The sequence below is a fragment of the Leptodactylus fuscus genome, chromosome 3, assembly GCF_031893055.1.
Source record: "Leptodactylus fuscus isolate aLepFus1 chromosome 3, aLepFus1.hap2, whole genome shotgun sequence".
NCBI lineage: Eukaryota > Metazoa > Chordata > Amphibia > Anura > Leptodactylidae > Leptodactylus > Leptodactylus fuscus.
The window spans coordinates 18,769,778-19,058,135 of record NC_134267.1 but is presented as its reverse complement, the minus strand read 5'-3'; the positions used below and the strand labels follow the sequence as shown (position 1 = coordinate 19,058,135).

General features: G+C 45.2%; 6 protein-coding genes across 7 annotated transcripts; 5 read left to right on the top strand and 1 right to left on the bottom strand.

The window, feature by feature from the left end:
- Nucleotides 1-47,017: 47,017 nt before the first annotated feature.
- RAB3GAP2 (RAB3 GTPase activating non-catalytic protein subunit 2) lies at nucleotides 47,018-91,489 on the top strand. 2 transcript variants are annotated; one of them, XM_075267094.1, is made up of 35 exons: nucleotides 47,018-47,204; nucleotides 62,400-62,467; nucleotides 65,324-65,447; nucleotides 67,036-67,117; nucleotides 67,726-67,773; nucleotides 68,638-68,713; nucleotides 69,134-69,235; nucleotides 69,361-69,460; nucleotides 72,290-72,388; nucleotides 72,462-72,610; nucleotides 72,689-72,768; nucleotides 72,853-72,942; nucleotides 73,881-74,020; nucleotides 74,226-74,442; nucleotides 75,014-75,157; nucleotides 75,306-75,388; nucleotides 77,527-77,591; nucleotides 77,837-77,927; nucleotides 78,736-78,863; nucleotides 79,289-79,502; nucleotides 80,123-80,220; nucleotides 80,697-80,802; nucleotides 81,171-81,331; nucleotides 82,425-82,635; nucleotides 82,722-82,904; nucleotides 83,459-83,571; nucleotides 84,967-85,033; nucleotides 86,132-86,202; nucleotides 86,459-86,494; nucleotides 87,204-87,278; nucleotides 87,622-87,840; nucleotides 88,939-89,028; nucleotides 89,115-89,333; nucleotides 90,213-90,371; nucleotides 90,926-91,489. In XM_075267094.1, the coding sequence occupies exons 1-35, from the start codon at nucleotides 47,108-47,110 to the stop codon at nucleotides 91,073-91,075; spliced, it is 4,155 nt and encodes a 1,384-aa protein (XP_075123195.1). In that variant the 5' UTR covers nucleotides 47,018-47,107; the 3' UTR covers nucleotides 91,076-91,489. The 2 variants fall into 2 exon arrangements, with proteins under 2 accessions (XP_075123195.1, XP_075123194.1); XM_075267093.1 differs by having other exon boundaries at nucleotides 82,407-82,635.
- A 962-nt stretch (nucleotides 91,490-92,451) lies between these two features.
- IARS2 (isoleucyl-tRNA synthetase 2, mitochondrial) lies at nucleotides 92,452-126,191 on the bottom strand. The gene is made up of 23 exons (XM_075267104.1): nucleotides 125,976-126,191; nucleotides 124,567-124,689; nucleotides 121,777-121,936; nucleotides 119,934-120,082; nucleotides 118,955-119,004; nucleotides 118,445-118,554; nucleotides 118,198-118,288; nucleotides 117,599-117,714; nucleotides 117,192-117,361; nucleotides 115,959-116,049; nucleotides 114,117-114,268; nucleotides 113,392-113,552; nucleotides 102,939-103,041; nucleotides 100,877-100,973; nucleotides 99,685-99,793; nucleotides 97,658-97,760; nucleotides 97,046-97,171; nucleotides 95,635-95,766; nucleotides 95,055-95,161; nucleotides 94,830-94,975; nucleotides 94,349-94,539; nucleotides 94,015-94,159; nucleotides 92,452-93,929 (listed from the first exon to the last, which is right to left on the bottom strand). The coding sequence occupies exons 1-23, from the start codon at nucleotides 126,174-126,176 to the stop codon at nucleotides 93,778-93,780; spliced, it is 2,985 nt and encodes a 994-aa protein (XP_075123205.1). The 5' UTR covers nucleotides 126,177-126,191; the 3' UTR covers nucleotides 92,452-93,777.
- Nucleotides 126,192-126,257: 66 nt separating this feature from the next.
- Nucleotides 126,258-138,772, top strand: BPNT1 (3'(2'), 5'-bisphosphate nucleotidase 1). The gene is made up of 10 exons (XM_075266497.1): nucleotides 126,258-126,298; nucleotides 128,489-128,680; nucleotides 130,615-130,742; nucleotides 130,828-130,932; nucleotides 131,101-131,208; nucleotides 134,045-134,093; nucleotides 134,638-134,729; nucleotides 136,582-136,779; nucleotides 136,984-137,089; nucleotides 137,929-138,772. The coding sequence occupies exons 2-10, from the start codon at nucleotides 128,620-128,622 to the stop codon at nucleotides 138,075-138,077; spliced, it is 996 nt and encodes a 331-aa protein (XP_075122598.1). The 5' UTR covers nucleotides 126,258-126,298; nucleotides 128,489-128,619; the 3' UTR covers nucleotides 138,078-138,772.
- A 3,593-nt stretch (nucleotides 138,773-142,365) lies between these two features.
- On the top strand, nucleotides 142,366-193,693 carry EPRS1 (glutamyl-prolyl-tRNA synthetase 1). The gene is given in 34 exon segments (XM_075267088.1): nucleotides 142,366-142,558; nucleotides 152,030-152,114; nucleotides 154,149-154,248; nucleotides 158,457-158,613; nucleotides 159,547-159,662; nucleotides 160,006-160,100; nucleotides 161,000-161,126; nucleotides 161,279-161,471; nucleotides 162,759-162,930; nucleotides 163,061-163,294; nucleotides 165,653-165,737; nucleotides 166,654-166,713; nucleotides 170,565-170,675; nucleotides 171,028-171,164; nucleotides 172,091-172,298; nucleotides 173,643-173,755; nucleotides 173,860-173,977; nucleotides 174,258-174,611; nucleotides 175,193-175,558; nucleotides 176,294-176,539; nucleotides 177,017-177,244; nucleotides 178,091-178,359; nucleotides 179,789-179,840; nucleotides 180,115-180,324; nucleotides 181,223-181,295; nucleotides 182,001-182,080; nucleotides 182,223-182,324; nucleotides 183,844-183,999; nucleotides 184,504-184,701; nucleotides 186,582-186,755; nucleotides 188,979-189,139; nucleotides 189,227-189,305; nucleotides 193,089-193,153; nucleotides 193,377-193,693. Coding segments are annotated over 34 exon segments (5,268 nt in total). The 3' UTR covers nucleotides 193,528-193,693.
- Nucleotides 193,694-207,572: 13,879 nt separating this feature from the next.
- On the top strand, nucleotides 207,573-218,656 carry LOC142198446 (calcium/manganese antiporter SLC30A10-like). The gene is made up of 6 exons (XM_075269483.1): nucleotides 207,573-208,023; nucleotides 210,133-210,188; nucleotides 212,392-212,438; nucleotides 213,514-213,629; nucleotides 216,865-217,104; nucleotides 218,196-218,656. The coding sequence occupies exons 1-6, from the start codon at nucleotides 207,573-207,575 to the stop codon at nucleotides 218,654-218,656; spliced, it is 1,371 nt and encodes a 456-aa protein (XP_075125584.1).
- A 5,734-nt stretch (nucleotides 218,657-224,390) lies between these two features.
- LOC142197091 (calcium/manganese antiporter SLC30A10-like) lies at nucleotides 224,391-239,029 on the top strand. Its single transcript, XM_075267156.1, has 4 exons — nucleotides 224,391-225,386; nucleotides 227,572-227,655; nucleotides 231,385-231,624; nucleotides 234,255-239,029. Exons 1-4 carry the CDS (start codon nucleotides 224,831-224,833, stop codon nucleotides 234,734-234,736), a joined length of 1,362 nt encoding a protein of 453 aa, XP_075123257.1. The 5' UTR covers nucleotides 224,391-224,830; the 3' UTR covers nucleotides 234,737-239,029.
- Nucleotides 239,030-288,358: the final 49,329 nt, after the last annotated feature.

Below are 288,358 nucleotides of genomic sequence, written 5' to 3'. Positions count from 1 at the left end.
CCCAGTTTCATATACACCCTTCATCTGCCCCCAGTTTCATGTCCCTCTTCCATCTCTGCCCCCAGATTCATGTCCCTCCATCTCTGCCCCCAGATTCATGTCCTCTCCATCTCTGCCCCCAGATTCATGTCCCCTCCATCTCTGCCCCCAGATTCATGTCCCTCCATCTCTGCCCCCAGATTCATGTCCTCTCCATCTCTGCCCCCAGATTCATGTCCTCTCCATCTCTGCCCCCAGATTCATGTCCCCACATCTCTGCCCCCAGATTCATGTCCCACATCTCTGCCCCCAGATTCCTGTCCCTCCATCTCTGCCCCCAGATTCATGTCCTCTCCATCTCTGCCCCCAGATTCATGTCCCACATCTCTGCCCCCAGTTTCATGTCCCCCCATCTCTGCCCCCAGATTCATGTCCTCTCCATCTCTGCCCCCAGATTCATGTCCCACATCTCTGCCCCCAGATTCATGTCCTCTCCATCTCTGCCCCCAGATTCATGTCCCACATCTCTGCCCCCAGATTCATGTCCCTCCATCTCTGCCCCCAGATTCATGTCCTCTCCATCTCTGCCCCCAGATTCATGTCCCCACATCTCTGCCCCCAGATTCATGCCCCACATCTCTGCCCCCAGATTCCTGTCCCTCCATCTCTGCCCCCAGATTCAAGTCCTCTCCATCTCTGCCCCCAGATTCATGTCCCACATCTCTGCCCCCAGATTCATGTCCCTCCATCTCTGCCCCCAGATTCATGTCCCTCCATCTCTGCCCCCAAATTCATGTCCTCTCCATCTCTGCCCCCAGATTCATGTCCCCCATCTCTGCCCTCAGATTCATGTCCTCTCCATCTCTGCCCCCAGATTCATGTCCCCCATCTCTGCCCCAATGTCATGCCGTCCTCTCCTTCATCTGCCCCCAGATTCACGTTCCACCTCCACATTAAACTTACCTTCTCCTCCGCTCCCTCGCCGCCTCTCTCGCTGACACATGCGGCTGAAGGAAGGAGCTGACACAGGTCAGCGCCTCGCTTCGCCGCTGCCCGCCTCTCTCCCTGACACACGCGGCTGAAGCTGCTCGCGTGCTCGCTTCGCCGCTGCGTCTCTCTCTCTCGCTGACACATGCGGCTGAAGCGAGGAGCTGACCTGTGTCAGCTCCTCGCTTCGCTGCTGCCGCCGGCTCCTGGCGTGTACATCGCGTCTACAAGCCAGGAGCCGGCGGCAGCAGCGAAGCGAGGAGCTGACACAGGTCAGCTCCTCGCTTCAGCCGCATGTGTCAGCGAGAGAGAGAGACGCAGCGGCGAAGCGAGCACGCGAGCCGCTTCAGCCGAGTGTGTCAGGGAGAGAGGCGGGCAGCGGCGAAGCGAGGAGCTGACCTGTGTCAGCTCCTTCCTTCAGCCGCATGTGTGTTCAACTCAGATCTGCGTCCTCTGGACGCAGATCTGAGTTGAAATCGGGACATACCTCCCTCCAACCGGGACCGCGGGACAGTGGAAATCGGGACGGTTGGGAGGTATGGTCCACAGGACCTTCTTCCAAAATGAAGCTGGCTTGTCCAAATGTGCTTTTGCATACCTCAGGCGACTCTGTTTGTGGCGTGCTTGCAGAAACGGCTTCTTTCTCATCAGTCTCCCATACAGCTTATCCTTGTGCAAAGTGCGCTGTATTGTTGACCGATGCACAGTGACACCATCTGCAGCAAGATGATGCTGCAGCACTTTGGAGGTGGTCTGTGGATTGTCCTTGACTGTTCTCACCATTCTTCTTCTCTGCCTTTCTGATATTTTTCTTGGCCTGCCACTTCTGGGCTTAACAAGAACTGTCCCTGTGGTCTTCCATTTCCTTACCATGTCCCTCACAGTGGAAACGGACAGGTTAAATCTCTGAGACAACGTTTTGTATCCTTCCCCTGAACAATTATGTTGAACAATCTTTGTTTTCAGATCATTTGAAAGCGGGCTGTCCATGCTCGGCGACCATCAAACTTAACTGAACTTGAATTGTTTTGTAAAGAGGAATGGTCCAAAATACCTTCATCCAGGATCCAGGAACTGATTAAAAGCTACAGGAGGCAACTAGAGGCTGTTATCTTTGCAAAAGGAGGATCTACTAAATATTAATGTCACTTTTCTGTTGAGGTGCCCAGACTTTTGCACCGGTCAAATTTTGGTTTAATGCATATTGCACATTTTATGTTAGTACAATAAACCTCATTTCAATCCTGAAATATTACTGTGTCCATCAGTTATTAGATATATCAAACTGAAATGGCTGCTGCAAACACCAAAATATTTAGAACTAAAAATGATTAAGATTAATAGGGGTGCCCAAACTTTTTCATAGGACTGTATCTTGTTAAAAATCAGCAGTTTTCACTCTGGCCACTAAACCTATTAATAGTCTGACACTTTCTTATGTACACTGTACACTACTCTCAGTATTGCAATGAAAGATAACACCTTGAGGTCGGGGCCCCAGCGGTCGGAAACGCCGCAGGAAAAATCGAGGCGTTTTACGGTAACTGCAAAGTGGATGGGATTCTTGTAAATCCCATGCCCACTTTGCAGTAAAAACCACGGTGTGTCAAAACCGGCGTGGTTTTGGAAATCGTAACTTGGCAATTCTACCTACTGAAACGCTGACGGTAATGGCAAAGTGGATGGGATTGTAGCAAAGCCCATGCTCACTTTGCGGTAAAAATCGTGGTACGGACACGCTGAGATTTACAAATTTTGGAAATCACAGCATGTCAATTATACCGACGGAAACGCCAGTGGTTACCTCATAGGAATAATTACAACAGAAAGTCCACGGAGGAAAACTCTGCGAACTTTCTGTCTAAAGCGCTGCGGGAAGAACCGCGATGCGTTGCCGCCACGGTTTTGCCTGCAGCGCTTTTTTGCTGCGGGACGTGTTGTGGGGCCTTAGCCTTAAACTGCATTTTACATTACCTGCAAAGTGCATGGTATTAGGACTAATCCCATCCACGCATGGCTGAAAAAAAATCTGCAGTGTTTTCCTAAACGTGAGCGTCCATTATACCTACGGAAACGCCGGCATTTCCCGTACAGGTATAAAAGTGTCAGAAAATGTGCAGAAAAATGCTGTGTAAAACCCCCCCACAATGTCGCGTTTTTTTCTGCAAAGCTTTCTTGCTACATTTCGCTACGTAAGGACGATTGATAGAGTAAAATAAATTGTGACCTTGCCAAGACAATAACCATTGCCACGAGTTACACACTGACATTTCTATACGGTATGTATATATCTATAGATAGTTCCATTGTGTAGAATAAGAATAAGCAGCGCAGGACCAGATAAATGATCCATAGTGGTCTTATTTATACAGGACGCAGCTGTTGCTCGGCAACCACAGATGACATCATCAGCCTGTTGGTGCGTTATACAACCTGGTTAGCGGCACATTATCGGACGCTGCTCGGCATTCATCCTGTCCGTGTCATGTTAGAAAATCCATCAGTGTCATAGACGGCCAAGCCGAGTCCTCCAGAGCAAGAGCCTTACTATACAGGGGGGTTGTCGAAACCAAATATTATTCTAATAAACTCCAAAACTGCTCCTTAAAACTGGGGACAGGAAGTTTCCACCATAGGCAGCCATTTTGGACTCATAGAGATGAGTTCTGTAGTCACCTGGTCACCTGACACCTCCCGGTTTCTCCTGATTACTTTTGCCTTTGACCTGTCATGACATCACTACTGGCAATAGACATACCTCACAACTTTTGAAGAACAGAAAGAGGGACAAAATGTGCGCCGTGGCAAATTTGGTCCCACCCACTTTTGTGTTGACTCCGCCCATTCTAATTAATTTTTCATGTGCCCGCACACAGTATAATCCTCCTACAGTCACCCGTAATTTATATGTCCCCTCCATCTCTCCCTCAGTTTCATGTCCCTCCATCTCTGCCCCCAGATTCATGTCCCCCCATCTCTGCCCCCAGAATCATATCCCCCTATCTCTGCCCCCAGATTCATGTCCCCCCATCTCTGCCCCCAGAATCATATCCCCCTATCTCTGCCCCCAGATTCATGTCCCTCCATCTCTGCCCCCAGATTCATGTCCCCCCATCTCTGCCCCCAGAATCATATCCCCCTATCTCTGCCCCCAGATTCATGTCCCTCCATCTCTGCCCCCAGATTCATGTCCCTCCATCTCTGCCCCCAGATTCATGTCCCCCCATCTCTGCCCCCAGAATCATATCCCCCTATCTCTGCCCCCAGATTCATGTCCCCCCATCTCTGCCCCCAGATTCATGTCCCTCCATCTCTGCTCCCAGATTCATGTCCCCCCATCTCTGCCCCCAGATTCATGTCCCCCCATCTCTGCCCCCAGAATCATATCCCCCTATCTCTGCCCCCAGATTCATGTCCCTCCATCTCTGCCCCCAGATTCATGTCCCTCCATCTCTGCCCCCAGATTCATGTCCCCCCATCTCTGCCCCCAGAATCATATCCCCCTATCTCTGCCCCCAGATTCATGTCCCCCCATCTCTGCCCCCAGATTCATGTCCCTCCATCTCTGCTCCCAGATTCATGTCCCCCCATCTCTGCCCCAAGAATCATGTCCCCCCATCTCTTCCCCCAGAATCATGTCCCCCCATCTCTGCCCCCAGAATCATGTCCCCCCATCTCTACCCTCAGAATCATGTCCCTCCATCTCTACCCTCAGAATCATGTCCCCCCATCTCTGCCCCCAGAATCATGTCCCCCCATCTCTACCCTCAGAATCATGTCCCCCCATCTCTGCCCCCAGAATCATGTCCCCCCATCTCTACCCTCAGAATCATGTCCCTCCATCTCTACCCTCAGAATCATGTCCCCCCATCTCTGCCCCCAGAATCATGTCCCCCCATCTCTACCCTCAGAATCATGTCCCCCCCATCTCTGCCCCCAGATTCATGCCGTTCCCCCCCCCTTCATCTGCCCCCTTCATTATGTTCCATCTCAAAGTTTAACACAGAAAAAAACACTTATACTCACCTTTTCCTCGCTCCCCCGCCACTCTCTCCGCAGTTTCACTCACAGAGTTGTAAGCGCGATGTGACGTCATCACATCGCGTCTACACAGCCACTAGTTGGAATGCCGCGGCAAAGCAAGGAGCTGAGCTGTGACAGCTCTTTGCTTTAGTCGCATATGTATTCAACTCAGATCTGCGTCCTCCGGACGCAGATCTGAGTTGAAATCGGGACATACCTCCCTCCAACGGGACCACTGGACAGGACACTGAAATCGTGAATGTCCCGCGGAAATCGGGACGGTTGGGAGGTATACATGGGCGTCAAACAACTAGGCCCGAAGCCTGCCCAGAGAGGTAAGTTAACACTATTTTTTATATTCTTTTACCTCTCCTGGGCCTCCGATCTTAATACTCGGGGCTCTGAAAAGACCCCTGAGTATAATAATAGTGTTTGTGGGGCCCGTGGCGTCACTTACAGATCCAGCCCCATGCCAGGATTGGTAAGTAAATAGGGCCCGTTACTGGCTGGAGTAACTCCAGCCGGTAACGGCCTACTAAGGAAAAAAAAAGCAGCAGTAACGGCTGTTGGCAGGAACCTAATGTCCTGGGCAGCCGCTACCCCTGCTACCCCAGTAGTTACGCCCCTGTGTCTTATAGACCTCAATGGGTCAGCTCCAGACTATTGCTGCCTATGGCCATGACTGTGTTGTAAAGCGGATCACTAAATGCTGTTAACAGAGCAGAGGAGAAGCTCAGGCAAGATGGCCGCCCCCATAATCATGTGCAGAAAATAGGATAAGAAATCTACAATCAGAAAATAAAAACAGATGTGATAAATTTCACTAACTGGATTTAATAAAGAAATTTTAATAATTGTCCAGACCTTCCCTTTACTAGCTGGGATTTCTATGGGGTTGGCTTACTTCAAGGTCAGCGATATGACCTGATATCCCGATTAAGCTCATCCGCAGGTAGATTATAATGATCTCGGGATCCAGAACATCATTCCCTGCACTCAGACCCCGTCACCCTGAGCGCGGTTATACCGGGACGTCATTTATTCCATAAAAAAAAGACCTGCGCCTCTGACAGATGTCTGACTGTCACCAGCAATGACGCTGGAATATTGCAGATTTGTCCTTGAAGGCAGAAAGCATTATAAACAATTATTGGCGTGCTAGACACAATAGAGCGCGCACAGGAACACTGCTGATCGGGGCCGATCTCCCTCCCCTAGAGTGCACCGGCATATGTTACCGAGACGTACTGCAGGCAAAGCCAATATGCCTCTACAAAACTAAGGGTCCGTTCACACAATGCAGTTATCTCTCTCTCAGAATTATATTCAGCCGGTCAATTATATCTGCTTCTGGGAAAGCTGGGTAACAATCAATATGGCCACCACTGAGGTCCAGAATGTGTCTAGTTATGCAGCTAAAAAGTGTCCTGAAAGCTGTATCAGTGCGTAGAATGGGAGATCTGCCGTTCAGGATTCTTAGAAAGCCTGATGACAACCTGCACTTACTGGGCTCATAACTATGTTAGTGTAAATTATTCCCCCCTCCCCAATACCGTTGCTCAAAATGAGGGTATCAGAACGTGCCTCCTCCATCTTATTCTCAGGAGTAACTATCAATGCAGGGCACCCTGGCCGCCATACTATACACTGCTGCTTCTCAACTCTACATTAGGCGACGCATATGCAACAGTGCACCAAAAGGAGGCGCTTCTTAAAAATTAGCATTATATTCCTTATTCTTCTAGTAAAACTAGTTGCTTGCTGTTTTATAAGGAATGTGTCACCAGAACCAGCATATCACCCCAGCCCTGCAGATAGGTAGGTTAGTGTCACCAGAACCAGCATATCACCCCAGCCCTGCAGATAGATAGGTTACTGTCACCAGACCCAGCATATCACCCCAGCCCTGCAGATAGATAGGTTACTGTCACCAGAACCAGCATATCACCCCAGCCCTGCAGATAGATAGGTTAGTGTCACCAGACCCAGCATATCACCCCAGCCCTGCAGATAGATAGGTTACTGTCACCAGAACCAGCATATCACCCCAGCCCTGCAGATAGATAGGTTAGTGTCACCAGACCCAGCATATCACCCCAGCCCTGCAGATAGATAGGTTAGTGTCACCAGAACCAGCATATCACCCCAGCCCTGCAGATAGATAGGTTACTGTCACCAGACCCAGCATATCACCCCAGCCCTGCAGATAGATAGGTTAGTGTCACCAGAACCAGTATACCACCCCAATCCTGCAGATAGATAGGTTAGTGTCACCAGAACCAGCATATCACCCCAGCCCTGCAGATAGATAGGTTAGTGTCACCAGAACCAGCATATCACCCCAGTCCTGCAGATAGATAGGTTAATGTCACCAGATCCAGCATATCACCCCAGCCCTGAAGATAGATAGGTTAATGTCACCAGAACCAGCATATCACCCCAGCCCTGCAGATAGATAGGTTAGTGTCACCAGAACCAGCATACCACCCCAATCCTGCAGATAGATAGGTTAGTGTCACCAGAACCAGCATATCACCCCAGCCCTGCAGATAGATAGGTTACTGTCACCAGAACCAGCATATCACCCCAGCCCTGCAGATAGATAGGTTAGTGTCACCAGAACCAGCATATCACCCCAGCCCTGCAGATAGATAGGTTACTGTCACCAGACCCAGCATATCACCCCAGCCCTGCAGATAGATAGGTTACTGTCACCAGACCCAGCATATCACCCCAGCCCTGCAGATAGATAGGTTAGTGTCACCAGAACCAGCATATCAACCCAGCCCTACAGATAGATAGGTTAGTGTCACCAGAACCAGCATATCACTCCAGTCCTGCAGATAGATAGGTTACTGTCACCAGAACCAGCATATCACCCCAGCCCTGCAGATAGATAGGTTACTGTCACCAGACCCAGCATATCACCCCAGCCCTGCAGATAGATAGGTTACTGTCACCAGAACCAGCATATCACCCCAGCCCTGCAGATAGATAGGTTACTGTCACCAGACCCAGCATATCACCCCAGTCCTGCAGATAGATAGGTTACTGTCACCAGACCCAGCATATCACCCCAGCCCTGCAGATAGATAGGTTACTGTCACCAGAACCAGCATATCACCCCAGCCCTGCAGATAGATAGGTTAGTGTCACCAGACCCAGCATATCACTCCAGTCCTGCAGATAGATAGGTTAGTGTCACCAGAACCAGCATATCACCCTTGCTCTGCAGATAGATAGGTTAGTGTCACCAGACCCAGCATATCACCCCAGCCCTGCAGATAGGTTACTGTCACCAGAACCAGCATATCACCCCAGCCCTGCAGATAGATAGGTTAGTGTCACCAGAACCAGCATATCAACCCAGCCATGCAGATAGATAGGTTAGTGTGACCAGAACCAGCATATCACCCCAGCCCTGCAGATAGATAGGTTAGTGTCACCAGAACCAGCATATCATTCCAGTCCTGCAGATAGATAGGTTAGTGTCACCAGATCCAGCATATCACCCCAGTCCTGCAGATAGATAGGTTAATGTCACCTGAACCAACATATCACCCCAGCCCTGCAGATAGATAGGTTAGTGTCACCAGAACCAGCATATCACCCCAGCCCTGAAGATAGATAGGTTACTGTCACCAGATCCATCATATCAACCCAGCCCTGCAGATAGATAGGTTAGTGTCATCAGATCCATAATATCAACCTAGCCCTGCAGATAGATAGGTTAGTGTGACCAGAACCAGCATATCACCCCAGCCCTGCAGATAGATAGGTTAGTGTCACCTGACCCAGCATATCACCCCAGCCCTGCAGATAGATAGGTTAGTGTCACCAGATCCAGCATATCACCCCAGCCCTGCAGATAGATAGGTTAGTGACACCAGACCCAGCATATCACCCCAGTCCTGCAGTTAGATAGGTGAGTGTCACCAGAACCAGCATATCACCCCAGCCCTGCAGATAGATATGTTAGTGTCAACAGACCCAACATATCACCCCAGCCCTGCAGATAGATAGGTTAGTGTCACCAGAACCAGCATATCACCCCAGCCCTGCACATAGATAGGTTAGTGTCACCAGAACCAGCATATCACCCAGCACTGCAGATAGCTAGGTTACTGTCATCAGGCCCAGCATCTCATTCAGCCCTCCAGATAGATAGGTTAGTGTCACCAGAACCAGCATATCACCCCAGCTCTGCAGATAGATAGGTTAGTGTCAATGACACATAAATAGCAACTAATTGACATAAAGCCAATAAAGCCAAAGGGCTTTTATCTCTATAGAGCCCCAAATTCTAGAAATTAGTTGTGCTCCTAAATCATGACCTCACATATTTTTGATGTATCATTTTGACTGTAATTCCCCTTTAACTGACTTGTTACGTTCTAGGTTCGAGTCATAGGATGTGATTCCAGCACTATGACATTACAGCGTTGGATATGGCTATATAGAGCGCATTGCTGGGTACATATATGAGGTGAGCACTCACTGGTCTCTTATGCCACCTAGGGGTCTTAGTGACTGTGCAGATTGATGACTGCGGCACACGCTAGGCCGGATCAGCCCCATGTCCTGTACAGCCTTTTACTGTTTAATGCTGAGAGATCAATATAAAGTGTACGGCAGCGTACAGTATACACAGGGTCAGTGCAGTCACACTCAGATCCTATATCATAGAGAGAGTCTCTCAAGGATTAAACAAGACACTTAAAATCCGGTCAAAGAACCCTTCACCTTTTCAAAGAAGCCCCCCGCCCATAGCTGTAATTCCACTCTTATTATTATAATGCACTTGCTTGACTTGTGCTGCACTACTTACAGTACTTACCTTGTTAGAGGTGACAACTGACAACTTTTTCATGCAAATTAGTAATTGTCACAGCCTCATCCCTTGAGAATAAGCTTGGCTTCATAAAGCCCTATGAGGGGGAGTAAGTACAGATGGGCGAGATTCAATTGCAAATATTTGCAAGGTTCATTCACCTGATTCATTATGAATTTTTTAAAAATTTTGAGCTAACCCCCACGAACACACACATCATAATCTGTGACCTCTTCAGATCCCAAAGTATAATAAGTGAAGAAAGTCTTCAGCACAGAGAGTCTATATGAAAAATCCCAATTTTTATTTAGTAAATTTAAAAAACATCAGTAAACAGTACCAGACACAAAAAAAGAAGAGGGTAAGTGAAAAAGAAAATAAACTCACATAGAACGTCCTTGCAGCATTTCAAAGAGCCTATATTCATTGTGGAATGTATTGAAAAGGGATGCTGTGTCATTGTCAGGGTCAACATTAGTTTCAAAAAAATGACGTTTGATTGTGAGAGAACGGATGAACTTGTTAACGTCCAGAATGGTTTCAAAGAGGTTAAAGCCACTATCTGGTACAAAATTCAAACCCTTACTTAGCAGGGACAACATATCTTTAGTTAATGTCACAGATGATAGATTCAGCACACTATAGACATCAGTGCCAGAAAAGTCCTCAGATGGAAGCTGACTTATCGTTGGGACTGTTGTTTCCGACATGTCCAATATCATGGACCTCTCTCGTGATCTGGCTCGGTGTTTGCGTCCCGCTCTCCGTTTTTTGGACCAGCAGATCTATTGGATCCATTCCCTTTATGAGTGAAAATATTGGAAGAGCTTCTGGATGAATTGGAAATATTTTCATCCTTCATGAACGCCGATTCTGAGGAGCTAAAAGACACCTTGCGGGGGGTGGAGTTCCTGTACTGTTCTTGGCGTCTTTGTCCCTTTTTCAAGATGGACCTGGGTGTATGGCCAATGGTGGTATTTTTCCATGTATATACTTCCCCCGCTTCATAGTCACGTTTATCCCGTGTAAACTTTTATTTTTTGGTTTTAATAATAGCGTCTTCTAGATCCTTAATTCTGGATTGGATTTTGGGAAAGAGATCCAAATATGTGGTGGACTTCTCATATTTCCTCAAATCCTCCTTGATTTTGGTGAGATCAGTTTTACATTCACTAAGTTTAACCTCTTCCTCTTGTATAATTAGTTTCATGAGGTCTAGTGAGCACTGTGAGAGAATTCTTTCCCATTTTACCTTAAAGTCCTCATTGAATACAGTAGTAGAGAACTTATTAATCCTAAGACCTCTGGGAATCATTGCTGTGTCATAATAGGATTTCAAGGTGTTATGATCCCACCAAGTTTCAGTCTCAATAGTGAAGATCTTGGAATATTTATGTAACAAGTCCCTGCAGTCCTTATTGACTTCACCTGAGACATCTACATGATCAAAAACTTCAGCAAGCTTCTTAAATCTGATATCCTCATTAGAAGGGTTATCCATGTTGAAAAAGATTTTTATAAAAAAATATATATGCATGTATCAAAATCACAAACCCAAGTGTCTGGTATTTATTAAATTTGCTAAATAAAAATTGGGATTTTTTATATAGACTCTCTGTGCTGAAGACTTTTTTCAGATTTGTATTTGTCTCTTTGTTCTAACCGGAGGACGTCTTTCGGGCACTTGAGAGTTAAACCGATTTCATTATATATACATGTTGAGAGCTGTGGACACGTTTTTTGTTTTGTGTATAATAAGTGGAGGTCCAGGGGAGGTGCATAAACAATAAAGACTGTTGTTCACCTTCCCTCACCTCTCCTGGGATCCCTTCATGCTCCATCAGGGTCCTCTTTGCTCATTCTCTGGCCTCTTCCTGGCTGTTGTCTCAGGCCTTTGGGAGCGCTGAGACCTGAGATTGGGTCTCATTGATCAAGTAGGGCATAGACTTTTAACGCAAGCGTCACGACTTCAACCAATCACAGGGCCCATGACATCACACAAGACTCAAGAGGGCCGCAAGGGAGGCCAAGAGAGGTGAGAGAATTAGGCATGAGCGAATCGATTTGGATAGAAGCAGAGTCCAACCGAATTTTCCAAAAGTTGCAGGTTCGACACAAACCGAAACTTTTGGTTTTTTTGCTGTCCACAAAACACCATTATTCTCTGAGATCTCAGAAGGGGAGGCCCAGGAGAGGTGAGTAAAAATAACAAATATACTGGACATCCAGCGAACCTTGTGCCGCCTCTTCTGGCCCCTGGCTGATGTCACACGCTCGTAGGGTTATCGCTAAGGCCTACGATTGGGCCTTAATGTTAATGTGTGGCATGGTGATGTCATCATGCTTTAACCCACAACCCCTTAATCACACCGCTTTAGTCACTATTGGCTGTAGCGGCAGAGTACTGATGTCATTACTGCCCACTGTCTCCTGTGCTGGCCAAGGTCTCTTCTCTCCCAACCCCACCTTGAGATTAGACGTGTTGAAATCCAACCGCCTGACACTTTTCTCCTCCGACGTCTGCCATCAGGTCCCCATAAACATAAGACATTCGGCCGCTGAAAGGTCCGGCATTGATCTTATGTGTATGACCAGCGTTCTAGTGGACGGGCAGTAATAATGTCAGTCTTCTGCAGCTAAAGCCAATAGAGGACCAGCACGTCTGTGGCCGGCCTTGGGTTCATGTTAGGTAAGTTAATTTCTTTCACATAAATAATTGATGTCTCTGGAGTAGAAATGTCTTTGGTACATGTCGCTGGGATAAAGTTTTGTGGTAAAGCTTCTATTTCTAATTACTAGTGATGTTCCGGCAGTTCCGTAGAACGTCTTCGCTTCTATCATCTCATCTTCATAGACGCAATGACAACTCCTTTTCGACTCCAAAGAATGCAACAAAAAAGCTGTATTTTCATCAGTCACCTGCTTTGATCACAATTCTGGGTCACATTAAATTATTCACAAGCAGCAGGATAATAATTCTACAGATCAGACCTCAATAAAACTGTCATATCAGATCAGCTGGCGCCTTCTACAAGCACCGATGGGCTAGGCGAGCTATAGGAATGCACTTAAAGGGAGTGTGTCACCAAAAACAGCATATCAAGCCATTCCAATAGATAGATAGGTTAGGACTAGCTGAATCATACGGTGTTTTTCCCTTGTGAATCGGTGTCTCCGTTGCTGAGATATTGTAGTTTGTAGCAATATGCAAATGATCTATTTGGAAAATGGCAGCGCCCTTGTTGTCCCCAAAAAAGTGATAGCTCGGCAACGGAGGTCGCAATTTACAACGGGAAAACACTATGATTCAGGTGACCCTAACCTATTTATCTGTGGGGGTAGGTTAATGTGATGGGTTCTGGTGATGCTCCCTTTAAAGGGGTATTCCCATGTCCCTTGCTCACCAGTCTTCACTGCTGCAAAGACTTCTTTCTTCCTGGTTTTCGACGTCAATTGGTGGGCGGGGTTTCATATGCAAAGCCATACTGTCCGACTACCTCCAGTTTAGCTCCGCCTCTAAATTAGTGTGTAGATCCGCCCACCACATAGTGTGATCCTATGGGACGTCTGAAGGGCCTGTGATGTCATGAAAGGTCCTATAACACTTGGATTTAGCTTGTTCTATATAGATTCGGCTAAATCCTAGTGGGCTAAGGGACCTGGTCCTTCTATCCACTAGCTTTTAGCCGGCTCTATATAAGAAAGCTAAATCCTAGTGAGCAGAAGGACCAGGTCCTTTAGCCCACTTGAATTTAGACTGTTTTATATAAGAAAGCAGCACTCATTTCCCCCCTCCTTTATCTGAGAGCAGGAAGCTAGGTCACATGTGTGGTGTGGACACAGGAACAGCTACAGACACTTAGCCCCGCCTCCTCCCTCCCCCCCTGAGAGCAGGAAGCTACTTCACTTGGCATTTGAGCAGATAATCCCAAGGGCCATAGAAACGCAGTGTCAACAATGAAGTGAACAAATTAAGATAGTGGACAAACAAAGCAGTTTTGCTGAAGCAGTGTATTTAGGAAAAGTCTTAAATCCACATTAACAAGCAGTATAGATAGGATCCTTATTATGGGACAACCCCTTTAAGGGTAAATTTTAAGAAAAGTTGGATTACTTTGTGTGGACCGTTGCAGGGACAAATGACTTTAGGGCTTCTAGGCGGTTCTAACACAGAGATGTTAAAGACAAGTCCCCTTTTTATCAGCATTGACAGACTTAGCAACCCAGGGCATGAACACTGTAAGCAGAGTCACTCTCTATGGGCTTTGCCGTGGTATTATATGGGCACTATACGTTGGTATTATTTAGGTTCCGCATGGGCAATCTATACACATATAGTGATATTACTTGGGTATGGTATGACTTTTGTTCTGGGAACTTGGCTCCAGTATACATTACACAGTAGGCCATTTGTAATTTAACCCTTTCAGGAACAAGCCAATTTTTATTTCGATGTTTTTGATCTTAACTACCGATTTTCCGAAGCCGATACATTTTTTATTTACCATTTTCAATTTTACTTATTTATTATTTCATAGTTTGTACCATTAGTTTCAGCACCCAATATGCTAAGTAGGTTCTCTACTGTCCGGTGGGCGGTGCATCAATTCAGGGACCCCCCACCTGACAGTAGGGGTCCTTATTAATGTATTGGGTGCTGAAGCTAACAAAATTGATTGCTTGGGAATGGTGAAGGCTAGAGAAAAAATTCCAACTGTGCCAGAATCAGTGGAGTGATGTCTACTGAAGGATGTAAAAAGCTGGAGATGGTGAAAGTGGTGGAAGATCCTCTTTAAGTGATCACTTTTCTTTAACTTTTTGTTATAATCTGTTATAATTTGTTTTGTCTATAATCTGTAATGCTCAGCGCCAGCTTTTTCATTTTGCAATCTCTGCACCTTCGAGAATTGAGAATTGACAGGACCAGGATAAGCTTGCATGGCGTTACGTGCAAATGTAAACTGTAGTGCCCCCACCCCTGATCGATCAATCAGATCACCTTGTGTAGTCTGTATATACAAAGGCCACCCCTGGCAAGTGCATTACATGACAGGCCAGTGATTTTCTATTCGCTCCTGCCAGTCATCTGTATATCTACACAATTTACAATACAGGCGACCTGTATTGATTTTGATTTCTGGCTCTATAATACGGCCGCAGATTTTTCGGTGCATTACTCCGTGGTTGGGATTTGATTATTTATGGACATTTTAATGAAGTTACGAGGAAGGCGTCTTGTTTTTTTTTTTGCAAGGCGACGGCTCTTCACTATAAGCTGATTCCTGTATGCAGTCAGATGAGATTTACTGTAAGAGCCTCATTACCTGTCCATACTATTGTGATGAGTGGCACCCCTTATGGCCACTTGGTGCTGGCATCGTTCCTATAGTCACTTGACACAAGACTTGATCGGCGTCCTCCCAGCTTAAGAAAATCCTGCATACTTCACCGGTTCTAGACAGCTGGGCGAGGGGAGCAGTTCGGGATGTTTATAGCTTTTGCACTAAATCCAGATATATAGACTTAGGTCTATGTAGCTTAACCATGCACGGACTGCTCTGCTTCCAGTCTATAGAGAGTATATGAGAATCCCGGACCTCTTCAATACTGGTCGACTGAGAGCCCTTGTCAAAAGAATGCACTGACTCACATATATACATGGCTAGTCTTAGCCCCTACTGAAGGGGGCGCAACAGATGGTTTCATATCCTCATTTGTACACCACTATTATTTAGACAATGTGCAGCAGCCTGTTGGGAGGAAGGCCAGTTTGTTTTTGGTAATGGTGGCAAGAATGTCAAGCAGATCCTCTGATGCTCCTCCTAGGCTAGTGCAGTGCTGGGGGGCCTGAGATGTATCTGATTGTGGTACCACTGTTCCTCTATTGCTCGTCCTAGTAGTAGTAATAAGCCTTCCAGAGCCTGACGGTGGTTGGGTGCCCATGATGTTTCCTCTATTGCTCGTCCTAGTAGTTGTAAGCCTCTCTGAGCCTGATGGTGGTGGGTGCCCATGATGTTTCCTCTATTGCTCGTCCTAGTAGTAGTAAGCTTCCCTGAGACTGATGGTGGTGGGTGCCCATGATGGTTCCTCTATTGCTCATCCTAGTAGTAGTAAGCCTCTCTGAGCCTGATGGTGGTGGGTGCCCATGATGGTTCCTCTATTGCTCGCCCTAGTAGTAGTAAGCTTCCCTGAGACTGATGTGGTGGGTGCCTATGATGGTTCCTCTATTGCTCGTCCTAGTAGTAGTAAGCCTCTCTGAGCCTGATGGTGGTGGGTGCCTATGATGGTTCCTCTATTGCTCGTCCTAGTAGTAGTAAGCCTCTCTGAGCCTGATGGTGGTGGGTGCCCATGATGGTTCCTCTATTGCTTGTCCTAGTTGTAGTAAACCTCCCTGAGACTGATGGTGGTGGGTGCCCATGATGGTTCCTCTATTGCTCGTCCTAGTAGTAGTAAGCCTCTCTGAGCCTGATGGTGGTGGGTGCCCATGATGGTTCCTCTATTGCTCGTCCTAGTAGTAGTAAGCCTTCCAGAGCCTGATGGTGGTGGGTGTCCATGATGGTTCCTGTATTGCTCCTCCTAGTAGTAGTAAGCCTCCCTGAGACTGATGGTGGTGGGTGCCCATGATGGTTCCTGTATTGCTCGTCCTAGTAGTAGTAAGCCTCCCTGAGACTGATGGTGGTGGGTGCCCATGATGGTTCCTGTATTGCTCGTCCTAGTAGTAGTAAGCCTCCCTGAGACTGATGGTGGTGGGTGCCCATGATGGTAGGCAAAAGAATAAGACTCAGGAGAAAGGTATAGATGCTGGAAGTTCAGGTCTTAGGAGTTTTCCTCTGGGTCTGAGCTAGCAGATGGCACTTCCCAGGTGGCAGTCTATGTCTCCACTATTGGAGTAACCGCTGCTGTACTCTTCAAGTACACAAATAGCATGTGCAATGCCATGGCTGTGGGGTACGTTTCCCAACGGGTGCCGTGTCTGACCTAAGACTACAGGTAGGGTTGAAGCTATGAGATCCATGCAACTTTACCCTCACAGACGTCTCTTGTCAGTCTTTACAAAATGAGCAGGGATTACGCCCATCTCCTGATTACAGAACCACACCTGACTTTCTTAGAGCTGACTTTTAGTCCCGCCTAACCAGGGGTTCTGGCTCAGTCTTCACATTTCTGTTCTATACTCTTCCTTCTGTCTTTGGAAGGAACAGACCTGTTTTCTACTACTGTTCTCTGTCCCCTATCCTACTCTGAGTTCCCTAAGTCAGGGTCATACCATCAACTCCAGTGGATTGCACTGTTATAGGTACAGTGCCATGTGTAACCACATACAGTGGCAGCAACACCGTACACACAGGCTAATGTATCCTAACACTTTTGTAAGATAACTACAAAGGCCAATTATTACACCATACATAGATTTTGGTTACTGTATATTGGTGTTGGAACACTGTATGGCCATATTTACTTTCAGTGGCATAGATACTTAGGCCTTCTGTATTATATTATTTTGCAGTGTATGGAGGCGGCAACAACATGCTGTATAACATTGCTATTTAGGCAACTATATGGAAGTGTTATTTGGACGACATCCTGGTCATTAATTTTCTGTAGCATTGCTCATCCTATAGCTCCTGCAAGGGAATCTGGACTTAGCAGGGAGGACACTACCGGGTTGTGACCTATCAGTGTTCTTGATATAGGTGGCACCTAACCTAGGGCCACAGAGACGCTGGTATGAAGCATCAGAGGATCCACCAAGAGAATGGTCAGGTACAAGCAGAAGGTCAGGATGGGAAGCTCAGGTTTACTGTATAAATCAGGGACAAGCCGGGGTCATACACAGCAGAACAGCAGGGCCCGGATCAGGGACAAAGTCAGAAACAAGCCAAGGCCTATACATGGAGAATTAGTCAGAATGCAGTAGCAGAACACCCCTGCGGGAACTAGCACGATAGGAACATACAAGAGCCCAGACAGCGCCACCTAATGGATCCACACCAACTTACAACTTTCTAGCAGCCCATACATTCTGGTGTCCAACCATACATCAATGGCTGCCATATAATGCCATATTTCCCCTACAGTGGCCTTTGCAGAAATATCTGCCCTCTGAAATTTTAGATTCCCTTCCCACATATTATATCACTGCCCATTTTCTATTGAGTTTCCCTTTAAGAAATTTCTACAACTTTAACAATCCTTGGGATTCCACCCAGACTACACGACCCGTAATGGCAGCTGAGGAGCAAAGGGCCCCAAGAAAGTCGAGACTCCTTCCGAAAGGCGACAGCGTCAGACAGGAGGCGGCACAGATTTGACCTTTGCATCGAATGAGCAGTTTTTGAGCTTCAGGATTGGTAAGCCATATTTACAGCATTTACCAGCAAAGATCATCTACCTGCTATTGTCTGGTCTGGAGTAATAAAAGCTTTTTGTTTCATTTCATGGGCTCCGAAGTTATGACCCAGCACAATCTATTTACTGCCTTTCACTGCGGCCTAATATTTATTGCCATTGATTTTCACTTCACTTACCATACAGATTGCACTAAAAACTTTGGATGGACCTTCTGCAGAATTAACCCCTTGCTCAAGGACTGCACTGAGGGATCGGAGAGGTCACATGTCTCCTCCATAACATCGATTTCCAATGCAAAGTTCCAGGTTCCTGCAAAAATGTCAGGTGAGGTCTAGGAGATCTGTGATACCGCCAAGGTCATGGTGGTGCCCTATGTACAAAAGTCGTGACACATGTAAATACATTTTTATGGCTGTGATAATGCCGACAACTTATATACCGTATTTCACAATCCACCTGAAGGACAGACCCCAGTACTCATACTGCACAAACTCTACCACCATGTCATACAGATTATGTATTATTTTTAAAGGTCCCTGTACTGTGACATCACTGTGTGTATTATCTCTGTACTGTGACATCACTGTGTGTATTATCTCTGTACTGTGACATCAGTGTGTATTATCCCTGTACTGTGACATCACTGTGTGTATTATCCTGTACTGTGACATCACTGTGTATTATCTCTGTACTGTGACATTACTCTGTGTATCATTCCTGTACTGTGACATCACTGTGTGTATTATCTCTGTACTGTGACATCACTGTGTGTATTATCCTGTACTGTGACATCACTGTGTGTATTATCCCTGTACTGTGACATCACTGTGTGTATTATCTCTGTACTGTGACATCACTGTGTGTATTATCCCTGTACTGTGACATCACTGTGTGTATTATCTCTGTACTGTGACATCACTGTGTGTATTATCCCTGTACTGTGACATCACTGTGTGTATTATCTCTGTACTGTGACATCACTGTGTGTATTATCTCTGTACTGTGACATCACTGTGTGTATTATCCTGTACTGTGACATCACTGTGTGTATTATCCCTGTACTGTGACATCACTGTGTGTATTATCTCTGTACTGTGACATCACTGTGTGTATTATCTCTGTACTGTGACATCACTGTGTGTATTATCCTGTACTGTGACATCACTGTGTGTATTATATCTGTACTGTGACATCACTGTGTGTATTATCCTGTACTGTGACATCACTGTGTGTATTATCTCTGTACTGTGACATCACTGTGTGTATTATCCTGTACTGTGACATCACTGTGTGTATTATCCTATACTGTGACATCACTGTGTGTATTATCCTATACTGTGACATCACTGTGTGTATTATCTCTGTACTGTGACATCACTGTTTGTATTATCCTGTACTGTGACATCACTGTGTGTATTATCCTGTACTGTGACATCACTGTGTGTATTATCCTGTACTGTGACATCACTGTGTGTATTATCCCTGTACTGTGACATCACTGTGTGTATTATCTCTGTACTGTGACATCACTGTTTGTATTATCCTATACTGTGACATCACTGTGTGTATTATCCCTGTACTGTGACATCACTGTGTGTATTATCTCTGTACTGTGACATCACTGTGTGTATTATCCCTGTACTGTGACATCACTGTGTGTATTATCCCTATACTGTGACATCACTGTGTGTATTATCCTGTACTGTGACATCACTGTGTGTATTATCCTGTACTGTGACATCACTGTGTGTATTATCCCTGTACTGTGACATCACTGTGTGTATTATCCTGTACTGTGACATCACTGTGTGTATTATCCCTGTACTGTGACATCACTGTTTGTATTATCCTGTACTGTGACATCACTGTGTGTATTATCCTGTACTGTGACATCACTGCGTGTATTATCTCTGTACTGTGACATCACTGTGTGTATTATCCCTGTACTGTGACATCACTGTGTGTATTATCCTGTACTGTGACATCACTGTGTGTATTATACCTGTACTGTGACATCACTGTGTGTATTATCCTGTACTGTGACATCACTGTGTGTATTATCCCTGTACTGTGACATCACTGTGTGTATTATCCTGTACTGTGACATCACTGTGTGTATTATCTCTGTACTGTGACATCACTGTGTGTATTATCCTGTACTGTGACATCACTGTGTGTATTATCCCTGTACTGTGACATCACTGTGTGTATTATCTCTGTACTGTGACATCACTGTGTGTATTATCCCTGTACTGTGACATCACTGTGTGTATTATCTCTGTACTGTGACATCACTGTGTGTATTATCCCTGTACTGTGACATCACTGTGTGTATTATCTCTGTACTGTGACATCACTGTGTGTATTATCTCTGTACTGTGACATCACTGTGTGTATTATCCTGTACTGTGACATCACTGTGTGTATTATCCCTGTACTGTGACATCACTGTGTGTATTATCTCTGTACTGTGACATCACTGTGTGTATTATCTCTGTACTGTGACATCACTGTGTGTATTATCCTGTACTGTGACATCACTGTGTGTATTATATCTGTACTGTGACATCACTGTGTGTATTATCCTGTACTGTGACATCACTGTGTGTATTATCTCTGTACTGTGACATCACTGTGTGTATTATCCTGTACTGTGACATCACTGTGTGTATTATCCTATACTGTGACATCACTGTGTGTATTATCCTATACTGTGACATCACTGTGTGTATTATCTCTGTACTGTGACATCACTGTTTGTATTATCCTGTACTGTGACATCACTGTGTGTATTATCCTGTACTGTGACATCACTGTGTGTATTATCCTGTACTGTGACATCACTGTGTGTATTATCCCTGTACTGTGACATCACTGTGTGTATTATCTCTGTACTGTGACATCACTGTTTGTATTATCCTATACTGTGACATCACTGTGTGTATTATCCCTGTACTGAGACATCACTGTGTGTATTATCTCTGTACTGTGACATCACTGTGTGTATTATCCCTGTACTGTGACATCACTGTGTGTATTATCCCTATACTGTGACATCACTGTGTGTATTATCCTGTACTGTGACATCACTGTGTGTATTATCCTGTACTGTGACATCACTGTGTGTATTATCCCTGTACTGTGACATCACTGTGTGTATTATCCTGTACTGTGACATCACTGTGTGTATTATCCCTGTACTGTGACATCACTGTTTGTATTATCCTGTACTGTGACATCACTGTGTGTATTATCCTGTACTGTGACATCACTGCGTGTATTATCTCTGTACTGTGACATCACTGTGTGTATTATCCCTGTACTGTGACATCACTGTGTGTATTATCCTGTACTGTGACATCACTGTGTGTATTATACCTGTACTGTGACATCACTGTGTGTATTATCCTGTACTGTGACATCACTGTGTGTATTATCCCTGTACTGTGACATCACTGTGTGTATTATCCTGTACTGTGACATCACTGTGTGTATTATCTCTGTATTGTGACATCACTGTGTGTATTATCTCTGTACTGTGACATCACTGTGTGTATTATCTCTGTACTGTGACATCACTGTGTGTATTATCTCTGTACTGTGACATCACTGTGTGTATTATCCTGTACTGTGACATCACTGTGTGTATTATCTCTGTACTGTGACATCACTGTGTGTATTATCCTGTACTGTGACATCACTGTGTGTATTATCTCTGTACTGTGACATCACTGTGTGTATTATCCCTGTACTGTGACGTCACTGTGTGTATTATCCTGTACTGTGACATCACTGTTTGTATTATCCTGTACTGTGACATCACTGTGTGTATTATCCTGTACTGTGACATCACTGTGTGTATTATCCTGTACTGTGACATCACTGTGTGTATTATCTCTGTACTGTGACATCACTGTGTGTATTATCTCTGTACTGTGACATCACTGTGTGTATTATCCTGTACTGTGACATCACTGTGTGTAAGATCTCTGTACTGTGACATCACTGTGTGTAATATCTCTGTACTGTGACATCACTGTGTGTATTATCCCTGTACTGTGACATCACTGTGTGTATTATCCCTGTACTGTGACATCACTGTGTGTATTATCTCTGTACTGTGACATCACTGTGTGTATTATCTCTGTACTGTGACATCACTGTGTGTATTATCCCTGTACTGTGACATCACTGTGTGCATTATCCTGTACTGTGACATCACTGTGTGTATTATCCTGTACTGTGACATCACTGTGTGTATTATCTCTGTACTGTGACATCACTGTGTGTATTATCTCTGTACTGTGACATCACTGTGTGTATTATCCCTGTACTGTGACATCACTGTGTGTATTATCCCTGTACTGTGACATCACTGTGTGTATTATCTCTGTACTGTGACATCACTGTGTGTATTATCCCTGTACTGTGACATCACTGTGTGTATTATCCCTGTACTGTGACATCACTGTGTGTATCATCCCTGTACTGTGACATCACTGTTTGTATTATCCTGTACTGTGACATCACTGTGTGTATTATCCTGTACTGTGACATCACTGTGTGTATTATCTCTGTACTGTGACATCACTGTGTGTATTATCTCTGTACTGTGACATCACTGTGTGTATTATCTCTGTACTGTGACATCACTGTGTGTATTATCCCTGTACTGTGACATCACTGTGTGTATTATCCTGTACTGTGACATCACTGTGTGTATTATCTCTGTACTGTGACATCACTGTGTGTATTATCTCTGTACTGTGACATCACTGTGTGTATTATCCTGTACTGTGACATCACTGTGTGTAAGATCTCTGTACTGTGACATCACTGTGTGTAATATCTCTGTACTGTGACATCACTGTGTGTATTATCCCTGTACTGTGACATCACTGTGTGTATTATCCCTGTACTGTGACATCACTGTGTGTATTATCTCTGTACTGTGACATCACTGTGTGTATTATCTCTGTACTGTGACATCACTGTATGTATTATCCCTGTACTGTGACATCACTGTGTGCATTATCCTGTACTGTGACATCACTGTGTGTATTATCCTGTACTGTGACATCACTGTGTGTATTATCTCTGTACTGTGACATCACTGTGTGTATTATCTCTGTACTGTGACATCACTGTGTGTATTATCCCTGTACTGTGACATCACTGTGTGTATTATCCCTGTACTGTGACATCACTGTGTGTATTATCTCTGTACTGTGACATCACTGTGTGTATTATCCCTGTACTGTGACATCACTGTGTGTATTATCCCTGTACTGTGACATCACTGTGTGTATCATCCCTGTACTGTGACATCACTGTGTGTATTATCCTGTACTGTGACATCACTGTGTGTATTATCTCTGTACTGTGACATCACTGTGTGTATTATCCCTGTACTGTGACGTCACTGTGTGTATTATCCCTGTACTGTGACGTCACTGTGTGTATTATCCTGTACTGTGACATCACTGTTTATATTATCCTGTACTGTAACATCACTGTGTGTATTATCCTGTACTGTGACATCACTGTGTGTATTATCTCTGTACTGTGACATCACTGTGTGTATTATCCTGTACTGTGACATCACTGTGTGTATTATCTCTGTACTGTGACATCACTGTGTGTATTATCTCTGTACTGTGACATCACTGTGTGTATTATCTCTGTACTGTGACATCACTGTGTGTATTATCTCTGTACTGTGACATCACTGTGTGTATTATCCCTGTACTGTGACATCACTGTGTGTATTATCCTGTACTGTGACATCACTGTGTGTATTATCTCTGTACTGTGACATCACTGTGTGTATTATCCCTGTACTGTGACATCACTGTGTGTATTATCTCTGTACTGTGACATCACTGTGTGTATTATCTCTGTACTGTGACATCACTGTGTGTATTATCTCTGTACTGTGACATCACTGTGTGTATTATCCCTGTACTGTGACATCACTGTGTGTATTATCCTGTACTGTGACATCACTGTGTGTATTATCTCTGTACTGTGACATCACTGTGTGTATTATCCTGTACTGTGACATCACTGTGTGTATTATCTCTGTACTGTGACATCACTGTGTGTATTATCCCTGTACTGTGACATTACTGTGTGTATTATCTCTGTACTGTGACATCACTGTGTGTATTATCTCTGTACTGTGACATCACTGTGTGTATTATCTCTGTACTGTGACATCACTGTGTGTATTATCTCTGTACTGTGACATCACTGTGTGTATTATCCTGTACTGTGACATCACTGTGTATTATCCTGTACTGTGACATTACTGTGTGTATTATCTCTGTACTGTGACATCACTGTGTGTATTATCTCTGTACTGTGACATCACTGTGTGTATTATCCCTGTACTGTGACATCACTGTGTGTATTATCCTGTACTGTGACATCACTGTGTGTATTATCTCTGTACTGTGACATCACTGTGTGTATTATCCCTGTACTGTGACATTACTGTGTGTATTATCTCTGTACTGTGACATCACTGTGTGTATTATCTCTGTACTGTGACATCACTGTGTGTATTATCTCTGTACTGTGACATCACTGTGTGTATTATCCCCGAGACCAAAATAACCATTCATTTCTCAAGTTCTAAACTAGCTTCTTAAAGGGATTCTACCATTTAAATACTTTTTTTTATCTTGTTCACATGTCGGAATAGCCTTAAGAAAGGCGTTCCAATACTATGCAAGCGGCCATTTTTCTTGTGGCCGCGAGCATGCACAGTCGGCTTGCCCTAGGCCTGAGGCCTAGAAGTTAGAAGACACCGCAGGAAGAAGTTGCGGTGAAGACCTCGTTCTAGAAGAAGATGGAGGCATCGCTGGAGACTTCTCTCGCATCATTGGGGACACCCCCAGTGCTGTTTGAGCGCTGAAGCCCGCCCCCAGTGCTGCGAGAGAACTCATTTGCATACGAACAAAAACCGGATTTTCACCAAACGGTGGGCTGGAGACGACTTATAAAGGTAGGAGACGAATAGCCTTTCTTAAGGCTATTCTGACATGTGAACGAGAAAAAAAAAGTGTTTAAATGGTAGAATCCCTTTAAGATGGTCAAGGTAGAAGAGAGACCCATTACAAGTTTTGCTATGGGGCCTCATGATTTCTTGTTACGCTCTTGTCCACAGGCAAAAAAAGGTTGCTCAATAGTCATGGTGACCAGCTCTCCTCCAAGGTAATGGAACATGGTGCTGAACAAGATCTGGCACTTGATTTAAGGATGTAATGGTGTGAACACAGACCAATGCCAATTCTTACCAATCAGTATAGATTCCCTCCGTTTCCAACCTCCTGGTCCCTGTTAATGGGTGGGTCAATGTTGTGTGATTGAGAGAGACCAGCAGGGGGTCTGTGATGGGTAGTGCTGGTTATCAGTGAGGGGAGTATTGTTCTTTAAAAATTTTTTTTTCAAAAGCATTAATTTTATAGTAATTTTTTACTGGCCAGACAGTGCCTTTAATGGCGGTTGCCTCATTATGAGCTCATCGCTGCCTACAGACATCTTCCTATGGAAAATCTCAGTACTTCAGATGCCATTGTCCGATGAATATGAATGGAGGCCCTGGAGGTAGAACAATTACTGTCTGGAAGTCACCGGTCTAGACAAATATTTTTCTTTCAGTTTCACAGTATGTGAAGCGAAACAAACCCTGGTATTTCAGGCACCAGCCATGTAGTCACAGTACACAGCTCCGGCCTATGGACAAGAGACTGAGGAGCCAAAGGATAGATGCAAGTAATGACATTTTACAGACTTCATGACGTCTCCACCTCATTAACCAGGAGGAATTCATTCAGGATCAGAATTCAGCTTCCAAAAAAAAACGGCGTTGATCTGAATGTTGCATATACTGGCGCTGGCGGGAGAGATGGATCATTTGGCCTCATGTGTCTTCTACTTTGTACAAAAGATGGCAGACAGTAATACAGATCAATGTTACCTCTATGTTCTCTTACAAGGAAACCTATCTATCTGCAGGGCTGGAGTGATATGCTGGTTCTGGTGACACTAACCTATCTATCTGCAGGGCTGGGGTGATATGCTGGATCTGGTGACAGTAACCTATCTATCTGCAGGGCTGGGGTGATATGCTGGTTCTGGTGACACTAACCTATCTATCTGCAGGGCTGGGGTGATATGCTGGTTCTGCTGATAATAAAAACTAGGACATAAATTTAAAAAAATGGGAAAAAATATGTCATAATGCATACATTTTGTATTTTTTTATTCTTAATTTTTATTTGAATTTTATACACATTTACAAAACAGTTTCATTAATTGAGTATTTTTTATCATTAGTTTTATAGATAAATTTATTTATTTATGCCTATTTCATGTATTATAGCGCCATCTGGGAGGATAATAGTGGTACTGCACTTTCAGATCGTCTTGTGTAATTCCAATATAAAAAATTGAATTATTTTATCCACGAAAGGAAGTGACAGTGTGTCCTTTTATACCTGAAACAAAAGGCCTTGTGTCATCAAATTTCATACCCTAGCATTAGACATGGCTTAAAGTCAGTGTCACCAGACCCAGCATATCACCCCAGCCCTGCAGATAGATAGGTTAGTGTCACCAGAACCAGCGTATCACCCCAGACCTGCAGATAGATAGGTTACTGTTACCAGAACCAGCATATCACCCCAGACCTGCAGATAGATAGGTTAGTGTCACCAGAACCAGCATATCACCCCAGCCCTGCAGATAGATAGGTTAGTGTCACCAGAACCAGCATATCACCCCAGCCCTGCAGATAGATAGGTTAGTGTCAGCAGACCCAGCATATCACCCCAGCCCTGCAGATAGATAGGTTAGTGTCACCAGATCCAGCATATCACCCCAGCCCTGCAGATAGATAGGTTACTGTCACCAGACCCAGCATATCACCCCAGCCCTGCAGATAGATAGGTTAGTGTCACCAGACCCAGCATATCACCCCAGCCCTGCAGATAGATAGGTTAGTATCACCAGAACCAGCGTATCACCCCAGCCCTGCAGATAGATAGGTTACTGTCACCAGAACCAGCATATCACCCCAGGCCTGCAGATAGATAGGTTAGTGTCACCAGACCCAGCATATCACCCCAGCCCTGCAGATAGATAGGTTAGTATCACCAGACCCAGTATATCACCCCAGCCCTGCAGATAGATAGGTTAGTGTCACCAGATCCAGCATATCACCCCAGCCCTGCAGATAGATAGGTTACTGTCACCAGACCCAGCATATCACCCCAGCCCTGCAGATAGATAGGTTAGTGTCACCAGACCCAGCATATCACCCCAGCCCTGCAGATAGATAGGTTAGTGTCACCAGACCCAGCATATCATCCCAGTCCTGCAGATAGATAGGTTAGTGTCACCAGAACCAGCATATCACCCCAGGCCTGCAGATAGATAGGTTAGTGTCACCAGGCCCAGCATATCACCCCAGTCCTGCAGATAGATAGGTTAGTGTCACCAGACCCAGCATATCACCCCAGCCCTGCAGATAGATAGGTTAGTATCACCAGACCCAGTATATCACCCCAGCCCTGCAGATAGATAGGTTAGTGTCACCAGATCCAGCATATCACCCCAGCCCTGCAGATAGATAGGTTACTGTCACCAGACCCAGCATATCACCCCAGCCCTGCAGATAGATAGGTTAGTGTCACCAGACCCAGCATATCACCCCAGCCCTGCAGATAGATAGGTTAGTATCACCAGACCCAGTATATCACCCCAGCCCTGCAGATAGATAGGTTAGTGTCACCAGATCCAGCATATCACCCCAGCCCTGCAGATAGATAGGTTACTGTCACCAGACCCAGCATATCACCCCAGCCCTGCAGATAGATAGGTTAGTATCACCAGAACCAGCGTATCACCCCAGCCCTGCAGATAGATAGGTTAGTATCACCAGACCCAGTATATCACCCCAGCCCTGCAGATAGATAGGTTAGTGTCACCAGATCCAGCATATCACCCCAGCCCTGCAGATAGATAGGTTACTGTCACCAGACCCAGCATATCACCGCAGCCCTGCAGATAGATAGGTTAGTGTCACCAGACCCAGCATATCACCCCAGCCCTGCAGATAGATAGGTTACTATCACCAGAACCAGCGTATCACCCCAGCCCTGCAGATAGATAGGTTATTGTCACCAGAACCAGCATATCACCCCAGGCCTGCAGATAGATAGGTTAGTGTCACCAGACCCAGCATATAACCCCAGCCCTGCAGATAGATAGGTTAGTGTCACCAGACCCAGCATATCATCCCAGTCCTGCAGATAGATAGGTTAGTGTCACCAGAACCAGCATATCACCCCAGGCCTGCAGATAGATAGGTTAGTGTCACCAGACCCAGCATATCACCCCAGCCCTGCAGATAGATAGGTTAGTGTCACCAGACCCAGCATATCACCCCAGCCCTGCAGATAGATAGGTTAGTATCACCAGACCCAGTATATCACCCCAGCCCTGCAGATAGATAGGTTAGTGTCACCAGATCCAGCATATCACCCCAGCCCTGCAGATAGATAGGTTACTGTCACCAGACCCAGCATATCACCCCAGCCCTGCAGATAGATAGGTTAGTATCACCAGAACCAGCGTATCACCCCAGCCCTGCAGATAGATAGGTTATTGTCACCAGAACCAGCATATCACCCCAGGCCTGCAGATAGATAGGTTAGTTTCACCAGACCCAGCATATCACCCCAGCCCTGCAGATAGATAGGTTAGTGTCACCAGAACCAGTATATCACCCCAGTCCTGCAGATAGATAGGTTAGTGTCACCAGAACCAGCATATCACCCCAACCCTGCAGATAGATAGGTTAATGTCACCAGACCCAGCAAATCGCCCCAGCCCTGCAGATAGATAGGTTAGTGTCACCAGATCCAGCATATCACCCCAGCCCTGCAGATAGATAGGTTAGTGTCACCAGAACCAGCATATCGCCCCAGCCCTGCAGATAGATAGGTTAGTGTCACCAGATCCAGCATATCACCCCAGCCCTGCAGATAGATAGGTTAGTGTCACCAGAACCAGCATATCACCCCAGTGCTGCAGATAGATAGGTTAGTGTCACCAGAACCAGCATATCACCCCAGTCCTGCAGATAGATAGGTTAGTGTCACCAGACCCAGCATATCACCCCAGCCCTGCAGATAAGCACACCTCCCAAGCATCCCGGATTCTGTGGGACATTCACGGATTCGGTGTCCTATCCTGCAGTCCCGGTCGCCGGGAGGTATGTCCCGGTTTCAACTGGACGCAGATGAGTTGAATACATACACAAGTAAAGCAGACGCTGTCACAGCTCAGCACCTGCTTTTCTGCTGCACTCCGACTAATGGATGTGAAGGCGCCATGCGATGATGTCACATTGCGCCTACAAATCTGTTAGTGAGACTGCGGAGAGACCTGCGGGGGAGTGTTGGAAGGTGAGTATAAGTGGTTTTTGTGTTAAACATTGAAGTGGAACATAATGAAGGGAGCCCATGAAACGGGGGACAGATGAAGGGGGGATGGCATGAAACTGTGGGCAGAGATGGGGGAACATGCAACTGTGGGCAGAGATGGGGAGACATGAAACTGGGAGTAGAGATGGGGGGACATGAAACTGGAGGCAGAGATGGGGAGACATGAAACTGGGAGTAGAGATGGGGGGACATGAAACTGGGGGAAGAGATGGGGGGACATGAAACTGGGGGCAGAGATAGGGACATGAAACTGGGGGTAGACATGGGGGACATGAAACTGGGGGTAGACATGGGGGACATGAAACTGGGGCAGAGATGGGGAACTCGAACCTGGGGACAGAGATGGAGTGGGAACATGAAACTGGGGGCAGATGAAGGGGGTATATGAAACTGAAGGAGAGATGAAGTAGGGACATATAATTAACAGATGACTGTAGGAGGATTATACTGTGTGAGAGCACATGAAAAATGAAGGAGAATGGGAGAAGTCAACATAAATGTGGGTGGGGCTAAATTTGCTGTGGTGCGCATTTGTCCCTCTTTCTGTTCTTCAAAAGTTGGGAGGTATGTAGTACCATTGCTTCAGTAGGGTTTGTCACTGATGGCAAGTAGGCATCCAAGTTATATTATGCATGGCCTCTCCTTTAAGTCTCTGCCCCAATGGAAGGTAGGTGAGCAATAAGATTCCCAGCTTACTAGATCCTGTGAAGATGTTGTGTTACGCTAGGTTCACACCTGCGTTCTTCTTTCCGTTCTGTGCTTTCCGTCTTCTGCATGCCAGAAGATGGAAAGCACAGACCGGGTCCGGCCGTGAGCGGCGGTGAGCGTTTTATGCTCTCCGCCGCGAAACCGGATTTTTTTATCCGGACACAGAGTACTGCATGTCCGACTCTGTGTCCGGATTATAAAACCCGGTTTCGCGGCGGAGAGTGCAAAACACTCACTGCCGCTCACGGCCGGACATTTGAATGGGTGAGAAAGTCTCCTGCAGGCTTCCGTCTCCTGCATCTGTTTTATGCAGGAAACGGAAACCTGCATAACGGAGTTCACAACGCTGATGTGAACGAGCCCTTATATGTATATCCTGACTACCTGTGCTTGGTTATTCGCTTTTGTGCTTTCCCCGATCTACAACCTGTTTACCATTAAAGGGATTGTGAAAAATATATATATTTTTTTTTAATTTAGGGGAGGTGAGCCCGATCAGCGGCCTAAGGAAAGGGACCTGGGACGTCACAGCCAGCGACGACTTATACTGCAAAAAACCATCAGAACAGCAGGACCAGACCGCACTGAAAGTCACTGGAGCACCGGGGACAGGTAAGTATGGGGGTTGTTTTTCATCTCCCCCGGTCTAATTTAAAAAAAAAAGTATCCTGGACGACCTCTTTAAGAACTAATGCTGTCGATCCTGACCTTGGCTTGTCTTTTGACCAATCTCTGCCTGTCACATGTGGAGACTTCTTCAAGAGGCAGCAACCTGGTTTCTCTGCAGTGAAGGCCAGATCATTTTAAACAAGTGGTTGTCAGGGGGCCCGGGTGTCGTACCCCCACAATATTCAATGGATGACCTAGCTTGAGGATATGTTATCAATTGATAATCTTGAAAACCCTTTAAAGGGGTATTCCCATAACTCTTGTTTTGCAGCCTGCAGGGCTCTGTGCTCTCTTCACTTCCTGGATTTCTTGGCACATTGGTGGGCGGGGTTTCACTTGCTCTGCTATCTGCTATGTTTGCAGTCAGTAATGAGGGATTGGTTGTAGATGTATTACCACAGTATAAAGCTGATGTGGAAACTAATGTAGCAGAGCTGGATTTGAGTCAGCTTGCATTACATACAGAGGTAACAGACTCCTTATCTCAGCCCTTATCAGCCAAATTTAATTAAACCAGCTGATAAGTGGAAAAGCTGAAGATAGACAGCACAGTTATTCTGGAGCTCTCACCTCCCCCCTCCCCTATCTGAGGAGCTCCGTTGCTTGTCAGCCCCTCCCTCCCCCTCTGAGAGCAGGTAGCTACCTCACTTGGCAAATGAGCAGATAAGCCCAGTGGCCATAGAAACGCAGTGTCAACAATGAAGCGAATAAATTAGGATAGTGGCCAAACAAAGCAGTTTTGATAAAGCAATGTATTTAGAAAAAGTCTCAAATCCACATAAACTAGCAGTATAGATAGGATGCTTGTTATGGGACAACCCCTTTAAGTGCTGCAGGAAGAAAACAACTGTTAACCTGAGATTTTCAATGGCTGAAATGGCCATAAATGAAACTTGTCTATATTCTTAAACTAGCATTACTCGCGACTTCGTCCACGGCCCCCTAACCCCCTGCGCAACCCACCTGCAGCGCGGCTTCAGCCCCCCTTGACTTGTGGCCACAGCGGGCCCCTCCCACACCATTGCACCCACGGACCCCTGGTGCCCCCCTTGCGCCCACTGTCCCCCTTCTCTTCCTCCCCCCCTTGGACCTCCCCTGTGCACCTAGGGTACAGGTGTGCATAGGGTCGGCAGAGTGTGTAGCGTAGTTGCAGCGGCCATGCACGGCGCGCGGCACCAGTAGACGGCGGTTTGCCGTAGTTTGTGCCAGTTCCTCCTACCCCTTCCCACCCCCAGGACCCCGGCAGACTCACCGATCATCACCGTGTGCTGGGCTCCGCTGAGTGCGGCACTTGCCTACCGCATATACAACGCCATTTTCTTCCTCTCACTCTGCAGTGAGTGGGAGCCTCTTTAACTCCGCCCCCACTATCACTTGATCCATTCGGAGAACAACGCCTCATGTCATGACGTCATCTGAGGTCCTTCAGCCTACACCGACCGTGAATTCGGTGCTCGCGGTCGGCAAACCCGGCAATATACGGGTATGGTAAGGCGCCTATATTAATCCGCTCGCCCGTTTTGGTGTGATTGCGGAACAAACATCCAAACCCACAAACTTTCACATTAGTAAGGATAAAGCAGTGACTGTGCTCGCCGTCCATTACAGATGGCACAACAAGAATAAATGGTGGGAAACGTATATAATAATAATAATTGTTCTCATATATAATAATAATTGTTCGCGTATATAATAATAATTGCTCCTTTCAACAACAACAAAGTCTATTGATCACTGTACTTTATTATCAGTAGAATAGATCGCGGCCGCCATCTTTAGAGATGTAAACGACTATCACACCAGTCTTCACCAGGACTCTCCAAATAATGGACAAGAGTTTCTTTTCGAAGGCGTCTGGAGGGCTGTCTATTCCTTAGATGCATCTTGGTGACCCTTCTGGATTTCTGAAGAACATGTGAATGTAAAGTGATGGCCACAGATGACACGTGACGTCCGTCAGTGAGGGCGGTGGATCTTATTCGCTCCTTCTATAGATTCTCCAGGACCTGCTTCATGTCCTTGCTCTGGGATCTTCCATTTCCCCACAGGGGACGCTTCCTCCAGCCGATGCTTTACATTTGCTGTAATTCGGAAAAACAGAGTAAATATCTCATTTGTCTTGATGGACGGCAGCTACTCAGCGAGCCGACCTATCCCTACATCTGAGAATGCCGCAACTATTACAATATACGGAAAAGTATTTATCCCATATGCTGAAACACATTTTTTTTTTTTTTTTTGCAGCTTTGCCTCCCAAAAATTTTAATAGAAAGTTACTAAAACGTCTCACATTTCCCTAAATGGTATCAATAAAAACTACAATTATTTCAGAAAAAAAAAAAAAACCTTAGGGTGCATTCACACGGAGTAAACGCGCCGCGCAATGTGGCGCGTTTACGGCGCGTGTACACCTCGTTTTTTACGGTGCACGATTACGCCACGTTAACGCCGACGTTAACGCGGTGTGATCGCGCACCGTAAAAAAACGCAGCGTACACGCGCCGTAAACGCGCCACATTGCGCGGCGCGTTTACTCCGTGTGAATGCACCCTTACGACGCTTTTTAAATATTGAAACAAGAAAAACTTTACAAATTTGTCAGTATCACATATGGCCACAGGTTTGTGTGGTATTATGGCTCAGGGCTCGTTCACATCTGCGCCCGGTCTCCATTCTGCAGATTTCCGTTTTCTGCACATAACAGAGGCAGGAGAGGTAAACCTGCAGGTCTCTTTCATAACCATTCAATTCAATGGATTTGAAAGATGTCCGGCCGTGAGCGTTTTATGCTCTCCCCTGCGAAACCGTTTTTTAAAAATCAGAAACAGAGTTGAACATGCAGTACTCTGTGTCCAGTTTAAAAAAAACGGTTTCGTGGCGGAGAGCATAAAACACTCACCGCCGCTCATGGCCGGACCCGCTCTGACAGCTTTCCGTCTTCTGCATGCAGAAGACGGAAACCACAGAACGGACTGCTGAACGCTAGTGTGAACCTAGCGTCAGCTACATACACTTCAGTTGAGCTAAAGTGCAATACCACAGAGAACCTATGGCTAAATGTGGCGCTGTTTTCAAAAGAAAGCAGATTTGGTTTTTCTATATTTGTATGCTAAATCATCAGACATGGCAGCCACTGGAGATATTACACAACAACAAGTAGTGAGAAGATGGCTCCATTATGGCTATAGTACTGTACCAGAGATGCCACGTTTAGGACTGGAGAATGGTCCTTTAGTCCTTCCTCAGGCTGAATTGCAGTCCATGAAGTGTCATGCCTGGATGGCTGATTTTGCTGTTCCATGTTCTTGTCATCTGTACACACAACCCAAGGCTGACCTACCACCATAGGTAAACCCAGCGTTACACATGGAATAATATAACAGTAGCATCACCTAATCTACCCCATAAGGAAAGTGAATGCCCAGATAGCTTACGTGGCTCCGTGACCAGCGCCATAAGACGGAACCTATAAAAGGCCAAACTAAAGTATCCCCCAGGTATTGTCTGAACTGCCTTGTCAAACTCCTGTCCCAACTAGTAAAGCACCTAGACCTGATCCTTGTCATCTTCTATACTATCTTCTGGTATCTCCACCGGCCAACTCCTGGACCTTGTTGTAGGCATCTCCTGTTTCTACCTCTGGTCACGACTCCAAGTGTCGCCTGTTCCATCCAAGGACTTCTCTTCTGGTCACTGCTCCTGGTGATCTTCTTCTTCCATTTGAGGTCTGCTTTGGCTGCTACTTCTGGGTCAGATACAACTTTAATACTTCCATTTTGACAAATCCAGCACTGCCATTCCTATGTTCCCAAGCCTGACTCTACCACTACTATATGATCAAATCCAGCTCTGCTACATGTATTGTGACCGTCATATTGTACATCACATCCAGTCACTGCTTCACACTCAGACAAACTCAGCTCAACCATAGACAACGCCAAACTCACCTCTGCTATACAGATTTACTTATCTGGTTTCTTCTCTGACCTTGTCCATATTCCAATCCCGGTTGAGCTCACTGCCATAGCAAACACTGGAAATAGATAATATCGCTTACCCGTATACTATAGGGCCAAGCTCTGTGGCGATGCCGGCACTTTTTATGCTTCCTCCGTTGTGCACTTCTCTTCACTGCATGTACGGAGATCTGGTCCAAACATAGCGGCTTATCAGGGGTCATGTGACCTGACGTGCCCATCAGTGGCCTCAATAGAAATACCCTATGCACATGTGTAGTGCTCTGCGTATTGTATCTCTGTGGAGGCGACTGAATGCGGCCTGTGATATAAGCGATCCTATGAGTCCATGTTAAAGTCCCCTGAGGGGATGAGGGAAAGAAAAAGCTCAAAAAAATGTTAAAAAGATTTAGAAAAATATATAAAAACATAAAAATTCAAATCACTGCCGTAGTTCACATATCAAAATAAGTAATTAATAAGTTAGGTAATTGATATACAAAGTAGATTAGAAAATTGTACAACTTCTCATTATGCAAACAATAACATTTATATGGTCCTGACTCAGGCATCATTTTTGGTCCTCACTTGGGCACCATTTCTTAGGCCTCTCTTGGGCACCATTTCTTAGGCCTCTCTTCGGCATCATTTATTTGGTCCTCTCTTGGGCACCATTTCTTAGGCCTCTCTTCGGCATCATTTATTTGGTCCTCTCTTGGGCACCATTCCTTTGGTCTCTCTTGGGTACCATGTCTTAGGCCTCTCTTGGGTATCATTTATTTAGTCCTCTCTCGGGCACCATTTCTTAGGCCTCTCTTGGGCACCATATTTGGTCCTCACTTGGGCACCATTTCTTAGGCCTCTCTTGGGCATCAGTTATTTGGTCCTCACTCTGGCACCATATTTGGTCCTCACTTACAGCCTCCAATCGTTTTGCCTTTATAGAGCTTCCTTTGTGTTGGCCATTATAAGGCTACATTTCTTTAGACCCCTTTAACTTTCATCACCATCTGTTTTAGGCCCTTATTTGGCATCATGTATTTTTGGCCTCTTGTGTCTCCTTTTCTATGGTCCTCATTCAGGATCCATTTATATGAATGTCATTCTTGAAGGCTTGGTTTTTCTTGGCCTCTCTAGGGCACTATTTGTTCTTGTCTCTAGGACTACTGTAATGCTATTGTCCGCTGTCTATAACACGGCTTCTGCCAGTTGGACTTGACTTGAGCTACTCTGGTTAGCAGAGTCTAAGGGATTGCAGGTTTTCACCCTTTAACCCCTATACAGGGATCTGGCCTTCGCTGCTACAATCCCCAGGTTGCGTCTGCAGAGTAGCCGCCAACTAGCAGAGCAGACAGACCGATGTAGCCTAACCTAGTAGGGGGCGGAGTCAGGTGTGCAATATTTTTTTAGTAAGAGCCAGTGAAAAATTTTTTAAAAAGTTTTAAAGAATATTTTTTTAAAATATAAAAATTCAAGTCACCAGCCTAAACCACATAAAAAAATAACCAAATAAAGTTAGGTATCGCCATGGCTAAAAAAAGCCCATGTTAATAAAATATATTAAAAAAATACCAACATCATAGGGGGAAATAATCAAAATGGTCAAATCGCTGTTTTGTTTTAAAAAAAGTGATCAAAAACGCCAGACATTCCCCAAAATGGTATCAATAAAAACTACAACTTGCTCTGCAAAAAAACATCTCACACAGCTCTATGGCTCCATTTACACTGAGTAACGCTGGCATTTTTTGTGCTTATTTTGGCACGTAGCGCCGCGTAAACGCAGCGTTTGCGCCGCGCTATTTTGCGGTGGCGTTGTGCGGCGCAAATGCGGCGTTTACGTGGCGCTACATGCCAAAATAAGCACAAAAAACGCCAGCATTACTCAGTGTGAATGGAGCCTAAAAGTGGAAACAGTGGCGTAACGATCGTAGTCGCAGGGGGTTGCTGGAGATAGCTGAGGCCCCGTACCACTATGATAGCAGTCGGGGAAATCTTGGTTCCCCGATCACTATGCATATTCTAAATGAAAAGGGGCCCGGCATGTTGCCGGGACCCTTTTCAATAGATGCTAGCCTAAGATAGGTGACCTAAAATCATAAATATTTATACTCACTGTGTGGGGGCCACTGCTGGGCATATAATACTGTGCGGGGGGCATTGCTGGGCATATCATACTGTTTGGGGGGCACTGCTGAGCTTATAATACTGTGTAGGGGGCATTGCTGGGCATATACTGTCTGGGGGGCACTGCTGGGCATATAATACTGTGTGGGTGCCACTGCTGGGCATATAATACTGTGGGGGGGGGGGGCAATGCTGAGCATATAATACTGTGTGGGGGGCACTGTTGGGCATATTATACTGTGTGGGGTCCACTGCTGGGCATATAGTACAGTGTGGAGGACACTGCTGGGCATATAATACCATGTGGGAACCTCTGTTGGGCAAATCATACTGTGCGGGAGTCACTCTGGAGCATATAATACTGTGTGGGGGCCATTGCTGGATATATAATACTGTGTGGGGGGCACTGCTGGGCATATAATACAGTGTGGGAGCCTCCATTGGCCAAATAATACTGTGCGGGTGCCACTCTGGAGTATATAATACTGTGCGGGGGCCACTGCTGGGCATATAATATTGTTTGGGGGCCACTCTAGAGCTTATAATATGTGATTTTTGGAAGGTGAGAAATTAAAAACAAAAATGCTAAAATTGAAAGATGCTGTATCCATAAGAACTGAATGAAAAAATGAAAAAAAAAGTTCTGGCTCTCGGAATGTGATGGCAATAAAATAAAATTTAAAAACAGTTGCTTAATACTTAAGTCCCAGACTAGGCTGTATTCTTAAAGAAGACTTTTCACATCCTGAGGCACCGGCAGTATTATATACCGCTAGAAAGCTGACAACTTTCCCGCCATGCACCCTGGTGACAGAGATATTGGTGTTGTTAGTTTTGTCGCAGGTCGCTGGAGATGGCCAATTCTTTTTGCCATTTTAGAGCTTCACTTTCAGTCTCCATTTCTTTTGGCCTCTTTACAGCATCATTTATATGGTCCTCACTCAGGCACCATTTCTTAGGCCTCTCGGGCACCATTTCTTTGGTCCTCACTCGGGCACCTTTTTGGTCCTCACTTGGGCACCATTTCTTTGGTCCTCACTCGGGCACCTTTTTGGTCCTCACTTGGGCACCTTTTTGGTCCTCACTTGGGCACCTTTTTGGTCCTCACTTGGGCAACCTTTTTGGTCCTCACCCGGGCACCATTTCTTTGGTCCTCCCTCAGGCACCATTTCTTAGGCCTCTCGGGCATCCATTTCTTTGGTCCTCACTCGGGCACCTTTTTGATCCTCAGTCGGGCACCTTTTTGGTCCTCACTTGGGCACCATTTCTTTGGTCCTCACTCGGGCACCTTTTTGGTCCTCACTCGGGCACCTTTTTGGTCCTCACTCGGGCAACCTTTTTGGTCCTCACTCGGGCAACCTTTTTGGTCCTCACTCGGGCACCATTTCTTTGGTCCTCACTAGGGCACCATTTCTTTGGTCCTCACTCGGGAACCTTTTTGGTCCTTACTCAGGCACCATTTCTTTGGTCCTCACTCGGGCACCATTTCTTTGGTCCTCACTCGGGCACCTTTTTGGTCCTCAGTCGGGCACCTTTTTGGTCCTCACTTGGGCACCATTTCTTTGGTCCTCACTCGGGCACCTTTTTGGTCCTCACTCGGGCACCATTTCTTTGGTCCTCACTCGGGCACCTTTTCGGTCCTCAGTTGGGCACCTTTTTGGTCCTCACTTGGGCACCATTTCTTTGGTCCTCACTCGGGCACCTTTTTGGTCCTCACTCGGGCACCATTTCTTTGGTCCTCACTTGGGCACCTTTTTGGTCCTCACTCGGGCACCATTTCTTTGGTCCTCACTTGGGCACCTTTTTGGTCCTCAGTCGGGCACCATTTCTTTTGTCCTCACTCGGGCAACTTTTTGGTCCTCAGTCGGGCACCATTTCTTTGGTCCTCACTCGGGAACCTTTTTGGTCCTTACTCAGGCACCATTTCTTTGGTCCTCACTCGGGCACCTTTTTGGTCCTCACTCGGGCACCTTTTTGGTCCTCTCTCAGGCACCATTTCTTTAGACCTCTTACAGGCTCATTTCTTTTCTTGCCCTTTTAGGTCACAACTTGTTTTGCCTCTCTAGGGCACCATCCATTTTAGGCCTCTATTGGGCATCATTTATTTTTTACCTTTTTATGGTCCATATTTGGGTATTATTTTTTGTTCAACTGTAACTTTTATAGAAGTTGTAACATTAGGACAGATAAACAGTTACAACATTGTGAAAGATTAAGCAGTTACAAATGATAAATTGAGAGACAGAGAGAGACAACAGACTAGAGAAGAACACAAGAAGGATGTCGTGTGTAGTGGAGGAGACGCTGTGCCGAATGGGTCGCCAAGTCCCTCAAATCTGCTTGGGCTGCCACTTGGGCATAGCTAAGGACGGCTGAATCGCAAAACGAGCAGTAAGGGTCTGATTGCGGGGTAACAAAGCTTGAGCCCTATCTGTCCTATCCTTTTTGAGTCGCAACACCAACGCAATGCAGTGTCCCCACATGACTGTACTATCAGCCTCCTAAAGGACAGCACCTGAAGGTGCTGTCTCCCCATTCTCCTTAGGGTAAGTTCACACAGAGTTTTTCGGTCAGTATTTTGGGGCCGTATCTGCCTCAAAATCCTGACCAAATAGACGGCTCCCATTGATTTCAATGGGAGCCGCTCAGGAGCGAGGTGCTCATTCTTCAGGCCGTTTCGCCTCACGATCTGTCCTGAAAACACTCCCTCCTCCGAACTAGGCCCATTCATTGGGCCTAATCCAGAGCGGAGTGCACGGCAACCCGGCTTTTGGATTGGAATTTGAGGCAACCTCCGCCTCAGGTTCCGATCCAAAAACCCTGTGTGAACTTACCCTTAAAATAGTCAAGGGCATTCGTACTGTAGTTTGGGAAGTGGGTGTTTTAAGTAGAGCCTCATTGAAGTGCCAATGGCAGCGTCTAGTTAGGACTGGGACAGGGGACAGAGATATAGTCAGTGGGGCATGATTGGACCCGGATATGGGACTGAGCTCTACCTCAGTAAGCAGCGTAGGGCTGGTGCATTGCAAAATAAATAATCGGTTTTAGTGTGGGTATTATGGGGGTGGGAAAACGTATAAACCGAACTGTAGGGTTTGTAACACGCCACGGATCAAACAGAGCACACGATCTGATGAGTCGGTGAAAGTCGCTACCAAGTCTGCAGCACTAGGCACCAATTCGTATTAGTGCCCAGGCCCTTAACATTCAGAGCGACACACCGAACCATTAGGAAGCATTAGTAAAGATATGCAAATGTAAGCCTGACTTCAGACAAGTTTAGTCCGGAATTTGAGGTGGAGGCCGCCTCAGATTCCGGACCAAAAAACCGGTAGCTACAACTGGATGACGGTACAGTGAACCGGCATCCAGTCGCGGCACTCCGCTTCGGGTTAGACCCAAATGAATGCGCCTAGTCGGGAGGAGGGTTGTCTTCAGGGGGATGTCGCGAGGCAAATAAGAGCAGATGGTGAATCTACTAGGGGGGAGGGGCACGCTATGTTTCCATGTTAAATATAGGCAAGAAAGTCATAGTAATCAGTCACCTACCTATTGTATCTTGGTTCATCACATACCTGTAGGAGAACAACCAGAGGCGCAGCTTTAGGCTCCTGTTCCCAGTGCAGCATCTGTAATAGAGACCAGATCAGCCTTGTGCCATATAACATTTTCTGGAACCTTCCCAAGGTTAATACTTGATGGAATATAATATATACATATTGGACCATATTCACATTTTGGTCCTGTTTACCCTTTTTTTTCCTTTTGGATCGCTCAATGGACAGCTATAGAGGTTAATATCATATGTCACATATTGCTATTGGACCATATTCATACTTGGTCCTGTTTTGGTGCTGTTTTTCCCCCTTTTTCGGGTCTGTGTACATCAATTTGAATACGTGTATACATTTATTGCTATTTATATATGTATTGTGTTGTTTATGATTTTGGATATATACAGCAGCAATCTTCATATACTGATCAGTGACCTCCCCATGCTCTCCTATACATTGCCCTCCATATACAGTGATATACCTCCCATATATCCAGGATTCAGTGAGAACGTCCGGAGGTATATTCTGGCTTCATCTCATCTGTGTCCTCTGGGGGGCGTATTAAGGGGCACATTACAATGTGAGGGACATATTAAGGGGGATACTAACCTGTGCGGAGGCCACATTGAAGGGAACAATAAACTGTGGGGGCCACTATGAGGAGGGCATTATACTATGGGGGCTACAAGGGGAGACTATACTATGTGGAGACCATAAGGGGGCATGATGTGATGTCGGGGCTACCAAAGGGACATTGGCTGGAGGCAGGCCTTACGATACCTAAATACACCAACAACAACCCTAACATACACTTATATATAATAGGTCCTTCTATAGAGTAACAATTCACATATGCAATGATTTATTTCCACATGACCACCAGGGGTATATCTGTAGAGAGGTTGCAACACCATACAGGCCCTCAAACCTGCAGGGGGCCTCTGTCTTGTATTAGGAAACAAATCCTTGTAAATATATATCACAATTGAGCTACTACAGATTCTACATTGGGGCCCCGGAGCTTAAAGCTACTACATTTTTAGGCTACTTTCACACGGAGTAACGCTCCGCTCATTCTGACCCGTGAACATGTGTCAGAACGAGGCGCCACAAAACAGATCCCATTTGCTTCAATGGGTGCCGTCTTACGCACGCTACACATTGAAATCAAAGGGAGGCGTTTTAACCTATTGATTTCAATGTGTAGCGTGCATAAGATGGCAGCCATTGAAGTCAATGGGATCTGTTTTGAAGCGCCTCATTCTGACACGTGTTTACGTGTTAGAATGAGCGGAGTTTTATTCTGTGTGAAAGCAGCCTTAACATCAATATTCACATACAAACGTGTATATACAGCCATATACAATATCAGACACATGCCCCCGTATACAGGAACATGTCGCCACATATACAATGACAGATACTTGCCACTAAATATAGTGATATCCACATGTCCTTGTATGTAGTGAGAAGCAGATGCTCATATATATATATATATATATATATATATATATATGTCCCCATATACAGTGTGAATGCTCTAATGTGCAGAACAAACACATACCCTATATGGATTAATAGACACACGCTCCTATATGTACTGATATCCCCATACCACTATATACAGTGAGAGATACTTGAATCCATTGTGGGGAAGTTTGCTCAGTAGAAGCAGAGGTGCGGACAAAAACAGTCAAGATGGTGAAACAAAATACAGCAAACGGTTTATTTAGAAATAACATAAAAATAAATAAACTTTGACTTCAGGCAAAAAATGAGCAAAACAAAATACAGCCTTAGCGGATGTTCACACTACCGCCGCTGTCCGCCTCAGGGTTTCTGTCCTAAACCCCGGGCAGACAGGACAGGGGACGGCTTGCCGGTGATCAGCTTTAGAAGCCATTCATTTGAATGGGGTTTTAAAAGTACCCGCCAGTGCCCGTATGCAGCCTCTGTGTCGTGCAAAAAAAAATGGTTTCCAGGCGGAGAGGCTGTATACGTACACAAATGAATGGGTTTTAAAGCTGTCCGCTGGCAAGCCGTCCCCTGTCCAGTTTCCCTGGAGTTTAGGACAGAAACCCCGGGGTGGACAGCGGCGATAGTGTGAACGCCCCCTTAACTTCAGGCAAAAACAAAATAAAAAACCTGCTTGTCTGAGCGACTAATTAAATAGTTAACAAAACAATTTGTCGCACTGGACTGAGGGTTACAGGACAGACCCAATAACTCCTTTCACTCCAAGGATCTGCATTGGAGAACAGAATCTGCAGCCAAGGACTCACACCGGGACCTGAGGCCTACTCAAGACCCGCACTGGACCTGGGGGAGATATAGCGAGATTCCAGCGCCCTGCCTGTCACCTTCTCACACCTTATACAGAATGAGAGACATATACCCCCATATACAGTGTCAGGAATATGTCCCAATATAGACACAGGCCCTAATATATAGTAACAAACACAAGCCCTATATACAATGTCAGCTATATGCCCCATATATATTAATACCATATAGAATGATCGGTGTACCCCTATATACAGTGTCAGTCACATGCCCTAATATACAGTAATAAACATATGCCCTATATACAATGACAGATGCATGCTCTCATATATAGTGATATCCACATACCACCATATACAATGAGAAACACATGTACCCATATATATATATATAATGGCAGACATATACTCCCATACAGTGATATACATGTGCCCCCTCGATATACAGTGACAGGCCCATGTACCCATATATATAATGGCAGACATATACCGCCATACAGTGATATACATGTGCCCCCTCCATATACAGTGACAGACACATGTACCCATATATATAATGGCAGACATATACCGCCATACAGTGATATACATGTGCCCCCTCCATATACAGTGACAGACACATGTACCCATATATATAATGGCAGACATATACCCCCATACAGTGATATACATGTGCCCCCTCCATATACAGTGACAGACCCATGTACCCATATATATAATGGCAGACATATACCCCCATACAGTGATATACATGTGCCCCCTCCATATACAGTGACAGACACATGTACCCATATATATAATGGCAGACATATACCCCCATACAGTGATATACATGTGCCCCCTCCATATACAGTGACAGACCCATGTACCCATATATATAATGGTGGACATATACCCCCATACAGTGATGTACATGTGCCCCCCCCATATACAGTGACAGACCCATGTACCCATATATATAATGGCAGACATATACCCCCATACAGTGATATACATGTGTCCCCCCATATACAGTGACAGTCCCTGCTCACATATTGGTAATTGCCCCCATTCCCTCCTTCCTGTTCCCCTTTGTTAAGCAGGACAGTGTCCCTGACCGATCCTCCACCTCTGAGGACCACTAAGGTCCTGAGGACGGTCTCTCTCACTCCCCCTGAGAATAAATTACCCGCCCGCACCCCACTGTCATGGCTACAGGGGCAGAAGTCATTAGACTGCACCCAATATAATCAATGGGCCGCCCATCCGAGCCCTGGGTAACCCAATGAGGGGACAGGTGACCTCTACCCCGGCTCTCACCTGTCTTACAGCGATCCTCCAGCCACAAATGGAGACTTCCTGGTCCTCCGAAATCCTGCAGTAACTGTGACGTCCTTCTGGTCAAGGCTCGGCTGTTCCTGGACAGACTTCTCCCTCCTCCGAACTCACAAGCAGGACACCTCAGTACTGGAGATCTTGATGGAGCGACTGCTTGATCCTGTGGGCTGAAAATGGCCGCCTTACTGGTCTTGGTTTCCATCGAATCACTGTGACAACCCGAGTCATGGAAGTGTGACACTGTGACCAGTCCTGAAATTCTGATGTCTGCAGAAATGGAGGGATAAAAGGTCCTTATTATTTACCATCTACCTTGTAGACACGTCCTGATTAGAGATGAGCGAACACTATTTGAAACAGCCGTTTCGAATAGCACGCTCCCATAGAAATGAATGGACGTAGCCGGCACGCAGGGGGTTAAGTGGCCGGCTACCGGCAAAGCCTAACTCTAGGGAAACTCAAATGTCAGCTACTGCCCCCTATATGTCACCTACCAGAATGGCGCCATTTTGGAGACCCCCTGCTGTCCTCTACTAGGCCGCAGCTGAAACCTATATTAACCATGACAACATAGAATGAGCCGCCCAACAGCTTGTATAGGAAATATCCCGATATCTGTCAGTGGTGGTGATACCGGGGGTGTATCATAGTGTCACACCATACAGGAGGGGGGGACGTTACAAAATGCACCAAATGTGCCAAACTAACATAAAAGTGATATCAAATATTTCTTGTTATCTGTGGAGACAAATTTCTCTTCTTTCTAGCAATCCTAGAGTTGTTTTTTTAAAGTGGTTATCCGAGACCAAGGCATAATGGAGACCGACACCCGGACCCCGCACTGGGCTGCTGTATACAAGGTGTACGGACGAAAGCAGGCCTGCTCCTATTCAAGGAAATGGGAGCACGGTTGTAGTTCCCCAGCACCATCACTATAGCATACCTCCCAACCGTCCAGGATTCCGCAGGACAATCACGGATTCGGTGTCCTGTCCTGCGGTTCCGGTTGGTGGGAGGTATGTCCTGGTTTCAACTCATTGGCGTCCTCAAGTTGAATACATAGGTGATTAAAGCAGGAGCTATCACAGTTCAGCTCCATCTTTAATGCTGCGCTCTGGTTCCTGCATGTGTAGGCGCGATGTGATGACGTCACATTGGGCCTACAACTATGTGAGTGAGTGAGACTGCTGAGAGAGCTGCGGGGGAGTGTTGGAAGGTGAGTATAAGTGGGGGTGTTTTTGTGTTAAACATTAGTGGAACATGATGAAGGGGTCCATGAAACTGGGGGCAGATGAAGGGGGGGAGAACGGCATGACACTGTGGGCAGAGATGGGGGGACATGAAACTGGGGACAGAGATGGGAGGACATGAAACTGAGGGCAGAGATGGAGGGGACATGAAACTGGGGACAGAGATGGGAGGACATGAAACTGAGGGCAGAGATGGGGGGACATGAATCTGGAGGCAGAGATGGGGGGACATGAAACTGTGGGCAGAGATGGGGGGACATGAAACTGGGGACAGAGATGGGAGGACATGAAACTGAGGGCAGAGATGGGGGGACATGAAACTGGGGACAGAGATGGGAGGACATGAAACTGAGGGCAGAGATGGGGGGACATGAATCTGGAGGCAGAGATGGGGGGACATGAAACTGTGGGCAGAGATGGGAGGACATGAAACTGGAGGCAGAGATGGGGGGACATGAATCTGGAGGCAGAGATGGGGGGACATGAAACTGTGGGCAGAGATGGGAGGACATGAAACTGGAGGCAGAGATGGGGGGACATGAAACTGTGGGCAGAGATGGGAGGACATGAAACTGGAGGCAGAGATGGGGGGACATGAAACTGGGGATAGAAATGGGGGGACATGAAACTGGGGATAGAAATGGGGGGACATGAAACTGTGGGCAGAGATGGAGGGACATGAAACTGGGGATAGAAATGGGGGGACATGAAACTGTGGGCAGAGATGGAGGGACATGAAACTGGGGATAGAAATGGGGGGACATGAAACTGGGGGCAGAGATGGGGGGACATAAAACTGGGGGCAGATGAAGGGGGGACATGAAACTGGGGGCAAATGAAGGGGGCACATGAAACTGGGGGCAAATGAAGGGGGGACATGAAACTGGGGGCAGATGAAGGGGGGACATATAATTTACGGGTGACTGTAGGAGGATTATACTTTGTGGGAGCAACATAAAAGTGGGCGGAGCTAAATTTGCTGTGGCGCGCTATGCACATTTTGTCCCTCTTTTTGTTCTTCAGCCTCTTGTGCCAAGACTCAGTGTCTATTCAGACCACACCTGTAATATCTGTCTGAGGTAGAACTGCAAGACCAGATTTACAGCAGTACCACATTTCTATCTGGGTGCGGTATATTTTTGTCAATGAGTGTATATAAAGGTGAGCAGAACTAGACTAGGGCAGATTTCCAGGCCTCCATCTTGCCCCATGATTGTCCCTAGTTTTCTATCTCTAGCTGATACTAAATATTCCTAAACAAAACTTACCACTTTGTGTGTATTGGCAAATTTGCCAGAAAGAAAGATGGCGGAGAAGAGGTCAATCTCCGGTCATGTGACGTTGCCTTGTTGCCATGGAAATAGAAAAAGCTGCAGAAGCCTGTACCGCTGGGTATCGGGGATGCGGGATGGAGATTGGCGCATGCGTAGACTTCTTCTGAGTTCACTGACAACTCACCAGAATGACGCACTTCCGGTGTATCTGCGCCGCAGCTGGAGGAGGGTGACGGGAGCCGGTGCCGGGGCTGACAGGCGGGGAGCCTGAGCGGAGGCGCAATGGCCTGTACCCTGCTGGAGTTCTGCCGCTTCCAGGACATTAAGGTGGTCCGGGACTTCCTGTTCCCCCGCCTGAGGGAGGAGAAGAAGAACACTGGTCAGTGCTGCGTCTGTATATATATATGTATACAGTGTCCGGGTGTAGTGTGTGTGTCATCTACTGTACCCCGGAACCAGCACTAGACATAACATCAGGTGCTGCCCCCTGTCATATGGGCGGTGCTGAAGTGTATCCCCATAGTAATGTCTGCCTGCTATATATACTGTACCCCATAGTAATGTCCTCCTATTATATATACTGTACCCCATAGTAATGTCCTCCTATTATATATACTGTACCCCCATAGTAATGTCCTCCTATTATATATACTGTACCCCATAGTAATGTCCTCCTATTATATATACTGTACCCCATAGTAATGTCCTCCTATTATATATACTGTACCCCATAGTAATGTCCTCCTATTATATATACTGTACCCCCATAGTAATGTCCTCCTATTATATATACTGTACCCCATAGTAATGTCTGCCTGCTATATATACTGTACCCCATAGTAATGTCCTCCTATTATATATACTGTACCCCCGTAGTAATGTCCTCCTATTATATATACTGTACCCCATAGTAATGTCTGCCTGCTATATATACTGTACCCCATAGTAATGTCCTCCTATTATATATACTGTACCCCCATAGTAATGTCCTCCTATTATATATACTGTACCCCCGTAGTAATGTCCTCCTATTATATATACTGTACCCCATAGTAATGTCCTCCTATTATATATACTGTACCCCCATAGTAATGTCCTCCTATTATATATACTGTACCCCCGTAGTAATGTCCTCCTATTATATATACTGTACCCCATAGTAATGTCCTCCTATTATATATACTGTACCCCCGTAGTAATGTCCTCCTATTATATATACTGTACCCCCGTAGTAATGTCCTCCTATTATATATACTGTACCCCCGTAGTAATGTCCTCCTATTATATATACTGTACCCCCGTAGTAATGTCCTCCTATTATATATACTGTACCCCCGTAGTAATGTCCTCCTATTATATATACTGTACCCCCGTAGTAATGTCCTCCTATTATATATACTGTACCCCCGTAGTAATGTCCTCCTATTATATATACTGTACCCCCGTAGTAATGTCCTCCTATTATATATACTGTACCCCCATAGTAATGTCCTCCTATTATATATACTGTACCCCATAGTAATGTCCTCCTATTATATATACTGTACCCCATAGTAATGTCCTCCTATTATATATACTGTACCCCATAGTAATGTCCTCCTATTATATATACTGTACCCCCATAGTAATGTCCTCCTATTATATATACTGTACCCCATAGTAATGTCCTCCTATTATATATACTGTACCCCCATAGTAATGTCCTCCTATTATATATACTGTACCCCATAGTAATGTCCTCCTATTATATATACTGTACCCCCATAGTAATGTCCTCCTATTATATATACTGTACCCCATAGTAATGTCCTCCTATTATATATACTGTACCCCATAGTAATGTCCTCCTATTATATATACTGTACCCCATAGTAATGTCCTCCTATTATATATACTGTACCCCCATAGTAATGTCCTCCTATTATATATACTGTACCCCATAGTAATGTCTGCCTGCTATATATACTGTACCCCATAGTAATGTCCTCCTATTATATATACTGTACCCCCGTAGTAATGTCCTCCTATTATATATACTGTACCCCATAGTAATGTCTGCCTGCTATATATACTGTACCCCATAGTAATGTCCTCCTATTATATATACTGTACCCCCATAGTAATGTCCTCCTATTATATATACTGTACCCCCGTAGTAATGTCCTCCTATTATATATACTGTACCCCATAGTAATGTCCTCCTATTATATATACTGTACCCCCATAGTAATGTCCTCCTATTATATATACTGTACCCCCGTAGTAATGTCCTCCTATTATATATACTGTACCCCATAGTAATGTCCTCCTATTATATATACTGTACCCCCGTAGTAATGTCCTCCTATTATATATACTGTACCCCCGTAGTAATGTCCTCCTATTATATATACTGTACCCCCGTAGTAATGTCCTCCTATTATATATACTGTACCCCCGTAGTAATGTCCTCCTATTATATATACTGTACCCCCGTAGTAATGTCCTCCTATTATATATACTGTACCCCCGTAGTAATGTCCTCCTATTATATATACTGTACCCCCGTAGTAATGTCCTCCTATTATATATACTGTACCCCCGTAGTAATGTCCTCCTATTATATATACTGTACCCCCGTAGTAATGTCCTCCTATTATATATACTGTACCCCCATAGTAATGTCCTCCTATTATATATACTGTACCCCATAGTAATGTCCTCCTATTATATATACTGTACCCCCATAGTAATGTCCTCCTATTATATATACTGTACCCCATAGTAATGTCCTCCTATTATATATACTGTACCCCATAGTAATGTCCTCCTATTATATATACTGTACCCCCATAGTAATGTCCTCCTATTATATATACTGTACCCCATAGTAATGTCCTCCTATTATATATACTGTACCCCCATAGTAATGTCCTCCTATTATATATACTGTACCCCATAGTAATGTCCTCCTATTATATATACTGTACCCCCGTAGTAATGTCCTCCTATTATATATACTGTACCCCATAGTAATGTCCTCCTATTATATATACTGTACCCCCGTAGTAATGTCCTCCTATTATATATACTGTACCCCCATAGTAATGTCCTCCTATTATATATACTCTACTGTACCCCCATAGTAATGTCCTCCTATTATATATACTGTACCCCCATAGTAATGTCCTCCTATTATATATACTGTACCCCCATAGGGCTGTCCACCTGTTATATATACACTGTACTGTACCCTCCATAGTAATATCTGCCTATTATATATACTGTACTATACTCGCACAGCTGCACATTACAAGTTGCCCCAGTTATACCTACAGGATCTATGTAATGTGTCATTCCCCCTGCGGAGGTGCTGCAGTGTGATGTAACACCTGCACACTGCTAGATCACATCTGATCAATGACATTCTATCAGTGCGCCCCCCTGTGGTGGCCGGAGACGTCCTCTACTCTTACTGATGATGTCATCTGACAGTAGCACTGAGCGGTGCCCCCTACACCGTGGGAAAGATCCGTTTTTTTTATTTGATATGTCCAAATTCACCAATGATGAGAGGAGCAGTACTGTAGTAGTAGTGGTAGTAGTGGTGGTGGTATTTGTAGTAGTAGTACTGTAGTAGTAGTAGTGGTGGTATTTGTAGTAGTAGTAGTAGTACTGTAGTAGTAGTAGTGGTGGTATTTGTAGTAGTAGTAGTAGTACTGTAGTAGTAGTAGTGGTGGTATTTGTAGTAGTAGTAGTAGTACTGTAGTAGTAGTAGTGGTGGTATTTGTAGTAGTAGTAGTAGTAGTACTGTAGTAGTAGTAGTGGTGGTATTTGTAGTAGTAGTAGTAGTAGTAGTACTGTAGTAGTAGTAGTGGTGGTATTTGTAGTAGTAGTAGTAGTACTGTAGTAGTAGTAGTGGTGGTATTTGTAGTAGTAGTAGTAGTAGTAGTACTGTAGTAGTAGTAGTGGTGGTATTTGTAGTAGTAGTAGTAGTACTGTAGTAGTAGTGGTGGTGGTATTTGTAGTAGTAGTAGTACTGTAGTAGTAGTAGTGGTGGTATTTGTAGTAGTAGTAGTACTGTAGTAGTAGTAGTGGTGGTATTTGTAGTAGTAGTAGTAGTAGTAGTACTGTAGTAGTAGTAGTGGTGGTATTTGTAGTAGTAGTAGTAGTAGTGGTGGTATTTGTAGTAGTAGTAGTAGTACTGTAGTAGTAGTAGTGGTGGTATTTGTAGTAGTAGTAGTACTGTAGTAGTAGTAGTGGTGGTATTTGTAGTAGTAGTAGTAGTAGTAGTACTGTAGTAGTAGTAGTAGTGGTGGTATTTGTAGTAGTAGTAGTACTGTAGTAGTAGTAGTGGTGGTATTTGTAGTAGTAGTAGTAGTAGTAGTAGTAGTAGTAGTACTGTAGTAGTAGTAGTGGTGGTATTTGTAGTAGTAGTAGTAGTACTGTAGTAGTAGTGGTGGTGGTATTTGTAGTAGTAGTAGTAGTAGTAGTACTGTAGTAGTAGTAGTGGTGGTATTTGTAGTAGTAGTAGTACTGTAGTAGTAGTAGTGGTGGTATTTGTAGTAGTAGTAGTACTGTAGTAGTAGTAGTGGTGGTATTTGTAGTAGTAGTAGTAGTACTGTAGTAGTAGTAGTGGTGGTATTTGTAGTAGTAGTAGTAGTACTGTAGTAGTAGTGGTGGTGGTATTTGTAGTAGTAGTAGTAGTACTGTAGTAGTAGTAGTGGTGGTATTTGTAGTAGTAGTAGTAGTACTGTAGTAGTAGTAGTGGTGGTATTTGTAGTAGTAGTAGTACTGTAGTAGTAGTAGTGGTGGTGGTGGTATTTGTAGTAGTAGTAGTAGTAGTAGTACTGTAGTAGTAGTAGTGGTGGTATTTGTAGTAGTAGTAGTAGTACTGTAGTAGTAGTGGTGGTGGTATTTGTAGTAGTAGTAGTAGTACTGTAGTAGTAGTAGTGGTGGTATTTGTAGTAGTAGTAGTAGTACTGTAGTAGTAGTAGTGGTGGTATTTGTAGTAGTAGTAGTACTGTAGTAGTAGTAGTGGTGGTGGTGGTATTTGTAGTAGTAGTAGTAGTAGTAGTACTGTAGTAGTAGTAGTGGTGGTATTTGTAGTAGTAGTAGTATTTGTAGTAGTGGTATTTGTTGTTGAGAGTCACAAGAGGATATTGGGAATTGCAAAAATCACATTGTACATATACAGGCTGTGGAGAATATCCCAATACAGGTTGCTGGGGCAGTCTGATTAGAGCGCCCACTGCTGGAGCGTCCTGCAGTGACACTTTATCAGGGAGTTGCTATGTTACCTCACTAGGATTGAATCCACCATGTGCCTGTATTGGCAGAGCGGAGATCTCAGATGGTGCGGGCGTCGCTGGCACTTCAGTCCTGCAGAGAGATATCCGGGTGCTGGTGGGTGGTTGTATCTGCTGGGAGGCATGGCGGCCGTTCTGGTATCAGAAAATATACGGTATATATTGTGTAACCTCCTCATGCAGTGTAAGATCAGGCCTGAAGATCTCTGCTTGTTGTCAGTGAATGGGGAGCCAGAGAATCAAAGAGAATCACATGTGAGAAGTGTCCTGTGACCAGTCATAGCTGCTGTAAACCTATGTGGGGGACTGGTTACTATATATATGTGGGGGGCACTGGTTGCTCTCTATATGTGTGTGGGGGGTACTAGTTACTCTCTATATGGGGGTACCAGTTACTCTCTATATGGGGGTACCAGTTACTCTCTATATGGGGGTACCAGTTACTCTCTATATGGGGGTACCAGTTACTCTCTATATGGGGGTACCAGTTACTCTCTATATGGGGGTACCAGTTACTCTCTATATGGGGGTACCAGTTACTCTCTATATGTGTGGGAGGTGCACTGTTTACTCTATATATTTGGGGGATACTGGTTACTATATATATGTGGAGATTACTGGTTGCTCTATATAGTTTGGGGGTTTCAATTACTCTCTATATCTGGGGGGGCACTGGTTACTCTATGTGTGTGGGGGCATTGGTGACTCTATATATGGGGGTACTGGTTATTCTATTTGCGGGGTACTGGTTGCTCTCTATATAATGCAGGGGGCATTGGTTGCTCTCTATAGATGTTGGGGGTACTGGTTATTCTGTATATTTGGGGGGGGTTTGGTTATTCTATGTGGGGGTCACTGGTTGCTCTCTATAGATGTGGGGGAACTGGTTACTATATACACTCACCGGCCACTTTATTAGGTACACCTGTCCAACTGCTTGTTAACACTTAATTTCTAATCAGCCAATCACATGGCGGCAACTCAGTGCATTTAGGCATGTAGACATGGTCAAGACAATCTCCTGCAGTTCAAACCGAGCATCAGTATGGGGAAGAAAGGTGATTTGAGTGCCTTTGAACGTGGCATGGTTGTTGGTGCCAGAAGGGCTGGTCTGAGTATTTCAGAAACTGCTGATCTACTGGGATTTTCACGCACAACCATCTCTAGGGTTTACAGAGAATGGTCCGAAAAAGAAAAAACATCCAGTGAGCGGCAGTTCTGTGGGCGGAAATGCGTTGTTGATGCCAGAGGTCAGAGGAGAATGGCCAGACTGGTTTGAGCTGATAGAAAGGCAACAGTGACTCAAATAGCCACCCGTTACAACCAAGGTAGCCAGAAGAGCATCTCTGAACGCCGCACAGTACGTCCAACTTTGAGGCTGCAGATGGGCTACAGCAGCAGAAGACCACACCGGGTGCCACTCCTTTCAGCTAAGAACAGGAAACTGAGGCTACAATTTGCACAAGCTCATCGAAATTGGACAATTGAAGATTGGAAAAACGTTGCCTGGTCTGATGAGTCTCGATTTCTGCTGCGACATTCGGATGGTAGGGTCAGAATTTGGCGTCAACAACATGAAAGCATGGATCCATCCTGCCTTGTATCAATGGTTCAGGCTGGTGGTGGTGGTGTCATGGTGTGGGGAATATTTTCTTGGCACTCTTTGGGCCCCTTGGTACCAATTGAGCATCGTTGCAACGCCAAAGCCTACCTGAGTATTGTTGCTGACCATGTCCATCCCTTTATGACCACAATGTACCCAACATCTGATGGCTACTTTCAGCAGGATAATGCAATGCCATGTCATAAAGCTGGAATCATCTCAGACTGGTTTCTTGAACATGACAATGAGTTCACTGTACTCCAATGGCCTCCACAGTCACCAGATCTCAATCCAATAGAGGAGCATCTTTGGGATGTGGTGGAACGGGAGATTCGCATCATGGATGTGCAGCCGACAAATCTGCGGCAACTGTGTGATGCCATCATGTCAATATGGACCAAAATCTCTGAGGAATGCTTCCAGCACCTTGTTGTATCTATGCCACGAAGAATTGAGGCAGTTCTGAAGGCAAAAGGGGGTCCAACCCGTTACTAGCATGGTGTACCTAATAAAGTGGCCGGTGAGTGTATATATATATATATATATATATATATATATATATATATATATATATATCTACCGTATATATAGAGTGGTTTCTATATGGGCTGAGGCTCTGGCCCCTGGATGTGACTATTATGTCACTACAGTCCCCTGACCTGTGATTCCGGGAGCTTGTATGATGGTGAGAAGTAATAGTGCCCTGCTAATAATAGTGTAATAGTCACACTGATTTATATGGCACCAACATATTCTGCAGCACTGTACAAAGATTGTCATCATTGACATCAGAGCTCACAATAGGGCTGGGCGATTATGACCCCAAAATCAGAAATCACGCTTACTATTAATGAATGTTCATTTTAGGACGCTCCTCTTTTTTTTTTTTTACATGTCACACCCCCTATTTATTTGCCTCTGAATTTAGGTTTTGGGTATTGACCTATCTGCAGTCCTGCCTGGATAGTGTACGGGAGATATTCCTGAGCCAATGGCAGTGTCAGATACTGATGGGTAACCATGAAAACACGGGGAGAACATACAACCTTCATGCAGGTGTTGGCCCAGGCCTCGGTTACACCCCGGGCCCCTATACTGCAGGGCAGCAGAGCTATCCAAAGAGCCATAGCAGTGGTGTATGGCACCATATTACGGGGGTCTGAGCTGTGGCCCCCCACCACTTCTGAGAATGAAGGCGCTGCAGCAATGACTCAGCACTGCGGCCCTATCAGTAGAGGCGCTCCCTGGTCTATCCGCTGTGGTGCAGTGCCGCAGCATTACTAATCCTAAGTTTAGATTCACATCCCATTGTAAACCTGTCGGTGACTCATAGCCCGTCCTATATTTAGACCGTGCGCGCTCAGCCCTGTGATAGTCAATATGGTGTCGAGCGATTGCTTTATAACACCTTGATGGGCTGATCAGGCGCTGACAGTCAGTGATGCCAGGTATGAAAGCAAAAATGACAATGGGACTGCCGACATTTCCTTCACAGGGGGACAGATGGCGTCATGCTGGTAAAGGTTAGACGGGAGGGATGTGAGCAGTGACAGCGCGGTCAGCCACTCGGATCCCTCTGAAGTACATGTGTGGCAGCCTGCGGAACTACAACTCCCATCATGCCTTGGCAGCTGCAGTCTACCGATAGATTTGTGGCCACTCACTGCTGACAGTTATGAAAATTAGGCTTTGGGTGCCGCAAGGGAGGCCCCATTCATGGCAAGTGCACCAGGTCTTAAAGGGTTTTTCCAGGACTTTTATATTGAAGACGTTTCATTATGGTAGGTCATCAGTATATGATCAGTGAGGCTCCGACACCCGAGACCCCTCTGATCTGTGCTCTGATGATGTCACGTTCATCAGTCACATGGTACAGAAGCAGCTCAGCCCCATTCAAGCGAATGGCACTGAGCTGCAATACCAGGCACAGTCTTTACGATAGGTGTGGCGCTGTGCTTGGCATTCAGCTCTCCCCATTACATTTTGTCACCACTAGAGGGCAGATCTGTAGACACCTCCTGTTGACTTAGAATAAGTTACACCTCCAACCCCTAGTGGTGACGTCAGGCAGCTGAGATTTGTACAGGAGCGCCAATTTTTTTTTTACTACACCCCCAACTGGGATCCCTTCCCTGCTCCGACCAATTTTTTTAATTTTTTAGAAGTGATGAGCAGCTTTAGCAATGGCCAACGTTGTGCACATTATTATCTCCGCGTTGCAGTATGTATCAGTGCTGTGTACCCAGGAGTGTACGCCTTCTCTCCTACCAGGGGGATGTATGATCTCATGTAGGACCCGTGTTCTGTGCGTGTTGTTGCGCCGCGTCCTCCTTCCGTTCAGCAGATGGGTTTGCAGATTTCCTTCTCCTGTGATGCCTGTGGTATCAGACGAGGCGGCCGCTGGAATAGCAGTGACTCATTCTTAATGGAGACGTCAGTCGCACCGCACTGAAGCTTACTAGGCCACGTGAGCGGCCGTATATGTCTTCAGTATATTAGTAATTTTATGTTCTATTAAATACTCAGTGGAGGAGTCACAAATTTAGTAATCCTGAGATGTGGACTGCCTAATTGTCAAGGAGTATTCAAGACCCAAATGTTTTGTCTTACAGATAACCCAATAACAGGATTGTCCCTCAGTATCTGATCGGCGAGGGGTCTGACCCTTGGATCCTGCACAGATCCGCTACACAGAGGACCAGGAATGGAAGCTGTGTGACTCTATTCAAGTAATAGGAACGGAGCTGCAATGTCCTGGCACCGCCTTTATGGAGGGGACGGGGCTGCAGCTCTGAACTGATTACTTAAATAGCAGGAGACGGCCTCCACTGCTGGTATTCCAGGGCCCAGTGATAGCCAGCTCAGTGGATCTGTGCAGGGTCTGGGTATCAGACCCCCCCACACCCATCAGATATTGATGACTTATCCCGTGGATAGGTTAGCAGAATCAGAAATACATTTAGGGCTGAAAAACCTCTTTAAAGGGATTATATAATTAAAATCACATTTTTTTTTTCTCAATCACACGTAGGAATATCCTTAAGAAAGCCTATTCTTCTCCTACCTTTAGATGTCTTCTCCGGGCCGCCGTTTGGTAGAAATCCCGGTTTTTGTCTATGCAAATGAGTTCTCTTGCAGTACTGGGGTCGGTCCTCAGCGCTCAAACAGCACTGGGGGCGTCCCCAATGCTGTGAGAGAAATCTCCTGCACCGCCTCCATCTTCTTCAGGAACAGCCTCTCTGCACAATTACTTCCGGAGCTGGGTTCAAACTTCTAGGCCTCGGGCAGAGCCGACTGCGCATGCCCAGGCCACAAGTAAATGGCCGCTTACACCAGCTTACTGTATTTGTGGTCTAGCCCAGGTATGGCTGATGTGTAACCTGAGGGGAACCCGCTGTATCATGGGATTATAATCTCTTACTGTGTACCCCGCTGGCTCTGATGAGATTGTACAATTCACATGTCAAGCATTATAGGGTTTCTGTAAGGTCATGTTCACATGTGCTGGAATTGCAGCTTATTTGCAGTTTCTTCAGGAGTTCTAAGACTTAAAGCAGACCTGTCATCTTAAAGGGATTGTCCAGACATTTTCTTTTATGACCTATCCTTAGGATAGGCCATAAATATTTGATGGGTGGTGGTGGGAGAGACAGGCATACCTATGTGGATCAGCAGTTTGGGGCCTATTCCGACACCCGTGTTATACTCAGCCTGGTACAGAAGCAGTTGCTCCCCATGTGGTGACTGACCGGCTGCTGTATACACTTCTGGTACTTCTGGAGGTGTTGTAGAAACAAAGGATTGGGGGGATGAAGTCCAGCATGTCCAAATCCTCCCTGGGCTCACCCCTGCATGTTACAAATTTAGACAATCCTGACAAAATTAACTGCTTTGGTGTCCTCTAATTTCCTCTTTAGGTGTATGTGTATAGGCACCTATAGAATACTGGACTAAGCCTGCAGCAGCAGTCTGATTTATTTGGGAATCTCTGGAAGGAACCTCTGTTTCCCCCTATCGATCTGTTTCTCATGCTCTCCCTTTTTTTTTTTTTCTCTCTCTCTCTTGCTTTCTCTCTCTCTTTTTTGCTTTTTCCTTCTCTTGCTTTCTCTTTTCTCTTTTGCTTTTTCTCTTTTGTTCTCTCACTTTTGCTTTCTCTTTTCTCTCTTTTGCTTTGTCTTTTCTCTTTTGCTTTCTCTCTCTTTTGATTTCTCTCACTTTTGCCTTCTCTCACTTTTGCCTTCTCTCACTTTTGCCTTCTCTCACTTTTGCCTTCTCTCACTTTTGCCTTCTCTCACTTTTGCTTTCTCTTTTCTCACTTTTGCTTTCTCTCTTTTGCTTTCTCTCACTTTTGCTTTCTCTTTTCTCTCTTTTGCTTTCTCTCTTTTGATTTCTCTTTTGTTTTCTCTCTTTTGCTTTCTTTTCTCATTTGCTTTCTCTCTTTTGCTTTCTCTCTCTCTTGCTTTCTCTTTTCTCTCTTTTGCTTTTTCTTTCTCTGTTTTGCTTTCTCTGTTTTGCTTTCTCTCACTTTTGCTTTCTCTTTTCTTTCTTTTGCTTTCTCTCTTCTGCTTTCTCTTTTGTTTTCTCTCTTTTGCTTTCTTTTCTCTTTTGCTTTCTCTCTCTTTTGCTTTCTCTTTTCTCTCTTGCTTTGTCTTTTCTCTTTTGCTTTCTCTCGCTTTCTTTTGCTTTCTCTCTTTTGCTTTCTCTCTTTTGCTTTCTCTCTTTTGCTTTCTTTCACTTTCTCTCTTGCTTTCTCTTTTCTCTCTTTTGCTTTCACTCTCTTTTGCTTTCTCTCTCTTTTGCTTTCTCTTTTGCTTTCTCTCTCTTGCTTTCTTTCGCTTTCTCTCTTTTGCTTTCTCTCTTTTGCTTTCTTTCGCTTTTTCTCTTTTGCTTTCTCTTTTCTCTCTTTTGCTTTTGCTTTCTCTCACTTTTGCTTTCTCTTTTCTCTCTTCTGCTTTCTCTCTTGCTTTGTCTTTTCTCTTTTGCTTTCTTTCTCTTTTGCTTTCTTTCGCTTTCTCTCTTTTGCTTTCTCTTTTGCTTTCTTTCTCTTTTGCTTTCTCTCTTTTGCTTTCTCTCTTGCTTTCTCTCTTTTGCTTTCTCTCTCTTTTGCTTTTCTCTGTTTTGCTTTAATCTCTTTTGCTTTCTCTTTCTCTTTTTTGCTTTTTCTCTCTTTTGCTTTCTTTCTGTTTCTTTCTCGCTTTCCCTTGCTCTCTTCTGTGCTTTCTCCTTCTCTCTCTTCTCACATCATCTCTCCTCCCATTCTTTCTCCCTCATTTTTGTCATCCACCAGTTGAGCAGATCAGACTACACAGGTTATTTGTAGTCTGTCTCCATGGAGACACATAGGCCTGCATAGAAGTCTCCCCTCTGGCCAGGTCAGAGGTCAGAGCTTCAGCTGGGGCTTTTATTAAAACGTGTAAGAGACCTCAGTCCTAATAAATTTTCTTCATTGTCTTAATAAAAAGGATGTCAATGTCGATAACTTATTCTTTCATTTTATTCACAAAGGCAAATCCTAGGGGTGCACTAAAGGTTTGAAGGGGTTAATTTCCCATACTCTGCGGAGTATTCCCATGACTAGTGATTCGGCGCATAGGCCGGCAGCATCTGTAGTGAGGCCTTCATCGGTCAGTAATATGGGCCTGGGACCTATTACATTATCTGGTACTCTATATAGTATACTAGCTGGTACCCGCGACTTCGTCTGCGGTGATTGTAGCAGTGGGTATATACAGGGGTGGGTAAGGTTTTCGTACTGTGTATAAGGTATGGGATATGAAATGTAACTTTGTATCTTGTTTTTGCTGTAATTCAGAGAGTACGTGAGACTTTTGTGGTGAAGCTAATTTGTATTTGAGCTGCTATATATACGGTGTTGTGAGAAACTTTACATAGTGACTTTGGGACAGAAGTATTTGAAGTTAACCCTTTGTCGCCGATGGCATTTTTTGATTTTCGTTTTTGACTCCCCTCCTTCTAAACCCCATACCTTTTTTATTTCTCCGCTCCCAGAGCCATATGAGGTCTTAATTTTTGCGGGACAAATTTTTCTTCATGATGCCACCATTAATTATTCTATATAATGTACTGGGAAGCAGGGAAAAAATTCAGAATGGGGTGGATTTGAAGAAAAAATGCATTTCTGCGACTTTCTTACGGGCTTTGGTTTTATGGCGTTCACTGTGCAACCAAAATGACATGTCCCCTGTATTCTGTGCTTCGTTACGTTTCTGGGGATACCAAATTTATATGGTTTTATTTACATTTTGACCCCTTAAAAAAAATCCAAAACTGTGTTAAAAAATTATTTTTTGAAAAGTCGCCATATTCTGACAGCCGTAACTTTTTTATACGTGCGTGTACGGGGATGTATAGGGCGTCTTTTTTTGCGGGACCGGGTGTACTTTGTAGTTCTACCATTTTCGGGAAATGTTATTGCTTTGATCACTTTTTATTCAAATTTTTATCAGAATCAAAACAGTGAAAAAATGGCGGTTTGGCACTTTTGACCATTTTTCCCGCTACCGCGTTTACCGAACAGGAAAAATATTTCTATAGCTTTGTAGAGCGGGCGATTTCGGACGTGGGGATACCTAACATGTATATGTTTCACAGTTTTTAACTACTTTTATATGTGTTCTAGGGAAAGGGGGGGGATTTGAATTTTTAATCCTTTTTATTTATTTTTTTATATTTTTTTTTACTTTTTTTAAACTTTTTTTTTGCATTTATTAGACCGCCTAGGGGTATTGACATGGGTGGGCGGTGTCGCGGATTGTCAGAGCGGTGGGGGTCGGCAAACATGGCTGCTCCGGAGCGTTAAAGAGAACCTCCTGGAGTATTGTTAAGGTGAGGGGCAAAGTGGTAAAGTATATGTATATGAGATTGTGTGGGGTTAGGGGCGAGGCTGTAGAGGGTAATATGAATTTTGGGGCTTGCTATGGTCCAAAGTGTGTGAGATTGCAGAGATGGTGGTGTGAGTTTGGGTTTTGTGGGGGTCCTGGCACAAACGTATGTGCGCTATTGTGACGAAAAGTAGCCTATTGCGCAATAATCGGGTGTATTAACTATGTTTGTGGAAAATTTCAGCCAAATCGGTGGAGCGGTTTTTCCGTGATTGAGGAACAAACATCCGAACACAAACCCACAAACTCACAAACTTTCACATTTATAATATTAATAGGATATATATATATATATATATATAGTCAGCCGTATCGGTAAATACAGGATTTGTACCATAGACACCCACACGCAGTAAACACATAAAGCTCTACCTGTCTCTCTATAGTGAGGGGTGAAAGACGTCATAATATAGTATATACACATGGTCCTTGGTAGATGGGCGTCAGAGATGTGAAGGGACACAGATGGATGACATAGGCTTCATGCTCCCGCCACCTGATGGAGACTGCTGGGGGCACATACTTTATATCTGTGAAACCTTGTGTAGTCTGATCCCACAGCTAAACTCTCTTCCATCTGTCCCTATTTTTTTCATTACCTTCCAAATGTGGGTAGTGAGAAGTAGAGGACAGATTGGTTTGTAGTCTGTTACCTTGGAGACACAGGGGCCCTTTTTTAGCAATCTGTGGGGACTTCTGGTTGCAAAGTCAGACATAGCCTTTCTTAAAGCTCTAACTCTTTGCATCCTTCAGTAGCCGACCCCTTTACGGATTCTGGCACAGTTGGAATTTTTCCTCTAGCCCCCACCATACCTGAGCAATCACTGCTGTTAGTTTCAGCAACCAACATGTTAATTAGACCCTCTACTTTCAGGTGGGCGGTCCTAGGCTGATCGTCTGAGACCGCCCACCTGCCTAATTGGTATTAAAATATCTGCATTGATTGCTCAGGAACGGTGGGGGCTAGAGAAATAATTCTAATTGTGCTAGAATTGGTGGAGAGGTGGCTATTCTGGATGCAAAGAGTAGAGGTGGTGAAAGGTCCCCTTTAAGAAAGGATATGTTGGTCTTTGCAACCAAAATGGACCGGGGTGATTTGGATGGTGAAAGCGGGGATTTAGAGCACACAAAGGCCCCACCCAGGCCAGTAGACCTCGCCCACTTGGCTAGTAGACCTTAACTATCAACACTTTGTGGACTTTTGCCTGTGGAATATCTGAACCCAAATTGCTCAGGGTGACAATGCCGATCAGATAAGGAATGTCATTGGACTTGTCAGACCCCTTGAGAGGTCGTCTTTGAGGGGTTTGCACGAGATTGGAAAACATGGCGGCCTTCTTCTTCTCTTTAGGTGACCTCCATTGGTCACATGACCATGCTACAGTATTAAATGAGTTGGTAACGTCCCGAAAAAAATAAATTGGCCATGTTTTGCAACCTTGTACAACCCCTTTAAGCTCCACCTTGTGTTAACAGAAATCACCTATTTGGGGTGGGGCTTAAACAAACACCACCCCTTCTCCAAATCTGTGACAGGCCGAAAGGCAACAAAGATTTGACTTCCTATTTTTATTGCCAGTCAGTTGCCTGCACCAAGCCATATACAGGTACCTGCACATACAAGTAGCGTCTATGTGGAGCGCCCAGTATACTCGCCCCAGCCCGCACATCCAATGTCGGCATCTTAAGATTTATAGGATTCGTCGCCACGCCCTAATTGTATTGATATACAACAGATTCCTACCTGCCCCTTTTTTAAATTTTTTTAAAATTTTTTACAGAGAATTTATCCAGCTGGGAAAATGAAGACTGGGGATCCTGGGAAGAGAGCGAGAGCAAAGAGGAGCCGGTAGGTGAATTCTGTCCTTGTACCTAGTTATCAGCATAAAGGGGTGGACCGAAAAAATTCTTACAGAACGTATCAGAACTAGAGATGAGCGAGTAGTATTTGATCGAGTAGGCATTCGATACAATACTACGGTATTCAAAATACTCGTACTCGTTCTAATACTATCGCTATTCGCAGTAAAGATTCGATTCAGAACCAGCGTTGATTGGCCTAATGCTATACAGTGTAAAGCATTCGGCCAATCAACGCTGATTTTGTCGGAGGCTCGTATGTGAGGAGGCGGAGTCTAAGATCGGACCACAGCAGTCTCCATTGTACACTGTATAGCATTCGGCCAATCAACGCTGGTCAATGCATTCCTATGAGAAAAAGTAAGCTCCCGCATATCGCAAGCTGACAGCTCTCCTGACTAGCAAAGATGAGTCTGCTGCAGAACCAACGTTGATTTGCATTGTATAGCATTTGTCCAGTCAATGCTGGTTCTGCAAGACGAGTAAGGGCCGGTTCACATTAGGGCTTGCCTCCCGTCCGGAAGGAGTCCGCAGGAGGACCCCCCCGAATAGAATATCAGCGCAACTGCAAGCGCTGTGCAGTTAAAGCGCACGGACCTCATAGACTATAATGGGGTCCGTTTGCTTGCTGCGCACTGCCCGCACGAATCATTCGTGCGGGCAGTGCGCTGCAAGCACACAGACCCGTTATAGTCTATGCGTTCCATGCGCTTTAACTGCACAGCGCTCCTCCTAAACACTCTCCTCCTGCTATTCGTGGACTTGGTGACTCTCCTTTAGTCGAATAGTGGTTTCCCCTGACACGAGCATTTTTTCCCATAGACTATAATGGGATTCGATATTCAATCAAGTAGTCGAACATTGAGGCTCTACTCGAAACGAATATTGAATCTCGAATATTTCACTACTCGCTCATCTCTAATCAGAACATATTGGTCATCAGGACTTTGGCAGGCCTGCTCCACCCCAATGATTAGACGGGTCTATTAAAGGGGGCTTTATCTGTGATGTTGAGTTAGCAATATCACATGGGGGGGGAGGCTGGTCAAGCACTTACACCAATGTGCTTTTTGGTGGGGGTGCAGCCTCATCACTGTTCACCAAGCACAGTGCCGTACCTTGTATAGTGGCCGTGCCTGGTATTGCAGCTAAGGACTGTGACCTACACATGTGATGTTACCGGCCTGAGAAGGGGAAGTCACAATTGCCTCTTCAGTCATCTGATTTGTTCGGGGTGCCAGGGGTCCGACCCTGCCTTTATAAATTATTGATGACCTATTCTAAGGATAAGTCATAAGTTTTATATTCATTTTAGGTGAGTTTTTTAATTTTTTTTTGCGTTTCATGACTTTTAAGGTGTCCGACTTTTACAACACTATTGATGGCCCATCTTTAGGATACATCATCAATAACAGATCGGGATAGGTGTGCTGGGGAAGGGGGGGAGGTGTCCAACACCCGACCTCTTCACTGCATACCATGCACAGTGCTCTTCATGTTAACGTGGCTGTGCTTGGTATTGCAGCTCATCTTCCTACCCCCTCTGTTCTGGGTGAACGCTATAGAAGTCTCCGGGCTGAATACCGGGGGGGGGGGGGGGGGCCTGTGGAGCAGCTCGGTGCACAGAGCACTTCAGTATTTAGGACTGCCCTCAGAGCACTTCAGTATTTAGGACTGCCCTCAGAGCACTTTCAGGACTTGCATTCCTGGACTAAAACTTACTGCTGTGACTAACCACATACACCAAGGTCTGTTAAGAAGCCATTCAGGGCTCTTAGCAAGCACTGTCATGCTGATAGATTATTGGCATTGTGCCAATGTCCTCCCCTCACAAGCCTTACATGTGGATACTTGGCAGACTGCAGTATTTTAGGTGGCGGCTGCCCCTGCGCCATTAAAACAGCTCTGTACTTATTTCCTTGGCTTAGCAGGATGGGCCAAAGACTTTGTGGGGTTTATTTCACATGTGTACCTTCTCCACAATAAGCCCAATATGCATCAGATAGCTTTGAACCAAACCCCCCCCCCCCCTTCCCCCTTAAACAAGAATGCCGGGCTCAGTTTGGCTGAGTGTGCATGTGTGCTGAGTAAGGAGAGGGAAAGCTCCCCTGCCATTGTCTTTATTCCCCTGATAACAAAAGAACCAGATGTAAAAATCTAACAGCTCTATTATTCTTCACCCCAACTTCTGGTTCCCGGGGAGTCCTCAGGGGTCCGATATACTTCAGATGGTCGCCCACGACCGCTGGTGGACTTATAGGAGTTTTCATGACGTCATTACATAACGTCACATCCATTGGTCACATGACTGTGCTACGGCTGAATGATGCTGAGCTGCAATACCAAGCACAGCCACTATACTGTATAATGTATGGCGCTGTGCTCAGTAAGTAGTGAAGCGGCCGCATTAATATCATGGTCCCAGAATACCCCTTATACACCTTGTCCAGGGAGTTTAGAATAACTTATCTGATCCGGCAGACTCATGACCATGGACCAGGATGTTCCAGATAAACTCCTAAATGGTGCTAGGAGATATCAAACATGCAAGATTTTCCGAAAGTTTGATTAAAAAAAAAACCTTCAAAGATATGCACTAACCACAGTATGGGCTGACTAGTATAACATGGGGAGACTTTATATGTCCATCCTCTCAGCTATTGTATTGCTCAGATCCAGGAGATGAGGATCCTTTACCTAACCAGTCCCTTATAGTGTGTGACAGTAGGTTATCTATACTGGATGACTCCTTACTATAGAAATCACCGCACAGCAGCGCCGGCTCAGATGGAAACTGGGCTTTCTGAAATAAGCTCCTTTTATCACGTCTTATTACATTGTGCAGGCTGAAGAGGAAATCTCAAGTAAAGCTCCTTCTGTCTACTGGCTGCAAGACTGCGTATTGTCCTTATCGCCCACCAATGACCTGATGGTGATCGCCCACGATCAGAAAGCTGTATTTTTAGCACGTGAGAAAATCTTACCATCCTCTCAGGACTGGAACGTGGGGCCGTTGTCTCTTCTGTTTTTTAGTCTTGGATGTGTAGATAGAATCTGTGTATCTTATCTTATCTGTGTTATCTCCTCTATATATACATCTCCTGTTATCCTAACTAAAGTCTATCTATCTATCTATCTATCTATCTATCTATCTATCTATCTATCTCCTATCTATCTATCTATCTATCTATCTATCTCCTATCTATCTATCTATCTATCTATCTATCTATCTATCTATCTATCTCCCTCTCTCTTATCTATCTATCTATCTATCTATCTATCTATCTATCTCCTATCTATCTATCTATCTATCTATCTATCTATCTCCTATCTATCTATCTATCTATCTATCTATCTATCTATCTATCTATCTCCCTCTCTCTTATCTATCTATCTATCTATCTATCTCCTATCTATCTATCTATCTATCTATCTATCTATCTATCTATCATCTATCTATCTATCTATCTATCTATCTATCTCCCTCTCTCTTATCTATCTATCTATCTTTCTATCTATCTCCCTCTCTCTTATCTATCTATCTATCTATCTATCTATCTGTCTATTTAATCTCATATTGTCTCTATATAATTTATAGACCCTTTTTTTTTTTTATAGGAATAGACTTAAGAAAGGCTATTCTTTTTTTTTTTTTTTTTAATGTAAATTGTGAGCTCCATATCGGGCTCCCAATGTACATTTATTTATTTTTTTCCCTATTAGTATGTTTTTGTGACATGGGAGGAAATCCACACAAACATGGGGAGAACATACAAACTCCTTGCAGATGGTTTTCCTGGCAGGACTCGAACTCCAGCGCTGGAAGGCTGCAGTGCTAACTACTGAGCCACCGTGTTGCCCCGGCTATTCTTCTCCTACCTTTAGATGTCTTCTCTGCACCGCCATTCCCTAGAAATCCCGTTTTTCTTCTGTATGCAAATGAGTTCTGTCGAAGCACTGGGGGCGGTCCTCAGCGCTCAAACAGCACTGGGGGCGTCCCCAATAATGCGAGAGAAATCTCCAGCGCCACCTCCATCTTCTTCTGGAACGCCCTCTCCCTTTGTTTTCTTCCAGCCTGGCTTTCAATCTTCTAGGCTCCGGGCAGAGCCGACTGCGCATGTCTGCGGCCACAGCCACAAGAAAATGGCCGCTTAGACCAGCTTGCTGTGTAAGCGGCCACAAGAATATTTCCACTTACACCAGCTTACTGTGTAAGCGGCCATTTTTTTGTGGCCCAGGCATGCGCAGTCGGCTCTGCCCGAGTCCTAGAAGATTGAAACCCAGGACAGAAGAAGACACAGGGAGAGGCCGTTCCAGAAGAAGATGGAGGCGTCGCTGGAGAGTTCTCTCGCAGCATTTGAGGACGCCCCCAGTGCTGCGAGAGAACTCATTTGCATACAGAACAAAACCCAGATTTCTACTGAACGGCAGCGCGGAGAAGACATCTAAAGGTAGGAGAAGAATAGCCTTTCTTAAGGCTATTCCTACGTGATAGGGAGAAAAATAGGGAATACAATGATAGGATCCCTTTAACCATTTTTTGCTCTGATTTCACAGCTAAATGGAAAGCTGATGGGAAAGGCCGGGAGGAGATGCAGTACGAGGTGGTCTGGAGCGGCCCTCTGAATGCTGAAGAGAAGTACGTTTCCCCCTAACAGTTTCCATACCGAACATAATGGACTTTTTATTGTGTTGGTCTTTCTTTCTTTGTACTTGGAGTCCTCAGAGATCTGCCGGTGACTGATCCGGGTGTCGCTAGTTCTGTATTTCTGGTGTCCTGTTGTCAAAGTGCTCATTAAAGGGGTTGTCCCATTAAGGACAGTTATCCCCTATCCACAGGACTGGGAATAAGTGTCCGATCACTGGCTCCTCCATTGATCAAGAGGACGGGACAGCACAACCCCTTTAACCCCTTAATGTCTGCTGTATCCCACATTATTATTACGTGTCCAGGGCAAGTATCCAATCTTGATATATTGGTCGTCTAGTTATAACAATATTCCTAATTTACCTGTAGTGTCCTAGTGATAAAGATGTATCTGGAAATACTTGGTTTCTTCCTATCATAGGTCGCACTCCATTTTTTCTGAACGTGTAACAACTCTCCCCTTAAAGGGGTTTTCTTATAACATCATTAATAGATAATCTATTGACCAGGAGACGTTCCTGGATTGACCTCCATATCCAGATGTGTGTAGATTATTGTGGATGTTTCACGTCGGTCTAATCCTGAGCTTTGTTTTGCAGCGAGTTTATCAGCAGCGCTCTGTGTATCCCGTTGGCAAGCCAGAAAAGGTAATTGTTTTAATAAGTCATTTCCTTAATCTGCCCATACATTTTCAGCTATTCCTCCTGACTTCCCCATACATACGGTGTTAAAGGGGTTCTTTGGGCCAAAAGTATTGATGACCTATCCTACTGATAGATCATGAATATAAAATTGGTGAGGGTCCGATTCCCGACACAGTAACTGATCTCAGCCGCTTACACATAGAAAATGGAGCAGGAAGCAGACAGCGCTGTTCTCTGTGTAGTGGTGAAACGGAGTCACTGCAGCTTAGCTCCCATTAAAGTGAATTGGATCTGATCTGCAGTAGCTGTTCTGGCCACTATGTGGAGAATGTCGCTGTCTGCTTCCTGCTTCATTCTCTGTGTAGCAGCTGCTGAGATCAGTAGGGGGTGCTGGTAAGGTCATCAATATTTTTAGTCTAGAAACCTGTTTAATGGAGCAGGTCCATACACTTTCAATAGCTGTTAGATGAGCGCTTATTCCTCCCAGCCTTCTATATACAAACTGGCTTGGCTGAGCAGGTATATTTTTGGAATAGGTGGAAAAAGAAGAAAATCACTGCCTGAAACCTTGCCTGGGGTAACAGGACTGGGCATGATACGACACATTGTGAGGTTCTACCAACCACATCATACGCATTAGATAATTGTTCGGCCAACCTAGGCCTAATGTATATGATCACCTATAGGCAGAAATGTGGTGTAGCCGGCGTGTCTGCTTGGACTTGTCAAATCACCAGCTCATTGCACACGTCCAAAACCCTGCAAAGCCGAGGGACATAAAGCCATAGGTGCGACGAGGCTTTAGATGGAGTTGGTATGTACATCCATTTCTCCATGGACTTACCCTCTCACGTCTTCATTATGCAGGAGCTCTACCGGGCGGCCGGACTGGACCTGTATCGTCATCGGCTTCACATCTGGATACGTGCGCTTTTACACGGAGGTCAGTTTTCAGCTTTGTCTTTTCTAAAATGTTCCAACCAGAGTAATAGGAGTAATGAATGAGTCTAGAATTGTTCAGTATACTGTAGTTTTCTCACTAGCGATAAAACCCCTCCCTTGAGTTTTGAAGTATTCGGATCGTGCATTTCCTGGCACTAAGTGGGTCTCTTCATCACTGAGCCAAGTAGAAAGCTGTATCATGGCGGGTCCTGTAGCTGTATACATACATATAATACAATACAGAGATTGGGAAGGCCTTCTGTCCGGGATGTCCGGCTATAAATAAGTGCCAGCTCTCCGCTCCTGCAGTTGCTAAACGCTGCAAGGTATGTCCTTGCAGAGTTAGTTATCTCCTGCTCAGACGTATGATGCCAATGGGCGGCAGGTATTTGATGGAGTGAATGTCGTTGCTTTCTTCCAGAGCGGGGTGTTGCTTCTTGCCCAACTTCTAAATGAAGACCCCATTCTTCAGCTTAAGTGCAGGACCTACGAGATTCCACGACACCCGGGGGTCACCGAGCAGGTAACGTATGTGTCTCTGACTATCTTCACAATGCTTTATAAGGGGAGTCTACCACCAACAAAATCTCTTCATTGACGATATCATTTGCTTTTCCTCTCCTTCACGTTTCTGTTTTCCTCCTCCAGCATGAAGAGATGAGCATCTTGTACCCGTCCGCCATTGTGACAATCGATGGCTTCAGCCTGTTCCAATCACTCAGGGCTTGTCGAAATCAAGTAGCACGAGGTAAATTTGGACAACCCTGCAGCCCACCCTTGTCATACAGTTGTAGTAGTGCTGGGTTTGTTGTTTGGTGCGGTTCAGTAAGGCTCTATTCACACAGAGTAACACCAGGCGTCATTTGTGTGTAATTTGTGTGTCTTTTACGGCTGTCATAAAACGTTTACATAGAGTTCTATAGGAAAAGACGTCCGTAATTTACGGTCCGTCATTTACAGCCGTCATTACAATGACGGCCGTAAATGACACCCGTCTTTTCCTATAGAACTCTATGTAAACGTTTTATGACGGCCGTAAAAGACACACAAATTACACACAAATGACGCCTGGCGTTACTCTGTGTGAATGGAGCCTAACACATCCTAGTTCTGGTGCGCTGTTCCCACTAAGCTTTGAGGCATTGGGATGGGGCCACACAAAAGCTATCCCCAATAAAGGAAAGTCTTTGAGGCAACCTCCCACCTCCATGTCTAGGTCCAAAACTGCCCCGAACACCATCTATAAAAGACTTAGGGGGGAACATTGATCAGTGATTTTACATAGGACTGCTATATAGGGTTAATGTTCAAGACCTCTCTTTGTTGTCAGTGAATGCAGCATTGGTGTTTACACCCCCTGGTGGACAACTGGCGATGGTGTCCGTGCAGGTACAATTTCTCCAACTAAAGTCCAGACCGTATAGATTGTGTACAATTGCAACAAAACCTGTAAATCAGAACATTCCCATTCACTGACATCAAGCGGAAAACAAAGTAGGACAGAAAATTCCACAAGTTTTCAGTACGTCATAGTGCAGCCATAATACAAATCCAGCTCTGCTGCATCAGAGGATGGGCCATATCGCACTGTCCATCCGTTTGTAGGAGCGTTACCATGGCGTCCGTGTATCTGTGTGGGCGGAAGTTACTTAGAACGTCTCATTATTTGTTGTTTTTCTCCTTCGTGGCTATGTCTTCCCCCCTGCAGTGCTGGTGTAGTGACCGCCAGTCTTCAGGATGGTTTTATGGAGATTAGTAATTGTCTGTATAGGAGAGACTGAGCCGTGTCTGCAAGAAAACAGTCGCGTGTCATAGACTTGTGTATGTGGGTGCAATACTCTGCAGTACTACCTAGAAGGATCTACTAGACTTCAATAGATGGGTGCAATACTCTGCAGTATTGCACAGACATTGGCGGTACCTTCTGTAGGATCTGTTTTAGCCGGCGACATTGTCTGGTTATATATTACAGTTGTTAGGTGGGTGGATGGAGAGATAAACAGGAAAGAAGACGACGGCACCAGCCAAATGTATGGGCTCAAATAAATTGTTCCATCATTGCAAGATGCTGGCAAAGAATCATAGATAGATAGATAGACAGACAGACAGACAGATAGATAGATAGGAGAATAGATAGATAGATAGGAGATAGATAGATAGATAGATAGATAGATAGATAGATAGATAGATAGATAGATAGGAGAATAGATAGATAGATAGATAGATAGATAGATAGATAGATAGATAGATAGATAGATAGATAGGAGAATAGATAGATAGATAGATAGATAGATAGATAGATAGATAGATAGATAGATAGATAGATAGATAGATAGGAGAATAGATAGATAGATAGATAGATAGATAGGAGAATAGATAGATAGATAGATAGATAGATAGATAGATAGATAGATAGATAGATAGATAGATAGAGAGATAGATAGATAGATAGATAGATAGATAGATAGATAGATAGGAGATAGATAGATAGATAGATAGATAGATAGGAGAATAGATAGATAGATAGATAGATAGATAGATAGATAGGAGATAGATAGATAGATAGATAGATAGGAGAATAGATAGATAGATAGATAGATAGATAGATAGATAGATAGATAGGAGATAGATGGATATGAGATAAGAAATGGAAAAAATGGCAGCACTCCAATATTTAGAAATATTTTTCTAAATATTGGAGTGCTGCCATTTTTTCCATTTCTTATATAAAGTTGAAGATTAGCCACCTTCCAGTTTGGCTTTGCACCCGGTTTGTATGCTGTGCTGCTTCTGCATTTTCTTCTACTACTGGATATGAGATAGAGAGATAGAAAGAGAGATAGGAGATAGATAGGAGATAGATAGATAGATAGATAGATAGATAGATAGATAGATAGATAGATAGATAGGAGATGATTGATAGATAGATAGATAGATAGATAGATAGATAGATAGATACATAGATAGATAGATAGATAGATAGATAGATAGGAGATAGATAGATAGATAGATAGATAGATAGATACATACATAGATAGATAGATAGGAGATAGATAGATAGATAGGAGATAGATAGATAGATAGATACATAGATAGATACATAGATAGATAGATAGGAGATAGATAGATATTGGATGGATATTAAATAAATAATACGTAATGGATGTTAGACACAGAGCTGTTGGATAGATATTTGATATTGGTCATATATTAGATAGGTACTAGAGGGATATATATTAGTATATAGTGTCCGGCGCTCTCTGCAGAGTATTGCCCTTCTTTCTTATCAGAGCTGGGTCGGTGTAAAGTTTGATAGAAGTTTTATGGACTTTCTATGAGCCCATTTGCCGCCCCTTTATTGTAGTATTTGGTGGGTGGGGGTCCTCGCACACAGACCACCCCAATGAAACCTTCTGACCTATCACTATGACCTCTCAGGGGGATGTTGTACCTTGTAAATGGATGTGTGTAGGTCGGGGCAGTGTAACCTGTGTAATACTACGGACGCTATATGTAGTAATGGTGGGTGACCCTATAACCTTTAGTCTTAAGCTTCTCACTTTCTCCTTCTCACCAGCCGCTGCTTCTGGCAATGAGAACGTGCAGCCCCCTCCTCTGGCCTACAAGAAGTGGGGTCTGCAGGATATTGACACTATCGTTGATCACGTCAGTGTCGGTGAGTAGATCATCCGTCATGTCTCGTGTGCTGTATATACCGTACGCACTTCTGAATATTTCTGTCTTTCCAGGTGTCATGGCGCTCTCTCCGTTTGATCAGATGAAGACTGCCTCCATTTTGGGAGGCTTTAATGCCGCCATAAAGAGCAGCCCTCCCACCATGTCGCAGTATATTACTGTGGGCTCTAACCCCTTCACCGGCTTCTTCTTTGCCCTGGAGGTCAGTGTTGTAGCGCTGCCCTTTATGTGACGCTCTTGGGATGGTTTTCCTTATATGTTTCCTTGCCTGTCTTTTCAGGGCAGTACGCAGCCATTACTATCCCACGTGGCCCTTGCGGTTGCCAGTAAGCTGACCTCAGCTCTATTTAGTGCTGCCAGGTACTTGTGCTGTATATACGGTTAGGTTACTATAGCTATACATGCGTTGTGACTAGTATATTGTATAATCTCTCTGTATTGTAGTGGTTGGCTGGGCTGGAAAAGCAGACACGAGGAAGAACCGCAGCAAAAGCAGAAGCCTAAGGTGGAGCCCGCAACCCCTCTGGCTGTCAGGTAAGCTTACTTCTTCATCGTTAGGAAGAATAGCGCCCTCGCTGTGTCTAGGGCTGCAATGCAGTGGCATATTATAGAGTGGTCCTAATCACAACTCACCCCCCACGCCACATCAGGTTCTTCAAGGCCTGGCACAATTAAAGGGGTGTACTGACTCGTTTGTGTCATTCATAATGCTGATAAGGGGTCCAAAAAAATCATTACTCACCTCTCTGTCGGCCTCCATTTACAGCAGCGTCTTATGTATATAGGACTCCTGACATCCTGTTTCTTTTAGGGGATGCTGCAGCCAATCACAGGCCTCAGTAGTGACCTCTTCACAAACCACAATGTGACTGCTATGACGCTATTAGTGAGGAGGTGATCACTGAGGCCTGTGATTGGCTGCAGTGATCACCTGACACAAACAGCCCCAGAGACCTGTAAGGGCTCATTCACACGGGCACAGAGGGGGCGGATTATGTCACGTAATCCACATCATAATCCGCCCCCTCACAATAGAGGTCTATGGAGACCGCTAGCTTATTTTTTTCCGTGAGCGGTATGTTTCGGCTCACGGTAAAAAGAAGCGAGCTGCCCCGGCGTCCGCCTCGCGACAGTACCCTCCGAATTAGGCCCATTCATTTGGGCCTACTCCGGAGCAGGAAGCCGCGACTGTCGGAAGCCGCGGCAGGTGCATTTTGGTCCAATTCTGATGCGGGAAGCAGTGCCCTGACACTGTACGGACTGCTGGGGAAGTGTCCGGCCTACACTTTCCTTCCATAGAGATGGATCCTATGTGGGTCCGGCGATATCTAATAAGGGATATGAATGGGGGTTCTGTAATGAAACTCCTTCACATTCTTACTTCCCATGGCTGTAAGGACATTAATGTGTTTTTAGCCATCAGTGACTTCTTAAAGCTACTTCCATCTTATCTCCTTGACCGTCTCTTTCAGGTTTGGCCTCCCAGATTCCCGCCGTCACGGAGAGAGCATCAGTCTGTCTCCATGTAACACACTCGCCGCAGTGACTGATGACTTTGGGAGAGTGATTCTGCTGGATGTCGGAAGAGGAATCGCAATCCGCATGTGGAAGGGTATGACTGCCGGGACTCGGGTCAATGCATTGTGATAAGTATATAGTCTATAGTCTATATACCTAGCTGCAGATGTCCCTGTTGCTCCCACATATCCCCACTTTATTTACACTGGTGCTTGTGACAGCAGAGCTTACAATCTAATGTCCTTACAGGATGTTCAGTCATTGTAGTCTTTGACATATTTGGTATTGGTGTGTTTCAGGTTACCGGGATGCTCAGGTCGGGTGGATGCAGATAGTGGAGGACCTGCACGAGAGGGAAGCCGAGAGAGGACATTTCTCTCCATTTGGGAGCACACAGGGGCCGAGTAGAGTGGCTCAGTTTCTGGTTATTTATGCCCCCAGGCGGGGTATCCTGGAGGTGTGGAGCACTCAGCAAGGACCCCGCGTTGGGGCTTTCAATGTCGGGAAGCATTGCAGGTGAGGTTGAGGTGTGATGTATATACAGTATGTTATGTGGTGGGTTGAGTATTTTCTCTCCTGGGAGTCTATCAACAATTACTACTTCCAGGGTTTTGTATGTGATGAACACGGGTTCTGGGTTGGTCCCATCCCAAGTCACCTGACCAGAACCAGCACCTAGCCCATGAGTTTCTCCGCCGCCTCTTGCTCATTACCTGTGTCATGGGGTCTGGCTGAATACGCCATTATAATAGTTAAGCCATCCCCATGCTACAGGTAAGTGGTGGTGAACACAGGAGAGGAGGGGAACAAGTGCTGGTTCTGATCATGTGACTAAGGGTCAAAACCAGTCCGGAAACCTAATACTTGCAAACCTCCATACAGTCCCTGCACCTTAGGAGGTCTTTAAAATGTTTAGTCGGGGTCACTTACTGTATATCGGGTACTTACTCATAATAATAAGCCCAAGTTGCCTATGATGGATTAGAGTAGTGACCCCAGAGCAGTATGGCGTCACTATTACTCTGTACAGATCATACAATAAAACTGCATTGCCTAGAACCAGACTGATGGAGTCTCCCTCTTCCAGACTACTGTACCCCGGGTATAAGATCATGGGCTTAAATAATGTGACCAGCCAAGGCTGGCAGCCGCAGACCTATCAGATCTGTCTGATCGACCCAGTGTCCGGGAACGTGAGGACCGTCAACATCCCATTCCATCTGGCTCTCAGGTAAGTGGACCTAGGACTGTCACAATGTCTGCAAGGTGCAGTGCACCAGACCAGACTATAGGACTGATGACGTTATGGCCATGGGTCATATACAGGGTACATGATGGCGCTGTATACTGTGTGTATAATTCTGTCTGTTCTTTCCCAGTGATAAGAAATGTGAAAGGGCAAAAGACCTACATTTAGTAAAGAAGCTGTCCACATTGCTGAAAGCCAAAGCCCCAAACCACGGTGAGTATACTTTATTCTACCATCTTGCCGACTCTCGCTGTAAATGCAAACATGTGAAACAGGATCATAAGCTTTGGTTCACATGGGGGAATTTGAGCTGATTTTGAGTTGGATTCTTCTGAGTAGTCTCCAAATCCTGGCCGGAGTCTGCCCCCCCTTGTTTTTTTAAGGAAGACCGTTACAGGATGCTGAAATATACACTCACCAGCCACTTTATTAGGTACACCATGCTAGTAACGGGTTGGACCCCCTTTTGCCTTCAGAACTGCCTCAATTCTTCGTGGCATAGATACAACAAGGTGCTGGAAGCATTCCTCAGAGATTTTGGTCCATATTGACATGATGGCATCACACAGTTGCCGCAGATTTGTCGGCTGCACATCCATGATGCGAATCTCCCGTTCCACCACATCCCAAAGATGCTCTATTGGATTGAGATCTGGTGACTGTGGAGGCCATTGGAGTACAGTGAACTCATTGTCATGTTCAAGAAACCAGTCTGAGATGATTCCAGCTTTATGACATGGCATTGCATTATCCTGCTGAAAGTAGCCATCAGATGTTGGGTACATTGTGGTCATAAAGGGATGGACATGGTCAGCAACAATACTCAGGTAGGCTTTGGCGTTGCAACGATGCTCAATTGGTACCAAGGGGCCCAAAGAGTGCCAAGAAAATATTCCCCACACCATGACACCACCACCACCAGCCTGAACCGTTGATACAAGGCAGGATGGATCCATGCTTTCATGTTGTTGACGCCAAATTCTGACCCTACCATCCGAATGTCGCAGCAGAAATCGAGACTCATCAGACCAGGCAACGTTTTTCCAATCTTCAATTGTCCAATTTCGATGAGCTTGTGCAAATTGTAACCTCAGTTTCCTGTTCTTAGCTGAAAGGAGTGGCACCCGGTGTGGTCTTCTGCTGCTGTAGCCCATCTGCCTCAAAGTTCGACGTACTGTGCGGCGTTCAGAGATGCTCTTCTGGCTACCTTGGTTGTAACGGGTGGCTATTTGAGTCACTGTTGCCTTTCTATCAGCTCAAACCAGTCTGGCCATTCTCCTCTGACCTCTGGCATCAACAACGCATTTCCGCCCACAGAACTGCCGCTCACTGGATGTTTTTTCTTTTTCGGACCATTCTCTGTAAACCCTAGAGATGGTTGTGCGTGAAAATCCCAGTAGATCAGCAGTTTCTGAAATACTCAGACCAGCCCTTCTGGCACCAACAACCATGCCACGTTCAAAGGCACTCAAATCACCTTTCTTCCCCATACTGATGCTCGGTTTGAACTGCAGGAGATTGTCTTGACCATGTCTACATGCCTAAATGCACTGAGTTGCCGCCATGTGATTGGCTGATTAGAAATTAAGTGTTAACGAGCAGTTGGACAGGTGTACCTAATAAAGTGGCCGGTGAGTGTAGAAGCCTCAGATTCTGTGGCTCATTCAGCACCATTGTTTTATGAGGCTAGTCAGTGGCAGAAAACTGAGGCTCTGCTTTAGGCCGGAGCCCCACCAGCTGGAAATGCTGCAGCGTTTTACAGTACTTGCAAAGTGGATGGGATTCAAGCAAATCCCATCCCCACTTTGAGGAAAAAATCGCAGCGCGGACATGCTGCCATTTTCAAAACTGTCACTGTTTTGAAAATCACAGCATTTCAATTATATCTACGGAAGCGCCGGCGGCTTCCCCGTAGATATAACTGTAACAGAAAGTCCGCGGAGGAAAACTCCATGAACTTTCTGTTCAAAGCGCTGCGGGAAGAACCGCAATGCATTCATGTTGCGGTTGTTCACGCCGCGCTTTAGCGCTGTGTTTCCAGCCTTAACGTTGTGCTGGAAAGTGGAGAGGAATCTCAGTTGGAAGAGCGCCTGAAATTCCTCTTCATGTGAACATCCCCTTGTAGTACAATAGCACAATTCTGGTTGCTGGCAGCCACCACTAGAGGGAGCTCACTGCACACCATTCTACTGAATGTAATAAACTACAAACAGATTTTAGCAATGAGCTCCAGTACTGAGATTTGGAGTAAAACTGGTGCTAAGTGGTGAAAAGACCCAGCCCAGATTTTAATAAAAAATGGTGTTTACAGGCAAATTTATATTGACATGTTCTTATCTCTTCTATTATAGAGCGCCTGGAAACAGAAGCCAAGGAAATTCTCCTAGATATTAAATATCCTGCCACAAAGAAGCAGGTAGCGTCTTTTTTTTTTCTTAAAGATTTCATGTCACTTGCTTTATAAGTTCACATCTATAAAAATAGATATGTCTTATGACAGACAACACAAATCCCCCGGGGACCTCAGTGACTGTAATGGGGTCCGTCTGTTTTGGTGCCTGGCGATAACGTCCTGTGTGCAGTCAGATCGCACCCTCCGACACTAATGTGACCGTGACCTAATAGTGGAATGATGTTCTTTACTTCTTCGTCTATTTTCAGGCCTTGGAGAGCCTCCTCGCCAGTGAGCGCGTCCCCCTGCCCTGCCTCACCAGCATCACACAGACCCTGCTGGACTCTCTAAGGAGCCAAGGTAACAGATTGTAATGGAAGACATTACTGGGAATGTGCCCTGGGCGCTGATGGTGCAGCCGGTTCAGACCGAGCAATAAGTATGGGGGCCGTTATTAATGTTTGTAGTAGAGCATAAAAGGGGTTGTTTGAATAAACCCTACTTTTTAGAAGGGGCCATTAAAGGGGTTGTACAGCTTTTTTCCATAAAAATGGCATACTAGCCTGTCCCTGGTGCATCCGTGTCCCCTGCTGTCTGGTCCTGCGGCGCCCCAGGACTTGGTCTGGTGGAAGTTGTCACCACACGTGACCATTTGCTGCTTGGCCCTCAGGGATCACGTGCGGCGAGGACTTGTGCCGGAATAGGCCTCTGGACACCAGAGCAGTGGGGAAAGGCAAGTATGGATTTTATATTTTATTATATTTACCATCTTTCCCGGCCTCCTGGAAAAGGTGTAAATCCTGGACAACCCCTTTAACAATAACCGGTTCACAGAGTGTCCCCCAGTGATCAGTTGTCACCTGTGGTAATACCTGGCAGTAAGTGTTAAGTTTACCTGCAGCGCCACCACTGGGGAAATGAAGAATTACACATTGTCCATTCACACTATTGCTATGGACAGGACAGGATTGGTCCTCCAGAGACTCTATCCAGTCTAGCCAAGAGCAGAGGACACCACCTTCCCTTATATATTTTTGGGATTCCCTAATGGGGTTTATAGCAATGGCTTTTCTTAATGGCCGGCCCTTTCACCGTCCTATACTGTATTGTATGGACCACCTTGATAATGGAGAGGCATTGCCCCCTGACACAATGTGCATCTCTGCAGAGGTGGAGTACGTGGACGAGGGTCTGCTCGGGTTTTGTGAGGACAAACTGAAACTTCTGCATCTCTACGAATCTGTCCAGAAAATTAACACTCAGGCAGTGGAAACCGAAGCCTCGCCGACCAGCAAAGTAAGTGTCTGTCATGTAGTGGGGTTATCACAGGGGCGCAGCAAAGGCAGCCACAAATATTCATAAGGGGATGATCAAGCAAGTGCTGGAATGAGGGGTCACAGTCCCCCATTGAAAAGTTAAAATCCACCTAAAGATGTCGTAATAAGAAAACCCAGCGTGAGCACATCGGAGATCAGGGATATATAAAGCTGTATTCTCCCCACAAAGGTAAAGTAATATAATAATAATATATAATAATAAATTTTATTTATATAGCGCCAACATATTCCGCAGCACTGTACAATTTGTAGGGTTTTATACCCCGCCATTTATATAGGACATGCTCCAAGATAAGAAATGTGAGTCACTAATGGTACATATGACACCCCAAAATGAATACCGGGCACAGCAGTTCCTCTAGTCTCTGATTGTTCTCCCTTTAGGAGCTGGCTCTGCTGCTGCGGCTGGAGGAGGACGAGCTGACAAGACTGCAGAGATTAATCCGGAACTACAAGCAGGAACACACGAGGACTGGGGTCCGCTTTGCTGACGACGAACCTGGAGCGTTGCCTGTGAAGTCATTCCTGGAGTACCTGGAGTGTGAACAGGAGTCTATAAATGTGAAGAAGATAAGCGAGGAGGAATATATTGCATTAGGTGAGCACATCCATGATGACCGCACCCTTAGGCTGACCGTTCACATTAGATTAAAGGGATTCTACCATTAAAGACACATTTTTTTCTCGTTGACACATCGGAATAGCCTTAAGAAAGACTATTCTTCTCCTATCGTCTTACAGACTCGCCTCTCACCATTCCTGACATGTCTTTTTTTTTAGGAAATACCTTTATTCCCCATAAAGTAACAATTCTGGAACATTTATTCTTAAAACTGTATTCTGTTGTTCCTCTGTTATTCCTCCTGGAAGTGTATGAGAATGTGACAATGGGGTGTTACCATTCTTCAGCACTTGTCCCTACACAGTCCAGTCAGTGCGGATCAAGTCAAACTATCACAAGAGGAGTGGAGACCTCCGAGCTGTCAAGTTATTTCTACATTTACAGGAGGAGTAATAGAGGAAAGGCAAAAACACTAAGAAAAGATGGTCCGGAACGGTCACTTCATGGAGGATACAAGTATGTAGCAGTCAGGAGAGGTGACCGGTCCGCTATGAGAAATGCGGCCTGTCCGCTGTCTATGTATAGGGGCGGAGTGTCACGTGTATATTATGCAGTGTGAATTGCTCTCTCTGAATGATTCATTGTACTTTGCACAGGAAGCTTCTTTTTTTGGAAGTGTCTACACGGCGAATGTTCCACACAGGAGATGTGCGAGACCCTGGAGACGGCAGGACTCAGCCCACAGCTATTACTGGTATGACGTATTTAGTAGTCACCTCACGTGGCATTCTCTGCATTGGATAAGCTTTATTACTAACATACACCCCCCCCCCCCCCCAGTCCACTGGAGCCATTCATTACTTTTATGGAGGGCTGCTGGGGAGGCCAGGACTCATGTTCCTCTGTTTCCTCTGCGGCCGCTCAGACTCATTGTTGTCACTCACTCCATTCTCCTCGGGCCTCGGGTGTATATTGAACAGAGCGGAATTGGTCAGGTGATCGAGTGAGTGAGATGGAGACAGAGAAAGGAGATCTCTGGCCTCCCCTGCTGCCCTCCATAAATGTACTGAAAGGGGGACTGGGAGGGGTATATTAGTAATAAAACCTATTCAGTGCAGGAAATACCCCGGTAAGCTTTATTACTACCCAGAGAGCCCCTTTAAGTGGCAGCTGTGTCTGGTATTGGCTCTCAGCCCCTGTCATGTCTCCTCACTGTCTGTCTTGCCACAGTCTCTACTTCTCAAGGTCTGGCTCTGGAAGGAGAAGGAGATCCTGGAGAACACAAAGTCTTTGTGCTGTCTACATAACATGCTATCCCGGCTGAGCAACATGAAAGGTGCGTGCCCGAGGAATATATGTGGGACTATAATGTATACGGGGTCTGGGACTGTTCCCTGTAGTGTTAGGAGCACAGTGGGGTGTTGGTGTCATCAGGGTCTGGGGTGCAGTAACTATCCCCTATAGGGCCGAAAATCTATAATCCCTATCAGTACGTCATTGGAAAGTAGGAGGAAACTGGAGGAAACCCACCAAATACGGGGAGAACATACAAACTCCTGGCAGATGTTGTCCTTGTCTGGATTCAATATAATGTTCAGAGCAGGGTTGTGGGTGGGGGGGGACCCAGTTCTGCCCCCTTATTAGTCTGTATGAAGGTTTTCGCCGCCTCAGCTTTGCCATAACCCCTATTTTTTTTCTGGTTAGTGGCCATAGATGAGACTTGGGATTTGCAGTCTGTCTCCCCCTGGTGGCAACAAATGAGAACTGCATGTGTACAGTCAACCTGCAACGGAGCGGCTTTGTTGTCTGCCCATGTCGGACATTCAGTGGCTGCCAACATCACCAACGCCCTGGCAGAGAAGAAGGTAAGTGCACAACTTGTAGTGTGTTAGGTCATGGACATCTTGGTGTCCGTGTATAATCGTCTTACAAGGATAACAAGACGATTCCAGACGGAGTAACATCACCGAGGGTCTGTTCGCATGGTGGACATGGCGCTGAAATCTGTTTCAAAATCAGCGTCAAATTCTGCCATGTAAATACACTCTAAGATTAACTGTTTTGAACTGAAGCAGGTCACATGATCGGGAGGTGTGGGGCTGGGGTGCACTTGTATTTTGGGTTGAGGCCTATGTAGTAGGAATAGACCTTTAGCCTCTATGCCTGTTTCTGGGGTAAGCACTACTGGCATTGGGATATAGCCATCTTGTAAAGTGTCGACATAGCGCTAGGATCAGTGAGGTTCCACATCTGGGACCTCTAAAAATGAATGGGATTCAGTACATGTTCAGCGACGCTGCAGCCCTTCATTTTTTGATAACCTAACCCACTTGTATGGAGTCGCTGTAGTTCCTCTGCACAGCGGGTGATCAGGTTGCTGCTGTGAGGGGACCACAGCCCTAAAAGTGCACTGCAGCCCCTTTAGTCTCAGAATCAGTGCAGGTCCTAAAATTTGGACCCCCTCTTATCATAAAGCGATGACCTATCTGAGCCATAGATCAGTAGGTTACTAGATAGAAATACCATTTTAAAGGGGTTACCCAGGACCCCACGTGTTTCTGGTACTTTCAGTGGACGATGCCGTACGTAGGCGCCATACACTATAGTGGCGTCATTGCGTGCTGGACACAGTAGAGCTGCTTACAGCCCCGTCCAGGTATCAGATCCCGATCCTGTGAGTTTATCAGTATCAGAAGCACATGAGGGCCCCGATCACCCCTTTAATTCTTTGCTGTACTTACCATGACTCTCTTTTCCTTTCCACTAACTCCTCAGAGCTGTATTCACAATTCTGCTGTATTCCTGGTAACTCTCAGGCTGCTTCTCCTTACTGCTCAGGCCTCTCTTGAAGGATTCTCCACCATTAGACATAGTCTAGGATTATAGCGATCTGCCATTAGGCCCTTGTTCCCACTGACCTGACATTAGATCTTCTCCTAGCTTCCAAAATCGTTGCAGGAAGACGACGGCGAGTCCATGACCGACTCCTGGGAAGCGCTCTCCTTGGACACGGAGTACTGGAAGCTCCTATTGAAGCAGCTGGAAGACTGTCTCATCCTCCAGACCCTCCTGCACTGTAAGGGGCTGACGAAGACGTCTAAGATCTCCTCCCTGCAGGCAGAGCCGCTCGGGAAACTCTCCATCAAGAAGATTCTGGAAGGAGGGAAAGGTGAGGAGGATCGGCGGTCTGTCCCACGAGTCGCCATGATTGTAATGTGTGATGTAATCTTTACTATGTCACGGTCTTGTCACTAGGGGGCGTAGCGGACACCGTGGCCAAGTGGGTGTTTAAGCAGGACATTTGCCCCAGATTGTTAAAGCTCGCCCGAGAGAAGAGAGACTCGGAGGAACAGAGCGCTCAGGACCCGGGGGAAGCCAATATGGCCGTGGCGATTCTGGAGACGCAGCAATGTGAAGATGCCATGGAGGAAGCGCAAGGTGACGGATCTGTATGAGCTAATGTGAACAAGAGCTAACACACGGCCGGCCCCCTAAGCCCTTACCCACAGTCACTGCACTTTTTAACCCTTTCAGTACACGGGGTAGTGTGTGTGTTAATGCTCGGTGACTTGTTTCATATTTTCCTTCCCAACCTTCCAAAACTCTTCTCTTTATTATTCTGTCCACTTAGCTATGTCAGGGCTTATTCTTTGCGGGACAAGTCGTACAAATGCAGTTTCTCTCCAATTCCACCTCATTCTGAATTTTTTTTTTCCAGCTTCCCAATACATTGTACAGAGTAAATAAATGCCGCCATTCTGAAGAACAATCTGTCCCGCAAACATTAAGCCCTCGTATGGATCTGGGAATGGGAAAATAGAAAAAAATTATGGGGTTTGTAAGGCGAGGAGTCAAAAATCGCCACTGGTGGGAAGGGGTTAAATATCCTTAATGTCAGTCCTGTAGTCAGAGCGATAAGGAGAGGACAAGGAGCAGGACCTGTGCCTTACTATGGCCGCTGTAACATATAGTGGATGTCTGTGTCTCCTCAGTGGTAGAGCTGCTGTATTCTGTCTACCAGCACTTCCCCTGTAGTCTGGACGTGGACGTGCTGCTCGCTCACTGCTGCTGGGAGTATATGGTGCAGTGGAACAAAGACCCCGAGGTGAGAACGGCTGCAATAGGTCAATGTGATGGACGACATCAAGTTATCTCCTGCCTCTATGTATGTGTATAATGGACACAGGGGTCACCAGTCTCTATATATGTGTATAATGGACACAGAGGTCAGCAGTCTCTATATATGTGTATAATAGACACAGGGGTCACCAGTCTCTATATATGTGTATAATGGATGGACACAGAGGTCACCAGTCTCTATATATGTGTATAATGGATGGACACAGAGGTCACCAGTCTCTATATATGTGTATAATGGACACAGGGGTCACCAATCTCTATATATGTGTATAATGGATAGACACAGAGGTCACCAGTCTCTATATATGTGTATAATGGACACAGAGGTCACCAGTCTCTATATATGTGTATAATGGACACAGGAGTCACCAGTCTATATATGTGTATAATGGACACAGAGGTCACCAGTCTCTATATATGTGTATAATGGACACAGAGGTCACCAGTCTCTATATATGTGTATAATGGACACAGAGGTCAGCAGTCTCTATATATGTGTATAATAGACACAGAGGTCACCAGTCTCTATATATGTGTATAATGGATAGACACAGGGGTCACCAGTCTCTATATATGTGTATAATAGACACAGAGGTCACCAGTCTCTATATATGTGTATAATGGACACAGGGGTCACCAGTCTCTATATATGTGTATAATGGACACAGGGGTCACCAGTCTCTATATATGTGTATAATGGACACAGGGGTCACCAGTCTCTATATATGTGTATAATGGACACAGGGGTCACCAGTCTCTATATATGTGTATAATGGATAGACACAGAGGTCACCAGTCTCTATATATGTGTATAATGGACACAGGAGTCACCAGTCTATATATGTGTATAATGGACACAGGGGTCACCAGTCTCTATATATGTGTATAATGGACACAGGGGTCACCAGTCTCTATATATGTGTATAATGGACACAGGGGTCACCAGTCTCTATATATGTGTATAATGGACACAGGGGTCACCAGTCTCTATATATGTGTATAATGGATGGACACAGAGGTCACCAGTCTCTATATATGTGTATAATGGACACAGAGGTCACCAGTCTCTATATATGTGTATAATGGATGGACACAGAGGTCACCAGTCTCTATATATGTGTATAATGGACACAGGGGTCACCAGTCTCTGTTCGGTCTATGTGTATAATAGACACAGGGGTCACCAGTCTCTATATATGTGTATAATAGACACAGGGGTCAGCAGTCTCTGTTCGGTCTATGTGTATAATAGACACAGGGGTCACCAGTCTCTATATATGTGTATAATAGACACAGGGGTCAGCAGTCTCTGTTCGGTCTATGTGTATAATGGACACCAGTCTCTGTTCCGTCCTTGCAGGAAGCTCATTTTCTTGTCCGGTCTGTGGATCATTTAAAGAACATTAGTAACGCCCACGTACAGTTTGGTAAGTGGAATAAAAGTAATCTCTTAATTTTATTCTCTTCTGAGCATCCACCACTAGGGGGCACAGTTTTCAGTTAAAGGGGCTGTCACTCGATTTTTGCTATTTTAGATAAACATATTCCTGAATAGCCTTAAGGTCCTGCTAATCATTTGTTAAAAGACTCCCCCCCCCCATTTTAATGAATTACCTTTTAAACGTATATGTAAATGAGCCCTATCGTGCACCATGGGCGTTCCGTGCACCCCTCCACGTCATACTCTGTTCACGCCTCCTCTCTTGGTTCTTCTATGTAAGTCCTCCTCCTGCTTTCGATTCACCGCCTCCAACTGTCTCTTCCCGGACGAGTGGAAGAGGACCTGCAATGATGTCACTACAAGGTCCTTTGTCGTCTTCTAAGTCGTGATCTATGCAGAGCAGGGGCTGCAGCTCCATGTGTCTATCACAGATCTCCATGTGCACAGTAGATCTATGCTATGATAGACACAGGGAACTGCAGCCCCTGCTCTGCATAGATCACTACTTAGAAGACGACAAAGGACCTTGTAGTGACATCATTGCAGGTCCTCGTCCAGGAAGAGACAGTTGGAGGCGGTGAATCGAAAGCAGGAGGAGGACTTACATAGAAGAACCAAGAGAGGAGGCGTGAACAGAGTATGACGTGGAGGGGTGCACGGAACACCCATGGTGCACGACAGGGCTCATTTACATATACATTTAAAAGGTAATTCATTAAAATGGGGGGGGGGGGAGTCTTTTACCAAACGATTAGCAGGACCTTAATAGACTTTTTAAAGGGTATTCAGGAATATGTTTATCTCAAATAGCAAAAATCCAGTGACAGAACCCCTTTAATGTCAGTAGGTTTCTCTATGGTATACCTCTGACCTCTCACCTCTGACCGGGACCGCCCTATCGATATATAGTTATCTCAATACATAGGGTCACATTGTGAAGAACAAAATATGGTAGACTTCCTTGATACCTTTGCTTGGAATAGCCCTCTTATGGTCTCTGTTGTGTGAATAGGACGCTATAAATACGACTGACATACATGGCCTGTGCCGTTATCCCCTGTGCTCACACATGGCTGTATTTCAGGGCTGTCGCTGATGATGTGGAATACCTTTATTATTAAACGCTTCTCCGCTGCCGCTTATCTCATGGACAAGGTAGATACAACCCTTTAGGTGATTGATCGTATCATTAGTACCTGGCTGGGGGTCCAAGGGGAAGGGGGGGGGTGCTTGTGCTGTGGATCCCCAGAGTCCTGTGAGAGCAAATATAGCACAGGATCGCTAGACAAAGCTGTGACATGGTGTCAGTAGTCACTGCCGACGTAATATCAGCAGTCTGTACATCAGCCTGCGTGTTTGTATTCTGTTCATCTTGCTCGTGAGCCTTAAATCTTTCTCTGTTTTCTCTTAGGTTGGGAAATCACCAAAAGACCGGCTGTGTAGACGGGTAAGTACATAGGACACTATGACAGCCCCCCCCCCCCCCCCCCCCGTGCTATATGTACAGCAGGGTTATAGGGAGTGTCACCAGAGCCCAACGTATCCCCCCCAGCCCTGCATATAGATAGGTTACTGTCACCAGAACCAGCATATCACCCCAGCCCTGCAGATAGATAGGTTACTGTCACCAGAACCAGCATATCACCCCAGCCATGCAGATAGATAGGTTAGTGCCACCGCAACCAGCATATCACCCCAGTCCTGCAGATAGATAGGTTACTGTCACCAGTACCAGCATATCACCCCAGCCCTGCAGATAGATAGGTTAGTGTCACCAGAACCAGCATATCACCCCAGCCCTGCAGATAGATAGGTTACTGTCACCAGAACCAGCATATCACCCCAGTCCTGCAGATAGATAGGTTAGTGCCACCGCAACCAGCATATCACCCCAGTCCTGCAGATAGATAGGTTACTGTCACCAGTACCAGCATATCACCCCAGCCCTGCAGATAGATAGGTTAGTGTCACCAGAACCAGCACATCACCCCAGTCCTGCAGATAGATAGGTTAGGGTAAACATGATTCCCCCTCCCCTATAATCCATTACCATGTTACAGTGGGGGGACAATTCGCCTTCAGAGGCCCCCCATCTAGTATGATAGTGTAGGATTATATAGATATTATATACTGACTGTGATTCTTCCGCCATCTAGGATGTGGGTATGAGCGATACGTCTATGACCACGTTCCTTGGAAGCTGTTATGACCTCTTACAGACAATGATGGAGGTAACTATCACAAGCCTGTGCCTTCAAATGGAATTAAAAGGATTTTCTCACAAGTGACATTTATCTCCTATCCACATGGGGTCCAAACATGAGAATGGCGGCCTACACGTATCCCCTTGTGAATGGAAGCCTAGTGTACATGTAAGAGCAGATGGAGAGACCCAGAGAAAGATATTTATACAGTGATAGAAGGATGGACGGAGAGAAAGAGATGGATGAATAGACAGACTGACATGGAGAGATAAGAGACACGGACTGACAGACACTGAGAAAGAGAGATGTCTTTACTGTATCTCACGTTGTCCTGTATATTGTCTCCACTCTTGTTCCTTGTTGCCTGCAGGCTGATGTCAGCAGTGAGGAGATGTCTCCGCCATTGCTGGAGGTAGAAGACGCCTGGATGTCAGTGGATGGTCCTAGCTCTATCGTGGAGCTCGCCCTGGAGCAGAAACACATCCACTATCCTCTAGTAGAGCACCAGTTTGTCCTGTGCGCCATCATGTACGCCATCATGAGCCTCTCCCTCAAGTCTGTCAAACCCCTGGCTCTCTTTGACAGTAAGGTGAGATAATAAGTCTCTAGTTCAGGTTGGTAATGTCCGGTGAGAAGGCGCTGATCTGCAATACCTGGTCTGGCCACTACACAGGGAACGGGGCTGTCTGCTTCCTGCTCCATTCCCTATGTGAGGGCATCTGATAGATGGAGGTGTCTGACCCTCTCCGATCTGGTATTGATGAGCTGCGGTGCACTTGCTTGTCCTGTACACTATTCCTGCATCCTCAGTACCTAGTGATCTGTGGGGTTCAGCGAGTACAGCAGGCTTTGGGCCCGTCTATTCCTGTCCACTTACTCCTAGAGATAAGCGGCACTCACTTGCACATTTATCCAGCAGCTTTGTGGTTAAAGGGGTTGTCTCAGGCTATTATATTCATGGCGGTGTCTTCTTTACTACTCGCCAAGCACAGTGCCATACATTGTATAGTGGCCACGATTGGTATTGCAGCTCAGCCCCTTTCATTTGAAGACCTTTCTGCTCCTCTTTACACCTTTCAATAGCTGCCCCTCCATTGAATCCGGCACCGTTCAAATTTCCTCCCTAGCCCTCACCTTTCCTGAGCAATCTGTTCTGAAATCTACAACACTATTATATGCTCTACTGTCAGGTGGGCGGTCCTAGACTACCAGCTCCAGCCCAGGACCGCCCAGTTGACAGCATATTGGGTGCTGAAACGTTCAGCTCTAATGCTCAGGAATGGTGAGGGCTAGAGAAAAATTTCCAACTGTGCCAGAATCGGTAGAGGGGCGGCCATTAACGAGTAAAAAGAGATGGAGGTGGTGAAAAGTCCTCTTTATAAGGGACCGAGCTGCAGCATGGTCATGTGATCAATAGATGTGATGTCATAGTTCTGGACGATCCCTGTGCTCACGGAGAGAATCCCGCTATAAAGGATCGGCGCCTTGGTGTCTAGTGTTAGTGATACTTGGCACCTCCCCCGCCCTTAAGACGTCCATCTTATCCCTAGTCTGGTGTATGGTGGGGGCTATGGTCTGGAGATGTCCAGGGAGGGGGTAGAGTGACCCAGGGCTGGTTCTGATCATGTGACCTGGGGGTCGAAACCGTTATTTCCCCAGCCCTGTAAGACTGTTATCTCTGACGCAGGGGAAGAACGCCTTCTTCAAGGATCTGACGTCCATTCAACTGCTGCCCAGTGGAGACATGGACCCCAGTCTAGTCAGCCTGCGCCAACAGGTACGTCCCAGCCGGTCACCGACACCTCTGATTTGATAGTGAGGGGTGACGGGCGCCGCTTACTCTCCTCCTTCTCCTCCTCTCAGTTTTTAATGAAGCTCATCAGCGCCGCCGTCCAGGCTCAGTTCCAGTCACAGATTACAGTGAGGACAGAAGAAGCCAAATCCGATGTGGAGCAGAAGCCGATAGACTGGCCGACCCTCGCCGTGGATCTGGCGCCTCAACTACAAGTCAACGAAGACACACTGCAGCGACATTACGTGTGCGAGCTGTACAATCACGGCTTTGATCATATTGCAGAAGAGGTGATGATATTACTGGGGAGTGAGCGCCACCTGCGGGTGATCTGGGGTACTAGCCCTGGCTGATTAGTCAGTTGTGAGAGGGATCGCGGGATGTGCTTAAAGAGATTCTACCACTAAAACACATTTTTTTCTAGGTAACACGTCGGAATAGCCTTTAGAAAGGCTATTCGTCTCCTACCTTTAGAAGTGCTCTCCGCCGCGCCGTTCGTTCAAAATACCGGTTTGTACCGGTATGCTAATGAGTTCTCTCGCAGCGATGGGGGCGTCCCCATTGCAGCTCGAAAACCGACCGCAGCGCCGCCTCTATGGTCTTGGGTATCCTCCCCTTGCTTCTTCAGCGTCCTGTCGGAGGCCTGCGCAGTACGCTCTGTTCGGCGAAGATTGCCGAACGTACTGCACATGCGCAAAATTGCAGTGCCCGCACTATGGCTGGGACCGCAATTTCGCGCATGCGCAGTACGTTCGGCAATCTTCGCCGAACAGAGCGTACTGCGCAGGCCTTCGACAGGACGCTGAAGAAGCAAGGGGAGGATACCCAAGACCATAGAGGCGGCGCTGCGGTCGGTTTTCGAGCTGCAATGGGGACGCCCCCATCGCTGCGAGAGAACTCATTAGCATACCGGTACAAACCGGTATTTTGAACGAACGGCGCGGCGGAGAGCACTTCTAAAGGTAGGAGACGAATAGCCTTTCTAAAGGCTATTCCGACGTGTTACCTAGAAAAAAATGTGTTTTAGTGGTAGAATCCCTTTAACCATTTTTGGTGCTTCCTATATGTTTGCTATGGGTTACCGCGTCACTCTTCCTTTGCACCAGTTTTTCTGGCTGTCGTCCATTGTGTTTTGCTCGTCACTCTGACGCTTCTCCCGTTCCTCTCAGGCCATCCTGCAGGTCGTGGACAAGGAAGTTTTAGCGTCTCAGCTTCTGGTTCTCACCGGGCAGCGTCTGGCACACGCGTTACTTCACACACAGACTAAGGAGGGGATGGAACTGCTGGCCAGGCTGCCGCCGACACTGTGCACGTGGATCAAAGCAATGGTGAGCATGTGGACGGCTCAGGCCGGGCTCACACTGCAGAGGTGCTGTAGAATTTCAGGAAGAAGGATAATTAGACTTTCCCTCAGCAGGCCAAGATGGCACTGCCTGTAGCTGCCCATGATGTATTATTGGTACTGCTGCCAGGACCTGTACATGTGTCATCCAGCAAGACAAATCTGAGCGCTGCTTAAAGCGGTTGTGCCATTACAGATAAGGGGAGAAGTTTCCGATGACTGGGTCCCCCAGTGATCAGAAATGGGGGTACTGAAAGCGCCCCTAACGCCTCCTTTTGAATAGAGCACCAGTGCACTGAAGTACTCCATACACTTCTATGGGGCTGTGGGTGCTGCTGCAGATTACAGTCCTGGCAACCCCTTTAAGAGAACAGCACAGTCTGAATTATATCTAAGGAATGGGGGAAGGGTTAATTTTTTTTTTTTTTTTGTGGATTTACGCTTTGGTATTCACTAAGCTGATGTGACCCTCGATTGTTGTCATCTCACCTGTCTGCACCATCACCAACCTAAATCCATCCCCATCCCATTATCTTTCAGGATCCACAAGATCTCCAGAACACAGACGTGCCCATCCCGACCACGGCAAAACTGGTGGACAAAGTGGTGGAACTGCTGCCAGAAAACCACGGGCAGTACGGCCTCGCTGTGAACCTCATAGAAGCGGTAGAAGCCATGTCTGCCTTGTGACTGGCCCCCGCCGCCTGGGGCGTTCAGGGCTCCTGTACAGTGTCTAGGTCTATACCAGCCATTATGTCTATGTGTAATTAATATTCTGTCCCCGCATAATATGCAAATACGTGTGAGAGAAACCAAGAACTGTCACAGTAACATCCCCGATTATTTATACAGCTGGGATTACCCACAATCCCTCACTCCTCTCTGTACATAGGAAGCCGCGCGCCACGAGCTGCTGAAGACGTCACCTAGTCCTAAAGCCACAATCAAAGTGCTCTTAATAGCAGCCCATAGACATTGTAGGGAGCTGCGGGGCCCCCTGTCTGTAGTGGGGCCCCTGGGATCGCTAGAAATGGGGAAACCTGTCTAATAAAACATTAAACTGCATCGCTGATAAGTATTAAATAAATAAATAAATCTATTTTACCGGGACACGAGTCTGATGGATCCTGGAGAGCTACAGCGGACGAGGCACCAGAACCAGCAGATAGATAGGTTAGTGTCACCAGACCCAGCATATCACCCTAGCCCTGCAGATAGATAGGTTAGTGTCACCGGAACCGGCATATCACCCCAGCCCTGCAGATAGATAGGTTACTGTCACCAGACCAGCATATCACCCCAGCCCTGCAGATAGATAGGTTAGTGTCACCAGAACCAGCATATCACCCCAGCCCTACAGATAGATAGGTTACTGTCACCAGACCCAGTATATCACCCCAGCCCTGCAGATAGATAGGTTAGTGTCACCAGAACCAGCACATCACCCCAGTCCCGCAGATAGATAGGTTACTGTCACCAGACCCAGCACATCACCCCAGCCCCGCAGATAGATAGGTTACTGTCACCAGACCCAGCACATCACCCCAGCCCCGCAGATAGATAGGTTAGTGTCACCAGAACCAGCACATCACCCCAGCCCCGCAGATAGATAGGTTACTGTCACCAGACCCAGCACATCACCCCAGCCCCGCAGATAGATAGGTTACTGTCACCAGACCCAGCACATCACCCCAGCCCCGCAGATAGGTTAGTGTCACCAGACCCAGCACATCACCCCAGTCCCGCAGATAGATAGGTTAGTGTCACCAGACCCCAGCACATCACCCCAGCCCCGCAGATAGATAGGTTATTGTCAGCAGAACCAGCATATCACCCCAGCCCCGCAGATAGATAGGTTACTGTCACCATAACCAGCATATCACCCCAGCCCCGCAGATAGGTTACTGTCACCAGACCCGGCATATCACCCCAGTCCTGCAGATAGATATGCTGGTTCGGGTGACACTTCCTTCTCTGCACCATCTGAATACTCCCTTACTGTGCTGACAAAACAAACACACAACAAATCTTTCTTAATAAAACAAAGGAAAAAAAAAAAATCAGCTTTATTGCACCCGATCCTGAGCTGTATACACATAGAATCCTCTGTCCTTCACAATATATAAAATATACAATGTGTGTGAGTGCTATACACTCCTCTGTACATATAGCGGGGGCTTCTGGCTCTCCTCTGGGGTGGGGTCTATACTGAAGGCCGCGCGGGGACTTCTCAGTTTCTGGCCAGGTACACGCTATGATGTCATATAATCCAAGGTGTGTACATGACATCACACTGCAGGTCCCGGGGCTGACAGCAGCCTCACTCACAGGTGTATTATGGGTACACAACACTTGCCCTTCATTTAAAGTGAACCTGTCACTATAATAAAATGGGTACAATAGCAACATCAGAGCGTTCTCCTGAGATCCTCATGTAATGGCGTCCACCCAAGTGAGTATTGAGGGCTCCGACTGCCTAATTCTGCAATCACATGATGTATCACATGACTCCTGCCAGCCAGTCAGCAGCTCTGAAGTCACTCACATCATGTCATTGTGTCATGGAGTGCAGGTCATGTGATTCTCTTCAGGGCTGCTAATTGGCTGAGAGGAGGTGAGAAGGACTTACTAAGTTACACAGACATGAGAGGCCTTCTATAGGCAACAAGGCCCTCGGTGTACACACATACTCTCAAGTAAGCCGAGTGTGCATGTCTTCTGAGTAAGGAGAAAGCAGCCGCCAGTACCCTCTGCTAAGAAGAAAATCCAATATGGCTGAATCTTCTCTCCTCATCTGCTGTTGGGCCCCATACACATTAGGTGGTCAGTTGCCCTGAAATCATGTAATGTGTATGGTCACCCTTTACCCATTAAAGGGATTCCCTGGTATCAGCGGGGGCCGATAGACAGCACCAGCATGGATCAGCTGTATGAGGCCGAGTCTGGCGCCAATCCCTGTATAGTGGCTGAACACCAGTACTGCAGCTCAGCTCAAGTCAATGAGAAATAAGCTGCAGTACCGGCACTCACCACTATACAGGGCAGGGGGCCAACCATGTTGTGTATGCGGCTGTGGAAAGTGACCACATAGAGACGATATCCTGGGCTACCCCTTTAAGTAAGTGGGTTAAATTCCATGTGATGACACCATATACACAGGATTAGTATCTGTATTAGAGAGCTGTGTAACATATTAGAATACATTCTATGGGCGATTCCCAATAAAGGCTTCCGAGAAAGTCTGAAAAGTGCTGCGGCCCCTCAGGACAGACGTAGAAGATCCGGGACCCCCGGAAATAATCAGCATATACTTAGTATATGCATCTACACCCCTCGGGCAGGAAGGAAGTCTCCCGGAGACACCAGGCACCGGCTACAAGGCAACGTTCAGGCTACTGACTCCACTTTCCAGCTATTACTTCCAGGCAGCGGGGGCAGGGGGTGAGGGCAGATTCGGTGGTATACTTCCGGCAGCGCGGGCAGCGGTCTTTGGTGCTCTGATGAATTATAATTTTATAGGCCTCCTCCTCGCAGATGTCACCACCTGGAAAAGAACAGGTTAAACATATACGGTTTGTAGGAAAAGGACGACTGCGGCGGTGCGTGCATAAGGGCGGGGGTGCACCTACCTTCCAGGTTGATGAGGAATGACCCTTTAAGGATTGTGGCATCTGCGGGGAGATCCAGCGGCACCTTGGTCAGCAGACTGGTCTGGGACGCCATTAGTAGTTCGTTCAGCTGTGATGTGTTGGACGTCTCCTCGGCCTGCAGAGTCTGACAGGGCGGAAACAAGGGGTTAATGGCAGGAGACTTCTGGGGGAGGTGCGCCTTATAAACCGGGTGCACCATATTGTGTATTTCAAGGCTTCCTGTGACACTACAGCCCCCAGCATGCCCTGAGGGTCCCAGGCTGACATTGCATGCTGGGAGTTGTAGTATCGCCACACGTTACGGCGCGCTCACCTCCATTAACTCGAAGAGCAGGCCGGGCTCGATGACGACGCTCAGCTCGTGCTCCACTGAATTCCTACCCGCTGTGGCCCCCAGGAAGAGATCCCTCATGGAGCACGCGGCCTCCACCGCCTCCACCAGGCCCGGCTTCTTCCACACAGAATTTGGCACAAACCATCCAGTTCGGAAAACGCCGTCACCGTCTAAGCAGGAAGAAAAAATAAATCGCTGTAATCGTCCTATTGATCACTCTGGGGGGAGGGTAAAGCTTTCAGGGGGGTCCTAGACCTAGGCCTAAAGGGGTTGTAGAGGACCAGTAAAACATGGCTGCTTTCTTCCTGAGACAGCACCACACCTGTCCACAGGTCATGTATGGTAATGAAGCTCATCGCCAGTATTGGACACCAACAGGCAGCCATATTTCTCTAATCCTGTACAATCCCTTTAACAGTTTTCACAATACCCCCATCCCTTTAAATATCCCGTCCTTTACCTTTCCTATACGGCAAGTGCTGGAACACTTCTTCTGCCAAATGTGGAAGAATCGGTGCGAATGAGCGCACCACAATGTCCAGCGTCTCCGCCAGCACGGTCTGACACGAGCGCCGCTTGGGGTCTCTCTCTTCTTCACAGTAAAGCCTGCAAATAAGAGGGGATTAACAGCGCCACCTAGTGTTACGTATCACATGTACTGGGGATCAGGGATGAAGGGGCGGACCTGTCTTTGATGATACTGAAGTAGAAGCTGGACAGGTCTCTGGTGACCAGCGCCTCCAGCAGACGGATCACCTTCCCAAACTCGTAATTCTTGTAGGCCTCGGTGACCTGGAGGAAAGATCCACATAGATCAGAAAACCTGTCCTCACATCATCATCGGACACAGCGCAACTCACTTGAATGGGACTGAGCCTGCAATACCTTTTCCAGCCACTAGACAGTGTACAGAGCTGTATAATTCAGGGGTCGGACCCCCTCAATCTACGATACTGGTGCCCTATCCTAAGGAGTCACTATCTCCATATTGGATGGGTCGGTACGATTATGGCGATATCTAATTTATTTATTTTTTTACCTCCTTAACAAAAATCCAAAACTTTGAAAAAAAAATGTCTTGGCTTTGCCCCTATAATACTGCACAGACCCGGCGGCTATGGAGCGGAGTGGTCGCCGTATTCAACGTGACACCATCTGCCGTATTATTACAGTTAAAGGTCTCGTTCAGGATTACAAAATCATGGGCCGCAAACAGCTCCACTCCTGTCCTGTGGCGGTGTGTGGTATTGCAGCTGTCTGCTTACCTTGCTGGCGTAGTCCTGGAGCAGGTGTAGCATGTATTGGTCTATTACATACATCTCGGGCCCAGGGATGGTGTCGGTCTCGGGGTTAAATCCAGACAGGTTACCCAGCATGAATCGCACCGTGTTCCGCACCTGCGGGATGATAGAGAGGTTTGCCAGCTGCACCAGCATGCTCTGTATGAGCCAAGAGAAGCACAACCACAAGGTGTGAGACTAAGTGCAGTAAATGCAGTGACTACTCCCCTGTATGTGACGTATCGCGGCCTCTCCTACCACATGACCAGATTAAAGGGCGCCCGCTGTTTACTAATTAAAACCTTAGGGGGGGGGTTCATTGAATGAAGTAAATAGTCTCATTAATTTGGGCATTTCCGGATGTGGAGACGCCAAATACGTTTATTTACTGTTATACATAGTCTAGGGAAAAGGAAGGGGTGAGTTTTAAAATTTTTATGTGCGTTTTTTAAATCTTAAAAAAAAAAAAAAATTAAACTTTTTTTTTTTAATCTTTTTTTTAATTTAAAACTTGAATGGGCGAACATCGGATTGCTTGTACAGTACTATCGCAGTCTATGGTAAAATCCTTGTGTGACTATTAAGTCCATGCAGCATTGGTGGACCTGGGAGGCAAAGCGAACGTAACCTGTTAGATGCCATAGATGAATTTAACCATGGCATTTAAGGGGTTAATTGTACAGGATTGGATCTGTATACACTGCTGCATAGTACAGCAGAGACCCGGTGACTATTGAGCTCTGACCTCAGGACCTTTACAGATCAGCACCGTTTACACAGACACAGCACCGTATATGCAGTGTGGCTAAGCTTGGTACTGCAACTCCATCTGTCCTGCCGCTTTACAGTACTGATCCTACACGTCTGACCCTACCGATCTGTGAGGATTTACGGGATCACATGGACAGAATATGGAGACTTTATTTTTACTGTCTGTGGGGGATCCTGGGTCTGGTCTTATAAAAGGTAAGTCCTGTTATTATTGCTGGATCTTCTGGTGTTTGCAGAGTCCCCCGCTCAATCCCTAACTATAAGTGACCTGACCTGCTGCTACCACTAGGAGGCGATCTATATGTACACTATTACTATGAGGTCACCCGTGTTATATAGGCGGTTTATAACTGCTACGTTTTACTGCAATAGCTGATATTTTACAAAACCATGTTCACATTCTGCAACTAAAAGCGGTTACTTGCGGAATCCATAAACTATAATGGGGTCCACCTAAAGCGGAATCCTGGACGGAGTCTCCAATGCAGATGTGAAGACAAACACCATGATGGAAATTCAGCTGTGCGCCCCCCAACTTACACATAAGTGCGGAGGGTCCCTGCAGAGTGTAGATGAGCTTTATCAGTTCCCCCTACTTTGCTGCACTGCCCTAATGTGTACGCACCTTATTGATGTCCGCCTGTGCCGACTTCAGGACTGATGGACCGATCAGTACTTCTGTAAAGACATTGGATTCTGCCACCCACCAGCGCAGGACGTCTGCTCCGTAGGCCGGCTCCGCCGCTTTATCCTACATAACAAAACAAGGTATCAAATACCGATGACTTATACTAAGGAGAGGCCGCCATGTTCCACTGTTGGAAAACCCCTTTAAATGAGGAAATACTGGTTCCCTGGAGCTGCCACTAGAGGGAGCCTATATACTTATTGAATACTGTGCGATGTATACACCGTAAGCTCTTTAGCTCCCCCTACCGGCGGCTAAAAGTAGCTAAAATTTTATAATTTAAAGGGGTTGTCCAAACCCAAATTGACTTTGTCAAACTGATGATCTATCTACTGGATACCCTTTTCAAATAGCTGATCACCCTGGGGCTCGGGTGTTGGACATCTACCAAATTTTAATGGATAACCCATCCTAAGGATAGGTCAGCAATTATACAGCCTGGAAAACCCCTTCAATGGGGTCCAGCAGACACCATGTACCCCCACCACCACCTTGGAGGAACAGCAGTAAGTTCTCCCCCTACTGTACAGGTACTGAGAAGGGTCTTACCTTGCCCCCGCTAATAACCATATCGGGGTCCACCACGTTCCCCAGAGATTTCGACATCTTTTCTCCTTTCTCAGATAAGGTGAAGCCATGGACAACCACATGTCTGAAAAGTATGGGGAACATGCAGGTGAGAAGAGGACACGTGCCATACATCTAGAAAAGCTCATGCGGGTGTAAGCTATTCCTTCTGATTTCCCCTTCCCATGACATGCATGCTTGGTCCGGCTGAGCATGCATGTTTTTAATGGGGTGCTGCAATAATAACCAAGGATTGAGCAAGCTGAAGTTCAAGGCGCTTGATCCTTCTGAACCGGCCGGCCCTGACAAGGGATATTCCCATCTCATCCTATTTCTGCCCCTATGCTGCAGCCAGATGTGGACCAGACTGCAGAAATAGCAAAGTATAGAATCCGCCCCCTCCCCAAATTTGCCCAGTATGGCAGCTGGTACATGGCGGTGGAGACCAAACCTGCGCCCGCAGCGACCAGACAATCCCACTAGAATTAAAGGAAAATCCTCAGTAACTAGAAATCTCTCTCTAGAACAATTGGGCAACATTCAATATGGCTGCCACGAGAGCCCCCAAATGTCCTTCAGCTTTCCCATATCAGCATACATCCCTTATTCCAGCCTTCATACATCACTGCGCAGTTTTGCCATTCAGGACTCAGGGAAAGCTAGGTGACCTGCTGTAAGTATGAGGGGTAAGTGCGCCTCTCAGCTACTTCCGTCTTCCTTACAGTCATGTCTTTATCTGTTCCCGGCGCTTCCATGCGGCTGCTTTTTATGGGTGAGCCTATTCGGAGATATTACTGCGCCCCAACAAACACCGAACGACGGGCCAAAGAGCAAAGGTCGGGCGGCAGGAAGAGATTAGAGATGGCCACAGAGCTGATAGTTGCTTAGTGAGAGCGAAATGTAAGACAGCCTGCAGTGTATATATAGAGTATACGGCTCTGGGCACACCAGGATGTATGGCGGACAGCTATGGTATACTTGTATGTATTTGCAGGGTGTCTCTGTATGGAATAGGGCAGCACACTAGCAATGTACTCACCTGGCGGGGGCCACGAGGAGGCGCTATTGGTGTCCACTGGTGAATGGGAGTCTCAGGATACATTTGGCTTATTGTCAGGCACTTTCCTTGTACTTACAGATCTGACCTGTCCTATCCTGTTTGGTGGCGGCCCCCTGGTATACCATCTGTATGGGCCACTATACACTGCGTGGAGCCGACTCTGTGCCCCATACAGCAGCCATGTGCGGTACCGCAGCTCAGCTCCCCTTACCTTCCTGTTGGCCCCAGATTGTAGGTCATGAGATCCAATCCGGCATCAATGTTCCCTTCAGTTTTTATTTACTACAGGGCCTTAAAGGGGTTGTCTGTGGACTGAAATTTACCTTAATTCACCCAGCGGATTCTTCATCATGGACCTGGGGGATCCGACCACGTGATTGGTAGCAGCCCCAGCCCCCCTGGTCGCTCCGCCCCTCTCCTTTCTTGATCTCACTGGTGCTACGGGGCTGGCAGACTGTAGTGAAGCCCTTATAGTGAGATCAGGAGAGGTCGGAGGCTGGTACTGGTCACATGACCTGAGGGTCGGAATCAAGCCAGAACCCCCAGATACAGGATGAAAAACCCGCCAGATGAATTAAGGTATATTTAAATTCCTGGACCACCCCTTTAAGTAACTGTATATAATTATATAATTAAAAAGGTTTTCCAGGACTTATAATGATGACATGTCCTTAGGATAAGTAATAAGTGATCGGGGGGCCTTCGGCAGCCTGTACCATGTGACATCATGTTCATAGGTCACATGGTACAGCAGCAGCTCAGACCTGCAATACCAAGCACAGCCACTGCACATTTTATGGTGCTGTGCTTGGTATTTAGTGAAGAGGCTGCAGCACAATCAGGTGATCCCGAGTGTCACATGACCACACATCACTACCGATGATGTCATCAATACGCAAGATCCATAATGAAAGCCCCTTTATATAACTGGCCAGGTCTTGGTACTTACCTATAAGGGGCTTTGTTCCTGGCGGCCACGCTGGTGAGTAGTGAGGACTGGAACCATCCCCCGAGCTGATCCTTCCCCTCCATGTAGACGTCGGCTCTCTGCTCCGCATCTATAGAACGTAGTGGACAATGTGGGATGTTAGACGCTGCACCCTACAGAGGTCTCTGCTCACCCCTAAATAATGCTGCCATTATATCCTCACCCAGCTTTCCCTCAATCCCCAAATCTATCTAGATCCATAGTCATACACACCTACATAACTAGGCAGATTTACCACTGAGGACTCTAAGACCCCAAGCACATTGTCTGTTGTGGTACTACAAGTCTCAGCATTGCCAGCCCTGCTCCATAAGACATGCTGGGACACGTAGTAAGACAGGCAGCGACACAGGATAAGATACTGACTGTTTACTCTAAATCAGAGGCTCAGCAGTAACGTGTCAGCAGATACGGGCGGCGGCGGGGGTCATAAAGCACCAATTGCCCTGTTAAAAATTAAGCAAACATCATAACAGTGTTTGCTCACCGTCCGATCTGCCAGAAGTACAAGTGCTCAGCGGGGTCACGGGGACGGGGATTTACAGCCAGTGATAATATCCGCCAACAATCCCAAGATGGAGACGGCGGAGAGTTTACCGCAACGTCCGTACGTTACAGCTGGAGAGTCGCTAAACAGAGACCAACGGTACGTTAAAGGGTTAATTCCCATCTTATGAAGTGATGGTATAGGTCTAGGATAGGATATTTGGGGTCTGACCTTTGGGACCCCCCTATTAACCAAAGTGTGAAGAGCTGCAGAACCGGTGTCCATGGTCAGTGTCTTGTCCACAGCACCCCCAATCTCCGCACCCCATGCAGCTCCGCTCCATTCACATTCCTGGTAGCCAGGATGCACCCCATGACCTACGACTGAGCGACATACACCAATATACCATCACTTTAGGAGATGGAACCACCCCTTTAACACCTCAGTTGGGGACCCCCAATGATCATGAGAACAGGAGCTCCCATTCCTAATATTGTGAGCCCCTACAACACACATTTCAATGGGACCACAATGATAGTTGAAGCTCTATTGTTGGGGGTCCCATTGAAACAAACGGGGGTGCAGCAGTCTGACCCCCCACTCCATTCATTACAGAGAACCCCCCCCCAATCTCAGACCTTGAACTTTTAGACAGGGAGCTCTTACCTTCCAAAACATGGGCCCACGAAGTCCCACTGTCAAACCAAATGTCCAAAACATCTCGTCCCGCCTCGTAGTCAAGTGCATTGGCGCTGCTGCCGGCCTAGAAGAGACAAAGAAAACATCTCAGATACACGCAACGCAGTACTTAACCACTTCAGTACCGGGCCAATTTGTGCTCCAGGACCAGACACATTTTCGGGTTTATTTTGTATGTGCGGTTTTGAGGTCTGTAACATTTTTCTCATACGTCTCATTCAGCTAATTTTTGCATCTATTTTCGGGGACACGTAGGGCTTATATTTTTATGTTGTTTTTATTTTCGAATGTGTTTTAAATCTTTTTTATATCCGGGAAAATATAAACATAATAGGAGGGAAATTGTGTCCGGTTTTCACTTTATTATTTTTTTTTTATTTAATAACACAAAGTGCAACTGAAAAACTTTATAAAATAGTTTTTCCTCTCTGTTACGGTAATTTTTTATTTTGTATGGTGTTGTCGGGGGTGGGGCTATAACCTTTAATAACGGCAATTTATTAGCGTATTATTTTATTTATTTTTTTTAATTATTTTATTTTCATTTTTTAAACTTTTTTATTACATTTTATTTTAATTTTTTTTCAGATTGTGTCCCCATAAGGTCATAAGAGACCTTTGGGGACATCTGATCACTTATTTTTTTGTTAGGGAGGCTGATTTCCCCTATAACTGGGGCTGGTACATTTAGCCTCCTGCACCCTGTTCTGGACATCGGGTGCGTTCTTTTACAGTCCGTGTCTGTCCTTAACTGTCCGTTCCTAAAGATGTCTGACTTTTCAAGCGGACAGCAAAACCCGACATGTAGGTTTTTGCTGTCCGCTTGAAAAGTCGGCCATCTTTGGGAACGGACAGTTAAGGACAGGCACGGACAGTAAAAGAACGCACCCAATGTCCATTTAAATCAACGCAAAATGTCACAGACACAGCTAGTGTCCGCTGCTAATGTTCGCGCAAGATTTTGAACAGACATTAGCAGCGGACACTAGCTGTCGGACACCGACGGCAGTGTGAACGCTCCCTAACATTATCAATGACCTATCCTAATGCTGGCAGACAGCGCCATTCTCTGTGTAGTGGCCAGATCAGGTGCTGCAGATCATTACCCATTCTTTTGAATAGGAGCTAAGCTGCAGTGACTCAGTCCTGCCACTACACTGAGAACGGCGCTGTCTGCTTCCTGCTCCATTCTCTGTGTATCGGCTGTTGATCAGTGGGGGTGGCGGGTGTCAGACCCTCATAGATCTGTTATCAGTTTTCTAATGTATCTTTAGGATAGACCATCAATATTTTTAACCTCAAAAAGTGTTGTTCCAATGAGTGCTCTATATAGGACCCCATATAGGTGACATATACAGGTAGGAGCCCATATAGGTGACTTATACAGGTAGGACCCCATATAGGTGAATTATATAGGTAGGACCCCATATAGGTGACATATACAGGTAGGACCCCATATAGGTGACATATACAGGTAGGACCCCATATAGGTGATTTATATAGGTAGGACCCCATATAGGTGACTTATAGGTAGGACCCCATATAGGTGACTTATATAGGTAGGACCCCATATAGGTGACTTATAGGTAGGACCCCATATAGGTGACATATAGGTAGGACCCCATATAGGTGACATATAGGTAGGACCCCATATAGGTGACTTATATAGGTAGGACCCCATATAGGTGACTTATAGGTAGGACCCCATATAGGTGACTTATATAGGTAGGACCCCATATAGGTGACTTATAGGTGGGACCCCATATAGGTGACATATAGGTAGGACCCCATATAGGTGACTTATATAGGTGGGACCCCATATAGGTGACATATAGGTAGGACCCCATATAGGTGATTTATACAGGTAGGACCCCATATAGGTGACTTATATAACTAGGACCCCATAGCCCATTTGTAGGGGGTCTGACCTATGGCACACCTAGCAATCTGAGTAATGATGGGGCCAAGGTCTCACTTAGGGCCTCTGTGCCTAATACGGCAGTGATTCTGTAGGATTATTTGTAGGTACCTGTTGGAGCACAGATTTCGGCAGTAGTTCTTCTACAGGGTGCGTCCACCACACGTCACTGCCATGCTGCTCCACCAGTTTAATGACATGACCCACGGTGTGCCTGTGCGGAGAGGAAAGACAAGTGTATTGGTCAGACTGCCATGTATACAGCAGCTGTATACAGTCAGGGGGCGCTTCACTACAGCGAGGTCTGAATAATGTGTGAAAGCATCCCGAGACCCTGGAGAAAATACAGCAATGTCAGAATGTAGTTCCTCCTGGCAGCTCCACCACTATTGGTCTGTGCATGTACAATATATTCTAGCACAGTGTACAGCTATTACCGGGGGCGCTAGAGAGGCAGAAGATTTTTTTTAACATGTTTTCTTTCAGTATAAGACGCTCAGACTGGGGAACCTCTGCAAAAAGCAGCTACAGAGTCCTGAAAGCCCCTGTGAATGGGCGCTGTGTAATACTCCATTTCTCCTGCAGGGAGCAGTGTAGTAGAAATGAGTAGCTGTACTCAGATCTGTGGCGATCGGATGATCACCTGGGAGGCTTCAGTATACAAGGAGCCATTAGGGACAATCCCTTCAATAGAATTGTGGAACTCCATTTAGTACAAGTACCTGGAGTGTATGGCGGCTCTACACCCCCCATGGTCCGGTGACTGTGCCTTCTATCTAGGGTGACCCTAGCGGGGGTGTATTACTCCAATGTTTGCTTTGTGCTATCTGTAGATCGTTATAGGTCTGCCCCTTGATCTGTCAAAGGTTCTTTTCCAGTCACAATGGATGAATCACATATCACATAACCCTGCCATAAAGGGATTATCTCTCGCAGCGTCTGATCCCTCCCCCTGGGTATGGAGGGGACACAACTGGGGTGCTGCTACGACTTTTCAATGGCTTTCTCAAAATGGTGAAATGACGATGCCTTATATAAGCAATATATGATCGGCTGTAGTCTGGTATCCTATAGTCAATGGGGAGTCTGTAGTCAGGTGTCCTGTAGTCAGGAAGGCGGAGTCTGTAGTCAGGTATCCTGTAGTCAGGAAGGCGGAGTCTGTAGTCAGGAAGGCGAAGTCTGTAGTCAGGGAGGAGTCTTTAGTTGGGGACCCTGTAGTCAGGTATCCTGTGTTCATGGGGATGTCTGTAGTCAGGGGGGAGGAGTCTGTAGTCAGAGGGGAGGAGTCTGTAGTCAGAGGGGAGGGGTATGTAGTCAGGGAGGAGTCTGTAGTTGGGTATTCTTTAGTCAGGGAATAATTTCTTATGGGAAAACAGCAAGTATTAAAGGGGCTCTATCAGCAAAATCATGCTGCTAGAGCCCCACATATGCGTGAATAGCCTTTAAAAAGACTATTCAGGCACCATAAATGTTATATTAAACTACCCCTCCCCGTTTTAAAATAATAACCTAAAAAAGAATGTGCTCTACTTACGCATCGTGCACGGTGGGCGGGCATTCAGGGTGTGTCTTCTTCATCCACGCCTCCTCTTCCTCTGATGTCCTCGGATCCCGTCCTCCTACGGCGCTCGCGAACTGACATTGATATAAAAAAATGGCCTGGGCGTTTGCGCTGTAGCATGCGGCTTCTACTACGGCTACTGCGCAGGCGCCCAGGCCATTTTTTTTTTTATCAGTGTCAGTTCGTGAGCGCCGGAGGAGGACGGGACCGGAGAACATCGGAGGAAGAAGAGGCGTGGATGAAGAAGACGGCGCACCCTGAATACCCGCCCAGCGTGCACGATGGGTAAGTAGATCACATTCTTTTTTAGGTTATTATTTTAAAACGGGGAGGGTAGTTTAATATAATATTTACAGTGTCTGAATAGCCTTTTTTAAAGGCTATTCACGCATATGTGGGGCTCTAGCAGCATGATTTTGCTGATAGAGCCCCTTTAATGTTCTTGTCAGATGATGCAAAAAAACAAAGTCACATCAAGTAATGATTTGTGTTTTTCTCCATCCCACGACCCAAAAAACCCCCCCAAAAAACTTAAAAGGTTATTCTTGTCTTCAGTTAGTCATAAGTGAAGGCCTATTGCCAGGACAAGCCCCCGGATTCTGATATAAAGGGGATGGTCCCTGGCGTAGCCCTGCACTCCCTTTTATAAAGGCCTTGCCACATGCTGTGTTCTTATCAGGGCATGCTGGGAGTTTTAGTTCCCCAGCAATAGAGTGCTATAGTTTACCCCAGGAGCAGAGAGCGCAGGACACTTGTCCCGAACCCTGTGACTACAGCCCCACCGCTACACTGTAACACCCCCGCGCTGACACTGGTATCAAGCCTTACATTGTTACAGGGGCCATAAAGGATCCCCATCATCTGTCTTGCAATGGCCACTATTGGCTTACAATGGACCAGCCAGGTTTCTGTATTTGTACAGCAGGCAAAATTATTTCCAGTGGAGACCTGACCCTAAAGGTGCGATGAGAGCCCCTCCGTCTAGTGACCCCACGTAACACTCCCCCAGCACCGTATTAACCATTAACAAGACCATCCTCAGCCTTATAACCCTGCACTGTCTCACAAGATGTCTTGCAAATCTTCCCATGTGTCTCAACTTGAGGAAATGTTTGCAAACTTGTAATCATTAACCGGCGCGCTGCGTGTGTATATACTGTATATATAGGGGCACACACGCTCTCATACATATACCTTATACTGTCCTGGCCAGACACACCCTGCACTTCCGCTAATGCACAAACATCCAGCACATTCTTGCACTTTTACACCATTTAGGTTCACAAACAGGTTCATTCTGCCTTGTGCATGGACATTTGCCACCATAACAGTGCGAGAGCGTTGTAAGACGACCTGTAGGTAGAGGTCACACTTACAGGTGTGGGGGTCTCTGGAGAGACAGGAAACAAGTGCGGGGAAATTCCAGCTGTTAGGAAACTACAACTCCCAGCATGCTCCATCCACTTCTGAGAGAGATCCAAAAACAGCAGAGCAAGTATGCATGCTGGGAGTTATAGTCCACAACAGGTGGAGTGTTGTAGGTTGCTGACCCCTCTATATAAGATCACTAGAGGCAGCAAAATGGCCGATAACATGGAACAATAGACGAAATTTAAAGGTGTTTTCCCAGTACTAACACTCATCGCCTGTCCTCAACAATCAGAGTGGAGGTTGTCGAGTCCCCCATGTGAGAGAGGTCGTAGTGCACACGTTACGACCCCTCTCACTTCATATCTCCTACACAGGTGTAAACACACCATAGAGTACCAGACTTGTCGGCAGAGACTTACTGACATTATTAGGTTTCAGTGTATATTATATACTAGCCTCTGCCCGCTCCTTCTTCCGCGGGTTGTTGGCGTCGATGATCCGCCTATATTCAGCAAATTGCTGACGTCAATGGTTGCCTGCTCTGGCTTTTCGGCAGCTCTTAAGCTGTCCTGCTGCTGAACGCTGTGCCTGTGATTGTTCCGGCATCTCAGCAGCTCGGTGGGACATCATATAATGAGCGTGTTGTTGGCGTTGATGATCTGCCTGCTCCGGTGTTTCGACAGCTGTCAAGCTGGCCTGCTGCTGAACTTATTCCTCACGCTTTGCCTGTGATTGTTCCGGCATCTCAGCAGCTCGCTGAGACGCCATATAATGAGCGTGTTGTTGGCTCGATGATTCCCCTCAGCTTCGCTTGAGGAGAACTCTGTGACTTCTGGCTATTTTCATAGCTCTCGTTGTTTGCGACAAATTACATTTTTTTTTTCCCGACATGTTTAAAATTGGCGAACTGTCAATTTGGATTAAAGGTGTTTTCCCATCCAGTGTGTCAGCACTGCCTGGAGCAGATCAGATAATATGCAGATGCATGTACACAATCCACTGAGGGTTAGCTGAGTGTTTACACAGAGAGATAACAGCCCTGGCTGAGATAAGCTGCTGCAGGAGCGGTGTAATATAGTATGTGAACATAAATTCATAACAGTCGTGAAGCCATGTCATTTACCGGGATAAAAAGTAGCCTGTGGGTTAATCGAAGTTACAAACGACCTATGTGCCAGATTTCATCCAAATCCGTTCAGCCGTTTTAGCATGATTGACTAACAAACATCCAAACTTTCACATTTATAATATTAGTAGAGTAGGATAGGATAGGATAAGAGGATAGGATACATGCTGTAGGTCACTACCATACAGGAGGAGGTTTTGAGGAAAATCAGCAGATGTTCTGCCATTATAAGGCTCATGTATCATTCATTGCATCTGCAGCATCAAGGCAAAGGCCCAACCTGCCGACACTGGACTGCAGCGATGTTCTTGTAAGGTCTTATTCACACAGGCGTATCTGGAGGCCCTGCAGTTCGCCTAAAGAAAACTTACACTGCCACCCCGCCGCGATGTCTCCAGCTGTGCAATAACAATTCCTAGGAAAATGAGCGACTACCTCCATCCAAAGCAAATCTGCCATGTCATGCACAGACATAGGGGCAAAGGGGTGTCATTGTAGAACTAGGGAAAAGGCCTTTCAGGACTCTGGGAAAGCAGAAATGCCGGTCATACTGGTTTGGTCATTACGTGCATTGCTGTTGTTATGAATTTAGGGGCCATTTCATAAATCTGTCATGCTAGAAGGAAGTCTGTGCTAGAAGGTGTCTGTACACACAGGACATCGCTGTGCGCAGTGTAGCTGCAGACTGGGCAAGGCGCCCATACTGAACCCGGCCTGCAAAGGGCCCAAGAACTGGACCAAGGGGCAGCAGAAGATGAGGTTTGGTCTGATGGATCACATTACACCATGTGGATGACCAGTTGCATGTGTGTCACTTACCTGGTCAGCAGGGGGCACTAGAGGAAGAATGTGGCAGTGTGATGCTCAGGGCCATGTTTATTGGGCCTTACCTACCTAAAAATTGTGTAGACCGAGTACCCCTTCATGGTAGTGGTGCCCCCTAGTAGCCAGCGTTAGGAACATGACAGAATTCGAGGTGCTGACTTGGCCCCCAAACCCTCCAGATCTTAATCCGGTTGCGTAACCTTTGTTGTGGAACTACAAGTTCCAGCCTGCCTTCTTGCTCTGCCGCAGAAGTGATTGGAGCATGCTGGGAGTTGTAGTTCGACAGCAATCGGCGCGCCAACCGTTACTGATCCATGGAGGCCGCAGCAAGTCACTTTCATGACCTCAATGATCACAGGACGTCTTCAAAGGTCTGGAGGAGCCCATGAAGGAGTGTCAGGAGTCAAACCTACAATATTAGACACTGGGTATCGTTGCCAATAAATATGGCGTCCCGTTTGCTCCATTTCGGTTCCCCTGAGCCTCACCCCCCCCCGCTGATAATAAACCCCCATCTAATGCAGCCGTATACTTTAATGTCCTGAATTATTTAATACTCCTTTCTGCAGCCAGCCTTCAATTAAGAAAAAAAAAATGGAAGGTAAAAAAGGAAAGAAAAAAAAAAAGATTTCTGAAATCCTTTCCTGGAACTTATCGAGCAGAAATCTGCCAGCTCGTCGCTGGGTATCAGAGTCCACGCAGGCGAGGGTGATAAGGGCCCTTGTAAAACTTTGCCCTCAGCCTATAAAGCCTATGGGCCGGGGTTTACGTGTCAATCTCCTCGCACGGTGCGGATAGAAGCTTCCGTGACAGCAGCCAATCCCTGCCATAGCGATGATCGGGGGGTGATCGGGCCAGGGGCAGAGTCACCCTCATTGCTAGGCAATAGCCGGAACAGAAACAGTGTCATTGTGCGGAGAAGGAATGCCGCGCTCCTCGCTCCTCCACTGACTCCTTACCTCCAGACGTCTCAAGGTAACCCCGTCTGTCTTATCTCCATTAGCTGTGGTCGCTTGCAATCGATTGTTCTCTGTTATCAGTCCGTTCTCTCTGTACATGTAATATGAGAACCTACAGCAACTTACTATTATACTCTATAGACATTACTTGTATATAAATCGTTCTCTGTTATCAGCCACTTCTGCCGACCCAAGAAATTCGGACTCGCAGCAAGTCAGGGGTTAACCCCAGGGGACGACGAAGACACAAGACATTTGGCGTCTCCGAGCCCGATTCCTGGCAATGTTAAAAGGACTGAGGCTTAACCCTTCCTCTACTGCCCGAGGCGGATTTGCTTTCCCCGAGACAGGGTGTTGGCGGTCTATTTGTGGTTCTTAACCCTTCGGGCGCGCAGGGTGTGACTTACCGGCCGTCAGGACGTGCGATCTGAGGTGTTCTCCATTGATCTTGTTTTACAGGTGTGTCAACAAGGCAGGACAAAGGCGAAGCGATCCCCGCGGGCTACAAACGTCTGCGCAGAAGGAGCGGACTGTAGTGCGTATCAGGTGTAACAGCAACTCCATGTGGACTGCTCAGGATTCCAGTGGAGATGCTGTTACTTTTGATGGGCACTTGCTGATCGCCGTCTCATGGGTTTTATGGGACTACCAGCTTCTGGAGAAAGACCGAACACGCCATTAAGGACGGGGCTCGCTGGGACTTGTAGTTTCACCACAGCCAGAGGATCACCGGGCTAAACCCAAAGAGGAAACCTGATCGTCTCCATGCGGTAACCAGGAAGATGACCTATGAATTGACAGCCGTTTGGGTTTCGTCCGTGTCTGTCATTTTTATAGGCCAAAATTCTGATTACTAAGTAATGGCGGGGGTCAGGGTTAAGGAGGAGACCTGACCAGAATCCGTGCCTGACCGTATTTAGAGAGAGGATTCATGGCAATATTTGGTAAAAAAAACAAACTATTATTATTATTATTATTATTACTACTATCTATATTATTAGTGTGTATTACGATGAATATATATTATTAAAATAAATAAATGAAAAATTTACTTACCAGTACTATTACCAATATGTATGAAAATAGATATTAAAATAATTAGTATTTATAACTATGAATCTCGATTAAAATATTCATATATATATTTTTTTTCCAGTTACGTTTAATTGTTAAAACAAATACAAATTAAATATTATAGTAATAAATCATTATTTTAATAAATGAGTATCTATGAAAAAAATAATGAAAATAATATTCATTGTATAGATATTATCATAAGAATTAAAATGATTAGTATTACTAGAAATATGTATTAAAAATATTAAAATAAATATTAATTAAAATTATTATTTATTGCTATGAATATGTTTATTACACTAAATGTTAAACCTTAACATAAATAAGATATCTATCTATCTCCTATCTAATATCTATCTATCTATCTATCTATCTATCTATCTATCTATCTATCTATCTATCTATCTCCTATCTAATATCTATCTATCTATCTCCTAATATCTATCTATCTATCTATCTATCTATCTATCTATCTATCTATCTATCTATCTATCTATCTATCTATCTATCTATCCAATATCTATTTCCTATCTAATATCTATCTATCTATCTATCTATCTATCTATCTATCTATCTATCTATCTATATCTCCTATCTATCTATCTATCTATCTATCTCCTATCTAATATCTATCTATCTATCTCCTAATATCTATCTATCTATCTATCTATCTATCTATCTATCTATCTATCTATCTATCTATCTATCCAATATCTATTTCCTATCTAATATCTATCTATCTATCTATCTATCTATCTATCTATCTATCTATCGGGGAGGGGGGTCCTCTGTCCAGGATCCTTATCTATTAGCCATGGAGAGGCTATAAGAGCATCTCTCACTCCCAATCTGAATGGACACTGTGTAATACTTTACATGCCCTGTGGAGGCGCTGCAGGGAAACTGGACACCTACAGCCAGGTCTACAGAAAGGACACTTTGTGTCGAGAAACCACTTTAATACCTAGAGACTGTCTAAAGAAGCCCTTTAAGGACAAGCTATCATGTCTATATACAGACACAAGCACATATAATGATAATATATAATCTTATTTCTGAATATTTCCATGTGTTACACTATATTCTATGCACACTGTACAGTCCTCATCTAATACTACAAATAAGAAGGACATGTGAGTGTGACCCCGGGGGATCCGTCTGCAGTCTGAATTTTTTATAACATGTAAGTGTGAAAGAGATGAATGAATGAATAAATTATATAATTTTGACACAAGTAGTATTCATTACGGGCAATGAAAAATCTCTACTTTCCTCCTACTAAGCAAGAAGAGTGGTTTAACCCTTTTGCTGAAAGGACCATACACCCCCCCCCCCTCCAATCTGTGTCCCAGGTGTCTCGGGGGCAATGGCTGTGATGTAGTGATGTCGCTTACGTAGCATCTGTTACCCCCTGAAGACTCCAGGACGGACCAGAGACAGACAAGAACACGGGAACGGGGAAGGGTGTTTTTCTTTTAGTTTTTTGTTTGTCTGTTTGATCCATTGTACTGGGGGCAACTAGAGGGGGACAATGTAAACTGTGGGGGCAACTGGAGAGAGGCAGTATAATATACTATAATATCTACTGGGCCACACGGGTTAATATCTGAGGGGTCACAGGTGGGGACAGGTTAATGTGTGTGGTCACTTAAATTGCATGGGGCCACCAAGGAGGCATTATACAATATGGGGGTCACTGAGGGGACATTATAATTTGGGTGGGTCAGGTATGTCTAAGTGGTAGTGGGCACTTATAAAACCTTTGCACTGAGCCCACCAATGTGTTAAAGCGGCCCTGCATTCAAGGGCGCCTTCCTGCAATTTTGCATTAAAGTTGGGTTGGGCGATGTTTGCCTAAAAATAAAATCTCAACTTCTTTCAAGCTTTCTCTACTTTTATCTCAGTTTGCTTCTGCTTCTGCTTAAACTGACAACAAAGTTAACTGACCGGCGCAGAGAGATGGAGTCAGACATATCTTATGCAGATATAAGCCCTCCTTCCTAAAAGTGACCATCAGGCAGCACATACATATCCGCTGGGTAGGGGGTGATAACATGAAGGAAGGCTCCTGTATTCCCGCTCCTCCCTGGAGAGACGACAGTAACAGGCTGCAACTCACAAGGGGGTGACATGAAATGTATTTTCGGTACATGGTGCACATGACTGCCAGATAGACATGATGGTGCCCACCTGTAAGCAACCAAAGGACTGGACGTCGCAGACCTAGATGGGAGCGCACCGTTACGGATACATGTTAAGAACGCTAAGTTTGCTAAACTCCCACTCCATATTGGGGATTGGATGTTGGTGAAGAACCGGTCTGCCTGAGGGGAGGGAATCTGAGGGGGAGATGGGAGCCTGTTCAGTCTCTGGTGGTGCAAAACCCTCACCTGTACGTGCTGGTGTATGAAGTGCGGCCTGAGGAGGGTTCAACGAATAGGATTGGATTTCTCTACCTGGAAAGGATCTATTGCATTGTATTAAGGTATAGCAATAAGGTGTGCAGAGGGAGCAGTGCTGTATCCCCCTGGTCTCTAATGGTATGCTACGACCCCCTGCCACATAAGAGGGCACCAGCATTATAAATGGCACATGATCGGTGGGGATCCGGTTACAGACCTTGGAGCCCAGACTAATAATCTGTAATCTGGCACCTGCAGGATCGCTGCTATAAACTCCAAGGGTGAACATATATTGTCCTACGAGCCAAAAGTCACAAGTTACTGGCCACATGATCACACCACACTCCCTATAAACGCCAGTCAGGTGACACTCCATACTCGCCTCTTCCTCAGCGGTGCCTTCACCCCCCCCCACCTATGTTTGTACAGTATATTGCTTCCGCCCCAGCCATGAAACAAAGCAAATCAGCCTGGGCACAGGATAAGGCGTGACCCCATACAAAGACAAGAGAAGAAGCGGCTGTATGCAATCCGAAATTTGCAAGTCAAAGAAGCTGCACATTTATTACGGCTGAGCCGCCATTCCCTTCAATCCTAGTAGTGATCTATAGTGCAGTCTTAAAGGGGTTTTCTGGCCCTAAAGCGATTTTTCATATGGATCTGGACCCCACACAGATCAGTTGTTATAGGTGCTGGACGGGAGTGCGGTCAATCTGATCCTATTACTTGTATAGCAACTTCTGACACCCCGAGGCTTCTAGAAGAACTGGTCCATGTAGGGTCCGGGTGTCAGACCCTGACAGGTCGCATACTGATGACTTATCCTGTGGAAAGGTCATCAATTGGAAAAATCACTTTTGGGCTAGAAAACCCCTTTAAAGCTCTTGTATGGCTGTTCCAGGCACCACCACTACAGTGTACAGACAGAACTTCTTTCAAAGTGCATAGAAATTAATGTAATGTCTAAAGTAATGACTTAACATGTATTGATTGAGCTCACAAAATACATGAAATATGCAGCTGCCATCTTCCCAAACCATGAGTTCAATAAGACACTGCATTCTGTCTAATACGTCAGAGTCCAGAGAGGGATACCCCCAGGCAAACGCGCTGTTTTCTTCCAAAAACAGCAACACATCTGTCCACAGGTTGTATGTGGTATTGCAGCTTAGCTGATTTGTAATACCCCGACCCATAAACAAGTCATGGACGTATACTTGCGACAGAGATGTGAACCTCCTACCTATTGATGAGGGCGTCTCGCGTCTCCTTATGGTAGAAAACAGGAATCGGGACCCCCCAGCTCCGCTGCCTCGATATACACCAGTATGTGCGGCGGCCCAGCATCTCCACCATCCTGCTCGCCGCCGACGCCGGAGTAAACTTCACTTTTTTCAGAACTTCCTGTAAAGTGAAAAGATTTCAATACAATGACAATTCTGCCCGTAAATCAGAAGGAAAGTATGGAGCATTTCCAGTACATGTCAGATACACGGGCAGCGCGGTCAGACCCCTGCTGATCTTACAATGAGATTTCTCTCCTGATACAATAATTGCACTCCTCATAATATTACAGTGATGGAGTTTTTTTTTTTTCTAATAACTCTTTATGTTCTGCCGTTCCTCTGTTATTCCTCCTAGAAATTTACGTGTAAGTTTCCAAACGGGTGTTGCCACTTGGGGATGTGCCCCAATCAGACTGTACAAGGATACCCCCAACTGGTAACGCCAAGTTAGTAATTATTCCTAAATTTCCAGGAAGAACAACAGAGTAACGACACAACACAAGAGTTATTAGACCACAGGCTCCAGAATTGATATGAGGATTATATTGACATATCAAAACAGATAATATAATCAGTATTGTGACCGGTCTGATATTATCCATATCTAACACATGTTTTGTGCCGCCCCATGTAACTTCATGTAGAATACCGCCGGTATGTTATGATCTGTTTCCGCCCGTACCTGAGCTTTGTCCTTTACATTAGCCGTGTTCACAAACCACTGCTGACTGGCCCGGATGATGACCGGCTTCCTGGTCCTCCAGTCATAGGGGTAACTATGGACAAAACTCTCCTCTTTTACCAGATTTTTCGCACCGAGCAGCATCTGTATGACTGGAGAAGAGAAGGGAGTCCTACTAAGGTGACACGTACAAGATACACAGGGGTAGACATCACTAACCAAACTCACCAGCATCTTATAGAGATTACTAATAAGTAGAAGTAAAACATCTCACACATCTTTAAGTGGTTTTCACGGGTCACATGGTCTTGCCACAGCTCAGCCCCATTCCACTGAATGGGGCCGAGCTGCAATACCGAGTACCATACACTATATCCTACATATGTCCCTGTGCTCGGTAGGCCCAGTGTCGGACCCACACTATGGGTAGGTCATCAATATCACAGTCCTTTGCTTTCCAGGCTTAAAAATTGATGCTCTTTCCTTAGAATAGATTTGAAGATCCTCAGGGGTCCTATACCCAGGACCCCTGCCAACTGGCTGTTTAAAGGCAAGTGCTGTGGCCCCTGCACTACTTACCAAGTACCGCACATTGATAGCAGCTGTGCTCAGCTCATTCACTTGATTGGGACAAAGATACGAAACAGGCCACGTGACTGAAGCATGTGACGTCACCCGGCCACTGAAGTGGAAGCAGAACTCAGGGCGCGCCACTGCCACTTCAGCCCCAATCATTTACAATTGATGATCTATCCTATTAAAACCACACCTACAACAAAATTCACACATATAACAAAGATTTTGTTGCACGTATCTTCTGCAGAAGAATCCCACAAAAATTTAAGTGAATTGCTTGGTAAATCTCTTGTTATGGGGCAACACGTTGGCTCAGTGATTAGCACTGTAGCCTTGCAGTGCTGGAGTCCTGGGTTCCGATCTTGCCAGGAACAACATCTGCAAGGAGTTTGTATGTTCTCCCCGTGTTTGTGTGGATTTCCTCCCATACTACAAAGATGTACTGATAGGGAAAAATGGACATTGTGAGCCCGATATGGGACTCACAATCTACAAAAAAAAAAATACAGTACTGTGTTTCATGGACATTTCAGCTACCATCGATTCAGACATCACAGAGTTTATTTGTAAAGGTTATGTTCACACAATGGAATCTGCTGCTGGTTTCGAAGCAGATTCCATCTCAACATCATCTAGTTCTGTCTGCAATCTTCCTCCCATTATTTTCAATGGAAGTTAGTGATGGACAATTTTTTTTTTGCTGATGTTGATAAAGACCCGTCCTGTTCGATCATCCTGCGAACTCTGCAGCTAATGTGCCGCAGAACCCGCTGAATGAGATTACTGCTGAATAGTCCCATTGTATCAGAAAGCAAACACATGGCTTAAAAAACAAATAAAACACAAGTTACACCAGAGGTAGGGAACCTTCAGCTCTCCAGCTGTTGCAAAACTACAACTCCCAGCATGCATACTGGCTCTGCTGTTCTTGGAACTCCCATAGAAGTGAATGGAGCATGATGGGAGTTGTAGTTTCACAGCAGCTGGAGGGCCGAAGGTTCCCTATCCCTGGGTTATACGGACAGAATCTGCCTCAAATTCTTCTTTTCTTCATTGTGTGAATGGAACCTTTAAAGGACTTTTCTATTGTGTGCAAACTGGGACTAAAAAGAACGAGACGCATCTGAGAGTTGGACAAAACTAGTGCACATGTGACCTGGCGACTATAATGTGTCAGTGTCCGGTCTGTGTACAGAACATGAACAAACACAGGTTTGTTATCAATCTACATTTTTAGATTTGATAGTCCTTTCCCAGATTACCTACCGGCCTCATTTCCATCTTCAAGCACCATTTTACTTTCCAGATCTGCTCCTGCTTCAGATGTAAAGCGTCCGGCTTCATCCACCAGGCAGTCCTTCAAAAAACAAACCAAAAATTCAATGGTTCTCCTTCCCAAGATGACAATAGGCAGGGCTTGTGATGGGACGGGACACTCGGGACAATGTCTTTAATTTTGCAACATAAAACCTCAATAGCCAACCGCAACCAGCGCCCAACCTTTCCCATTTCCAAAGCAATGATCTGGTCGGCTGCTATGGATGCCGCCACCTACAGGAGGTTTTTCATACACAAAGACCAATATTTTAAAGGGGTTGTCCTGGCCATAAATATCTGATCAGTGAGGGCCCGATGGTGCCTGGACACTATACAGGACACAGAGCCAACTGCCTCAGTGTTGTGCAAGGCATTGGAAGTCACCTCAAACAGCTTAAAGGGATCACTATCACTCACACACAATTTTTTCTAGGTACCACATCGGAATACCCTTAAGAAAGGCTATTCTTCTCCTACGTTTTGTTGTCTTCTCTGCGCCACCTTTCGCCTACTATCCCGGTTTCTCTCAGTATGCTAATTATCTCTCTCGGAGCACTGGGGGCGGGCCCCAGCACTCAAACAGCACTGGGGGCGTCCCTAATTCTGCGAGAGAATCTCAGCGTCCTCTTCTTCCTGCGGTGGTTTGTAACTTCTAGGCCTCGGGCCTTGGGCAGAGCAGATTGCGCATGCCCACAGGCCACGAGAAAATGGCCGCTTACAATACTGTGCAAGTGGCCATTTTCTCGTGGCTTGTGGGCATGCGCAGTCTGCTCTGCCCAAGGCCCAAGGCCTAGAAGTTACAAGCCACCACCGGAAGAGGAAGATGACGCTGCTGACGAAGATGGAGGTGGTGCTGGAGAGTTCTCTCGCAGCATTTGGCCCGCCCCCAGTGCTGCGAGAGAGCTAATTTGCATATCGAGAGAAACCGGGATTGTAAGTGAACGTGGCGCGGAGAAGACGACAAAAGAAGAATACCTTTCTTAAGGGTATCCCAACGTGGTACCTAGAAAAGATTGTGTGTGAGTGATAGGATCCCTTTAACCATGCAGGGTATGTCTGTCGGCCCCCCACAGATGAAAAATTAGGATCCGCCATAAATCAAAATTCTTAGGTAACCCCTTTAATGATGATGGTTAGACTGAACCCGATGACCATTTATTACAGGTGTCTCTATTCACTGACCACAGGTAACTTGTGATGAGAGGCCACTCCGTAATCTTCGATGCCATGAGCAGGTGCTGCATGAACAAGGCCGGTGCCTTTACCCATAGACACATGGTTGGCCGCTAGCAGGGGGGAGGTGCGTCCTGGTATTGTCGGGTGCTCACAGACACCATTTTCCAGATCAGCTCCTGAGTGGTCACAGAAAAACATTCAATGAGAATTATTTGAGAAAAAACGGTCAATTTTGCAAAATATAAACATAGTGAAACCTACTGAAATATTCTTGCTAAAGAAGGTAAAGATCAAAGTAGAAATCTCTATTTAGATCCATCAGATCCTGTGGATATGTCAAATGTCCCAAATCTGAAAACCTTGTATCAGGAGTATAGAGAGATTTCTGCACAGACCAATCTATAAAACTTTACCTTTAAATGTGGAAACGACCTCAAATTTTGTCCCTAGTGAGAGCGCGGTGGGCTCCACAGAGTCAGCAGCCACAATATACAGCTCTCCTGAGGATCCGCACTTCACAATGGAATACCTGGGAACAATATAGGAAATATTACAGGACTGACATTGTAGGCATGTTACTAAACCAATACTGCTGCATGCTAAATAAATGTAGGGTCAAATGCAATGAATATGAGGAGTCGGGGTATTGGCCGTGGTGCTATATAAAAGTACAACAAAGCGGCAAAGCAAAGTGACAGGGGACACCGGGACTGAACAGCTCCTCTTTTTTCCAGATATAGGGCCCTAGCATTTTCCTGCAGCCACCACTAGGGGAGGACTTGGAGCAAAGATTGTTACAACTTCCATTGAGTTTAATGGGAGCTGTATAAATCCCTATGTGCTGTGCTCCCCCTAGTGGTGGCTTTAGGTATTCCGTTTCACCATGTACGAGTTAACAACGTCACCTGCCTGGTATAAATATGCTAAATATTGGGGGTGGATTTACTATTCAAGATAAAAATGGACAGCTATTTTGCAAGAAACACCGCGACTGGTTGTGCAGGGGACGTACATGGCATCCGGCATGTAGCAGACGGCCTGGTTGGCTGGAATGGTCCATGGTTGTGTCGTCCAAATCAGAGCGCTGATCGTTGTGGAGCCATCTGTGAATCAGACAAGTACATTAGAGCTCTGCAGACAGCACTGACCCCTGACCCCTACAGGTAAGAGTATCTAGTGGTGAGAATTTTCAATGTTTTTTCTTATATATTCTTAATAGCACAAAGTTACACTCAGCAGATGTGTATGACAGATACTACCGATGGCAGACGCGAGTTTAGGAGGAGGTTTCTGCAGCGGAAACTTTACAAAGATGGAGCGGCTGACGTGTTGCTGGTTGTACTCCAACTCGGCCTCGGCCAGGGCTGTTCTACAAGGATGTGGGAAAGGAAATAAAGAAGTAAAGCACAAATGAATGCAGACATAACTTCTAAAGGTTAAGAAAAACCCGAATCTGAATATTATGCATCTGTTTTCTGCCTGATAAAACAACAGTATTGCACTATACACCTAATCTGACTTCTCCTCCTCCTTCTATTACTACTTCATCTATGACTCCTGTTACTCCTACGACTTCTAGTATTCCTCCTCTTATTAGTATTCCAACTACAACTCCTACTCCCCCTATATCTCCACCTACTCCTACTACTTCTCCTAAACCTCCGCCTTCCATTATTCTGACCCCTGAACCCATTTCTCCTAATTCACCTCCTATGACCATTCCTACTACTAGCCTACATCACTATACACTACGGCTTTGCATCTCTTACCTTGTTGATGGCGACCAAAACACAGGTCTGTAGTCCTGGTAGATGTGACCCTATAGAAAGCAAAATATAAAATTGAGCGTTGTATACACAGCAATGGGAACCACTAGGATGTGGCTCCCCTCTAACCCACTGGTCACATGATCCACCGAGGACCAGGAACTGTAAGGCCTAGTTCACACGGGGCAAGGGGGGCCTATTTTGGTCAAAATCGGGCCCAACATACGCCTGCTACGACTGTCAGTTGCGGCTTCCCGCTCCGGAGTAGGCTCAAAATGAATAGGCCTAGTCCGGAGGGAGCCGCGGAATCCGCCCGAAGGGCAGCTCGCTTCTCATGTTGCGTCTCACTCGCTTCGCATATTGACACTCACAGAAAAAAGACCGCTAGCAGTCTCCATAGACCACCATTGTGAGGGGGCGGATTATGACGTGGATTCTGCGCCATAATCCATCCCTTCTGTCCCCGTGTGAACGAGCCCTAAGAGTAGCCAGTTACTAGAGGAAATAGATCAGCTCTGCAGTTCAGGTTAGGAGGCACAGAAGTGGTTAAAATGAGTCCTGAAGTTTAAGGGGTTTTCTGCGCTTTATCATTTGATGACCTTAGGATAAGCCATCAAATGAAGGTCAGCAGGGATCCAGCATCCAGGACCCCACAGACCAGAAGTTTACAGGAGCAGCGGTGCTTCCACAGGCCATGTGATACCCTGTTCATCAGCCACAAGGTCTGTTCGCACCTCTTTTCCATTCAAGTGAAGGGGGCTGAGCTGCAATCCCAAGTACAGCCACTATACAACATACAGCGCTGTGCTTGGTACATAGGAAAGAGACTGCAGAGCTCACCCGAACACTACGGCCTCTTCACACAAACGATCGGGGGGGGGGGGGGGGATCCTGGGGATCGGACCCCAGACAATCTTCAATTGATGACTTATCTTAAATAATAAGCCTGTAACAGCCATTTACATACACAAAGCTGTGTTACCTTCTCATGCATCTTGAAGAAGACATCGAGCTGCTTCGCTTCGTACTTCTTATCAAAGGTGTAATAGCAGTTCTCCCAGTCCGCCATCACTCCCCAGCGGATGAAGGAAGACTTCTGTTTCTCAATGGCCTTTTCTGCAAACGCCCTAGCTGTATAGGAGCAGAGGAGGATCTTATAGGAAGGGTCAAGACAATGACTACTGGAAAGCTTCACAGACACATGGTAAGTACGGACTGGCTAACAACAAGCACTGATACGTCTTCTATGCCGTCAGGTAAGAAACCCAAACACTGCAGAGGACATCTGTCTGACCAGCAAGATTTCTCCGCAGCAGACTCCAAGTCTTCAGCTAGGATTTTAGTAATGCGCCCATTGAGTAGAGTAGGGTTGTTCACGTAACCGAGAGTTGGAGTGCCAGCAGAGGAGATATTGGGTGTCCCCAGGAGTCCTCCATAAGGGGTTCTGGGAACTGGAGTGTATATTAGTACTAAAGCTTAAAGGGCTTGTCCTGTTATGGGCACATGACAGGGGTTTAGGGTCTGATCCCAGGGAATCGAACTCCGATGCATGAGCGCCTCTCCATTCATTGCTGGGAATTTCTGGTAGAGGCCGCAGCCCCATAGCAGTGAATGTGTGCTCAATTCACAAGCAAGTCTTAGGGAGACTTTCAATCCCTTGGTCTCCTGGTTGTTGGGGGACCTGGTGGAACTCACAGGGTCTGATGTCAGATTTGCTTATAGACTGTTGTGACTCGGGCAGAGTCTGAACAAGTCATTTACAGAAGTGGCAATACTAAGGGATAGTTGGAGCATTTGCAGCCGTCTCAGGCCCCACCCCCAGTGCACTTGCCAGGTTGATTTGCACGTCCATAATAAGATGATTATCTCTGCATTAAATTCATTGGTTTGTGGCTACGCAGTTATGTTTCTTCTCCTATTAATGTCCCCTACATGGCACAATTACTGGTTTGGGTGATGATTGGACAAATCTCTGTTCTTTGTGGGTTTAGGAGTTCAGTGTCCATGCCTACTCAGTGACTGACAGCCCCCCGTGTATGCAGTTACCTCCTACTGGACTCCTTAAGTGCAACATAACAAAACTACATATCAATCTGCTCATCTCCTGGTGCTCTATAACATGCAGATGGCAGTACATGTACAACATGGCAAGATCAGAAGCTACTTCGGGTCTTGAGGATACAATATTTCAGAGGAATAACAAAGGAAGGGATGTAAGGTCTGAGAAAAGTTACCAACTCTGACTGTGGCTTCAAAATAAAATGATTAATTAGTTTTAACCACTTCCCATAGAGTATAAACGTCCGGAAGGTGGTTGCCGTGTTCTGATAGGACGTATTGGTACAAGATCGTGCAGCTGCTGATACTGGGAGCCGGATGTAACCTCAGTCGGAGCTCCCAGAGAGAAGGTAGGGAAGGTTTATTACCTTCCCTGCCTTCTCGATCGCTGTGTATACAGCGCTCAATGAGCTCTATATACAGCTATGCACACCGCCATGATGGGGCCACCCCCTGACCCGGAAGTCACGTGATCCGTCGTATTCAGCATCTTACAAGAGCTGCCTAATTGCTTAGAAACTGAGGCCTCTCTGTTTGGCAGCATCATTCACTACAACCAGCCGTAAAACATGTTACTATGTGTAAGCAATGCAAGAACTGCGGCCCCTACATTACACTGGCTGACAGTGGCCCCAGGACAGCGCAGAACCTACCTGTCAAGCAATGAGAGCCTACCCTGAAGAGAGCTCATTGCTGCTTAAGCTATGGAAAACTCCTTAAAGCCAATACAATTGCTGATAATTTTGTCCCCCCGTCAGTCTCCATACCTCTGTTTCTTATCTCCATTGGTGAGAGACTGTCAGATTTGTCTTCTATCTCTGCCAGGGCCCGCAGTTCTATAGGCAGCCCGTGGCAGTCCCACCCTGGTACGTAGCTCACTTTGTAGCCCCTCATCATGTGGAAACGATTTGTGATGTCCTTCAGGATCTGAAAAATATGTTAATATAAGAGATGAGATCAAGGCTGAGAGAAACCGAACATGGTCAATATAACGCTGGGTTCACACTAGCGTTCGGGTCTCCGCTTTCGGTTTCTGTCTTCTGCATGCAGAAGACGGAAACCTGTCATGCCGAGTCTGGCCAAGAGCGCTGGTCACGGTTTTATGCTCTCCGCGGCAAAACCGTTTTTTTTTAAATCGGACACAAAGTCCTGCATGTCCGACTCTGTGTCCGGTTAAAAAAAAAATGGCTTCGCCGTGGAGAGCATAAAACGCTCACGGCCGGACACTTTTCAAACCCAGTCAAACGAATGGGTTTGAGAAAATGCCTGCAGGTTTCCGCCTCCTGCCCAGATTTGGGCAGGAAACGGAAACCTGAAAGCGGAGACCCCGGGCGCAGATGTGAATGAGCCCTAACATGGCAGATACAAAGCATCACGTTGCAGGGTATAGTACGAAAGCAACACAGGCACAGCAGATAAAGTTCAGGATAATATTCCCTGGTACGCCATCACTGGGGGGGGGACCATGTGCATTGCCCTGCCCCTCTCCCTGCTATGAGTGACAGCTCCAGCACCCAATCAGGAGACCACTGGATATGTCAGAGGAGAAGGGTGGGGAACATTCAGTGCAGAGAGCCCTGGGCAGTGTACATGAAGAGGGCAGCTCCTGGATACTGGGGGGCAACTAATATGTGGGTTTTTCAGTCATAATAATAATTTTATTTATATAGCGCCAACATATTCCGCAGCGCTGTACAATTTGTAGGGTTCAGATACAGACAGAAAGATACATTACAAAGAAAGTCATTTCACACAATGGGACTGAGGGCCCTGCTCGCAAGAGCTTACAATCTATGAGGTAGAGGGGGTGACACAAGAGGTAGCAGGGGCGGCATTGCTTATACAGAGGTCAGACAATGTTGTAATAGAGGTGACTGTCATTACATAAACATAAGACTTTATGAGCCGTCACCAGTCGTGTCCTTTAACATGTGGATGGAGCTTGGACCTATAAAGTTAGCCTGAGATGGCATCATATCATGTGGGGTAATGTGGGAGCAGGGACAGAGGAGGGTTAAATTTTGAGAATTCTAATTATAGTACGGAAGGGTTTACGTTAGAAATTGTGATAGGCCTGTCTGATAAGATGTGTCTTTAGTTTGAAACTATAGAAATTGGGAGTTAATCTGATTGTCTGGGGTAGAGCATTCCAGAGAAGTGGTGCAGCTCGGGAGAAGTCTTGTATACGAGCATGGGAGGTTCTGATGATAGAGGATGTAAGTGTTAGGTCATTGAGTGAGCGGAGAACACGGGTTGGGCGGTAGACAGAGAAGAGGGAGGAAATGTAGGGAGGTGCAGCATTATGGAGAGCCTTGTGGAGGAGGGGGATAACTTTATATTTTATTCTATAGTGAATGGCACAGACCCGAGGCATCGTTGCAGCGTCTAGCCTGATAGATGAGCCTGGCCGCTGCATTCAGAATAGATTGTAGAGGGGAGAGTTTAGTGAGGGGAAGACCGATTAGTAAGGAGTTACAGAAGTCAAGGCGAGAATGAATCAGAGAGACAATAAGTGTCTTTAGTGCATCTCTGGTGAGGAAAGGGCGTATTCTGGAGATGTTTTTGAAGTGGAGGTGACATGAACGTGCGAGTGATTGGATATGAGGGGTGAAGGAAAGGTCTGCATCAAACATGACCCCGAGGCAGCGGGCCTACTGCCTAGGAGTTATAGTAAGGCCTGAGACTGCAATGGATATATCAGGGACAGATCTATTAGATGGTGGAAACAGCAGTAGTTCAGTCTTGGAGAGATTTAGTTTCAGATAGAGCGAGGACATGATATTAGAGACAGCAGAGAGACAGTCACTGGTGTTCTGTATGAGTGCAGGGGTGATGTCACGGGAAGATGTGTATAATTGGGTGTCATCAGCATAAAGATGGTACTGGAAGCCAAATCTGTTGATGGGGGGCCTAGGACCAAGCCCTGAGGAACCCCAACAGCAGGGGAAGGAGGGGAGGGAACAGAGCTTGAAAATGGTACACTGAAAGTGCGGTCTGAGAGATAAGAGGAGAACCAGGAGAGCGCAGGGTCATTGAGGCCAACTGAGCGGAGCATAGTGAGGAGGAGATGATGGTCAACAGTGTCAAAAGCAGCAGAGAGGTCCAGAAGAATAAAAAGAGAGAAGTCATGCAATTTGCATGACCTTCACCCTAGGTATTACACTGCTCTTGTGCACTATATAGCACTATCAATAGATTTCTTTAAAGGGATTACGTCATGAAACCTATTTACCCTCTATCCATAGGATAAATTGCTGATTGGTGGGATCCAGCCCCTGAGACCCCGACCAATCCTGAGAACGGGAAGTATTTTACACCCATTCTGAATGTAGTGTTGGATGCCAATAACCCCCCACCCGCTTTACTTTCACTAGGGGCAACGGAGATAACCCAAGTATAGGGGATACCTTCATAACTTGGTACAACCCCGCTAGGTAATATGGCACTGCTTATCTCTATGTAAAGTATATGATGAATAGGTCAAAAACCAATCAGATGGGTGTAGTAATACAGATCTCAGGACAGACCTGGCCACACACAACCAGTGAAGCTCTTACTTTATTTAGTGCATGTCCAACATGGGGGTCGCCATTCGCATAGGGGGGGCCGTCATGGAGACTGAATTCCTTCTTTGTTTTTCTTGCTTTTTGCCAGTTATAAAGCTCCAGGAACTTTGTCTCCTGTGATAAAGATACATGAAAACAATGGTAAGACACAAGGCGGCGCATACACAACACCCTGCTCCTGAGACCCCCTGTTATGAAGCCGCTGACGCTCCTACACTTTCCATCAACCCAGTGACGGCTGAGATCCTACGTCCCCATGTCTGCTGACTTCTACCCAAACTATTGCTCTACCCCTCAGCTACTTAGTCATTTATGTGCACCCTGAGCTTGTCCAGTATCTTGTTAGACCCCACTGTCAAAGTGCTCCTTGAGATCACACCTGTCCCAATGTCGCCAAAGCTACGCCCCCCCTAAGACCCCCCTCCCCCAATTCCTGTGCACTCTAAGTTCCCCAATCTTATCCCCATGCCCCTCCATTCTTCTGTTACAAGCTACAATATCCCCTGTACCATCCCTGTGCCCCCCACTGGCCTTGGGCGTGTCCTCTGGCGCTGTTCGGCCCTTCTCACTTGCCCTTCTGTCCACACCCCTTGTCCCTTTGTTCACCATTTGCCCCATCTACTCTGCCTGAACTATATTACCCCTTTGCCCACTGTTTCCCCCCCCTGTTACCCCTTTGCTTAGTTTGCCCCCTGCTCTCATCCCTTCTATTCTACCACTTGCCCACGCTATTATTATTTATTTATTTATATAGCACCATTAATTCCATGGTGCTTTACATTTGCACTATGTTGACCCTTTGCTCTAAGTTTGCCCCTGCCCTCACCCCTTTACTCACTGTTTGCCTGCACTATATTGACCCTGTGCCCTCACCCCTTTGCTTAGTTTGACCCCTGCCCTCACCCCTTCTATTCTGCCCTTGGCCCATGCTATTATGTCCCTTTGCTTAGTTTGCCCCCCTGCCCTCACCCCTTTGCCCTCATGCCTTCTATTCTACCCCTTGCCAGCACTATGTTGCCCCTTTGCTCACAATTTGCCCCTCTCCTCACTCCCTCCATTCTGCCCCTTTGCTCAGTTTGCCCCCTGCCCTCACCCCTTTGCTCACAGTTGCCCCCTCTCCTCACCCCTTCTATTCTGCCCCCTTCCTGCACAATGTTGCCCCTTTGCTCACAGTTGCCCCCTCTCCTCACTCCCTCCATTCTGCCCCTATTCTTAGTTTGCCCCCTCTCCTCACCCCTTCTATTCTGCCCCCTTCCTGCACAATGTTGCCCCTTTGCTCACAGTTGCCCCCTGCCCTCACCCCTCCATTCTGCCCCTTTGCTCACACTTGCCCCCTCTCCTCACCCCTTTGCTCACACTTGCCCCCTCTCCTCACCCCCTCCATTCTGACCCCTCCTGACCTCCTGCAGGCGCAGTTCGGTGCTGACAGTGTCCTCAGGATTCCGGCGTATAGGGAAGTCAGTGGCCGGGAGCAGGACGGTGTCCCGGTACTTGTTCTTCTGGCCGGGGCTCTCATTGCTGTTGCTGCTCAGCCCGGAGGCGGCTCTGCCTCTCCACAGATACCGGGCACCGGGCAGCCGGCGGCGGAGAGCGGTCAACATGATCCTGACAGAAACTACGGCGAGCGGAGAGGTGACAGAGACGGCGGCCGCCGAGGACCAAACAACCTCCAGAGCGCGTTCTCCCTGCACCGCCTGAGCCGTGACATTGAGGAGTCATCCAGGTGTCCGATCTATATCTATTGTGTGTTGTATCATTGGCCTGTGTATGGGAATGCATTAACGTGCCTTGTAATAATCTATAGCGGCAAATTGTGCATGAAAAGTCGCATGCGACATGCCTTTTGTATTATTAATATGATATACATGTATATATATATATATACTACATTACTGTCTACAGCTGCACAAAGAAGTAAAATAAAATAATAATCTGCAAAATGGCAGCAAAGACTGTCAGCAGTCGTAGTGACTGTCACCTGCGACACAATGGCTGTCTATGGGAGCAGTGTCGCAATGGACATTGACATGTGTATAAAGTCGCACAAGGTAGGATTTTCATGTCGCAGCACGTCACATGCGACACCCTAGCAATGAAGGTCTTTTTTGTGCAATTTTAGGTCTCACGACAAAGGTTCCTGTTCCAACCCTAACCTTTATACAGTTCAGACCTCCTGCACACGACCATAACGTGTGAGAATTTTCCGAACCATATTGCGGCTGCAAATTCCATCCTAACTATATGTCAAATGACCCAGAATTGCGTGATGCTATAAGATCAGGTCATTAGACCCGAGGTCAGAACAGGATTTAGGACTGTGAGATGGTACAGAAAATCTAGACGCATTATGGCCATGTAGATTTGGCTTTAGGGTTCAAAACATCCATTAGACACTAATAGGATACAGAACTTTAGCGGGGACCTTTCACCACCTCCAACAAGTCCAGTTCTTTACAGTTAACAATTGCCCCTCCACTGATTACGGCACAGTTGGAAATTTTTCTCTAGCCCCCATCATTCCTGAGCAATCACTGCAGGTAGTTTTGGTGCCTGATATGCTACTTAGATTCTGTACTGTCAGGAGGGCAGGGTCAGGCAGGAGTAGACAAGGGCTGAGACTGAGCTTTAACAGTAGCTGCTTCTGATTGGAGCTCTGAATCACATCTCCTGCCTGACACCCCCAACCTGACATTATAGAGATTAATCCCTTGGGCCCCGTTCGCACATGACTAGGGACCGCGTATTTTGGTCCTTATTCTGACGCGGGAAGCCGCGTCAGAATAGGACCAAAATGCGCCTGCCGTGACTGTCGCGGCTTCCGACAGTCGCGGCTTCCTGCTCTGGACTAGGCCCAATTGCATAAACCCAGTGTTTTTATGTAGCAGATTTTGCGTATTTTTATATATAGGTTGCACAATAGGCGTCGCCATGTATTCCTACCCATGGGTGGAGGCCCCGCGTTGCAGAAACGCAGAGTTTTTTCGTTGCAGATTTTGCTGCGATTTTTTGAGCCAAAGTCTTTCAAAGTTCTTTTTCAAGCCACACCTGACTTTGGCTCAAAAAATCGCAGCAAAATCTGCAACGAAAAAACTCTGCGTTTCTGCAACGCGGGGCCTCCACCCATGGGTAGGAATACATGGCGACGCCTATTGTGCAACCTGAGATCACAACGAATTGCATCATTCGTGACAGAGAATATGGTCAACATGAGGATGGCAAAAATAGGAGATGAGCGAATATACTCGATCAAATACCTCCGACGCATAGCTCCCGGCGCCAGGGAAGGTGCGAGGGGCATTAGAAATTCAATGCCCCGGAAGTGTTTATGCACCGGGAACTATGCAGCGGAGGTATTCGAACAAGTATATTCGCTCATCTCAGTCTGGAATTTTTGCAATCATCTTGTCGCAGTCTTGGCAGTGTGCAAACACATTCTCTTTCTTGATACCCCGCGATCTCTGGTCACATGATGTCGCGTAGCTCTAAGATGTTGTCTCACCATTACATATAAGTATACATTAGAATACATTGCCCCCACACAAGTTGCCCCCACTACCCTACCCTAATGTTCTGCAGCCTTTCCTTCTTTATCTCTTCCAGTATAGGCAGGCTTGCCGTTCAGGAGTCTGGGAAAGCTGGGCAATCATATCAATGTCACTATGAAATAGGATTCTTTACAACTCGCCAGAAGAGGACAACTGAAGGATTTATATTTACAGATGTAGCAGTTATACTGAACTTAATAAACCTAATAACATATATACATATATATATATATATATATATATATATATATACTGTATATATATATATATATATCCTTTAATAATATGTAACACTGTAACGCATACTCGTATAATTCTGTGAATTATGTGATAATACATTATTGTCCGTTATCCGGTTCTTATATCAGGACAGTCATTGTGCATAGTCACAGAAGATCGATAGGATTTATGTAACAGATGAACAAGGCAGCAAATCGGAAGTCTCTAGGACCCAGGAGGAACCCGTCTGATATAGGAAGTACATTGTACCCTGTGAGCAATGCTCTGCAGACCTCTGCAGTTACTGACAGTCACTGCTGTGTGTAACGTCCGCCGTGCAGGTAAGTGGCCTCCTATGGGGGTTATGAGACAGAGTCAAATGTGTACAAGTGTTTGTGGTGTCTTATATTGTTACAGATTTTGCTCTTTTTGTATCATAGATTGGATACATTAAAAAGCAGAATCCGCTTTTAGGCTGGAATCACACATGCAGTTTTTGATGCAGTATTTTGAGCCAAAGTCGGCAGTGGAAACAGAAGTAGTTCCTTTCTAGTTCTCATTACTTTTATATTTACTTGTGTTTTTGGCTCAAAAACTGCACCAAAAACCGAATGTGTGATTCTAGCCCTAGAAAGGGTCAGTGGGTAACATCAGGGACGGTCCATGTCTGAGCTCAGACCAGCACTGATCCCTGGAGAAAGGGGGCTCCGGTTATGAGGGTCTCGGGCACAGATCTGTAACTCTATAGGCCAGAAGATGCCATAAGTATCAATGCACTTTGTGATTCAGGTTACTGCACTCTCTGTACATTGCTACAGCCCCTTCTTATTAGGTGGGTCTTGGTTCAAGGAACCCAACTCTAGGACCCCAAAGCGGGTGTCACTGCTGACCCCTTTCTTACCTGGTGATGCAATCAATGGCCACCACATCCAGGCACGGAATGAATGGAAAGATGGCCGCACGTGTGTGTAGTTGTCCGGAAGTCCGCGCTAAGTACAATCTCCAAGAGTTACTTGGACTCCCCACCACACACTAAGACACTACTTACCACTATGGGGGGTCGGACCTGTAGGGGCACTTAGGGGATACTATAGTGTGTGGGACCTGGGGGGAACTATATAATGTGGGGGGCACTTAGGGGATGCTATAGTGTTTGAGACCTGGGGGGGCACTATTCAATGCGGGGGGCACTTAGGGGATACTATAGTGTGTGGGACCTGGGGGGTATTATACAATGTGGGGGCACGTAGGGATACTATATAGAGATGAACAAGTAGTATTTGATCGAATACCAAAGGAGAATGCGTGTAAGCGGCCGAACACCAACGGATTAAGCGCATTGAATATTCACTGCGCTTAACCCCTTGGTGTTCGGCCGCTTACACGCATTCCTATGGGAGCGAGGTATTCGATCGAATACTACTTGCTCATCTCTAATACTATAGTGTGTGGGACCTGGGGGGCATTATACAATGTGGGGGCACGTAGGGAATACTATAGTTTGTGGGTTAATTTTTTTCCCCCCATGAACTTCCTTTGTGGAAATCTGTGTACGCCCCTGGTCAGGATTTCTATAGATGCCACCTTACAGATTAGTCCCAGCGGCCTTGTACTTGTACTTGAGGCCTTGAGCTGTGTTCACATTCAGTTGTTGCACATGTTGCGTGTATGTGTTTATATACACTGTTTAGTGCGGTTTGGTAGTCAGTTGTCAGTATATACCAGCACCTGCTCCTGGCATTACACATATCCAGTTTCTTGCTATTGATTTCCTATTTGCACAACTCATGACTCAGGTTTCTTTATAAGATGGAGTAAAGGTGACGGCAAACAATGCGACCTGCAGATTAGAATCCAGGGCTGTGAATGGGCTTCAGGTCACTGTAGTTTACGCCTGGGTTCACACAGGGAGAGCTGGGGGATAATGATGTGGATAAAAAATGGTTCATTGGTATGAGGTGCGATTTCAGGGGAGTATTTACAGGCGTAGATGACCTCGTGTTTATGTTGCCCGTGGTTGGATTTGCATTCAGAGTTTATTGGGTGCACTAAGACTAGGTCAGAGGCTGTGACTAAGGACTCCACCATGACTTCTCTTATCTAGACCTTGCTCTCCTATCCCCCAGCCTGATGAAGGACACCTTCTTGTCTGCACCTTTGCCCCGTTGATGACTTGCTGTCCCTGTCCTATATGGCCGGGTCTGTACACGATCATTGATAGCTATTTGCACTATTATGGTCACTAATATTTTCTCTCTTGTATATCCCTTGTCAGCCTACACAATGTCTTCATCTCCAATTTTATTAGCGAGGTTGGTGGCCACGGCCTACTCTGTGGCCGATAAAGCGGCGTCAGTGGTCAGAAATGTCATGAGCGGCGGAGACCTGGGCATAGTGGAAAAGGTAAATGTATTACAGGTATCCTTGTGGTTATGGACCCGAGGGTCTACGAGGACACAAGTGATGATCTAATATGTCTATGTTCCAGACTGGTGCCAATGACCTGCAGACAGCAGCCGATCGCCTGGCACAGCAGAGTATCTGCGCCTCTCTGGCAAGGAAGTTTCCCAAGTTAACCATCATAGGCGAGGAGGTGAGGCCACTTACTGGACAAAGACTCAAGTGTCTTAAGCTGAAATGTTCTTGCATGGGGCAATAAACCCACAATTTCCTATGGAGTGTTTTTTTTTTCTACAAATTTTTTACTCTAATATATAGTGTATATATTTGTATCATCTTTTGCTTTTCTTCTGCTGTGCAGGATTTACCCTCTGAAGAAATATCGGAGGACCTGATCGAGAAGGGACAGTCAGAAGAAATCCTGAAGGTCGAGTTTCCATCGCAGTACAGCAACATCAAAGAAGAAGAGGTACTCCGCTGTGACCATCACATCGCCATTGTTGTATACATTGGTTCTTTATAGCTTATCATTCTTTCCTTCCGACAGTAGTTGTTTGTGTTCATTTGCTGCCTTTCTTCTGAGATGCAGTGTAAAGTATGGTGGGCTGCGGAATAACAGGAGCCGCTACTGAGGCACACGTGGTACTTACTGACTGCCATCAGACTTGCTAGTGAACACATAGAGAATAGAGCCAAAAACAAGCAGCCAGATTGTTATCTCTGCTATTGAAGGAATTAGACCTAGGACAAGGCTTAGAGAGGTTATCTATCTATCTATCTATCTATCTATCTATCTATCTATCTATCTATCTATCTATCTCCTATATATCTATCTTCTATCTATCATCTGTCTATCTTTCTATCTATCTTTCTATCTATCTATCTCCTATCTATCTATCTATCTATCTATCTATCTATCTATCTCCTATCTATCTATCTATCTATCTATCTATCTATCTATCTATCTATCTCCTATCTATCTATCTATCTATCTATCTATCTATCTATCTATCTCCTATCTATCTATCTATCTATCTATCTATCTATCTATCTATCTCATATCTATCTACTATCTATCTATCTCCTATCTATCTATCTATCTATCTATCTATCTATCTATCTATCTATCTATCTATCTATCTCCTATCTATCTATCTATCTATCTATCTCATATCTATCTACTATCTATCTATCTATCTATCTATCTATCTATCTATCTCCTATCTATCTATCTATCTATCTATCTATCTATCTATCTATCTATCTCCTATCTATCTATCTATCTATCTATCTATCTATCTATCTATCTATCTATCTATCTATCTCCTATATATCTATCTTCTATCTATCATCTGTCTATCTTTCTATCTATCTTTCTATCTATCTATCTCCTATCTATCTATCTATCTATCTATCTATCTATCTATCTCCTATCTATCTATCTATCTATCTATCTATCTATCTATCTATCTATCTATCTATCCATCTATCTCATATCTATCTACTATCTATCTATCTATCTATCTATCTATCTATCTATCTATCTATCTCCTATCCATCTATCTATCTATCTATCTATCTATCTATCTATCTATCTATATATTATATATCATATCTGATAGTCTGTCACTCCTGATTTTAAATCGGTCTCAAACCAAAACTGTCTCAGTTGCGCTTACCAACCAATCACAGCTTAGCTTTTATTTTATATCCTGCTCCTAAAATATGAAAGCTACTCTGTGATTGGTTACTATGGGCAACTAAGACAATTTTCCGCCTTCATGTGTTGAAATGGTGGTCACACAGACAGGAAGTCAGGCCGTTACTAGGCAACCAAAAGTCGCACTTCCTGTAGATGGCCGTAGACACCATATAATGGTCAGCTGGTGGCTGCCGTAGATTTCAGTGATATTTATTGACCATTTATTAAAGAATAAATTGACTTCAGTGAGAGCAGAACTGCAAGTACGGTGCTGGCAAACATATAGGACATGGCGCCATCTTCTTCCAACTCACAGTATATAGTATGAGTGACCCCAAACAGCTGACCCATACAGAGACTATAAATAAAAATAATTCCTGGACCACCCCTTTAATAAATTCCCCCCTCTGAGGTTGCCCGCCTCTCAGCTAGCATGTATGGCCACCTTTTCTACCATGAGCCAAATCTACCTGAAAAATCAATATTCATTGATCAGCTTTTATAGCCATAGTAATGATAGCGGATCAATCCTTACAGATCCCATTGTCCTTGAGCACATTGCCTGACGGGGTTAAATATCCCATGACGCCTGTTCATATGGACAAATCCATATCCTATCATTTCCTGCAGATAAACCGTGATAAGCAATACAAGGGAATCTGCGCGCGCATCGATCTTATAGTAATGTGCAGAACTTACTGACCTGTTCCCCATCATGGTGACCGTCCATGTCCGCTCTCCTATCAATCTAAATACATCCAGGGTTCTGTTCTGCTCCGGTTTTCCAAATCCCTTATATAAACACGGCGTTAAGGGGGTTTTCTGGGATTAAAAAAGGCCTAACAGGAAGTTGATAGAACTTTAATGCAATGAGAAAACTTAACCGAAATATAGTACAGGTGACTATAAGAAACCTTAAGATTTCTCTTACTTTAGAAATGTCTTTCCTTCTCCATTTCTATGGCTACTCTCATCCTTCCCTTCACTCCTCTCAGGTTCTCTAATAGCATTCTTAGGGCTCATTCCCACGGAGTAACGCTCCGCTCATCCTGACACGTAAACCCGTGTCATAGTCAGCGCTTCAAAATAGAATCCCATTGACTTCAATGGGTTCCGCCTTACGCGCGCTACACATTGAAATCAATCGGAGGCTTTTTAACCCATTGATTTCAATGTGTTACGCGCGTTAAATGGAACCCATTGGAGTCAATGGGATTCTGTTCTGCAGCGCTCACTCTGACACGTGTTACTCCGTGGGAACGAGCCCTTATACATATCAGGCCTCACACACAGAAGTCTATGGAGCGGAGAGGAGGAGGCTGCTGCTTACTAGTACAATAGAAGATAACACCTCTATAGATAACACTACTGAGCCCTCATGACACCCACTACCATGACTAGGCTGTAAAGCATGTCACTACAATGCATATGTAGCCTGTCCTGATGAGAATCCATCACGTGGCCCTATTACATGACAGATTTGGCGCCTTCTGTCCTCCCAGTGCTGACACTTACAATGATATACATGTCTTATGATGACGTCACCAGTACACATGGATATATATAGTGAATGTAATGCACGTATCTCTTTTTTCTTCCTAAGTTGGTGGTCTGGGTAGACCCTCTGGATGGCACTAAGGAATATACAGAAGGTTGGTTCCAACTTCTCATATGATACTGAATCTTTGTGTAATGAAATCTGTACATCTAAAGTAGTATTTACTTTGTGTATTAATTCCTAATACGTGCAAATTATGGTGCGACCGCAAGAATACAGGGCCAGGCGAGGTTTCGGCATCTCTCTCTGGTCCTCTCACTCTTGCATAGCACAGGCAAAGCAGCCAATGGAGAAGTATTGGCCCTGTAGATTCTACATATCTGAATACAATATTTCCATTCACTGATAATGCTGCAATACATTGTTATTCATGGACCGCAGTATATAAATCCCTGTCCCCCACTGAGACCCCAGTGATCACCTGGTACAGTTACTCTGCAGCGCCACCACAGGAGACCTGAAGCATTACACAGTGTCCTTTTAAATCAATAGGTTGTCTATGTAAGGTCAGGTCCTCCAGAGCAAGAGACCCCTACCCCTCTATTTCCTTAGAATCCCTAATATGGTGTGTGGATTTTCTAAACTGGATGACTCCCTATCAGTCAGTGCATTTGAAGTCATGAACCTTGTGTCTGCAGGTCTCCTGGATCATGTCACTGTTCTTATTGGGATCGCGTATGAAGGAAAAGCGATTGCCGGAGTGATAAACCAGCCCTTCTATAACTACCAGGTAACTTGCAATATGTCATAATCCAGCATCATCAGGCGAATGTGAAGAGCGCCATATGGAATGCAATCCGAAGCGGCTTTCAGGTTTACCTGTCCACTCCCTCTTTCCCTGATCTCATTATAGTAAAGCCAGACCCCATAGCTTGAGATCGATGAAGGAGGGAGGGGACGGGGAAACCTGGGGGTGGGGTGATCTGGGACGCTGAACGCTGCTTTGGGTCACGTAGTGTAGTGGTCGGAAACCTCAGGTCCATCATCTGCAATAACCCAGGACAGGTAAGTAAATTGCCAATTCCCGGACGACACCTTTAACTATTTTGCAGACACAGTGGTTGGGGTACAAGTAGTAGGTGCTGGTCTGGGGTACATACCTAACGTATGACCAGCACATAATATGATAATATGAGCTAAAAACCAACCTAAATAATACAATATTCAGTGTGCAAATAAATGAAATGTTTTACATGGCAGTAATAACTACGATCACTGCGCCGGCTACTACCTGCACCATTACAGGGGCCCCGGCATATAAACACACCCGGCAGCGCCTGGGTCCATCATGGTGACTTATCAGCTGTGTGCACAGGGCAGGTCCTGCAGCTTTTCTTCTCAGATATGGTGTTTCCCTGTTATCTGAATGCCATCTATACAGGGAGAGCAGGATAAGTGGCCGTCAGTCACCACTTATTGTGTAGATCCCAGCAACATTACCAGGATCCTCCGAGGACACAAATGACATTTCGGTCCAAACAGGAGGGGTTTCTGTCCATATATCTTACCAATATTAGGGAGATACCTGGGAACAAAAAGTGCACTCATAGTGCAATATGCAAAGTTTTTTTGCCTTATGCCCCACCCATTTGTAAAGGATATATAGCTGATGATATGTTACATATAGAACATATAAAAGAGAATAAAGAACATTCACCAGACTCCTCCATATACAGGCCCAAGACCAGACACCTATGTATTCAGACATGTCTGTGCAGACCCCAACCCAGATCCCCTATATTCAGACTGAGCTTTTATGTAGATATCAGATCAGTTTAGACCATCCTGATATACAAATGCAAAGACCAGCTCTTATGCAGACCCCCACCAGACCAGCTTTGTGTGCCGATCCCCAAATCAGAATGTCCTTGCCTATTGACCACAAACCAGGCCCCCATATATACAAACCCCAGACCAGACCCACTTACGTACAGACTCTAAACCACATCCCTTGTGTACAAACCCCAAACTAGACCCTCTTGTACACAGACTCCAAACTGCACCCTTGTATACAAACCCCTGACCCCCCTGTATACAGAGTACAAACCACACTTCCTGTATATAAACTCCAGACCCCCCTGTATACAGAGTACAAACCACACCTCCTGTATAGAAACCCCAGACAAGATCCTTCTATATACAGGCTCCAAACCGCACCCCCTGTTATAAACACCTCGGACTAGACCACCTGTATATAGACTCCAAACCATACCCCTTGTATACAAACGCCAAACTACCCTGTATACAACTTCTTAGTTCTCCCCATTTCTGCAGACCATATCCTGATGGCTGTCTCCATGTGCCCTGGATTGGAGAGAAGGGCAGAAGAGGTCCGTATGATTTAATGTCACTGGGTACATGGAAGATTTGCCATCCAGGAGTGACCAGTTTGGGCCGTATGGAGATCATAGATGGTATATAACACCACGTTTCCCATGTAAGATATGCCGAATAATGTGCAAGGGCCAGAATCTTCCCTATTGATAGTGTCTGGTTCCCGGGGTGAATAATGGAGGGAGTGAGGTCTTCTTGTTGCTTCCCAAGGTTTACCTTCTATTCTACAACTTGCCATATCTTTTCAGGCTGGGGACAACGCCGTATTGGGAAGAACTATTTGGGGCGTCTTGGGCATTGGATCATTTGGTTTTGAGTTAAAGGAAGTCCCTGAAGGTCAGCACATAGTCACCACGACCAGATCGCACAGCAGCAAGCTGGTGAATGACTGCATCGCTGCCATCTACCCTGATAAAGTAGTGCGTGTAGGGGGTGCCGGAAATAAGGTGAGTCTCTAAGACCCCCTCTATGAGCCAGTGCATACTGCAGTGTAAATAGCTAAACTTACCATTCAGGGGTGTAGGACAGCAGTGTGGCATATTCTCATAGACTTGTAATGGAAGTCAGTGGTTTTACCCAGCTTTCGCAGAAGCTCCTGATGGTCGAGGACGACCTGTGGACATATGTATGATACTCTCTATCTGTTGCAGATCATTCAGCTGATAGAAGGTCAGGCCTCTGCCTATGTGTTTGCCAGTCCTGGGTGCAAAAAGTGGGACACGTGTGCTCCGGAGGCGATCCTGCATGCAGTGGGAGGTAAGCAAACAGGGACCCTCACTCCTAACACACCCAGAGCCTCTGCATTGTCGGGTGTTGAATTATTGAAGTAGAGACTAACTATGCCTCCCCTATATGCAAGCCAAACCCTAAACCACCTGGTATGACATGGGCACAGCAAGGGGTGCCTCATACTAACAGTCACAGGACGCAGCGCCACCTACTGGATCCACAGCAGACCAGATTTTACCCCCTCCTTTCTATCATCTACCATCCCTTCCAAAAGCCATAATTTTTCTATTTGTCCATTCCCAGAGCTGTACGAGGGCTTATTTTTTGCGGAACAGATTGTACTTCATAATGGTACCATTTAATATTCTGTACAATATACTGGGAACTGTCAGGACTCAAGGAGGTGGCTGGGGAAGGTAAAAAACAACAACAACAAAAAATCATGCTTACCTGTCCCCAGTTCTCCGGTCTCCACCGCTGCTGTCTGCTCCAGCGTGCCGTGCCTTTGCCAACAGAAGTCTGGTGCCGCACATGACTGCTGAGGCCAAGGGACCGGGGACCTCATTCACATATTTTTTTTCTTTTGCTTTTCACCTTCCGCGGTCTCCTCCCTGAGCCCTGAAATTCATGGACAACCCCTTTAAGAAATATACCTGAAAGGAAGTCACCATATTGTGACTTCCGTAACTTTCTTATCTTTCTATATATTGGTGTGAGGGTGTTTTTTTTTTTTTTGTTGTACTTTTTATATACGCCACTGTGGGGAACGTTTGCTTTGATCACGTCACATTTCTATATAGGCCTCAGGCCCGTCCTCTTATAATGCCTGAGCTTTCACAACTATACTAAACCTTTGTCTTTCCTAGGTAAACTCACTGATATCCATGGCAATGCATTTGACTACCACAAAGACGTGAAGCACATGAACTCGGCCGGGGTCCTGGCAGCTTTGCGCAATTTTGACTATTACGCCTCTCGGGTACCCGAATCTGTCAAACAAGCTCTGGTGCCCTAAGTGTGAAAGCTGTCGTGTCTTCACTAGTTGTGGCAGCATCACAAGTGATCAGGTGATGCATTGTCTAGGAGCGGTTCTGCGAATAAAGAGGATACCAGGGCTGGCGGTTATGGCCCAAATCAAAACCGTGATCAATCGAACATTTTATATCAATTACAATTAATGAATGGTTATTACATATAGGACACTCCCCTTTTTATATGCCGTGCCCCTATTTATCCGCCACGCCATGCCGCTGAAGTTTGGTTATCCACGTATCGTTGATCCGCATTGGTTAGCGCACAGCTAGTGACATATCCTTTAGCCATTGGCAATGTCAGACCGGATGGTCTGGGTGCAAAATAATTAAAATAATCCATGTCTGTAAATCACGTCCACACATTGTGATTTTTGGTTTCGGTAATTTTTCGATTAATTGCCAAGCCCTAGAGGATATTCTAGGTTATCTGTCCTAGGTTGTTTTCTCTAGGTTATCTGCCTTAGGTTACTGGCTACAACTCGGGGCTCTCTAGTTATTGCAAAACTACAACTCCTAGCAAGCCCTGACAGCTTGTGGCCCAGTGTCCTAGCTGGACATTTCAAAGCTGTGTCCTCAGGTTGCAGGTCACTGAATGTTTTTGTCCAGTCCAGGCCATGCAGGGTTACACTTTTATACATAGTATGTGATTTTTTTTTTTTTTTGTAAATTTTTTTTTCCAAGGGACCAATCATTAAAAATTCAATAAGCAGATTGTTGCCTGTGTTTTTTTACATTGTGATATCTGATTTCTAATAAAAGGAAGTAAAATAAGTTAATACAGTGTATAATGATATGACACTTCCACTTTAAATCCATAGCATAATGACCACAAGTTCAGGAGTGTAGGTTAAGGGGTGCAAAGGTAACAGCTGAATGTGCGCCCTGGTCCCAAAAGGGTCCCAAAGACTTATTTACTATATTAGGAGACATCAGTATAACACATGGTAGATGGGCCTGAAATGCAGATTTTGTATTAGAGTCCAGGAGTTATACCATAGATGACTTATCCTTAGGACAGATCATAAATTAAAGACTGGTAGGGATCCAACACCCAAGACCCCAACCGCTTAGCTGCAGCATCTTCAGTACTCAACATGCACAGCGCTGCACATTGTATGGTGGCAGTGCTTGGTATCATACCTTTGCCCCTTTCACTTGATTGGGACTGAGCGATGATCTGTCACTCCAGGGGCGCAGCCTTATTACTAGAACTTGGTCACCAAAAGTTGAAAGTGATGACTCCAGAATGGGCTGCATTACCAAGAATGGCCACTTGATGGCACATTCTACTTTATAAATTCCTCAAGGGCACCACTAACACATTGGACCTCTGCTAGCCGGATTCGGTCACAAAGCCTGCACCACTGGCTCAGACCAGGCCCAATACTGTCCTATGAGGCTTTGTATATAACTGTATCCTCCTATGACAGTATGTGCCGTCTGAGTCCACATAGAAGAATTTTAGCTGCTGTCAATGAGTATATTCCTCTATAGTAGAGCTGTGCCAGGAAAATAAAGATATAGATCCGATCTCTCAGTAAAGAACAATTCGGCAACATCTTTCCTTAAATCTCTACATTTTGTGGCTCCTCTGTTATTCCTCTAGGAAATGTATAAATAAATTGATGTCATCATTCCATTTCCACCGACACACCCCATTGGCAAGGTTCAGTTGACAATTTATCCATATATTTCCTAGAAGAGTAATAGAGGAACAGCAAAATGCAGAGTTTCAGATCTTGTGACATTGGGTTTATAGGAACATGGCAGGTGTTTAGGGCCATTGAAGTGATGCTTTACATATCATACCTCCCAACCGTCCTGAATTCAGTGGGATAGTCCCAGATTTTGGGTGCTGTCCCAGGTGTAGGCAGTATGGTTCGGTTCAGTACAAGGGGGAAGCAGGGAGCTATGTACTTCTCCAAGCCATGGAGAGATAAGAACAAGGCGAAGTGGGTATTACATTTCTTTTGTGCATTTTACTGCGGGGGGCATTATACTGTGCAGGGGGCTACCGGTACAACGAGGAGGCATTATAATAATAAATTTTATTTATATAGCGCCAACATATTCCGTAGCGCTGTACAATTTGTAGGGTTCAAATACAGACAGAAAGATACATTACAAAGAAAGTCATTTCACACAATGGGACTGAGGGCCCTGCTCGCAAGAGCTTACAATCTATGAGGTAGAGGGGGTGACACAAGAGGTAGCAGGGGCGGCATTGCTTATACAGAGGTCAGACGCTTTTGTAATAGAGGTGACTGTCATTACACAAATATAAAACTTTATGAGCCGTCAACAGTCATGTCCTTTAACAAGTGGATGGAGCTTGGACAGATACAGTTATCCTGAGATGACATCATATCATGTGGGGTAATGTGGGAGCGGGGACAGAGGAGGGTTAAGGGTTTACGTTAGACATTGTGATAGGCCTGTCTGAAAAGATGCGTCTTTAGTTTGCGTTTGAAGCTGTAGAAATTGGGAGTTAATCTGATTGTCCGGGGTAGAGCATTCCAGAGAAGTGGTGCAGCTCGGGAGAAGTCTTGTATACGAGCGTGGGAGGTTCTGATAATTGTGCAGGGGGCTACAAAGAGGGGCATTACAGTGTGTAGGGACAACAAGAAGGGGCATTATACCGTAAGGGAGACATAAGGAGAGGACTCTATGGCAGCTACAGAGGGACATTACAGTGTATAGGAGCCACAAGAAGGCATTACACTGTGTAGGGGCCACAAGGAGGGGATGTTTTACTATGTAGGGGTCACAGTGAGACATTAAACTGTTTGGGGGGCTACAAATAGAAGGCATTATACTGTGCAGGGCTACAAGGGGATATAAGGAGAGGACATTGTACCGTGTGGGTGCCGTAAAGAAAGGTTATACTGTATGGGGGCCATGAGAAGAGGACAGTATACTGTGTGGAGACAACAAGGAGACATTATAATGTGGAGGAACCGCAATAAGGAGCCATTATATTGTGTAGGGGCCACAAGGAGGGGACGTTTTACTATGTAGGTGTTGGGGGAACTCAAGACCCCCTGGGTTATGTTTGTCGTAGGCCTAATTGAGAAAGAGGAAGTTACGAGCGCTCGGGTGACACACACAACAGACACAGCTGTCAGTTATTCAAGTGCCACACTTTATTGTACAGTATCTCAAGTATATATAGTCACAGACAAGCAGCAAGGCATATGATCTTATTACGTCATGTCACAAGGCAGGCTGAGGCTAAAAAGCCTTTGTCTTCCATCTTGCTGCTTAACAGACAATTTTAAGCTATAAGAAGCTAATGATTTGTGCTGATAATCAGTTTCAGTTCTCTCTTTCACCCTTGTGATTTTGAACTGCAAGCCATGTATTTTCCAAAAGATATTTTAACCCTTCACATAGGGGTCACAAGGAGACATTAAACTGTGTGAGGGGCTACAAAGAGAAGGCATTATACTGTGCGGGGATATAAGGAGAGGACATTGCACCGTGTGGGTGCCACAAACAAAAGTTAGGGTGCATGCACACTACGTAACGCCGGGCGTGTATGAGAGCCGTACACGCCGGCGTTACAGCAGGGCTGCCGAACACTTCCCATTCACTTCAATGGGAGCGCTCGTAAACGCCGCTGTTACGAGCGCTCCCATTAAAGTGAATGGGAAGTGTTCGGCAGCCCTGCTGTAACGCCGGCGTGTACGGCTCTCATACACGCCCGGCGTTACGTAGTGTGCATGCACCCTTATACTGTATGGGGGCCACGAGAAGAGGACAGTATACTGTGCGGAGACAACAAGAGGACATTATAATGTGTGAGAACCGCAATGAGGAGCCATTATACTGTGTAGGGGGCCATAAATGGACATTATACCGTATGGGGGCCACTGGCTCGACTTTACAGTATGTTAGGGCTGCTCGAGGATGTTATACTGTCTGTGGAGAGGCACAAGCTGTACTGATAGGTTTCTATGGGTAAAAAAGACAGTTTTACTTTTAGACAATTTTCATAAATCTCCCCCTTTAATAAAAAATTATATATATACACACAGCACTTTGGCTTAACCATGGAGACATATATAGTGGTCTTAACATTGGAAAAGCTTTATCAAAACCAGTGGAAGCGCAACCAATGAGATGTCGACTTTCATTTTACAAACGGCGCCTGGGAAATGAGAGCTGGAATCTGATTGGTTGCTCAGGACAGGCTCGGCGGCGTCAGCGTGCGACACGTTATAAGACTGAATCAAAGATGGCGTCCGCTACGCAGTGCCCACACTCAAAATGGCGTCGCCGGAAGTGTGGTGGTGCTGTGGGCAGGCTGAGGGCTGAGCTGAGCATGTGAGCGGCGGAAGCGCCTTCTCTCTTTCTCATTCAGTCGGCAGCTTCGTGGCAGCCCCTGGGCTCGATATCAGGAGTGGGAGAGAAAGGATGGCGCTCAGCCTGACCGTGTCCAGCAGCCCGAACCCTCCACTGGGTGAGGACAGCAGCCAGGGGGCAGTCACCTCCCGGCCATTATTATCCTACTGACAGCTTGATGTGTGGAACTACAAGTCCCAGCGTGCCGTGTCATCATCTGCGTGGTGTGACATGCTGGGACTTGTAGTGCCTGTGCAGTGGGAGGGGCGTAGTTTGGATATTGGCGGCGGGCAGGCTCTCTTGTCATTGATCTTCCAGCTCTTGCATGGTATGTCGTCATCCCAGTGGCGAGGGGATGCTGGGACTTGTAGTGCCCCTGCTTTATTGGGAACATGCTTTATACGTCACAGGCAGAGTCCCCACATGATCTACTCCTTATTCCATGTTGTGCTGATCCTTGTAGTTCTATCCCAGAGATGCATTACTATTGTGGAACCACAAACCCCAGCATGTGCTGTCTCTGTGTTCTGTAGTACTGGGACATGGTGGGACTACAAGTCCCAGCATGCTTTGTTATAGTCTCTGCACTTCAGTGCTGGGGCTTGTGATTGAGCTATTGCCTTGATCTGCAGCCATTGTGGAACTACAGGTTCCAGCATGCCCTGCCATTCTCTCTAGCCTGCAGGAATAGTATATCTTCTATCTACATCTGTGGAACTACAAGTCCCAGTGTGTTCTTTCATAGCCTGGGATCGCTACACATGGCGGTGTATTACATGGGCGCACCAAGTATTTCAGAGCAGGTCTTTTCAGTAAGGTCCAGAGCAAAGGGTCCCCACAATATTCTTCATGTGCCCTAATGGGGTGTACACCCAGGGGTTGTCCATTTGTGCCGTGCAGGCTCCCGCCCTGTTATTATAGGCTCCTTACATGTGGTTGCATCAGGCAGTGATGTCCTCTCTGACAGCTCCACCCCCTCCTCTTCTATATGACCTGCGCTATATACAGTGTGTAATATTGTGTTAGTATATAATGTAGTCGTAGAGGAGATGCAGCGGCTTGTAGGGTCCAGTACATACACTGGTCATTCAGCAGCTCTTCGGGGATCTCGCTGATGCAGAGCACTAAACCGTCCCATGGCCTCCCATCTTGGATTTCCATGTGTCCTCCTGTCGTGGTCCTGCAGCTGCCGACCCCCATGGTGAGGAAGGGGCATTAGGCCCATTAGAGGGTTGTGCCAATATAATAATATCAGCCCCACTATTGTGCCAGCTGCATTTACAACCTCCCCATAGTGATCACATGTGTCATACTTGCATGTTGTAAATCCATGACAAACCTCTGAAGCTTACACTCCTGATACTGGAGGACGGTACAAGGATCTACCCCGGGGTCACTCATTAGACCCCACCCTCATCTCCTCTAGAATACTGTCCTCACTGCTCCTCTATAGGCACCAATGACCAGAGGTAAAAGTGGACAGTATAACATGTATACAGGGGCGTCTCTCGACTGCCCCCTAAGGACAGATGTGAAGCGTATAATATTTCTACATGTTTAAAGGGATCCTATCATTAAAAGTCAATTTTTTGTCTCTAACACGTAGGAATAGCCTTATGTAAGGCTATTCTTCTCCTACCTTTAGATGTCTTCTCCAGGTCGCCGTTCGGTTTATAATCCGGTTTGCAAATGAATTCTCTCGCAGCACTGGGGGCGGTCCTCAGCACTCAAACAGCACTGGGGACGTCCCCAATGCTGTGAGAGAGCTCTCCAGCGCCGCCTCCATCTTCTTCAGGAACGGGCTCTTCACACGTCTTCTTCCAGCGGTGGCTTCAAACTTCTAGGCCTCGGGCCTAGGTCAAAGCTGTCTGTGCATGCCTGCCGGCCACAAGAAAATGGCCGCTTACAATACTGTGCAAGCGGCCATTTTCTTGTAGCCGGCGGGCATGCACAGTCTGCTTTGCCCGAGGCCTAGAAGTTTGAAGTCACCGCCGGAAGAAGACCCGTTTCTGAAGAAGATGGAGGTGTCGCTGGAGCGTTCTCTCGCAGCATTGAGGACGCCCCCGGTGCTGTTTGAGTGTTGGGGACCGCCCCCAGTAATGCGAGAGAACTCATTTGCATACTGACGATAACCATATTATATACCGAACGGCGGCGCGGAGAAGACATCTAAAGATAGGAGAAGAATAGCCTTTCTTAAGGTTATTCCTATGTGTTAGGGAGAAAAAAAAAAGACTTTTACTTATAGGATCCCTCTAATCCTTTGTTCACACAGCTGGGCGTGCATGTGTTTTCACCAGGGAGAGGGAATTAAACCACTGATAGACACGTCTGGTTTATCTCCTGTGAGAACAAAGGATTGGACATGCCGAAATCCAGTTGTCTGATCAATTTTTCCACCTACATTTGCCTTTGAGACACTTCCAAACACATTAGCTGGTCATCCGATCCCACCAATATCACAGGGTTCGGCCAATATACCGTATTTTTCGGACTATAAGACGCACTGGACTATAAGACGGTTTTAGAGGAGGAAAATAGGGAAAAAAAATTTTGAAGCAAAAACTGGTAAAATATTTAATATATGGGAGTTGTAGTTTTGCAACAGCTGCAAGGCCACATTGACAGGTGACCCTGCAGCTGTACGGGGATGTATAGGGTGTTTTTTTTGCGGGGCCAGCTGTACTTTTTAGTTATACCATTTTGGGGGATATCTTGCTTAGATCACCTTGTATTGAAAAAAAAAAACAGGAGGTGATTTAGAACTTTTATTTATTTCATATTTTTAAAGCTTTTTTTTTTTTACTATTTTATTCCCCCCTGGGGGCTTGAACCTGCGGTCACTTGATCGCAAGTCCCATAGACGGCAATACAACTGTATTGCCGTCTATGGGACATTCTGTATATTAGTATTACGGCGGCTGGTCATAGAGACCAGCCGCAATACTAATACAGCAGTGACAGGCCCGGGAGCCTCATTAGGCTCCCGGCTGTCACCCGAACAGGTCGGCTCCTGCGATATCGCCGCGCAGGAGCTGGCCTGCAACTTTACAGCTACGGGGCCGGTGGGGACCGGCCCCCGGGGGAGAAGGGGCCGCTGATACTGACCCGGCATCCGCTGTACTAGAGAGGCGGATGCCGGGGAGGGATAGACGCCGGGGCCTGAGACATCGCTACGATCCTCTGTCCTTCATGAAGCCAGCGGCGGGGGCACGGAGGAGCCCCTGCCGCTGCTGGCTTCATGCAGGGCAGAGGAGCGCAGCGATGTCTCAGGCCCCGGCACCTGTAATGGCGTCTATCACTTGCCGGCTTCCGCCTCTCTATTACAGCGGATGCCAGGCGCCACCTTCAGACTATAAGACGCACCCTTCTTTTCCCCAAAAATTTTGGGGGAAAAAAGTGCGTCTTATAGTCCGAAAAATACGGTACATCTAGTGGGTATACCCAGCCTTAGTTCCATATAGGCCAATGTGACTGCCATACCTCTACATACCGCTATAGACCGCCATAACACGGTTAGGTCCCATGTAGCAAACCGCAGCCAAAAAGCGGAAAAGCACCATATTGTTTTCTGCAGCATTTTTCACAGAAAGTCCGCCGCATTTTCCGCTACAGACTTTCTGCCCCTTTTATACCTATACGGAATACGCCAGCATTTCCGTAAGTATAATTGACATGCTGCGATTTACAAAAACAGACGTTTTTGAAATCGCAACATGTCCGCTGTGGATGTTTTTCTGTCATGTGTGGAGGGGATTAGCCAGTTTCCATCCACTTTGCAGGTACTGTAAAACACCATGGTTTACGCTATGAGTGGCCTCGGGGATAAAGGTGTTGTCCAGGGCTTAGATATTAGGATAAGTCATCAGTGTCAGATTGATGCGGGGGGTCCGACACCCAGCACCCCCACCATTAGACATTTGAAGTGGCAGCGGTGCTCGGTTTCCTTTGGTCACATGGTCTGATCGCAGCTCCATCCTCTATACAATGTGTTTTATAAGCAAGGAAGTGGCTGCGGTGCAAGTCCAGACCCTGTGGTCTCTTCTAGCAGCTGATCAGTGGGGGTGCCACATGTCAGACCCCCCAGCAACCTAATACTGATGACCTATGCTAAGGACAGCCTATGGATGAGACAGTATACAGGTGCCGAGCCCTGGTTGCTTAAGGGTAAAACTACAGACCCGCTGTATCGCCATATGTCATGAATGTGACCGCAGGTTTCTATTAGGGGGCTCAGTAGTTTGGACGACCCCTGCCCATTGTATTTCTCTTGTCTACTCGCCCCCAGGTTATCGCCTGTACGTTTTGTCTCTTGTGCTTGGACAGGTGCAGCGAGCGGGCGCAGGTTTCTGGCTTTGATCTTCATTCTATTATATATATATAATTTGTTCTTGTCTTTAGTGTTTATGGGCGGGGGTCCGCCTGTCTGAGTGATGTGACTGCATGAGCCGCTCTGGACTAGAGTAAAAAATGGTCCGATTTCTTCTTAAGGGACAGCCGCTGTTTTGTCGGGTCTGCTCTTCCCAGCATGCTCAGTGTAACGTGATTTTGAGGCTCATTCGCCCCCTATAGGTCAATGTATGCATGCTGCCCTTTATGTCAGATTCTCACTAGCATTGGGGTGTCTAAATCTGGCCTGTTGAAGGATCAGTACAACGGACTGCTCAAGTATTGCTCATGAATGGAGCCCGACCGAACCCATTGACTATTGGGGCTGTTGAGTGTCTGTTCTTTTTCGCTGAAACCATTGGATGAAGAGTCAGACTTTCCGACAGATTGGAGACTCAGACGCATATGTGCACTTCGCCTTAGTTGGCGTATTTTGCGCTGATGGTGAAGATCAAGCCTGGAAGAGCGGGGAACATGTTCTAATCCATGGCAGATACAGATCACTGACATGTCTGGCCACCACAGTTGCAGTGTGTTTATGTGTGTGGCTGTGGAGGACCTGTCCTGTCCTATATGGGGGCGCTGCAGGGAAACTGGACACTTACTACAGAGCTTCTTCACCCGTTGCAGATTATTATTACAAATAGAGATAGTCCGAGGTGGAGAAACCATTGACCCTTCATACTCGCCTCACGGTTACCTGTTCCATCTTCTTTTTCTGACTAATGATTAAAGGAGATGGCCAGGATTTTTTTTTATTTTATCAGTTCTTAAAGGGATCCTATCATTAAAAAGCAATTTTTTTGTGACTAACACATAGGAATAGCCTTAAGAAAGGTTATTCTTCTCCTACCTTGAAATGTCTTCTCTGCGCCGACATTCGGTGGAATTCCCAGTTTTTGTCTGTATGCAAATGAGTTCTCTCGCAGCACTGGGGGCTGTCCCTAGCACTCAAACAGCACTGGGGGTGTCCCCAATGCTGTGAGACAGCTCTCTAGCACCGCCTCCATCTTCATCAGGAACAGGCTCTTTACCCGTCTTCTTCTGGCGCTGGGGGTCAAACTTCTAGGCCTCGGGCAGAGCCGACTGCGCATGCCTATAGGCCACAAGAAAATGGCCGCTTACTTATTTACCCTTTTGCCAGTAGTCCTCGAATGCTGTGACTTGTCCCTTTCCTTAGTCTACTGTGACATCCCATAGACTTCGTTGAGGCCGATGACTGGACTCAGCAGCCACGTGTGTCGGGAATTTCCTCCAGAAGAAAACAGCGGACCTGCAAGACCGGATTGGGCTGGGAGACCCCGGAGCACTGAAAGAAACTGGCCAGCCCCTTAGTTTTTGCTGATCGTTCTTTTGCCTTTACTTTAATGAAAATTTGACAGTGAGCTTGTGCTTCTGGCCTGGAGCCATCCTGAAAAAGTAGAGCTGCAGTGTAAATAATGTAGGAAGGGCAGAGCGGCAACCGGAGCCATTAATGGGGTCCTTTAAAGGGATTTTACCACTAAAACGCTGTTTTTTGTGCTTTAGACGTCGGAGTAGCCTTTAGAAAGGCTATTCGTCTCTTACCTTTAGACGTGGTCTCTGCTGCGCCGTTCCTTAGAAATACCGGTTTTTACCGGTATGCTAATGAGTTCTCCGCAGTAATGAGGGCGGGCCCCAGTGCTGAAACGGCGATGGGTGCGTCCCCACTGCTGCCCGAAAACCCGTTCCAGCGACGCCTCCTTCTTCAGCTGCATCCTCCCCTTCTCTGTCGTCTTCCTTCTTCGTCAGCTCTGACGCCTACGCAGTCGGCTCTGCCAGCGAGACACTGGTAGAGCCGACTGCACATGCCGGCCGGCGGCCATATTTTCTGTGCAGGCGTCAGAGCTGACGAAGAAGGAAGATGACAGAGATCGGGAAAAGAGAAGAAAGAGGCGGCGCTGGAGCCTGTTCTCGGGCAGCAGTGGGGACACTCCCATAGCCGTTTCAGCGCTGGGGCCTGCCCTCATTGCTGCGGAGAACTCATTAGCATACCGGTAAAAAACGATATTTCTAAGGAACGGCGCGGCAGAGACCACGTCTAACGGTAATAGATGAATAACCTTTCTAAAGACTACTCCGACGTCTAAAGCACAAAAAACAGCGTTTTATTGGTAGAATCCCTTTAAGACTATGTATTGATGGCCTATCCTTGTCAGATCAGTGGGGTCCACCATTGATTGGTTGTTGGGAGTGCGGTGGACAGCACCGATTAGTGGTCATGCTGCGCTATTGCACTCACATGAATAGCACTGCACTGCAGTTCCCTGCACAACATGTGTACTAAATCCGCATGGGACCCCTTTAATTCTCAGGATCTTGGGGGTCCCAGAGGTCAGGCCCCATCAATCCGAAAGTCCTGGCCTATCCTAGTAACATCCTTATTAGATCGGACCTCCCCGAGTCTCGCTTCTGGCACACGACAGGCGACCTCCTGCTCAGCCATACAATATTAGTCAAGTCATCTTTACTTTTTCTCCCTCGAGCATCGATCAGAGCAGATTAATGGACGGCTGATGCATAATGGATTTCTGCTTGCAATCCTAAAATAAAGCCAGGCCATTTGGAAGGACGCTAATGGATTTCTGTAAATGGTTTGGTCGTGATTCACTCGCCTGTGTTGGTGCTACGAGGAGGGCGTGACGGCTGCGTACCGATCGGCATTCTGCATCTGACCAGTGAGCCCGGCTTTGGTCGTCTGTCTCTCCTCGTAACATGTTTTATAAGGTGATCGGCTCCGACCTCCTTTCCTGGCATTGAATTTCAATAATAGTTAAAGGGACGGTCCTCCTAGACAATGACTATGTCACTTCGGTTGTTGGGTTGTGTCTTTTGGATGACTATGACGACTCTTCTTGTACGACGCTACGGGGTTTGTACTAGAAAAACCTGTTTGGCATAGAAATGAATGAAATGCACCCAAGAAAGTGTTATAGACCAGATATGAAGACGGCAGATCATCTGTACATGACCGAAGGGTCTGCAGAGAGATGAGTATAGCATGGCGGCATAGGCGTCCAACAATAACCTGTACGAGATTCCAGGATCACGTATTCTGTTTCTCTGCAGCGCCTCCAGAGGGGAAATAAAGCATTACATATTTTTCATAAAAAAAGAGTGGTCTGTCCTTGAAGTGGATAGAAGTCATGGTCTCTCCATTGATGCAAATCCCAGTAGTCCCATATGGGTTTGGGGCTCTCATTTTAGAAATCGAGGGAGTTTATTAGTTCAGACCATCACCGATGTGACCTTCTAGAATACAGTGAAACATCTGAGCAGATTTGGGTGGTCGGCTCATAGAACGATGGTCTTATAGGGGTGGTGTTGAATGTAATCGGGAACAAATACAGTCCCCCCCCCCCAAAAAAAAAATAAATAAATAAAATATAATCATATAAAATCATCTTATTATATTACACAGACCCAGGTCTAGACTGGGACTAATCAAACAGCCACAATACACAAGTCATTGCACTCATAACCATGGGGGGGCCCAACTCTTTCTACCTCCTGTGCACTTTTCCTAGGTTAAGTTGACCCCATGTTCCTTGGTCCCTCGTTCCTAGTCACCAACATGGCTCCCCTCTTATTCCTGGTCCCCATCAGAGTATTCCTTTAAATTCTGGTCCTCGGCATGGTTCCTCTCTCATTCCTGGTCCCCAGCAGGGTATCCCTTTTATCTCGGTCCTCTGCATAGTTTGCCCTCTCAGTCTTAGACCCCAACATGACTTCCCCTCTTATGGTTCCTAGCATTGTATGCCTTTAAATCTTGTTCCTCAGTATTGTTCTCCTCTCAGTCCTGGTCCCCAGCAGGGTATCCCTTTAAATCCTGGTGCTCGGTGTGGTTTCCACACTTTCATAGAGCCCAGCATGGCTCCTCGCCTCATTCCTGGTTCCTAGCATGGTATCCCTTTAAATTCAGGTCCTCAGCATGGTTCCCCTCTTATTCCTGGTCCCTAGCATGGTATCCCTTTAAATCCCGGTCCTCAGCATGGTTCCCCTCTCATTCCTGGTCCCTAGCATGGTATCCCTTTAAATCCTGGTCCTCGGCTTGATTCCCCTCTCATTCCTGGTCCCTAGCATGCCATCCTTCTCCACTTTCCTCCTTCGCTTCTCCTAATACTTGCTGACATTCCCTAGGGCAAACCCTGAACCCTAAAGCCCACCTTGGAATGCCCCAATAATTCCCCATTTCGGGGGTGTGAGTTACATAGGGAAGCCCGTCCTCCTTTTTTATGTCCTAGTTCTCGGCATGGTCGCCATGTATTTTGGGCACGTTGCCCGCTTACAAGTCTCATGTTCTTGCTCGCTGCAATCCGGTGTTGCGGCGCGGCCCAGACTTACATTCGCATTTCTGTCGCTGCGACAAAATTTATTGTGTGGTCTTTTTGAGGGGGTCCCGCCCTGAAAAATGTGCTAAAAAAATTGGTCTTGGATTGGATTTGGAGATGGTCTGCTCCTAGAGAGGAAGCTTCCATAGAGTATCATGGAAGGCAGATTGGTGTATAAGTGGGGGGTCTACTGGAGAGGCGTCACTGTATTCGTGCCACAAATTCGGGACTTGTTTCTCCTTTAAAGGGGCGGTCCCCTCAGTGACAACACCTTGTAGAACGCAGCCACTCGCAGACAGCCAGGCATAGCCGCAGCAGAGGAGATCTAGTAATACATGCCCACGGACATTACGGGCATATAGATGCTGCTGACATCCAAAGACTGGAACGACTGACTCGGCAAACATTGGACAGGAGGGGTCACATCCAAGGACGGAGCCCGCTCACTCCTGCACGTTCATAACTTAATTTCCCCGTAAGGTTTATGCCGCGGATCTCCCTCCTGACTCTATACTCCCTCTCCAATCCCTGGCACGTTGCTTTCACAGTTCTGCAGCTCTTTTGTGCCTTGCCGACTCCTTGTGACCTAATTTTCTGATGCGATGAGCGACGGTCATGCTAGAAACTGATTAAAGCCAGCATAAGAATGAACTTGCAAGACTGCAAGATCAGACTACGCAAGGTTTGTAGTCTTACCATGGAGATAGAAGTCTGCAAATAACTTGTATGTTTGCAAAGTGTACTACCGTGGTCTTGTCGTGTGTATGACGCCGCCCACATGGATGTTCACACCTTCTGCTACCTTGTAATTACTTTCTCCTCTAATCCCCTCTTTCTGTGTATTTTTGCAGCCGTATTGTGGACCGTGCAACATCTAAAAGGCAAAGTACAAATCAATGTGGAGGATGGAAAAGAGACCGTCCTGCGAGTGTCAAAGTGAGTGCACGCCCCCCCCCCCCCCCCCCCCCACACACTGTTCTATTTGTGCTATGGTCGCTGTTCACATGCAAATGTCTTAAAGTGAATATGGCAGGTCCGTTATCTGCCAACAATATAGGACAGAAGGCAAGGCTGAGCTCAAGGATACGCAGTATAGGTTCTGTTATCTGATGTACAGTGTTTGCCAAAAGTATTGGCACCCCTGCAATTCTGTCAGATAATACTCGTGTTCTTCCAGAAAATGATTGCAATTACAAACTCTTTGGTATTATTATCTTCATTTATTTTGTCTTCAATGGAAAACCACAATAAGAATTGTCAAAAAGCCAAATTGGATATAATTCCACACCAAATATAAAAAAAGGGGTGGACAAAAGTATTGGCATTGTTTGAAAAATTATGTGATGCTTCTCTAATTTGTGTAATTAACAGCACCTGTTACTTACCTGAGGCACCTAACAGGTGGTGGCAATAACTAAATCACACTTGCAGCCAGTTGAAATGGATTAAAGTTGACTCAACCTCTGTCCTGTGTCCTTGTGTGTATCACATTGAGCATGGAGAAAAGAAAGAAGACCAAAGAACTGTCTGAGGACTTGAGAAGCAAAATTGTGAGGAAGCATGAGCAATCTCAAGGCTACAAGTCCATCTCCAAAGCCCTGAATGTTCCTGTGTCTACCGTGCGCAGTGTCATCAAGAAGTGTAAAGCCCATGGCCCTGTGGCTAACCTCCCTAGATGTGGATGGAAAAGAAAAAGTGACGAGAGATTTCACCGCAAGATTGTGCAGATGGTGGATAAAGAACCTCGACTAACATCCAAACAAGTGCAAGCTGCCCTGCAGTCCGAGGGTACAACAGTGTCACCCCGTACTATCCAGCGTCAGCGTCTGAATGAGAAGGGACTGTATGGTAGGAGACCCAGGAAGACCCCACTTCTTACCCAGAGACAGAAGCCAGGCTGGAGTTTGCCAAAACCTACCTGAGAAAGCCAAAACCGTTCTGGAAGAATGTTCTCTGGTCAGATGAGACAAAAGTAGGAAAAGGCATCAACATAGAGATTACAGGAAAAAAAAGAGGCCTTCAAAGAGAAGAAGACGCCCCCTACAGTCAGACATGGCGGAGGTCCCTGATGGTTTGGGGTTGCTTTGCTGCCTCTGGCACTGGACTGCTTGACCGTGTGCATGGCATTATGAAGTCTGAAGACGACCAACACATTGTGCAGCATCATGTAGGGCCCAGTGTGAGAAAGCGGGGTCTCCCTCAGAGGTCAGGGCTCTTCCAGCAGGACAATGACCCAAAACACACTTCAGGTCAGCACTAGAAAATGGTGGTGAGAGAAAGCCCTGGAGACTTGTAAAGTGGCAGCAATGAGTCCAGCCCTGAATCCCATAGAACACCTGTGGGGGAGGGGGAGAGATCTCTTGATGGCAGTTTGGAGAAGGCCCCCTTCACATCTCAGGGGGGACCGCGAGCAGTTTGCCAAAGAAGAAGGGTCTAAGATTCCAGCAGAGCCTTGTAAGAAACTCATTGCTGGTTACCGGAAGCGGTTGTGTGCAGTTATTGTGTCTAAAGGTTGTGCTACCAAGTATTAGGCTGAGGGCGCCAATACTTCTGTCCGCACCATTTTTGGAGTTTTGTGTAAAATGATCAATGATGTGACTTTTTTTCATTCTCTTTTGTGTTTTTTCACTGCAAGCAAAATAAATGAAGATATTACCAAAGAGTTTGTGCTTGTAATCATTTTCTGGAAGAACACGAGTATTATCTGACAGAATTGCAGGGGGGCCAATACTTTTGGCCAACACTGTAATTGTAGTTCTGCTGTAAAAGCTGTTTTTCTGCCATCAGGGCTAATAGAGAGAGAGCCTGTGAGCCCTGATCTCTGCAGCAGTGTGACTTGTGGGTGCAGTGCTATGATTATTACCATTATGAAGGTCTCCTGGACTGGGATAGAGAGCCGGGTCCACAGTGAGAACTTTTCTGCCGTGTTCTGCAAATAATTGTAATCTTTCCTTCTCTCTTCTCTTCCAGTGACGTCTCTTTTACCGATGTGAACTCCATTATTCGGTACCTGGCCCGACTCGCTCCCCAGGCTGGATTACTAGGCTCTAATCTAATGGAGCAGACAGAGGTATGGGGATCTAGTAATGTGACAGGGGTTGTGCAAGGCTAGAAAAGAGGATTTTACTTCCAAAAATAGCGCCTCTTCTGTGCTTAGGTTGTGCTCGGAATTGCAGCAGTCACAAATGGAATTTAGCTGCAATATCTGATACAGCCCAAGAGCGACACCGTTTCTGGTTATGAAAAAAGCAAATATAATTTTTTTAACTTGACATTGCTTCCCTTATTGACTGTTAGTTTTGGCTAAAGCTGCTAGAAATGTAAATAATGCCTGTAGTTAATGTGAACAGCGTCCAAAACTAGACTTTAACCTCCACTTTGTAACATGAATTCTAGGCGATAGTGGGGCATGCTGTACGTATCTGATAGTTGTGGGTCGGAGATCACACCTATCTCCTATATAGGGGTCCCCTGACCCCGCCTTGCTTAGTGAATGTATAGAGAGCTGTCTGTACATGTGCGGACTATATTATTATATATGGGTGTGCCCTTTCCCCATCCATATATACCTACCTGGATCTTGTTGATGTTTGTTGGGGGGTCCCTGATATGGAGATAGATCCGCACCTACATAACTATGTAGTTATAGGGGGGCAGAGGTAATACTTGCATCCAGGACTGATGCCTGAGTGGGACCCAGTATTATATCTGGCACATGGTAGGCGGGCCCTGTTATGGATTCCCACAGATTGGTCCGGTTTCAGTGCAAACGATGGAGGGGTTTGCTGAAAAAATTAGCATTTACAGGGCAGTCTGGGTTAGTCCTGAGGACGGGACTTAAAGGGGTATTCCCATCACGCTTGTTCAGCAGCCTGCAAGCTCTGTGCTCTCTTCACTTCCTGGATTTCTCGGCACATTGGTGGGCGGGGTTTCACTTGCTCTGCTATCTGCTATGTTTGCAGTCAGTAATGAGGGATTGGTTGTAAATGCATTACCACAGTATGAAGCTGATGTAGCAGAGCTGGATTTGAGTCAGCTTGCATTACATACAGAGGTACCAGACTCCCTATCTCAGCCCTTATCAGCCAAATTCAATTAAACTGACTGATAAGTGGAAGAGCAGGAGATAAACCAGCTCAGAAATCCCGCAGCACTCGCCTCCCCCCTCCCCTATCTGAGGAGCTCCGTTGCTTGTCTGTGGCAGAGACATACACAGCTCAGAGCTGCTCCCAGCACTCAGCCCCTCCCCCCCTCCCCTGAGAGCAGGGAGCTATGTCACTGGGGGACTGAGTAGATAAGCCCATGGTGCGGGGCCCGTGGTCATAGAAACGCATGTAAACAATGAAGTGAATATATTAAGATAGCGCCAAACAAAGCAGTCTTGATAAAGCAATGTATTTAGAGAAAGTCTTATATCCACATAAACTAGCAGTATAGATAGGATCCTTGTGATGGGACAACCCCTTTAAATGACACTAACTTTATGGTTGAAAAAATTGTATGTGTGACCTTGACCTGATCCAGTTACTCGAGGGGTTGCAGTTGCTCCTGGGCCCATAAGGTGTCTTCCCAAGATGAAGCAACCATTGCTCTAAACAATACATTATCATTGGGGGGGCTTAGCACAGATTTTGCATTGGGGCCCAAAAGCTGCAAACTAAACCATTGACTGGTCCCGTTGCCCAGCACTGGGCATGCTCATTCACCACTCTATGCAAGTTCCTTATGGCGATAGAGCAGTGACACGGTTCTCGATTATACTGTGTGGGGACCACTGTGCAGTAGATTATATTGTGTGCGGGCCACTGTGGAGCAGATTATACTGTGTGGGGTAAACTGTGCAGCAGATTATATTGTATGCGGGCCGCTGTGCAGCAGATTATATTGTATGCGGGCCGCTGTGCAGCAGATTATATTGTGTGGGGGCCACTGTGGAGCAGATTATACTGTGTGTGGGCCGCTGTGGTGCAGTTTGGACTGTGTGGGGGTAACAGTGGAGCACAAAGCTCTATAAAGCCCCTTTCACATGACAGTATTTTGCAGGTCCGTAATTGTCTGCAATTGTGGATCCGCACATTATTAAGGTTAAATTGCTGTGTTGGCGCTTTGTGATAAATTAGTGGGTTTTGGGTTGCTGTTTGGGCACTTGGTCACTGCCCTAGGGGGACTTTCGGCCCCCCCATTTTCCTGATTACTCATGCCCCAGCAATTAGAGACTTATCCCCTGTCCTGTAGGAATAAGTGTTGGTAGTGGCACAGCCCCTTTATATAAGGCACACCCTCCGCCAGGCCATGAGCCTCGAGGGAAATAGATTTTCCGCATCCTTTACGCCCCAGCACACCCTCACCATACCCCTCCCCCCTCTATTTGTGTCAATTTATGCCATCAATGGCATTTACCCACATAATATTTTATTTTTAGTAATGTTTTTTTTCATTACTTTTTGTACCATTTCCCGTATTAACCCATTTGGTATCAGATTACTAACCTGATTCTCTTCTCAATCGGTTTTTGGCCGACCTTTTCATTTATTTCACATGTTGCCCTGGAGATATCTAACAAATTTTTTGGATGTTTTCAATTATTTAAAATAAAAATAAAAAAAAATGCCGCCTGTACAGATTTCTGCAATGAACTATGTCGCCTCATTTTTAACCCTCTCAGTGCTGCTGGAGACGTTCGGGGCAGTGACTCCACATTGGCAGGGTGTGTAGGCAGCGTTGCTTTTCACGTGTTTGTCCGGATCTTTCTGGCGGCCGCTTCTATGTGGAGGATATTTTTACTGCAGCAGCTGCGGCTGTTTCTGCCACGTCCTCTCAGCTGTTCTATCTGGCGCTGTGTAACTATAACCAGCTCCTCGTATCCAGCAAATCCCCTACAAACTGCTTGTGTGCCGCGGTGTGTATATATATATATATATATATATATATATATATATATATATATATATATATATATAGTACATAGTCTAGGCTCGGGCCTGACAGCTGTACTATGGCCGCTTGTAAGGCCCGGACCTGGTCCATATATACTCAGTACACATTACTATTCCCTAATATTTTATTATGTCTGCAGATTCCGTACCATAAATCTGCATTAATTTACAGTACGATACATTATAGTATGAGAGGAAATCCATGCAAACACGGGGAGAACATATAAACTCCTTGCAGATGTTGTTCCTGGCAGGATTCAGACCCAGGACTCCAGCGCTGCAAGGCTGCCGTGCTAACCACTGAGCCACCGTGTTACCCCTTAATTGGTTTTTCCAACACTGATATTTTTAGGATGGGTCGTGGGTGTTTGTAGAGGTCACAGAGTGATGCGACCTTTTCATGACGTACCAAGCACAGCGCCGTACCTTGCGTAGTGGCTGTGCTTGGTAATGCAGCTTTGCCCCAATCTCATGAACATATCACAAATCCATGAAGCAGGAGCTCTGTGACCACTTCATACAACTAAGTGATAGGACCCCTGCCACACTGATACCGAGGATAGGGGATCAATATTAAATATATAGATAACCTGCAAGTTACATTTTTGGCTGCAATTTTGTCATATCAATGGCAGGTTTTCCTTATTGATCAGTCATATTCTATTACTGTTAGGATTATAAAATATTAGTAGCCCAGCTCACCCGCGGACCACCATGGTTGGGTGAGATCTCCAGGATGCCCTTCCATTTGCGGCCATCTTTAACCAAATCCTGATGTGAACGGACTCCGACTGCTGAAAGGATCTAACTTTCAACCACTTAAAGGGGTTTTTAAGGACTTGTATATTGACGACTCCATATTGACGAGCACCCCCTTCCACTTTACAGGGAAGTGACATCATTTTCATCGGTCACATGGCCTTTCTGCCGATCACTCAGTCCCATTCAAGTGAATAGACTGAGCTGCAATACCTAGCACAGCCCCTACAATATGTATGGCGCTGTGCTTGGTATTCAGTGAATAGCCATCAGTGCTTACCTGAACGTTATGGCTTGTTCAACCAACTGATCTGTGGGGAGTCGGTGGGTGACACTGATCGCATATTGATGAGCTATCCTAAGGTCATGGCCTATTCATAGGTAAGGTCTCTGAAACCCCTTTAAGGGCAAGTCTATTTTGGGCTTCATGAGACTATTCATTTGCGTTTCAAAGCCATAATCCCCCCTCCCCCAGCAAATCCACCATTGTTTTTGGGTCTTGTTTTAATGATGTACCTTTTGTGGATCACTGATGCGATCACCAATACGTTTGGTAATGATCAAGTTTCTTGTTGTCCTCCAGATCAACCACTGGGTGGAGTTCAGTCAGACCCGGCTGCTGGACAAGTCCACGTTCTCGGCTGCCCTGCAGGAACTGAACCATTCCCTGTCTCTCCGGACGTACCTGGTGGGAGATGCTCTGACCCTTGCAGACATCTGTGTCTTCTCCACTTTGGCAGGTATTATACGGCTGTACTACTGGTAGGGAACAAACCCTTATTCCCTGTTTGCATCCTTATTGTGCAGTCCCTACATCTTAGATGGATCCAAATAGGATGATCTGTGGCCAACCTTGCAGTAAGTGTTCAGATACCCCGCAACGCCGCCATAGGGGAAACTAAGAACTGCACAGTGTTTATACATATGATTGGGTTGTCGGTGGAATGCAGGACAGGTCAGGTCCTCTAGACCATAGTCCAGTCTGGTCACAAGATAAAGTTCTTCCATTCTGCCAGGAGTAACTGTACAATGGCGGAGAGAAGCCCAAGTGACCGTAATATAGATCCAGGAACACTGGACTGCTAATACAGGGCAAATACATGTAAGCAATCAGATAAAACGCAAGAAAAAAAAAAAATCTATGAGCACAGTCAGTAACGTTGCTGCTGCGGTCTGTGAATAATACGCCATCTGTAACCACACAAGCAGCCAGAAGTAGATACAAGTACAAAGAAGACTTTTCTTACTTTGTAAGCTGTGAGGTCTGCAGAATCCTCAGTCTTTTGCACATAGCAACAACTTGCAGACTTATCTGTGCAGGTTTGGAGGAGAATCAACCCCTTCCCTCTGCATTCACTGTGTGAATAGAGAAAAGGATCACCCTACGCTCATTGAGATAAGCAAGACAGAATGGAATGTCTCTAGGGACGGACATCCTTAGTAACAACGGATTGAACAGCAAATTAGCTGGGGGGGAAGGGAAGAGACCTAGTGGCAGGAACTTTTAGGCCCCACATGTACACTATGTAATATAGAGTACCATAACCCCCCCCACACACACACACACACACACACACACACATCCAAAAACAACATGGCACTGGAATCGCCCATCTGTCTTCTTCCTGCATTCTATGTTGAGGTGTGACCTGATGTTTTGTTCCCTCGTACAGTCAGCGCTTCATGGCAGGAACAGTTGAAACAGAACAAAGCTGCTGTCAATGTCCGTCGCTGGTACACGTTCTTGGAACCCACTGTCCCGTTCCGAGGAAAGCTGAGTGTAGCAGCGGTGAGTCAATCCATGCATGGGGTTAAACTTCCAGAATTCTACTAGTAATACCTTCTGAATTTCCTATCCCAGCATTCATGAAAACTGGGTTCCCCAAGAGCCCCATGTGAGTTATGTGGCGGTGTACCTGCCCAGTCACCTCTCCATTGACTTCTGCGGGGCCTTTGGAATTGTGATCTACATCAGTCCCTTAGAAGTGATAGGCAGTTGGGGATAAACGCTGCCAAATAATTCACATGGGGCACTCTAGGACCCTTCTTATGAGCACTGGGGGCTCCAGCAGTGTTATACCAAATTTTTTCTGATTTGATCTTGTAAAAAAAATGTTTTTTCTTTCTTTTAGCCTACTGAGAAGAAACAAGATGTTGGGAAGTTTGTTGAGCTCCCAGGGGCCGAAGTGGGAAAAGTTGTAGTAAGATTCCCTCCGGAGGCAAGTGGGTAAGTTCTCCCAGTGGTGTCCCCCGTCAGTAGAATGGGGGTTCACTGGCAGTATCTGGCATCTATCTGCATAGCAGTGGTGAGGCTTGTCATGTATGTTGCAGGGGTGAAGATCTAACAGGAGGTATGTCATGTCATGTCCATGCCTTTAAAGGGATTCTTTCATTAAAATCAAATTTTTTTCTTGATCACACGTAGGAATAGCCTTAAGAAAGGCTATTCTTCTCCGATCTTTAGATGTCTTCTCCATGCTGCCATTCAGAAAAAATCCCGGTTTTCTTCTGTATGCAAATGATTTCTCTTGCAGCACTGGGGGTGTCCCCAATGCTGCGAGAGAAATCTTCTACAAGAAAATGGCCGCATTGTGTAAGCTGCCATTTTTCTTGTGGCTGCGGGCATGCGCAATCTGCTCCGAGACCTAGAAGTTTGACCCCCAGCTCCGGAAGAAATTGCGCAAAGAGGCCGTTCTTGAAGAAGATGCAGTCGGCGCTGGAGAGTTCTCTCGCAGCATTGGGGACGCCCCTAGTGCTGTTTGAGCGCTGAGGACCGCCCCCAGTGCTGCGAGAGAACTCATTTGCATACAGACGAAAACCGGGATTTCTACCGAACGGTGTCACGGAGAAGACATCTAAAGGTAGGAGAAGAATAGACTTTCTTAAGGCTATTCCTACGTGTGATCGACAAAAAATGTGATTTTAATGGTAGAATCCCTTTAATGGACCTCCTTGGTCGGCATGTCTCCTGTAGGATGGTTACCCACCTGTGGCTTCCCCAGCCATAACAGCTCATTGCCAGGGATCAGAGCATCTAGACTTGCAGCAGCCAGTCACTCGCCATCTTCATAAGGTAACCCCAATAACCTTCTGCCATATGGTAGTCATATGTGATGATCTCCGCAGGTACCTGCACATCGGGCATGCCAAGGCCGCTCTGCTCAATCAGCATTACCAGGTGACCTTCAAAGGGAAGCTTATCATGAGGTTCGATGACACCAACCCAGAGAAAGAGAAGGAAGACTTTGAAAAGGTATTGTAAGGTGTACCCCTGCTGTATACTCCTATTGTATGTGTATATAGTCCTGGATCTGTTGCCCAGGCTCACTTATTGATTTTGCAATCTGTTCCATCAGTGTTGATCTGTTATATCTTACAGATCTGTTTCTTTAATCTTGTTCTCAGGTTATTCTGGAAGACGTCTCGTTACTTCAGATCAAACCCGACCAGTTCACATACACATCTGACCACTTTGAGAAAATTATGCAATATGCAGAAAAACTGATTCAAGAGGGAAAGGCTTATGTAGATGATACCCCTGCTGAGCAGATGAAGGCGGAGCGCGAGCAGAGGATCGAGTCCAAACACAGGAACAACCGTAAGAGCAGATGAGCTAATCCCAAAATAGTGCTGGGGGTTGTGGATGTAATCATTAATCTACACACATATCTATAGCCCCCCCAGTGAGGGTATGGATCAGCTGTTTGAAGCTGCAGCAGCACTCCATGAGCACCTCATCTATTTCTCAGGCCATGTGACATCATGTTTGTCAGTCTTATGGCCTGATCGTAGCTCAGTCCCATTCAAGTGAACAGACAACACTGTGTCTGATTAATACTGAATGATTGGGCCTCTTCAAACAGCTCAGGTGTTGGACCCCTGCTGATCTTTAATTGAATTGAAGGCTGAGATCTCAATCACTGGCTGTCCTCCATTGCTGAGAGAGCTCCATTTTTGTCAATATGCAAATGATAGCAATGGAGGTGTTTCTGCTTACCTCTTCGAAGCAATGGCAGCATTTTCAATGCTACAGAGAGCTAATTTGCATATTGACAAAAACTGTAACCTATCTATCTGCAGGGCTGGGGTGATATGCTGGTTCTGGTGACAGTAACCTATCTATCTGCAGGGCTGGGGTGATATTCTGGTACTGGTGACAGTAACCTATCTATCTGCAGGGCTGGGGTGATATGCTGGTTCTGGTGACAGTAACCTATCTATCTGCAGGGCTGGGGTGATATGCTGGTTCTGATGACACTAACCTATCTATCTGCAGGGCTGGGGTGATATGCTGGTTCTGGTGACACTAACCTATCTATCTGCAGGGCTGGGGTGATATGCTGGTTCTGGTGACAGTAACCTATCTATCTGCAGGGCTGGGGTGATATGCTGGGTCTGGTGTCACTAACCTATCTATCTGCAGGGCTGGGGTGATATACTGGGTCTGGTGACAGTAACCTATCTATCTGCAGGGCTGGGGTGATATGCTGGGTCTGGTGTCACTAACCTATCTATCTGCAGGGCTGGGGTGATATGCTGGTTCTGGTGACACTAACCTATCTATCTGCAGGGCTGGAATGATATGCTGGGTCTGGTGACAGTAACCTATCTATCTGCAGGGCTGGGGTGATATGCCGGTACTGGTGACAGTAACCTATCTATCTGCAGGGCTGGGGTGATATGCTGGGTCTGGTGTCACTAACCTATCTATCTGCAGGGCTGGGGTGATATGCTGGGTCTAATGGCAGCCTCTCTTTTATTAGGTTTCAATGATATTGTTGAGCAGAGCGCCCTCTGGAGGCCATTGTCTGTCACACACTATATACAATGTCTGATATTATTTTATATTGCATATTCACTATGACACCTATTTTTTGTACTACAGCGGTGGAGAAGAACCAGCACATGTGGGAGGAGATGAAGAAGGGCTCCGAGTACGGTCAGACCTGCTGTCTCCGGGCTAAAATTGACATGAACTCCAACAATGGTTGTATGCGAGACCCCACGTTATTCCGCTGCAAGACCCAGCCACATCCACGGACAGGAAGCAAATACAAGTGAGTGAGCTCAAGTTGTGACAGGACAGTCCAACCTGGCAATGGTTGTCCAACACTGACCAGTCAGACATTTTCTACCGTACCTGGACAGTTCCTAAATCGGACATCTACCGTGTGCTTTCCTCTGCAGCATCTACCCCACATATGACTTCGCCTGCCCAATAGTGGACAGTGTAGAAGGCGTCACACACGCTCTCAGAACGACAGAATATCACGACCGTGATGAGCAGTTCTACTGGATCATCGACGCCTTGGGAATCAGGAAGCCGTACATTTGGGAGTATAGCCGCCTGAACCTCAACAACACCGTACTGTCCAAGCGAAAGCTCACCTGGTTTGTCAACGAAGGCCTTGTGGATGGCTGGTAAGTGTCAGACTCCCCATAGAAGCCGTACGTGGGCACCTCATCATATAGAAGCTTGGGGGACATCGTCACAACATGCTTCATCATCATCATCATCATCATCATCATCATCATCATCATTGCAGACATTTCTGCTGCAAAATATGTCCCATCTGGAGCTACCTGTAATATATAATGTAATATATGGTGGACAGGGCTGCAGGTCTGTGTCGGTTACCTGAATATTAGAGCTGCTTTCGGCCCTGTCCAGTACAGTAACTTCTGGCGCCTGGAGGTTGCCCGGTCAGCTAATCGTTGGCGAGTCTGGTGGGGACCCCCACAAATCAGATACTGATGACCTTTTGTGTGAATAGGTCATAAGTATGAGCTTTAAGCAGTTTATGGCCTATGATTGGCCCCTGGACTGATCAGCTGGAAGGAGCCGCTTCTGGCTGACTTCAGTGAGCGCTGCTCTGCAGTGATGACCGGCTTCTATACAGGGGTCAAAGCTTTCTGCTTCTGGCCCTATATTATGCATACAATGAGCGTTGGACGGCCCTGTGTTGTGTATAGAACGAGCGTCAGAAGTGGCTGTGTACAGATGATCAGTGGCGGGGCTCTCTGTTCCCTACTGATACCTATCCTGAGGATAGACCATAAATAACTTAAAGGGATCCTATCATTAAAACTCTTTTTTTTTTCTGCCTACCACATCAGAATAGCCTTAAGAAAGGCTATTCTTTAGATGTCTTCTCCGCGCCTACGTTTGGAATATAATCCGGTTTTCGTCGTTATGCAAATGAGTTCTCTTGCAGCACTGGAGGAGGGCCCCAGCGCTCAAAGAGCACTGGGGGCGTTCCCAATGCTGCGAGAGAACTCTCCAGTGCCGCCTCCATCTTCTTCAGGAACGGGTCTTCTTCCGGCGGTGGCTTCAAACTTCTAGACCTGAGGTAGCCAACTGCGCATGCCTGCAGGCTACAAGAAAATGGCCGCTTACAATACTGTATAAGCAGCCATTTTCTTGTGGCCGGCAGGCTTGCGCAGTCGGCTTTGCCCTAGGCCCGAGGCCTAGAAGCTTGAAGCCAACCCCCGGAAGAAGACGTGAAGAGAGCCCGTTCCTGAAGAAGATGGAGGCAGCGCTGGAGAGTTCTCTCGCAGCATTGGGGATGCCCCCCGGTGCGACGAGAGAACTCATTTACATACCGACGAAAACCGGATTATATGCCGAACTGTGGCGTGAAGAAGTCATCTAAAGGTAGGAGAAGAATTGTCTTTCTTAAAGGGGCTGTATCAGCAAAATTATGCTGTATGAGCCCCACATACGTGTGAATAGCCTTTAAAAAGGTTATTCAGGCACCGCTAATATTATTTTATACCCCGCTACTGTTTTAAAACAAAACTATAAAAGCATATATGTAAATCATATCTTAGCGTGCGCGGTGGGCGGTGATGCACGATTTGACGTCATCTTTTGGCACGCCTACCTCTTCTTTCTTCTTCTTTCGGCGAAGCCCTCCGGTCCTGACTCTTCCCCGGCTTCATCGTCGTTTTCTTCCAGCGGTTCAAATCCGATTGGTTGAAATCCGGCTCATGCGCAGTAGCGCTCCCTCCGGAGCTACTGCGCACACTCCGGCGCCATTTTTCTCAATGGCAGTGCGCACGCGCTGGATTTGATCCAGTCGGATTTGAACCACCGGAAGAAGATGACGATGAAGCCTGGACTGGAGGGCGTCACCAAAAGAAGAAAGAAAGAAGAGGTAGGCGTGCCAGAAGATAACGTCGGACCATGGATCACCACCCAGCGTGCACGCTAAGGTATAATTTACATCTGTTTTTATACTTTTATTTTAAAGCGGTGGGGGGTTTAATATAAGATTAGCGGTGCCTGACTAACCTTTTTAAAGGCTATTCACGCATATGTGGGGCTCATACAGCATCATTTTGCTGATGGAGCCCCTTTATGGCTATTCCTGCGTGTTAGGGAGAAAAAAGGGTATCCAATGATAGGATCACTTTAAGCCCGGCTAACCCCTATGGATAAGGCCACAAGTAGCTGAAAAATCATCCACAGATTACAGGAAAAAATGCTAGAAAACTCATTGTCTTGAGAAAATACAATATGATAATATTACCTGTAGAAATGTCGAGTTTGTTCTATAGACCTATATATAGGTGTAAGGCAATACATTCTATCTATCTATCTATCTATCTATCTATCTATCTATCTATCTATCTATCTATCCCACTATGATCTATCTATCTATCCCACTATGATCTATCTATCTATCTATCTATCTATCTATCTATCTATCTATCTATATCATACACTTCTCAGCAACTGATACATTGCTTTTACTTCCTTTCTATCTCTTACCACAGGGATGATCCCAGGTTCCCGACTGTCCGAGGCGTTCTCAGAAGAGGAATGACTGTGGAGGGGCTGAAACAATTCATCGCCGCGCAGGTCTGTCCTAGAAGAGAGCGTCACTGGTTTACGCCAAGTTCACGTCCGCTTCATTTTCTCATAGGATCAGAACTATAAACTGAAAAACTAGTATAGCGACGGATCAGACGGCGCACGTTCTGGCTGCACCCGTACTCATTCACTGTAGTGCAAATAGAATGTGCTCCGTCTGTATCACTCATTGTATTAGTATTTAGTCAGTTGTTCGGATCCTGTGACGGATCAGAGCAACGGACAAAAATAAAGCTATAAGGAAATGAGCTTAATTTAGCAGAACAAAACAAGTGAGCAAAAGCTGCTGAAAGGCTTCTCCGAGAAACGTATGATCACACTGACATGAAGCCGTTACCATCCCCCATGTCAATAGATTGTGTTTATAGCCTGTCTGCACTAATCTGGCACAATTGTGATGTCACAGAGCTTATAAGAGAGAAGGACTCTTGTGATGTCACAGTAGATCACCTGGGAGAATTACACTCACACTTGTGATGTCACAGCAAATATATTACAGTAACTTGACAAAAATATCATTGTGATGTCACAGCAAATACTTGACAGATCTGACAAATACATGTTTGTGATGTCACAGTAACTTACCCGAGTGAACCCACGTGTGATGTCACAGCCGCTTATAAGATTTAAACAAACTTGTGATGTCACATCAATTTACTTAATAATGACATAAGTGCAGCATCTAAATGGTTAAACTGCTCTAAGCACCGTCAGTCCTGACCTTTGCAACGGATGTTCGGCACAATGGCGTCATAATACGGTGGTACATAGGAAAGACTAGTTCGCACACTACAGCCCTATATGGCCCCCTATATAGCCGTATATGTGACGTCTACCATTAAATAAAAACTTGATGAAACCTGACACTTTTCTTCATTTGACGTTTCTGTGGTTTTGCCCGCAGGGCTCCTCCCGATCTGTCGTGAACATGGAATGGGACAAAATCTGGGCCTTTAACAAGAAGGTAAACAGCAACTCTGTGCCGTGTGGTTTGGACATCCGCTCTATCCATTAGAGCGCCCCCTACTGACCTCTTGACTACTTCCCCGGTAGTCTGCAGTACGTGGTAACAACATGTCCTGCAGGCTCCTTAGACCTAAGCCATTAATACATAGACCTATAACTCTCCTGAATGTCTTCATGATTCCATTGACTTGCCCCCTCCCCCCCAACCAAACGCTGACTTGTGGGAACGGATCTTGGCGTGAATTTGATCAGTAAACTCTGCATTTCATTTTTCTGCTTCCAAGCTGCGAGCTATCTGTAAGAAGGTATTACCACTCAACGCTTATTTCTTTATTTTTCTCTCTTTTTTTTTGTCATTTTGCTTTTCTTTGGCCTTTGGCATATAGCTTACAGTTGTGTAAGCGTACATTGCTTACTCCATCCTATTGCAGTTTAAGAAAAAAAAAAAAATTGACACAATCACATCGCCACGTGGCTGTCGTGCCGAAGTGTCTCGCAGCTCTCTGGCTTCTAGTAAGTGTTGTCTGCAAAGGTGCATTCACTGCCATAGAGAGGTGACGGCAGAGGGGACACATCCGCCCAAATGATGGGGTTACACCCATTTGTAAGAGTCGCAGTAGCTCACATTATAGGGAATGAGTCTGTAAGAAATGACTACCAAGTGTTCATGTTTTTGATGATACTTGCAGGGAACTGAACACTCGCCTCTCTCCATCTGACACTGACCAGGGGATTAAAGGGGTTGCAGCAGTCGGTCAGGCGCTGTGACTCGCTTTACTGTCTTTCAGGCTTGTTAGGCCGGGTTCATACGTGGGTTTTTTTGGTTAGGATTTTGAGGCTGTATTCGCCTTAAAATCCTGACCAAATAGACAGCTCCCATTGAAATCATTGCAAGCCGATCAGTTCTTTTTTTTTCTGGGAGCCGTTTGTTTCGGCTACCGGAAAAAAGAATGGACATGCTCATTCTTCAGGTTGTTGCGCCTTGGCGATTCGTCCTGAAGACACTCCCTCCTCCCGACTAAGCCCATTTATTGGGCCTAATACGGAGTGGAGTGCGCGACTGGATGCCGATGCACTGCATCGGCATCCAGTTGCAGCTTGGACCGGAACCTGAGATGGCCTCCGCGTCAGGTTCTAGTCCAAAAAACCCAATGTGCACTTACCCTTATTGTCTTCCAGGCTTGTTTGAGTGCTAAGATTCCCGTACACCTTCTCTGTCAGCTGAACTCCTCCACATCTTGGCCGAGTGTGCATGTGTAGTCAACAAGAAGAAGGGAAATATACTGTTACCAGACCCCATTAGTATCAGTTAGTTCTTGTAAGATCAGCCACATTGCCCAGTCCTGTTTTCCTTTGCCATTTGCCATCGGGTTATTGTCTGAGCACCCCTATACATAGACCTAGTCAGCCATTCTCACCCACCTAAAATGGTAGACATGGCCATCATTGATGTGTATGGCAAGTGTTAGGGTATGTACACACGTGGCAGCAATTTCCGCAACTAAAAATGTGAATGGTGTCCAGAGATTTCTGCGTGAAACCGCTGTATATAAGTATGCCCTTACCCACTTACATATAAATATCCAGTGCAAGGATTACATGCATGTCCATGTGTTAGGAAATATCCGGGGTGCCTTCTCTAACCAGACTGTTAGGAATATTCACGTAAGACCATTCTCACATTTGCTCCATCCATTGAAGGGTCTGTCAGAAATCCCAACCAAAAAAAAGGGCCACACGTTGGCTCAGTGGTTAGCACTGCAGCGCTGGAGTCCTGGGTTCGAATTCTGCCAGGAACAACATCTGCAAGGAGTTTGTATGTTCTCCCCGTGTTTGCGTGGATTTCTTCCCATACTACAAAGACATACTGCTAGGAAAGAATGTACATTGATCCCTATATGGGGCTTGCCATCTACATTTAAAAAAAATCCCGACCAAAAAAGTCCCACAAGCCTGACTTTATCATCCAGTGATTTCAGGGACAAAGAAGAGACACCCAATGGTCCTCATTATACTCAGTGGGGTTACACTTACTCCCCCCCCCCCCCTAGTAGTAGCAGGGAATAGATTTGCTGACTATAAAGCCAATACCAGTGCTTGCCCTGAATGTGGCTCTGGGCATTCACCACTAATCCCCCACGTATTCTATAAGGGCGCATGTGAGGCCAGGTTCTTGCACCATATACGCAGTGAATGCACCTTCTATCCAGTGAATTCCACAGTCCGTATCCGCCTCTCCCACAATACTTAAGCTCCAAGAATTTGGTTGGTCCCGTGCAGAGCAATTCTCCACAATCCTCTAGCCTAGCCCACACTCCCCCGACCTGTATCAGACCTCCGATATTGTGATTTTGGCTTAGTCCAGGGGTTTGTGATTGTGTTCTGCTCAGGGGCTGGCTGGATCATGTGTCCCTACAGATCAGGCTACGTTCTTATATCTCATACTGCGCTCGCCCGTCCTCCATCTTTACAGAGTCGTCCAGCCAGGCCCTGCACCGCCTCGGTCTTGCAATTCTATTTCTTTCTGCTTGACTTCATATGGAAATGATCAACCTCTGCCTGTTCAGCATGTGCCTTCTAGCTTGTGGTCGTCTGTAGTAATGATGTATATATGGACGCCATTAACTGGTCTTGAGTCTGGACGGGAGGGTTAGCAGGTAGGGAGGAATTAGTCATGGTCCTACCTGAACCTGTGTCCTTTGTAGATATACATGTCGGTTTTGTTTTTCAGATCCCTCTCTGCATAGCTTTAAAGGGATTTCCCAGGACTTTATAAGTGATGACCTATCGTAGGATAGGTCATCAATGGAAGATCCATGAGCGTTTGGCCCCCAGGACCCCCGCAGAGCAGCTGTTTTGACTAGCACTTCCACTTTACAGACCATGTGACCTTGCGCTCATTGGTCGCATGGCCTGATCGCAGCTCAGTCCCTTTTAAGCGAATGGTCTGAACTGCAATACCAAGTTCAGCCACAGTACAAATGTAAAGCGCTGTGCTTAGTAAGTAGTGGAGAGGCTGTAGCATTTACCTGAATGCTGCAGCCTCTACAAACACCTGACCGGCCGAGGACCTGGTTATTGAACCCTGCTGATCTGTAAATTGATGACCTATTTGAAGGATAGGTCATCCATTAATTAGCCTGGAAAACCCCTTTTTAAGTGAAAAAAATAATTCTGACTATGTGAAACCACAGCGCTGAGTGCAGGCAGCCATACAGTGCCCTCTAGTGGTGGCTACAGGCATCCATATAGTGCCCTCTAGTGGTGGCTACAGGCATCCTTACACTGCTCTCTAGTAGTAGCTTCAGGCATCCATACAGTGCCCTCTAGTGGTGGCTGCAGGCATCCATTAACTTATCTTTCAAAAGGGTTTTCACAGCCAAGACCCCCACAGATCAGCTGCAGCCTCTTCGCTGGTGTTGCATGTCAGTCTGTTCACTTGAATGGGACTGAGTGATCGTCAGACAGGCCATGTGACCCATGAAAATGACATCACTGTCCTGTAAAGTGGAAGGGGTGCTCACCGCAGGATTGGACCCCCGCTGATCAGATATTGCTGACCTATACTTAGGATATGTAATGCCTTGGTTATTGCAGCTCATCTGATTGTAGCTTGGACCTTAAATAGGTTTGTGACTGCTAAAGATCTTTTGGGTTCACAAACTTTCTGATGTACTTACTTGTCAGTTCTGGCGCTGTTGCTGTAGGGCTTGTCGCCGACTGTTTCAGCCGGAGTCATCTGCTAACACTTCCGTTCTGGATACTCAAGACCAGTAAATGTCCAGCGTCATTGGTGACCGCTAATGTCCATGTCGTCCTCTCAGCCGCTCCTGTGTTTCCCTCCACCAGGTCATTGACCCCATCGCCCCGCGGTACAATGCCTTACTGAAGAGCCAAGTGGTCCCAGTGAACGTCCCAGGTGCCCAAGAAGGAGCCACAGAAGTTGCCAAACACCCAAAGGTCTCCATGAGTTATCTTTTTATTTATGGGGTTCTCTGCTTGGACATGTTAGGAGGGTTCCCAAGTGATCAGCTTAGCCCTGAAGTAGTCAAACTGCAATATCGGACACAACCCATAGACAAGTGTGGCGCTGTTTTTGAAAAATGTCCCCACACCAGTCTATGGATTGTGTCTGGTATTGCAGCTTGGATCAACAGCTAAGCTGCAATACCACACACAACCTGTGGACAGGTGTGGTGCTGTCTGACAGAAGCCCCCCTATGTCTGTAATCCCATACAGCCCAGTATATACTAAAGCCGCCATTGCTGAGGCTGGCAAAGGTTTCTTAACCGTGTGTTTCCTGTTCTGTAGAATGCAGAGGTCGGTATGAAGCCCGTGTGGTACGGACCCCACGTCCTTATAGAAGGAGCCGACGCCGAAACTTTGTCTGAGGGAGAGATGGTCACCTTTATCAACTGGGGTAACCTCAACATCACCAAAATCCACCGGTAAGAAACTGTTCAGAGGAACCTATAAGAGTATCTACAGGCTGCTCTTTTGGGGCCCACACCTGAGTACGGAGGCCCCCCGACCTCTGTCTTGTGTCCGCTGTGAGCGGAGAGATGGCTGCACTTATAGAAGAGAATGAGAGCTGTTCATTGAGCGGCCATTTCTCTATTCATAGCTGAAGAGGCTGCACTTGGTATCACAGCCCAGTCCCTTCACTTGAATGGGACTGAGCTGCGACCAGGCCTTGTGACCCATGAACTTGGTTTCATTTAAAAGTGCCATCACATGATCGGAGGGGGTCACCCAATCCTAATAATTAAGGGGCCCCTTTACAATCTTCCTTCACACATTAGGGGGCCCTTGCATCCCAACAAATGTGGAGCTGCCATACATTCATGTGAATGGTGCTGGCTGCACTTTCTTGGGACACGACTGTGCAGAACAAAAATGAAGGGGACGTGGCACTACATCAGTGTTATAGCGACATCAGCTTGGAACCTGGTGACGGTTTAGATCTATAAAATGATGCCATGTCCTAGTAAACTTCACAACTGAACTCTTTAATGGTCCCAGTATGTCTATGGGAGTCTGACCTTACATCATAATTAGAGATGAGCGAACACTATTCGAATAGCATGCACCCATAGGAATGAATGGAAGCGGCCGGCACGCAGACTTTGCCAGCGGCCGGCCCCTTTACCCCCCTGCGTGCCGGCTGCGTCCATTCATTCCTTTGGGTGCATGCTATTCGAAACGGGAGTTTCGAATAGTATTCGCTCATCTCTAATCCTAATGCCTTCCATCTATCGTCTACTTCTTTATAACCTAGGAAGAAGTGGGAACAGATCGAAGTAGTCTGACTGCACAGGGTTTATGGAGACACACATGTAAGTTAGACATTGACTATATGTTTTATCATTTTCAGAGACTCCACCGGGAAGATCACATCTCTAGATGCCCAACTGAACCTGGAGAACAAGGACTACAAGAAGACTACCAAGATCACGTGGTTGGCTGATACCCTCAGAGCTCCATTAACCCCAACAGTCTGTGTCAACTATGACCATCTGATTACTAAACCAGTCCTTGGGAGAGAAGAAGACTTCAAGCAGTACGTCAACAGGAGCAGCAAGGTGAGGCCGGCGGTCCTGTCTTGGTGTATGTCGATGGTCGGTCTTGTTCTATCCCCACATGAAGGCGATTGATGGTGTAACTAATAGTGGCCGTGTGACTCTCCTACTTTCATATCCAAGCAGTGGAGCAGACCGGACCGGCAGGAGCTCAGGGTAGATGGATTCAAACGTAGACACGATGATGTGATGAACCAACGTGGGTTTATTTGACCCAAGAACAGCGACAAGCGATAACACAATACTGTAATAGCCTTGGTAGTAGTGGTGTTGAATGCCGTCCTGTTGGTGTCTTTCCTGAGGCTAACTGCTGGTCAAAAACTGATGCCTTCACAAGCCCAAGTATAAGCAAGTCCTGTCACACAGCTATGAAAAACTAAAATAGCTGCAGGGAGTGACATGGACCAGGGCTTTGCCGAAAACCACGCCCAGAGAGAAAAAACTTTATTAACAAGAACAAGGGCGTGCAGCATGCAAATTCTGGCCAGAGATGGCAGCAACAACAATGCATAGAAATAACATGAAAGGGAAATAATAATACAGGACATTTAAAGAGGACCTTTCACCATATCTGGGCACAGGCAGTGTTATATACTGCCAGAAAGCTGACAGTGCGCTGAATTCAGCGCACTGTCGGCTTTCCCGATCCGTGCCCGGTGTAAAGCGCTATCGGTCCCGGTACCGTAGCGCTTTACAGTCAGAAGGGCGTTTCTGACCATTAGCCAGAGACGTCCTTCTGCCTCGCGGCGCCAATCGCGCTGTGCTGTGGAGCGGGGAGGAACGCCCCCTCCCTCTCCTGCTAATGCTCGTCTACGGACAAGCTGTGTGAGCAGAGGGAGGGGGCGTTCCTCCCCGCTCCACAGCACAGCGCGATTGGCGCCGCGAGGCAGAAGGACGTCTCTGGCTAATGGTCAGAAACGCCCTTCTGACCATAGAAGAGCTACGGTACCGGGCCGTAAGCTCTTCACACCGGGCACAGATCGGGAAAGCCGACAGTGCGCTGAATTCAGCGCACTGTCAGCTTTCTGGCAGTATATAGAACTGCCTGTGCCCGGATATGGTGAAAGGTCCTCTTTAACTAATAAATATGAGGAGAACAGCACAGGTCTCTGCACCAAACAGAAGCAGCGTATAGTACTGATCCGGATGGGGACACAATGCTGTGCTCGGCGATGTCCGCCATTCCTATAGAAGTGAAGGAGCAGTGGTCACACATGTGAAATACATCTCTGCTCACAAAGGGGACTCCTGGACCTCTGGAGATAAATGCGTTTATGGAAGGCGGGGGTCTATTTTCTATTATTGATGAGTGACGGTATTTTTGTTTTAACATTTTTGTCCCTTCAGCAAGAAGAAGTGATGTTAGGAGACCCCTGTCTGAAGACCCTGAAAAAGGGAGACATCATCCAGCTGCAGCGCAGGGGCTTTTATATCTGTGATGAGCCTTATGAGCCAATCAGGTAAGAGATAATAGATTTAGGGGGTTGGAGGGGGCCTGACTACTCAGACCCGCACCGATGGCTTCCACATTTGGGTCTATTGACTCCTCCTTTACTTGTCTCAGCCCACACAGCTGCAAGGAGGCGCCATGTGTCTTAATATACATCCCAGATGGTCACACCAAGGAGATGCCGACATCTGGCTCCAAAGAGAAGACTAAATCTGCCGGCGCCAAGAAAGAGGTAAGTGTAAGGATCGATCAAATAGACTTGGAAAACTTGTTGTCAGATCCCGTATTAGATTCTGATGTTAATAGATCGAGGCCCTGAACAGGTGACCTCAGTCTATTAGCCAATGCTCCATTCAGGAGACCGGGAATGAACAATGCAGCGCCTTCACACGGTGAACAAGAATATGGCCCCTATAGTATGGACTGTGTATAATATATGCCTCCCCCCCCCCCCCCCCCCCCGCAAGATGGCAGAGATTACACCACTAAATTGTCACCCATTTGCTTTACAGACCAAGGCAAAACCCGCAGAAGCCCCAGCGACCCCAGCCCCCTCCCCCGTCTCCGCCTCCGATCCCTCCGCCCTCTACAACAAGGTTACAGCTCAGGGAGACCTCGTCCGGGATCTCAAAACCAAGAAAGCCGAAAAAGCTGAAATCGACGCGGCCGTGAAACTCCTTCTATCTCTGAAAGCAGAGTATAAGCAGGCAACAGGTCAGGACTATAAACCCGGAAATGCTCCAGCAAAGAGCGCCCCCACCTGCCCAGTGGCAGCCACGAATAGCGGTGACGCCAAAGCTGCTTATGACAGAGTGTCCGAACAAGGGGAAGTCGTCCGTAAACTAAAGACAGAGAAAGTGCCGAAGGTAAGGAGAAAATCATTGAAGATGACTTATGCTGAGCTGTCCACTGCTGTAATTCTGATGGCGGGGGCCTTACCACCCAGCTTTCCCAAAGCCCAGAAAGGCATTTGTTTCGATATGTATTAATGTAACAGTTTCACACACCACCTACTACTGTGGAATTGCTGAAATTACCATTGAGGCATCTGGGAAAGCTGGGTGTACTATATAGGCAAGCCTTTTTCCTGCACAAGTGGCCACGGTCAGCCACGTTTTGATGACTTACCATTATATGGCACATGGGAAATGTTGTTAAAGTGCTGATCAGTAGGGATCAGGCTGCTGAGACCCCCGCCCATCCTGAGAACATAGTAGTAAAAAAAATCCCTGTTCTCAGAATCCATGGGGTCTTATGGTTGGACCTCCACCGATCAGCACCTTATCCTCTATCCTATGGAATCTTTCACCAGGAAGTTGCATCCATGTGACAAGTTCCCTTTAGACTTTTATTGCTTTGCTTTATTTCCTTGCTTACTTTACAACTTTCCTAAATTTCCCCTTTCTCCCCTCTTTGCTGTCTCTGTTGCTCCTTCTCCGCTCTGTAGCCTCAGGTAGACGCCGCCGTGAAAACTCTTCTAGAGCTGAAATCGCAATATAAGCAAGTAACAGGACAGGAGTACAAGGCCGGCAGCCCTCCCGTAGCTCAGACGAGCAGCGCTCCCGTAGCTCAGACGAGCAGCGCTCCCGTAGCTCAGACGAGCAGCGCTCCCGTAGCTCAGACGAGCAGCGCTCCCGTAGCTCAGACGAGCAGCGCTCCCGTAGCTCAGACGAGCAGCGCTCCCGTAGCTCAGACGAGCAGCTCCGCACCTCCGGCCTCCAGTCCTCCCAGCTCAGATATCTCAGCATTATACAATAAGGTAGCTGAGCAAGGAGAGCTGGTCCGACAGCTGAAAAGCAAGAAGGCCTCCAAGGTAGGACACTGCTACTGCATGCCGCATGTGCCGCTATTATGTGCTTCTTCTGATGCTGCTGAAGAATGTTTAGCATTGCTGTCATTGGCATTGTGGGTTTACATATAACCGGTGACCTGACCAATCACTTCCAGGAAGGACGGATGACTTGCTGGTGATGTATCTGTCTATATGACGCCAGCTTTGATAATGGTGCACTATTAAAGGGATTATCTCAGACTATGACATTGGTTAATGCAACTTCTTTACTACAATCTGAGCACTGGATGTTGTATATTGGTTGTGGTTGGTAATGCAGCTCAGCCCCACTTGTTTGCATGGGGCTGAGTTGCAGCATGGCTATATGACCAATGGACTTGATTAGAGATGAGCGAGTACTGTTCAGATCAGCCGATCCGAACAGCACGCTCTATAGAAATGAATGGATGCATCTGGTACTTCCGCTTTGACGGCGGCCGGCCGCTTAACCCCCTGCGTGCCGGCTACGTCCATTCATTTCTATGCGAGCGTGCTGTTCGGATCGGCTGATCGCTCATTTCTAGACATGATATTACCGTATACTGCAATGTCATAGCGCCACATAACCCCTATGAACTTCTGACCACTAGGAGGCAGAAAAATATGTTCCATTCATGGTCTAACCCTGTTACTATTAATACATAGATACTTGGCATTGATTCGGGATTTCTGAACCAGTGCCCTCACCGATGTTTCTTCTCTTCTGTCTACATTTAGGAGGAGGTAGACGCCGCAGTGAAAAACCTCTTGAAGCTAAAAGCAGAATACAAGCAGCAGACGGGACAGGAATACAAGCCGGGCTCTCCTCCTGCTCCGTCCTCTCAGTCTCCTCCGAGTACATCAGTCCCTACAACAACATCTAACCAAGCGGCCGCCCCAACCAGTGACAGTACCAGTCTGTACAACAAGGTGGCGCAACAAGGGGAGCTAGTCCGCAAGCTCAAAACTGAAAAGGCTCCTAAGGTAAAGGTGTTTTTAGGTCATTTATGACATTTTTTGCTTCGTTGTTGATGGTCAGCCCATGAAAGTGACATCACATGGCCTGCAAGACAGAAGTGGCGCTCAGGCAGCACTGTTTCCTCTTTAAATGGCAAGTCTGCCTGGGTCCTGGGTTTCAGGAGAGAAAAGAGTAGCAAATAATACCTCCAGATTCTTATATTGACTGGTCGGGCCTACAGTGCTGACTGTTTTCAGTAAGGGCTCCTTTACTTGCAAGTGTAGGATAACATGTCTGATATGTGTCCTCCTTGGTCCGGAGCAGATGGCCTCACCTATGAACCTATCTGATATGTGCACATTGGTTGTCTCTTGTGAGACCGCTCCTTTAAGACGTTTGGTTAGGACTAATGACTGGCAGTGCCAGTAATCAGGATGGTATCTCTGTATTGTGGACTCTCCTTTGGCATGGGGTTGGATAACTTGGTGTTTTCCATCTTGTAGGACAAGGTGGACGAGGCAGTAAAAGCCCTGCTGTCTCTCAAGACAGAGTATAAAGCAAAGACCGGACAGGAGTACAAGCCTGGCCAACCACCTGCAAACGCGGCCGCGCAGCCACCTGTCAGTGCTCAGGCAAATGGCTCCCTGTCTTCTGAGGCTGAGGAGCTGTTTAACAAGGTGGCCAAGCAGGGAGACGAGGTCCGAAAACTGAAAAGCCAGAACGCCCCCAAGGTGAGCAAGATTAATGCTGGTGTTACGCTCCTGTATTTTTGGGGCATATTTATAAATGATCCTGTGATTTGGAACTGCAGCTAAGGAGCTAGGTGTGAGAGACACATATATGATGAAATTCTGGCCACCACTAGGGGGAGCTTTGCAGCTTACTGCATACATTTATCCTGTATACCCCATGTGAATGTAGTGGTAGTGCTCCTGCTCCGCCAGTGCTCCGTTTACTTCTAAGGGACGTTTCAGGACTGCAGTATCCTTCACTTCCTTAGAAGTATTTACATTGGTGTCCATGCATCTGCACCGCTGCTACATTCACATGGGACACTCCCAGAACCCAATTTTGTGATCCCTTGGGCCATACAAGTTGGACCAGCGACATGCATCTCCTGTGGTTATAGGATAAATGTTAGCAATAGAAAACACATTTAGGCTCGGGCTATGTGGCTCTTTTGCCCAAGGCTCCAAAGATCCCCGTGTTGTCCTGAGACTTCTTCACCAATGTACATGAATGAAGTTGCGACCCCGAGGATGCTGCAGCTGCAACTTTTGCTGGATGTTTTTGTGACTAGAAGTTGCTGTCACTGCAAACTAGTCCTGAAATACGTCCCCATTCACTTACTAATGTAAGAGTCACAGGGCGGCATGGCGATCCTAGGCCGTATGGCGGGAGTCACAGCCAAAATTGCCTTGTATGCAAAGCCGTAAACTATACAGTGAACCTGCACCCCCTAGTGGAGGCAACCAGAAATGTATAACTGCATTCTATGGCCAGGCAGGAGATGTAGTCACGTCTTTATTTCCATCCCTATACGATCTGAGATGTTTTGATTTTTTATTTTGTCTTAGGATAAGGTTGATGCTGCAGTGAAGGAACTTCTCGCCTCCGTACACGCCCTGGCTCAGTACAATAGTCAGACTGTAACGGAGAACAAGCCAGTGGCCGCCTCAGTATCTGAAGATAAAAAACCTAAAGAAGACAAGAAACAGAAAGAGAAAGAAAATAAGTCTGAGAAGCAGAACAAGCAGACAAAACCAGGAGACGGTCAGAAGAAGAAGGACGGCGGCAAGGAGGCTGGAAATACTGGGGAGGGCCAAGGACCTAAGAAACAGACCAGGTACCATCAGATCTCCCTATCATTGAAACCTAATAAAGATAGGCTGCCATTAGACCCAGCATATCACCCCAGCCCTGCAGATAGATAGGTTACTGTCACCAGAACCAGCATATCACCCCAGCCCTGCATATAGATAGGTTAGTGTCACCAGAACCAGCATATCACCCAGCCCTGCAGATAGATAGGTTAGTGTCACCAGAACCAGCATATCACCCCAGCCCTGAAGATAGATAGGTTACTGTCACCAGACCCAGCATATCACCCCAGTCCTGCAGATAGATAGGTTAGTGTCACCAGAACCAGAATATCCCCCCAGCCCTGAAGATAGATAGGTTACTGTCACCAGACCCAGCATATCACCCTAGCCCTGCAGATAGATAGGTTAGTGTCACCAGAACCAGCATATCACCCCAGCCCTGAAGATAGATAGGTTACTGTCACCAGACCCAGCATATCACCCTAGCCCTGCAGATAGATAGGTTAGTGTCACCAGAACCAGAATATCCCCCCAGCCCTGAAGATAGATAGGTTACTGTCACCAGACCCAGCATATCACCCTAGCCCTGCAGATAGATAGGTTAGTGTCACCAGAACCAGCATATCACCCCAGCCCTGAAGATAGATAGGTTACTGTCACCAGACCCAGCATATCACCCTAGCCCTGCAGATAGATAGGTTAGTGTCACCAGAACCAGCACATCACCCCAGCCCTGCAGATAGGTTAGTGTCACCAGAACCAGCACATCACCCCAGCCCTGCAGATAGATAGGTTAGTGTTACCAAAACCAGCATATCACCCCAGCCCTGCAGATAGATAGGTTAGTGTCACCAGGCCCAGTATATCACCCCAGCCCTGCAGATAGATAGGTTAGTATCACAAGACCCAGCATATCACCCCAGCCCTGCAGATAGATAGGTTACTGTCACCAGAACCAGCATATCACCCCAGCCCTGAAGATAGATAGGTTATTGTCACCAGCACCAGCATATCACCCCAGCCCTGAAGATAGATAGGTTACTGTCACCAGACCCAGCATATCACCCCAGCCCTGCAGATAGATAGATTAGTGTCACCACAACCAGCATATCACCCCAGCCCTGCAGATAGATAGGTTAGTGTCACCAGACCCAGCATATCACCCCAGCCCTACAGATAGATAGATTAGTGTCACCAGAACCAGCATATCACCCCAGCCCTGCAGATAGATAGGTTAGTGTCACCAGAACCAGCATATCACCCCAGCCCTACAGATAGATAGGTTATTGTCACCAGACCCAGTATATCACCCCAGCCCTGCAGATAGATAGGTTAGTGTCACCAGACCCAGTATATCACCCCAGTCCTGCAGATAGATAGGTTACTGTCACCTGAATCAAACTCCCATTTTTTTGTGTGCTTTTAATAATTTTTGGCATATGTATTGTTTAGGTTGGGGCTGGAAGCTAAAAAAGAAGAGAACCTCGCTGACTGGTACTCTCAGGTAATATACCTTGTGTGGTGTATTTACTATACTGAACCGTGGTATAGATGTGTATAGGCCTCTGTTCCCATTTTCAGATACTTGTATCACAAAACGACCATTGTTGCCTGATATTGTGTCACAGAGATCTGCTCTATGTCTCTCTGTGGCCACCCAGTGGTTGTATGGTGCGTTGCGGTCTAAGTGCAGATTTTGTCACGTATTGTTACCCATGTGAATCAAATCTGATAGCACTCCAGCTTTTCCTACATACAGAATCTTCTGTGTCTCGCAGGTGATCACAAAGGCCGAGATGATCGAGTATTACGACGTCAGCGGCTGCTACGTGCTGCGACCATGGGCCTTCGCCATCTGGGAATCCATTAAAGATTTCTTTGACGGTGAGATAAAGAAGTTGGGTGTGGAAAACTGCTACTTCCCCATGTTCGTGTCTCAGGCGGCTCTTGAGAAAGAGAAGACTCACATCGCTGACTTTGCCCCAGAGGTATGTTATAACAAAGGAATGCTCGATGGCTTAAAGGGGATTTCTGGGACTTGCGTATTAGGACAGGTAATCACTATATGACCAGTGGGGGTCTGAGATTTGGGATCTCCGCTTTCCCTGTGCTGATGTCCTGTCCATCAGTCACATGGTACAGCAGTCGCCTTACCCATCACATACTGGCTTGGTCATCATATATGTCTCAGAAAACCCCTTTGAGGATTTTGTCTAAGATTTGACACAGATGACTTTTCCTTTAAGATGGGTCATCCATATGAGATTAGTGGGAGTCTAACGCCTGGCGCCCCCGCTGATCAGATGTACATTGTCTATGCAAACATAGGCAGACAGCTCTGTACACTGTCTAGTGGACACACAGGGTACTGCCGCTCAGCTGTCATTCAAGTTAATGCCAGGCGGAGTTATGTTATGGACTTTGGTTTGACAAGTCAAGGAAGAATCCACCATTTAGCTTTAGTTTTCGCACATCATGTATGCTGTACCCTCACCGACCCTAATATGTGCCCTGCTGGGACCCATAGAGACCCCCTGTAGTCTGTGAAATCCTGACAGTAAGTGTTCGGTATTCCTGCAGCGCCACCACAGGGCAAATGAAGCATTACACAGTGTCCAATCACATCAAAGTGGAAAGGAAAGGCGAGTCCTCCAGAGGCAGAGGTGCCCTTTATATCTGGTTTATTGAAACCACTTCTAGGTCCTCACTTTGCAGCAGGACCCCCATAGGGCCCTCGATCCCTCCATTATACTAATTCCTAATACAGATAGACTTGTCAGTTCAGGATACTACTGGTTACTCACCACAGCTTTAGTCCCGGTCGCTCCCGATTTTAGTAATATCTGTATTTACATGTATTATTGAAGTGTTTATGTTCTTGTTTAGGTAGCCTGGGTCACCAGATCAGGGAAGACCGAGCTGGCGGAGCCAATCGCTGTGCGGCCAACAAGTGAAACTGGTAAAAAGCCATAAAATCCCCCACCCCCACACCACACACACACACTATTCACATACAAAGTACAGGAGATCCTTAAGTCGGGGTGGTCACACTTGGGGTAGGTGAGCCCAGCCTTAGACTCCATCCATGAGGCCGCATTATCGCTCCACATAGATATTATATATGTGATGGCCTATGGGTCTCCTAAAGCTTTGGGAATGGCTTTCCTGACCCCATAGTGTTAGGTGTAGCCCGTGCTTAGTGCTACAAGCCATAATGCAGCCACTTAGTCCATGATACCCTGTATATATGGCGGTGTTCTACCTTAGATGTATAGCTTCTAGTAGAGAGTCACATAGTCACATATGGAGGCCGTACGTCCCCCTGCACTGCCTGGGCTCACAGCACCAATACCTTGTCTCAAATCCCACAGCTAAAATAATCTTAAAGGGAACCTGTCTGTTTGGGGCACTCCCATAGGTGGTTAAGGACAGGATATATGGTATTGCGGTTTAGCCCTGTTTGCCTCAATAAGAGTGAGCTGTTGCTGTGTCATGTGACGAAGGAAGGGACATCATCAGCACAAGGATAGCTGCAGCACCTCTTTAGCAAGCTGCCCCCCAGTGTCAGACCCCCACCGACAGATTACATATTCCTGACCTATCCCAAGTCTCAGAAAACCCTTCTAATGGAAATTTCCTAGAATAATCTTCTCTTCTCTTCCAGTGATGTATCCTGCGTATGCTAAATGGGTGCAGTCGCATCGGGACCTCCCTATAAAGCTGAACCAGTGGTGCAATGTTGTGGTACGTACAGCAAACCTCCCGGGCCCATGTCCTGCCTATGATTCGGGGGCCATTGCATACATATATATGTTGTGTGTGTGTATATATACTATACTATACTTCATCCTCTCCACTTTACATGAATATTGTCTCTTTTTCTCAGCGGTGGGAGTTCAAGCATCCTCAGCCGTTCCTGCGCACCCGGGAGTTCCTTTGGCAGGAAGGTCACACGGCTTTTGCTACATACGAGGAGGCTGCAGAGGAGGTATGCCGGTCCCATAGATGTATTTCTATGTGCGTAGTGCCCTTTAACATCCTTTGCCTTGCTCCAGATGACACACGTAGCTGCAGCCTCACTTTTTAACCCTTTAATCCTAAATCAAAGGGAGAGACTTAGGTGAATCCCTGTGATCATATTTCTTATTGTTATGGCATAGGTGTGCCCTAACAGCTGCCTTTGTATATAACACTGGGTCCAATTCTGCAGTGAATCTGCCAAAAAATTGCAGCAAAATCCACATATTACATGAATTTTGTCATGGATTCTGTCACAGGTTTCACCCTTTGCATTGCAGATGGGGCAAATGCTTTGTATGAATTCAGCCTTAGTATAGACCGATAGTTATCTACCACTGTATTATGGTTACAATTAAAAATAAACAGCCTTTTAATGGGATTTAAAAAAAAAAAATAAAAAAAAAATTAATTTTTTTTTTTTTTTATTTTCACATTTTTTGCAATCAATAAACTTTATTAAAGAGCTATTCCCATTTGAGAAACCTATCCTCTAGCTTGTAAATTCGGAATAACCACCCCCCCTCCCCCAGGTGGGAAAATCCTAAAACTATAGTTCATCCAATAGTGAAGATATAATTTAGGATAATTGGTTTGTGCCATTACAAAATAAAAGCTTAAAAAAAAAAAAAAAAATCAATTTTTGTTGCAAAAAAAAAAAAAAAAAAAAAAAAAATTTAATGCACTTACATAAAGTACAGCTCACCCCACAAAAACAAAGCTTGATCTGGCTTTGTCAAGCTAAAATCAACAAATAAAAAATGACATTTATGGCAGGTGGGTGTAGTGCCGTCATGTGTCCACTAGGTGGCAGTAATCCTCCATTCCCCAGGTCCTTACCTGCTGCATTTTCCAAGTGTCCTTAATTCACCCGGCTCAGCTTATCCCTATAGGGTCGTGTTAATGGAGTTTTGCCCAAATTCTGGAATACAAGGGGTCTCATTATTTGCTTCAGACATCACATCACATTATGTTTTTTTACTTTTTCAGACACATTGGGCTATAAATAAATTTTGCTTCTCCATTACAAGGTTACATAGAGTCACTTGGTGAAATTCATTTATTTAATATAAAGTTTCCAGGTGCCCTGTTTTTTATTTCTAGGGGTTTTCCAGGACTTGCATAGGTTATCAATATGTTATTGGTGAGGTTATCATACGTGGAACCCACACAGATCAGCTGGTTGAAGAGGTTGTAGTTTTCCGGTGAGCGCTGCGGCCTCATTGACTATAAAGCCCAGCTCTGTATATTGTGTAGGGGCTTTGCTTAGTATTGTTGATCAGTCCATTCACTTGAGTGGGACTGAGCTGCTGCTGTACCATGGGACTGATGAATGTGTCAGCAGCAGCACCAGGAGGGGGAAACATTTCCAGGTGGCGCGGTGTCCTGGCACAGCTGATCTGCAGGGGTCCGGTTGGTTAAACGTGTTACTATTGATGTGTATGTATCTGGTGGAGCCATTAACTATCCAGCACTGATGGGTCTTGCAGGTCCTGCAGATTCTGGATTTCTACGCCCGGGTCTACGAGGAGCTCTTGGCAATTCCCGTAGTAAAAGGAAGGAAGACGGAGAAGGAAAAGTTTGCCGGCGGCGACTACACGACCACCGTGGAAGCGTTCATCTCTGCCAGTGGCCGAGCTATACAGGTTGGTGTTAATAAGATTTATTTTACTCTGTTGTATAGTGCCAGCATGTTCTGGAGCGCAGTACAGAGGAGGTCATCCCTCACATTGGTCACTATGTCCATCTATTCCACGTTAGCCTGTCAGTATGGGGGCGAATCTTGATCTCTGGGGATTGTGTTTTGGACTCCCCATGATCACATACTGATGATCAGTCCTAAGCATACGCCATTGATATGTAAGGCCCAGAACAAAGTTACAAGACACATCCATGTAACAGATTTCTCATGAGTTTACCAGCAGATTCTGATAATCCAGCACATGCTTGGCTCCACTGATGCCGGATTATCACATACTCTGGATTATTGGGCAGCAACGTGACAAGGGCAGAGAGTCTTCAGAAACATGGCCGAAAATAAAATGGACTCAAAATCTGCAGCTATAGCTTTGGCGATTTTCCAGTTGGTTCCATCTTTTGGTCCTATAATATTCCACTTTATTGCTGATCTCTCTTGTGTTTGCTTGCAGGGAGCCACATCACATCACCTGGGCCAGAATTTCTCAAAAATGTTTGAGATCACCTTTGAAGATCCCAAAAAACCAGGAGAAAAGCAGTATGCCTTCCAGAACTCTTGGGGTCTGACCACCAGGACCATCGGCGTAATGACCATGGTTCACGGAGACAATATGGGGCTGGTGTTACCGCCAAGAGTCGCCTGCGTCCAGGTGAGTTATGACACACGGGCAATAGTGGCATCAGGGAGGTCGTAGTATTAATAATAACTGGTACCAGGGCTAAAATCACATCACTGGCAATTAAACGGATCTTCTGGTTATATCTTTTAATAATGGTTTTCCTCTTTAACCGAAAAAAAATACATCCTCAGAAATTACATTTTTTAAATTATTATTTTTTATTTCAATTTTCCATCTATATTTATAAAAAACTGTAACTTGCAATTTTTGCTTTGACCACCAAGCCTAATAATAGAATGACACTTGACAATTCTGTATGGGTTATCTTTGCAGCCGTCACCTCATTTACATCACAGACAGGATTACAATAGAAGATAACACCTCTATAGGCGATAACACCACTGAGTCATCATTACATCACTACTGACAATAGATGATGTCACACCTTATCTCCTCCTCCCCCCTGCACAGAGCATGTCTAGGAAACTCTCCCATAGACCTCTGAATCTGCTGCTGACTATTACTATGCTGTAAAGCGTATCAGTGAATGCTGTTAAGGCAATATGGTCTATATAGTTTATACCACACTGTACATGGCTGCAGCAGTGGCTAATAAATTGCAATATTTTCACTAGTTTCCTGGGGAAATAAACAAATTGTGAAATGATTATTTAAATTGAGTAATCTAAAAGTAAAACATTATTCCTATTTTTTTTTTTTTTTTTTTTAATTTATCACATTTTGTATAGAGAGAGGGAAAAAAAACTATGTAAAAATTGCTGTGTTATTCCTTAGTGGCAGCAGCCTATAGCTTATGGTTCCTGTGTCTTGGAACTAGTTAATTTTTTTAATGACCCAAAATAAGAGTAAAGCTTAAAGGGTTAATATTCAGGGGTCAGCGCCACTTTTTGTATTTATGCAAGGTCTAGAGCAGGGGTCCTCAAACTTTTCAAACAGGGGGCCAGTTCACTGCCCCTCAAACCATTGGAGGGCCGAAGTATTGTTCAAAAATAAAAATGTAAGATTACGGTATATGCTCCACAGTAGTGTGCTTCTCCCACCACAGTATTATATGCTCCACAGCAGGACACCCACAATATTATATGCTCCACAGTATGTCCCCCCCCCCACACACACAGTATTATATGCTCCTCAGTACGATCCCTCCCACACAGTATTATCTGCTCCTCAGTACACCCACCCACACTATAATATATGCTTCTCAGTATGCCCCCCCCCCACACAGTATTAAATGCTCCTCAGTACGCCCTCCCCACATTATATATTATTATATTATATTATTATTATATATTACATGCTCTTCAGTACACGTCTACACACACCAATCTACACACCTACCTGCACACACACATCTAAACCTGCACCCACTTACCCATGAAGAGCCGCCGCGCATCCTCCTTCAGACTGCAGGTGCGTTGTCGTCAGTAGACCTGCGTCGGGGCAGAGGTCACACTCTGCAGTTAGTTAAGCCCACAGCACATACAACTGAAAGCAGCAAATGCTCACTAATGGGGAGTCCTATATCAGATTCCCCGTTAGTGAGCGATCCGGGTGACGGCGGGCCAGACAAATGTTCTTGGTGGGCTGCATGTGACCCGTGACCCGTGGGCCGTAGTTTGTGGACCCCTGGTCTAGAGGATCCTTTATTATAGGGGACAAATTGCAACCGATTCTCCTAAAGAACTTTGCAGCATCGACATAAATGAGTTCCCTACAGAATCCAAGACATCAGTGAGCTCCCTCTAGTGGTGACTGTAGGAAGACGATGTTTTATCATTTAACTGTAGAGGATTTGGCGCTTTGCTTCAGGTAAATAAACCCTATATATACTAACCATATATATATATATATATATATATATATATATATATATATATTTTTTTATAAAGGTCATCGTCATTCCATGCGGCATCACGAACACGCTGTCAGAAGACGACAGGGACGCTCTCCTCCAGAAGTGCAGTCAGTATCTCAAGCGCCTTCTCAACGTGAACATCCGGGCTCGAAGCGATGTGCGTGACAACTACTCCCCTGGATGGAAATTCAACCACTGGGAGCTGAAGGTTAGTTACCTGAGCGCGACCTCCGGCTTTCGTGCCACGGTCACTGATCCCGCTCCTGATGCGCTCCTTGTACATTGAAAAATATATTTAGCATTTTGTGCAGGGGTCATGAGACGGGTTTATTATTAACCCTTTATTGCGGTTTCCTCATCCGGTTATAATCAGCTGTAAAAAGAGTCAATGATAGACCATCATTGTATCGCCATCAGCAGGCGATGGCACTTTATGTGTGACCGATTACATGGTAAAGGATCGCTGGTTAAACATTGAGCAGGACTCGGGTTCACCTTCCTGTCTATACTGTACAAGCTCAAATCGGGAAATATCGGCCCCTCTTTAATATATCTCTTATACAGGGGTTGTCCGGGATCATAGAATTAGATATATGTAACAAGGAAGGGCTGACCATACCGCACGGTGTGGATAGAGAGCGGTGACATCATGTCAATAGGGCCACAGCAGCCAATCACTGGTTTGCAGCGGTCCAGTCGACGTGATGTCACCACTTTGTACATGTGACAGCAGTGATGCCCATCCCAGTACAGGAACAGACGAGTAAGTGTCAATGCTTTTATATTTCTAGCCCTCCCCTGCTGTCTGCATCTAATTTTAAGAAAACCTTTCACCACCTCCAACAATTATTCCTGAGCAATTGGTGCAGCTAGTTTTGGTGCCTGATATGATAACTAGACTCCCTAATGTCAAGTGGGTGGTGTCGGGTAGGAATAGTCAAGGAGGTTGAATTCAGAACTCTCCTGTGTAATGGCGCAGGTGGCCCTATGTCCTGTGTAATGGCCCAGGTAGCCCTATGTCCTGTGTAACTGCCCAGGTGTCCCTATGTCCTGTGTAACGGCCCAAGTAGCCCTATGTCCTGTATAATGGCCCAGGTAGCCCTATGTCCTGTGTAATGGCCCAGGTGGCCCTATGTCCTGTGTAATGGCCCAGGTGGCCTTATGTCCTGTGTAATGGCCCAGGTGGCCCTATGTCCTGTGTAATGGCCCAGGTAGCCCTATGTCCTGTGTAACGGCCGAGGTAGCCCTATGTAATGTATAATGGCCCAGGTAGCCCTATGTCCTGTATAATGGCCCAGGTAGACCTATGTCCTGTATAATGGCCCAGGTAGACCTATGTCCTGTGTAATGGCCCAGGTAGCCCTATGTCCTGTATAATGGCCCAGGTAGCCCTATGTCCTGTGTAATGGCCCAGGTAGCCCTATGTCCTGTGTAACGGCCCAGGTAGCCCTATGTCCTGTGTAACGGCCCAGGTAGCCCTATGTCCTGTGTAACGGCCCAGGTAGCCCTATGTCCTGTGTAACGGCCCAGGTAGCCCTATGTCCTGTGTAACGGCCCAGGTAGCCCTATGTCCTGTGTAACGGCCCAGGTAGCCCTATGTCCTGTGTAACGGCCCAGGTAGCCCTATGTCCTGTGTAATGGCCCAGGTAGCCCTATGTCCTGTATAATGGCCCAGGTGGCCCTATGTCCTGTGTAACGGCCCAGGTAGCCCTATGTCCTGTGTAACGGCCCAGGTAGCCCTATGTCCTGTGTAACGGCCCAGGTAGCCCTATGTCCTGTGTAATGGCCCAGGTAGCCCTATGTCCTGTGTAATGGCCTGCAGTGTTACTGCAGCTCAGGACCCTCCCCTCCCCCCCCACCAAAAAAAAAAAGAAAAGAAAAAGTCAGCATTTCATCTTTTGTGTCGCTGATAACCGCCACCTACTTGTGAAATGTGCAGAAAGTGTCTGTTCCGGGCCTATCTGACATGTGCCCACTGTGCCAGGCCGTCGGCTATTTTGGTATCTTTAATATCCCATAATCTTATCTGCGGACCGTGTTTGCGGGCTCATCAGAAGTGTCGGCTGCCAGCTGGCTGTCTATGGCACTGGGCGGTTACATAAGGTTCCATAAAACGTTATCTTTTTGGATGCCCTCCATGATGGAATCGTCTTCGTAACAATAGGTGGCAGTCAAAGGTGGCCTCCGACCAGTGGAAGAGCACCCCCTGAAGTTACCAAATAGGTACGGCAGGGGCAATAGTCAAGGACAAATCTAAGGCAGAAGTCCAAGTGACAGGAGAGTTTCCTCGCCCCGTACAACGCCTTCCACCTCACGTTAATGTCTTTTATATAGTTTTTTTTTTAGTTTTGTTGCAGATCTTTAAAGGGGAGGGGGGAGAAGTACAATCATGTGCAAACCCTTTAAAATTGCCCCTTGCTCTGCTCTACAGGGGGTCCCCATCAGGCTAGAAGTGGGGCCCAGAGACATGAAGAGTCAGCAGTTTGTAGCCGTCCGACGTGACACCGGAGAGAAAATGACAATTCGCGAGGACCAGGCCGAAACCAAACTAAGGGACCTACTGGAAGAAATTCACAAGAATCTCTACAACAGGTAACTTGTCCGCGCCTTGTCACGTCACTAATGTATCTGAAGATGTCCCCAGGCCGCAGGGTCACTCATCGCCTCCTTCTACCTCAGGGCCCTCAGCGATCTGACAAGTCACATGGTGGTCGCCGACACAATGGAAGAATTCCAGAAGCAGCTCGATACAGGGAGAGTAAGTGGAGGACTCCTTTACTAACTTATGGAGCCGTTATACTCCAGTCACATCCAAATCTGCAGCCACACATTTGCCCAGTGCATGATGGATCGTTGCAAACGCCACATCTCCTACAATGCTGTTTGGTGCAGCTTTATATGTGACTATTGCAGTTGCTTTAATAATACGTTCGTCTAATCTGTCAGTTTATTGACTTCCTACATTTCCTAAACGGGTTTCTTGGTGGTGATCGGTGAGGGTCTGACACGTGCACACATAAGCTGATCCGTCTGCAATACCCTGGCACTACCACTATACAGTGGAGGGCGCTGCAGCTTTGTGCTGGTTACTTGAATAGGCTCAGGACCAGGAAGCAGCCAGATCAGTTGAGTGGTCCACTGATTGGATGCTGATGACCTAACCCGGGGGCCAGGAAACCCCTTTTAAGGACCCTCATGTCCATATACCTTACCTGGGGGGTTAGATAGAGTCATAGATAGCGCTGACTCTGCCGTATACAATAGGCTATACACGTAGCGTGCAATGCTTTCCCACGTTGCCTCTGGGTGCACTCGCCTCATCGATAAGGGTCACTTATACGTGGAATATTTGTCAGACGATGATTTAGCGATATCCCATAATCTTATCTGCGGCAGACTGCCAAGCATCACTTATCAGCGCCTCCCCATGACACTGGATGGTTACATCAGTTACCATTAACCTTTGGATGCCCTGCATGATACAGACTTCATTACAATGGGTGCAATTCAAAGGTGACCTCTGACCAATGTAAAAACGCTGGCATGCAAGGACCTTAAAGGCGATGTCCCCTGATGAAAGTGCCCACTAGGTTACTGTGTTTCTTATATCATACGCTTTAATAGTCCATTGTCTACCCCAAGATACAAAACTGATTGATTTGGTCTTTGTATTGGAGGACGTACATGTGAAGAATGAATGTAAGCAAGGAGGGAAGGAGAGTGTGGGGGAGGGGAGAGGAGAGGAGACCAGACAAAGTGGCACATCATTGTGGGGCTTGTAGTACATGTTGTCACGTGTGCCTCCTCCACATCCCTTCTTAAAGGGAATTTGTCACTAGACTTTTAAACAAAGTTTCTATGTAGCTGTGCAGATAGATAGGTTACTGTCACCAGAACCAGCATATCACCCCAGCCCTGCAGATAGATAGGTTACTATCACCAGACCCAGCATATCACCCCAGCCCTGCAGATAGATAGGTTACTGTCACCAGAACCAGTATATCACCTCAGCCCTGCAGATAGATAGGTTAGTGTCACCAGACCCAGCATATCAGCCCAGCCCTGCAGATAGATAGGTTACTGTCACCAGAACCAGCATATCACCCCAGCCCTGCAGATAGATAGGTTACTGTCACCAGAACCAGCATATCACTCCAGCCCTGCAGATACATAGGTTAGTGTCACCAGAACCAGCGTATCACCCCAGCCCTGCAGATAGATAGGTTAGTGTCACCAGACCCAGCATATCACCCCAGCCCTGCAGATAGATAGGTTACTGTCACCAGAACCAGCATATCACCCCAGCCCTGCAGATAGATAGGTTAGTGTCACCAGAACCAGCATATCACCCCAGCCCTGCAGATAGATAGGTTAGTGTCACCAGACCCAGCATATCTCCCCAGTCCTGCAGATAGATAGGTTAGTGTTACCAGAACCAGCATATCACCCCAGCCCTGCAGATAGATAGGTTACTGTCACCAGAACCAGCATATCACTCCAGCTCTGCAGATAGATAGGTTACTGTCACCAGAACCAGCATATCACCCCAGTCCTGCAGATAGATAGGTTAGTGTCACCGGACCCGGCATATCACCCCAGCCCTGCAGATAGATAGGTTACTGTCACCAGAACCAGCATATCACCCCAGCCCTGCAGATAGATAGGTTACTGTCACCAGAACCAGCATATCACCCCAGCCCTGCAGATAGATAGGTTACTGTCACCAGAACTAGCATATCACCCCAGCCCTGCAGATAGATAGGTTAGTGTCACCAGACCCAGCATATCACCCCAGCCCTGCAGATAGATAGGTTAGTGTCACCAGACCCAGCATATCACTCCAGCTCTGCAGATAGATAGGTTAGTGTCACCTGAATCAGACAGTGTTTTCCCCTTGTGAATCGTTGCCTACATTGGATATCACCATTTTTGTCAATATACCAATGCTCTCTCTGAAGTAACAAGGACTCCGCCATTGCTCCAGAGCTCATTTGTGTATTGACAAAAACAGTGCTATCTCAGCAATGAAGGGATTCACAAGGGGAAAACACTATCTGATTCTATTCTATCACTATCTATTCTATCCGAGCCCCATGGCGCGGACCTTCGCGTGCAGCCATGGGGCTATTTGCTTGGATTGCAGGAAGGCTTTAGCTCTCCTTTCCTCCACATACCATAAGCCCTTCCTAAAATGGCTGAAACATTGATATTTGTACAGATAAGGCGCAATAAAAAGTCCCTGCTAGATCATAACTGATAATGTAAAGGAGACCCAACCGTGTCAAGGCTGATCGGAGAGGAGATAATATCTGTACAGGAACGTCAACAGGAAGCCATACTGTTTACGGCAGCGCTTATCTTTATGGCGTATAATCGGTAGGAAAATATTGTTGTGTCCGTATATGACACCCTGTGTACCATAGCAATGTATATATATATATATATCTGCTAGAGATTATTGGGTCTTACTAAAGATCTCCTTGTATGACCCTAACCACTCGGGGCCTTTTTGTTCCCAGGGTCTGATCTATCTGCAAATTCCTTGACGCCATAGGTGGCCATTGTACAGTTGTGTACAGGGTAGACCGCCATCCTTATGACCCGGTATTGCACATCAGTGGACTTATGGTAACTAAGGTGCGGTGCCCTGTCGGACCCATAAAAGCAAATGGAGAAGTTGTCACCCAGGCACGTTACTTATTGATTCACAAAAGATACTAAGGGCCCCCCCTTTGTGGTAAATGTAGTTTATAGGAAACGCCCTTTAAATCTCATCCATTCTACCCTAAAAATATAACTTCACCACAAAAATATACTTTCCATAGGTAAGGGGGGGGGTAGTTTTGTCCATTCCAGCCACCAGGACCGCTCTCCTGTATCATCATTCAGGAAACCACCCCCCTTTAGTACGCCCCTGTTGCTAGTAATGTCTGATCACCAGGTAGGTGCCGCTAGTAATGTCTGGTCACCAGATACAGTAGGTGCCGCTAGTAATGTCTAGCCACTAGATAGGTGCCGCTAGTAATGTCTGGCCACCAGATACAGTAGGTGCCGCTAGTAATGGCTAGCCACTAGATAGGTGCCTCTAGTAATGTCTGGTCACCAGGTAGGTGCCGCTAGTAATGTCTGGCCACTAGATAGGTGCCTCTAGTAATGTCTGGCCACCAGGTAGGTGCCGCTAGTAATGTCTGGCCACTAGATAGGTGCCGCTAGTAATGTCTGGCCACTAGATAGGTGCCGCTAGTAATGTCTGGCCTCTAGTAATGGCTGATCACCAGATAGGTGCCTCTAGTAATGGTGGGCCACCAGGTAGGTGCCTCTAGCAATGTCTGGCCACCAGATAGGTGCCTCTAGTAATGTCTGGCCACTAGTAATGTCTGGCCACTAGATAGGTGGCTACTAGTAATGTCTGACCACCAAGTAGGCATACTTCCTTTAGATAAGGGTTGGTTAAAGTACCTATTTAGGGTGGCAGGTCTTTTATGTTGACATACTTGCTATATATGTGACCTCGTTTCTTGATTATTCCCTCGATCTCCAGATTGTACAGATCCCGTTCTGCGGTGAAATTGACTGTGAGGACTGGATTAAGAAGACGACCGCCAGGTAAGTCCCCTAAACTGTTCTGGTATCGAACCTCGTGTAAAGAATAGGGCCTGGAGCCGATATACAGAATAATAGTCATAGGCATAGTCTGGGCCCCTAAAATGGTGGATCAGTGTATTGTGTGTGTGTGTATATGTATATGTATATATATATATATATATATATATATATATATATATATATATTAGGATATCAATCAATATCGGCATTTCTGTGTGTACAGGGACCAAGATCTGGAGCCTGGAGCACCATCAATGGGAGCCAAGAGTCTTTGTATCCCCTTCAAACCGCTTAAGGAGCTGCAGTCAGGCGCCAAGTGTGTGTGCGAGAAGAACCCTGCCAAGTATTACACCCTGTTTGGCCGTAGCTACTAGACCGAGACCGACACCCGGACCCCTTTATTAAACTCTTTATTTTTATTACCTAATGTAAACCTCAGAACAGATTTTAGGACCCATCTTGTGTGGGGGGAGGGGGCAGCGCTCTAGAGCTCTACACGTATTTTCTGAATACATCCCTAATAATAAAAGCTACAGTGAACCCCGTGTCATGTCTTCATTTCCCTGTCTGAAAATGTGTCCGCAGTCACCGAGGTCCGGTCTTTGCTGACCAAGTGGGGAGTTTGAGAGAAAGGAGTGGTGAATGATATGGTTTGTCAATATGCAGACAACACAGTGGTTATTTAAAGGATTTGCTTTGAGTTGGGGGAGGGGGCAACAGGTGGCCTCTGTATGAACCAATTGTACAAGGCCACTACCAACACCTGTAACTAGTGGCCAGGTGCCGATACTGCAACAAAGCCCCCGTTAGGCTCAGTGGACACTAAGCTGCAGTGCCAATGCCCAACCACTATACAGGGACAGGCGCCAACTGCCTGTGATCTATTTGGCAGGTTGGCCCTCAGCCCATCTTTAGGATAGGTCATAAATAATTCCTTGCCAATGCTGCGTGCACATAATCTGCTCAGAGGAGGAATTAGCCAAGGGGCGGAGCTTAAGTCTATATCATAATGCATACAGAGCAGAAGGGGGAGGCTCCTGCTGCAGCCAGTCACATGATTGTGAGAAGGAGGAAAGATGGAGCGGAGTTCTGGGACACACAAGATTTATGTGCTGTTATTGGTCCTCCAGGACACAACAGTATGATAAGAAAGCAGCTTCATGTCGGCTTTCATAGCTGTAAACATATGTATACATAGAGCTCATTGGGCACTGGGTATACAACAATATGGAAGCTAGATACGGTAATAAGCCATAACTTTGGGATGCCTGGCTGTCACTGACAAACGGCTCCCCATACCTGTACTACTGCTATTATCCTTACTACTATTGGTACTGCTGCTATTACCTTTGTTACTATTGGTACTGCTGCTATTGATAAGATCAAAGCCGTGTTTATGACTAATGGACCAATAATCTCGGGTAACTGTTGTCGTCCTAATTAATTCGGCTGAGTGCCAGGCAGTAAAGAAGTCACACCACTCTATGTGTTGGTATTAGTTCCTCTCTCAGCTAAGAATGTGCGCTGACGCGCTTTATTAAATCAACGTGGGGTTAAATAGTAGCAGAGAAAGGAAGTGATATGACAACATTGTAAGTTTTCATAGTCATTCCTGATTGGTATGATACATCTCAATCAAACTGAAAAAATTTAAGCAGTGCCATAGATAGCCAGCTACTCCAGCTCCTGCGTGGTAACCTTGGGGAGTTGTCTTGTGGCAGCAAGCCAAGCATTTGTTTTTCTTGCACCCATCTTGGGTGCAGGCGCCATCTTATCATATAACATTATACCAGTTTCAAGCATAAGCAACTATATCTAGCATTCAGCTTTTAAGGATAACAATGTTTTTCATACATTACATGATTATAACCTTCACACTATCAGCTTTGTTACTATTCGTACTGCTGCTATCAGCTTTGTTACTGTTTGTTACACTACGGCGGACGCCATACACAGTAAACACCCAGCGCTAATGCCTCCGGTCGGTGCCTGGACCGATTGGAGGCATTAACCCCTCCAGCGCCTCAGTCAAAGCTGACCAAGGCGCCAATTTAAAGGCGGTGCATGTGCGCCGCCATTTTGCCTTTGATCGCCGGTGCCTGGAGAATGCTCCAGGGCCAACGTCACATTGGCATAACAGCCGGGAGCCTTGTAAAGGCTCCCCGGCCTGTCTGCAGTGATATTCTTTTGCAGGCTGCTCTATGCAGCCTGCAAAAGAAAGGACGATTTTTTGCAATGTATTGCATTAGTGATCAGACCCCCTGGGGTTCAACACCCCTAGGGGGTCTAATAAATGCAAAAAAAAAAAAAAATCGCCTGCTCTACAAATCTAAAATTTCCTGTACGGTAAATGCCGTAGCGGGAAAAAAAAAAGTCAAAAGGGACAAACCTCCGTTTTTTCACTGTTTTGCTTCTGATAAAAATTTCAATAAAAAGTGATCAAAGCAATAGCATTTCCCCAAAATGGTAGAACTAAAAAGTACACTCAGACCCGCAAATAAAGACGCCCTATGCATCCCCGTACACGGACATATAAAAAAAGTTACGGCTGTCAGAATACGCAGACGTTTAGAAAAAAAAATTTAACACAGTTTTGGATTTTTTTAAGGGGTTAAAATGTAAATATAACCATATAAATGTGGTATCCCCGGAATCGTACCGAAACACACAATACAGGGGACAGGTCATTTTGGCTGCACAGTGAACGCCGTAAAACCGAAGCCCATAAGAAAGTTTCAGAAATGCTTTTTTTCTGCAAATCCACCCCATTCTGAATTATTTTCCAGTTTCCCAGTACATTATACAGAATAATTAATGCTGGCATCATGAAGAAAAATTTGTCCCGCAAAAATTAAGACCTCATATGGCTCAGAGAGGCAAGAAATAAAAAAGTTATGGGGTTTAGAAGGAGTCAAAAACAAAAAATGAAAATTGAAATATGCCGTTGGCGGGAAGGTGTTAAAGGGATTGTTTAACTGGTTTTAGTTTTTTTTCCCCCCAAAAGGGACAGAATAGGGGAAACAAAAGAGAAAAAACAAAACCTTATTGATCTCCAATGTCACGGAGCAAAGGTATACGTCTTCCTCCGGATGGTCTTTTGAATCAACACGGACGCAAGAGGTCGGGAGACAACAGCAATTTATTGTAATCCACAAAGTTAGTAGCCGGCGGCGGTCACATCAACCGTAATAACAATAAGTCCACAGAAGTCACAATCTAATGATAGCTTTGGTTCCTTGGTCCTGTAACTAAATCCTGGCTCTCTGCAGAGCTGTGCACAGGCCGGCTAACCCATACTAACTGCTACAACTATATACTAAGACTGTTACACCTATATCTGTGGGTGGGAAGGGCTGAGTCACAGATCCTTCCCCCCTCACCTATACCAAGGAGAGCAGACTCCCTGTCTCCTGTGGACAATGCACCATCCAACATCATCTTGGAGACACCGATCAGATTATCTCCACCCATTGTCCTCACTGGTCCTCACTAGTTAGAGGTATTTGCATACAATGTGCTAACACACTAGACCCTAATCAGCCAACTACACATTGATGTATACAACAGTTTAGAGAATACATTCCACATGAAATATATATTACACATTGCCTATAGTATAGACTCTAACCATCCCGTGACAACCCCTCCCCCTCTCAAAACATGTGCATGACACAATTGGCCTACACAGGTAAATTGGGGAATGCACATCAGTCTCTATAGCTCATATGTCCTCCTGCCGGGGTAACCCATCCGCGTTCTGGTGTTGGTTCCCTCGGCGGTACTGAATGGTAAAGTTGTAGGGTTGAAGGGCTGGCATCTGGCAGAAAATCCGGTCGATCCATGTTGGCGTCTCTCTGAGCTTGGCTTCGGGTCACTGCTCCCACAAAGTGGCACTGTAGATTTCCAACATCGTTGCCTAACAGAACATCGGCCGGCAGCCCGCTCATCACACCAATTGTGCATCGTTTTGGTCCATAACCATAGTCGAGTTCCACGGTAGCTTTAGGAATACGTTTCCGAGTACCTCCTGCCAACTCGATAGAAAGGCCAGGGCCCTCCTCTAGGGCCTCGGGTCGAACTACTCGGGGGTCCGCTACCGTTAGGAAAGCTCCCGAGTCCCGGAATCCAACAACTGTTCGGCCATCCAGTAGGACCTCTTGCAAGTGCTTCCGCTGAAGGTTTGCGGGATGTGTGGCGGAAGGCTGAATCCCATAGACCCCTGGAGGTGGAACAGATGGGTCATTCATGGAGTCATCTGGAAATGGGGCCAAACTTTCTGTCCTAGGGGTGGTTCCCAGGTAGTGAATAGGCCGGGATGCCACGGTGGCCCGTGCCCCCATGTTAACAGGGCAACTAGCTTGCAAATGTCCAGGCCGCCCGCACCCAAAACATCTGCGCTCTAGAGTTCTTCCAGTAGGTCGTTGTCTAGGGACAGGGTTGTTCATAGCTGGAGGCCGATGGGCTGGGGCAGGGGTAGAGGGGGAATTGTAATCCTGAGGTCAGACACGAAAGGTGGGTGGCTGGATGAAGGGTGTCTGGCGGACTGTGGTAGTTTTCCGCTCCTCTGCAAACAACCTCTTCCACTGCGGCTTGATGGTCAGGCCCTCATCTGCAAGGGAAGCAGCTTGCTCCACTGTGGCTGGGTTCCGTTCCAGCACCCACTCACGAATCTCAGCGGGGCACTGGGAAAAGAACTGTTCCTTAAGTATGACTTGGAGGATCTTATCGACTGTAACAGCCCCCTCTCCTTCTAGCCAGCGCTTGCATGCTTGCTTCAACTTGTGGGCGAACATGTGGAAGGAGCTTCCCCCATTGTAAGACAAAGAGCGGAACTGAACTCGGTAGGTCTCTGGAGTGACTGCATACTACTTCTGCACCGCTCTTTTAATGGCCTCATAGTCCCGCTGATCACTAGGGTCCATGGCTCTGAGAGCTTCCGCAGCCCCATCTCGTAGGTGCCCCACCAGATACCGGACCCAATCCTTCTCTGGGACTTCCATCAGGCGGCACTGGTGTTCGAAGTCCTGAAAATATCCATCAACATCCCCAGCCGCTTCATCAAAGGTCTTGAAGTGTTTATGGGAGACATATGGTGGTTCTCTCACTGTTGGGCTGGGGGTCGACGTTTGATTATAATTCCGCGTAGTTATCTCAGCCATTCGCATTTCATGCGCCATTCTTTCCTTTTCATGCGCCATTCTCTGCTCCTCCTTCTCCGTTTCCTGAGCCCTCTGTAACGCTCTACTCCTTTGCTCTGCAGTTGCTTCTAGCCCCAGCACTGCCAATTCCTCCTCATACAAAACAACCCATCTGCTCTTTTGGGTCTGTACCTGCCACTCCCGTATCTCTACTGTCTCCTGGGGGCAGCCCTCCTCATGGTCGCTTTGCAGGGTCATCTCCTCCAGTGCCTCGATCAGTTGATCTTTCGTTCTTCCCTGGTAACTCAGGTTTAGTTCCCGGGCCCTTACTTGTAGACTTGCCATAGTCCAGTTCCTGTATTCTGAGGTTGTGGCTCCATTAATCGCTGAGCTGCTGTAGTCCATCTCGCTGTCCTCTGTTGATCCCACTGCTTCCACCAGTTGTCACGGAGCAAAGGTATACGTCTTCCTCCGGATGGTCTTTTGAATCAACACGGACGCAAGAGGTCGGGAGACAACAGCAATTTATTGTAATCCACAAAGTTAGTAGCCGGCGGCGGTCACATCAATCGTAATAACAATAAGTCCACAGAAGTCACAATCCAATGATAGCTTTGGTTCCTTGGTCCTGTAACTAAATCCTGGCTCTCTGCAGAGCTGTGCACAGGCCGGCTAACCCATACTAACTGCTAGCTACAACTATATACTAAGACTGTTACACCTATATCTGTGGGTGGGAAGGGCTGAGTCACAGATCCTTCCCCCCTCACCTATACCAAGGAGAGCAGACTCCCTGTCTCCTGTGGACAATGCACCATCCAACATCTTCTTGGAGACACCGATCAGCAACAGTTTAGAGAATACATTCCACATGAAATATATATTACACATTGCCTATAGTATAGACTCTAACCATCCCGTGACACCCAACTACTGCCATTCTGGTGTTTTCTAGTCATCATGGTGATCAGTGACATTCCCTTTAACTATGGGTATACCCAAATCTCCACATCTACTTATTGCCACTAGTGATAAAATTTCTACTAAGTAAAGTGGAAGCAAATCCACATTTTTGATTTTCAGAAAATACTAAAAGTTCCAAAATCTATCTATCTATCTATCTATCTATCTATCTATCTATCTATCTATCTATCTATCTATCTATCTATCGCCTATCTATCTCTCTATCGCCTATCTATCTATCTCCTATCTATGTATATCTATCTATCTATCATCTATCTATCTGTCTGTCTATCTATCTCATATCTATCTACAGTGTTGGCCAAAAGTATTGGCACCCCTGCAATTCTGTCAGATAATACTCGTGTTCTTCCAGAAAATGATTGCAATCACAAATTCTTTGGTATTATTATCTTCATTTAATTTGTCTTCAATGGAAAACCACAAAAAGAATTGTCAAAAAGCCAAATTGGATATAATTCCACAGCAAACATAAAAAAGGGGATGGACAAAAGTATTGGAACTGTTTGAAACATCATGTGATGCTTCTCTAATTTGTATAATTAACAGCACCTGTTACTGACCTGAGGCACCTAACAGGTGGTGGCAATAACTAAATCACACTTGCAGCCAGTTGAAATGGATTAAAGTTGACTCAACCTCTGTCCTGTGTCCTTGTGTGACCACATTGAGCATGAAGAAAAGAAAGAAGACCAAAGAACTGTCTGAGGACTTGAGAAGCAAAATTGTGAGGAAGCATGAGCAATCTCAAGGCTACAAGTCCATCTCCAAAGCCCTGAATGTTCCTGTGTCTACCGTGCGCAGTGTCATCAAGAAGTGTAAAGCCCATGGCACTGTGGCTAACCTCCCTAGATGTGGACGGAAAAGAAAAATTGACGAGAGATTTCAACGCAAGATTGTGCGGATGGTGGGTAAAGAACCTCGACTAACATCCAAACAAGTCCAAGCTGCCCTGCAGTCCGAGAGTACAACAGTGTCACCCCGTACTATCCAGCGTCAGCATCTGAATGAGAAGGGACTGTATGGTAGGAGACCCAGGAAGACCCCACTTCTTACCCAGAGACATAAAGCCAGGCTGGAGTTTGCCAAAACTTACCTGAGAAAGCCAAAAACGTTTTGGAAGAATGTTCTCTGGTCAGATGAGACAAAAGTAGATACTTCTGTCCGGCCCATTTTTGGAGTTTTGTGTAAAATGATCAATGATTTGACTTTTTTTCATTCTCTTTTGTGTTTTTTCATTGCAAACAAAATAAATGAAGATATTACCAAAGAGTTTGTGCTTGCAATCTCTCTGTCTGTCTATTGATCTATTTCTCTCCCATATCTATCCAATCTCTTTCCTCAGTCTGTCTTCTCATCTCTCTTGTCCATCTTAGATCTATTACACTATTATATTTTCTCCAGTTCTTTCCCTTTATCTTACTTTCATGTACATTGTGCGTGCTGATCACTGTTCTCACTTTTACAATCCTGCAGGACATACTACTCTATATCCCATAAGCATATAACTATATTCTAGTGTTATTACATGTTATATACAGTTATAATAGATAATTCGACTGAGCAATATAATCATTATCTTTACCACATGTCAAAGAGTCCTGATAACAAACCAGACTAAAATCCGAAGAGAAGATCCAACCGCTTCAGATACAGTAGTAATAATATTCTAGTGTATTCTATAGATGACAATATTATTTTATTTTTATAAGACGTAGTATTATAGTAGTTATATTCTTGTACATAGGAGCAGTATTATAGTAGTTATATTCTTGTACATAGGAGCAGTATTATAGTAGTTATGTTCTTGTACATAGGAGCAGTATTAAGTTATATTCTTGTACATAGGAGCAGTATTATAGTAGTTATATTCTTGTACATAGGAGCAGTATTATAGTAGTTATATTCTTGTACATAGGAGCAGTATTATAGTAGTTATATTCTTGTACATAGGAGTAGTATTATAGTAGTTATATTCTTGTACATAGGAGCAGTATTATAGTAGTTATATTCTTGTACATAGGAGCAGTATTATAGTAGTTATATTCTTGTACATAGGAGCAGTATTATAGTAGTTATGTTCTTGTACATAGGAGCAGTATTAAGTTATATTCTTGTACATAGGAGCAGTATTATAGTAGTTATATTCTTGTACATAGGAGCAGTATTATAGTAGTTATATTCTTGTACATAGGAGCAGTATTATAGTAGTTATATTCTTGTACATAGGAGTAGTATTATAGTAGTTATATTCTTGTACATAGGAGCAGTATTATAGTAGTTATATTCTTGTACATAGGAGTAGTATTATAGTAGTTATATTCTTGTACATAGGAGTAGTATTATAGTAGTTATATTCTTGTACATAGGAGGTAGTATTATAGTAGTTATATTCTTGTACATAGGTGCAGTATTATAGTAGTTATATTCTTGTACATAGGAGCAGTATTATAGTAGTTATATTCTTGTACATAGGAGTAGTATTATAGTAGTTATATTCTTGTACATAGGAGCAGTATTATAGTAGTTATATTCTTGTACATAGGAGCAGTAGTATAGTAGTTATATTCTTGTACATAGGAGTAGTATTATAGTAGTTATATTCTTGTACATAGGAGCAGTATTATAGTAGTTATATTCTTATACATAGGAGCAGTATTATAGTAGTTATATTCTTGTACATAGGAGCAGTATTATAGTAGTTATATTCTTGTACATAGGAGCAGTATTATAGTAGTTATATTCTTGTACATAGGAGCAGTATCATAGTAGTTATATTCTTGTACATAGGAGCAGTATTATAGTAGTTATATTCTTGTACATAGGAGCAGTATTATAGTAGTTATATTCTTGTACATAGGAGTAGTATTATAGTAGTTATTTTCTTGTACATAGGAGTAGTATTATAGTAGTTATATTCTTGTACATAGGAGCAGTATTATAGTAGTTATATTCTTGTACATAGGAGCAGTGTTATAGTAGTTATATTCTTGTACATAGGAGTAGTATTATAGTAGTTATATTCTTATACATAGGAGCAGTATTATAGTAGTTATATTCTTGTACATAGGAGCAGTATTGGGCTATGAGTAAGACACAGACGTGTCGAAACGCATCAGCCACAATGAAATCTATGCGGTTTTAATCACTTTTTCCTACTTTTGCACTATTGTTCCTGTCTATGGAGTGTTTTTTAATCATCATGGATTAAAAGTTATTTTTTAAAGAAATATTCCTGGTAGAGCGGATCCTTCTATCAATTCATTTTGTTTGTAGTTATATTCTTGTACATAGGAGTAGTATTATATTTGTTATATTCTTGTACATAGGAGTAGTATTATAGTAGTTATATTCTTGTACATAGGAGCAGTATTATAGTAGTTATATTCTTGTACATAGGAGTAGTATTATAGTAGTTATATTCTTGTACATAGGAGTAGTATTATAGTAGTTATATTTTTGTACATAGGAGCAGTATTATAGTAGTTATATTCTTGTACATAGGAGCAGTATTATAGTAGTTATATTCTTGTACATAGGAGCAGTATTATAGTAGTTATATTCTTGTACATGGGAGCAGTATTATAGTAGTTATATTCTTGTACATGGGGCAGTATTATAGTAGTTATATTCTTGAACATAGGAGTAGTATTATAGTATATATATTCTTGTACATAGGAGTAGTATTATAGTAGTTATATTCTTGTACATAGGAGTAGTATTATAGTAGTTATATTCTTGTACATAGGAGTAGTATTATAGTAGTTATATTCTTGTACATAGGAGCAGTATTATAGTAGTTACATTCTTGTACAATGGAGTAGTATTATAGTAGTTATATTCTTGTATATAGGAGTAGTATTATAGTAGTTATATTCTTGTACATAGAAGGTAGTATTATAGTAGTTATATTCTTGTACATAGGAGCAGTATTATAGTAGTTATATTCTTGTACATAGGAGTAGTATTATAGCAGTTATATTCTTGTACATAGGAGCAGTATTATAGTAGTTACATTCTTGTACAATGGAGTAGTATTATAGTAGTTATATTCTTGTACATAGGAGCAGTATTATAGTAGTTATATTCTTGTATATATGAGTAGTATTATAGTAGTTATATTCTTGTACATAGAAGGTAGTATTATAGTAGTTATATTCTTGTATATATGAGTAGTATTATAGTAGTTATATTCTTGTACATAGGAGTAGTATTATAGCAGTTATATTCTTGTACATAGGAGCAGTATTATAGTAGTTACATTCTTGTACAATGGAGTAGTATTATAGTAGTTATATTCTTGTACATAGGAGCAGTATTATAGTAGTTATATTCTTGTACATAGGAGCAGTATTATAGTAGTTATTTTCTTGTACATAGGAGTAGTATTATAGTAGTTATATTCTTGTACATAGGAGTAGTATTATAGTAGTTATATTCTTGTACATAGGAGCAGTATTATAGTAGTTATATTCTTGTACATAGGAGCAGTATTATAGTAGTTATATTCTTGTACATAGGAGCAGTATTATAGCAGTTATATTCTTGTACATAGGAGCAGTATTATAGCAGTTATATTCTTGTACATAGGAGCAGTATTATAGTAGTTACATTCTTGTACAATGGAGTAGTATTATAGTAGTTATATTCTTGTACATAGGAGCAGTATTATAGTAGTTATATTCTTGTACATAGGAGCAGTATTATAGTAGTTATATTCTTGTACATAGGAGTAGTATTATAGTAGTTATATTCTTGTACATAGGAGCAGTATTATAGTAGTTATATTCTTGTACATAGGAGCAGTATTATAGTAGTTATATTCTTGTACATAGGAGCAGTACTATAGTAGTTATATTCTTGTACATAGGAGCAGTATTATAGTAGTTATATTCTTGTACATAGGAGTAGTATTATAGTAGTTATATTCTTGAACATAGGAGGTAGTATTATAGTAGTTATATTCTTGTACATAGGAGCAGTATTATAGTAGATATATTCTTGTACATAGGAGCAGTATTATAGTAGTTATATTCTTGTACATAGGAGCAGTATTATAGTAGTTATATTCTTGTACATAGGAGCAGTATTATAGTAGTTATATTCTTGTACTTAGGAGCAGTATTATAGTAGTTATATTCTTGTACATAGGAGTAGTATTATAGTAGTTATATTCTTGTACATAGGAGTAGTATTATAGTAGTTATATTCTTGTACATAGGAGGTAGTATTATAGTAGTTATATTCTTATACATAGGAGCAGTATTATAGTAGTTATATTCTTGAACATAGGAGTAGTATTATAGTAGTTATATTCTTGTACATAGGAGTAGTATTATAGTAAATATATTCTTGTACATAGGAGCAGTATTATAGTAGTTATATTCTTATGCAGTTGTATAGTAGTTAAATTCTAGTAGTTATAATCTTGTACACATATTATAGTTGTTTGATGTAGCATATTTATATGTTTTTTTCTGGTTTTATTCTTTTCCAAATAGAATTATGTAACAACCTGGACAGAGCTCTGAAATTACTTTCCACTATAATAATACAGTTCACTGAACCTGGTGATAATTTACTGTTTCTTGTTTTAATGGTTGCAATTAAATCATATTACCCATCCATAATGGAAAATTTAGTTTAGTGAGCCAGAACTTAGCAGGCAATATTTCATTTCCTTACAGGAGAGGACAGATCCTCTATATACTACGCCGCACAGGAGAGATGTAAGTAAAGTAAATAGAATACAGTCTATACAAACCCTTCATCAATGAAAGCAGACACCCAAAAAAAATTGCACCACCAAGATAATCGCACATTAATCCCTTCCCGACATCCACCGTATCGGGAGCCAGGCAGCCACCATAGCCGCCGGGTTTCTACTGCTTTATACAGTAGACAACCAGCCCTAATGCCCCCATTCGGTGCCCGGACTGATCAGGGGCATTAGCCCCTCCGGCACCTCAGTGAAAGCTAACCAAGATGCCATTTGCCTGGCAGCGCCTGGGCGCCACCATTTTTTCTGTGATCGCTGGCACCCGGAGTAATCACTGGGACCAGTGTCACGTTGCTATGAGAGCCGGGAGCCTTCTGAAGGCTCCCCGGCCTGTCATTCTATTGCAGGATATGCTAGGCAGCCTGCAGTAGAAGCGCCGGTATTTTGCAATGCATTAGCATTGTAATGCATTGCATTAGTGATCAGATCCCCTGGGGTTCAAGACCCCTAGGGGGTCTAACAAAAAGTTTTTAAAAAGTAAAAAAAATTATATAAATTTTTTTAAAAAATAATAAAAGTTCAAATAACCCCCCATTCCTCTAGAACACATATAAAAGTACTTAAATACGATGAAACACATACATATTAGGTATCCCCGTGTCCAAAATCTCCCACTCTACAAATCTATAAAAATATTTTTCCTGTACGGTAAACGCCGTAGCGGGTATAAGAGTCAAAAGTGCCAAACCGCCGTTTTTTCACTGTTTTGATTCTGATAAAAATTTGAATAAAAAATGATCAAAGCAAAAAAAGACGCCCTATACCTGTACACGGAAGTATAAAAAAAAGTTACGGCTGTCGGAATATGGCGACTTTTAGAAAAAAAATTTTTTTAACACAGTTTTGGATTTTTTTTTAAGGGTTTAAAATGTAAATAAAACCATATAAATTTGGTATCCCTGGAATTGTACCGAAATATAGAATACAGGTGACATGTCATTTTGGCTAAAACCGAAGCCTGTAAGAAAGTCGCACAAATGCATTTTTCTTCAAATTCTTCCATTCTGAATTTTTTTCCAGCTTTCCAGTACATTATACAGAATAATTAATGGTGGCATCATGAAGAACTATTAAGACCTCATATGGATCTGGGAGTGGAGAAATAAAAAAGTTATGGCGTATAGAAGGAGTGGAGTCAAAAACAAAAAACAAAGATCGAAATATGCCATTGGCAGGAAGGGGTTAAAGTGCAGTCTTGCAGCGCTGGAGTCCTGGGTTCGAATCCTGCCAAGGATGACATCTGCAAGGAGTTTGTATGTTCTCCCTGTGTTTGCGTGGGTTTCCTCCGGGTACTCTGGTTTCCTCCCACACGCCAAAGACATACTGATAGGGACTGTAGATTGTGAGCCCCATATGGGACAGTGACTGTCAATGTCTGTAAAGCGCTGCCGAATATGATGGTGCTATATAAGTAAGCATAACAAATAAATAAATGTCTTCTCTGCGCTGCTGTTCGGTTAAAATCCTGTTTTTTGCTGGTATATAAATGAGTTCTCTCGCAGCACTGGGGGCGTCCCCAATGCTGCGAGAGAAATCTCCAGCGACGCCTCTATCTTCTTCAGGAACGGGTCTTCTTCACAACTTCTTCCGGCTGCCATTTTCTTGTGGTCGGCAGGCATGCGAAGTTGGCTGCCCTTGGCCCAGAAGTTTGAAGCCACCGCCAAAAGAAGATGTGATGAAGACCCGTTCCTGAAGAAGATAGAGGCGGCGCTGGAGAGCATTGGGGATGCCCCCAGTGCTGCGAGAGAACTCATTTATATACCAGCGAAAAACAGGATTTTAACCGAACAGCAGCGCAGAGAAGACATTTATTTATTTATTATGCTTACTTACTTACCCACAAAAAACGGATTATATACCGAACGGCGGCGTGGAGAAGACATCTAAAGGTAGAAGACAAATAGCCTTTCTTAAGGCTATTCCTACGTGGTAGTGAGAAAAAATTAAGTTTTAATGATAGGATCCCTTTAAGAGCGCAATGTGCACAAGATGGCACTAGTGAGAGAGTTCTCCATAATAATAAGGGTTGACTACTTGTTGGTTTTGCACACACAAATCTGGTGGTCCCGCTACGTTGTGGCTGCCTCCGGGTAGGGGGAGGTAACTGCTACACTTGGCTGGAACGCTTCTGAAATGGCAAGGTGCCGGAGACAGGAGGGACACAGATCTGTGTGTACGAATCCATCCACCATTCGCACTTGCCAACTCTAAATTGTTTTGGGTGTCTGGTGAGTGGATTATTGTTCATGGGCAAAAAAATAAGACACCCACGAAAATAAGTCCTAACCTATCCTTCGGAGCAAAAAATAATATAAGACCTTGTCTTATTTTCGGAGAAATACAGTATTACCTCAGACAATGATGATACAACTTTAATGGCCCTTTAACAAACAGTTATTTTTTTTACGGCGCCATAAAATGAGATTGTAACCTGTGATTGGCATAACCTATAAGTAGCTGCTAGCCACAGAGTAGAGCTACTCAGTCCCAGCTTGACTAGCGCACCAGTAAGATCTCCGCCATGGGTCGTTACTCCGGCAGAAGTGCGCGTCTTCTCGTCATGTGCGTGGTCCATTTCTTCTTGTTCATAGCGGAGCTGGTGATGGGGTACATAGGGAACTCCCTTTCTTTGTCCTCCGATGGCTTTGCCGTCCTCTCCCATCTCATCTCCATGATAATCGGTCTATTTGGTGTCAAGTATAGTCGTGTCCAATGGCACCAGAGAAACACCTACGGCTTCCTAAGAGCGGACGCAGTTGGCGCTTTCGGTAACTCCATCTTTGCCGCTGCGCTTATGTTCAGTATCTTTATTGAAGCCATCAAGAGGTTTATCGCGCCGGAGAAGACCGATAACGCTTTGCTGGTGTTAATTGGCGGTGTAGTCGGCCTGGCCATTAACGTTTTAAACTACGTCATCTTTCTCGACTGCTGCTTTCCTAAGAAGTCGGGTGATAATCCGGACCTGGAGAAAGGTAAGAATGGATATTAGTAATTGTAATAGATGAATGACTAGTGTTTTGTCACCCAGCTTTCCTAGACTCCTGAATGGCAAGTTTGCCAAATGTAATCACATATCTATCTATCTATCTATCTATCTATCTATCTATCTATCTATCTATCTACCTCCTATCTATCTATCTATCTATCTATCTATCTCCTATCTATCTATCTATCTATCTATCTATCTATCTATCTCCTATCTATCTATCTATCTATCTATCTATCTATCTATCTATCTCCTATCTATCTATCTATCTATCTATCTATCTATCTATCTATCTATCTATCTATCTCCTATCTATCTATCTATCTCCTATCTATCTATCTATCTCCTATCTATCTATCTATCTATCTATCTATCTATCTATCTATCTCCTATCTATCTATCTATCTATCTATCTATCTATCTATCTATCTATCTCCTATCTGTCTATCTATCTATCTATCTATCTATCTATCTATCTTCTATCTATCTATCTATCTATCTATCTATCTATCTATCTATCTCCTATCTATCTATCTATCTATCTATCTATCTATCTATCTCTCATATCTATCTATCTCCTATCTATCTATCTATCTATCTATCTATCTATCTATCTATCTATCTATCATCTATCTATCTATCTATCTATCTATCTATCTCCTATCTATCTATCTATCTATCTATCTATCTCCTATCTATCTATCTATCTATCTATCTATCTATCTATCTCCTATCTATCTATCTATCTATCTATCTATCTATCTATCTATCTATCTATCATCTATCTATCTATCTATCTATCTATCTCCTATCTATCTATCTATCTATCTATCTATCTATCTATCTATCTATCATCTATCTATCTATCTATCTATCTATCTATCTATCTCCTATCTATCTATCTATCTATCTATCTATCTATCTATCTATCTCCTATCTATCTATCTATCTATCTATCTATCTATCTCCTATCTATCTATCTATCTATCTATCTATCTATCTCCTATCTATCTCCTATCTATCTATCTATCTATCTATCTATCTATCTATCTATCTATCTCCTATCTATCTATCTATCTATCTATCTATCTATCTATCTATCTATCTATCTATCTATGTATCTATCATATATATATCAAAAACCATTATTGTAAGAAAATAAGCTGTATAGAATTTAGAGAAAAAGTCGTATTGAACTCTAAATGATCTGGGTGTCGGGGTCAGGACTGATGGCTGGGAGATGATGTCGAGATGTTGAGGTTAGGGTGCTAGTTTGGGGAGCCTACGTGCTAGGGTCTGGGGAACAGGGTCAGTGCCGAGGTCTTGATACTGAAGTTAGGGTGCTGGTGTTTATACAAAGGTCTTTGTGTTGAGATCTGGGTACTGGTGCTGGAGATTGGGCGCTGAGGTTGGGGTGCTGGTGCTGAGGTCTGAGTGATGGTGTCGGAGGTTTGGGGTTTGGGATGTCTGGTACAGGGTTAGACTGACCCACCTTAATACTATGGGATCCTCCGGTGGATCCAGGCTCCAACAATTGGCTCCACAGGTCCAGTATTTGGAGGAGACTTTGGAGCAATCACTTGATAGGAGCTATTTTTTATGGGAACTACATGACAAGGTTACTTACTACATAGGAAAACTGTAATGGAAAGTTATCTGTAGTGGCCAATGCCAGGCAGCTCATGGGGTGCTTGATGCCAACCTAGTTCTGCCACTTTCCAAGTCACAGTTTTGGGCATATGTAAGACATAGTAGAGATGAACGGGCTCAGTGTTGGACAACCAAAGTAGTATATGGCACGGGGGTGGGGTGGGGGATTAAAGTACTAGACTGAATAACTATGTATTATACCACTAGTCAGTGCATAGATCTGTGCCAGGGTGTCCTCATATCCAGGACCATAACAAGGGGCATCCTCTACATCTAGAGTAGTGGTTCCCAAACTTTCTGAAGGCGGCACTTACTTTTGGACAAGAATTTTGCCAGGACTCTCCGCCCCCCTTATTCCATACTTAGTTACATTTGCAAAAATAAATGTCCCTAACCAGTCCCTGCCATTCTTCTGCCGTAATCTTCCTTTTATTCTGCCTTTTAGCACTGTTACCCACAGCATGGGAACCCTGGTATAGAGGAAAGAAGGGGATCCTTATTGTAAGAGCAATGAGGCTATGGAGCTCTTATCATAAGGGATCCCATAAAAAAGTACAAGAAAGCGCTGGATGCCTGGAGTGTAATAATATTCCAGGTTATAGGTATTATTAGATTCATGGGATTCGGAACTAGGGATGTATTCCGATTGCCAAACTTAAAGTCTGGAGTCTTTCCGCTCAGTGGCTTCATTCTATGAGGTTTTTCCTTCCTCTGGATTAACACTGCCGGATAAACGCTCCACTAGATGGGCGAATAACTGTTACTATGTTAAAATTTTACTATAATATTTTTCTGTTTGCAGTTGCCACTAGGGGGCGCTTGTTGCATGCAGAATTGCTCCACCTAGGGGTAGATGCTGGTAGAAAGATGTGTTGCATCTAACAATAAAACCAAACTGGGACTTCAATAAAGATATAGAATGGATAGATCAATGCAGAACTCTGAGCTTCAGGGATATATCTTGTCAACCTATAACCACAGTGTGTGTATGTACGATACATATATATATATATATATATATATATATATATATATATATATATATATATATATATGTATATACTCGTAGCTTCCCCGTATATCGTAGCACAGCATGTCACCAGTGCGTCCTTTATCTCTAAGACGAGACAAGATGTTTGTAAGATAATTTCTAAACCATAAAGTGGCTCTAAGTTCACGGTCTAATCCCTGAGATTGAGTTCACAGCAGGTGGAATCTCCGATTGTTACGGCCGCACATTACAAGGGAATCCCAAGAAAAACTGATCTCTCAACTGGAACTGCCATAAAGAAAGCTTAGAAGGTTCCACTCGTAGATGTAGATAGATAAAATCTAAGTGAATAATGTGAAGTGTGTGAGGATATAACTAAGGCCAGCTTCACACTGCTCAGAGGAAAAGAACAACGGACTGTAAAACTGGTAGAATGACCCATGCACACAACATTGACTGCAGTGGTAAAAAGAAGGAAGTGTTACTATTGTAGGTTCACACTAGTGTTCGGCTTTCCGTTCGTCGGGTCCGTTCAGTGGATCGCCTTCTCGCGCACCTCTTGCTATCATTCCAGTTTATTGATTTCCCAATTACTACAGTATAATGTTCCCTCACTGCGGCCCATTCAGTAGAATGCCTCATATTGTGGCCTCCACATTATAATGTCCCCTTCCATGTGGTCTCCACATTATAATGTCACCTACCATGTGGCCCCTACTGTATTGTATGTTCTTCCATGTAGCCCCCACAATATAATGTCCCCATCCATGTGGCCCCTACTGTACAGTACCTTCTTTCATGTGGCCCCCGCACTATAATGCCCCCCTCCATGTGGTCGCCACAGTATAATGTCCCCTTTCCATGTGGTCCCTACTGTATAGCAGTGGCGTAACTACCGGGGTAGCAGGGGTAGCGGCTGCTACAGGGCCCGGGACATTAGGGGCCCAGCGACAGCCACTACCCCTGCGGGTTTTTTTTTTCTTAATAGTCGTTACCGGCATGAGTTACCCCAGCTGGTAACAGCCCATGGCATCACTTACCCTATTTACTTACCGATGCTGACAGATGCCGGGATCTGTAATGATGCCGCGGGCCCCACAAACACTAGTATTATATTCGGGGGTCTTTTCAGACCCCCGAGAATAATGATCGGAGGTCCAGGAGAGGTAAGGGAACAAAAAACATTGTTACTTACCTCTCCACGTTCCAGACAGGCTTCGGGCCTAGTTGTATGACGTCCCTGACATCACTTGACCAGGACATATCTCTATTTTGTGGAACAGCAGGATATCACCTCAAAATGCGGAACTGTCCTGCTGAATTTGAGATGGTTGAGATGAACGCTAAAGAGGTTCTGCAAGACTCAATGCTGATGGCCTAGCTAGGATAGGTTATTAGTATTGGATTGGTGGGGGGTCCATTACCTGGCACCCCCACAGGTTAGTCATTTTCAGCAGTGTCCCATGCCCCTGCCGTGCTATTGGAGATCACTAGTATAGAGCGTGATGCTTCCACATTACCTGCGCAATTTGACAAATTTCAATACCAATGTATACCCCTAGGGGGCAGTAGAGGATCTAAAGATGTAAAGGGAGTTATACAATCGTTTCACTATTTTCAAATTAAAATGTAAAAATCCGATTTTACGCCAACGTGTTTTATGTGACAACAAGTCCCAGACAAGTCAAGTTGTCTGTGTCTTGCTGTTTTTAGAGCCGCGATTTCAACGTAAAAACTGTTAAATCTCAGACGTGTCACATGTGAGTCGCCTAAAATACGTCTATGTCGCTGCTGAGTTGTGAAAATGTCCGAAAAAATATGCCCGCATTAACCAATCACAGCGCAGCTTTCATGTTGCATTCTGCACCTGGAATCTGAAAGCTGCGCCATGATCGGTTGCGATGGGTAAATAAGACAGTTTGCTTTAGGCCATTTTAATACATTTACCCCATTTGGGCTAGTCTCACACCGTTGGGTTTGATATATCCTAAATGTCCAATATATATACGGCACCTATCTTGAAAATAAAGTTACCCCTGGTCTCGTGGCCACTGTGAGTGAAGAGGTGACCACTGTGTGAGATGCTCTTTCCATTCACTTCTATAGGAGTTCTGACAATGGCCAAGCAGGGAGGCTCGGTTCTCTTTAGAAGTCCCATAGAAGTGTATGGAGACTACTGCGCATGCGCGGTCTCCTCACTGCAGCCAGGAGATGGGGGTCAGCGACCACTGAGCACGATGTAATCCATTCTCTAGTGCTTTTTACGTAATAGTTTCCATTGACCGGGTCATATATCTTGTGATCTGGATTATAATTAGAGGGTGCGTCCTCTATTCCTTAATAACTAGTTGGCGCCATACTGTATAAGTTATTCCATTACGTGGATATGTGCCCACACCAGTAGTGTCAGCCAAAGCTTTCCTGAGAAGGCAGACTTCCATATATCTTAGAGTCTCATGCAATATCTTAAAGAAAGCTGTCAATTAACTTGACTAATGACATGATTTACATAATTACTGATTTACATAATTACCGATTTACCCAGAATCTTAAAGCGTTTTTTCCGCTGCGATTCTGCATTGTCGGGCCTTAACGTCTTTCCTGGATTTCTCCCTTCTGAGACGGTCATTGTAATGACTCCCTCTATACAATGCTCTGGGTACAAACTCACTGTATAGTCCAGGCTGTATGACAACTGACAACTCTTCTGCCCACATAATCGAAAATATTTTGATATTTTTTAAACATTTTTATACGATAAGACCTAAAATTGTACAAGCCACGTTTTTTTAACCAGATTTTTTTTTAAAAAATTGCTGTTTCTTCTATGTGTAGAATTTATACTCAACACAGTGTTTCTTCTTTGGCCATAGGTGACCATATAGAGAACGAATCTGACCTGGAATCCGAAATGGACAAAGTTGAAAGGCAGGGTACCCTCAATATTAGAGGTAATTATGGCTTTGGGTTCGATAGTCCTCTCTATGTTGTCAGTAGGAATGTTGTGCAGGTAGGACAACCATACATTGAGCCCTTCCTTGTGTCCTCTAAGGTAAAATAAACAATAGATCTATGATCCACTGCTGGGTCCTGGCTATCATCTTAGTGGACTACCTGAAGTATTGGTGTCATAGTCATCCCCTCTACTAAATATGACACCACTATGAGTGGGACTTTCCCCTCATCACCCCCTTGTTTTGAGCAATGACAGTTTTATCAATTTATCTTAATATTTTGTGTTCGAGTTATTTTCTCATACCTGTAGTATCCTCCTGATAACCAGCCATGATGTCCTTATTGTGGTTGTGCTATCTTCTCATACATGTAGTGTCCTCCTGATAACCAGCCATGATGTCCTTATTGTGGTCGGGTTATCTTCTCATACATTTAGTGTCCTCCTGATAACCAACCATGATGTCCTTATTGTGGTCAGGTTATCTTCTCATACATGTAGTGTCCTCCTGATAGCCAGCCATGATGTCCTTATTGTGGTCAGGTTATCTTCTCATACATGTAGTGTCCTCCTGATAAACAGCCATGATGTCCTTATTGTGGTCGGGTTATCTTCTCATACATGTAGCGTCCTCCTGATAACCAGCCATGATGTTCGTATTGTGGTCAGGTTATCTTCTCATACATGTAGTGTCCTCCTGATAACCAGCCATGATGTCCTTATTGCGGTGAGGTTATCTTCTCATACATGTAGTGTCCTCTAGATAACCAGCCATGTTGTCCTTATTGTGGTCGGGTTATCTTCTCATACATGTACTGCCCTCCTGATAACCAGGCATGATGTCCTTATTGTGGTTGTGCTATCTTCTCATACATGTAGTGTCCTCCTGATAACCAGCCATGATGTCCTTATTGTGGTCGGGTTATCTTCTCATACATTTAGTGTCCTCCTGATAACCAACCATGATGTCCTTATTGTGGTCAGGTTATCTTCTCATACATGTAGTGTCCTCCTGATAGCCAGCCATGATGTCCTTATTGTGGTCAGGTTATCTTCTCATACATGTAGTGTCCTCCTGATAAACAGCCATGATGTCCTTATTGTGGTCGGGTTATCTTCTCATACATGTAGCGTCCTCCTGATAACCAGCCATGATGTTCGTATTGTGGTCAGGTTATCTTCTCATACATGTAGTGTCCTCCTGATAACCAGCCATGATGTCCTTATTGCGGTGAGGTTATCTTCTCATACATGTAGTGTCCTCTAGATAACCAGCCATGTTGTCCTTATTGTGGTCGGGTTATCTTCTTATACATGTACTGCCCTCCTGATAACCAGGCATGATGTCCTTATTGTGGTCAGGTTATCTTCTCATACATGTAGTGTCCTCCTGATAACCAGCCATGATGTTCTTATTGTGGTCGGGTTATCTTCTCATACATGTAGTGTCCTCCTGATAACCAGCCATGATGTCCTTATTGTGGTCAGGTTATCTTCTCATACATGTAGTGTCCTCCTGATAACCAGCCATGATGTCCTTATTGTGGTTGGGTTATCTTCTCATACATTTAGTGTCCTCCTGATAACCAACCATGATGTCCTTATTGTGGTCAGGTTATCTTCTCATACATGTAGTGTCCTCCTGATAGCCAGCCATGATGTCCTTATTGTGGTCAGGTTATCTTCTCATACATGTAGTGTCCTCCTGATAAACAGCCATGATGTCCTTATTGTGGTCGGGTTATTTTCTCATACATGTAGCGTTCTCCTGATAACCAGCCATGATGTTCGTATTGTGGTCAGGTTATCTTCTCATACATGTAGTGTCCTCCTGATAACCAGCCATGATGTCCTTATTGTGGTCAGGTTATCTTCTCATACATGTAGTGTCCTCTAGATAACCAGCCATGTTGTCCTTATTGTGGTCGGGTTATCTTCTCATACATGTACTGCCCTCCTGATAACCAGGCATGATGTCCTTATTGTGGTCAGGTTATCTTCTCATACATGTAGTGTCCTCCTGATAACCAGCCATGATGTCCTTATTGTGGTCAGGTTATCTTCTCATACATGTAGTGTCCTCCTGATAACCAGCCATGATGTCCTTATTGTGGTCGGGTTATCTTCTCATACATTTCGTGTCCTCCTGATAACCAGCCATGATGTTCGTATTGTGGTCAGGTTATCTTCTCATACATGTAGTGTCCTCCTGATAACCAGCCATGATGTCCTTATTGTGGTCAGGTTATCTTCTCATACATGTAGTGTCCTCTAGATAACCAGCCATGTTGTCCTTATTGTGGTCGGGTTATCTTCTCATACATGTACTGCCCTCCTGATAACCAGGCATGATGTCCTTATTGTGGTCAGGTTATCTTCTCATACATGTAGTGTCCTCCTGATAACCAGCCATGATGTCCTTATTGTGGTCAGGTTATCTTCTCATACATGTAGTGTCCTCCTGATAACCAGCCATGATGTCCTTATTGTGGTCAGGTTATCTTCTCATACATGTAGTGTCCTCCTGATAACCAGCCATGATGTCCTTATTGTGGTCGGGTTATCTTCCCATACATGTCGTGTCCTCCTGATAACCAGCCATGATGTTCTTATTGTGGTCGGGTTATCTTCTCATACATGTCGTGTCCTCCTGATAACCAGCCATGATGTCCTTATTGTGGTCAGGTTAGGAGAAAACCCCTTTAAGTCCCACCTCCTAACCACCCCATCCTGCTAAGAACACATACTTTTGGGCAGGGTTTGCACATACACTGTCCCTATTTGAGCCAGGACAATACAAATTTGCTAATATTGTCACTGAAAACTTGGGACAATTGAGGATTGTTGGCAAGCATGCAGGCCTCAGATTTCTCTGCGTCCTCCAATCCTTTCAAGATGGGTTTTCTTTACAAAGTTGTAACTTAGTACAATGCGGGAGATCAGGTTTTCAGCTGAAATTTCATCTCCCGAGTACCTGACACTGAAAACAGCTGTTTCACGACGTCTTAAACAGGTTGAGGCAATTGCCAATGACTTGACATTATACTGAACCAGTCAGTGCTCAACATGGCGGTGTCCGGGTAGGGGAGGTAGGAATAGCTGTAGTCCGAATTAGTATTCCTGAGAACTGAGACTAATAACATCTGTCAGGAGGTCACAAATAGTTTAATAGGTTTAAAACCATGAAATTTTTGTAAAAATTTGCTTTATAGTGTTTTTTTTTGTTTCTTAAGGTGTCCTTCTTCATGTAATGGGCGACGCACTAGGGTCTGTGGTTGTTGTGGTGGCAGCCGTCATATTTTATGTACGACCATTACCTGATGACGCAGAATGCAACTGGCAGTGTTACATTGATCCCAGCCTGACAATCGTGATGGTCGTCATTATTTTATGTTCTGTCTTCCCCCTGATCAGAGAGACAGCCACCACCCTGCTTCAGATGGTTCCCAAAGGCATCAATACTGGAGAAATCGGTAAGAACAATATTATTTAGAGAGGGACCTCATAGTAAAGCTCAAAATGGGCCACCTTTGTCATGTGGGACGGATGTTTGCCTCCGCTTGCCCACCACCATACTCCTTCCATGACTCTTGGACCAATTCTCTCTGGAGTGTCCTGCACATGTTCTCACTACTGAGTAGTAAGGAGGCATGGGACCACCCACAGCTGAGCCCCCGATATCTATAGTTTGTGTGTCCTTGTTGATGGCTGATGAAACTGTATCCCACCATAAAGACGCCTCGTTTGTCAGACACTTTTATTGGACTATAATACTGAGCTCCACTTCCTCTTATCAGGGAACGACATCAGGTCAAGTGACCTGGGCAAGGCCATGTGACCATCAGACATCATATGGTATCCTGAGAAGAGGAAGTGGAGTTCAGTATCATAGTCATGGACAACTCCTTTAAGTTTTAGGGGTTTTCCTGGCTGTGGGGTGTTTTGCTTAGTGATCATCTATCTCCAGTATAGGTCATTAGTATCAGATCGGTGGGGCTCCGACTCTTGGCCCCTGCACAAATCAACTAACCGGGCTGCATCCAATGGAGAAGTAGCTGGAAGCTGAAGGCTCTGTCCACTGTATAGCGGCCATGCTGGAATACTGCAACCTAGCTCTTGTTAACTCCACTCCAGGTTGTAGTGCTAACCACTGAGCCACCATGTTGCCCCCAGAGTCTTCTATTTCTGTCTGCTTCCCCTGTATAGTTCTAGTGGGTGGAGCCCAAACAGCTGATCAGTGTGGAAGCTAGGTGCTAGATCTCCACCCATGAAACCACCCACAACCTGGATAATTATTTTTAGGAATTTTTCTGATGACACATTTTCTTTAAGGACAATTCACAATTTTAGGAAATTACATAATTGGCTCAAAAATTTCCATCAATAACTATTTCAATGATGAGTACGGTATATCTACAGTATAAGGGACCTCTTGTTTGGAGGCCACCATGATGTGTAAAATTGTTGTTGTTGCTATGAAATGAATCATAGGCAACCTGGGAATTTATGTATTTCTAAATTACTATTTTAATATTTTTCATATTTATTTTTTTCGATTCTCCAGGTCATGAAATTTCCATGATCCCAGGGGTGAAAAGTATCCATGAAATCCACATTTGGGAGTTAGCCAGAGGGAAGAACATCGCAACCCTCCACGTGAAGTTTCAGAGCCAAGAAGACTACACTTCGGCCAATCGCAGCATCCGTAAGATCTTCCACGCACATGGCGTCCATGCGGTCACGCTCCAGGCTGAGCTTACAGGTGCCAAAGACTTCTCCTTAGAGTGCAGCAATCCATGCATATCCAAGAAGTGCGATGAGAACCTCTGCTGCAGCCAAGAACTGGTCCCATTTTCTGAGTCCGATGGTCATGCCTTGAAGAAAGGCAAATCCTCCCACGTGTGGTACAGAAGTGATGAGGCTCCGTTTGATCCCATGTGTGTAGGGACTCCAGAAGTGAAGGCGATTCCCAATGGCCTAAACTCAAAAAATGAGGGCCTGAAAGCAGACAGTACACGGTTTTAAACTACTCCCATGGACTGAAGGGTATGAACCCCTAAATTATATTTACTCGAGGACCGAAGAGATTTGCAGATCTCTACTTCAGGTTATGAGGTGGTCTGTGGTGTGTATATCACTTTCTATATAACTGTGAGGGCCGTCACCTTGAATGTGTTAGAAAACGCACAGATATATGGTAAAGACGTCACAGAACTGTATCATGATGTGTCATTGAGGACATGAAGAGGCTAAGCTTACCTGCTCAACTCTTTGGAGCAATGGGAATGTCCTCGTTGCTCCAAATACCTCATTGTTGTATTGAAAAAATGTCAATATCTTGGCAATGTTTCATAAGAGGAAAACACTGTTTGATTCAGGTAACCCTAACCTATATATCTGTGGGGTTGGTCTGTTATGTGGGATTCTAGAGACACACTCCTTTTAAAAGAGTTGTTCAGCCTCCTAGTATTGATGACCCTTCCTTAGGTGGGGGTTCGACATTTTGCACCTCCAATAAGCAGCTCTTCAGAGTGGCAGTGTCGATATTTTTATTCTAACTTCCATCTTATAATAGGGTGGCTTATAGATTTTAGCTCCAGGTTGATAAAGCATGACTGCTAAGAGGAGTGGGAAAAGCAAATGACGACTGTTGTGGGCCCACTCATTGTCCTGATTGTATCACCGCCTCATGTACAAGAATGTAACTACTATTATACTGCCCCCATGTACAAGAATATAACTACTATAATACTGCCACTACGTACAAGAATATAACTACTATAATACTATTCCTATCTTGATAACTACTATAATACTGCTCCTATGTACAAGAATATAACTACTATAATACTGCTCCTATGTACAAGAATATAACTACTATAATACTGCTCCTATGTACAAGAATATAACTACTATACTACTGCTCCTATGTACAAGAATGTAACTACTATAATACAGCTCTTATGTACAAGAATATAACTACTATAATACTGCTCCTATGTACAAGAATATAACTACTATAATACTGCTCCTATGTACAAGAATATAACTACTATAATACTGCTCCTATGTACAAGAATATAACTACTATACTACTGCTCCTATGTACAAGAATGTAACTACTATAATACAGCTCTTATGTACAAGAATATAACTACTATAATACTACTCCTATGTACAAGAATATAACTACTATAATACTACTCCTATATACAAGAATATAACTACTATAATACAGCTCTTATGTACAAAAATATAACTACTATAATACTGCTCCTATGTACAAGAATATAACTACTATAATACTGCTCCTATGTACAAGACTATAACTACTATAATACTGCTCCTATGTACAAGAATATAACTACTATAATACTACTCCTATGTACAAGAATATAACAACTATAATACTGCTCCTATGTACAAGAATATAACTAATATAATACTGCTCCTATGTACAAGAATATAACTACTATAATACTGCTCCTATGTACAAGAATATAACTACTATAATACTGCTCCTATGTACAAGAATATAACTACTATAATACTAATCCTATGTACAAGAATATAACTACTATAATACTGCTCCTATGTACAAGAATGTAACTACTATAATACAGCTCTTATGTACAAGAATATACCTACTATAATACTGCTCCTATGTACAAGAATATAACTACTATAATACTACTACTATGTACAAGAATATAACTACTATAATACTGCTCCTATGTACAAGAATATAACTACTATAATACAGCTCTTATGTACAAGAATATAACTACTATAATACTGCCCCTATGTACAAGAATATAACTACTATAATACTGCTCCTATGTACAAGAATATAACTACTATAATACTGCTCCTATGTACAACAATATAACTACTATAATACTGCTCCTATGTACAAGAATATAACTACTATAATACTACTACTATGTACAAGAATATAACTACTATAATACTACTACTATGTACAAGAATATAACTACTATAATACTGCTCCTATGTACAAGAATATAACTACTATAATACTGCTCCTATGTACAAGAATATAACTACTATAATACTGCTCCTATGTACAAGAATATAACTACTATAATACTAATCCTATGTACAAGAATATAACTACTATAATACTGCTCCTATGTACAAGAATGTAACTACTATAATACAGCTCTTATGTACAAGAATATACCTACTATAATACTGCTCCTATGTACAAGAATATAACTACTATAATACTACTACTATGTACAAGAATATAACTACTATAATACTGCTCCTATGTACAAGAATATAACTACTATAATACAGCTCTTATGTACAAGAATATAACTACTATAATACTGCCCCTATGTACAAGAATATAACTACTATAATACTGCTCCTATGTACAAGAATATAACTACTATAATACTGCTCCTATGTACAACAATATAACTACTATAATACTGCTCCTATGTACAAGAATATAACTACTATAATACTACTACTATGTACAAGAATATAACTACTATAATACTGCTCCTATGTACAAGAATATAACTACTATAATATTACCTCCTATGTACAAGAATATAACTACTATAATACTGCCCCCTATGTACAAGAATATAACTACTATAATACTACTCCCATGTACAAGAATATAATTACTATAATACTGCTCCTATGTACAAGAATATAACTACTATAATACTGCTCCTATGTACAAGAATATAACTACTATAATACTGCCTCCTATGTACAAGAATATAACTACTATAATACTGCTCCTATGTACAAGAATATAACTACTATAATACAGCCCCCTATGTACAAGAATGTAACTACTATAATACTACTCCTATGTACAAGAATATAACTACTATAATACTGCTCCTATGTACAAGAATATAACTACTATAATACTGCTCCTATGTACAAGAATATAACTACTATAATACTGCCCCCTATGTACAAGAATATAACTACTATAATACTGCCCCCTATATACAAGAATATTACTACTATAATACTGCCCCCTATGTACAAGAATATAACTACTATAATACTGCCCCCTATATACAAGAATATTACTACTATAATACTGTTCCTATGTACAAGAATATAACTACTATAATACTGCCCCCTATGTACAAGAATATTACTACTATAATACTGTTCCTATGTACAAGAATATAACTACAATCCTATATATAAAGATACTATAATATATAACATTCCATAAAATGGTACGAATAAAAACTGCAGCTTGCACTGCAAAAAACAAGTCTTTACACAGTTCCGTGGATATAAATATAAAGAAGTTAAAGGAGTCAGAATATGGTAATGAAGAGATTTTATTTTTAAAACGCTGTTAATTAAAAAATAGAAAAAATAAGAAAAACTCTGGCATTGCTTGAATCATCTATCCCCCACAATAGAAGTAATGTGTAATTTCTACTGTACAGAGAATTCCCTAAAAAAAAAACAACCTATAAAACTTGCATAACTGTGTTTTTTTGCCATGTCCTCATAAATCATTTTTCCACCTTCCCAATACAGCACATGACGTATAAAATTGTGCCATTGGGAAATACAACTTAACCCACAAAAAACAAGCCCCCTATGACTCTGTGAAGGGAAAAATAAAAACGTTACAGAGAACATGGCTGTGTCAGGAAGAGGTTAATAGGTTAATATCCTGGCAATGTACCTGGAATATATTGCACATATTTGTAATAATGGCGTTAAGTAATATACATATATTTGATATCTTTTGTGTAAAGGTATATTTTTGCACTGTATATACTGTCAGGCCAAAGGTTTTTGTTACCGATTATTTTTTTAATCCAATATATGTAAATGTAATAAATGAATTGTTCCTAGAAAATAAAATTGATATTGTGGCCTAAAATGTATAAATTGCAACAAAAATTCAATTAAACGACCTATCAAACTGGGATTACGGTGGTCAACTTGTGGCTAATACCGAAAAATTCATGTCACTATTGGCAACCATCATCAAGATCTTAGTCCTGGAAATCCCTTTAATAGAATGTGATGAGATAAACTAGGAAATGAAACAGATTCGAGAATCCTGGCCGCCGTCTTCCGGATACTTGACCTGTCTTGTGAATGTGTTGTAACTTCATTCAGATATAGAGTGTAATACATGTCACAGCCCAGAAGTGAGAGTGGCGCTGTTCCTGGAAGAAGGCTATCGTGATTTTATAATCTCTAGTCTGATTATAAGAAGAAATGGCTGAAGCTGTCGCCATTCCCTACACAGCTTTATTACTAATATACAGTCCCCAGGAGCCCTGTTTATTACCTGTGTGGAGGGCAGCTGGGGAGGCCGAAAATCTTGTTCCCCTGTCTCGCTTACATCTGCTCCGACTCTCACTGACTTCACCGTCTCACCTCTATTTGGGCCCACAGGTCCATTGAGTATTGTGGGGTCAGTCACATGACCAAGCGTCAGAGCATCAGCAGAGGAGGCGGAGCAATGAAAGTTCTGGCCTCCCCAGCTGCTCTCCCAAAAGTAATAAATGGAGTTCAAAGTTATTAATAAAGATTATCCAGTGCAGGGAATGTACAGATGAATCTTATTAGTCCTTGGAAAACCCCTTTAAGTTCTTGACATCCCCTTTCATTGCGTGTTCTAGGGGCGATACTAGAGTCAACCCCAAGGCATATCGCTATGTCCCCTTTTATAATACATGGCATAGGTTCATGGGCGCAGCACTAAAATATCCCAAAGGCTGATGTTACTATCATGTAGTGACCATATAGGGGTAGATACGGTATTAGTTGTCTATAGGTACTCTGCACTTCCTATAGGGATTCTTCACATTGGAAATGGAAAGGGAGTTTGAGCAGACCTCCTCCTCAAATTCTCTTCCATTTTCGTCCCTCTGGTTTTCCACCGCACCTTTCACCGACTGATTCGGTATTGGTAGGGGGCATGCGGCGAGGGGAGGGGGGTTTTACGGCTGAATTTCGAATTTCTCTCCACATTTCATAATGTGAACCTTGTCTTATGTAGTAACAGCGCCTCCCCGGTATTGCCCCTGCTCCCCTTATTGTAATGGAATTGGACACGTACACAATATGGCGGTATGATTTATACTTTTCTCAGCAAACACCTCATCAACATCACAGAAAACCGCAGGTACAATTGTGAACTATTTATTTTCTGAAATAAGACGCTACATTTGACTAAGACCAAGGTACCGAAAGTTGACGTTCCTTAACCCCAAAACAAAGTAACGGGACCCCTCTTACCATATGCTGTCTATAATACTGATGTCTTCTCATGTTGTAGAGACCTTTGGGCCCTCTCAGACTACGGGACCCCCTTAGCCATTGCCCTTGGGGATCCCTATGGGCTAGTATGAAATCTCATATTTCCGTCCACACATCTCAATATTTCTGGACTCTGGGAAAGCAGGATGACAGACACCCAGCTTTCCAGAAATAGATATAAGATCTAGGAGTGGTGCGTGAGTGGAGACTGCTGAGGATGGCAGCACGTACAATGCTATAGGGAATGGCTGGCATTCGTGTCAGGGGTTCATTATACGGATGACATAATAAGATGAAACAGGAGGAGAGTCAGGCTGCACACTACCCCGTCTACGTGCTGGAAAATAGGAGTGGCCCCGGCTGGGTGGTGAGATAATCCTGACACAGCAACAATCCTTATCACAGCCTCATATATAAACCGCACTCACAGCAGCTCTGATCCCTCTGCTCGGAAGCAACAGCACCTAGGAGAGGACCACCTGCACCCAGGAGAAGACCACCTGCACCCAGGAGAAGACCACCTGCACTAGGAGAACAGCAACACCTGCACCAGGAGAACCGCAGCAACAGCTCGTCTGCACCAGGACAACAGCTCTTCTGCACCACCCGCACCTGGAGAACTGCACCACTACTTCAGCACCCCAAAAACTGCACCACTAACTCTGCTTCAGCACCCCAAGAACAGCATCACAGCTCTGCTACATCTGCTAAACAACCAGATTGCTCACCCTGGCTAATACACTACCAGCTGTGTGCCGCCATATGCGCTCTGCCCTTAGAGACTACAAGAAGAGTCCATCACTGAGCCACATACAAAGCTGACAGTGGCCCTTTACCTGACCCCACAAGCGTGACCACTGAGTACTAAGAGCCTTCGGTAAGGACCACCAGTGCGCAGCCATGGGTCGCTACACTGGGAAGACCTGCCGACTGATCTTCATGTTGGTCATCACCGTCATCTTCTTTGTGGCAGAGTTAGTCTCTGGCTACTTAGGCAATTCCATTGCCCTGATCTCCGACTCCTTTAACATGTTGTCAGATTTGATCTCTCTGTGCGTTGGGATCACAGCCTCCCGTATATCGAGGCGCACAAGCAGGGGACCCCAAGCTACCTATGGGTACACCCGAGCAGAGGTGGTGGGTGCGCTGTGCAATGCCGTCTTCCTCACTGCTCTTTGCTTTACCATCTTGGTGGACTCTATACTAAGACTGGCCAAGCCTGAGAAGATTGATGATCCTGAGTTGGTGCTGATAGTGGGTGCACTGGGGTTGGGTGTGAATATCATTGGCCTGTTGGTCTTCCAAGACTATAGCTGCTGTATACGCTTCCTATGTGGGCGAAAAGGCCAACCAGAATCGGAAGAAACCGAAAAAGTCTCCAACGATCGCCTGAATGTCACCCCTTACCGAGCCGAGGGTAGCCAAGGATCCCAGAGCCTGGACGACAACTTAGCAGGTGCCTTTCGGTTATTTTATAAGGGGTTTGGGGTGATGGGTATAACTATAAATGTTATGGTGTTCCTGAACTTCCAAAAACCCTAAATATTTAATGCAGTGGCAGTAGGGTCCATCTTCTAGGTAACCCTATTTTTGACTGTGGTAGAACGTCTTAATTTTGGCAAACCATCTCGGGGCTAGTAGTTCTCCTACAGCCTTTAACTCTATATATGTATCTTGCATTTAACCTTCACCAAGTAGTTATATGACACATATCTAGGGTCACTAAGGGTTAATGACTTCATAAATTCCTAGATGTCCTTATCTCACATGATCTTACAAAATGCATTCATGTGCTCACTAAAACCAGCAGTGAAAGACAAGAAATGTCTCATAGAGTTGCAGATCAGGATTTTGCAAAAAATTTGAAATTTTGGAATTTTTTTTGCTGTTGTTGTAAAACTTGTGGTCCCGGTCTAGAAGACATCTTCAGGAAGAGAGGATGACTGGAGGCCAATTAGTTTCAGTCAAGTCACTTATTGTTCTGGAATAAAGGGCACGTCTTGCACAATAGTCAGACTCAAGTTTTAAAGGGGAAGATCACTTTTAGCAATTCTGATCTGCAGAGAGAGCCCATAACTTTAGGCCTGTTTAGGATCTGTAGTATCCTAAACTGGTAGCCCCTCATCCAAAAAAGTGAACTTCCCCTTTAAATGCTGAATGTAGTTAGATATACTTAGGCAGATACCGATCACTTTAACCCCAAACCGTAATGTAAAGGTTCAGGGTGTAGAAAGTTTTCTTATAGATACTTAGATATACTTGTAGATATAGAACCTATAGATCTGAAGGAGCTGAGCGGATTGTATGGATAGATTTAGAAGGTCCCGTGTCTTAATCTTTACAATCTCCGCTCATTCTGGGTTTAGGAGCATGGTGGGCGATCCTTCTCAGTGACTGACACAGAGATAGCTGTCAATCACTGCATAGGACCGCCCACTGGACTCCTGAGACTGCAATGTACTTGCATATAATAAAAGTTATCTGGAATGTTTACCCATAATCCCATATATCAAACCGCTCAGCTCCTCCTACGCTATAACATGGCGCCCACAGACTGCACTGCACGTTCATTGTCACAGGTTCCCCTTTAAACACCTTTGAAGGTATTGGGTCATAAAGTGGTTCAGAAATGGGCCAGAGCAAGGCTTTGGCTGGATGAAGTCTTAATAACCTTAATAAACTTTAGCATGTAAATGGTGCACTTCCTGAGATCTCTGTACTAGATAAATGGTGGATGTCCTGAGATCTCCATGCTAGGTGAATGGTGGATGTCCTGAGATCTCCATGCTAGGTGAATGGTGGATGTCCTGAGATCTCCATGCTAGGTGAATGGTGGATGTCCTGAGATCTCCATGCTAGGTGAATGGTGGATGTCCTGAGATCTCCATGCTAGGTGAATGGTGGATGTCCTGAGATCTCCATGCTAGGTGAATGGTGGATGTCCTGAGATCTCCATGCTAGAAAAATGGTGGATGTCCTGAGATTTCTGTGCTAGGTGAATGGTGGATGTCCTGAGATCTCCATGCTAGGTGAATGGTGGATGTCCTGAGATCTCCATGCTAGATGAATGGTGGTTGTCCTGAGATCTCCATGCTAGGTGAATGATGGATGTCCTGAGATCTCCTTGCTAATTGAATGATGGATGTCCTGAGATCTCTGTGCTAAGTGAATGGTGGATGTCCTGAGATGTCCATGCTAGGTGAATGGTGGATGTCCTGAGATCTCCATGCTAGGTGAATGGTGGACGTCCTGAGATCTCCATGCTGGGTGATTGGTGGATGTCCTGAGATCTCTGTGCTAGGTGATTGGTGGATGTCTTGAGATGTCCATGCTAGGTGAATGGTGGATGTCCTGATATCTCCATGCTAGGTGAATGGTGGATGTCCTTAGATTTCTGTACTAGGTAAATGGTGGATGTCCTGAGATCTCCATGCTAGGTGAATGGTGGATGTCCTTAGATTTCTGTACTAGGTAAATGGTGGACGTCTTGAGATCTTCTGACGTGTCCGACTTGGTCTCTCTCTGACAATGCTGGGGATATATGTTTTTGTTGTCGCTGGTGAAGCAGATTTTTTGAAAAACTGGTGTTTCTTCTGTTTATAGAATTTATACACAACACAGCGTTTCTTCTTTGGCTATAGGTGACCATATAGACGATGAAGAATCTGACCAGGAAGATGGAAATGCCAAGAGTGACAAGAACGCAGCTGCCCTCAACATTAGAGGTATCTTAACCATTGACTGTAGAGTGGCCAATAGTCGTACTCATATCCTTCTGAGGGCAGTTCACATCTGTACACTGGTCTCCACTTTCAGGTTTCCATCTTTTGCCCAAGAAACTGGACAGGAGATGGAAACTGGGAGTCATTTTTCAAACCCATTTTATTTGAATGGGTTTGCAAATTGTCCACCCGTGAGCGCCCGTGAGCATTTTGTGGTCTCGGCGGCGAAACCGTTTTTTGTTAACTGGACACAAAGTCGGACATTGTGTCTGATTATAAAAAAAAAACGGTTTAGCCGCAGAGACCACAAAACGTTCACACGTGGACACTGCCGAGTTTCCGTTTCCTGTCAGCAGAAGATGGAAACCTGAAAGTGGAGACCGGGGCGCAGATGTGAACCCGTCCTCAGGCCCCCATGCACGCTTGGCTTGACTGAGAACACTTGTCCAGGCATCAAAACCTAATCTCCAGTAAGAACAAATGACCAGCTATTTTGAAATTCATGAACCCCTTTTTATATAGCCCCCACCCCATATGACATCCAGATATTCTTCACAAGAATATCTCCTTAAAGGGATTCTACCACTAAATCGCTTTATTTTGTGCTTTAGACGTCAGAATAGCCTTTAGAAAGGCTATTCGTCTCTTACCTTTAGACATGGTCTCCGCGGCGCCGTTCCTTAGAAATACCGGTTTTAACCGGTATGCAAATGAGTTCTCCACAGCAATGGGGGCGGGCCCCGGTGCTCAAACGGCAATGGGCGCATCCCCACTGCTGCCAGAGAGCTCTCTCCAGTGACACCTCCATCTTCAGGCTGGCGGCCATTTTGGGGAGACCACTCTTGCTCTTGTAGTTCAATACAGGAGCGTACTGCGGCCGGCGAAAAAAGAACTGACCGGCTCCCGTTGATTTCAATGGCAGCCGTCTTTTTGGCCAGAATTTTGAGGTGAATACGGCCTCAAAATCCAGACCAAAAAACTCTGTGTGAACTTACCCTTAAAACGGTATTTCAGTTACAAGTTACCCTCATCTTCACAAGAAGGACACCTTCTCTGATCACAAGATTGGGGGGTCCCTTGTACTCCCTAAATAAATGGATACAGTATTGTACTGGCCCACTAGAGTACCAGAGGATCCTCCAGTGGGCCCAGGCTATAACACAAATATGGTCAAGTAAAAGACACTCAGATTTGAAGGGTATTATGGTCTATTTCCTAGGGACACTTGCTAAATATTTGTCTTGGATCTGTCCCCATTCTGTCCTCCTGACACGGTGCACTCAGGTTTGTCTAGTCACTGGCCACAAGGTGATACTTAGGTGGAGTGGTCTATTCTACATTTTTTAACCTTTACAAAATTTTTTTTATCGAGTTAGAAATAAAGGTGAAGTTTTGAATACTTTGTCCTACTTTGGGTTTATCCCTTCAGTGAATTGTTTATTAACAAAGTGAGGATTCTATATCTATAATTCAGTGATAGCATAACTTTCTCTAACCAGAATTCCCCTTTAAGCTTGACGTGTATTACATGGCCAGCACTTTATTTATGGCCGCTGTGTAATATTACATATCTCAGTGCCTGCCTGCTTTCGGAATTTCTCTTGCAAAATCAGGTGTTTTCCCGGAGGCCAGGATCTGATCCCAGGGACCTCATTCTTAAAGGAGTTGTCTTTAACAGAACCCCTTTAAATATGGTAACCAGCAGTCTATTGTAGTAATTACTATGACTGTTTCTACTTTGTCCTTTACTTTTGTATTTTGCTTCGGGGCCAAACATTTCTCTACAGCCGTTTTCCCTCCCCGTTGTTTTTCTTTCCCGAAGTTTACATACTTACATGTACTTAATCTGAGTACAATGCGGTAGAGCAGGTTCCAGCTGAAATGTCACCTGCGAAGAGTCTCACATTAGAGTCAGGTGTTCTGGGGCTGCTCACGCCTAGAGATGTCAGGGCCAGCTTGCCTACATGGGGCATGTATACCATGACAACCCCTTTACCACCCTAGTGATAAACGTGGACTGGAGATTTACAGGTTGTAAACCAATAAAATATAATTTATGGTATCTTGCACTCAGTAACATTTTAGGATTCTTTGCAACATCAGCAAAACTGGCATGAGTGACAAAGGAAATCTACAGACTGGTGTAAGACTTCTATGAGGGCAGGAGCCTCCTAACAATTCAGACATACCTCGCACCAGTCGGGGACTGGTATAGTAAATTCTCCGACTGGTGCAAGTCACGCCTAAATGATTAAAATCCATGCCAGCCAGGAATAGTTTTTTTGGCATGAATTATAATAAATTTGTAAGGGTGATCTGGTTCAGCTGTAAAGCCAAAGCATAGAGAACTGTTGGCAGGGGACCAGTTTGGAGGGTAAGAATATAAGCTAAATTACCGTATATACTCGAGTATAAGCCGACCCGAATATAAGCCGAGGCCCCTAATTTTACCACAAAAAACTGGGAAAACTTATTGACTCGAGAATAAGCCGAGGGGGGAAATGCAGCAGCTACTGGAAAATTTCAAAAATTAAAATGGTCAGAGTTTTTGGGTACAGTAGATGCACCCAAGAGGAGGGGAAGGGGGTGTTTTGGTTGTCTGTCTGCCCCTTCCCTGAGCTTGAGGATTGGGGTTTTTCCCCCCATTTGGAATTCAGCCTTGCTGAATATAGGGGATCTGCAGTGCTCCTATTAACCCCTTCCTGACAGAACAGGAGCACTGCAGATCCCCTATATTCAGTAGACCGGGCACTTTCAGACACAGGGATACCTAATGTGTATGTGTTTCATAGTAATTTTCTACTTTCGTATGTATTCTAGGGAAAGGAGGGATTTAGAACTTTTTAAAAAAATTTTTTTAAGCTGCTTTTTTTTCCCACTACTTTTTGGGAGATTCTATACATTGATATTGCGGCTGGTCATAGCCCCCCCCCCCTCCTAAAAAATAATTTTTTATTTTTTTTTGCTGACTCGAGTACAAGCCGAGCGGGGCTTTTTCAGCACAAAAACTGTGCTGAGAAATTCGGCTTATACTCAAGTATATACTCAAGTCAAAAAGTATAGTGTAGGGCATGAGGAAGATGAATAACACAGATTGAAAAAAAAAAAAAAAATCCCTATTTTATGTTCCACTTCTTAGGCCCTGTATTAGAGATAATACAATAAATCTGTGTTCCTTTAATGTTCTAGACTATGGACAAGCATAGACTATATTATGAGATAAAACCTAAAAAATTGGCTCCACTTATCTCTTTCTCCAGCTGGGATGAATCCTCATATATTGCAGGCTGCTCAGTCATGTTCAGTGAAAAATTTGTCAGATGAGCTCTCTGACCACTCAGTCTAAGGTCGGGTTCACACGGGTTATTTTGGACCGTATTTTGACACGGAGGCCGTCAAAATCCGACCCAAATATCCCTGTGTGAACCCAGCCTAACAACCCTATTGAGATATTAGCTGCAGACTGACAAGCTGTTTGATGGATTTCACACTGAATGGGACTGAGCAGCCTGCAATGTATGAGAATACATGCCGGCTGCACAATACAAACAGAGCAACATTTTTAATGAAAAATCTATTACAAACATGTTTTTTTCATCAAAGAAAACAGCAAATGCAATAAAAAATTTGGCCCATCCGCAGTCTCTAAGACAATATCTATGGATGTATTTCTAGATGGTGTGATGCTAATCTACGTGAACATTGATTTACATTGAGTTCTTGTCTTTTCAGGTGTCCTACTTCACGTGATGAGTGACGCATTGGGGTCTGTGGTTGTTGTGGTGGCCGCCGTTATATTTTACGTACGGCCTCTGACACCTGATGCGACCTGCAACTGGCAGTGTTATATCGATCCCAGCCTGACAGTCATAATGGTGGCCATCATTTTATTTTCTGCCTTCCCCCTCATCAAAGAGACAGCCACTATCTTGCTTCAGATGGTCCCCAAAGACATCAAGGTTGGAGAAATTGGTAAGAACAATGTATTTCTTTACTGCTGCATAATACGTAGATTATAGACAGTATAGGACCAACTTGTCAACCTAAATAAAACAACTATTAAAGGGGTTATCCAGCTTTTACAAAATGACGACTTAGGACCTTTCACCACCTGGGGCACATGTGATTTAATACAATGCTAGAAAGCCAACAGTCTGCTGAATTCAGCGCACTTCAGCGGCTGTGCCCTTCTGTGCCCCTGGTGAAGAGCTATCGGTGCCGGTACCGTAGCTCTTCACTATCAGAAGGGCGTTCCTGACAGTCATTCAGGAACGCCCTTCCTAACAGCAGCGTCTATAGCACTGTACTGTGAGAGGGGGTGTTGCTTACCGACCAGTGATGATGCTGAGCAGTAAGGAACGCCCCCCCCAGTACTCATCTATGTGCGTTCCTCCCTGTTCTCACAGTACAACGCAATAGGCGCTACTGTGAGGAAGGGCGTTTCCGACTGACTGTCAGAAACGCCCTTCTGATGGTGAAGAGCTACAGTATCGGCACCGATAGCTCTTCACCAGGGGGGGCACAGAATGTGAAAGCTGAAACTGTCGGCTTTCTAGTGGTATATAAAACCGCATGTGCCCCAAGTGGTGAAAGGTCCTTTTTAAGGGGGGCTGTCAATTTTAGTTTGGTGCAAGTCTGACTGTCAGGGCCACCATAGAGCTACTGTTTACATTTAGGGCATTGTTCTATTCACTAGATGAACTTTTAGTAGGAACTATTATGGGTCCTGCAATGGTGTCCCATAGATTTGAATGTTATAGACTATGGACAACTTTTGGGGCATTATTTTTTTTTACGTAATAAACCGTTATACTCACCTTCCTCCACCTATCCAAGGCATTCTCACTTTTCATCCAATGGGAATGAGACCTTTAGGATGTTGCTTCTAATCAGATTTGCCATAGCTTATGTATAGTACCATGTGCAGAATACTCTAATCAGACAAAGACTTGTTTGAGTAGGGAGAAAGGGAAAAATAACACCTAGAATCAATTAGAGAGTGGTCAGAATAAATAATATTATATTTTAACCCCATATATTCAAACTACCGTATCCCCTTCTTATAGCTGCACATATGTCTCGGATCATGTCTATAGTCTAATGTGTATGGGGAAATTTTCCTTCAACTTGTCCAAGCAGATTTTGTGAAAGATAAGGATTGTTATCTTGCATTTTAGCATGACTGATCCTTTGTTCTACAAATATTCGGTATATCACTCAACTAACGTAGCATCTGTTGTTTACATACAAGTAGTGTACAGGCATGTAAAAAACAAGTCAATACATGTAAAGTGAGATTAAAATCAGATCAAAAATGGAGGAGGTCAAACATTATTTCTACAAGTTCTAGGAGACTATTTCCGTGTAAGAACACAAAGGCCTATGTAGCATTGCCAGCTGCGGGTAAACAAAAGCAAGCGCAAACAAGCAGAGAACCCTAAAGTGGGAACATTCCAATAAATACAGATAATCTCCAACCATATAATCTCCTGGTGAGCGGACCATGAAACCATGAACAAGTATCAGATAAGAAGACTGCTGTCTGCGTAAAGTTGGCCAAATACATGAGATCACTGTTGGCCGATCCCACTCATTGTACGAGATTGCTGACTATTAAGTATAATAGATGGAGGCACAGGGGAGGTGTAAAAAATAATAGATAGTTATACTCACCTCACCTCTTTTGGGCCTCCTTGTGGTGTCCAGCGCTTTCTTCTGGGTGATGTTATGCTCCCCAGGTCAATACTGAGGCCTAGTCACATGGCGAGCACCAAGCATCATGTCTTCATGACGTCCCATGGGCCTCCACCTATTATAATCTGGGTGTATCTTTTTATTTTATTCTTATTTTATAATAATTTCACTTCCGAACAAGATTAACCCAAAGTGAATTTTTGGGCTGAACCACCTAAACCCAAAATGAAAGGCATCTTCAGAGGTTCACCCATCTCTGACCAACTAATACATATAGGGACCGCGCCAGGGCCATAGAGTTGGTAGGCCAAAATGTGGACTCCTCTATGTTTCTATAGCCTCTATGTAACAAACTATACATCTAATCAATAGGGTCGAGCCGATCTCGAGATTTCAGGATCGATTTTAAAATCCGATCATTTTCCAGCCGATCCCGATCGTGAAATTTGCTCGATCGGGATCTGATCTTTTCCGAACCCGATCGCTCAACCCTAGTCAATGCTTCTCTATGGGAAAAGTCACTTTCTGGGTTGAGCCGATCTTGACATTTCAAAATCCGATTTCCGATCATTTTCCAACCGATCGCGATCGTGAAATTTCCTCAATCACCGATCGGGATACGATCTTTTCTGAACCCGATCACTCAACCCTACTAATTAATTATACAACAGTAATTGTAGAATTGAATAAAAAATAATGAATGGTTTTATTTAGAAGCCAGAATTGGAGTCAGTAACTTTTTTCCAACTCTGATCCTTAGAAGTAAAATATACTGGGAATTCGGTGATTGTGAGCGCAATGTAAAGGAGAACAACTCCCCAAATCAGAAACCGGTCTCCTAAGGCTTATAAATTATTTTAATATTATTATTAGAATTTTCTTTTTACATTTTTAATTACATTTTCCAGGTGATAACATTTCCATGATAGAAGGAGTGAAAAGCGTTCATGAAATCCACATTTGGGAATTAGCCAGTGGGAAGAATATCGCAACGCTCCACGTGAAGTTTCACAAACTTGAAGACTACGCCTCGGCCAATCGTAGCATCCGTAAGATCTTCCACGCACAAGGCATCCACGCAGTCACGCTCCAGGCTGAGTTTCCAGATGCAAAGGACTTCTCCTTGGAATGCAACGCACCCTGCATATCCAAACAGTGCAAAGAGAGCCTCTGCTGCAGCCAGGAACTGCTGCCATTTGTCGAGATGAATGGCAAAGGCCCCAAGAAAGGCAAGTCCCCTCAAGTGTGGTACCGAAGTAATCATATAAATACCGATGTTGAGATTCCAATTGATCCTCCTGAATATTCCTCAAATCCGGAAGTGAAGGTTATTGCCAATGGCCTAAATTCAGAAAGCGAGGCACTGAATGCCAAGTCTACCCGGTTTTAAGCTATTGGCCTGGACTGGAGGGTGAATGTACCCCCATGAATTGTTTGTATCTGAGGACCAAAGTGACTTAGAGCTCCTGAGTGATGACTATGACCTGGTCTGTGGTGTGTAGTTTTTTGTTGTAGTATCTTGACTTCAGGGCCGACACCATGAATGTACCAATACAGAGAACCCAAAAATATAATTTGTCACAGTACTGTATTGCTAAGATCACTGAGTGAATGACGAAGGACAAGATGCAAACTGGGCAAATAGTAGGAGCTAAGTTGTCACCCAATGATAACAATTTTCTAGAAGACCATTTTAAATATACTCCTTAAAGTGAGTGTGTCCCCAGACCCCAGTATATTAATCCAGCCACACAGATAGATAGGTTACTGTCACATCAATTAAATGGTGTTCTCCCCTTGTGAATTGCCTTGGTTGCTGAAATATAGCTGTTTTTGGTGCAATGGCAATGCCAACATTGCTCTAAAGAGCTCCTTTGAATATTGTCAAAAATGGAGATATTTTGGCAGCTGAGGCAGCAATTCTCAAGGAGAAATGATAGTTTGATTCTGGTGACCCTAACCTATCTATCTGTGGGACTTGGGATATGTTGGTTCTGGAGTCACTAACCTATCTATCTGCAAGACTCACACAATCTGATGGGTTCTGGTGACAGTAACCTATCTATCTGTGGGACTCAGGGATATGTTGGTTCTGGAGTCACTAACCTATCTATCTGCGAGACTCACACGATCTGATGGGTTCTGGTGACACTAACCTATCTATCTGTGGGACTCAGGGATATGTTGGTTCTGGTGTCACTAACCTATCTATCTGTGGGGCTCGAGTCATGTGATGGGTTCTAATGACCATAACCTATCTATCTGTGGGGCTCGAGTCATGTGATGGGTTCTAATGACCCTAACCTATCTATCTGTGGGACTCAGGGATATGTTGGTTCTGGAGTCACTAACCTATCTATCTGTGAGACTCACATGATCTGATGGGTTCTGGCGACACTAACCTATCTATCTGTGGGGCTCAGGGGATATGTTGGTTCTGGCGCCACTTACCTATCTATCTGTGGGACTCGGGATATGTTGGTTCTGATGTCTTTAACCTATCTATTTGCGAGACTCGTGATCTGATGGGTTCTAGTGGCACTAACCTATCTATCTGTGGGTCTCGGGTCATGTGATGGGTTCTAATGACCATAACCTATCTATCTGCGTTACTCGGATGATATGCTGGTTCTGGTGACACACTCCCTTTAAATGGTTTTCAGGATTGTAATATTGATGACCTCGTCATCAGATTGGTAAAGTTATGAGAAGATACCTTGTGACTTGTGTAATATATTGGAATCTCTTGTTCAGGACCCTCAATTATCCTATCGAAACATTTTACTTGAATTTTTTGTGTTCTTTGTATTTTAACCTCATTTTGTCAGAGCTGCTTCGAAGCACAATTTTTTGTCTTTCGCCAAAATTACTTCTCAGGTATACAGGTCATAGCTGTGTATATTAGTGCTTAATATTCCCTAACAACAGTTATGTATATTATATAATTCACTGTAATTGAGGTTATATTAATTTAATTCACTATGGAAATGAATGGGTTGCCCTCTCTCAGGAACTGGTTGCAAAGAGGAGGACCATGGACAACCCTTGATTTGCCTGGACACTGTGTAATGCTTAATTTCCCCTGTGGAGGCACTGCAGATAAATTGAATACTTGTTGTCAGGTTATGTCTGATCACTGGTAGGACAACTTGTGATCTGAACCCCTTTAATATGTACCCTGAAACATATTGTGTATATATTTGTACCATTCCGATTAATGAAGGTCTAAAAGTTTTATATATTTCATGTATTTGTTAAAAGTTATATTTTTCCGTTCCATATGTCCTCAGGTGAAAGATTGTTATACATATTTGTTCAATCTAATTTATGTAAAATGCAATGAGTTAACGTCTTGTCCCAGAAAAAAAGTAAATAAATATAACGTCATTGTTTTGTCTAATTTTTAAAGTACTATTAACATAATATAACGAGAAAAGCTTCACTTTTGGCATTGCCTCTTCGTCTTCAGGGGCAATATCAGTGCCCTTGGAGCTCCAAAAAGCTCACTTACATATTGACAACAAAAATATATCAGCAATTCATAAAGGGAAAACTCTGCATGAGTCAGGTGACCCTAACCTATCTATCTGCAGGGCTGGGGTGATATGCTGGTACTGGTGACACTAACCTATCTATCTGCAGGGCTGGGGTGATATGCTGGTTCTGGTGACAGTAACCTATCTATCTGCAGGACTGGGGTGATATGCTGGTTCTGGTGACAGTAACCTATCTATCTGCAGGGCTGTGGTGATATGCTGGTACTGGTGACACTAACCTATCTATCTGCAGGGCTGGGGTGATATGCTGGTTCTGGTGACAGTAACCTATCTATCTGCAGGGCTGGGGTGATATGCTGGTTCTGGTGACAGTAACCTATCTATCTGCAGGGCTGGGTGATATGCTGGTTCTGGTGATACTAACCTATCTATCTGCAGGGCTGGGGTGATATGCTAGTTCTGGTGACAGTAACCTATCTATCTGCAGGGCTGGGGTGATATGCTAGTTCTGGTGACAGTAACCTATCTATCTGCAGGGCTGGGGTGATATGCTGGTTCTGGTCACAGTAACCTATCTATCTGCAGGACTGGGGTGATATGCTGGTTCTGGTGACACTAACCTATCTATCTGCAGGGCTGAGGTGATATGCTGGTTTTGGTGACAGTAACCTATCTAGCTGAAGACTGGGGTGATATGCTGGTTTTGGTGACAGTAACCTATCTATCTGCAGGGCTGGGGTGATATGCTTGTTTTGGTGACAGTAACCTATCTAGCTTCAGACTGGGGTGATATTCTGGTTTTGGTGACAGTAACCTATCTATCTGCAGGGCTTTACTGATAAGTTTGGTTCTAGAGACGCGCCCCCTTTAAGAGATACCATACCCAGAAGATAGGCCACTAATTTCCCAGCCTGCCTTAAATGGCTTCTATATGCTGCTGGTTTTCCAAATAGAACATGAACAGGAAATTGCTCATAATTTAAAACAGTTAAATTAGTTCCAAACTAAAGGGTCCCTTTAAAAATCCCTTTAAGGAAGATAGTCATCAAGGTCCCTGTTCAGATTAGAGATCAGATAAACCAGATGCCACCTCCTCCAACCTAATTCACTGTTTCCTACAACAATCATATATGAAAGAGTCTATAAACTATATCTGCCTTCTTGAGAAAGATTTGGCTGCTACTACCGATATGGGCACCAAGGTTTAGATGATATCTTTTGGTGCCCTAAAGTTAAAGGTGAAGCCTTAGAAGATCGACCCATGGATAATAGAGGCACTCTTTTTGGATAAAAACAACCTAGGTAACTTAGGGAAAACCAATAAACTTTGTTGACCTGAATAGGCGGAGTTTAACACCACTAAAGAGAGAAAACCTGTGTCATGCTCCACCCCCTCAAGCCAACAGCCAATCAGATGCGAGTTGTTGATCCCTGATTCAATTTTTCCAAAGAAAATTACAGTGGGAATCTGGTCGGTGACAAACAAACCCATTTTCCAAAAGAATGATGACCCTACGGATTGAGCAGTCCCATAGGGCTAGGTCTCATTTCAGTTCTCTAGGGGGTTTACTGGATTTATCAGTCATTGAAAGACAATGACTGAATTCATAAAATTCCTCAGATTTGCTTGGACAATACCATTGCCATGCACAATAAAAATAAAATACAAATATTTTACAAAGATATTAGATTTTTCCCCCATTGATTATTTTTGGCACCATGTGAACCTTCCCTAGGGGAACAGCTACACACCAAGGTCCTGATCTAGAATAAGGCTAGGTTCATAGGGCAGGTTTTGCATGAAATTTTCAAAATCTTCATAAAATTTGCAAAATCTCGGTGTGGAAATCTTCTTGCCAATGGCAGAATGGGCCTGAAGATCACTCAGGGTTCTTATTTTTTTTTTCAGGATGATTTTTTTTTTTTGCAATTTATGTGGTGAATTTCGCCCCAAAAATTCCTCTGTGTGAACCTAGCCAAAGAGGAAACAAATCATTTTTATGATAATGAGTGAAAAATAAATTTAGAAAGTAAAAATAAAAAGTAAAAATCCTGACTGTGTCTTTACTCCCTCCGTTACAATGTGACGCTCTTTGTTATATGTGTGTATTCTCAGTTTTCTGTGCAGTGTTTTTTATTAGATGACATTGAATGTATTTTGGGCATTTATTGATGTGTAAAAATGATGAACAAATGGAATAAAGTGTTTATTTTTGTAATAATCTCTGAGAGTTTTTGTCTTTTCTGAATATTTTGATGGAACGATTGCCACAAAATTTTAGCAGATTTTATATTCTTAAAGGGACAGTTTGGGTAACGTTATATACTGTATTATGGCCCAGTGCAGGGTCCGAGAAGGGATTGGACCAGCACTAGGTATAACACTAAGTATCATATGTGACTTGAGTGTTCCAGAAGCTGAACCATAGGAAATGTGCTACAAAAAAAAAATAGCCCAAAATTCCTGGGTGTTACAGTTAATTGTAGACATACTTGGATTCATGCAGAGATGGCAATTGCTGCTGGGCCCTGGACCCCAAGGGGGCCCCTAAGGTCCCTGTGTGACATAAAATATAACACTATTTGGAATAATAAATAGTATTTAAGCGTTTTATTACAGATTTTGCATTTGGCCCAGGAACTTCAAATAACACCTCTGCTCTGACTTGGATAAATTGGTACAACACTTACCCCATCTACTTAAGTAGAGTCAATCACCACCAAAAAGGAACCGAACTTGACTGTGCACATTTGGCCCTTGGTTTCAGTAACTGTAGTTAGGGCTTGGTGACCACTAGCAAGTGTTGAGATGATGACAATATGCTCTGGCAGACACACTATTCTCTTGTGCCCGGCCTATCTCCTCCTGAGTTGCCGACCCTTGCAAGTCACCCCAACTTGACAAGGACACTTTGTTCCTTACTGAGGCAGATGAAAGTTCCATAAAGTATGCGGTTCTTCAGTTTCAAGATGGTTGACTGGACAGTTGATGTTAGGCCTAGTATGCAAGTCCATGGCGATGAACATTACACATCTAGTGTCACTAGGGATATATGGTCCTCCAATGAAGAACCTGCCCCTTACCCATGAGTGTCTTAGGTTGTCCAGTTCACAGAACCAGATGGTGTCTTTGTGGCCAGTTGGAGGCTTCTTGGCTATGGAGTGATCCTCCAAGGCGGCCCACCATGCGTGTGGGAATGGACTCTTAAATAGGGCAATGACTGACAATGAACCAGGGAGCAGCAATAAACTTATTCTCCTTTGATGCTATGTCCCACCTTTAAGGAGTCACTGAACAATACAGCTTTCCAAAAGTACTAGAACACTGCAACGAGCGCCACCAACATGGTGCAAGACCATCACAAGATACAACACTGTGAACCAACACTGTATTCTCACTACAGCCACAGGCACATTCGGGACAGGGTTTTAACCCTTCCCATACAACAAGGTGAACAACATGTTTACGGTACATCTCTACTTGGTCGCCCACCGATCAGAACTTCTGTTATGTTACCATGAAACCGTAGTTACTCTTATATCTGGAGAAGGTCAGGCGATAAACAAATCTCCGCTGTCTCTTGTACGTACAAAGTGCAGATAGAAGAAGCCGACAAGAAGCCATAAATAGCGGGATAGGCTGCAGGACAGACCTGCTCACACTCGGTATACGCCTGGTCGCAACGTGGAGTTATCAGGTGAAATTGATTTTCCGGACTAACCCCATCATAAGAGACAAAGTAATAGTATAACCAGGTCATAAAGTCATTTACATGTGCTAATGAGCGTAGAGGATCATTAATAAATAATTAAGCTCTATGGAAAACTAATTAATCTGCCTGAAGGTGATATATATGGATCTATAGATATATGGAGCCTGTCATAGTGGCGGTAATAGGAGAATGGAAAATTATAATCATCCAGAGCGGAGGAAGTCTATATATATATATATGTCATTGTCCTGTATCTGAGTGTCAGCGTGTCCTTATACCGTACCCCAAGTGTCAGTGTGTCCTTATACCGTACCCCAAGTGTCAGCGTGTCCTTATACCGTACCCCAAGTGTCAGCGTGTCCTTATACCGTACCCCAAGTGTCAGCGTGTCCTTATACCGTACCCCAAGTGTCAGCGTGTCCTTATCCTGTACCCCAAGTGTCAGAGTGTCCTTATACCGTACCCCAAGTGTCAGCGTGTCCTTATACCGTACCCCAAGTGTCAGCGTGTCCTTATCCTGTACCCCAAGTGTCAGTGTGTCCTTATACCGTACCCCAAGTGTTAGCGTGTCCTTATACCGTATCCCAAGTGTGAGTGTGTCCTTATACCGTACCCCAAGTGTTAGCGTGACCTTATACCGTACCCTAAGTGTTAGCGTGTCCTTATACCGTACCCCAAGTGTTAGCGTGTCCTTATACCGTATCCAAAGTGTCAGTGTGTCCTTATACCGTACCCCAAGTGTCAGCGTGTCCTTATACCGTATCCCAAGTGTCAGTGTGTCCTTATACCGTATCCCAAGTATCAGCGTGTCCTTAAACCGTACCCCAAGTGTCAGTGTGTCCTTATTCTGTATCCCAAGTGTCAGCGTGTCCTTATACTGTACCCCAAGTGTCAGTGTGTCCTTATACCGTACCCAAATGTCAGTGTGTCCTTATACTGTACCCCAAGTGTCAGCATGTCCTTATACAGTATCCCAAGTGTCAGCATGTCCTTATGCCGTACCCCAAGTATCAGCGTGTCCTTAAACCGTACCCCAAGTGTCAGTGTGTCCTTATACTGTACCCCAAGTGTCAGCGTGTCCTTATACTGTACCCCAAGTGTCAGTGTGTCCTTATACTGTACCCCAAGTGTCAGTGTGTCCTTATCCTGTACCCCAAGTGTCAGTGTGTCTTTATCCTGTACCCCAAGTGTCAGTGTGTCTTTATCCTGTACCCCAAGTGTCAGCGTATCCTTAAACCATACCCCAATTGTCAGTGTGTCCTTATTCTGTACCCCAAGTGTCAGCCTGTCATTGTCCTATACCCCAAATATCATTGCACTATACCCCTAAGTGTGTGTTATTGTCCAGTTATTTTTCATTGTATAACTTTGTACTTTTCTGTCTGTCACCAGGATTACGACTGAACTACACTACAGATATCTGCTGATGTCCAGATCACATTCCTGATAGCTCAGGATGTGCGGGAGCAGCACATTGCACCTTATCTGCAGACAGCAGCTCCTATCTCCCTTGCACACTGTGCCCCCTCCCATATAGGCCTCAGCTTATGGCACAGTTGTATTTGTTAGGCTTATATATGTAGAATATTTCAGTATGTAAATGTATTTGTAAATTGTAATGCTCGTACATGCCACGGCCCCTCTGTCCTCCATGTTTCCCTGGGTGAGCTTGCATGTTATTGAAGCATAGACAAGGGACACGAGCATGCTATACTATATAAGGGATTAGATGGCTATTACTAGTAGCATAGGCATCATATTGTACCAAGGTGCTTTAGAAAACAGAACACAACCATTTGCCACAGCTCTGCAGCCCCCCGAAGGCTACTATTACCTCTAAGTCATCCTCCTGAGTAGAGGAGAGGTGTCACGTAGACACGCATCTTCTGTATCCCTCACCTTTACTTTCCAAGTAATTCCTGCTCCCATGAGAAGCCTTGTGTGCACTAATCTGCTTTCTTTATATAGCCCCAGCGTGTTACTCATACTATATAGGATGCATTTATTCCTATGGGTCTCTGGGGAACATCACTGGGTTCATTCATGTCTCTTGGGGTGGAAACTCATAGGCAACAGTTACCCATCAACCACCATAACCACGACACATATTGTTTATCGCTAATCAAAATCTTATATTTATCCAGCTCTGTCTATGACACGGTCAGCTCAACCTATTACATTGGGTCTGACATGTACAGCAGATGATAGGAGAGCTCATTTTATAGAAAATGTGGCCAGGGGCTACATGTAAGGAGAGACCACAGTTCCCCCACCTGCTGATTATTACACAATTCCCAAATATAAAGGAATTGCTATATAAACAATTTCCTAATCCAAAGCAGGTAAGTGACAGAACCAGGTGACAGCAAGTCAACAAGGTGCCTATAATCCTACCCTACTCTGCTTCACAAAATCTAAGGTCATCTTGAGATACTCACCAGAAGCCATCGCAAGGCAGGATGGACTTTGTTGAAAAGGACCCAGGATGCAATTACAGAACAAGGTACTAGAAAATAGGAGCACTTGCAAGCTAAGGATCAAACTAGAAACCCTATGGGAGGTAGAATGGCTGTCTCAAAGATCAGGAGCGTACAAGAATAGCCAAAACAAAAGCTGAGGAATGAGAGAGCCCAAGCCATGGTCAAGTAGAGGAGGTCACTGATAAAGCTAAATCAGTAAGACAAGGGTTAACCAGGAGCTCAAGTCAGTAAACTAGGAATTTAGGAGAGGAAACATGGAAAGATACTGGGAGTACGTTATAAGAACACAGAACCAGAATACTAATGTAATCACAGGCAAGAGAGGAAAGATTCAGGCAAATCAGCCTTGACTGGATTCTGAAGTACAGCCCTGGTTGCCTCCGAACAGACCCAGCCAAAGTTTGAATGGTAGGCACAGTCACTTTAGCAACCTGGGAGTCTTGTCCAATTGCTCCAGACCCAAAAAACTGGCCCTGGATACCAGGAGAATGTGTGCACTTTATACATAGTTACATAGTAGATGAGGTTGGATAAAGATATCAGTCCATCGAGTCCAACCTATAACCCTACAATCCCTACAGTGTTGATCTAGGGGAAGGCAAAAAACTCCATGAGGCTCATGCCAATTGCCCTATTTCAGGGGAAAAAATTCCTTCCCGACTCCAAATCTGGCAGTCAGTATAAAACCCTGGGTCAACGTGTCCTTAAAATCTAGAGTCCATAACCCGTTATATTTTTCTCTTCAAGAAAGGCATCCAGGTCCTCTTTGAACTTGTTTAATGAATCCGCCATCACCACTTCCCGGGGCAGAGACTTCCAGAGCCTCATTGTTCTTACTGTGAAGAATCCCCTTCTATGTTTCTGGTGAAACTTTCTCTCCTCCAGGTGTAGAGGATGTCCCCTTGTCACTGTCACTGGCCCAGGTGTTGAGGATGGCCCCTTGTCACTGTCACTGGCCCAGGTGTTGAGGATGGCCCCTTGTCACTGTCAACGGCCTAGGAGTAAAAATATCCTTAGAAAGTTCTTTGTATTGTCCCTTCATGTATTTGTACATTGTTATTAGATCTCCCCGTAGACGTCTTTTCTCTAAACTGAATAACCCCAAGTTTGTTAATCTATCGTTGTACTCCAGTCCACCCATTCCCCTAATCATTTTGGTTGCCCGTCTTTGCACTTTTTCAAGTTCACTTAAGTCTTTCTTGTATATCGGGTCCCAAAATTGTGCACAATATTCTAAGTGTGGCTGTACCAGTGATTTGTATAGAGGCATAACTATGTCCTTGTCATGAGAATCTAGACCTCTTTTGATGCATCCCATAATTTTATTTGCCTTGGCAGCAGCTGCCTGACACTGGTCACTAACGGTAAACTTGCTGTCCACCATAATCCCTAAGTCTTTCTCATTGGCAGTCTTACTCAGTAATTTACTATTAAGTACATAGTCATACATTCTATTACGTTGACCAAAGTGCATTACCTTACATTTGTCCACATTAAACTTCATTTGCCAAGTCTCCGTCCATGCTTCCAGCTTCCTTACATCCCCCTGTAATATTCTACTATCCTCCTCATTATTGATTACCTTCCAAATTTAGTATCATCTGCAAATATGGACACCCTGCTTTGTAAACCCTCTACCAGGTCATTAATAAAGATATTAAACAAGAGAGGACCTAATACAGCAGAGCATACATGTTGCAAGATGCACACTGGACAGCATTGGTAAATATGGAGTTGTTACCTGATGGGGAATATTACAGCAAAACAAACAAATTCAAATAAAAAGTTTTCCTTGTAAAGTCCCTGAATCTAAAGTCACTTCATCTTAAGTCACACTTAGACCAAACCACACTTATTACAGTGTCAAGGAAGTGATGGAGTAAAGCCACTTTTCTTAAAACCAAGGGCTGCTATATAGAGAGTCTTATTGGTCTGCATGGTTTATAGTGTGCTATCTACTTCATCCATATCTCCAGCAGTACAATAGAGCTCTCTTTAACTCACATTCCCAAATGATAATGAGATGTCTCTGCTCATTCTCCCCTAGTATATACAGCAAAGCTCGCAGATAAGCTAAAGAGAACGGGAACTATCAGTCTACCGTGGCAGTGTGAAAACTGTAATGATTTAATATTAAAAAAATATGAATAGCACATAGAAAAATTAGACTACAAATTAAAAAAATGCCATGAAATAATATGTCATATTCTGCTGATTCAGGGGTGTTAAATGGGTGTTCGGAGCTGCTAAGATTGATGACCTATCCTGGAGCAACAATGGTGGAGGCCCATTTTCCGCTCCTACAATCCAACCCTGAATATAAGGGTTGCATAGGATGTATGATATACGTTTCTGTACTGATTTGTCCATAAAAACACTCCAGGCCCTGGTGGACCAGTTTTTTAGTATTATCACAGGGGCAAATAGTAAGGTTACAAGGTATGTTCCTTAAATGTAGTCTGTACTTCCTTTTGGACACGAGCCTTTCTATCTGGCAGATCATTTACGGTCCTGCTGCCAAACTTTAGGTTTATCCCTGGACAATCATAATCCTTAGTACATATCAATGAGAAAACGTTAGAATTGCGTAAACTGAAGCTACCGAGCTTACCACTAGGATTGGGCAATACAAGAAGATCCATCACTGACAACTGAATGTTTCAACCTCAGTCACAGTACGCTTGCACAATATCAGTCTTCTAGAAGGCCTTATTCACATGGACGTGTGGTCTCTGAAAATTAGGGACTGCATACAGACCCATTTATTTTAATGGACACCTGTAGACACCTGTTCATTGTAAAGAGAATGGAGCCGTGCTCCATTTTGTTCCATTTGGTGGACCAGAGAGCTTCATTAAAGTTGATGGGTCAGTGAACATCACAAAGCAGATCGACCATGGATAGCACACAATCCAAAAAATAAGCAGAGTGGAGTCCATGGTTATCAGACGTGCTGAATATGTGGACGTACGAACAAGGCATAAAATGTAACAACCAGGGGTGAACCTAGCTTTTATGCCACCTGAGGCGGACGACAGAAAGCTGCCCCACCCCTTCCTCTCGGCCCCGCCCCCTCCACTCCGCCCCCTACTCCAGGGGCGGGAAGGAGCGAGCGTCGTTAGCAGGCAGGGAGAGGACCTGCTCTCTGCCTGAGCATGAGGGGAGGCTGGTGGAGCAGCACTGCGTCCACAGGGCCTCCCCAATCCACCGCTCGCTTCCCGTGCTGGGTTGACGAGACGGTGACGCTAAGCCAGTCCAGGACAGCTTGTCCTGGACTGGCTTAGGTCAGCAAAAATGCCGCCGTCCCCGGGGGCCCAGCTTGGCGCCGCCTGAAGCGGTCACTTCAGGTCGCCTCATGGGAGGTGTAGCGCTGGTAGCAACTATAAAAGAGATGTGAAACATGGTGTTATAATAGTTGTTGTGCCGGTGGTGACACTTTTTGCCTTGAAGCCCCATACATGGTCTTCGGGATGCTGTTTGGGGTTTCATATGTCACAATATGACGGTGCGAACTTGAAGGTGAAGTTTCCGATATGTCAGAAGTGTGCCAACAGTAAATCACCCAATAAAAACATGTGCAGGTCTGATGAGGAGGTCTCTTCATTTCGGAGAAGTCCCTTACAATTCTAACCTGGATGCCATTAGTCTCTTTAAAGGGGGTGTCCAGAGTTTAGGGTTAACTTAGGCATGGCCAGAGTGAGTGTAAAACAAAAATAAAGCATATTCATCTATTCTTGGCCTCCTGTTCTCCTTGTACCTCGTGCCAGAAGCCGAGAGGCTCACATGACTTCTGAGACCAAAAAGGATTGTCTTGTTTCTTAGGCCAGGCTCACGTAGGGTTTTTTGATCCGGAATTTGACGCGGAGGCCACCTCAGATTCTGGGCCAAAAACGGGTAGTTGCGACTGGATGCCGGTGCAATCGCGGCACTCTGGTCCGGATTAGGCCCAAATCAATGGGCCTAATCGGGAGGGAGTGTCTTCAGGCGGACGTCCACCGCAGCATCCACCTGAAGAATGACTGGAACAAACCGCTCGCGGAAAAAAGAAATGACCGGCTCCCATTGATTTCAATGGGAGGCGTTTTTTTTGGTCAAGATTTTGAGGCAGATTCCACCTCAAAATCGTAACCAAAGAACCCCGTCTGAACTCAGCCTTACTGACCCGCTGATCAAAGTACAATCTGGAGATGGAACCTCATGATTATTGATCTACCTATATATAATATTGGAAAACCCTAGTAAAAGACAGTGGTGGGCTGTTTTGTACTTGTGATTTAGGACAAGGGTACATTTGATTTTTGCTATGAGACCTCTTTAACGGTGTCCTCACAAGAAGACATTTATAGCGTTGTACAACAACAACCTAAAAACAAAAGCAACATTATCCTTATTAGGTTGGGTAATGTTTTTATAGTACTTATCTCTGTATTGCATGGAAATTTCCATGATGATCAGGACAAAAGTCCTCCTTAGGGTGTGATATGTTGTTGTATTGAGCTGCAATGAACTTCTTCATAGCGTTTGTAGCTTCGCAGACTTGTAATGAGATGTTAGAACAAACATAATGTCCTGGAGGAGCTCCAGCAGAATGGGGCCCTGCTAGAGAAATACTAAGAGCGACACCAGACGACTCACGGCGCTTTAATAAGTACTTGAGCAATAACTCTCCACAGTGCACAGAACAAGTTGTACCGGTTTAGGAAAATTAAACTTTGCAATTCCCGTACTTAAAAGCCTTTTCACACACAATTTTATTGTTCCAGTGCATCCACATTAAAATTTAATCAACTTTGGAAATTGTCTTGATTAAAAACTTCCAACCGTTCTGTGTATTTGGCTCTTCTGCAGATCAATCTGTCTCCATGTTTACAGACAACCAAACAAACCCTGTGTAGTCTGGACCTACAATGATGTGTTACTACACTCAGTTTGGAGTGTTATTTAAGGTAATGTATTAAAGGGATTGTCCTGGAATTAGAGGAAACTCAGGGGTGGTTGGGATGGGGGCAAAATAATAAAAAAATAAAGTCAAATTCACCTATTCCTCACACCGATCGATATGACCACTGCCGACCTGACGGGAAGGGACCCTCGCTTGGCCGGGCCCAGGAGGTGGGTTCTTCACTACCCTTCAGCTCCGGAGTCACGTAACGATCTGCGAGCACCAGTGGTGTCCTAAGGCAGTTTTCGCCGGCAGACGCCCGTGGCACGCACAGACCCGGGAGGACAAGCGAGAGTTTGCCTTTGAACCGTCACAAGAGGTGTCAGAAACGAGGCTCCCTGGGTTCTTTGCCAAATCCGACCCAGCCGGGCTCCCTGCCCGAACCCTGGGCTTCGGCTCTTTGGCCGGCCCGGTGCCCAAGTGCACAGGTTGACCTCCGTAAGACCGACCACGCTAAAAAAAAATAATAAAAAAAAATTCACCTATCCCTGGCTCTCTATTGTACAGTCCCGTTCCCCTTTTCCTCCCATACCGGGACTCGTCAGGCTGGAAATGGAGAGGGTCACATGACTGATTGATGCAACTGATTGAATTCAGCCATCATGTAAGACTCTCCAATTCTGTCCTAGTGAGTCCCTGTTCAGGAGGAAAAGGGATACGGGACTACTGTATATTACAAAGCACAAGATATAGCTAAGTATGATTGAGTTTAATATTATTCTTGGACTATCCCTTTAATTGTCACTTCTTTGTCTTACTAGAAACCATACTAGGTGTTCACCTAATAATCAGTGGGTCCTCGGGTCCTTCAGGTGGGACATTGCCTTTAGGTCCTATCCAGTATCTTTCTTTAGTATATCATTATTCCAGATTGCATATCTAAGGCGGCAGCTTTCAAAACTTAAAGGGGTTGTCTCATCAAAACAAATGGCAGTAAGTAAACCGAACATAAATTTTAGTCCAACTTTGTATTGTCATTCCAAAAAAATTTCCTCACCAAAATATGTCAATTATCTGCTTGTAATAGCAACCCAGTACTCAAAATGTATAGATCTGTGCACTTTATTCTAGTGAGGCTCTGTTATTCCTGTATGTGCAGAAGAATACAGTACAGCTTCTGCTGGATCCTCAATGAAATGGGTCCAATGATGCACATGCCTAAAGTTAGAGCACCAAAAGACTCCTTGCCCATTCCTTGAATGAAGAAAGCCATGCCTAGTCTAGCCTAGGTGTTTTGTGCCCTATTGCCCTTTCATCTCTAAGTATATCCGTGCTATGTCCCTCAGTGGTTTTGAAGAGCTTGCCAGTCTTATGAAGACGCTTCCATATTGTAGCCACTAAAAATCAGACTTTGTGTCACCCGGTGTGATATATGTCAGGCTATCAGGGTATATTATAGTACAATAAAGGTTCTTTCTCCTCCTTTGGTTTGTAAAAAAATTTGGATGACATTCAAGTAAAGCTGGTAAAGGCCAGTCTAAGCCAAGATGTTCTGCATTGTCTTGAACTTGCTGACATGAACCCATCTATCCCTAGAGATGGCAATCGTGTGACCTGAAATGATTACATTTGATAAAGGATGCGGGCAAGAAAATTTCCGTAGAAGTGTGTTTAGAAGCAGAAACCTTATTTGTGAAAGACGATACGTCCGTATCCTATAAAATAGACAATGAAAGATCTGAAAAAGATGTGACCGGTAAGTGCAGAGCTGCCAACCAGAAGGAGGATGCCCAAGGGTTTCTGGCAAAAATTCAAGCCGAGTGGGAGGTAAAGGTGTCCTCAGAAAGACAGACTTCTGTTCTGCTGCACAGTGAGAGGTATTTACTAAAAATGTCACACCAGTCTTATGGTGCAAATGTGGCACAAAAATATGCATCAAGACATGCGCCACTCTGTCCACTTTTCAACCTGCTCACCACTTTTGGGAAAAGTTGGCGGGGATGGAAGATGGAAAAGGGCATGGATGCCTCAATAGATTTACTAGAACTCAGGCCAGAAAATGGAGTGAGCTATGCCTGAAATATGTGCCGGTCCCTGAACAAAGTGGGCTTGTTCAATGGGGAGCATCGGTGGATTGAAGGCCAGAGTGAGTTTGTTCACAGGGGAACATTGGTGGACAGGGGACTAGAGTGGGCTTGTTCATTGGGGATCAATCATAGACTGGAGGTCACAGTGGGTTTGTTCAAAAGGGAACATTGGTGGACTGGAGGAAAGAGCAGACTTGTTCATTGAAGAGCATCAGTGGACTTAAGGCCAGAGTGGGCTTGTTCATCAGGGAGTAGAGATGGACTGGAAGCCAGAGTGGGTTTCTTCATAGGTGAACACTGGTGGACTGGAGGTTAGAGTGGCCTTGTTCAATTAGGAGTATGGGTGGACTGGAGGCTAGAGAGGGCTATTTCATTGGGGACCATCAGTGGACTTGAAGCCATAGGGGGCTTGTTCATTGGGGAGCATTAGTGAACTGGAGGCTAGAGTGGGCTTGTTCACCAGACAGCATGGGTGGACTGGAGGTGAGAGTGGGCTTGTTCATCGGGGAGCATTAGTGAACTGGAGGCTGGAGTGGGCTTGTTCATCAGACAGCATGGGTGGACTGAAGGTCAGAGTAGGCTTGTTCATCGGGGAGAATCAGTGGATAAGCTAGAGTGGGTCTGTTGATAGGGGAATATTGGTGCACTGGAGACTAGAGTGGGGAGCATCGGTAGACTGGAGGCCAGACTGGGCTTATTCATCAGAAACAGGGAGAATCGAAGGACTGGAGGCCGGAACAGTTTGTTTACCTTAAGAGTAGCAAAACAGCTGGAGTCTTCTGTTATAACATGGGGCAAGTGGGCCAGCTGACATGGTCTTGGAGAACCATGAGATGAGAGGTGTCAACGTGATATCTCCGAGAAAGCCCTGGAGAACATCATTGGTATAAATATATATTATTTTGATGTGGTAGGTAGCAGACCTTCACCCTGTTAACCTATTATCCAGTCACGGTCTAGGGTTTTTCCGTTCATGTGATTTCTTACCAGCATAAAAATCAAATAAAGCTAGTTGAGTCTAGTTTCAACAAAAATGTTCTGTTTTGAAGTGAACTTCTTGGTATTTCTGCTGCTTTGGAACATGTGGGGCATCTGTTCCTGGAGACCACAATCCTGTTACCTGAAATAAATGCAAAACCTATGGCAATGTGAGCTTCTAATCTGCATGGGCCTCCTATTACTGGAAGATGCTTTCATGGATATTTTACTGTAATTACATAATGATGCGGATTCAGTGGTCCCAACAGACCACTTGAGACCACAGAGGCCCAGGGAAGGTGCGGAAACATGATAAACGCTTATCTTCGCTATCCCTCACCTCTCCTGGGCATTCTTGTGGCTTCCATCCTTCTGGGTGATGCCAATAATGTAAGTGTCATGATGTTGACGTAGCCCATGAGTCACCAGGTTTTCACCACTGATATTCCTTGAAGTACAGGCCACCATTTTCTCACCATGCTTGAATCACCCTATAGATTGTTGCATCAGAATATGTACATGGAATATTGTACAATGTAAATGTGCTTTTAGTTTTTTACAGACCTATTAAAATATACATTACCTTGTTAAAAGAAATGTCACATTGAGCACAGAAGAGGATGACTGTATGTGATCGGCGATGAAGTTTAGTATGTGCAGATCCCCTGTGTCAGCACCATGTTCTACATGAGGCACTTAAAACTCAGTGGACTCTCTAAATCTTGTGTATGTGCAACGTAAGCACTGTAAAATGCTATAAAGAAGTGGGTTAGGTCACCGGATATACCAGCGGTGACAATGTCAGCCTGAGGTTCTTAGGGTCCACCAGAAGTGAGGGCCACGAGCCATCTCTACAGAACATGTCTTGGTCTACTATTAATTGTATCATCATCTTTGTAGGTAGATTCAGCTTTTATGGTCAACCCATAAACACAGGTTCCCCCTAATGGAGTTGTCTTATGATGGGCCATTATTGGTTAGAGCCTGGGCCCACCGGAGCCTTTTTTGCTGTAGATGCGGAATGGATACGAAAGGATTGGGACATATCTGGGAAGTTCTTATACTTCGATCTTCTGCTCAATCCCCTCCTGGCTTCGGCTCAAAAAACTGCTGCAAAATCTGCAACAAAAACAAAAAGTTTACACAATGTGGAGACTCAGCCTTATTATATATTTTCTGTCTGTACTTCCACAAAAATGAATGGAAACCCTGAGAGGAGGTCTCTGCGTTAACAGGCTTGTGGGTGCAACTTTATGTGGGCGGCTGTCTCATGCACTTTGTATGGTGGGTCATATGGTAGACATCTTATATAAAGGACGTCACATGCACTTTCATAATGGGAAATGTAATTGACACTGTATATAGGGGTTGTCATATACACTTTGTATTGTAGGACATGTGGCAACCACTGTATATAAGGGTTGTCACATACACTTTGTATTGCAGGGCATATGGCAGGAACTGTATACAGGGGTTGTCACATTCATTTTGTATTATAGTACATGCAGCACGCACTGTATATAGGGGTTGTCACATACTCTTTGCATTGTAGGACATGTGGTAGGCCCTGTATATAGGGGTTGTCACATACACCTTGTATTGCAGGACATATGGCAGGCACTGTATATAGGGGTTGTCACATTCACTTTGTATTATAGTACATGTGGTAGGCACTGTATAGAAGGATTGTCACATGTACTTTGTATTGCAGGACATGTAGCAGACACTGCATATAAGGGTTGTCACATACAATTTTATTGCAGGGCATATGGCAGGAACTGTATATAGGGGTTGTCACATTCACTTTGTATTATAGGACATGTGGTAGGCGCTGTATAAAGAGGTTGTCACATACACTGTATTGTAGGACATGTAGCAGGCACTATATATAGGGATTGTCACTTTCACTTTGTATTATAGGACATGTGGTAGGCACTGTATATAGGGATTGTCACATACACTTTGTATTGCAGGACATATGGCAGGCACTGTATATAGGGGTTGCCACATACACTGTATTGTAGGACATGTGGTAGGCGTACTGTATATAGGGATTGTCACATTCACTTTGTTTTATAAGACATATGAAAGACACTATATATAGGGGGATATTGAACATGTTAGTATTACAGTATATAAAGGATTTTGTGTGCACTTCCAATGCTGGGACATAATGTGCTATCACTATACAGTCCTATGAAAAAGTTTGGGCACCCCTATTAATCTTAATCATTTTTAGTTCTAAATATTTTGGTGTTTGCAACAGCCATTTCAGTTTGATATATCTAATAACTGATGGACACAGTAATATTTCAGGATTGAAATGAGGTTTATTGTACTAACAGAAAATGTGCAATATGCATTAAACCAAAATTTGACCGGTGCAAAAGTATGGGCACCTCAACAGAAAAGTGACATTAATATTTAGTAGATCCTCCTTTTGCAAAGATAACAGCCTCTAGTCGCTTCCTGTAGATTTTAATCAGTTCCTGGATCCTGGATAAAGGTATTTTGGACAAACAATTCAAGTTCAGTTAAGTTAGATGGTCGCCGAGCATGGACAGCCCGCTTCAAATCATCCCACAGATGTTCAATGATATTCAGGTCTGGGGACTGGGATGGCCATTCCAGAACATTGTAATTGTTCCTCTGCATGAATGCCTGAGGATTTGGAGCAGTGTTTTGGATCATTGTCTTGCTGAAATATCCATCCCCGGCGTAACTTCAACTTCGTCACTGATTCTTGAACATTATTCTCAAGAATCTGCTGATACTGAGTGGAATCCATGCGACTCTCAACTTTAACAAGATTCCCGATGCCGGCATTGGCCACACAGCCCCAAAGCATGATGGAACCTCCACCAAATTTTACAGTGGGTAGCATGTGTTTTTCTTGGAATGCTGTTTCTTTTTGGACACCATGCATAACGCCTTTTTTTATAACCAAACAACTCAATTTTTGTTTCCAAAATGAAGCTGCCTTGTCCAAATGTGCTTTTTCATACCTCAGGCAACTCTATTTGTGGCGTACGTGCAGAAACGGCTTCTTTCTCATCACTCTCCCATACAGCTTCTATTTGTGCAAAGTGCGCTGTATAGTTGACCGATGCACAGTGACACCATCTGCAGCAAGATGATGCTGCAGCTCTTTGGAGGTGGTCTGTGGATTGTCCTTGACTGTTCTCACCATTCTTCTTCTCTGCCTTTCTGATATTTTTCTTGGCCTGCCACTTCTGGGCTTAACAAGAACTGTCCCTGTGGTCTTCCATTTCCTTACTATGTTCCTCACAGTGGAAACTGACAGGTTAAATCTCTGAGACAACTTTTTGTATGCTTCCCCTGAACAACTATGTTGAACAATCTTTGTTTTCAGATCATTTGAGAGTTGTTTTGAGTAGCCCATGATGCCACTCTTCAGAGGAGATTCAAATAGGAGAACAACTTGCAATTGGCCACCTTAAATTCCTTTTCTTATGATTGGATACATCTGGTTATGAAGGTCAAAGCTCACTGAGGTTACAAAACCAATTTTGTGCTTCAGTAAGTCAGTAAAAAGTAGTTAGGGGAATTCAAATCAATAAAATGATAAGGGTGCCCATACTTTCGCACCGGTCAAATTTTGGTTTAATGCATATTGCACATTTTCTGTTAGTACAATAAACCTCATTTCAATCCTGAAATATTACTGTGTCCATCAGTTATTAGATATATCAAACTGAAATGGCTGCTGCAAACACCAAAATATTTAGAACAAAAAATGATTAAGATTAATAGGGGTGCCCAAACTTTTTCATAGGACTGTATTTGTCATATGGCAGGCAGACACAAAACCTCGGAGCACTGCTCTTGGTATATCTGCAGAGTCCCTGTGCAGTATACATATATGTGACCCCTGGATTAATGTTTGCTATCTTTAGGTTACACCACAGTGTGATAAAAGCTATAGAACAAGACTATGCGACATGACCTTCATAATCCGACATCAGATAATTCTGAGCTTTATCTCGTACCTTTATTACTTTGCACTTTTATCTGTAATATTCAGTGCCCTGTGCGTGTGAATGCAGAATGTATGGCCCAAGCAATGGAGAAGGAAAATCATGTGCAAAATATCAGGAATTGGCCGCCAGTCCACGTGGCTGGGGTGACACGAGGTGAAAGGGTTGGGGAGGAGATGATGGGCTCCCTCTAGTGGCTGGTTTGTGTTCTCTGCATTATATGGTAACATGAATGGCGCCTGACAAGGGCAGTACGTGAATGGACAGCTCTTAAAGGGGATGTGCTGAAAACAGGAAAAATGGGCAAGCGTAACAATGTGAGTGACTACGACAAGAGCCATATTGTGATGACTACAGGACTGGGTCAGGGTATCTCTAAAATGGCAGATCTCATGGGACGTTCCCCGTATGCAGGGTCAAACCTCCTGGATCAACCCAATGTAGTTTTTATATTTTAGAATTTTCCTTCCAAAACCTAAAATGTTTTTATCCTTTGGCTGTCGTAGCCATATGAGGGCTTGATTTTTGCAGGACAGATTGTAGTTCACAATGGCGCCATTTATTAATCCATGTGATATATTGAGAAGCTGAAACCAAATTCAGAATTGGGTTGTATTGGGAAAAATCAGCTGTTGCATATTTTTTTTTAGTTTTTTACTGACTTGGTAAAAGTGACGGGTTCTGTGCGGCAGTATGGGAATATATTATTAAACTTTGGAAAAAATTCTTTGCATCACCATATTCTTATTTTTGGTACCATAGCACTTGCAGGCCTGGGAGCCTTAAGAAGATTTCTGGTCGCCATGGGAAGCTAACAACTTCCATGACCTCACCACGCAGGAGTTGTTTGGTTCTTCAAAATGAAAGTGAAACCACGTCTCATAGCCACATCTGACCACGTTATCTGAGAGGTTAAATGCCTGTGCTCAGAACAGTCTCTGACCCCTACTGTGCGATCCCTCTACTGATCTTACTAGGCATATTAGCAATGGGAGAGGGTTGAAGAGGTTGCCCACTTTTTAAACCCATTTTTCTAGGTGAAGGTACCCATGGGTAATAGTTGGAACCCGACAGTGATCAACTGTGATCTGTTGGTGAAAATGGAACCAAGGGCTAACACGTCTCCGCCATATTTTATTGATTCTTTATACATCTGGTTAATAAGTTGCAGCGTTTATTACGCCGAGCAGAGTTTGTGACCTTAGGCTGATATTTCTGAATGAGTAGAGCTGTGTCAGCGGCTTCTCCATCGTAAAAGTGACTGTAAATCTCCAGAAAGTGCATTTACCGAGAAATGTAAGAGGAAAAATGGATTAGTAGACAAAATGTGGAGCTGAATACGTCACCAACATTACAGAACGTTCTCCTATTACATAAACTATACCTCGTATATAGAACTATCTGTCAGTTAGTATCTATAACTATCTATCTATCTATCTATCTATCTATCTATCTATCTGTCTGTCTGTCTGTCTGTCTGTCTGTCTGTCTGTCTGTCTGTCTGTCTATCTCATCTATCTATCTATCTATCTATCTATCTATCTATCTATCTATCTATTATCTATCTATCTATCTATCTATCTATCTCCTATCTATCATCTATCTATCTATCTATCTATCTATCTATCTATCTATCTATCTATCATCTATCTATCTATCTATCTATCTATCTATCTCCTATCTATCTATCTATCTATCTATCTATCTCCTATCTATCTATCTATCTATCTATCTATCTATCTCCTATCTATCTATCTATCTATCTATCTATCTATCTATCTATCTATCTCATATCTATCTATCTATCTATCTATCTATCTATCTATCTATCATCTATTAGAGATGAGCGAACACTAAAATGTTCGAGGTTCGAAATTCGATTCGAACAGCCGCTCAATGTTCGTGTGTTCGAACGGGTTTCGAACCCCATTATAGTCTATGGGGAACAGATACTCGTTAAGGGGGAAACCCAAATCCGTGTCTGGAGGGTCACCAAGTCCACTATGACACCCCAGGAAATGATGCCAACACCTCTGGAATGACACTGGGACAGCAGGGGAAGCATGCCTGGGGGCATCTAACACACCAAAGACCCTCTATTACCCCAACATCACTGCCTAACAACTACACACTTTCCACATTCAAAAAAACCTCTATCAAAGTGGGAAAATACCTGGAAACCTTCTTTACTCCCCAAATGGATGGACACAAACCCCAATTTAAGCTCAACAAACAGTAACAACCACCCCTTTAAATCACGTTCCCCATGACAACCACAAATGGAATAGGCAATGGGAATTCCAAAAGCCCTCACCCTTAACTGTCATTTTGAGTGAGTGTGTGTGTGTGTGTGTGTGTGTGTGTGTGTGATGTGGTAAGACCTTCCAAAATTCACTTTTCTAGCCCTTAACATGAGCCCTTCCAAACAAAGTTACATGACCTTAAGCTGAGCTACCAGCAGAGATTGAGGCCCTTGGCATGAGTAGAGCCTTGCACCAGCAGTGTTTTTGGCACTTAGGGTGAGTTGAGCCTTGTACCAGCGTGTGTCCCTTAACATCAGGCGGGCCCTAAGTTCTGCGCTTTGCACAAAAGTTCCACATTAACTAGGCTGAATGGTACAAAGATTAGTAGGCCCGAGAACCAGGAACAGGTCTTGCAATGGCTGTCGGATAACGCTTAAAGCACATTGTCCACCAGCCAGTCAGCCTCTACCTCCTCTTACCCAACAGTCTTGTCCTCCTTCCACCCAAAATTCCCAATCTTCTCAGAACAATAACCCCAACTGTCCCTGCTCCCCAGAGCTGTTCTCCCTTCCTTTGACTGTACCGCAACCTGCCCCTCCATTTCGCGATTCCACGGACCTAACAGACGAGTATCTGTGTCCAGATGCTCAAACACTAGAGTCTCCTCCATTCCATCTCCGGTCGATTTGGTGGCGGATGACCAGCAACCCACCCTCATCGACGACGATGAGACGCAGTTGCTGTCAGGGCAGCCAGTTGACATGCGCATTGTGCAGGAGGAGGAGGCGAGACAGGAGTTGGAAGAGGAGGTGGTGGACGACGAGGACACCGACCCCACCTGGACAAGGCAGATGTCAAGCTGGGAAAGTAGTGTGGATGTTGAGGCAGGTGCAGCACCAAAAAGGGTAGCTAGAGGCAGAGACATGTCCAGAGGCAGAGGTCAGCTGCTTTGCCGAAGCCAGGCCAGACCCGGAATGTCCGAAGATGTTCCCTTTTGTACCCAGCCCAGAAAAACTCCCCCATCGAGGGCACGTTTCTTGAAGGTGTAGAGTTTTTTCAAGGAATGCGCCGAGGACAGATATAGTGTCGTCTACACAATTTGCCTCTCGAAATCGAGTAGGGGCCCTGAGAAGAGCAACCTGTCCACCACTTCAATGCACCGTCATTTGGAATCCAAGCAATGGAATCAGTGGCAGGCAGCAACGGCAGGACAAACGTCGCCCGCCGTTCATGCCACTGCCTCTGCTCACAGTGCTGGCGATGCACTCCAGAGGACGAGCCAGGACATCACTTCATCTGCCTCCGCCACTTTGTTGACTTCTCCCTCATCCTCCCCTGTTTCTGTCTTATCTCCTTCTCCTGCACCATCAAAGGCACCATCAGGCGCTTCTTTACAACAACCCACCATCTCTCAGACATTGGAGCGCCGGCAGAAATACACCGCTAACCACCCACCCACGCAAGCCTAGAACGCCAACATCGCTAAACTGCTGGCCCAGGAGAGGTTGGCGTTCCGGCTTGTTGAAACTCCCGCCTTCCCGGACCTGATGGCAACTGTGGCACCTCACTATGCCGTCCCTAGCCGTCTCAACTTCTCCCGGTGTGGCGTCCCCGCCTTGCACCAGCACGTGTCACTCAACATCAGGTGGGCCCTTAGTTCCGCGCTTTGCTGCAAGGTCCACTTGACCACCGACACTTGGACAAGCGCCTGTGGTCAGGGATGCTGCAGTGCTTATCTTTAATGACAGGCAGGGTGAATGTGGTGGAGTCTGTTCCCCGGGTGCAAACTGGGGTGGCCTATCTCCTCTCCCAGGCCAAAATTCATGGCAGGAGTAGACTGAAACCCTACGACGCTGCAACCTCCACCACAGCTATTAGCGGCAAACGCTAAAACACTGGTGTGGGGAGACGTCAGCAGGCGGTGCTGAAGCTCATCAGCTTGGGGGACAGACAGCACAGTGCCTCCGAGGTCAGGGATGCCATCCTGGCTGAGATGGCATTTTTTTTTCCCTGCTACACCTGGGGCCTGGCATTTTTACGCCTGTGATAATGGCTGGAACCTGGTAGCGGCTCTGGAGCTTGCCAGCCTCCAACACGTTCCATGTTTGGCCCACGTCTAACCTAGTGGTGCAAAGTTTTTTAAAAACATACCCAAATGTACCGAAGCTACTGTTGAAAATGCGGCGCTTGTGCGCCCACTTTTGCAAGTGCACAGGAGTCGCTGCTAGCCTAAAAACACTCTAGCAAGGCCTACATCTGTCCAAACACAGGCTGTTGTCCGTCATTCACACACGCTGAAACCCTACAATACCATATCTTGAGCAGGGTGTGTGAGCTGCACAGACCTTTGATGGAGTTCCATCTACAAAACCCAAGGGTTCCTCAAAGTCAGCAACCAAAGTTTCTGCACCATGAGTTTCCAGGGGTGGCAGAGTTATGGCTAGGGGAAGAGGCATGGATAGGGATGATGTCTAGGGGCAAAAGCAGTGTGGATGTGGAGGCAAGCTAAGCAGGAAAAACTGGGGGTACAAGCTAAGGCATGGACTGGGGTGATGTCTAGGGGCAAAAGCAGTGTGGATGTGGAGGCAAGCTAAGCAGGAAAAACTGGGGATACAAGCTAAGGCATGGACTGGGGTGATGTCTAGGGGCAAAAGCAGTGTGGATGTGGAGGCAAGCTAAGCAGGAAAAACTGGGGGTACAAGCTAAGGCATGGACTGGGGTGATGTCTAGGGGCAAAAGCAGTGTGGATGTGGAGGCAAGCTAAGCAGGAAAAACTGGGGGTACAAGCTAAGGCATGGACTGGGGTGATGTCTAGGGGCAAAAGCAGTGTGGATTTGGAGGCAAGCAAAGCAGGGAAAATGGTGGCTAGAGGCAAAGGGATGTCCATAGGCAGCAAGGGCAAAGATGCAAAACTCTCCCGTTTCAAGAATTTTCCTGACTTGTTTCCCCACAAAACATTCCTGGGAGGAGGGCTGAAACACCACCCTCCTCCTCCTCCGCTGTTAGATTTACCCCAGCTACGAGCTGAAAACGCTGCAACACTGGTGTGGGGAGACGTCAGCAGGCTGGGCTGAAGCTCATCAGCTTGGGAGACGGACAGCACACTGCCTCTGAGGTCAGGGATGCCATCCTGGATGAGATGGCAATTTGTTTATCCCCGCTGCCCCTGGGGCCAGGTTTTTTAGCTTGTTGGAGGGCTCTGGAGCTTGCCAGCCTCCAACACGTTCCATGCCTGGCCCACATGTTCAATGTAGTGGTGCAATGATTTTTAAAAACATACCCCAAATTAGCTGAGCTAAGGGTGAAAGTGCGGCACTTGGACACCCACTTTCCCAAGTCTACAGTACCTGGAGCTAGCCGCAATACACTCCAGCAAGGCCTACATCTGCCTGAAGCACCTACTGTTGTGCGAGGTCACCACACGCTCTAACCCTAGATACCGTATGTTCAGCAGGGTGTGTGAGCAGCAGAGACCTTTGATGGAGTACCAGCTACAAAACCCAAGGGTTCCTCAGAGTCAGCTCCCTCACTTTCTGCACCATGAGTTTCCATGGGTGGCAGACTTATGGCTAGAGGCACAGGCATGGATAGGGGTGATGTGTAGGGGCAAAAGCAGTGTGGATGTGGAGGCAAGCTAAGCAGCAAAAACTGGGGGTACAAGCAGCCGGTGACATCATCACTGACAAGCACAGCTGTCTGTCAGCTGACAGGCTGACTTTCACCAAAATGAACAGACAATGGATAGACTCATCATATACATGTCAGTTACATGACAAATTTAGTGCAATTTGCAAGTCCAAGATGGTTTGGAGATCTGCGGAGAGGAATCTCACCACCTCTTGCGGGTGCCATCATTTGGAAGGCAAGCCCTGGGCTCAGTGGGTGAGAGCAAGCGCAGGATAATCGTCGTTTGGCCTGGCGGCCACTGCCTCTTCCACTGTTGACAGGGCTGGCGCTGCAGTCCAGACCAGGAGCCAGGACACCTCCACATCTGCCTCTGACACTTTGGGGAGTTCACCCTTATCCTCACCTTTTCCTGCCATTTCTCCTTTTGCCCGCGCCATCATGCGCCTCTTCCCAGCAACTCCCCATCTCCCAAGCCTTTCATTTCATGCTAAAGTACAGCGCAACCCACCCACATGCCCAAGGCTTCAACGGCCTCATCTCAAGAAATCTGGCCCAGGAGATGTTGGAATCCCGGCTGGGGGACACTCTGCCCTTTTTGGGCAGAGTGTCTACTGCGCCACCGCACTGTGCCGTCCACACCAGCACTTTCCCCCAAACATGAGGCGGTCCCTAAATTCAGCGCTTAGCCCTAAAGTTCCATGTGACCAGTTACGAATGGACAAGTGCATGCGGACAGGGACGCTACCTTTCAATTTGGGCACAGTGGTTGAATGTAGTTGAGGCGTGGACCGGGTCGCAAAATGTGGTGGCCTGACTTGTCTCCCCACACAACATTCCTGGGAGGAGGGCTGAAACACCACCCTCCTCCGCTGTTAAATTGACCCCAGCTACGAGCTGGAAACGCTGCAACACTGGTGTGGGGAGACGTCAGCGGGCCGTGCTGAAGCTCATCAGCTTGGGGGCCAGACAGCACACTGCCTACAAAGTGAGTCATGCCATCCTCGATGAGACGGCAATGTGGTTTTTGCCACTGCACCTGGGCCCAGGCATGTTGTCATGTGTGATAATGGCCGTAACCTGGGATTGGCTCTGTAGCTTGGCAGCCTGCAACATATTCCATGCCTGGGCCACGTTTTTAACTCATTGCTGCTAATCTTTTGAAAAAGGTACCCCAATGTTCCTGAGCTACTGGTGAAAGTGTGGCGCTTGTGCGGATAGTTTTTAAAGTGTATAGTTGCCGCTGCTAGCCTCTATGCACTCCTACAACGCCTGTACCTGCTGGAACAACGGCTGTTGTGCGACGTCTCCACACTGCTGGCACTAAACATATCATGTGTTGAGCAGAGTGTGTGAGCAGCACAGACCTTTGATGTAGTTCCAACTCCAAAACCCTCGGGTTCGTCAAAGTCAACTCCCTCAGTTGCTCAACCATGAGTGGCCATGGGTGGCAGACTTATGTGAAATCCCATCCCATCCATTGCACTGGACACGAAACATTAGCATGCGCTCAGCACAACTTCGGATATGGCAGATGCGTTAAGCAGGGTGCAGGGTACAACACAGACCAGGCCCGAGCACCAGGAACAGGTGTTAGAAATACTGCAGCATCTGCCATTTCCTTCCAATTTTGGGGTTTTGGACCCGCCACCGACTTGTCTGGACCTAAGTGGGGATCATGAGACACAGTTGCCATCAAGGCAAGCTGTGGTCATGTGCGGTTTGCAGTAAGGGGGCAGTGCGCAATTGGAAGAGGAGTTGGTGGATGACGAGGCCACCGACCCCACATGGACAGGGGTGATGTCTAGGGGCTAAAGCAGTGTAGATGTAGAGGGAAGCTAAATCAACAAAAAACCTGGGTAGAAGCAAAGGCATAAACTGGGGTGATGTTTAGGGGTGAAAGCAGAGTAGATGTGGAGGGAAGCTAAGCAGCAAAAACAGTGGGTAGAAGCAAAGGCATGCAAAACTCTACCCTGTTGGAAGACTTATTCCTAGGTCTGGAACACGTTAATGGCCCCCCTGGACAAATTACTGCCACTCAGGGGCCTAGTGTCACCAGGAGGGACAAGTATAGGCGCATGTTGTGGGAATACCTGGCCGACACCAGCTCTGTCCTCTCCGATCCCTCTGTGCTCTACAGCCTAAACTTATTTTCTCATCTTTTTTTCTGAACTGCACATCTCTTGCCTGCTTCCTTTGGGATCTTAGAAATGGTGGTCCACTTCCACAGATGGTAACTTCAATAGACAGTGTAACGGGAGTAGCTGAGGGATCGCTGTCTTAACCACTTTTTGGCACAAAATTAACTTCCAAAGCCAAATATGGTGCAAGTATATGATGCAAGGACACCTACACACCTATCTCTGACACATTGGGGAGTTCACCCTCATGCGCCCTTTTGGCCTGCACCATCATGCGCCTCTTCCCAGCCACTCCACATTTCCCAAGCTTTTCATTGCAGGCAGAAGTACAATACAACCCACCCCCATGCCCAAGCCTGTAACAGCCTCATCGATAAACTGCTGGCCCTGGAGATGTTGGTGTTTGTTTATGCTTCTGGAGACCCAGGCCTTCCGTCAGCAGATGGCAGCTGGGGCACCTCCCTATGCTGGGCCTAGCCGTTACTACTTCTCTTGGTGTGCTGTCTCTGCCTTGCGCCTGCATGTGTCCCATAACATCAGTCGGGCCCAGAGCTCTGCGCTTTGCTGCAAGGTCCACTTGACCACCGACACATGGACAAGCGCCTGTGGTCAGGGATGCTGCAGTGCTTATCTTTAATGACAGGCAGGGTGAATGTGGTGGAGTCTGTTCCCCGGGTGCAAACTGGGGTGGCCTATCTCCTCTCCCAGGCCAAAATTCATGGCAGGAGTAGACTGAAACCCTACGAAGCTGCAACCTCCACCCCAGCTACTAGCGGAAAACACTGTAACACTGGCATGGGGAGATGTCAGTAGGCCGTGCTGAAACTGATCAGCTTGGGGGACAGACAGCACAGTGCCTCCGAGGTCAGGGATGCCATCCTGGCTGAGATGGCATTTTTTTTTCCCTGCTACACCTGGGGCCTGGCATTTTTGCGCCTGTGATAATGGCTGGAACCTGGTAGCAGATCTGGAGCTTGCCAGACTCAAACACGGTCCACGCATGGCCCACGTTTTCCAACTTGTTGGTGCCATGTTTCTTTGAAACCTACACCATTGTGCCTGATATACAGGTCAAAGTGGGGCCATTTTCGTAAGTGAGAACTAGCCTCTGCTAGGCAGAAAACATTCAGAGCACACTCCTCTCATCTTCGCACCGTTGGCTGGCGGAGGAAGACGAGGGGGTTGGAGTGGCATCTGATGTCCCTATCCCACACGAGGCTAGAGGGTGCACTTCAGTGCATCCCATTGCTTCACCACAAATGGTGTGAAGGGGAGTGGAAAATGGAGGAAATGGAGAGTGACCCTTACAGTTGGGGCCAGCAAAGGCATGCCAAGTAACACACTGGCACACATGGCTGACTTCATCTTGGGTTGCTTTTCAACACATATTTCACATCATGAAGAACAAATAATACTGGATTTTTTCAAGCCTCGAACCCCGGTCTAGGTCTAATGTCTGTTCCTTTCTTATATTAGGGGAGAGGGAAAAAAAATTACTTCAGTGATACGTTTAGCGTACATAGACTGACTATTAATGTGTATCCCACTTAGTGTTGTTAGGGTTACACACCGTCACAACCTGGCTAAAGCTTCTATAGCTGTTAATAAAGTCAACATAACTTTACGGTATCCAAAAAGACAGCTGGTACCGACAGAGAGCAAGACAAATGTCACCCAAAGCTGTGAGCTCTGAACACCCACAGTGACTTTGGCGTCATCATCATTATAAGGGAGTGGGTGGTAATAAATAACTTGGCAGTGCCTAAAACCCAAAAAGCTTATACAACTATATTTACATTAAGATACACAAATGAAACTTTTCAGTAGCATGTCATGAGACAAGCTGATAAGCTCTTCCTTTGTGCAGTGCTATTTGAAAGTTAAACGCTGCCTTTATTTTAATTCTGGAGAAGGTGCAGACATTAGATTTAGAACATGTTGTCTTCATTGTCCAAATCCTCTATATAGGTAACGCGTTTTTCGGGCCGAGCTGTCTGGGAACGAGCTGGTGCAGCACTGACAACCTGGGTGAATATGGCAAGAGCCTGAGATGTAGGGTGAATGAATCCCCAAATTATTTGTGGAATTCCCAGTGAGACAATGGCACTGTATACCAGTATTAAAAATTGTGGGTGCACATAACCCCCATATATTCTTTGAATTCCCAGTCAGACAAAGGAACTGTATAGCAGTATTAAAAATTGTGGGTGCACATAACCCCCATATATTCTTTGAATTCCCAGTCAAACAATGGCACTGTATACCAGTATTAAAAATTGTGGGTGCACGTAACCCCCATATATTCTTTGAATTCCCAGTCAGACAATGGCACTGTATACCAGTATTAAAAATTGTGGGTGCACGTAACCCCCATATATTCTTTGAATTCCCAGTCAGACAATGGCACTATATACCAGTATTAAAAATTGTGGGTGCACATAACCCCCATATATTCTTTGAATTCCCAGTCAGACAATGGCACTGTATACCAGTATTAAAAATTGTGGGTGCACATAACCCCCATATATTCTTTGAATTCCCAGTGAGACAATGGAACTGTATAGCAGTAGCAAAAATTGTGGGTGCACGTCACCCCAATATATTCTTTGAATTCCCAGTTAGACAATGGCACTGTATACCAGTAGTAAAAATTGTGGGTGCACATAACCCCCATATATTCTTTGAATTCCCAGTCAGACAATGGCACTGTATACCAGTATTAAAAATTGTGGGTGCACATAACCCCCATATATTCTTTGAATTCCCAGTCAGACAATGGCACTGTATACCAGTATTAAAAATTGTGGGTGCACATAACCCCCATATATTCTTTGAATTCCCAGTCAGACAAAGGAACTGTATAGCAGTATTAAAAATTGTGGGTGCACGTAACCCCCATATATTCTTTGAATTCCCAGTCAAACAATGGCACTGTATACCAGTATTAAAAATTGTGGGTGCACATAACCCCCATATATTCTTTGAATTCCCAGTCAGACAATGGCACTGTATACCAGTATTAAAAATTGTGGGTGCACGTAACCCCCATATATTCTTTGAATTCCCAGTCAGACAATGGCACTGTATACCAGTATTAAAAATTGTGGGTGCACATAACCCCCATATATTCTTTGAATTCCCAGTCAGACAATGGCACTGTATACCAGTATTAAAAATTGTGGGTGCACATAACCCCCATATATTCTTTGAATTCCCAGTGAGACAATGGAACTGTATAGCAGTAGCAAAAATTGTGGGTGCACGTCACCCCAATATATTCTTTGAATTCCCAGTTAGACAATGGAACTGTATACCAGTAGTAAAAATTGTGGGTGCACATAACCCCCATATATTCTTTGAATTCCCAGTCAGACAATGGCACTGTATACCAGTATTAAAAATTGTGGGTGCACATAACCCCCATATATTCTTTGAATTCCCAGTGAGACAAAGGAACTGTATAGCAGTATTAAAAATTGTGGGTGCACGTAACCCCCATATATTCTTTGAATTCCCAGTCAAACAATGGCACTGTATACCAGTATTAAAAATTGTGGGTGCACATAACCCCCATATATTCTTTGAATTCCCAGTCAGACAATGGCACTGTATACCAGTATTAAAAATTGTGGGTGCACATAACCCCCATATATTCTTTGAATTCCCAGTCAGACAAAGGAACTGTATAGCAGTATTAAAAATTGTGGGTGCACGTAACCCCCATATATTCTTTGAATTCCCAGTCAAACAATGGCACTGTATACCAGTATTAAAAATTGTGGGTGCACATAACCCCCATATATTCTTTGAATTCCCAGTCAGACAATGGCACTGTATACCAGTATTAAAAATTGTGGGTGCACGTAACCCCCATATATTCTTTGAATTCCCAGTCAGACAATGGCACTGTATACCAGTATTAAAAATTGTGGGTGCACATAACCCCCATATATTCTTTGAATTCCCAGTCAGACAAAGGAACTGTATAGCAGTATTAAAAATTGTGGGTGCACGTAACCCCCATATATTCTTTGAATTCCCAGTCAGACAATGGCACTGTATACCAGTATTAAAAATTGTGGGTGCACGTAACCCCCATATATTCTTTGAATTCCCAGTCAAACAATGGCACTGTATACCAGTATTAAAAATTGTGGGTGCACATAACCCCCATATATTCTTTGAATTCCCAGTCAGACAATGGCACTGTATACCAGTATTAAAAATTGTGGGTGCACGTAACCCCCATATATTCTTTGAATTCCCAGTCAGACAATGGCACTGTATACCAGTATTAAAAATTGTGGGTGCACGTAACCCCCATATATTCTTTGAATTCCCAGTCAGACAATGGCACTATATACCAGTATTAAAAATTGTGGGTGCACATAACCCCCATATATTCTTTGAATTCCCAGTCAGACAATGGCACTGTATACCAGTATTAAAAATTGTGGGTGCACATAACCCCCATATATTCTTTGAATTCCCAGTGAGACAATGGAACTGTATAGCAGTAGCAAAAATTGTGGGTGCACGTCACCCCAATATATTCTTTGAATTCCCAGTTAGACAATGGCACTGTATACCAGTAGTAAAAATTGTGGGTGCACATAACCCCCATATATTCTTTGAATTCCCAGTCAGACAATGGCACTATATACCAGTATTAAAAATTGTGGGTGCACATAACCCCCATATATTCTTTGAATTCCCAGTCAGACAATGGCACTGTATACCAGTATTAAAAATTGTGGGTGCACATAACCCCCATATATTCTTTGAATTCCCAGTGAGACAATGGAACTGTATAGCAGTAGCAAAAATTGTGGGTGCACGTCACCCCAATATATTCTTTGAATTCCCAGTCAGACAATGGCACTGTATACCAGTATTAAAAATTGTGGGTGCACATAACCCCCATATATTCTTTGAATTCCCAGTCAGACAATGGCACTGTATACCAGTATTAAAAATTGTGGGTGCACATAACCCCCATATATTCTTTGAATTCCCAGTGAGACAAAGGAACTGTATAGCAGTATTAAAAATTGTGGGTGCACGTAACCCCCATATATTCTTTGAATTCCCAGTCAAACAATGGCACTGTATACCAGTATTAAAAATTGTGGGTGCACATAACCCCCATATATTCTTTGAATTCCCAGTCAGACAATGGCACTGTATACCAGTATTAAAAATTGTGGGTGCACATAACCCCCATATATTCTTTGAATTCCCAGTGAGACAAAGGAACTGTATAGCAGTATTAAAAATTGTGGGTGCACGTAACCCCCATATATTCTTTGAATTCCCAGTCAAACAATGGCACTGTATACCAGTATTAAAAATTGTGGGTGCACATAACCCCCATATATTCTTTGAATTCCCAGTCAGACAATGGCACTGTATACCAGTATTAAAAATTGTGGGTGCACGTAACCCCCATATATTCTTTGAATTCCCAGTCAGACAATGGCACTGTATACCAGTATTAAAAATTGTGGGTGCACGTAACCCCCATATATTCTTTGAATTCCCAGTCAGACAATGGCACTATATACCAGTATTAAAAATTGTGGGTGCACATAACCCCCATATATTCTTTGAATTCCCAGTCAGACAATGGCACTGTATACCAGTATTAAAAATTGTGGGTGCACATAACCCCCATATATTCTTTGAATTCCCAGTGAGACAATGGAACTGTATAGCAGTAGCAAAAATTGTGGGTGCACGTCACCCCAATATATTCTTTGAATTCCCAGTTAGACAATGGCACTGTATACCAGTAGTAAAAATTGTGGGTGCACATAACCCCCATATATTCTTTGAATTCCCAGTCAGACAATGGCACTGTATACCAGTATTAAAAATTGTGGGTGCACATAACCCCCATATATTCTTTGAATTCCCAGTCAGACAATGGCACTGTATACCAGTATTAAAAATTGTGGGTGCACATAACCCCCATATATTCTTTGAATTCCCAGTGAGACAAAGGAACTGTATAGCAGTATTAAAAATTGTGGGTGCACGTAACCCCCATATATTCTTTGAATTCCCAGTCAAACAATGGCACTGTATACCAGTATTAAAAATTGTGGGTGCACATAACCCCCATATATTCTTTGAATTCCCAGTGAGACAAAGGAACTGTATAGCAGTATTAAAAATTGTGGGTGCACGTAACCCCCATATATTCTTTGAATTCCCAGTCAAACAATGGCACTGTATACCAGTATTAAAAATTGTGGGTGCACATAACCCCCATATATTCTTTGAATTCCCAGTGAGACAAAGGAACTGTATAGCAGTATTAAAAATTGTGGGTGCACGTAACCCCCATATATTCTTTGAATTCCCAGTCAAACAATGGCACTGTATACCAGTATTAAAAATTGTGGGTGCACATAACCCCCATATATTCCTTGAATTCCCAGTCAGACAATGGCACTATATACCAGTATTAAAAATTGTGGGTGCACATAACCCCCATATATTCTTTGAATTCCCAGTCAGACAATGGCACTGTATAGCAGTAGCAAAAATTGTGGGTGCACGTCACCCCAATATATTCTTTGAATTCCCAGTCAGACAATGGCACTGTATACCAGTATTAAAAATTGTGGGTGCACATAACCCCCATATATTCTTTGAATTCCCAGTCAGACAATGGCACTGTATACCAGTATTAAAAATTGTGGGTGCACGTAACCCCCATATATTCTTTGAATTCCCAGTCAGACAATGGCACTATATACCAGTATTAAAAATTGTGGGTGCACATAACCCCCATATATTCTTTGAATTCCCAGTCAGACAATGGCACTGTATAGCAGTATTAAAAATTGTGGGTGCACATAACCCCCATATATTCTTTGAATTCCCAGTGAGACAATGGCACTGTATACCAGTAGCAAAAATTGTGGGTGTATATAGCCCCAATTCTATTGCTAGGGGACTTGCAGGGTATTTCTGAGGTGAAGGTGGGGGGGCACACCGTTGGAACGGGGATTTGGGGTGTATATATGGGGTATACGGGAATACACTGTCAGTGTGTTCCATTCAGGATCCTGGGAAAGCTGGGTTGCGGCGATTGAGCCCGTCAGTGCCACGTTACACTGACAAGCTTCTCCCTGGAATTGAAGTTATATGTAAGCCCAATATATTCTTTGAATTCCCAGTGAGACAATGGCACTATATGGCAGTAGCAAAAATAGTGGGTGTATATAGCCCCAATTCTATTGCTAGGGGACTTGCAGGGTATTTCTGGGGTGAAGGTGGGGGGGCACACCGTTGGAACGGGTATCGGGGTATATATCGGGTATACGGGAATACACTGACAGTGTATTCCATTCAGGATCCTGGGAAAGCTGGGTTGCGGCGATTGAGCCCGTCAGTGCCACGTTACACTGACAAGCTTCTCCCTGGAATTTAGCTCTTACAAGAGCTGTTGGTTGTCTTCTCCTTCCTATCCTAGCCTGTCCCTGCCTACCCAGAATCTAAGCCCTAGCTAGCTGGACGGAAACCTCCGTCCTCGGTGAATTGCAAGCTCAGAATGACGCGAAGCTGGGCGGCGCTGTTCTTTTAAATTAGAGGTCACATGTTTTCGGCAGCCAATGGGTTTTGCCTACTTTTTTCAACGTCACCGGTGTCGTAGTTCCTGTCCCACCTACCCTGCGCTGTTATTGGAGCAAAAAAGGCGCCAGGGAAGGTGGGAGGGGAATCGAGTAATGGCGCACTTTACCACGCGGTGTTCGATTCGATTCGAACATGCCGAACAGCCTAATATCCGATCGAACATGAGTTCGATAGAACACTGTTCGCTCATCTCTATCATCTATCATTCACATCTATATATCTAATGCATAACATAAAGCTCTTAGGTTTCAATACAAGATCTCTCTCTATGTCTTTATATGTCTGTCCCTTTTCCCTATTTGTCTTTTTTTCTCTGTCTTTACGCTCTCTCGCATTCTTTCTTTTTCTGTCGCTGCCTCTCTATCTTTTTGTATCTCTCTCTTTCTGTCTCTGTCTCTTTGTGTCTCTCCTCATTTCACTCTGTCTCTCTCTCTATATATATATATCTCCATCTCTTCTTTCTGTCTCTCTTTCTCTCTTTTTTTTTATATATATATCTCTGTCTCTTTCTCTATCTTTCTGTTTCTCCCTGTCATTCTGTCTCTCTCTCTTTTATGTATTTCTTTCTTTTTATCTCTGTTTGTCTGTTTGTCTCTATTTTTATCTTTCTCTCTCTCTGTCTTTTTGTCTCCCTCTTTTCATTTCTCTGTGTCCGTCTCTCTCTCTCTTTCCGTTTCTCTCTGTCTTTCCCTCTCTCTAGTGTTATATATCTCCCTTCTCTCTTTTCTCTCAGTCCCTTTTATGGTTCTCTCTGTCTTTCTATTTCTTTCTTTCTCTCTGAGTCTCTGTGTTATTTTTTCGTTTCTCTGAGCCTGTCTCGCTCCCTCTTTCTCTCTATCTCTCTCTCTCTTTATGTATCTCTATCACTTTTCTTTCTCTGTGTGCCTCTTCTCTTTCTCTTCCCCTCTTTCCATTTCTCTGTGTCTGTCTTTCTCTCTATTTTTGTCTATGGAACAAGTCTCTCTTTGTAAGGTATTAGCCAGTGGATGTGAAAGATAAAGAATGAGTTGTCAGTAGTTGATACCTTTTTAATGTCTAACAGAAAGCATTCCAAGCCTGATGAAGAGACCTAGTAGTCTCCAAAGCTTGCAATCGGCCATGATTTTTGTTATGCATTAAAGAGGTATCAACTACTGAAGACTCAGTCCTTATCTTCTATTTTCATCTCTCTCTCTTCTTGTCTTTCTCTGCCCCTTTCTTGTATTTCTCTGTCTCTCTATTTTTATCTCTCTCTCTCCTTCTCTTTTCATTTCTCTGTATTTGTCTCTCTCTTTAGGTCGCTCTCTCTGACCTTTTGTCTATCTCTCTGCGGTTCTCTCTATTTTTATATTTATCTTCCTTTCCTCCTATTTTCGTTTCTCTCTGTCTTTCTCTCTCCATCTTTTTGTTTCGCTCTGTCTTTTTCTCTGTGTCTTTATTGTTATGTAACTCTGTCCTTTTTTTCTATCTGTGCCTCTATTTCTGTCTCTCTTTCCATGTCTGTCTGCCTATTTTTCAGTCTCTCTCTTTCTGTTCCCCTCTTTTCATTTCTCTGTATCTGTCTCTCTTTTTTTGTATTTCTGTCTTTTATTTTCTCTTTGTCTTTTTCTCTCTCACTATTTTTATGTATCTCTCCTCCTGATTCTCTCCCTCTCAATTTCTCTGTGTCTGTCTCTCTTTATGTTTCTCTCTGTTTCTCTGTCTGTCTCTCTTTATGTCTCTCTGTGTTTCTCTGTCTGTCTCTCTTTATGTCTCTCTCTCTATTTCTCTGTCTGTCTCTTTATGTCTCTCTGTGTTTCTGTCTCTCTTTGTCTCTCTGTCTCTCTCTTTATGCCTCTCTGTGTCTGTCTCTCTTTATGTGTCTCTGTGTTTCTCTGTGTCTGTCTCTCTTTATGTCTCTCTGTTTGTCTCTCTTTATGCCTCTCTGTGTTTCTCTGTCTCTCTTTATCTCTCTCTGTTTCTCTGTGTCTGTCTCTTTATGTCTCTGTTTCTCTGTCTCTCTTTATGCCTCTCTGTGTTTCTCTGTGTCTGTCTCTCTTTATGTCTCTTTCCCTGTGTCTGTCTCTCTTTATGTCTCTCCCTCTGTTTCTCTGTGTCTGTCTCTCTTTATGCCTCTCTGTGTTTCTCTATGTCTGTCTCTCTTTATGTTTCTCTCTGTTTCTCTGTCTGTCTCTCTTTATGTCTCTCTGTGTTTCTATGTCTGTCTCTCTTTATGTCTCTCTCTATTTCTCTGTCTGTCTCTTTATGTCTCTCTGTGTTTCTGTCTCTCTTTGTCTCTCTGTCTCTCTCTTTATGCCTCTCTATGTCTGTCTCTCTTTATGTCTCTCTGTCTGTCTCTCTTTATGTCTCTCTGTGTTTCTCTGTGTCTGTCTCTCTTTATGCCTCTCTGTTTCTCTGTGTCTGTCTCTCTTTATGTCTCTGTTTCTCTGTGTCTGTCTCTCTTTATGCCTCTCTGTGTTTCTCTGTCTCTCTTTATCTCTCTCTCTGTTTCTCTCTGTCTGTCTCTTTATGTCTCTGTTTCTCTGTCTGTCTCTCTTTATGCCTCTCTGTGTTTCTCTGTGTCTGTCTCTCTTTATATCTCTTTCTCTGTGTCTGTCTCTCTTTATCTCTCTCTCTGTTTCTCTGTGTCTGTCTCTCTTTATGTCTCTTTCTCTGTGTCTGTCTCTCTTTATGTCTCTTTCTCTGTGTCTGTCTCTCTTTATGCCTCTCTATGTTTCTCTGTGTCTGTCTCTCTTTATGTCTCTCTGTTTCTCTGTGTCTGTCTCTCTTTATGTCTCTCTGCTTCTCTGTGTCTGTCTCTCTTTATTTCTCTCTCTGTTTCTTTCTCCCTCTTTACATTTCTGTTTGTCCTTCTCTCTGTGCCTTTCTCTTTCTGTCTCTCCTCTCAGTCACAGATATACAGTATATCCTTTTCTCGCTGTGTCAGATATGTACATGACGGTGATCCCAAATCTAGGGTGTAGTTTATTGGCTTTTCTGTAAGGGTAAGGTCACACGGGGTCCAAAAAATGGGTACCCGCGACTGAATGCCAGTGAAGTGCACTGGCATCCTGTCGCAAGCGCCGCTCCATATTAGGCACAAATGAATGGGCCTAGTCGGGAGGAGTGAGTGTCTTCAGGCCGAATCGCGAGGCGATTGTCGCATCTTTTTCAGGAGCCGGAACAAACCGGCTCCCAGAAAAAACTCCAGAGCGGCTCCCATTGATTGTAATGGGAGCCGTCTTTTTGGTCAGGATTTTGAGGCGAATACGTATTCAGGGGTCCCCAAGCGGACTCCCCAAATGGTATACCAAACGCAAATGTGAACCTGGCCTTAGATGCCACTTCTATTGATAAAACTAAATGCTACAATGTATCTCTGTCAATACAATGTTACACAGTTACAGTCAAACAACATTATGGCAATAAGTATACGGTATATACTATATACTAGCAGTCATATTAGGATAGTCCAGTGACGGACATACAGACATATAAAATTATTATTCATTCCAAAAAGTTGAAAATAATTACAAGGAATTTTTCTTGCAAATTGTGGTTGTTCCTTTATCACCACCTGCTGGTTGTATTGTGTAATGACATTAGCTGCATGTACCAAATGACCCTATTCACACTGATTTACAATGTTGAGCAGTTTGTGCGGTTCTGCAGCTAATAAAAAAGTTGATGCAGAGGTAACACTGACACCCGGGCCCGGCTGCATGAAAGGGCCTGCTCCATAACAGAAGGGGCCCCACTTCAAATTTTGCATTGGGGCGCGTGAGCATGAGCTGATGCCAGTATCTGAGTCTGTTATGTATTGTTGTTTTTTGGCTGCTGAGAAGACCACCCTTTACCCGGCGGACAAACTCTCAGGACCCTGGATACAAGAATTAGCAAGTGCGCCATAATAGAGGTTGTCGGGTTCTCTGGGAGTAAACTAGGACATTAACATATTGGTCGGGTGCCAGAAAAAATAAAAGTTTCCACGGTAAATCTCTTCCTGATTTTTATGGCTGAACCCATTTACCTTGGTAATGACTAGATATCAACTTTACAGCCAAAAAAAAAAATTGATTGTCGCTGTAAAAACTTATCGGGAGATCTGAGAATATTTGTAGCTGACATCTTCTTGATAAGAAATCTATTTTTATGTATGGTTTTAGTGTTGAAATTGTCCAAAGGTTTTGTCAGACAACTACTGATACTGATAGTATACTGACTTGTATCGCGGTTCATACTGGACTTCTGTCATAGTGCTACCAGGGTAGCAGCGGTTGTGGCCACAGGGCCCAGGATGTTTTGTTTTTCTATTTTTTTAATAGGGGTTACTCCAGCAGGTAACGGGCCCTATTTACTTACTGATTCTTGCTCCTGCTCACAGTTGCCTGCGCTTCCCCTTCTGCCGAGGTGGCTGTGATCAGGAGCGGGGTTCGGTAAGTGAGGCCCCCACAAACACTGCTATCATTATACTCCGGGTCTTTTCAGATCCCTGAGTATAACGATCAGAGGGCCAGGGGAGGTGAGGGAACATAAAAAAAACACTGTTACTTACCTCTTCTGGGCTCCGGCAGGCTTCGGGCCTTTGTGGTGACGCGCAGACGCATAATTGTGTGTGCAGGGGCCACTGTGGGGCATAATACGGTGTGCAGGGGCCACTATGGGGCATAATACTGTGTGCAGGGGCCACTGTGGGGCATAATACTGTGTGCAGGGGCCACTGTGGGGCATAATACTGTGTGCAGGGGCCACTATGGGGCATAATACTGTGTGCAGGGGCCACTGTGGGGCATAATACTGTGTGCAGGGGCCACTGTGGGGCATAATACTGTGTGCAGGGGCCACTGTGGGGCATAATACTGTGTGCAGGGGCCACTATGGGGCATAATACTGTGTGCAGGGGCCACTATGGGGCATAATACTGTGTGCAGGGGCCACTATGGGGCATAATGGTGTGTGCAGGAATGCGCTTGTGCGTGGAGGGGGGATAGTCGGGGTCAGGAGGGGGGGGGGGGATGTCAAATGTTTGCCATGGGGCCCAGCCATTCCTTGTTATGCCATCAAACTCTGTCCAGGAGTTGGCAGATGCTTTAGTCCAGGTCTGGGAGGAGATCCCTCAGGAGACCATCCGTAACCTCATCAGGAGCATGCCCAGGCGTTGTAGGGAGGTCATACAGGCACGTGGAGGCCACACACACTACTGAGCCTCATACCGACATGTTTTAAGGACATTACATCAAAGTTGGATCAGCCTGGAGTGTGTTTTTCCACTTTAATTTTGGGTGGACTCCAAATCCAGGCCTATATTGGTTAATAAATCTGATTTCCATTGATGATTTTTGTGTGATTTTGTTGTCATCACATTCAACTTTGTACAGTGCAAAGTATTCAATGAGAATATTTCATTCATTCAGATCTAGGAGGCGTTATTTGGGTGTTCCCTTTATTTTTTGAGCAGTATACTGTATACATGAGTCATGAAATGGTTCTGTTTAACAATGCCATAGTCCTTCTATATAAGTCAGATGCAAATCACAATGAATCAGGACATAATCCCTTCCCATTGTGGCCACTTTATGGTATTGCATTTTCATGTTTTACTTTTTGCCTTCCAAATGCCATAACTTTTTACTTTTTACATTCACAGGCTCATTTGAGGGTTTATTTTTTGCATGACAAATTGTACTTTATAACGGTACCAATTAATATTCCATACACTGTAATGGGAATCTGGAAAGTAAAATGAGAATGGGGTGGACTTAAAATAAATGCAATTGTGCTATTTTATTATGAGCCTTGTTTTTATGGTGTCCATTGTGCGGTAAAAATGACACCTGACCTATATTCTACTGGTTGGAATGATTGCCGTGTGGCCAAATTTACATGGTTTTGTTATGTTTATATCTTCACAAAAGTTACAAACGTTTCTTTGAGCCGCCATATTCTAACAGTCACAATATCCTTTTATTTCCATATTGGGAGCTGTCTCTTTTTTTGCAGGTCAAGTCGTATTTTTTGGCCATTTTTTTTTTTTTTTAAATTCAACTGTGAAATGGCCAAAGAATTTATCCCATATGGGATAAATCTTTTTATATATTTATAACTCAGCAATTTTTGGGTACCCTATTTTTTAATGATTATTTAGATTTTTTTCCCCGTAATATAGGGAAGGGTTACTATAACCCCAATACTGTGCCAGACCACAAAAGCTGGGGTCCACCCCGATGTGCTTTTCGGCACACTATCTTTCATGCGGGTGTGCCTACGTGACTGTAACACAGTAAATACGTGCCGCGGACTTACAGCCCTTTATTCCATACGACAGCTCCATCTATCAGCTGCCCGATCTTCCAGGTTGTCAGGTTCACTGGGTTTAGATCATAACACGCAATTAACATCTCTGCCAAGTAAAATGAAAATTTCCACACCCTGGTTTTATAGAACTGAACCCGTCCACCTTGGCAAAATTATGGAGTTCGAAGCCAAAATTTTGATAGTCGCAAATCCCGGAGTTGTAAAACCTATTATGAGATGTGTAAATGTTGATAGATCATATCAATGCGATAACAAGAGATACGATGTAGAGCAATGATACCTGCCAGTGATGGGTCAACTTACATTAAAGGGTTCATCTCCATTCAAGTTATCCACAACAACAGACAAAGGTCGAGGATGAGAATGGTGCCGTGTCTGGTAAAAGCCAAAGGTTACCCCCGCAGTTGTACCAATCGCACGCTACTGGCGTGTCATATAGTTATGTACACTATACATGGAAAAGTATTGGGGTACATACACATTACACCTACAGGAGCTTTAATGACCTCCCATTCTACATCTATAGGCATTAATATGGAGTTGTCCACCCTCCTTCCACTCTTCTGGGAAGGCTTTCTATGAGATTTTGGACATTGAGTGGGCCCCAGCTTGCACTATCCATTGTAGTTCATCCCTTGGGTGTAGGATGGGGTGAGGGCAGGGCTCTGTGTGTTTGGTCAAGATCTTCTACACCAAATTCCTCCATGACATTATGGAGGAGGGAAACATACTGGAATTGGAACAGAAAAGAAGCTTTCCCCAAACTATTTCCACAAGGTGACCATTGTCCAAAATGTCTTAGTCTGCAAAAGTATTAAAGGGATTCTATCATTAAAATAGTAACTTTTCAGCCTACCACGTCGGAATAGCCTTAAGAAAGGCTATTCTTCTCCTACCTTTAGATATCTTCTCTGGGCCGCCGTTCGGTGGAAATCCCGGTTTTCGTCAGTATGCAAATGAGCTCTCTCACAGGGCCCCAGCATTAAAACAGCACTTGTGGGTGTCCCCAATGCTACGAGAGAACTCTCCAGCTACAAGAAAATGGCCACTTACATTTAGTGTGTAAGTGGCCATTTTCTTGTGGCCAGCGGGCATGCACAGTTGGCTTTGCCCAAGGCCTAGAAGTTTGAACCCAGCTCCAGAAGAAGACGCAAAGAGAGGCCATTCTAGACGAAGATGGAGGCAGCACTGGAGATTTCTCTCACAGCATTGGGGACACCCCCAGTGCTGTTTGAGCACAGAAACTGGGATTTCTACGGAACAGCGGCCCAGAGAAGACATCTAAAGGTAGGAGAAGAATAGACTTTCTTAAGGCTATTCCGACATGGTAAGCATAAAAAATACAATTTTAATGATAGAATTCCTTTAAGGTTTCTCTTCACTAGAACTAAGGTTTCTGGGTCCCTGAAAACTGACCCCATAGCATTACGCCTCCTCCAAACTTTACAGTTGGCACAATGTGGACAGGCAGGTAACGTTCTCCTGGCATCACCAAACCCAGACTCATCTATTAGACTGATATACAACAGAGGCCAAAAACACAACAGATGTATACTATAAAGTATACCCCAAGAAAAGAAATGAATCCAAAATTAACAAAGTAAAACAAATGTATTTATATGCAATAAAAACATATAGAGTACAAAGACAAAGAAGAAAGGAAAGGAGGGGATGGGACTTGGGGTGTCCTACATAGTGCCAGAAATACCCTAAGATGTGGTAGAAGGGACTAGTGGATGCAAATGAATGATGTAAATCAACATGTGTAATGCAGGAAAATAGTAACCATTAAGCACTAAGAAATATATTTGGTTAAATTACCACAAAAAGTGAAAAAAAAAATGCTTCGGTCACAAAAATGAGGGGAACGACACCCCATGAAAGATAATGGAAAAACAGTACACATTTATAATCTGTATAACTAGAACCACATCCCCTTACTAGCACGCCAGGACTATCCCCTCCTTTCCTTTCTTCTTTGTAGTGTATATGGTTTTATTGCATATCAGTAAATTTGTTTATATTTTCTAATTTTTGTGTGGGTTTCTTTTCTTGTGGCATACTTCATTTATTAGACTGGCAGGTAGAGAAGTGATTGGTCACTGCACGGAACATGTTCACATTGTGCTAGAGTCCAATGGTGGCATTGTACTTTACACCCCTCCATCTGATACTTGGGATTGTACTTTACACCCCTCCATCTGATGCTTGACATTGTACTTTACACCCCTCCATCTGACGCTTGGCATTGTACTTTACACCCCTCCATCTGACGCTTGGCATTGTACTTTACACCCCTCCATCTGATACTTGGCATTGTACTTTACACCCCTCCATCTGACGCTTGGCATTGTACTTTACACCCCTCCATCTGATACTTGGCATTGTACTTTACACCCCTCCATCTGACGCTTGCCATTGTACTTTACGCCCCTCCATCTGATACTTGGCATTGCACTTTACACCCCTCCATCTGATACTTGGCATTGTACTTTACACCCCTCCATCTGATACTTGGCATTGTACTTTACGCCCCTCCATCTGATGCTTGGCATTGTACTTTACACCCCTCCATCTGATACTTGGCATTGCACTTTACACCCCTCCATCTGATACTTGGCATTGTACATTACACCCCTCCATCTGATACTTGGCATTGCACTTTACACCCCTCCATCTGATACTTGGCATTGCACTTTACACCCCTCCATCTGATACTTGGCATTGCACTTTACACCCCTCCATCTGATACTTGGCATTGCACTTTACACCCCTCCATCTGATACTTGGCATTGCACTTTACACCCCTCCATCTGATACTTGGCATTGTACTTTACACCCCTCCATCTGATACTTGGCATTGCACTTTACACCCCTCCATCTGATACTTGGCATTGCACTTTACACCCCTCCATCTGATACTTGGCATTGCACTTTACACCCCTCCATCTGATACTTGGCATTGCACTTTACACCCCTCCATCTGATACTTGGCATTGTACTTTACACCCCTCCATCTGATACTTGGCATTGTACTTTACACCACTCCATCTGATACTTGGCATTGTACTTTACACCCCTCCATCTGATGCTTGGCATTGTACTTTACACCCCCCCATCTGATACTTGGTTTTGTACTTTACACTGCTACATCTTATGCTTGGTATTGTGCTTGGTGATGTACCCAACCCATTGCCATGAAGCTCCCGGCGTACAGTTTTTGTGCTGATGTTAATTCCAGAGGACGTTTGGATTCTGCAGTTATGGAGTCCACATAGCCTTGGTGAATCTTCTGCACTATGCTCCTCAGCACTGATGCGTAAACATAGGAGGCTGGAAGAAGACCCAAAGGGAGTGCCAGACACTACAAGGATGTCCGGCACTCCAAGTCCAAGTGTTTGTTAGATTTTTACACCTCCCTTGGGCCTTCGTCTATTATACTTCGAGATCTGAAGACATTTCAGAGTATTTTAATTTCACTTGACAAACTTAAGGTTTTTAGAAAATTTGGGTTGAATGTCTGTCCCTGAAAAACTCCAATATAATGCGTCGTAATAACTACTGAGGTCCCCTGGTGTCATTGCTGCATTAGATTCTTACATTAGTGTGTGAGCACCTCATGCTATTTACATTCTATGGCTGCCAGGAGGACACAAGAGCCGATCCGCTCACTGAAGACAAACTAGTATATACTGACATCTAGTGGTCACTTTTGTACTTGCAGCAATCTAACTATCCAAATAACTTAGGCCGGGTTCACACGGAGTTACGTGCCGCGAGATTTGGCACGTAGACGCCGCGTGACCCTTTGCGTGCCGTACACGCTCCCATTCATTTCAATGGGAGCGGGGAGCGTATGCGCCGCGCTAGTTTGCGGCCGTGCATTTATTCACGGCCGCAAACTAGCGCATACGCTCCCCGCTCCCATTGAAATGAATGGGAGCGTGTACGGCACGCAAAGGGTCACGCGGCGTCTACGTGCCAAATCTCGCGGCACGTAACTCCGTGTGAACCCGGCCTTAAAGAGGACCTTTCATGGTTTGGGCACAGGCAGTTCTATATACTGCTAGAAAGCTGACAGTGCGCTGAATTCAGCGCACTGTCGGCTTTCCCGATCTGTGCCCCAGGTAAAGAGCTATCGGTCCCGGTACCGTAGCGCTTTACAGTCAGAAGGGCGTTTCTGACAGTCTGTCAGTGACGTCCTTCTTCAAAGCAGCGCCTATCGCGCTGTACAGTGTGAGGGGGAGGAACGCCCCCTCCCCTCCTGATAATACTCGTCTATGGACGAGCTGTGTCAGCAGAGGGAGGGGGCGTTCCTCGACACAGGTCTCCCAGGTCACGTGACGTCCTGTACGTAATTGAATATCGCTGTCAACCGCGGGGAGTGCAGTGAAGCCAGGAATAATTAAGCAACAGTAGTTTTTTATGTTTGTATCCCTCCTGGGTCTCCCATTATTATACTTTGGGGTCTGAAAAGAACCCAGAGTATAATAATTGTTCACGGGTGTCTACAATGAGTCATAATACTGGGTGCAGGGGCCACTATAAGGTATAATGCTTTGTGCAGGGGCCACTATGAGGCACAATAGTGCGCGCAGGAATATGGGGGGACTGTCGGTTGGTCGGGTCTTTGGCGTTGGTCGATGGGGGCGCCTCATATCAAAAGTTTGCCAAAGAGCCACTGTCCTCAAGTCCTCCGAAGGTGTCCTGTGGTCATCCGATCACCATTGACCTGATCCACTTTCTGTAGTTCTTATATATGCAACTATTCAATATCTGATCAACCCAATACAATGCAATATCGTGACCAGAGATGGGCGAATCCCCTAAGATACGTTTTTATTTTGGGTCGCTCGGCTCCCTGATTTGTTTCGGGTCAAAAACGTACGGACAGAACTGGAAGTGAAAACGATATAAGTGTGGGGTCTTTTCAGAGTATAATAGGTGCAGGTCAGGGGAGGCGTGAAAAAAACCCCAAAAATTAAACTCACCTTCACTCACCTCTTGACATACAGTACAGAAATAATACTGCAAAGTAAGAACGCTTTCAGAAATAGAAGGGTTAATAGCTTATTTTTGTCACTTACCAAAATGAAGTCAATGAAGAAAAAGAGAGATGTAAACGCCATCAATATTTGGCGTGAGCTTTGGAAGAGACGGGTGAGGGGATTCCAGGACAGGTCGCCATGTTGTTCTCATGACTCTCTGATACTTTTTACATTCATTACCTCATAAACCTCTTCTGCAGATAAAGGTCTGAACACGGGCCTATTTTTTTGCCATTTCCACAACAAACTACTGTTTATTTTTCTGGAACAGAAAAGTCTAGAAATTGACCGACAAAAGAGTCCATTTTTTTTCTGTGAATGACACTTTTTGACACCAGGCGTTGGACCCGCACACGACACTACTGCCCCCGACAATGAGACCGACGTGACTGATAGGGAAGGACAGGCCGCGCCACATTCATATCTGTGGTAAAATGAAAGCTGAGCTGTGATTGGATGCTATGGCCAACAAAGACCGCTGTACTGTAAGGGGTGAGGCCTGCTCGGGGAAAGTGACAATCTATCCCGGGATAGGTGGTCTACATAAGGGCTGGTCTTCTCAATGAAGTGGTCTATATACAGGGATATTGTCTGTAACTTTCAGGGACATTGCCATGGGGGTGTCTGCTAGCTGGACCCTGAGACATACCTCAGAATTTCCAACACGCGGGTCACGGCGAATTTAATCCCACCACCAATTTTTTATTTGTTCCCTCACACAGTATAACACCTGTACATTACACTTTGCCCCCCACATTATACTGTCCCACTCCAGTTACCCTCACAGTATTATGTCCTCCTCCACTCGCCCCACAGTATAAAGTCCCTCTCCTGTTGCCCCCATGGTATAATGTCCTCCTATACTTGCATACCTCCCAACCGTCCCGATTTATGCTGGATGCTCACGATTTCGGTGTCCTGTCCCGCGGTCCTGGTCGGCGGGAGGTATGTCCCGATTTCAACTCATCAGCATCCTACGGAGAGCGGCATGACACTGGGTCAGATGAAGGGGGGGAGAATGGCATGACACTGGGGCAGATGAAGGGGCGGGAGAACAGCATGACACTGGGGCAGATGAAGGGGGAAGAACGGCATGACACTGGAGCAGATGAAGGGGTGGGAGAACGGCATGACACTGGGTCAGATGAAGGGGGGGAGAATGGCATGACACTGGGGAAGATGAAGGGGGAAGAACGGCATGACACTGGGGAAATGAAGGGGGAAGAACGGCATGACACTGGGTCAGATGAAGGGGGGGAGAACGGCATGACACTGGGGCAGATGAAGGGGAGGGAGAACAGCATGACACTGGGGCAGATGAAAGGGGGGGAGAATGGTATGACACTGGGGCAGATGAAGGGGGGGAGAACGGCATGACACTGGGGCAGATGAAGGGGAAGGAGAACAGCATGACACTGGGGCAGATGAGGGGGGGGAATGGTATGACACTGGAGCAGAGGAGGGGGGGAGAACGACATGACACTGGAGCAGATGAAGGGGGGGACAGCATGACACTGGGGCAGATGAGGGGGGGGAGAATGGTATGACACTGGGGCAGAGGAGGGGGGGAGAATGGCATGACACTGGAGCAGATGAAGGGGGGGAGAACAGCATGACACTGGGGCAGATGAGGGGGGGGAGAACAGCATGACACTGGGGCAGAAGAGGGGGGAGAACGGCATGACACTGGAGCAGATGAAGGGGGGGGGAGAACAGCATGACACTGGGGCAGATGAGAATGGTATGGGGAGAATGGTATGGGGAGAATAGTATGACACTGGGGCAGAGGAGGGGGGGAGAACGGCATGACACTGGAGCAGATGAAGGGGGGAGAGAACAGCATGACACTGGGGAAAATGAAGGGGGGGAGAACAGCATGACACTGGGGCAGATGAAGGGGGGGAAGAACGACATGACACTGGGGCAGATGAAGGGGGGAGAACGGCATGACACTGGAGCAGATGAAGGGAGGAGAATGGCATGACACTGGGGAAAATGAAGGGGGGGGGAGAACGGCATGATACTGGGGAAAATGAAGGGGGGGAGAACGGCATGACACTGGGGCAGATGAAGGGGGGGAAGAACGGCATGACACTGGGGCAGATGAAGGGGAGGGAGAACAGCATGACACTGGGGCAGATGAAAGGGGGGGAGAATGGTATGACACTGGGGCAGATGAAGGGGGGGAGAACGGCATGACACTGGGGCAGATGAAGGGGAAGGAGAACAGCATGACACTGGGGCAGATGAGGGGGGGAATGGTATGACACTGGAGCAGAGGAGGGGGGGAGAACGACATGACACTGGAGCAGATGAAGGGGGGGGGACAGCATGACACTGGGGCAGATGAGGGGGGGGAGAATGGTATGACACTGGGGCAGAGGAGGGGGGGAGAATGGCATGACACTGGAGCAGATGAAGGGGGGGAGAACAGCATGACACTGGGGCAGATGAGGGGGGGGAGAACAGCATGACACTGGGGCAGAAGAGGGGGGAGAACGGCATGACACTGGAGCAGATGAAGGGGGGGGGAGAACAGCATGACACTGGGGCAGATGAGAATGGTATGGGGAGAATGGTATGGGGAGAATAGTATGACACTGGGGCAGAGGAGGGGGGGAGAACGGCATGACACTGGAGCAGATGAAGGGGGGAGAGAACAGCATGACACTGGGGAAAATGAAGGGGGGGAGAACAGCATGACACTGGGGCAGATGAAGGGGGGGAAGAACGACATGACACTGGGGCAGATGAAGGGGGGAGAACGGCATGACACTGGAGCAGATGAAGGGAGGAGAATGGCATGACACTGGGGAAAATGAAGGGGGGGGGAGAACGGCATGATACTGGGGAAAATGAAGGGGGGGGAGAACGGCATGACACTGGGGCAGATGAAGGGGGGGAAGAACGGCATGACACTGGGGCAGATGAAGGGGAGGGAGAACAGCATGACACTGGGGCAGATGAAAGGGGGGGAGAATGGTATGACACTGGGGCAGATGAAGGGGGGAGAACGGCATGACACTGGGGCAGATGAAGGGGAAGGAGAACAGCATGACACTGGGGCAGATGAGGGGGGGGAATGGTATGACACTGGAGCAGAGGAGGGGGGGGAGAACGACATGACACTGGAGCAGATGAAGGGGGGGGGACAGCATGACACTGGGGCAGATGAGGGGGGGGGAGAATGGTATGACACTGGGGCAGAGGAGGGGGGGAGAATGGCATGACACTGGAGCAGATGAAGGGGGGGAGAACAGCATGACACTGGGGCAGATGAGGGGGGGGGAGAACAGCATGACACTGGGGCAGAAGAGGGGGGAGAACGGCATGACACTGGAGCAGATGAAGGGGGGGGGAGAACAGCATGACACTGGGGCAGATGAGAATGGTATGGGGAGAATGGTATGGGGAGAATAGTATGACACTGGGGCAGAGGAGGGGGGGAGAACGGCATGACACTGGAGCAGATGAAGGGGGGAGAGAACAGCATGACACTGGGGAAAATGAAGGGGGGGAGAACAGCATGACACTGGGGCAGATGAAGGGGGGGAAGAACGACATGACACTGGGGCAGATGAAGGGGGGAGAACGGCATGACACTGGAGCAGATGAAGGGAGGAGAATGGCATGACACTGGGGAAAATGAAGGGGGGGGGGGGAGAACGGCATGATACTGGGGAAAATGAAGGGGGGGGAGAACGGCATGACACTGGGGCAGATGAAGGGGGGGAAGAACGGCATGACACTGGGGCAGAGACGGGGGGACATGAAACTGGGGACAGAGATGGAGGGTGGGGGACATGAAACTAGGGGAAGATGAAGGGTGTATATGAAACTAGGGGAGACAGAGGAGGGTGGACAGATAATTTATGGGTGACTGTAGAAGCATTATACTGTGTGGGGGCATATGAAAAATTAATGAGAATGGGTGGAGTCAACATAAAAGTGGGCAGAGCTTAATTTGCCAAGGCATGCTGCGCGCGCCACACATTTTGTCCCTCTTTCTGCTCTTCAAAAGTTGGGAGGTATATAGTTGCCCCCAAAGTTTAAAGTCCCCAGTTGCCAACACAGTATAATGCTTCTCCTCCATTTGCCCACACAAACGGTGTATATACTCCCCACACTATATACTCCCCATCCAGCTGCCATGACAGTATAAAGTTCCTCTGTTGGTGCCCCCACAGTATAATGGATCAAATAAAAAAAAAATGCTCATCCTCCCCGTTCCCTTGATGTTCCCCACATTGACAATCCACCTCAAAATGCATCTGCAAAAACATCTCCCATTCATTTCAATGGGAGTCACTCGCAGTTTTTCCCACTATGCGACATGCCCTATCTTCACGCAGATCCCACGCCGTCAGTGCACTGCATCAGCATCGCGTCGTGGCCAGCCGTGCGCGAAAAAGATACAAAGGTTTCCGCCATGTGAACTAACCCTTACTGATCCCAAGACACTGGGAGCAGAGACAGGGTCCGAATGGTGAAGCAGGGATCAGATGGCTTTACCTTCTTCACCATTATATCCAACTCCTCTGTGTCTGGAAGATGTAGATGAGTTGAAATTGGGACATAAAAAGTATAATCACCTGTCTCTGGGACTCTGTTATCCATCACCAGTGTCCATTCAGTCTCATGTTGGCCACTTCTTGCCGTGACCCCTGCACCTCAAGTGACCTCTAAGACCAATTTATGACCTAGGCGGTCGCGGTAAAGCACTGGTCACATATGTGAATGATGTCACTAGTGACCCCTGTAGCCACTGACTTCTCTCAAGACTTTCAACAATGAGGAACCAGCATGAGACTGAACAGACACTGGCGGAGGACAGTGGGGCGCTGGGGACAGGCAAATAAGCTTTTTTTGTTTTCTAATATTACAGCATTTGGCTGCCGCAGGCATCACTTAAATTCAAGGAAACCCATTAATATTTCTCCCTAATGTCCCACCCACACATTTTAATGTCCTCCACACAGAATATTGTCCCGTCTCAATGCCCCCCCTCAATATAATGACACTGGTCCATCATACAGTGTTTCTATACTGTATGGAGACAAGTGAAGGGGCCACTGTATGAGGGGGGGCCAATGAAGCGAAAACTGTATGGAGAGGACCATTGAAGGGACCACTGTATATGGGGACCAATGAAGGTTCTACTTTATGGGGGGACCAGTGAAGGAACCACTGTATGGAGCGTGGATCAGTGCGGAGACTTCTGTATGATAGACCACTAAAGAGACCACTGTATGGAGTAGAACCAGTGAAGGGCCCACTGCATGGAGATTGGGTCAGTGGGGAGACCTAGGTATGGTGGACCAATGAAGAGACCAATGTATGGGGAGACCAGTAAAAGGATCATTGTATGGGGGGGGGGACCAGTGAAGGGACCACTGTATGGGGGGGGGGAACCAGTAAAGGGACCACTGTAATGGGGGGGGGGGGGGATTAGTGCAGAAACCTCTGTATGGTGGATCAGTGAGAGGGTCGCTGTATTACTTACCAGTCCACTCCCCGGTCCCAGTCCGTCTCTGTTCTTCCTGCTTTGGTCACACATGATGTCACAACAGTGAACCCAGAGCAAGAAGGAGCGGGACTGGGGAGCAGATGGGTAAGTACTGTTACTTATCTCTTATACCACATAGCTTATAGGCCACAAGCCTAACGTGGCCTGTGGCCTTCAAATTGCAGTGTGGTAGAGCCTGTAGCTTCCTGCTCTGGCAGTAGCAGAACTGGGTCAGGGTGCCACTTCTCTCCAGTTCTACCAATCCGGTTCTTAAAAAATCAACAGGACTACAGGAGCAAGAAGACCCAGCTGCCATCACTTACAGATCCCTGTTGCTGCCCATGGGCTCCTCTGCTTCAGCCTTCACCCTTCAGGGGGCCCTGTGAGCCAAATATCACGTTCTGAGGCATTGATGTAATGTGTGGCACAGAGGAAGAGGCCGTAGGCAATAATGGCGCTATGTAAGTCAATGCAGACAATTTAAAAAGCAGCAGGGGCCATTAGGGCCCCCTAAAGGCACAGGGATTCATTTGTACCCTGGTGGGCCAGTCTGATGTCAAACCCCATTCATTGCTATAAAAATTGCTGTGTGACAACTATTCCAAAAACTGTCAGTGAATAAGACCTTCGAGTCGTTTTTGGCCCGTTCCTATACATGGTCACATATCATTAATACAATTATGTATCTTACTTATTATCTCCTGTCTTTGTCTATATGTTATTCATTACCGGATCGTAGATTATTTTCATATTTCCAAAGCCCATGACGTCCCAGACCCCTAACAGTAAAAAAATGACTAATACGCTGCTCAGTTCAAAACACGGGCAAATTTTATTTTTGTGTCTCGAGATGAAAAGTGCGCTTACTTAACCTCTGCAGCGATGACTTACGACCGCT

What these genes read in the sequence shown, in the direction of transcription:
- RAB3GAP2 (XM_075267093.1), top strand. Translation starts at nt 47,108, where the DNA reads ATGGCCTGTACCCTGCTGGAGTTCTGCCGCTTCCAGGACATTAAGGTG. An exon ending in CGCAATCCGCATGTGGAAGG is followed by an intron (nt 74,021 to 74,225) that starts GTATGACTGCCG and finishes GGTGTGTTTCAG; the next exon opens with GTTACCGGGATGCTCAGGTC. An exon ending in AAGCCTCGCCGACCAGCAAA is followed by an intron (nt 78,864 to 79,288) that starts GTAAGTGTCTGT and finishes TTCTCCCTTTAG; the next exon opens with GAGCTGGCTCTGCTGCTGCG.
- IARS2 (XM_075267104.1), bottom strand. Translation starts at nt 126,176, where the DNA reads ATGTTGACCGCTCTCCGCCGCCGGCTGCCCGGTGCCCGGTATCTGTGG. An exon ending in TAAACTCGCGTCTGCCATCG is followed by an intron (nt 118,289 to 118,444) that starts GTAGTATCTGTC and finishes TCTGATTCACAG; the next exon opens with ATGGCTCCACAACGATCAGC. An exon ending in CACAGGCGGACATCAATAAG is followed by an intron (nt 95,767 to 97,045) that starts GTGCGTACACAT and finishes ATCATCCCGCAG; the next exon opens with GTGCGGAACACGGTGCGATT.
- BPNT1 (XM_075266497.1), top strand. Translation starts at nt 128,620, where the DNA reads ATGCTCTGCAGACCTCTGCAGTTACTGACAGTCACTGCTGTGTGTAAC. An exon ending in GTGTAACGTCCGCCGTGCAG is followed by an intron (nt 128,681 to 130,614) that starts GTAAGTGGCCTC and finishes ATCCCTTGTCAG; the next exon opens with CCTACACAATGTCTTCATCT. An exon ending in CACTAAGGAATATACAGAAG is followed by an intron (nt 134,094 to 134,637) that starts GTTGGTTCCAAC and finishes TTGTGTCTGCAG; the next exon opens with GTCTCCTGGATCATGTCACT.
- LOC142198446 (XM_075269483.1), top strand. Translation starts at nt 207,573, where the DNA reads ATGGGTCGTTACTCCGGCAGAAGTGCGCGTCTTCTCGTCATGTGCGTG. An exon ending in AAATCTCAGACGTGTCACAT is followed by an intron (nt 212,439 to 213,513) that starts GTGAGTCGCCTA and finishes TTCTATGTGTAG; the next exon opens with AATTTATACTCAACACAGTG. An exon ending in CATCAATACTGGAGAAATCG is followed by an intron (nt 217,105 to 218,195) that starts GTAAGAACAATA and finishes TCGATTCTCCAG; the next exon opens with GTCATGAAATTTCCATGATC.
- LOC142197091 (XM_075267156.1), top strand. Translation starts at nt 224,831, where the DNA reads ATGGGTCGCTACACTGGGAAGACCTGCCGACTGATCTTCATGTTGGTC. An exon ending in CCTGGACGACAACTTAGCAG is followed by an intron (nt 225,387 to 227,571) that starts GTGCCTTTCGGT and finishes CTTTGGCTATAG; the next exon opens with GTGACCATATAGACGATGAA. An exon ending in CATCAAGGTTGGAGAAATTG is followed by an intron (nt 231,625 to 234,254) that starts GTAAGAACAATG and finishes TACATTTTCCAG; the next exon opens with GTGATAACATTTCCATGATA.